The 274739-nt window shown below is 46.2% G+C and overlaps 1 protein-coding gene and 2 long non-coding RNA genes across 10 annotated transcripts; 1 reads left to right on the forward strand and 2 right to left on the reverse strand.

Annotated features, from left to right (window-relative positions):
• Positions 1-56440: 56440 nt before the first annotated feature.
• On the reverse strand, positions 56441-203045 carry QKI (QKI, KH domain containing RNA binding). Of its 7 annotated transcripts, none has more exons than XM_037126029.2 (8): positions 202424-203044; positions 162140-162282; positions 146342-146458; positions 98023-98166; positions 70722-70809; positions 68976-69275; positions 66168-66242; positions 56441-62297 (listed from the first exon to the last, which is right to left on the reverse strand). In XM_037126029.2, the coding sequence occupies exons 1-8, from the start codon at positions 202563-202565 to the stop codon at positions 62281-62283; spliced, it is 1026 nt and encodes a 341-aa protein (XP_036981924.1). In that variant the 5' UTR covers positions 202566-203044; the 3' UTR covers positions 56441-62280. The 7 variants fall into 7 exon arrangements, 6 of the variants coding, with proteins under 6 accessions (XP_036981924.1, XP_036981921.1, XP_036981920.1 ...); XM_037126026.2 differs by having other exon boundaries at positions 68976-69251; positions 202424-202665; XM_037126025.2 differs by having other exon boundaries at positions 68976-69272; positions 202424-202665.
• A 117-nt stretch (positions 203046-203162) lies between these two features.
• LOC128627967 (uncharacterized) lies at positions 203163-207236 on the forward strand. Its single transcript, XR_008392271.1, has 3 exons — positions 203163-203236; positions 203565-203610; positions 203934-207236. It is a non-coding gene; the product is annotated as an uncharacterized LOC128627967 (long non-coding RNA).
• Positions 207237-213861: 6625 nt separating this feature from the next.
• On the reverse strand, positions 213862-217005 carry LOC128627973 (uncharacterized). Of its 2 annotated transcripts, none has more exons than XR_008392277.1 (3): positions 216783-217005; positions 214671-214860; positions 213862-213947 (listed from the first exon to the last, which is right to left on the reverse strand). It is a non-coding gene; the product is annotated as an uncharacterized LOC128627973 (long non-coding RNA). The 2 variants fall into 2 exon arrangements; XR_008392278.1 differs by lacking the exon at positions 216783-217005 and adding an exon at positions 216266-216356.
• Between the last annotated feature and the right edge of the window lie 57734 nt (positions 217006-274739).

Here is a 274739-nt window from a genome sequence, read left to right on the forward strand (position 1 = left end):
CCCTTCCACTGTGACTTCCTCCGGCCAGAGAGTCCCCGTGTCGCCTGACCTGCCTCAGCACGTGGAAGGGCTTCCCTGCAGCAGTGGCTGCCCCGAACAACAGCTGGTCTGGCCAAGGACGGGAACGGACAGAGAGGGGAGAGGAAGACAAGGAACGGAGGGAGGGAGGACAGGAGGACCCCAAGACCTGCAGAGAAATGAAGGGAAGGGGAAGATGGCCCAGTCATTTGGAAGGGGTGTTGACCTGCCCCAACAGGTGCTCTGAGCCCCACGAACCCAAGCGTTTCACCGGCCCCCACTCTACGGTCCCTGCCCGACAGTGAGGAGGTGCAAACCGCCAGGCTCAAGTCCTGAGGGCCGTCCCTTTAAAAGGGCCATGCCTTCAGACTTGTTACATCTGAAACAAATGCAAAATAATAGTGTGTGGAAACTGTAACTGAAAAATAAAATTGAAATCAAAAGGCCATGGCCACATGGGGGCCACAAGTGGATGGGGGACTTGTAAGGCTAAATATTGTATGAAGAACACAAGGAAAAAATGGTTTGGTATAATCCGAATGAAACAAACCCCAGAGGGAAAGGACCCCTGTCCCCAGATAAACAGGCATCACATGAAGAGAAATGAGACCCTCCCCTCGGACCCAGAGCCGGGAGAGTGGGAGCTACGGGGAGAAACTGTTTTCAATGCAAGGAACGACTCTCTAATCAATGGGCCCAGGTTCAAGAATATGTCACCAGGGGCCCCAGGGAGTGCCTGTCACCAAAGACGGCCGAGACCACACAGACACCTGAAGGACAAGCAGAAGAGACCCTGGCCCTCAGAGGAGAAGGAGCCCCATGACCTCCGTGGGCTCTTACACTGCGGTGCCTTGAAAGGTTGGTGCCCTGTGTGTGTCAGTGGCCTGAGCAACTCATCAATTCAAAGGGGATGGACAGAGTGACCCTCCTGGGCCCCAGGAGCAGAGGGGGGCAGCAGCCTGGGGGGCCGCCACCCAGACAGAGCGAGTCTGATCTAAGCCGCCCAAAGCACGTGTGCAGCTGAGAGCCCCTGAATGGGGGGCGGTGTGGGTGTCCTGGATGGCCACCAGGGATGTCCCCTGATGCTGACTAGGGTCAGAAGGGACTAGACCAGGGCTTTGCAACAGAAGTGCCCGATCTCACTAAAGAAGCACAGTAACCCCGCCCCAAGTGAAGTACCCTGAGTGGACTGCAGCTTCTGGGGGACCCACAGAGCCAATGGCCTCCTAAAGCCCTCTCCCGCTCGGTGTCCCCCGTGTCCTCCATTCTATGGCTGCCTGTGAACTTAGAACGACCTTCTGGCCAAATGTGCTCATGCCGAGTGCCTCCGAGCGCTGTGACATTCCTGCCTCCTGGCCCTTCATAGCCCAGTTATCCGGTCCAGGGGAAGCCGGGAGAGGGCAACGCTTCAGGATCAGGCAAAGCGGATGCTGCGATCCAGCCTCAGCCTTTTGAACCTGCAACTTCTCAGGCAGGCCAGCGTTTCACGGGGCAGACATCTTCAAGAAAATCATCCCAGTGAGACGGCTGCCTCATTAGGGTGCATCGTTAACTGAGAAAAGGAAGAATCTGTAAAGCATCATTATTCTTCCTTCCTGAAGGTGGCCAGAATTTCAATCTTCTCCCAGGAAACATGGACCCATTAGGTTGCTTTAGAAATGAACAGTCTTCGCAATTCCTGTGGTGCCAGTCTCCCCGTCACGGCTCGCATGCTGGGGGACCCTGGAGGAAGCAGCTGGGACCTTGTCCTCATCAGAGGCAGCGCCGGCAGCCCCTGCTCGGTCTGTCTCAGCTTCAGGGGCAGGAGCTGATCTGCAAGCAGCCAAGGCAATTACCATCCAGCAGGGTCCGATTGTTTTCAATTAAAAGCTTTACTGCCGTCTTCAATTTCCAATACCACTGTGGCCATCTGCTCCGTTGACGATCTACCAGCCAAGAGCCCAGGCCACGTCTAGTGCCATTAACTCTGGAGAACCATTTTCCTCCTAAATGAAGGATCTCAGTCGTCCATGGAAAACGTGGGAAGGGCCTGGCCCATCTTCGGTGACTCAGGGAGCGCTGTCGTGCAGGACTCAGAAGGTCACTGCTGGGAAAGACAAGCCTTTCCTCTTGTTGCCAGAAGTGCTCCACCATTGTCTTAATTCTCAGCTCTGCGTCCAATGGGGACACTCAGCGCGAACTGCTCCACTTCCGCCTGCCCACCCCCCTCGAGAGTTAATGGCATTCCAGTAAAACGTCTCCGAACAATTTCATGTCTCCAAGTTAATGTCTCCCATAATTTCATCAGATGCATCGTTTTGGCGGAGACATTTTTTATTTTTCATATTCAGTATCAATCCAACTCTTCATAGTTCACCAGGACCCAGGCGGAGTACGTTGTACAGAGCCACCCAGGTGACCCAACAGGGTCACCTAATGGAAGAAATGTCTGCTGTGTTGGTAACTTAGAGCCTGGACTCCATTTGCCAGGCCACAGAGTCCTTAGGAGTTAACTTGGGTGCTTTACGGACCCAGGAGGGGGGACATCCCAAGGGCCAGACTTGGAGTTTCCAGCATAAATTCAACCCCTTCCTGGTGCTTGTGCTGGAAACCGGCTCCACCAAAGCCATTGGCATAGCTGCGCGCCCCTCGCCTCCCCCACAGCAGCGGTTCTGCTGCAGCCCCAGGGGTCTGTGGGCCACTGTCCGGGCCCATAAGAGGGGCGTGCAAATCCCAGAGAGGGGTCCTTTCCCAAATAAAAAGGCAAAGCCTGTCAAAGAAAAGCACTGGGCCCTTTCGACCCCTCTCCCCTCGTCTTCCCTCTGTGGGAATCTTGGACAGGAGCCCGAGGGCCAGCAGGTGTGAAGACAAAGGCACACGCCCTGGAGGTGGTCACGAGATTCAGAGGGAGCCCAAGTCCCGCGTGACGCAGGACCAGATGAGACTACTCACCCGACCTGTGGTCCAAGAGACAAAAAAATCACAGGCTGAGTCCGACCTGCCAGAGGCTTTGCTGCCACTGGGAGGAAATGCATTCCTAACCAGTCAAGTGACCAAACCAAGAAAATAGCCACAGAAGGTCTTGAGAAAACCCGAGGTCCCCTTCCTCCTGGGCCCAGACCAAGAAAGTATTTCCATCATGAAGCACCAAGTTTAACCTCTTGATTCTCAAAATTGTAAGGAAAAAAAAATTCTTGAAGATCATTTCTGGGGTGATGGGGAAGCACAGGTCAAAATGGAGCATCTGGTCCGCCTGGGTGCCCAAAAGTCTACCGTGAGTGGCACCCCCTGTTGACCCAACCTGGAAATGCAGCTTAAAGAACAAACCTGCATTGAGAGCTCTGCGGAGAAGCTGCCAGGGCTTGTTGCAGCAACTCGGCCTGTCTGGTGAGACCGCCACTCTGGGCTCACACACATTAGATGGTGCAGCAGTATCAAGTTGGAGAGAAGGACCTACAGAAAGATGGAAATTCTTGCTAAGGGGCTTTTAAGCACAGGTGCCAAGGAACGCCTCGACGAGCGAAGGACCGGGGCAGCGGCTCGCACACTTCGCTGCGCATCCCTCCAGGGTCCCTCCTGCGTGGCACCCAGCACATCAAGTCCCAGCAGCTCAGGTGGGAGCCACACGTGGGAATTTTGTAAAGATCCCTGATGTTTCCACACGCCAGAAAGGTTAGGAACCATTCTATCATTTTCCTTAACTAAAAAAACAGTCACTTTTTTGTTGAGCATAAAATATTTACTCCAAGGAGAGTGGAGCACGGTGGCCGGCCATGCTGGAAAGGCTGTTTGTTACTGAGCCGCCGACCTAACTGAGAAGGCAGATCCCTGTCTGTCCACCCGCCTGGCCCAGGCGGAAAGGGGGGAGGCCCCGCCCCCAACCACTCCTGGGACGCAGGCTTACAACCCACAGGTCGGCAGCTTCAGCCACCTAATGGCATCTGAGAGCTGACTTTTCAGCCAAGTAAGACAGCATCTTTCTCAAGGACTCACAGATGGCCCGTGGGCACTGAGACCACTTTCTGAACGACTTCTCCCCAGGCTCTTTGGCCTGGATTACCCGCCGAGAGGCCGGTGCCCCCCAGTTCGGGTCTCAGACTGGGCTGCTGAAAGGAGAGGGCAGCCCGCACTCTGCAGCCCACAGCGAGCCCTGGACACAGAGCCCTCCCCTGTCCGCCCTCTGCCCGCGCCCTCCTGCGGAAAAGTCCCGCCAGGAGTCTCGTCATATTGTATTGCTCTTTCTAGGAAAGAACCAGGTGAGGCAGCAGGTATTTTTAAGTTGCACAGCTTGGCACCTGAAATACCCCCAAGTCTTCTTGCAAGGCAGGCAAAACTGCGACGGGCCAGCCGTACCTGGAGAAATCCCAGGGGGCACGAGAGAGGCAGGAGCCCGTCCGGCTGTGAGCCTCAGCACACCCCTCGCGAGGCCGTCCCCCGCCTCCTCTTCCTGCCCTCTGTCAGCACCCCCGCCAACCCCCCAGCTATTCCAGAAACCGTGCACGCAGCCCAGCTGGCAGAGGTTCCCTCTTCCAACGGCTTGGCTGCCAACCGCTTCCTGTGGTCGTCAAATGAAAAGAGAAAAACTGGTGTATCCCCAGTGACTTATTGTCTCCCTTCCCGTATCTGACTCTCTGGCGTCGGCATGATTTAACATCACTCGTAAATTAAGAGCCTCTTGTGAGGGCGCCGCCGCTGAGCCCAGCACCCTGTTTTGCTGATTACGGGGAAACTTTGCCAGAACTTCCATTACCAATAGTCATTTCCGAAAGCGTGACTCCAATGACATCGACACGGAATCGTATATTAAATGAATGGAGGTTACGTATTTGCCCTGTGTCCCTCTGAGCTCATTCTGATGATTAAAATGACTTCCTCTGATGTTCTGCCAGCACGGGCTGCCCCCATGATGTCAGCTTTTCCCTGACTGCCCCCCACCCCGCGGCCTCTGGCTAGGGCCACCTTCCCCCTCCACCGGTTCCCCGGTTTCCTCCGCTCTTAGCCCAACCTTTGGAGGCTGCACAGCCCCAGTGGGCACCTGGGTGGTGTGGGCTTCACCCAGCTGAGGCCGGCAGAGGTGCCCCCTCTGCCTGGCTTATCCTGGGGGTCGGGGGAGACTCTCTTGATGCCATCAGAGGTGACATCAAGAGAGTGTGCCTGTGTTTGTGTTTTGTTCGCTTGTTTTGTTTCTTCAGGGCAGAACCATGAGTGGGCTCCAGGCTGGGCCCCAGGTGGCCGATCCTCATCCCACTTCCCCGCACGTGGCGTGCAGCCTTGTGGGATGAGCTGGGTTTGGGCAAATCGCGACCTCTCTGACCCGCAGGGCGCCATCCACACAGTGAGGACACCGCCAACATCTATGCTCACAGGGCTGTCGTGAGGACCCCGGAAATGCTCTGTGGAAACACGTTACAGAGTGAAAATACATCAGCTGTTCTACTGCTAGAAGCCATAAGAATGGACTAGCCACGCCAGTTCTGATCGTGAGCTCACCCTTTAGGAGCCGCGTGCCCTCACACGAAATGCATCACACCGGGCGGCTCGTCCCTAATTCTGTTTTGAAGGTGACAGCGAGATGACGGGAAACACACACCACAGCACTTACCAACAATTCGGGGCCCAGGAAACAGCAGCTGCTTTTATTTTTATTGTTAATGTCATTACTATGTGACTGGGGTGAGCAGATAAAAGACTTGTCCGGGAAAAGCAGACGAGACGCCCTTCCTTCCTTCCCGTGAGTCCGGAGAAGACCGGGAAGCAGGCTTTCCGCATTTCCAGCACGACGTCCATCCCGAAGCGAAGGCCAGCCCCCAAATGTCGTCGGACGGATTTGGGGACTCTGAAAAAAACAGGCACTCAGCTGACCCGCTGCAGCTCGAATATAATCAGCCACCGAAATTGCTCTGCAATTTGTTTCATTTCTTTCTGTGGAGCTTGTTCTTTTTTTAACCATACATGTGTCCTAAATATATAATTACACGGCAGAACATAATAGCTCATTTGGAGTTATTGAGGCCTATTAGCCGGTCCAATAGGACGGCGGGGCGGGGTTAGGAGAGGAGGGGGGTCACTAACGTGAACGAGCACTGAGCGTGAGCCTGGGCAGAGGTTAATGAACGGCCGGGGCACCAGTTCTCTTCCTGCGGGGGCCGGTCTTCCAAAAGGCACATGGCTGTCCCCCCAGAACCCGGTTGCTTTAAATGGATGGCACACATTCTTTCAAAAGATCAAAGCAGTTTTGACACGAAGTGTGTTAAGGGCAGAATATAAGTGTGCACGTACGTGTTATGTCTGCGTATGTGTCATGTGGGGCAGGGGTTACATTTCTCTGTGTCCGTGTGTCTGTCTGCCTACAATCTGCGTGTTCCCAATGCCAACGACTGTGTCTTGGACAGAGCAGACACTCAGTTCTTTGAGGCATAAATAAACGAGGCAGCTTCCCCCCAGACCTCTCCCACCTGACCGGTCTGTGAAAGGTGTGCCACTGTCCCCCCAACTTTGGTTTTCAGTGGAAGCGGCAGAGCTAAGCACCTCGTCAGCACATCCCTGTGATGAACCAGTGGATCCGCGCAGCCTTTCTGTCAACTTCCATCCCTACAGGAGAGATTCTCTCCCTTCGGACACATTCATTAGGGCATTTGAGACCATACACTCAAAACTCACTACGTAATTTATTGTTAATCCCAAGAAACGCCAAGACTGAAGAAGCTTGAGTATGCCTTAAACAGTTGTCTCCTAAGGGTCTGGGGACAGAAATGCCTCCTGCCACCCTCCCCACATGTCCGCAGACCCCCGGGGCCCCAGTCATCAGCGAGAAGTCCATTCTGTTCATTTAAGCCAATCCGAACTGACCTGGGCAACCTTTCACTTCTCGCAGTTAAAGACTGTGAAGAACCGCATGTCATCCGAGATGTGCTCATCTTCTTGAGGGGCAGCCCCACCACTGCCACAGAACACCCCCCACCCCAGAGGCCGACGGAGCACAGGGCTGATTCTCCAGTGTGGCCGCACGCTGCACAGGCGGCCTCCGAGTGTCTTGCCGTCCTGAGAACTTTCTCCTGGCGCCAGATTCTCACCTCCCAAAGACTCGCATCTCTGAAAGAACGGCTTAACGGGCCTCTGTCTTCTCCCTGGAATTCCAGGAGCCTTCGAAGGCTCCCGGGACAGGGCAGAGCAACCACCTCAGGGCGATTTCATGTTGAACTTTGGACTCTAAGTAATTGCAGCCCAAACTTCGATTCTGGGGTCTCGTTTCCAAGATCCTTTGTTCTCCAGGCTACATTCCAGGCCAGTCCCAGCCCACCCCTCCCGACCCCATAGTCCCCACTTCCCCGGGAAGCAGGGCAAGTGCTGCATGGACTAATTTCTGGGGGTTACTGCTTCCTTCCTGTCATTGGAAAGAAGCCACTGTGTCACCCAGAGGGGACGTGGGCCTAAGCCGGGCAGAGGAGCTCAGGGTCCGAGGCCACCGAGTAGCAGCCTCACGTCCGGGCTGGCCCACTGGGCCCTAGGGCAGAGGGAAGACAACTGTGGTGAGAGAGGGGCCGTCTCCGGCCAGGGGCAGGGACTGGGGACACCGTGGGAGTGGCAGGGACACCCGTGATGCTGAGCCAAGAAGCAAACAGAGACGATGGGAGGGCAAAGGGAAGACACCCTGCTGTGGAGACCACCCGTGGCCCCCCGTGGACCCACCCCGCTCTTCCCTCAGCGTAGCCCTGCGTGGACTGAACCCAACCAGGGTCGCGATGCAGTTCCACTGTCAGGAGGGCACCTTGGTAGCATCCTCCTTCCCCTCCTCCAGCCCCTCCCTGCTCCAGCCTCAGCCTCAGTGTCCCTCAACCCCCCAAAAAAACAAGCCTCTGCCCCAGCCAGCTGACAGGTGAGCCAGCTTGCTCTCCGAGCCCCGGCAGGGTGGGCAGCCCTCTGTGACAATCCTCGGGGTCCACCGAGACCCTCAGGGGTGAGCGACCAAACAGAACCAGGGGCTGCCCCCCACCCTCACCCCCACCCTGGAACCAGCCTCCTGCCTTGGCTCTTGCAGCTTCTCCTGCCAGAAATGCTTTCCCTTGTTTTCTTCATCCAACACACTGACCACCTCCCAAGGCTCAGCTCAGATCCCACCTCCTCCATGAAGCTCGGCCCAACCACACAGCACGGCTCAGGCCCGTGAACTCCTACCAGCCCCGCTGCTCCAGAAAGGGGCCTCGGCTCAGCCAGGGACGCCGCACACCTGCCCGGAGCCCGATGCCCCGCCTGGTTCTTTGTGCAGAACTAGCTTAACCCTCCCTGTCAATCACCTCCATTCACAACCGAGGAAAATAGGCGCAAGGTCACCACTAAAAAGCAGCCCCGCTGAGGTCAGCTGCAGCCACCTCCCTGGTGTTGCGCTCTGCACCCCACCTCACCCTCTCAGGGCACATTCCTGTCCCTCTTTCTCAGGGGACACTCCGCCCAGCACGGCCCTGGAGCAGCTTTTGAGTTTGCTGTCGTATGTGACTATGGCATTACTCCAGGGGGATTGCCGGTTCTGTGGGGGCAGGGACCCCAACTCCAGCTTCTCAGAATGAAGCTGACAGGCGCGAGTCAGCACTGTCCTGCCTTGGAGCACGAGGGGTACCCTGGTTGGACCATCTCTGTTTTGATCCAAGTCCGCAGCGTAACCAGCATTTCTGTTGGGGGTCCCTCAGATACGTCACTCTCCAGGCCCCTCATCCAACTCAGAGTCGCAGGGTCTCTATCTCTGTGGCAAGCGGACGACACGCAGTGCCACCGCACAGAGGACTCCAACCCTCCAACCTCCTTCCTGCCTGGCAGGCGGACTTTCCCCAAACAGAGGAGGGAGCGTCTGGGCTTGGGGGGCATTTTTATTTTGAGAGAGAAACCAGTCTGTACAAGGATCCAGACTCGGCCACGTCCAGCCTGACGCCCGTCCGGTCACTCCCCCGACACTGGGAGCATCAGTGTGGACAGACCTGCCCGTAGTCATTCATCTCAGGGTTCCTGCGAGGTCAAAAAATCCACGAAAATGAAAGGAAAGTATGTTACTGGCTAGTGTGCCATGGTTTCCATTAACGACGCATTAAATGTTCAAAACTGGGCTTGAGGAAGAGCCTCCTTCTCTATATCCAAAGGGAAGTTATCAGAAACGCCGTTCCTTAGTGGAACATCTGTTTTGTAGCCGTTCATTTTTATTTAATAAACTTTATCTATTTTTAAGTGAGAAAGCTACAGTCCTATTATCTTCTTCTGCTGCGGCAGAACCACCCGGTGATGTAGAAAATAAGCTTTGAGAAGATACATCTAAAATAAATAAGACAGAAGATTCAATAAATTGTTTTCATCGTTATGCATTTGTGCAGATGACAGCCAGTAATTCTTGAAATTATGTGTCTCCTCCCGAATGTGCTCAGCTTGCCAGCGCTGGCGAGGGACGAAGGGGTGCGACCCCCTGCACCACAGCCCTCAGTCAAGGGGGGCTCACTGCAGCGATAGGCGCATCCGTGGGAGCCCCCCAGGAGCGAGGGAAGGACAGCCATGGATTGGATGTCCTGGGCTGCCAGTCAACTGATGGGACAACGCCCACTCACATCATCAAGGATAATCTGTGAAGGGTCATCACATCTCCAGGAGGCGCTGCTGAACAGACACCCCACGGAGCCCCGAGGGGGGGTGGCGAGGAGCCCCCTGGGGCTCTGCGGTGAGGGCAGGCTGCCCACAGCAGGGAGTCACGAAGCTTCGGCTCCCCACGCTCCAGGGGACTCCGGCAGGAATGGGCTGCCCGGCCATGGGCCCCAAGCCCCGGCCATGGTCCCTGAGTGACATGCGACCCGAGTGCTCAGGAGGACCCAGCAGGCCCAGCACAGTTCAGGCAAGAAGAGGTCCAGAGGGCACGAGCGAGTTGCACAGCAGGTGGCCCAGACCACTGTCACAGCAGCACCGGTTCCTTGGGTCACACCCGTGCAGCTGCAGGGGCTGATTGCGTGTGACCAGGAGGGTGAGCTGGGTGCATGCTGTCCGCTGGGCATGTGCAGGTGTGACCACCATCAGGGGTGCCTTTGACAGACGCAGCCGAGGGACAGCCCTCCCACGGGGCGGGGCTTCGGGCAGTGCGCCTGCTCCTTGTTCTTGGGGCCTTAGAGGAGTTTGCTGACCTTTCACTAGAGGTGGCCTCACGGGGAGGGGTGGGGTGCAGTTATGAACAGCCTCGCTAGTGGGTCAGGGACCTGAGAGGAAAGAGTGGGGAGGACAGGGGACAGAGAAGCCTGCGGGAGAGGCACAGAGACATCTAAGAGTGGGCACAGAGTGTAAAGATGCTGTGCCACGTGGAAAAAGAAGAAGCCAAGTGGAGCTGAAAAGGTAGGGCATCCCCCTCAGCCTTCCCTTCTCCATGCTAATGAGCTCTGGCCCCCTTACCCCAGGACTTAGATGTGAGCCTGCATCAGAATGAGCCAGAGAACTTGCTAGAATACGGAGTGATGCCCCCCACCACCACCGCCAGCATTTTGATTCCAGGGATCTGGACTGAGTTCTGATTTCCAAGATGCTCCTAAGGAATGCTGACGTCACTGGCCTGGGACCCGACTTCCACAGGACTAGCCTTAGCCTGTCCTCGTGGTTCCTATTTTCCAAACTTAGACACCTTTGTGACCTTCTCCTGACCTCTAGCATGAACTCTTCCATGGAAGCCCTGTTTGCAAAGCATGTTTTCCACAGACTGCCCAGCGCAGAGCATAAAAGGAGGATTATTCTGCCCACTGCTGCGTCAGCCAGCTGTGCAAGTCTGTTAGCGAGGGGCCTGCTGTGACTTTCACTCTGCAGGGGTGACGCCCAGCACAGCTCCCCCGCCCCATCTCCCCACCACCCACGGGCAGGTGATAGAACATCTACTCCAGCCACACGTGAGACCCACGCATGACACCCACAAACAACCCTAAATGCCCATCATCAACTAGAAGTTTTCTACACATCCCTACTAAGGGACTTATTTTATTCATGACCATGACGAAAAATATGAAACATGAACTATTTCCAAACAAGGCACAATCCTGAATGACTATTGATCTCTTGAGTTGAATGGAAATAAATTGCCGAGAATCCGCGATGCCCTGCACACCTGTGTTTCCACCTTCGTTCCTTTGCTTGCAAAGTTTTTGTTCTGACACTGAAAATCCCCCACTCAGTTCCAACTGGCAGGCACAGCTCCTCCTGTGTCAGCAATGGGGGGCCAAGGGGGTCCAAGGAGCTCTGCTCCGCATTCCATGTGACCTGTTCTCAGGGATCATTTCTCAAAGTTTCCCCTTCTCTTGCCTCTCAGACTATAACCGCGTTGTCAGCTGTGTTCTCCTGTGGGTGGCCCAAGTCACCTCAGAGGGTGTGTCTGCTCTCGGGACGTCACTATGACACTTCAGAGGAGGTCCTTACCACCCCCCCAGCACGCTTCCCGGGGATGAGGGGGTGCGGCTTGGAGGGCACCAGTTCTCAGGGGGCAAGTGTGCTGACCCACTGTGTGCTGACCTTTCGAGAAGACCTGAGTAGGTGAGTTTGGGTGTCCGTCCACACCTGAACACAGTGTGCCCACTGGCAGCGGTCCCTCGCTGCTTGGCATAGCAGGGATGGGACAAGGCTCTGCTCAGGGACAGGATGTGAGAACAGAGCACCTGACTGGGCTCCCCGGCTTCCCGAGCATCAGACAAGATGAAATTCCCTCCAACAGTCTAAGCCTCGTGGTCATGGTCTTAGGTCAGCAAATCACCCTGAGCAAAGACCCCAGAGCCAAAGAATGCCAGCTAATTGGGGATCCCCCCTCATCTCCCCTCTGAATCAGAATCTTCCGCCATTGTTTCTGTCTGTTATGGGAGGTACCAACCATCAGTCAGTCATACATCTGGTGCATGTCATTCAGCTAAATTAGCTGACACAGTTTCTGCACATATGTTTCTATCTCTCATTTTTATTATTGTAGGTGATATTTTGTACATTCTAAGCTACTGTATTAATTATAAAGCATCCATAGCATAATATGAGAGTTAGAAATTCACAAACCATAAGGGCCAGCAAGTGCCCTGAATGAAGTGGACCAGCTGCAGGGACTGGTGGGGACTGTGCACCGATGGCCACTGGAACCAGCCCCAGCAAGTGTTGCCATGCGGAACCTATCGTCAGAACCTTGGAAGCGTGGAGAAAAATGGAAGGTGTAAATCCATGTGTGAAGTCCCCTGGCTTCTAAATGCTGTAGGTCAAAGCTCGATCAGCTCAACAGTGCAGATCTAACCCCCAGGCTGGCCCCCCAGTCTGCAGCCTCCCCCGCTTACTGACCAGGATCTGAGTTGGAACAGCGCCACCACTCAGCAAGGCAGAGAGCTTGTCTCCCCTTCCCAGGGTAGTAGACAGAGTCCACAGCGGCTAATTGGAGCAGAGCCAGGATGCAAACATGGGCTCGCTTCTGCCCAGAGTACGCCACAGGCTTCTTCAATAGGCTGCCCTACAGTGAGAAGCCCACAGTAGGCATTTAGGGTGGGTGGGCAGCTTCCTCCCTTCTTCCATCAGGGACTCAGACGTCTTTGGCCTGTGCCTCCTGAAACCACCTGGTCCACGGGCAGAGGAGGGGGGATGAGCAAGCCATTGTGGGAACTTCCTGTGGGTCAGCCCAGAAGCCACATGTGTCATCTGCTTGTGTTCCATTGGCCAGAACTCGGTGATGGGAAACGATCCCGGCAGCTGACGAAGCTGCTGGGGTCCAGCTGTGTGCTCAGAGGGCAGGGCAGACCGATTTGGCCACCTCTTTGCTGCACCGCCAAAAACTCCCATGAAAATAACTCATGTTTTCCGATACTGTTCTTGCTTTGGTTGGAAATAGAACTGTTTTGCAATGAGGCTTCAATTTTTTCAAAATATTCAGGTTGAAACTGGAACAGGGACTACCAGATCTTTGACCTGGTAAAACACCCAACTTCTGTTGGGTGCTCATTAACCCTAGAATAGTGCCATGCATGTAGGAGGCACCTGTGACGTCTACCGAAAAGGACCGAATTCATCCTGGGGGTTGGTACCCTACTGAAGGGGTCACAGGCACAGGCTACACCTTCTCTCCAGCCGACCAGCTTTCAGCCTGGCCACGCATCCTCCCTGGGGAGCCGGGAGACCCGATACCTCACTGTGCTGCTGGTAGCAACCTTAGCTAAGTCGCACCACCGCTCTGAGTTTCAGTTCCCACTAGCAGAATGGAGAGACCATTGCCAAGACATTGCTTTGGAGCCATGTGACGTAACTGACCTGTGTGTGAGCAAGTCCACCAAGTGAGTCTGCACCTTCAGGTTAGAAAGCACTTGTCCAGAAGGTCAGCATCTGCACAGGCCATGGCAGGCCTCGTAAACACTGGCCAGGCAAGTCCCTGCTTTCTGGTTTTGCTGCATGAAAAGCTGTCAGCCAGTGAGGTTTAAGGCATTGGACTAGTTCTGCAGACTAGACGCATCTTCCCTCAACACAATGCAAACTCCCGGCAGGCAAGTCTGGAAGCATGAGGTCCCCTCTAGTACCTGCAGTGACACTTATGCCTAAATTACGGACACTGCGTGACAGTCTCACAGCCGTCAGCAGCACACTGAGGTGAGCCGATTAGACAACTGCTCTCCACCTTGAAAATAAAATGTCAAAACAAAATAATGCTGCATTTTCTTAAGAATAAGGCGATGATGTGATTTGCAAAGGCAAGCTTTCAGGGCGTGAGTAATATTGCCATTATTCACGCCTCCACACCAACCCGGAGCCTAGGAGACGGTCGCGGAGGCAAACGAGGTGGAATCTGGGTCCAAATATGCCAAACGCATCAGTGTTTCTTTTTGAATTATTTAGACCGTTTCACCCACGCATGCTGATTGCTCCACGCCGGCGTTAATTACCTGCTTGAATCACCTCTGTGCACACGGTGCCGAGGGGAAAACACTGCAGAGGTGGGTCTGGAGTCGGTTGTGCTCTAAATGAGCCAAGAGCACTCAGAGCAAAGGAAAAAAAGGATACAACTGTCACCTGGAGACCTCAGGAGAATTTAACAAGGTGCAGATGCCATGGGACTTGGCTTCCCATTGGCATTTACAAGGACTGCCAATCACAGCAATGGCACCAAACTTAACCCCCCAGGAGGTGCGACTGGCATGGAAAACGGGCAAGCATCTATCTGGTGAGTATGATCTTGCACTTGAAATATCCAAGTTAATTGACTTGATCAATTTCAGTTTTTTCTGTAGGCGGTGTAGACAGAGCCATTTTCGGGGAAAATACCAGATGACTTTTGCCCATGGAAAAGCTCAGTGATGGAAAGTCATTAGCCTACGTCCTTTCAAAGTCTAGAACTCCCTGAAGGGCAACACTTTCACCTTTTTCCTCTAACAGGAATATCCTGGGTGCTCACATGAACCCATCTGGCCTCTCAAAATTGTCACGGTCGATAGAAGCAAACACACAAAAAGGATCTTGTTTTCCAATTTCACGTACTTAGGGCTGGGGAAAGGATGAAGAGAGACTATTTCAAACAGGCAATTTAGCAATTATGTTTTGGGGGAATTTTTAGAAAGCAGCTTGGTGCATTTCTGTTTTAAAATTAATGGCATGTACTTGATCAAAAATGCTATTTTCAGCAAATTGCACAGATAATTAAGTCTAATTTCAATGATGTTTGAAATAATAGCAATAAATCTTTATGGGTTTTTGCATTCAATCCATACTGAAAATTCATTTTAATACAAATTTTTCTCATCTTGGTGACTTTTTTATGAGTTTAGTTAACTAAGGCTGTATCTTTATAGACAAATGGACAAGAAGATAGTTATTTGGCCAACTTGAGTATTTTAAAAAACAGATTTATACTAAGTGAAATGAGGCAGGCAGTGAAAAACAAATACCATATGATTTCACCTATAAGTGGAAGCCAATCAACAAAACAAACAAGCAAGCAAAATAGAACCAGAGACACTGAAATAAAGAACAAACCGACATGACCAGAGGGGAGGGGGTAACGGGGGAAGGAAGGGAAGGATGGTCAAGGACACGCATGAAAGACCCATGGCCAAGGACAGCAGGGGATGGGATCGAGGGTGGAAGGTGGGGGCAGGTGAGCCCGGGAAAAGTGGTGGTGGGAAAATGGAGATGACTGTACCTGAACAACAGGTGCATTTCTGTTGCATTTCTGTGCATTTTTAATTTAAAAAATTAAAATTAAAAATTAAAAAAACATTTATCTTAATTGTATACAGTGTCACTTCAATTCTTCAGTATTTTCCTTTTGGTATCGATATTGTCAAATCCCCTCCCACAAGTTCCAGAATAAATGGATCTTAATTCTCTCCCACACTCCTCATTTAGATTGAAAGTTACAATAAATACATAATTTAATAAAATGGCTCCCAAAATCTGCATGAGGGTAGGCTGGGAAGGTGGCAGAGAGTTGTTGGTTTAAATAGGTCCCTGGACCGACTGCTTTTGGAATATACCACAGCCCGGGCCACGCAGGGCTCTTAGACCCCTTGCCCCCACAAAACAGCCCCTTCCAGGGAAACCCTCTTCTGTGTTGTGTCCTGACCCTCTGCCTCGCACCCCCGCTGAGAGGCTAGAGAGCTGCCCAGATATGTTGGGGAGATGAAGGGCGTCCCAAAGGCACTGGGAACCGACCCAGAGAGAGGACACACAGTGGGTCCCCCTGCTCTGATGCCAGGACAGACTTGGCCACCCAGGAGTGACCTTGAGTGCTGTCAACAGAGATGGTCGCTCACACCTGCAGGTCCCGCCACCCACAAAAGGTGCCCCTATTGTTTTCCCCGTAGGCCACCTGAAATGATCTAGAGACATGAATTTCTCTGCTACCTTCCTTTCACATTTTAGTTCGGGGGTCTGCAAACTGCTTCTATAAAGGGACATGGGGCCCATGGTGGGGACTTGCAGGCTCTAGGGAAGCTCTCGGTCGCAGCTCCTCAACTCTGCCATTGTAACACCACCACAGCCACAGCCGATCCGTAAACAGACATGTGTGGCTGTATTTCACATAAAAGTTGATTTGACAAAACACATGGTGGGCCCGATCTGGCCCTTGTGCAGTGGCTGGCCACCCCCTGCTGCGTTAGGGACCCGAAGACACAGAATACGGATGCTGCCTGGCGGGCTCATCCCATTGCAAAGCGCAGGGCGGGATGGGCCGGATGCCCGGAGCGACTGCATCTCTATTTCGACACCCACGTACTTCCCAGCAAGAATTCAGAAAAGACTTCCAGTAACTCTTTATTTGGAGAGAGGCAAAAGATCAGCAAAATGACTGGAAATTACCCCGGGATGGCAGGGAAAGACGCAAGGAATCGGGAGTTTTACCCACCACGCAGAGGCCCTGTGCCGTTACATTCCAAACTGGGGATGAATCAGTCACTGGGCGGGCCCTCAGTCTGTGGTGCGCCAAGCTGAAGGTCACACATCCACTCCTAGGAAATGTCAAATTCCTCCTGGCAGCACATTCAAGGAGAAGTTCAAGAGCCACGGTTGCACGTGGGGGTGCCTTTAGCAGAGGCACAATGCGGACTCATCACTGAACCTCAGTCAAGGCAGCCCCTTCAGCGGCGCAGCGCGTGAATCGAGCGTATTGCTCGCAGGCGATGCCCCAGAGACGGAGCCTGGAGGAGGCGTGTCCCCCAGGCCCACCTTTCTGGCCTCAGTTCTCCCATGAGACGGACTGGGTGACAGCAGTCTGTGAGGTCACATAATGAGCATGCAGCTGCTTTCCGGAGCAGCAAAATGATGTGTCATAAGTCAAGATGTTGAAGGCAGGCACAGGACACATCGGCACTGTTTGAAAGGCCACCCCCTGTGGAGTAAAAGGCAAAATGAATATCATGTTCAGATCGACCCCCAGGCTTCGAAGGACAGTGCCGTGCGGTTGTGAAGAGCACATACGTGTTCTACAACTAGAATATCTGCGTGCGAATTCAGACTAACCTGTGAGGCCTCGAGGAAGGTTTCTTACCGTCCGGGACTCAGGGCACTAAGTTGCAACGGGGCTGAGTAGCACCTCCCAGGGCTGGGGTATTAGATGAACCATCTGCCTCCCTGCAAATTTGCCCCACAGCTCGGCCTAAGGGAGGCTGGCCATGCCCACTGCATCCCCCACGCTCTGGCTGCTCCTGGCTTTCCTGGGACACTGCTCTCACTCAATAAACAACCAGCTGGCGCTTCCAAATACCCAGACGGTGGGCACAGGAGCCTTCTTGCTCTGCCCCTGTTGCATCTCTCCCTTTCCTCCCAGAAGTGGTGCAGAGTTTGTTCTGAAGCCTCGTGAGCCCTCTGGCCACCGTGGGGTGGACCCAACAGGAAGTGTGCAGCCAGCAGGGCTGGTTCACACCAGCAGAGAAGCCAAGGAAACGGTTCAATACCACACTTGACATTTTCAAAGATGAGATCTGAATTATTTCCATGTTGAGGGAGAAATGAAATAATTCATAACACCAAACCACTGTCGTTGGAGCAAACGTGATTTGTCGGAAGTGCACCGCTGGCCGGTCGGGAATTGGCATTCTTCGCAACTGAGTCATTTATTATCTTTACAAATACCAGGTTCTCACAGACTGTGCCTTTGAAAAAAAAGCACTTTGCACCTCAACATAAAAGCACTTATATGTTATACTTAATCCCTCACATTATTTAACTCTGTGTAATTATTTGTTCAAAGCAAAAATTATTAATTGCCTTCTGTGCTCAAGCCCCTACCTTCGCCAGGCCCCGATCCCGCAGGGGGAAGGGAAGAGGGTGCGGGTGATGGTGGAAGAGGGCAGCGGAGCAGGTGACCTCACGCGGGCAGAGCTCGGGCGGGACGCAGGTGTTCAGTCAGCCCCTCCCAGTCAGTCGGCTCCCAGCTCCACCTCCCACCGGGGCAGCTGCAGTGCAGTGTGAGTTCCAGTCCTAACCACAAGCGCCACCCGCCCGTCCCGTCGCTGGACTCAAGCGCAGCCTCGGCCCCTGGGTGAGCACGTGTCTACCAGGGAGACGCCCTGCCGCTCTCTGACATGGGCGGGAAGGTCACAACGCCGAACACGGTGCCATGGGCATAAGGTGTCCTTTCCTTCTTCCTCCAGAATCCAAGTTCGGATTCTGACGGTGGCATGTAGGGGGCCACGTGGATGTGACATTGTATTCGGGAATCTGAGTGGTCATGTCTCGTGCACAGTGAGGAACAGGTGGTTCTCCGAGCCCCAGGTGCCTCAGATGGTTGCAGCCTGAGGAATAGGGACACATTTGCAGGCCCCGGGCTGGGTTGGGAGGGTCCCAGCCCGCCCCCACACTGTGGAGCCCTCAGTCAAGGGCAAGGACGTGGTGTGGGGCCTGGGGGCCGAGGTCAGGGGCCTCCATCGAAGCCCACGAAGGCCTGGGAACACCAGCAGCTGTCCACCCAGCCCGCCCTTCTGTCTCAGTTGTGTTCCTGCCGCCACACACCCACCCGCACGGGGGAGAGACAGCGCGGTCGGGGGCCTCTGGCTTCTGTCTGCCCAGGGGCTGCTCCCAAGTTCCCGTTTCCCTCCAGGCTGCTGCCATTCCCAGAACCCCTCCCAGTCTGCCCCCATTTACCTGTGTCCGACTCCAGTCAGGAGCGGAGACTTGGTGACTCCATTGTGTGTGGCCAGGAAGTGCCCTTTGATGGTGACCAGCGCCGCTCACACCGACATCGCACTCTCAGTCACACGCTCTCACACTCACGTTCACACACACACCATCTCATGCACTCACCACAGCCAGGCAGACCCTGCCCCGTGTCCACGGGGGGCTCCTGGACCGTGGGGATTCCAGCCTATCCTGAGGGTAGGCGGTTCAAGAGCCCCAGCAGGATGACCTGGTCCTGAAGGCGCCTCGGGGAGGGGCACTGGCTCCCCACCCACCGCCCCCACGGCACATCAGAGCAGTGAACTTGTCCTGTTGAGAATTCAAGTGCAGACACATCAGGTCAAGGACAAACACTCTGCTCCCTAATGACTAGGAAACTGCACTCCCACCCCACCGTTTCCTGGAACTCAGGGGCAATCGAAGGGAAAGGGGTAAAAAAGAACCAAACTGACCAAGGCAGAGAACAATAAATAACTTTTGAGAAATTAGGTAGCATAACTTTTCTAGACGACCTGAGAGTGTAGTCTGAAATTCAAAACTTCCGCACATGCTCCTGGGTCACTACCTCGCGTGAGGACAGCCAGAGTGAAGGACGGAGGGGGGGGGGAGTGTGGGGTGCAGGGAGCGCAAGGGTCTCCGCTGACCAGTACGCAGCCTCAGGGCGCCTGGTGAGGGCCAGCTGCAGAGCATCACTCTGCGGCGTGAAATGACCCTTTATGAAGAAGTATTCAAAGGGCCGTGAGATCCAGTGCTCAGCCTAGAGCCCCTCAAAGGCCCAGCCCTCTCTCCCTCCCTCTTTCTTATCAAAAACATGCTTTTGCCCAAAACATTCTTTCGGGCATTCCATAAAGTGATATGAGCTCCCTTCAAACTTCTCTGCTCAGACAACATGCATGGACCAGGATCTGGAAAGTTCTGGTGAACATGAAACAGCAGGGGGTTAGGGCGTCACTTCTGAGGTCCGGGTGTGAAGAGACCATGGCTTCCGGCTTCCGTGCCCTCTCACTTTCTATTTTACTTTTTCAATCCTCACCCAAGGATATGTTTATTGATGTTAAAGACAGAGGAAGAGAGAGAGAGAGAGAAGCATGGATGTGGGAAGGTAACATTCATCAGTGGCCTCCCTCATGCGGCGCGACCGGGCATCAAACCCACAACCTCTGGTGGACAGGATGGCGCTCAACCCCCCAAGCCTCCCAGCTGGGGCCCCTCTCAGATTCTCACACTCACTCAGAGGGACACCAGTCACCAGGCTGTGAGCTGTCCTGCAGAGAGGGGCACACAGCAGGGACCTGCGGTAGCCAGCGAGAAAGTGAATCCCACCAGCAGCTAAGCCCGTGAGCGTGGAAGTCACCCTCCCCCAAGTCAGCCTTGGATGAAATTGCAGCCCCAGTGACGGCGGGACCTCAGCCAGGTGGGAGACACAGAGAGAGACAGGTGAGCCGCCGAGCGACACCAGACTCCTCAGCTACAGAAACGCTGAGATGACAAACGTTTGTTATTTAAATCCATTAAGTTTGGGGTGACTTGTTATACAGCAACAGATAACTGAGACAGTACCTAAATACTATCTTCTTTAACAACTTCAGATTTTCCCTACGTTGAGGAAGAATTGCCTTCTATATATTCACTTCATTTTTTTCTCGGTGATAATTTTTGGGTGAGCTCCTTAGAAAAAAACAAAGTGAAATTCAGCTTCCACCATTAAATAATTTTTCCCATGTTCTACCCTGCTTTTAACTGGACTTTATTACAGCCTCTTTACATTTTAAGTTTTTACATTTTTAAGTGTTAAAAATGAAAGATAAAAAGGAGAGCCAGAGATACTTTCTCTGCACATGCAATTCCTGCTCTTTATACAGAAAACACCATTGCCCTCCATCCCAATTTGTAGCCTCTTGCTCTACCAAGTGTTGCAAAATTAGATTCCCCCCTACATTACCTGAAAAGATTGTTCCTGTTCGTCTCGCGGGCTCTGGCTGTTCTGACAGTGCAATCTCTGTGCAAAACACAAGGAGCCTGTTATTTGGTAAATTAATGCTTTGGTCACTGTGGGCGTTTTATGGGATCATGACATTTTTCTCATTCCTGCCCCCCGGGTGGCTACACTGAGCATCACCAAACATCCCAACTAATTTCAGCTGTAAGTCAAGACTTTGCCCTAAGCAGCGTCTCTGCCATGTTAGCCATCCGTCCTGGGTGCTTTCTGCAAACAGAGCGTGAGTCTTCAGCAGAGTTCATAAAAGAAGGTTTTGGAAGAGACTTCGTCACCATGCACAGAACACCATGGAAAAGCGAAGCCACCTTCTGGGGAGTTCAAGGGCCTCCTCCAGCAGAAGCTACTTGTGCTGGAAATATCTCGATAACTTATATAAAAATATGGGGGAAGGAGTTTTCATCCATCATCATCCTGTGGCCCTGAATCCCCTCACTGTCTGGGCCAGACCCTCTTCTCAGCAGGGAGGGAGATGGGGCACTGTGGCTGGACCCCATAGGGTGAGCTTCACTGGAGTGACCCCTCACCTCCAGACAGGGTCCCGGCGGGAAGGCCTGCTGTCCCCTCTGCCCCACTCCCCACCTGGTGGCCCTTTCACTGCCTGCCAGGTGAGGAGGCCTCTCAGATCCTTGCAGAGACTGGTCCTCCCTGACACCTCTCGGGTTCTCTGTCCCCGTCTTGACTGGTTTTCCTCCGGCCCCATCATTTCCTGAAATGAGGTGCTTGCCGGTTCATTTGCACATCCCTTCTCCTGCTCAACCTTAAACCCCAGGAGGACGGCGCTGCGTCACTTCCCCTGGACATGCCAGGCACAGAGCCACGGCGAAACAGCCATGACTGCACCATGAATGGATGGGTGTGACCGGGTTGCTAAGCACAAAGACAACAACAGAGGCATCTTGGATGGGAAGGGGGGGGGAAGCACATGAGTCCCCAGCAGCCGAGGTAGCTGGATAGTAAGAATATAAAAGAAGAAACCTTTTAAAAATTGGGGACATAGAAAGAAAAAGTTAGCTCATCCCACAGCACAAGGCATTAGAGGAGAGGTCTGGGCATGACATTAAGGGGCAGGGGCTCATTGTGGGGCCCTCAGCCACCTGTGGGACCGCCTCCCCCACGGCTTGGGTGGGATGAGCGGAATCAGCAGTGGGACCACAGGCCCATGGCTGGCTCTGTGTCACCCTTTCCCCGTGTAAACATTTAAAAGGCATGGCCAGAAGAAGCCACGACCGATGCACCCAGCACCCTGGTGGACAAGGCACACTCCTGCACCGCAAGGGGGTGATAACCGGGTACAGGGGTCAGGAGAAGCCACCGCTGTAACTGAGCCTTAACGGCAATGGCGGCAAAGTGACTGGGAAGCATGTGTCACTACTGGAACAGCACGCTCATGCTCGCCGTGCGAGGAACCTTCTAACAGTGATGGATTCCTGGGCTCCCCGTCCCTGGAGGAGCTGCCCGACCCGTGTGCCCAGAGCGAACAGGGGGATGGCTTGGCCGGGAATGTGGCTGCAGTCTGCCCGAGGGAAGCAACACGCGTGTCTCCCAGAGGGCGCGTCCCTGTGCAGAAGTGCACAGAGCTTCTATAGGTTCCAAACAAGCCAGCCAAAACATTGTCCGCTTCCACATCATGCCCGGTGGTGGAGACTGGCCACTGTCGGCCACACGCAGAGTGTGAGCAGCCATTAACATGAACGTGACCGTCACGTACACAATACTTCAGTGAGGGGCGTGGGGTTATCCAGTCCAGACACGAGTGGCAGAACATGTCGTCGGTAGATTCTTTGTGGACAGCACCTGATGGAAGGCAGAAACAGCCTCCTTTAACCCTGGTTGGGTTGGGTCTGCTCAGCACGTCCCGGCAACTGGAGACAAACAGGGTGCCTGGCGAGAGGCTCGGAAGCAGGGGCAGGCTGGGAGAGAGGAGGTTGGTCGGTGTGAGTCCTTTCTCAGTGGAAAAGGCTGGATCCAGCCAGCCAAGTTCCAAGCGTCCACAGCTTCCTCCCTTTTTCCCAGGCAGAGTGGCCTTTCTCCCGGCCACGTGTAAGTCTGCTCTCGTGCACACGGCCTCGCAGGCTGAGGGTGCTCCGCCAGAGCCAGGGCGCCACCGTGCACTTCAGTGTGTGCACAGGGACCCTGGACACAGGGTCTCTCCCCGGCCGGAGGCTTCGCTGACCCTTGAGCACCTCCAGAGGCAGAACCACCTGAGCAGCAAGCTTGCACCGATGGGTGGGCCCTTCCTTCAGACACGGCCTAGGCCAGCGGACCGTGCTCAGGTTAGTCCGGGTCCGAGAGTGGCTGCCACACGGCACAGGGCGTCTGTGGGCTGCTGGGCAGGGTGAGGCTTCTGCGGAGAGGAGGGCGGCTTCCAGCTTCCCTGCTGTCCCAAACTCCCCCCCCACCAGCCCTAAGTACCTTTAACTTTTAGCGTTCAGGCAAAACAGACAAACCCTCTTATGACCTTTGCATTATAACTTAAAATCACCTTATGGAGGAAAAATATGGCAATATTGATTTTTATAGGTACACAGAATATTTTTTAAAGATTTATTTATTTATTTTAGAAAAGGGCGAAGGGGGGGAGAGACAGAGAGAGGAACATTGATCGGTTGCCTTTCATACAAATCCAATGTAGGACTGAACCTGCAACCCAGGCACGTGCCCTGACCAGGAACCAAACTGATGACCTTTTGCTTTGCAGGAAGTTCCCAGCCCACTGAGCCACAGTGGCCAGGGCTACACAAAATATTTGTGTTAAAGTAGATGATTCAGATTAATAATTATATTCCACAATGACTTACAGGGTATGGCATTACCACATTTAATCATTATCACAACTGAAGAGAAAAAATTCTTGCAAGTGAAAATAGTGAAGTTCAGACGAGTGATATAACTTTCCACATTCAGATACATAATGCTATTTCTAATTACCTAAATTTCTAAAAATGTATTATCTTTAGGTTCAGCATGTTATTTTTAAAACCTGAAGCATGAACCATTTATGTCTTGAGATGTTCGAGAGACTTAGATGTGGCATTGAAATTCCTAATCCAGCCAAACTGCACTTTAGAAAACGGGACAACCACGCCCCGTTGCTGGACTCCGCCCAGACAGCTTCCTGACTTTCCGTTCCAATGTCCCAGATGGCGACGCGGTGGAGCCCTGGTCTCCTGGGTAACATTCATTTACGTTCACCCCCAGCCCTTCGTTTTTGAAAGTCCTGTTTGTGACGAGGGGATTGGGGGGAAGTGGCGTGTTAGGACAACCTAGGGAAAGTAGTGGGGTGGGGGGAACTCAGTCTTCCGAGCTCCAGCCCTGGAGCCGACCCCGCCCACCTCGGGGCAGCCAGCCCTCTCCCCTCACCTGCCTTCCCTCTGCCCGAGCCGCTCCCCTTGCGCCTGCTGCGTCGTTTCTGGCGAGGCCCGCCGGGCGTGGAGGGCTGCGCAGGAGGGCAGAAGACCTCGGTCCTGGACCCTGAGCCCCTCCCGGGGGAGGCCCTTGCGATGAGATGCCACACAACGCTCGGTGAAATAAAGCCCTCAGCAGGGGCATTTCCAATGCCTCAGAACTGCAGTCACTGAACATCACAGACAGGTCACCGGTCACGGCAGCAAGGGGGCTGCAACTCTGCTCTGCTGCCCACCGAGTGCCCACCCAGGAGCCGGCCTGGCGCGGTCACCCGGGCGCTGGTGCTGCTGTGAGCCGGCCGGCAGGCCTCAGGGTTCTCCCGGTGAACACGAACAAGCTCACAACACGTCACATCGGACAAGGCTACACCGTGACCATGGTGAGTCAAGAAAAGAACATGGCCACCTATGTTCGTGTCTGGACACACACAGGGCATATACCTCGTCCAGGCCACCAGATCCCAGACCTCCTCGCTCTGGGCTGGCAGGAGTGGCTGGGTTTCCTTACCGACTAGAGTTTAAACTTGGTGTAGCCTCCCCTTCTGTAGAAAAGATCTGCTAAGATACATAGTCACAGAACGACCACCGCTTCCTGACACACTCCCATCACAGCTCTGCCCTCTCAGCCCCTCCCCAAGGTCGCCCGGCCAAAGTCAAGTGCTGTAATAGCCCTATCACCCTCCTAGTGCCACACCCACGGTTCCCCATGGCACGTGCGCCTCCACACCGCAGCAGTGACAGACTCGACTTGTTCGAACACAGCGGTGAGCCCTGGTGGTCCCTGGCTGGGGGCACTGACACCGTGACACATTTGTCACCAGGTCGAATTGACAGGTGTAGAATCTCCACTTGGCGGAAATCCATTTATAGAAAAATGGTAGCCATGTCAATGTAACGATTGCGTTTTGGGAGGCTATGTTAATCTCTGCGTTCCGCCATCTCCCAGTCACCGGTGGCGGAAGAGAAAGAGGACTAGAAATGCGTCTCTCTCCTGAAAAGAACTGTGTGCCCGCTGGAGCCGTGGGCAGGGCGTCGGAGAGACAGTTCGTTGGAAAGAAACGCGGATGACTCATCCAGGAAGAGATGCACAGCGTCACCCCTCATAAAAGAGAACCGCTCACTGAAACTGCACCGAGAGGCCGTGTCTCGTCAGTCCGACCAGCACGGATCCAAATGCTTGACAACACAAGGGAAGTGGGCGCCCTCACCGTCGCCATGGGGGTGGACATGGTGCAGCCCCTCTAAGGAGACCCTTGAGGGCAGCTGGAGAAATGTCATACGCATCACCCCTTCGAACCAGCAAGTCCACCTTTAGGAGTTGATACCAAAGACATGCTGGCAAGAACACACCGTGACGTATCCACAGCTCAGAACAGGCCAGGCTGTTCACAACCTCAGTAGCCATCAGCCGGGAGTGAAGTCGATTAAACTTCAGTTCACTGGGGGGGACTATGCAGCTGGGAAACAAATAGGAGATTTCTCTCTATGGTGAAGTGATCTAAGGACGGATTCAGTGAAAGACACCTGGCTGTAGAGCGAGGTGCCGAGTACCCGACCTTTTATGAGTATAACGGGGAAGGGAGGGAACGGTTCGGATGTGGGGGAAGAGCCAAGGACAGAAGTTAGAGCTTACTGGAAGCACCTGACCAAATAGCTTTGCATCTGTATGATATTTTGCAAACTTTAAAAAGGAAAATTAATTTTAAAAGAAAAATGTCCTGGCTGGTGTAGCTCAGTGGATTGAATGTGGGCCTGTGAACCCACAGGTCACCAGTTCCATTCCCAGTCAGAGCACACGCCTGGGTTGCGGGCCGGGTCCCCAGTAGGGGGTGAGAGAGAGGCAACCACACACTGGTGTTTCCCACACTTTCTCCTTCCCTACCCCTCTCTAAAAATAAATTAATAACATCTTTATTTAAAAAAAGAAAGTTTTCCATGAGGCAAAATTTTGAAGAAAAAAAAAAGGAAAGTATCCTTCAAAGGAACTGAAAATATACCAAAAGTGTATTCAGTTGGTATCTTATTCATGCAGAGAATTATTCCTACAATAATCCTACAACATAATATTTTGATGATATATTTCTAATGAGATATAACCCAAGGCCAAAAACATCGGAAAGTAATCCTAAATTGTTCTATCTTTTATTAATTATAATATTATCATGTTGGGAAAAAAATATATGTATATATACATCCTAGGGATAAAACAAATAATAATTATGTTAATGATATTAGGGAAAAGGCTTTCAATGTAAGAAAAAATATGCTTGTATTTAAAGTGTTGGCTAAATCTCTGTGTTCTTTCACAATTATTTTCTTAGAATTTCATAAGAGCAAAATTATAATATGTGCACAACAGTTAGGTTTTTCAAAACACTCTGACCCAGCAGCCCGAGGGAAGTCGGCAGTAAACTTGAACAGCAGCAGTTACCTGAAGGGTCCCGGCCCTCAGCTGCCTGATTAACCGGCACCGCGGTCCCCGGCTTCCAACCCGGCGGTCGGTGAACAGTGACCTGCTGCCGTTTCAGTCCCATTTCTTCCATTGCCGGTGAAGCAGACAGTTCTTCCACGTGTCCGGCCTCTCAGCCCCCTGTGTGTGTGAAGTGTCTGCTCCTCTCTTCTGTCCACTTTTTCCTTCTACCTGTGCGGACTTTCACTTTGATCAATCCCCTTATGCACTTGGCCTTTGCTGTAAGCTGCCCGGATTGTGTGTAAGAAGCAGGCAGTATGAACAATAAGTAAATTAAAAAAAAACATTGCTGTACAATACCTATTTCTTGAAAACCCCTTATGTGTGAGGGCCTCGGAGAGGGCCTCGGGGGCCACGAGATGACCTGAATGGGGTCATGGCCTCAAGGAGACATAGGGTCCAGACAGAAAGAGGGACGGGCACATGCAGACCAGGTCACGAGGGAGAGATAATGACCCGCTGCACAAATGCAGAGGCGACAGAGAAGATAAAGCACAGGCTTAGAGGACCAGGGAGCAGATCCTCTCTGCTGCCGAGGATGATAAAACTCCGATCTGTGGGTACGGAGAAGAGGCACGAACACAGCACCTGGACCAGCTTGAACCAGGGGCTCAGGTCATGGGCATGGCTAGAGAAGAGCAAATATTTCTATCTGGCTGCAGGAAACATGATGACAGTGAATTACAGACACTACGGCTGTACTTTTCCACTGAGCCCAGAATACATGGACCCTGGAGGACAGGCTACAAGGCCCGGCACCCACTCTGTCAAGCCTCGGATGGCCTGACGTGGTGGGGAAGTGCCACAACAAAAATCACGCTTTCGAAGGACCAGCCTGGTGACGTGGGTGAGGGTGGAACGTGTACCACCTGGACAGGGGACACCTTGTTGGGACGCAGCTGACACAGCCAGGCAGGGGGTAGTGAGGACCACACTGGAGAACCAGCAGGGGACAATGAGGTGCGCCAGCCGCACCAGAGACCACAGCTGCAGGGCACAGCGGAGGGAACAAAGGTCAGCGCGTGTGCGGGGGAGACGCGACCCTTCCATTCCTGGTGTGAGTGCAGGGGTGGGGCGGGTGGGGGAGAGAGGTGCAGAGGGGAGGCCGGTTTGCATGAGGAGGCACAGATGCCAGAGGAGCTCAGATGGCCTCACGTGTTCACAGGTGGTTTAGTAAGCTAGAAAGTTCGGCGTTCTCTTCCCCACATGAAGCGACATTCAAGTAGAAGTGTGAGAAGTGTGGGTTGCGGGGAGCCTTCTGTGAGGCCTGAGCGAACGGGAGCATCCAGGATGAGACCAAAGACTGAGCTGCACCAGGAAGGGTTGCCCCCGTTTCCCTGCATAAATTTGGGTTGGTGCCAGTCTCCTGGATGCACAACTTTCTGTGCAAAACGCAGCAGCAGAGAGAGGAGGCGCGTGAGGCTGACTGACGGGTTGGCTGGAGAACACGGTGCACTCACCCATTCGACCACGGCTCAGGGGGCTCCTGGGAAAGGACTCCTGTGGACAGTACTGCCGCCCTACCCCGCTGAAGAGCTCGTGGCGTCCGACAGACGCCTTCTCAGAAGTCCTGGGCGTGGTCTGGCAAGGCAGGGACAGGAGGCAGAGGAATCAGAGACTCTGCAAAGAGCATCTGAAGGGAGGTCTGGTGGCAGACAGCCTGGTGAGGACCAATGCAGCCTGGTGAGCTCCGAAAAGTGGTCTCAAGGCAGCCAGATCAGGGGTGCTGAGCCTCCTGTGCTGTCTTTGCATGGTGCAAGGAAAGCCAGCGAGGAGACGAGGGGGTGGACATCTGAGCCTCTGGGTCACTGACCACACAGAGGGGGACTGTTTTCCAACTGGCCTGCCCAAAAGGATCCCCCATTTTTTTATTTGCATGAACACACTCTGTAGGCTGAGCTGCAGGTCACAGTAAAGAGCCAGGATCATCTGAGACAGAGAAGAGGGCGTTGTGACCAAACAGAATGCCAGCCTTCGAGATTTGGGAATTGGGGGGGTATTTGAAGAAGGAAGCAGGGAAGGAAATAAAATTAGGAGCACAGAATTGGAATAGGAACCAGAGAGCTAGTCACTGCATTCGAGAAATGGAAGACAGGCAGAATGGAGGAGCACAGCAGAGAGTCATGTGGAAGAAGGTGTACCCTCCGCACCCAGTGACTCTCGCCGAGTCCTCCCTCCTGTCCCCCTGCAGAGCACACCTGCTGAGTGTGCAGCTCACTCCCATCGCTGCCCCCCTCAGCTTTAACTCCTGGGGGTGAGTCTTAGTAAGCGTTTAGTTCAGATCACCCAAAACAGCAAAGCAAATGGCTCTCCCGTGTCACTTCTTTTTTATTTGTGTGTGTCATTAACATTAAGCACATGATATTGCAACAACAATATAACTGATGACTTAATGGGCTGAATTTAAATTCAAGTAATATCTCTATTCATCTAAAAGCTATCCCTTTAAAGTCTGTAAAATTAATTTATTGAGAAAATTCCAACATAACGCTACCAGAAAATCTCCTCTGAATAATAATGCCACAGACTTTTCAGGCCCGTCTTTTTTCCCCCTTTCTTCTAAACTCTTTTGATCAGCTTGTGCCTTCCTCTTGCAGACGCGCTGGCCAAGATGTGACCCAGAACACATGAGGCTGCACAACACAAGTCTCCGCAGCCTCAAAAACCCACGGGGACGTTTAGAGAGAGACGGGACACCCGAGAGCCTTGCGGCACCTGAGATGCGCCCTGAAGAGTCACCAGAAAGGAGGGAAGGACGTGCCCTCTGCTCGCACGGGGAGCTGCTCCACATGGCCACAAAAAAGGACAAAAGAGCCACCATTTTGCCACTGTTTGTTTAAGTGTTCACTCAGGCTGACCCCTGACGCAGGATGTCTTTTTTTTCTTCTGGGGCTGCCTTACAATTTACCACAACCTGGGGGCTTAAAAACCAGAAATGATCCTCTCCTGGCTCAGGAGCCCTGAGATCTGAAACTAAGGAGCCAGAGGGGCCCCTGCCTCCAAGAGCTCTGAGATGGGGAGGGCCCTTCCCCAAGTCCTCCAGCTCCTGGTGGCTCCAGGTGTTCTTGGCTTGTGGCCACATCACTTCAGCCTCTGCCTCTAGGGTCCCTTGGCCACCTCTGTGTGTCTGTGTTTCCTCTCAGTCTTTGATCTGTGTTTCCTCTTAGAAGCACGCTTGTCATTGGATGTAAAGCCCACTTGGAAGATCCAGAATGACCTCATCTTCCCCTCCCCCAGCTTTACTGAGATGTAATCAGCATCAAACAGCGGGGAGGTTTACCAGGTGCTGATTTGATATACTTATCTTTGCTGATGATTATCATCATAGCTAACACCTTCATCCTTTCACAAAATTACCATTTTTTAGGAGTGACAACACTTACCATCTACTCTCTTAGCAATTTTCAAGTATATAATATAGTGTTATTAGCCGTAATCACCATGCTGTGCATTGGGTCCCCAGAACTTACTCATCATGCGGCTGGGAATGTGCACTCTGACCAGCACCTGCCACCTTTACCCCAGCCCCCAGCTCCTGGTAACCATTGCTCTGCTCTTCTTCCTCATGGCTGCATAAATACTGAATCCGTCCTGGCACACACCACGTCTTCTTCCCCCCTCACTCCCCGGAAGACTCTCGGGCTGTTTGCATGTCTTGGCCGATGGGAATAGAGCTGCCTTCAGTAACCGTGGCAGTGCAGGTATCTCTCAGAAATCCACTTGCCTCCCCTTTGGATACACAGGGACCAGCAGTGGTAAGGCCTGCTTGAGTGTGGTTGGGGGGTACAAGAATGTCTCCCACAAAATGGACAGCAGTTTGAACGTTGCACCTGACCTGTCCCACGGTGCGCTTGAGTGCGATATTGTTACGTTGGACAGAATGACCTGCCTGTGGTTTGTAGTGAGAAAGGAGGGTTATTAGTGCTGGGCCCTGAATTTCCAGAAGCGGGCTTGCTGAATAATATTTAAGTTTTATTTTTAAATGTTTAAGAGCCTCCATACTGTTCTCCACAGTGACTGCACCAGTTTACGTTCCCACCAACAGTGCACAAGGGTTCCCACGCTACAGTTCCCACCAACACTCACCTTCCGCACTTTCAACGTTAACAAATGGGAGGTGATATCATGGTTGGGTTTGCAGTTCCCTGATTATTGGGGATGCGGAGCACCTTCTCATGTACTTATTGGCCATTGGTATCTCTTCTTTGGGAAAATGTCTATTCAGTTTCTCTGCCCATTTTTAAATCGATGGTTTGTTGTTCTGCTATTGAGTTGTACAGAATGATCTCGTCTCCATACTTCATCACATCTGCAAGGACGCTTTTTCAAAGTCCGGTCACATTCACAGGTCCCAGGGGTTAGGCGCACACATACCTTTCTGAGGGCCACCATGCGGCCTACCACCCAGGTACAGAAGGCCATGTGTGTTTCAGACGGGAGCATCAGGAGCGTGTTGGCTGCAAGTAACGACTCACAGCTCAGACCAGCTTAGGAAGCAAGGAAGTGTATTCACACCCAGAACCGGAGACGCAGGCGTGGTGCCGGCCAGTGGGGGACGAACCCCAGACCCAGGGATCCTTCTTCCCACCCCTCCTGTTCTCGTAGCAACTACTTCCTGAGGCGTGTTGCAGGATGGCCACTGCGGCCACCACACAACGCCTGTTCTCGTTCATGGCCAGCAGAGACATGCATCTGACGGGGCCAAGTTCAATCCTGGCCCCCACAGAACCACAGTGGTTCCCAGGAGGATGGCTGGCCTGAACTCCCGACCACACTCTGCCCTGGAGACATGCTGGGCGTCCTCTGAGCTGTGTGAAGAGAGAAGAACATGGGGACAAAATTCTAAAAAGGGAAGGAGAAGGCAGACACGGCGTGGGCCACTGGAGGCTTCACTAGGACGAGTAACGGGCATTGCAGAAGGATGGTGACCGACGAGTGGACCACCTGGACCCTCCCCGTTCTCCCAGTGGGCCCAGGGTTGGAACTGACCCCACAACGAACTAGAGAGTCTAGGACCTCCCTCCAGGACGTTGTGCGTTCATCCAGTCGTGGTTCTGCCTCTGCAAGCACAGGGAAGGAAAAAACCAAAACTAGGCAGAGAAGGTGGCAGGGAAGGTGACTCGAGACTAACAGCTGTTTTCAACAGGATGTCTCGTGGATGAGGGGGACTCAGACTCACTGCTGCTTCTGGTTTCAGAGAGCACAGCGTGGGGGTCCCCATGCCCCTCCACACGTCACAGCGCTTGGCTCACCCACTCCACGGGCTCGCCCAGCTCAGCAGAGCCGGGGCAGCGCCAGTCTCAGCCTCAGCCCCTGTTTCTCCAGGCTCCCTGGGGACCGGCTTCCCCGGTCCCCATCCTATTGCTTCAGCACACGAAGCCAATGACAAGGTTTCTTTGGACTTCTGTGACTGACACCCACCCCTCTGGACGGACATCAGTCCCACTGCTCCCTGAAGCGATATCCTGGTCCGCACTGAGAGCAGCCGCCCTGACCGGTCAGCATTGCCGTGACACGCGGGGGACTTCCACCGGACACCAGCCAGAGCCGTTTCATGAGGACTTCACTGGTTTGAACATGGAGGGCCACGGAACCCGTGAGACCCGGAGCGTCTCGAAATCCCCCCGTGAATCTGGTTGGCAACTTCTGCTTCTACTCTGTGAGACAGGGTCAGAGAGAAATGATGAAACCACAAAAGAAAAACGTATATTTTTTTCTTTCTTTTTAAAGTGGAATTTCATGTGCATGCTCCCCCACACTTAGAAACTTTCAAATGTACAGGAGAGTGGAGGAAGAAAGAGCTGTGGGGCCCTCACCCAGAGGAAACACACACGCGTGACTAACACTCGGGGGGCAGCCTCCCGGAGATATTTTTATGGCTAGAAACCTTCACAGACAGATGAGAGGCAAAGACATCTGAAGGGCGGCACCAGACAGACCAACGGCTCTGTAGACTCGACTGCTCTTTTTACTTGAAAATACACTGGGCATCTTTCCATATCATTAAATTGAAAACATGATTTCTGTAACTTTTCATTTTGATAAAATTTCAAACTTATAGGAAAACTTCAAGGCGAGTTCAAAGGCAAGTTCAAAGTAATGTATATACTTTCTTCCCCAAACCATCTGAGAGTGAATTGCAAATACCACACTCCTTTATCCCCAAATACTTCAGGACATATTTCCTGAGAATAAGAACCTTCTCTTACAAAATCACAGTATAAGTATCAAAATTCAGGGACAGAACACGGAGGCAAATGCTATTCACTAATCCGCGGTCCATTTCCAAATTTCTTCAATTATCCTAGTAGTGTGTTTACAGTTACTCCACTTGTCCCAGCCCAGAATCTAATCAGGGGTTTTATGTTGCAAGAATAATTGAGTAGATAGACTCTCCCGCCACATGAAGTCCTGTGTTTTATTAACCAGCGCATATTCCCGAATGTTCGTATCTGACTTCTCACTTTTCTTTCCTCTAAGTAATGCTGCTGTGATGGCCTTGTCCCTAATCCTTTGTCCCCATTCAGTACATTAATAGTTCACCCCCTGAGAAATGGCCATCCGTGTAGGTCGAAATGATCGGCTACTGGTTATTCTATGTTTCGCTAATAGAAAAACGGAGGACCCCGCGGAGGGGATGAGACCGGCCACTGGCCGCCCAGCCACACCGTGGAGAGACGGCAGTGCCCTCTGCCCTCTGCCCTCTGAATGCCCGTCAGACCCGCCGCCCGGTCCCGTCTGTCCTCACCATTCCTACGTTTAAATCGTGAGCTTGGTGTGGGGAAATGACATCACTGTTCTAGTTTACACTTCCTTCTGTTCTCATCAGTACCGTTCCTACATTTAAATTGTTCAGATAGTAAGGTTGACTGGGGAGGGGGTAAATGCATCACTGTTTTTGTTTACACTGTTAAAAACCAGGGGTTAAAATATTTCAGGTCTGCCAGCCGCCTATACTTTTTCGCTCTGTGATTTTGCTGCTCTTGTCCTGTTTTTCCACTACTGTGTTCTTCATTATAACATCCATTTTAGGAGCTTTGCGTGTTAAGGACTTACCTGTCCGTGTTCCCACAACTTCTCATATGATTTTATTGTGCTTATTTTACTTTCTGATGGTTTTATCTTTATACAGTGAGCCTACGACTCCTCAATAATTAAAAAGGACTCCTTCCTCCCTCTCCAGATTCAGATACATACTTACGTACTTTTTAAAAAATCACATAGGTTTGCTAACATTGAACAGTTTGCCCTTGTGAAGCGTATTTCAGGGCACGGTCTGCATGATGTGAAGTGTGCATTTAGAGTGAATTTTCCCAGTTGTTAATTCATTGACTATGTTTCTCAAATGATCCAATACATCAATGATCTGAAAGGCAAAATATGCACCTAACCGAAGTCACATGAAGAGTTAAATCCTTGTGCAGTCAGCACTTAAGTGTCCCGCTGAAGGGGCCCGTTTACAAGGTCTGCAGCCGTACCGGTTCGATTACAGTCACTTTATCATTTATGCAGCAGTTTTTATAAGAAAGACCTCATCATTGCTCCTCTTTTTCAATATTTGTTAAGAAATCTTTCTTTCTTGAAGCCATTTTGAAATTAGTTTGTCAAGTGGCCAAAGAATCCATTGTAACTGAAGTAAAAACTGCCCTAAATTTCTAAACTGATTCAAAGCAAATGGGAAGTTTTTTTTACAATATTCAGTTGCCATTCTGTAATGTATGTATTTATATATACACTTGGTTATTCCAGTAATATTTTATGGCCCTTTGTAAAACAATTTTATTTATATACCTTGTATAATTAACTTTGGTGAGTTTTATAATCTAGTGAGTTCAAGGAATTTTGAAAATTTGTTTTTAATGGAGACCAAGTTTACTGGGGAGCTGCAGGTGAACACCCATAGACCTGACCACCGCGACTTCCCTGCTCACCAGTGGCTTCCGTCTAACGTCCCACACAACCGAGTCCTGCGAAGATGAGCAGCCAGCAGCCAGGACCCTGAGTCTATGGGCGGAGCCACGTCCCCGTGAGACGGGGCTGCAGGGCCCACCAGGCAGCACAGGCGCCACTGGGAAGGGCCCAGAAGTCCGCGCCTTGGGCTTCACTCACACCTGACCTTCCAGCCAGCAGCAGCCAGTGGACAGAGTCAGGAAGGCCTGGGTGGGGGCAGGGAAAGGTGCCTGTGCCTCCCACCCAGGAGCTGAGACGACCCCGAGCTGCCGTTCATATCCGCACCGAAGTGGTGGGTCCAGAGGCATCACAGTGTCTCCCAACTCAAACCTGATTCCTTGATCTTGCAGCTAGACTCTGTGGTTTCAAGGCAAAGGAGCTCAAGTAGCTCAGACGAAAGGCGGTCACTGTGTGGGTGCCCTGGGCAGCAGGGGCCGGAGCCGCCCTGTCGGGGTGCGGGGGCAGGTGGAGGGGAGGTGGCAGCCTCTTTCCCGCCCTCACCCCCAGTTGACACCCTCACTCTGTTCCCAGCACTGCAGCCAGGGGGCTTTCTGAGGTCCTCAGGGGCCTGGCACACACTCTGAGTGGTCACTGGCCACTGTCCCTTGGAGTCCATGTGTCGAGTCACGACAGTAGCGCACAAGCAACCTCACCTCCTCTGCCCGCATCCTCCAAACACACTGAGATCAGAGACTAAATATTCCCCACGTGTCTTTGGAACACACAGCCACCCTCAAACCCAGAGGAGTCCCTCTGAGCCCAGAGCGGAGGTCAAAGTCAAGGTCACACGGTCGTCAGGACACCAGCTGCAAACTGGGGCTGGCGCAGCTCCGCCCACTCTTGAGCACAATCCAAACGGCTCCAACAACCTGCCGTGGCCACTAGCACATGTCACCTTGACAAGGCCACAGGGTGCCCATCTGTGTGGTCACGTGTGTCTGGGTGTGTCTGAGACGATGTTTCTAGAAGAGATTAGTTTCTGAATCGGCTGAGTAAGGTGGATCCCCTCCCCTTGGGGCCGGACACCATCCGATTCAGTGAGGGTCTGCCTGGAACAAAGAGACAGGGAAGGGAGACCTCCCTCTCCCTCTCTCCTTCTCTCCTCTCTCTGCCTGATTCTCGAGCTGGAACACCGTTCTTCTCCTACCCTCAGACTGGGATCTGCACCACCTTCGGTTCTCCCGGTTCTGGGTCCCTCCGACTGGGACCCAGCGGGCCACAGCCCACAGACCACAGGTCATGGGACAAGGGCGCCTCGACCGCACGACTCAGCTCCTTCTCTTTACGCTCCTGCTTCTGCTTCTCTGAGCTGCCTCAACTAACACGCAACTCAAAACACAACGCAGCCCAGAAAGGAACCTGGAGCAGGTGCGGGAGGAGGAGACTCCGCACACAGGAGCTCTCCGGCAAAAGTTACGGACAGCACCAGGAACCCCAGCCGAGGGGGGAAGCCAACCTGAGCCCTCGAACAACACAGGGAGCTGAAGGCCGGGGAGGAGGAACAGTGCCCTCGCAGTGCTGGGGAAGAGTGGTTGAGTCAGCACAGTTCTTTCGGCTGAGTCTGGAAATTAAAACCATACAATGTGCCCTTTTCGTCTTTAATCAAATGGTTTTTTTTTGTTTAAGGAATAAGTACTGTCAAGCCCCCACACTTGGCGAATGATCGAAGGCCACCAAAGGGACTCACCCCGTCTTAATATCGAGTGGCAAAAATGCGTGTCTCCCTCTTGCCTCCTATTAACTAAATTACAGAAGCGTTATATGAGCAAAGCAATAAAAAGGCAAAGGAGATGGGATCGGAGAGAAACCTATAAAGAGATTAAGCTCATTAGAATAAGAGCCGTTAGCGGACTGAGCAGCGAGGCTCCAAGCACAGACTGACAGCATCTTTCTCAGACGCGGGTATCTGCCGGAAGGCTGGTTCCCCTATTGATTATACATAATTATTAAAATCTCTGCCCCAAATGAAACGCAAACTAGTTTTCTGGATGACAGACTGTTATTAACTTATGCAGCTAAATAATCTTAGTAACTGTGATGCATGAAAATGGAAAAACTATTTGCCTTTCTCTATTAGAACAATACAAATGAGGCCAAATGAGAAGAGAGGCCTTAAATCAGCATGTCAGGACTGAAGAAGCTGTTTCAAAGCGATGTTATCCTGGGAGCGAAGGTTCCCAGTGGGATGTTCAGAAGCAGGACGTGGGACTCAAGGCGTGGGGCACGGGACAGGTGTGGGCGGGGCTCTGCGTCTGGGCAGCGGCCAGGCTCCCCCCGCACCAGGCCCCACTGCCTCCCGCCTCCCGCCCAAGCTTTGTTCAGATCAACGATGAGCCCAGCTTACTCACTGAGCCGTGAGGGTCCAAATGGGTCCTCTCCTCTCTCAGGGAGATTTGCACTTTAATGAACACAGAATTTCACTCCCTGGAACTGTCTCCTAGGAGCCGGAAATCCAAGACGTTGGTGGCATGAAAGGAGGGGCCGAGAGGAGGTGGCAGGGCAGAGCGCTGCCCTGCGTGCAGCACCCAGACGTCTGCCCCCCCCGGGGGACCCCCGCTACCCATCACCCCCCCTGGATGGGGGAGGGGGCGAAGGTGGAGTCCTTCAGTTTCGACTTCATTGTCATCGGCTGACCTGCTCATATACAAGAAAAATTGGTCTGAGCTGTTGTTAATTAATGATAATTCACAATAAAATGACTGTGACAGACACACAAAGGCCTGGCGCGTGGATTTTTTAACAAAACGATTTGAGATTTTATTGCTCTGTGATGCGCACACGCACATTCATTATAAAGCTCATCGGTGTGGATTTGGGTCTAGGACGGGCCCAGAACAACCAGACGGGTGAGCTGGAACTTTGTGTTTCTAAATATTGAAGGAAACCCTACACGTCAAATAACAGGGGCCCGCGACTCCCACAAGCCCCGCTCGTGGCTGCGACCTAAGACTAGATGCCGTTTCCCAGCGTTACACTCAGGTCACTTCGTGAGCTTTAACTTGGCTTCAGAGTGACCGACCGACCACAGGAACGAGCTGGCCCGGGCTGCTTCCCGCCCGCACCCCACTCTGCGCCTGCTTCCGGACCCTGCGCCCTTCCCTCGCTGACGCAGGACCCCGGTGACGCTCTACCCCGAGTAGCGCTGCAGGCAGTGCTGGGCCCGGCCACCCCGTCACCTGCCCGTGTTCCAGGCCTTGTTCGGGAACGGCACTGCCAGCCGGCAGGCACACAGCGAAGCAGCAGTGGACAGGGCTCCTCCCACGACCCTCAGAGGGACCCAGAGGCCTCTGTGTCAAAGCTCCTTGACACCTGGACGTAAGTCGACTGCGGGCCCCTCCCAGCCTGTTAGAGGACGTCTTTAACCCCCTTCCGCTCCACCATGTGACATGGCTGACACGTGGCTCTCGCCCAGGGTGGGGTGGCCGGCAGCCGTGGTCTCTGCGTCTCCCCACCCCAGTGTCAAGAAGGCATCTCAGAGTGGGCAGAGCCCCGAGGAGGCACGTGAAGACGGTCTCACCCCCGGGACAGGCTTCGCTCGTCACCTGTGTGTGTTGTTCCAGCCACGTGGGGGAAGCAGCCCGAGGCGATGGCCTTTTACAATGGCCCAACAGGGTCCCCATTCCGCCACCCGTGGCGGGTGTTGAACCCAGCTTCTCGGCTGCCATTGCCGGATCTGGGGCACTGGGACTCGGCCGAGCAAGGTCCCCACTGTCCGTGTGCTGGCAGTCTCGGAGAGAAGCAGGCAGTGAACTAGCAGAGTCGTGGTAAGACGATTCCAACCAGCAGTGCGCTGAGGGTAGGACTGGGTGGTGAGGTGGGACTTGCTGCGGAGGCTGCCTGGACCCCAGGAACGAGGGGACTGCAGTCCTGGCGCTTAAGGGGCAAGGATGGAGGCCCTGGAGCAACCAGGGAAAGTTCTGGGACGAGACCCTTGGCTACAATGTCCCCGGGGGGGGAGTGAACCTGACACCTCACAGGGACCGAAGGAGCTAGGGGGTGGGGCCCGGTGAGCTGGAGGAACAGTGGTAGCAGGTGGGGTCCCAGGTGGATGGGACAGACCTGCCCTGGCTCTCTCGTTCCAAGTGTTAGGAGGACCGAAGGCAGGAGATTCACTTGGTCTGGTTGTTTTTACAAAGCCCCTCCGGCTGCTGTTTGGGACCAGACTGTCTGAGTAGGAGATGCAGGGGTGCGGGCAGGGGTGCGGGCAGGGGTGCGGGCAGGGGTGCGGGCAGGGGTGGGAAGGAGCCGGGCTGGAAGCCCCAGTTGCGTCCAGGCCGAAAGTACGTTCGGTTGCACCATTTCACAGCCGTTTGTGGCCAAGCCCCACAGAGACGGCGCGGGCTGTGAGGGGCCGAGGGTGTCAGAGGGAAGGCAGGGTGAAGGTGGGGTGACGGCAACGCAGGAGCAGCCCCGAGTCCTTCTGAGACTTGGAGAAGACCCTGCTCTCTCATTGCATGAGGAATGGGAAAGGCCTGTGACCGGGATGGGCCCCCGGAGACCCTGCGCTGTGTGTGACTGAACTGACCGTGCGGGGAAATACCGGTGCGGCGTGAGCGAAGAACTGGTCCTCACGCATGCACAGCCCAGGCCCACGGGCTTCCCACCAGCTCGCCGGGTCTCCTCCGTGCTCCCGGACCTCACCCTCTCTGCTGGGCTCTCCCCAGAGCCTCCTACACCATGAGGGGACTTTTCCTGAGCACGGAGACCCCTGGCGTGTCCTGCTCTGCGCACGCCCGGCGAGCCGGCACTGGGGAGGAGGGCTGCCCTGCCCTCCCCGTGCCTTGCAGACTGGCTCCTACCCCTTCTGCTCCAGCCGGGCCACTTCCACGGGGCCACAGGTCAGTGCTGCCCAGCCAGCATCCACAGGAACACAAGGACAGAGCCACTGACACCAGGGCAACGCACAGCCACGTGCACGGGGTCCCGGTGGGTGCCGGGCGGCACGTCCCGGGCAACGTCTGCCCCCACGGCCAGTGCGCACACCCGAGTCTGCCTCTCAGCAGCGGGAACACCTCACGGGCTGCCCGGACTCCTGCTCCCGGGGACTGGATGACAAACTGACATTTTCCTCAACAGCCTGCGCCCCGCCCTTGATTAGAAACTATCTTTAATTAAAATGCCGTATCGGGAATCTGAGCCAATTTCACCCGGGCTCTCCTAAGTGCTTCGTACAAAACATTAGCTCTGGAATCTCATTACCATTTGCAGCCCTTGTGACAGGCACAAATGGCAATTGAGCTCTAATGCCTTCTTGGGGCAGCCGTACGTTCCAAGGCCGTGCGTGGAGGGAGCGTGGACGTGCCCGACTTCCCGGCCTTGAACAGAGAATTCGAGCTGGGGGAGCAGTGGGCCACGGGGCACGGCTCTGAGGGCCCCCAGACGTGCTCACGTGGGAAGCAGCTTGCCTTCTGCTAGCCCGGTCCTCAGGCGCCAGTGACAAGGGGGTGGCACTCTGCTAACAAGGAAAAGCAGGTCTGAACTGCGCTGCTAATGACCCGCGGGGGACACCTCCAAGGGCCTGTGTTAGGGTTACAGGAGACCCTTCCTGGAGAGGGGACAGACACATCTTGGGCCAGACCAACAGGAGGAGAGGTCACTGAAGGCTGAAGACTGGCGGCCTCATGCCAGGGAAGCCGGTGGCGGTGCGGGTGAAAAAGGCGAAGGGACCGAGACATAGGTTCACCAATTACGTCACAGGGACGTGAAATACTGCACAGGGAACAGTCAGTGATGTTGTGATCGCTTGTCTGGTGCCGGGTGGGCACTTGGAATGCCAGGGGAGTCACTCTGTAAAGTATGTGACCATCTAACCATAGTGCTGTACACGTGAAACTAACCGAAAATAATATTAAATGTAACCATAATTAATGTTTTATTTTAAAACTGCAAACAATAATAATAATTGAGGGTTTACATCCTCAGGGCTGCTCTGGCCCATCCCACAGGTCTGGCTGCCCCTGTGTGGCCCTGGCCATCCCCCAGTGTCCCCTTACAAGCAGTGGCAGGCTGCAGTCTGTGAGCCCGTTCCTCCCACCTGCGGTGGCCGTGCTGGGGGCAGCCCTCGACCTGGACCAGGAGCGGCTCACCCTTCGGCTCGCTGCCCCCGAACACTCAGCTCGGTTCACACGGGGACCCGCTGCACCAGCCAGGCACTCAGGGACGAGGCGCTCAGAGCCAGGCGCTCAGAGCACGAGGGACGAGACAGCCCCAGACAGGTACCAGTCACGGACACGCTGACACTGATGGAAAACCGATGTGGCGTGTGAGGGAGCCATGGAGGAGAGACAGGCCCAGGTTTCAAAGGGAATCCAACAGGCCCTGAGGGAGGGACTCGGTCCCAGTCCAACCCCCGCCCCCCAGGCAGAGCCCACCGGCAGGCTGTAGCGGCTTCCACAGCGTGTCACTCAGGACGGGTTTAAATACCCGAGACAGCTGACTTCTGGTGCTTATCATAGACTTCTCTGGAGACAGCTATGGACAGTTTATGAAATGTTTTTAGCAAAATGTAGAACTCCTTTCCCGCTCTTGGCGGATAAAGCTTTAGCACCTCGATGAACCGGATCTTTTGTGTTTGGCTTTAACATGACAATTTCCCACAATCAAGTGGTAGCCGTGGGTCCCAGGCCAAGCTAAAGCCTCGCCTGCGACGTGGGGATTCAGTCACCGCCCCCTGTGGGACCCTAACAAGAAGGACATGCACCTCATGCCTCCTAGAATCACGACCTTCTTAGTTCTCCTGGCCTTTCTAATTCACCAGCATTTAACAACGGTGATGCCCACTTCCTCAGCCTCCGCCCCCCTCGCAGTGGGTCTGATGAGGAGCTTCCAAGTTCAGGTTCAGAGTTATGAGCAGCCACGTGAGTGCTGGTATGCTCCTCCCTCTTTCCAGCTGCGCTGAGATGTGATTGACATACAACCTTGTGAGTGTAGAGTGTTGTATAATGAGTTGCTATCCAAGTATACTGTGAAGGGATGATCGCAACACAGTTAACACACCCATCAATTCACACGGTCCCCTCGGTTACTGGTGTCGTGAGAACTTTGAAGGTCTACCCTTGTCGCCACTTGCAAGTACACGGTACCATGCACTCACTACAGTCACCACCATGCACATTTGGTCCTCTTGTCCCGCTTACAAGCAGAAGTGTGTACCTTTGACCTTCAACCATGATCCCTACCCTGAACTCCTCCCCACCCTGCTCATGGCAACGACCAGTTTGCTGTCCATTTCTATGAAGTCAGTCTTTTTTAAGATCCCACATATAAGTGACATCCTGCAGTATCAGTCTCTGGTTGACTTACTTCACTTAGAATAACGCCCTCAAGTTCATGTCGTCACCAGTGGCAGCATCTCCTTCATTTTGGGGCTGAATAACATTACTCTGCACGTATCCACCCCGTGCCCTGTATCCACTCACCCACCGACGGGCCCTTCGGTTTTTTTCCTTTCCTTGTAAACAACGCCACCATGAACATGCGGATGCAGGTACTGAGTTCGAGTTTCTGTTTTCTTCACATAAATGCCCAGAACGGATGGATCCTATGGGAGTATTTTTCCGGTTTTTGAGGAGCCTCCATGCTGTTTCCCACCGTGGGTGCCCCAGTCTGCGTTCCCGCCAACAGTGCGTGAGGGTCCCTCTCCTCCCCGGCCTCCCCAGCTCTTGTTACTGCCGGTCTTTTTCACGACGGCCATTCTGTCAGGTGTAGAGTGAGGGCTCATCGTGGCTTCGATTTGCACGTTCCCTGATGGGTAGTGATGGCGAGAGCCTTTTCACGGACCCGATGGCCCATCTGCCTGTCTTCTCTGGAAAAACGTCTGTTCACTTTTAAATTGGACTATTGGCAGGGGGGTGGGTTCTACTAAGTTATATGAGTTCCTTACATATTTTGGCTATCGATTCCTTATCAGATAGATGGTTTGCAAATAGTTTCTCCCATCCCATTGGCTGCATTTTCATTTTGCTGATCATTTTTTTTTCTGTGTGGAAGTAATTCAGTCTCATGTCATCCCATTTGTTCATTTTTTAATTTGTTGCTTATGCTTTCTGGGTCATATCCAAAAAAAAGATTGTCTCCAAGATCAATTTCAAGGAGCTTCCCCCTCTGTTTTCTCCTAGAATTTTTAGGTCTTCCATTTAAGTCTTTAATTCATTCCAAGTTAATTTTGTGACTGGCACGATCTTCTTTATCCAAAACGTGAGGGGAAAAAAGGAAATGCACAGATATAGGTTCTGAATGCTGTCGGGTGCGGGTATTAAATAAGTGCACAATGGACTCACTATTAAACAGTGTATTCTACATAGTGTGACAGCTGTCCCACTCCCGTTGTAACCCTTGCTCGTACACAGTCCCACTGGTGACTTCACTTCGGCACCTTTCAGCAGCTGGCAGGTTTATATGCCTAACAGATTCTACCTGAGTTTCATCTCTCCCCTTCCCGCTGTTTATTTCCAGCAGCAGAGCCATCCAGGGGTCAGAAACCCTCCAAGTCACGTCATCTAAGCGGTCATTTAGGAGCTGGTGGCGCGTTGCAATGTCCTTGCACAAAGACGGCTTGGCAAGGAGGCGGTAGTGACTCCAGCCTGGGACCGTTCTGGCCAGCTAAAGAGAGGACCAGAGTGGAGCTTTCCACTTTAAAAACGGCTGAAATGCCTGCATTTCGTAGCAGCTCTCGGAAGGGCTTACACAGGCTGGACACTTAGTGTGTACAATCCCACAGAGCAGACCCAGGGCCCGAGAGGAGAGAGAGACAGACATCGCGAACGTGAAGTCTGGTCACTGGGGCTGAAAATGGACTGACTGGAGTCCAGTGGACTCCAGTCCACTAACTAAATGGAGGAAATCTGTCCTGTGTCAGATTTCCCTTATGGGGAACAGAAATAATAGGTGTCCTGACCTTGGGGCGCGTGACCTAGGATGAGCCCGTGGGACAGTGGGACAGTGGCCAGTGGGACAGTCCTTTGGGCTCAACTGTGGGAGAAGGATGAAAGGAGGAAAAGGAAACAGTTTCCCCCAAAGCTGTTTGGGAATTAAATTTTAAAAAAAGCACTCACCCAGTAATTTTGTTCTCTGTTCCAGAAAAATTTGAATTTCAAGAGGATAAAAATAGGTATTGTGTCTAATTTCAGCTCATTTCCCTCCAAATGCCTCTGTCTTTAAGGATTGGATTTCAGGTGCTGCTCTCTCTCTCTCCAATCTTCATGGACAGCGGCTTTCTCGGGGACCTGCCCGGCCACCAGTGGGCAGGCATCGGAGCGGCCTCGCCCGCCTGCCAGGCAGGTGAAGCACTCGACCAAGGGCAGTTTGACAACAAACGAAAAAAAGATTTTCATTCCTAATGAAGAGAGAGCAGTGGGTTCTACTCTAGAAAGGCAGCACCTTGGGAACTTTTCAAAAATAAAAATCCTCATCCACGCCCTCACTGGCTTTTCTGTTCCCCACGAGGGAACTGAACTCAGACTGAGAGAAATGAATGTTTGAAATGATTTTTCATGAAAGAGTGTTGCCGGCCCAGGGGCCCGGGCGGCTGCCCAGTGTGAACCGTTCCTGGAAAGTGACCGCCTCCACTCCTCCTCCTCCTCCTCCTCCTCCTCCTCCTCCTCCTCCTCAGCCTCTTCTTCCGCCTTCTCGCCCTCCTCTCTCCTCTATTACCTCATTTCAAGTATTGTTTTCTCTTTGCAATCGCTTGTTTAATACACACACATCATTTTACATAATATATCTGTGTTGGTCTAATTCTTCTTGCTTTCCTTTCCTTTTCTCTCCCTGCTGTGGTTGACAGAAAGTGTCCCTCCAAGGGAGTCCACAGCCTAACCCCGGCTGGTGAATACGCCACCTCACAGGACAAAAGGGACTCCGCAGGGGTGATTGAATGAAGGCCCTCGGAGTGGGACACGCCCCTGGATCTCCAGGGACCGTAGGAGAGGAAGACAAAGGGACGAAATCTGGCCGTAGACGGCCAGGAAACTGAGGCAGCAGGTCGGGGTCAGGGAAGAAGTCTCGATGGCGTGTTGTTAACGACTGGTTATGTACAGAGCTCTAAACACTCTTCCTCTGTCCATCTGATCGTAGACACGTATTTCCCATGGGCACCTACTCATACGTGTGTAACGAATGGTTACACACCTGGTGTGATTCCCACTCACTCTGGTTGTAACGGTCGCATCGACTGTTCCCAGCGACTGTACTGACACTCAGTCGCTCATCTCCCTGACTTTGGGCCCCCATCTGGCCCTGCCATTAGGAACAGTGCTGTGATAAATGACCCAGGAGGGGCACTTGGGTCAAAGAGCCCATATATATTCATTTTAACAAATATTGCCAATTTATTTTCCAAACCACTTGTGAATTTCTATGTTCCCACCAGCAATGCGTGAAAGTGCCCTGACAGCGCCCCCAACCGAGCCCGAGATCCATCTGCTGTGTCAGTGGGGCTTGTCCGCACAGACCACCAGCACCCCTTCTTCCAGCCTCCAACCACCCTCCAGCCTCTTTCCCAGTCACCACCTTTGGAACCACCTCCCAGACCAGCCAGCCCCCAGCCTCCCAGACCAGCCAGCACCGGTTTCGGGCCTTAACTCCTCCTCGCCAGACAAGCACGGGCTCCCAGGTTCATCAGAACGACCCCACCGAGGCAGAGACCCCGTCAACCCCCCATCACCCTGCACCTGCAGCCCCCACACTGACCTCCTCTGGGCTTCTGTTCCCACCATGACGCTGTGTCTCCGGGGGGCCTAGGCCTCTTCTTCCTCGAAGTGGCTAAGGAGACGCCAAGGGCACCAGTGTCTCTTAAAGCTGCAAAACCAGCTCAGTGGCTGCACCCTCTTCCAGGACATGTGGAAGCCGTCCCAGCTGAGGGGGTGACACTCAGGACACCAGGGAAGCCACCCTGGCCTTGGAGAAGAACCTGACCCAGGCCCCGTGGATCTGCAGGCCCCGGTTCTGCCTGCCCAGCCCCTCAGCTCCGTGACGTCCTGGAGAGCGGCGTCCTGGGCTAGCAGGTGAAGCTCACCAGGAAGATGGGCGACACCTGGCTCACCTCTACAGGCTGGTGGCCCCCCGGCTGGGCTGGCCAGGTGTCCCTTTGAGAGGCTCCCCCACAAGCAGGACCAGGAGCCTGAGGAGCCCAGAGGCCTTCGAGGGGGCCCTCTGCACCCCTGGGGTCCGGCTCCTGCCTGAACCTCGCCCTGCCACCAGGCAGCCTTTCGACCAGCCTGCGCCCCACCCAGGCCCTGGACCAGGTAGAAACCGGAAAGCTCATTGCAGCAAAAAGAAGAGAAAGAAGAAGAGGAGGAGGAGGAGGAGAATAGTGCCCCAAGCATTACATCCTCACCAGCTGTCTTTGGGGGGGCACTTTTTGGTAGTGAGAGCAGTGTGGTGAAATGGGGCTCCCGCCTCACCCCTCACTTTGCCCCTGACCTCCGGCCATACACTGTCCTTCTAAATCTGCTTTTCTGTGGGGGGACTGCCTCTCCAAACCTCTCGCCCCTTTTTATTGGACTATGTACATATTTCTGGCCAAGTACTAAGAATTCTTTCTATATTACAGAGATAAACCCCTTCCTGAACAATGCCTACTTTGTTCAGTTTTATGTACTTTTTCCCCATACAAAATCTCTAATTTTTTATGTATTCACATAAGTCTATCATTATATTGTTTCAAGGGTGCCAAATAAGATCTCTCTCTCCCTAGACTGTAAATACAGTCACTTGTTTTTCTTGAAGTGTTTTATTGTTCTTTCATTTTTTTAAGTGTAATTCGCCCCAAATTTGTTTTTACATGATGTGACGTGAGACTCTGGCACATTTTATTTGCTTTTATTTTCTTACAGACAAACGACTGTCTCTGGAAGAACATGGCGTGTGAAATGACCAGCGTTAGGCCTTACCACGGGAGTGACCCAGGAGAAGAATTTCTTTTGGAGGCACCTTTGAGCTCCCTGAATAGACACCATGAGCAAAACTCACCCCCACCCCCAACCCTCAGCTAACAAAAATTATGGACAAGAAGTTACGGTTGAAATTAAATGGTGGCAGGCATGTCCAAGGAATCTTACAGGGATTTGACCCCTTTATGAGCCTTGTGACCAATGAATGTGCGGACAGGGCAACTAGCGGGCGCCAGAACAGCATGGGGACGGCGGTGACAGGAGACCATAGTGTCCTGTGGGAAGCCTGGGAAGGAGCATAGAGAATGGCGTGTTCACCAGGAAAACCAACCGTTTTCGCGTCCCCTCTCCGCCTCTCCTAACTACTACATAGAAATCGAGTCTTGCACATTTTCACATTGAACTTTTGTTAAATAAATGTTCGTATTGGCCAAAAATATAAAATAAAAACAATAAATGACCAGCTGTTTGCGCATTTTGCATTCAAGTCTCCCGGACCTCTGGATGTTTCTGGACGTGCGCCCCCTGCGCCGACACGCGCGCCTGTCCTGCGGCTGACAGTCTGCTGTGCGCAGGGCGCTTCCTCATTCTGCCCGTGGGAGGACCGAGCCCTCCCCGTCCAGTCTCCTTGTTCTAGAATGTTCCCAGGTGTAGATCCCTCCCCTATCGACATTAGAGAAGCATATTCCTAGCACTATAAACAGGACAGCGGCCACCCAGGAGGCGGGGCACAGGTGGGAATCCCGATCGCGCAGGTTCTCTCGGGAGCGGGTGCCCACGGCCCAGCAGCGCCCTCTGTCACCCTGGCCGCACGTCCTCCCGCTGCGACCGCGCCCACGGGGCCGGGCCCTCCCGGGAGCGCTGCGGGTGCGCTGGGCGGTGCGGTGCAGAGACGTGGCTGCTCTCCTGGCACAGGGAGCCGTGGCCGAGGGCCCCTTCATCTCCATCCGCTTGCTGGTTTCTCCGCCATTAGCATCTAGAAGAATAAACTCGCGGCCAGTTTTATGGTCAATAAAGGACAAGGGACAGGAGGGTGACCGGCCATTGCAGGTGGTGGCCGCAAGGCCTGAATGTGGTGGAGCAGAGTCCGGTGTGATGCGCAATTCGTGGAAGCTGCTTGGCGGTTGGTCGTGTTGAAGGGTGAGAAAGTGAAGAAGAGTGCATAATAAAAGCTTCCTTTAGACTTAGGCGGGAAACCCCACCCAGCTAGGCAGCAGCAGATTTAAAAATTTTACCCCAGGGCATGACTTGACCACGAGCCCCAGAACTAATCACCAACCAGAGCACCAGCTGATCACGAGCTCTCCGGGCCAATCCTTAGTAAGACCACGAGCCCTGGTATAGCCCTGAGCCAATTGCTAACCGCCACCTCTCGCTTGTGCAAAACTGCTTGCTTGCTCCGCTCCTATAAAAACCCTAGTTTGTAAGCATTAGGCTCGACTCTCATTTGCAGCCATTTTGGCACCCTTTTTTCCCGAGACACGCTGAGAGTTCGCCCCTGCGCAGGTAAAACTTTGAAACTTTGGCCAATAAACCATCTCTGACTACCCGACAGTCTCCGACCCTTCTTGCTTGCAAGGACTGGATGTAACAGTCGGAGGCCCGGGTGCAGGCTCGACACCACTGGGTCTTCTCCGGGTGGGGATTGAGTCCTTTCCACGCACGAATGCTCCTCTGGGCATTCATATGGCAGGAAAAGAGGCCCGGGAATAAATGGCATGACCTCGTCGTTGGGGGGATGCGTAGGTTCCCTTCACCCCGAAACCCCAGACGGATGCGGCGCACCCAAAGCAGCACCCCGTGTGAGGAGCACACGTTCGGGTTAAGTGTCCCTGATCGCAGGGGCTCTGCGGGCACCCCCAGCTGCACGTGCCCTCACAATTGTGGGAGGGGTTCTGCCGGGTTTCCTTTGGAAACCCCGATGATGTATAATGTGCACGAATTTTAACCGTGTTGGAAAATAACTTCCCAACACTCCAACGGCGCCTGAGCGCACTGAGCTCCCGCGCTTCTGGGGAAGTCACGGTCCCCTTTTTGAGACTGCAGTGCGGCAGAGGATGCTCGCCCTCCCCGCGACTCCGGGGAGTTTACTTGCAAGTCTTCGTGTGGAACCAGGGCCCACAGCAGAACCACGGCCCACAGCAGAACCAGGGCCAGCGCCCAGTGAACACACGCCAGACGCAGACCAAGTGCCGAGAGGAGGACCTTAATTAGCGTAGTCCGCCTTGTGTAATGCGCAGGCGCGTTTATGGCCCAAACTTTCAGGGAAAAGGTCCTTCGTCTTAATTTTTTAATTCAATTTTTCATACTTTATATTTAGCTACTTGGGTTTTTTGGTACTATAAAGACATTTTAGCGTTTATTTTTAAACATACGGATATCGTTATTGCATTTTCTAGAGTTCCACTTTTAACTCATAAGCATAAATAAAAGAATTACAACCATTTATATAGATACGGAGTAAATACTATCCATGTATAATGCTCATCCTTATTCTTCCCTCAGAAATTTGGGTCCTGGCTGGTGTGGCTCAGCGGATTGAGCACCAGCCTGCAAACCAATGTGTTGCTGGTTCGATTCCCAGTCAGGGCACATGCCTGGGTTGTGGGCCCGCATCCCGAGCACCTAGTGTGCGAGAGGCAACCAAACATTGATGTTTCTCTCCCTTCCTTCCTCTCTGAAAAATAAATAAAATCTTTAAAAAATTGAGGGCAAAAAAGTGCGCATTGTACACGGCAACGTTCGGTAGCCCCTTTCTCCCCTGTAGGCACCGTGTCCTCGCTTTACAGGTGGGAAATCGGAGCCGGGAGGCGACCTGTCCAAAACAATCACAGGTGACATGAGGTCATGAGCCCCAAATAGCCTGTGTGATGTTGATTTGTAGATGTACTTCGGTGTGAGAAAGACATGTGTTAAACACCTCAAATATGTACGTTTCTAACCGGAAATGCAAGTGATTTGACAAGAACTTTAAAACTTTCAAAAAAATATCTTTTCTTCGGTGACCGCGAGCTCCGTTCGGGTGGGAGGGGGCACTGACAGGGGCAGCGGCAGTGGGAGACCCGCTTCCCCTCCTCCTCGGTCGTGGCTGGTGGGAGGTCGCAGGTGGCAGTGCAGACCCGCAGCTGTGGCCGTGGCCTCGTCTGGAGCTGGACAGGATGCTCGGTGGGTGGCACCTTGGGTCTTCCAGGCAATGGATTTCGAGGCCTGCGCCCTGGTCCCTTTGGGCAGGTCTGTGACACAGAGTGCTGGCAGCTGTAGGTGGCAAACTCTTATCTAACCTAAAATCCCTTTCCGGCAATCATCAGCTGGGCAACAAGCACCCTATTCTGTAAAAGTGGGGGTGGGGGAATCGCCTTATTGCTAGTATTTGAAAGATGCAGACTCCCCAAACCACACTACCGTGTTTGACAAAAATCTAGAGAGAACTTGGGAATGAGAACTTCTGCCCTTCCTAGGGAGAAGGGGAAAGTTAAACGTCATATAGAGAAACAGACAGGACTACAAATTGTGACAAACCTCTCAAAAGGAAGTATGAGAATGTGCTCTCTGAAAGGTCCTGGCTTGCTGTTTCCCAGGCTCTCCGGGAGTGGGGAGGGCCGGCCCTTCTGCCAGCAAACGTGGTCCCAGCACCGCCCCGCGGGCTGCAGGTTCCCACTGGATGCTGGAGCTGACCACTTGCTTCAACCGTGCTGGGCCCTGTGCTCTCTGATAAGTGGTTAAAACGCGGTGCTATCAGTTCTCTCTGAGTCCTCGTCTAGGTCTATACTTTCCCTGGAGTTATCAATGAAAGTAAATCAAGATCAATTGATTTTTGCTGTTGCTCCGACAAGGGCAGAACTCTCTAGAAACCCAAATGCTCCCATTTTAAGTCAAAAATGATAAGACAGCTATTTGACAGAGGGCTTTTGAGTATTCTGTGTGCGGTTTCAAATACTGGCAGTAGGTAACTTTTAAATTTTTACTTTACGGAGGGAGGCATTTGTACGCCCTGGTCCTTATTGCTGTAAGTGATTTTAGGTTGGACGGACCAGGTGTTGCGGTCTCGGGTTCCGAGTGGGTGTGGAGCAGCGTTGTAGCAGGTTCAGTGGGGGAAAACCACACGGGCGAGTGGACGTGGGGAGCCCAGCCGGCCGAGTTTGCCGCTCACCTGTGTGCCTGCTTTCCACACAAACAGAACGCGGGCCCTTCAGGAGGGAACCTGCCCATGGCCGTGCTGGGGCCTGGCGCCCACGGACGACTACTGTCTGTGGGGGCGAGGCGAACCACGCTGTCTTCCAGGGGGGCTGAACCCCACGAAGCCAAAGGGTGCGTCCGACTCAGGCCTCCGCGGGGCAGGAAGGCGGCGTTGGTTCAGAACCACCGAAGCACGTCTTCCGTGGGCGGCTCGCTCCTGTCGGACGGGCCTGCCGCAGCGGGGTTCGGAGACTGGGGGACCCAGACCGCCCTCCAGGCCCCGGAGGGTGTGAAATGTCCTCCCCGCGCAGCCGGGGCAGAGGCGCCCTCGGAATTCCCGAAGCCCTCGGCCTCCTCACCCACGCACACGGTGGTGCGAACCGGCTTCCCGGAGGCCGGCCCCTGGTAACACGCTGCGCCGCTCGGACGCGCGGGTCGGGACCCAGGATCGATTTCTCTTCTTTCGGTTTTGTTTTGTGTTGGCTTTAGGCACATGGCGTGGGGGTCAGACTGTCACTTATTTTGTGAAAAGTGTCCCCCTCGATATCCCCAGCGCCCCGACTGACACCACACGGCAGTGTTAGTGACTGTCCTCCCTTCGCTGCACTTGACGCCCTGGGACTGTTCTCTAACTGCCACCTGGTGAGAGGCGAAGGGACCGAGGCCATGAATGGCTTATGAGTAGAACGTATATCATACTGGACACCAAGGAGATCAGTAATCACGCCTCGCAGATGATAGCTTGTTCCCTTAGCAAAGGAGATCAGCGTGATGGCCACCGCCAGAGGACGGTTATTGTTTTACACCGTGAAACGCATGCCGGGGGCTGTGTTCCGCATGGAACCGGTGGGGCCACGACCGCAGTTCCCACGGCGGGGGCTGTCTCGTCGGGTGCCCTCCCGTCCCATGCCCGCCCCAGCGCAGATTACGGGCACATCCAGGTCTGTCCCCGAAGCTGCTAACTCCTGACCTGTTGTCTGTGGTTCTGTGGCTCCCATCACCCATCCCACTATTTTCTACATGTGTTGTGGCCGGGGAACTTCTAGAAGGCCTGCTCCAGGGAGCCCACTGTCCCTGCAGTTGGGGGGCAGGGTCCAGGCCCCTCGCACACCAGTTTCCCCTCCTCCCCCCTCCCCTTCGTGGAGGCGGGTGGACTCGGCACCAAGGACGAGCCACACCTAATACACTGCGTGGATTGGGACAGAGGAACCGTGGGGCAAACAAGAGGCAGGAGCGTGGGTGGGGGCGACTGCCGAGCTTCAAACACGAAGGGGCGAGTTTGGGTGGACGTCTCCCGGGGCACCTGTGTCCTCGTCTGGGTCCCGGGGCTGTTCGTCGCCCTCTATGACCCATCACCAAAGGCGCTTTAAAGGGTCTCAGGGGGTTTGATCCGTGTTTTTGTCTGCAGTGTTTTTATGTGCTTATGAGAAGACGCAGGGCTGAATCCTGGATAAGCTCTCTGGCTGCCCTTCCCAAAGCACGGCCTCAGGTGGGTTACACCTGTGGACCCTCCGCCCCCTTCTCCCCGCTGGGCGCCTGGGCACAGCGTCAGCGCGTCAGCCGGTCGGTCTGCCCACCAACGTCCAGCCTAAGTCCACTGGCTGAACACGCAGTCGTCTAGGGGCAGCTCCGGAAGCGGATGGACAGAGTCAAGTGTCTACTCCGCGAATATTTGCTGAGACTTAGGTTTCAATCTCAATTAAATGCAGAGAGGTCTGAAAGGGACAGAAAAACGCTCTGGGAGCCCTTTCAGACCCTGCCGGCCTGTTCCCGGGACATCTGAAGATGTCACGCGTGCTTCACCGACGGGAAAATCTTGGGAAGGAATAACTGTTCGGGAAGCAGACAGACTGAGATTAAATGCCAGGCTGCCATTTTTAGATAAAATTCCTGTTCTCAGACCACGACCTTGGCAAAAGGATGAAAGGAGAGAGGTTTGCTTTCAATGCCATTAGGTGGTGGCCCAGGGGCACAGGAAAGATTACTGAGACTGAGATTGGTAATGGATTTTACGGGGGCACAGCCCCCTCCCCTGGTAGGGGGGCCATGTCACCCGAGGGCTTGGCTGTGGTGGGAAAGGAGGCCCCTGGCGGGAGGACTCAGGATTGGGGGCTGCGGCCAGGACTGAGCTTCGGGGCCTGAGAAACGCCTTTCTGATCAGGGGGACGAAGATGGATGGGGTGGAGGGGCTCTTTCCCCAAGACTGAGCAAGCAAACCTGCCTGGCTTCCTAAAGGGTATTTTTCCTAAATAGTAATTTAGTAAGATTGGCCTTTAGGAAATGGGACTACTCCAGCTACGGCTACACAGAGATGCAAAACTTTCTACCGAAATTCAGCCTTAGCTGCCTTCTTCACAAGAATCGTAACTTTACTAGGTGTGGGCAGCCTCGGGGCGTGGAGTGCTGCCGTTCCGCGGGCTGGATAACGACCATGTTTTATACTGTATTTGTCTCCCCGGCCCTAGACAGGGAGCTGTTTTGTCCACCAGAGCGGCCCGGCCTGGGGTCCCGCACGGTCATCTCAGCACGTGAATGCTTCCGGTGTGAACGGAAAGGCTTAGTAATCTGGGGAGTTCTTTCACTCCTACTTGGAGTTTTAATACGTCAGCGTAAATTCCTAACTGGATGTGTCTGTTGAAACAATGTCACTGACAGTTCAGTCTGGAAATGCCTCTCTCCATTTTTAATTACCCTAATCACCATCCTAGGACATTCTGAAAGCAAAATGGAACAGCCACTTTGGAAATCTCTTACAAAACGAACCAGGCTGTTACCACCAGCTCCAGTAATGTACTGTCGGAAATTCACACAAAGGAGTGGAAAACTCATGTCCACACCAAGACCTGCACATGGAGTGTTTGCAGCAGCTTCGTGCGTACTCGCCAGGACGGGAAAGTGCCCAAAGGTGTCCGTCAGTGGGTGAGTAAATCGGATGCACTGCGGTGCATCCGGACAATGCAACACTACCCGGTGCTAAACGACGCATGAACCCGTGCGAGGACATGGGAGATCCAGTCTGGATCCCAACTGTAAGACATTCTGGAAAAGGCAAAACGATGGACAGTAGAAAGGCCCACAGTGGCCAGGAGCTGGGGAGAGGTGGGGGAGGAACTGGCAGGGTGGAGGATTTTCAGGGGAGTGGGGCCATTCTGATGATATTGTAATGGTGGACACGTGCCATTACACCATTTGTCCAAACCCGGAGGAGGACATCACCAAGGGTGAACGCCCCTGTGAACTGCGCAGTCTGGGTGGCGCTGCGTCTGTGCAGGTTCATTCCTTGTAGAAAGAGCACCCATTTGGTGGGGCATCCGCAGGCTGATGATGGGGGAGGCGGTGCACCCACACAGGGGCAGGGGGTGCAGGGCAAAACTCTCTATCACCTGCACAGTTTTGCTGTGAACCTAAATCGGCCCTAAGGAGTGAAGTCCCTTAAAAATAGACAAAACAAAAACACGTTGTCAAAATCGTCACTGTGGTAAAACAAAACTATCTGTAACATTTCCTATGATGAAAGGACCACAGGAAAAAACTGCCCGAGCAGCCTCAGTCAACGTTCTCTCTCTAAACACGCGTACTCCAGATTGGTGTATTATGATGTGTATGTAGAATTGAAATCTCTATTTGGACAGTGGACGTACACTTTGCATTCCTTTTGACAGAGCACAGAAAACTTCTAAGATTCAGGCTGCTTGCATTTTGCTTTACAATACCCTGAGCTTTCAGACACTTGGATGCTTTTGGCAAGTGAGGTGCTTCAGTGCAACTGTGGAAAAGCAGCCTCTGTTGCTCTAAAAACTAGAAATGCACAGCAAACACATTATACACTTGTTTTCAGCTGATGGCCCTTCGAAGATGTCTTACAGATTGTCTTACATCTGAAGATGTCTTCAGATTTCCTAGAGCTGTTGGAAGGGCATTAAGTTAAGGGTGATGGTAAAACATTTGTGTATCTTAGAGGCTAAAGTCACCCATGAAATGAAAGATGTCTTTGGTTAAAATGTCCTACGATGTGTCTACCTAGACCACGTATTTGGGGGCCGTCAGCAACAAGAATGACAGCGAACTCCCCCACCCAGGCCACCAAGGGGGCATTTTTTGAAGGACACGGACAGTCAAAGCATGCATGTTCCTCTTGGTTCCCGATTCTAAAGCATTAAGCCATTTTATTACACAGCTTCCCCGTACAGGGTAACAAATTGGGTGCAGTTCCATGTGCAGAGAAATGGTTTTGCCGCATCATATACTGATGATAGCATCTGACTTCCACCACGTGTCCAGTCGGTTGAGCTCTGAAAAAACTGGCTGAGGTCCCAAGGTAACATGCGGTACAGGACAGACACGACTGCCTGCTGACGGGCTACTTCCTAGTGTCTTTTCCTACCACCTGACTTTGAAAGCCATTGGATACAATGACACAATTCTCTTCTAATCTTCAGCCCATCCAACAACTTTCCCTCTGGTGTTTCTGTATTTTAATTTCATCGCAATTCTAGTTCCTGCTCTTACGAAACTTCCATGGGGAATATAGGTAGCAATTCAGTTGGGGAGGGAGAATTGGGCCTACTGTGCACAGTACGGCTCGAGGCAGCGACCTGCCGAGGGCCCCGGGCAGCACGGCACACGTGGACGGCCAGCACGGCACACCTGGACGGCCAGCACGCTCTGCTCCCACGTGCACCCGGGACTCACAGCACACCTTACTCCCACCACTTTTGGGTCTAGTAGGATGACCAGAAAAACGTGATGAAGTTGATGGAGTAACCGACTCCATTCTCAAGTTCAGACCATTTATATCGCATGTGCACTCTGCCCATGCTTCCCTGCAATTCGCTCTGCTCAGTGCTGACTTGAAGCAGCGCTTTTCTGAATTTGGGGGCTACGAAGGAGGGGCTTCCCGTTAGCCACCTCCACACACCCTGCCCTGACCATCATTTACTGCATCCTGATTGGCTGGCAGTTTTCACTTAGAAACCACACAGCACCCTGAGTTTTCAGGAGGAACACCCTGTGTTACACTGTACCCTGTACCACTTAGGTGTCTCAAGTTAAAACTCCCACTCCAGGTCAGGACAGGCATGGCCAGGTGCCTATGAGCACCAGGGAGGCGGGCACCAAACTGACCAGGCGGCACTCAGTCTGAGGACGGCCACACTGGAGTTCCCGAGGGGTGCCAGGAGAACGTGTGCCTCGGCTTTCTGGCTGTTTTGATGTACAACGGACCAGGCGAAGAGCTGCTCGACTGTACCTTGTGCTCTTAGAAGGGTGTGAGAAGGGCACTGCCAAGGCCAACGAGGTCCCACCGAGTGATCAGAAAGGAGGTAAAAGGCAAGACTGCAGGCCAGAGAACTGGGGCCAGTGTGGCCGCGGAGGCTCCGCACGTAGACTTCAGCCCGAAATCATGAAAGGGTTTCAAAAAATTTTTTTTGAACCAATTCTTTGTCGAAGGAATGGATGTCACTATAGACGTTTGCACGCAGCAGAGACCAAGTTCTGCTCGGCATTCCTTTCTTCTTTGTTACATCTCAAAAGGCCACACAAATGGCACCTGAGATTCCCAATCAGAAATGACAACATTTTTGCCCTGGCTGGTGTGGCTCAGTGGATTGAGTGCTGGCCAGCGAACCAAAGGGTCGCTGGTTTGATCCCCAGCAGGGCGTGTGTGAGAGGCAACCACACATCGATACGTCCCTCTCCTTCTCCCTCCCTTTCCCTCTACAAATAAATAAATGAAATCTTTTTTGTTTTTTAAAGAAGTGACAACTTTTGGGATGCCTATCCAATTGACAACACTGCAAGTCTGTTGATGGATTTCCTCTTAGCTGCTGTGATCGGGGAAAACATTACGATCACCTTCCAGGGAAGTGGTGTGAGGGCCCCAGTGTGTCAGATTCTCGTCCTTTCTCTTGAGTAGTAAAAGCATCAGTAAAAATTAGAAATTGACCATGTGCGTTCTTTATTTACACGTGAGCTTTGGGGGCAGGACAGGGGCAGCAGCCCGCTCAAGCAGCCGGAGGAGGCACAAGCATTTTCCAGTTGGTTTACTGCGCTGGTCTATGTACAGTCTTGGCTCTCCACCCGCACGTCGCTGGGGAAGACCCTGTTTCAACTTTGTATGGACAGTTTCCAAAAGTACAACTCTACACGCTTTGTACGCACCACTACAACACACACCGTCAGAGATGCACTAGGTATTCGAAACTTCAGTCACAGCATTTTCAAAAGGACAACTTTTTTACCCGGGAGCTGAGCTCTTCCTTCACAACTCGGTGTCTGTTGCTAAGAAAGGGCAGCGAAACTGGCACTGCAAGCGATGCGGGGTCAGCGCTGCTGTGGGCTGCACTCGCCACCCCCACATGCCTGGCCCCCCGGCCCTCCTCCCCCTCCGCCTGCCCCAGCGGTTAGTGCGGCAGACAGGGCTGAGCAAGAACGAGGTTGAGGCGAACCAGTTTGATTCGACGTTGAGCACCAGGTATTCACCACAAAGGTGTTTCAATTTAGATTTGATAGTCAAGAAACCACAGGTAAAATGACCTGTGTGTACCACGAGTGTTATATATAAAAGCAACTATTTTTCCATTTTGAATCAAGACATGGAGGAATCTGGGACTACGTTAAAAAAATGACCTTTCGAACTACTTAGAAAGTTTGTAAAATCCAAAGTTTTCTGAGAAATTTGCTACTGAATAATTTATCAATACGTCTCATTTCACTAAAAACCACTTGCTGTCAACACCGTAACTGTCGTCAAGGAATCAAACATCCCGAACGAGCGGCCTGGAGAAAGCCGACTGCCCCGTAAAGGCGGTGGGCTTCGCTCGCAAGGAGGGTCTCGCCTTGGTAGTGAGCATTTTCACCCAAACCCGCTGTCCGCTCCCGGCCCACCAGAAAATGCAGCCCTTCGTGTTCGCCGCGTACCCATCCAGAAAGCGTCGCCTCCCTGTGTGTGTGTGTGCACGCACCCCACCGCACCGCACGGGGGGGGGGGGCCTCAGCCTCCACAGGCAACTGCACTGGGAGTATCAGGTGTATGTGTGTGTCTACCGTCTTGCTACATTCCTCCTGATATGTTGCCTAAGAAAAAACATGCTTAACTCCTGAGTACATTCATTTCACCGAAGTCTTGACTAAAAGCTTTAGGTTTCAGTTGTTTTCTTCAATTGTTTTACAAATAGTAAGAAGTGATAAGCCGACCAGCATGCTTTCCTCCTGAGCTCAGTGGTTTCGCGCCTGGGCAGAAGTGCAATGTGCGATGCTGCTCTCGCCCCTGAACAGCAGCAGCCCCGTCCCACTTCCCCCATGCCCACGGGTGACAGTGCGGCGGGACTGTCCATCAAGGACCCTCCCGTGTGAGATGAGTCAGCTGCACAGAAACTCATCAGCTTAGGTGATGTGGCACCTGATGGCTGGTATATGAGCAGCTTCAGAGACATCTCTGAACTCCTCCAGAATGACACACGAGCCCCACGGCAACGAGAACTTCTGCAGGCAGCAGAGCTCGGGCTGCCCAGCCCTCCCGTGGGCCACACCCCCCACCCCTTTGGAGAAACCACCCAACTCATTTAATCCAGATGACCATCTGTTACAACTGCATCAGTTCTTATCACTATCCTATGTAATACATATATATGTACATATTATGGGAATAAATAAATACAAAGTGAGAATGCTTTGACAGTCCGATTAGTTTAAAGCATACTGGTTATGTCTTCTGTAACATGCGACTCATCTCAGCCCCAGAATTTAGAACTTAAATAAAATGCAATTTATAAAAATAAGCCACTAGTTATGAATGCAAAAATTCATCTTAAGAATTTTTTATTATCCATATCTGTTTCACAGATAATAAATAGAAATTAACAACTCCTGTGAAATAAAAATGCACTTCCAGAGTTAAACTAAGAATCCCCATGCAGAGGTCACTTTACCTAGACTGCCGCCGAGAGAGGCAGGGTTATATCTGACCTGCACGCAGAACTCAATGACAGGGGACTGTCAACCCTCGGGCACGCCCTCGCCTCAGTGCCGCACTATGACCGCACTTTGGAGGAGGTGCCGGGGGAAGAGCACCTGAGAACTGACCGCGGCCGCCTGCGGCGGGCTGAGGGCTGTGGGCGGCGGCCCCCCTGGTCCACGACTTCCTCCACACTGTCCTGAGAATCACAGCCACTCTGCCGTGACCTGTGCTGAGCGCCCCCAAGGGGAGCAGCGGGCTAAACAGGTCAACAGTTCATAAAGGAAAAGTGTCCGTTTAAAATGACAGAACACCAGCACTCTTTGCTGTGCAATGTAACCAATAATACTACCTCACTTACAGAAATTAAGAGAAGTGGTTCAACAAAGAATCAAACTGGTTTCTTGGGCTACATCATTACAAGGAATCTCTTTACTCTTAATGCTGTGAGCAGACAGGGATTATCTTGGAGAAGGAAAACTAAGAAAGGAATTAGTACTGCAGAGGCTGAAAGGCAAGTGGCAAGACCAGGAGAGCCCTCACACCAAAGCCGCCTCCTCGTTCCCCTCTCTACCGGCACCTCCCCCCTCGAAGTAACACAGTCAACAAAGCCCCTGCCGCAGGAGTGTGGGGACTGTCAGCTGACAGACAACACACAAACAAGTCACGCCGTGTTATCTGTGGTCACGTTCCTCAGGGTTAGTCCAGTAACTCAACACTTTACATCCTTTTGTCTTTCTTTCTTTGTTTTAATTAAACACGTAAAGGTTAATAAACAGACATAGTCCAGAGTTAGTAGGTTGGTATTATAACATTTATTAAAATAATGCCATGGGTTAATAGAAACAGCAAAGAACCAAAGAATTAAAATGCAAGCTATGTAAAATCCCAACTAAAACCCAAAAGTATCTAATGTATTCATTCATTAGCTAACTAAAAAGCCCAAGAAAGACAAGACACCCAATATAATAAAGTACTGCAAAACAATTGGCAATTTTCAGTTATCAAAATTGTGGATTTTGCATTTTGTATCCTTTTCTCAATCAAGAAAAAAATTCTTTTTGAATGTTATATAACATACATATAAAACAAGATAGAAAAATACATTATAAACTTGTAACAATGGCTGTAAATACATTATCTTACATGTTTCTCATAGGCAATAGGTTGGTTATGGTACATACAGAGCATGAAACTACTGAGATAATAACAGACAAAAACACATGTCAGCTGTACGGTAACATACAAGCGACACTCCCATCTACCCACACTAAAAAATTACATAATACTGTCAAAAAAAGTCTTAAAAACTACATATTTTAATAAGAAATAAATTCAATAAAGAATGATAATACTGAGAACCAAGGCATTCAGATTTCAAAAGTCATGCTTATTGTCAGTTGATCCAAAACGGTTTCAACTAAGTTTTCAAAAGTTTGTTCAGAGCCAACACTGCTCCTAAGTATCACACATCTATTTCATACACGTACTTTCTTCCCCATAAAAGACCTTTGATAAACATCTAAAATGTCCAGGTATAACATAGTTGAGATGAAACTGGATCAAATACTGGTACTGTTTTTAAACTACTACCACACCTCAAGTGTTTGAGTGTCGCAAATTTATTCAACCAAACAAAGGAAAGATCAAAATGGCACGGCAAGTGCCGTCACTGAACCAGACAGCGGTGTGGGTGACAGGAAGACAGCAGTGGCGCTGAACCAGAGCTGGCCGCTACTAAACAATGCGTGTCTATTGCATAGTAAATCAACTGAAAACGTTTCTGAGCGAGACCCGGTGACGGAGGAGGTCCCTGCGGAGGTGCTTACTGAGCTCACTGCTGACGTCGGACTGTGCAGGTGTGTACGAGGGGACGAGCTGAGCAGCTGGCACCCACTGCCCCTTGACATTTGCCACGTCTGGTACTGAAGCAGCTGATGGCCACCAAACGTTCAGAGAGACACAGGCTCTGTGCACACGTCACTTCAACTACAGGGGACCGACCAGGAGCTGGGCTCCCATGTAATTGAGCATTTATATGCACAGCGATGCTGGGTTTCCACCCTTTTCAAGTTGAAACAAGGTGTGTGTGGGGGGGGTGCCTTACGTTATTAAAACTGGGGGGTGGGCTACCTGGTAGGGAGGAGAAGTCTGATTAAGTTTGGGTCATTTGGAGAAAGAACACTTTTCCAGAATGAAAATCAAGACGGTCCATTTTTGTGAAGACGTTCAGCTAAACATAGTATCAGTCTTCAAATAATAAGGCGGAATTCAACACACACCCTTGTCTCTGAATTTAAAAACAAAGCTCTAATTTGTCTGTAAACTGATGCTCAAATCACACATAATTTTTATCCCAGAATCCTTTGGGGTAACATTAAATATTGCAATAATCAAAAGCAATCAATTATGATTTTAAAAGAATGATGTTTGAAAACACGTGTCAGGCATTAGAAAAATTATCAAATTGTTTCACAGTATCAGATTTGGCAAATTTGTATCAAGGTAACGTGGCAAAAAATATGTAATTCAAACCATCAACTCATTAATCTCCCCCTTATCTGCTCTCACATACTGGGCAGCTGAGTAACGTGCGCTAACTTGTGTTCTGAGGGAGGAGCTGATCTTACGAGACACTTGACTAAATGACCATGAAGAAAAATAAGGCACTTCCTTTTCTTTAGACTTATTCCAATACTTAAAAAATAAAAAAGAAAGACAAAAAGGCTCTTTTGGTCTTTTGTTTCTTGACAACCACCAGAAAAAATCATTTAATGAAATAAAGGGTTTTTCTTTGTTCTTTTTCTTTTTTTATAATACTTGAAAGTATAAAATGCTACATTTCCAAAAATATATATATTTTTCTGCACCAGCACCCTTGTATAGTAAAAGTATCTACTTTTGTTCATTGTTTCAATGCACTACACTTTATCTACAATTTCATTACATGTATACAGCAAAGAGGCAAGCATGGCTTTTACATCCTTAATGATTTTTTCTATACAGGGAGGTTTAAAACAATCTCTGAACAGTTTGCCCAGTCACGTGACACATAATGCATGTACCTTGTTCTCACGGATTTTTAAGGAGCTGTGACACAAAGGCTTAGTCGTTTTAACTCAGATAGTTACTTTTGAAATAGTGTTGCAGTTTTGTTCTTTGCGTTACTTTTCAGGTTCCTTGCTAAGTAAGGTTTCTCTCGTGGCACACCCCCGACACTTCAGATGCCGGCAGGCAACACAGAAAAGGCTGCCGCTGCCGCCCTGGGCGGGCGCTGTAGTGACTGAACAGCGTATCAGATTTTGAACACTTTTAAAATCCCTTCACCAACGACATCCCTGACCAAAGGTTCATGCATGATGCATCACCACACAGTACATTCAGAGCTTGGACTCGCCACGAGAAGGAAGGGCTCCTAGGAAGTCTCTCACAGTAACTGCCTGTCACTGAGTAGTCAAGGGCCACCCGGCTCCCCTCCTGCAGGGAGGCCTTCTTACCGTTCGTTCGCTTAGGGCGGGACATGGGAAGATGATCAGTGCTGTGGCATGAATTGGGCCTTATTGCTTTACTACTATTCAGTGCAGGTTCTAGAACCATTTTCACCCAAACAGGAGAAACAAAACAAAACAAAACAAAAGCTGAGTTGGAGGACAATTTCTTTGTCTTTTGTTTGGTTAGATGGTAAGACGAACGGACAAGTGCCTCAGCTCGCTGCACTGACGACAGGCAAGCAAAGGCGATTACCAGTTAACTGATCAGCAGGCAGGCATGGTCAGGTCATCATTGGGTGAAGAGTTCAGAGGTCAGAAGGTCATAGGTTAGTTGCCGGTGGCGGCTGGGTGGTTAGAAACAAAAAACAAAACAAAAAAAAAAAAGAAAAGAAAAGATAGAGAAGAGATTAGTTTCAGCTAGTGACGGCTTAATGACAACATGAAAAACTAATCACAACTAATAAAAAAAAAGCATGTGTAATTCTGACGAACTGATTGACACCATCTACAAAATACAATAAAAATCATGACAATTTCATATCATGATTTGAACGAATGAAGGAGAGCCCTCTCCCACAAAAACAAAAAACCGGTTAACAGGAAAAAATGGAAATAAAATATAACTAACGACTAACAGTTAGTAGCCCGATGGAGGAAACTGAGGACGACGAGGAGGAGGTCCGGTGCACGGGACTGGGGCGGTCGGCGGCGGGCCTGACTGCCCTCAAGCATTAGTACTCTCTCAGGTGCAAGCATTAAGCAACTATTAATGATGGATGTGATTATTAACAACTGATGATTAACAGAAATGGATCTACAGAAATTTAAATTTGTGTGAACAACTTGGTTCAACATAAACTCTGGGCCAAACAAGGTTTCTTTTGTTCAATAAATGTTTATTGCTTTTTCAATTGTTCTATTTACAAACAACACGGGGTCTCCTGGCCTCATGATACAGAGCGACACTAACCTGCAGTCTAGCAGTGTAGGCAACGTCGTGGGAACCAGAAAAGGCCAGGCCCTTTGTGCGCCGGCCTACACTTTCCAGTTGGAAATACTATTTTACAATATAGAACACTTATAAAATGCACTTGCATGTAAACACTGTAAAATCCTGCCATTTAAAATTCTATACTCAAAAGCTCTAAGTACATCAAAAAATAGAAGAAATTTCTAATTGATACCAATAAGGCATTTTAAAACTACAGCTTTCTTTATTCAACTTCAAAGCTAATTCTCTGCAAATACAATAAAATCTGACATTTCATATACATTCCTGCTTTATATATTTTAAAAGAAGCCACCTGTAAATACTATTTTCTTTTGCAAAATAACAAACAGAACAAAAAATCTTTAAAATTACAGTAAAACATAAAGTAGTTCTCAAGTGGAAAAGTTCTCGTCCCCAATGTCCTTGAGTCGTTCCTTCCTTAATCAAACACTGTCACGTTCTGCTTCATCAAACTTGGTCCACTTAACAGTAGTATGATTTTTAAGACTCATTCAACAGCTTAATTATTTCTACGATATTCTGAGGTTTGAAAGAATTTTCTGTACTGTGGCCACTGTGACTAGGGCAGAGGAGATACGAAATGCTTCAGTGCAAAGGTAGATTCTGTGCCGCTTCGTAAATCGAAACCCAGTAGGTCTGACGTTCACAGAGTCAAATGGTCTATGTAGTCGACTGGCCTGCCCTCACCGAACAAAGATGCTTTCTGCAGTCTATCACTTAGAATAGTTTAGAAATACTACAAAAATACTGTATCTTTAGTGTGACCAAATCATCCCTGAATTTCTTAAAAATAGTGGAATTCTATTTAAGACACAAACGGCTACTCCGTAGTCAAAGGAGAACACTAACGGTTCACGGGATGTAGCCACACCGCTTCCCAGGCCTCCAGAGACAGAGTCTCGAAGCGCTTTCCATACTATCATTTTGATTAAAACTGTATTAAGTTTCTTACACAAACTGTATAAGTAATGGTTTCTGTAAAACCACTGTTCAGAAACACTCTCATTTCTGCACGTGGAACCCACAGAAAAAGCAGACTGCCGTTCCCACGCACACCAGCGCACCTACCACACCTCCTCTGCCGAGTCCTGGCCCCCACAGCACACACAGGCGTGTCGACCGTGCAAAATAATGTATGGTTCACTTTGACTAAAAAGTCAGTTGGTCTTTCATAGGCTTCAAATTCAGTTTTGAAATGTGCAGAGGTGGGTTTGCTTTTAAGAGCTAGGTGCTTGTCCGCCCTGCCGCACTCTGAACGCTCACGCAGAACCACACGGTTACGGGCTCACGAGCTGAGCTTCCTTGCATTAAATGAACACTTATATTAATCTTCCCCTCAAAAGATTAAAAAAAAGTAAAAACCCTCACAAATAGAGAAAACAGTAGTATCACTGAATAATTTAAGTGGAGGGCCGCGGGCCTCTCCCCTGACCAGTGAGCGTGTGCGGTGACAGCGAGAGCAGTGTGCGGGGGGGGCTCTGTTATCAGAGGGAAAAAGTAGCATTTCGGTTTGCTGACATTGCATTGTGAATAAAAACAGTGACAGGACTAACGAAAACACATGTAAGTACGAAAGAGCCATGCATGGAATGTGTTCTTATTTTGAAATGCAATAAGATCTTCTTAGTATTTTCAACTATCTCAAGGCACTGGAGAATTGAGTAGGCCAATAACTACTGTGTTAAAATTATGAACACTCTGAAAGGGGCATAGGAGGAAAGGTGAACAGAAGAAAAACTACTTCCAAATACTCCTGACTATTTTAGACAGTGACTTTGGGGAAAGAAAGGCTTCGGATCATTCATGGAATTACTCGGATTCTCCAAATCCGCACGACTCTTCCCCTGTGAAAAACGCCCTCCTTTGTGAGGAGACGTGCTCTGGTGTGAGGAGAGAGCTGCGCACGCGTGTGCACAACACGCTCACAAGGCGCGCGGTGCTCACAGATGACCGCTGAGCTCGGAGGGTCTCTCCATTTTGTTCATTAAATCATTACGAGTAACACAGTAGTTAAAAATCTTCAAGGCTGTTTGTTTAATGATATATTATGCTAAATAAATATCATCGATATCTTTGGAAAGGTATTTTATTCTGACGCGGACAACAGCTGTGTCCAGTGTTCAAGAGAACTGTGCGAAGTACAGACAGATCTTTCACAAGGTCACAGGAGATGTAGAATTGAGGTTTCAATCCATCACTTTTCCAAACGGGTATTAGTTAGATCAACTAAATCGGTAGGTAATAAATGTGCCATAAAAAAAAAAAGCTTATAAAAAATTCTCTTCTACCTTGCTTTGGATTCCTATCTTATGATTTCAAACTCAGAAAAAGAATTCAATGTCAATAAACCGAAAATATCACTCCTCAATAAACATAAATAATCCTTCAAGGGTCCAAGGGAATACACAGGACACAAATTACAAACGCTGAGGAGGAGAAAAGGGAAGACTTATTTCCAGTCACAGGTCAGGCAAAAAGACGCTCAGATGGCTGGATCGTGTCACCACAGAACTTCCAAAGATAGTTTACCTTTAGAAAATGGGTTTTAGCAGCAAATGACAAAAATCAAAGGATCCATTTGGAAGAAAATATAATAAAAGGGAACTGATTTTCTGACTTATAAATAAGATCCAACTGCACCAAAGTCCTCTTCACAGTCCTCACTTTGCTGATTTCAGCTAAGTACTTGACATGCATAACCTCATGTTTGTACAGTGGCTCAAATGTCATATCAAAAAGGAAAATGGGAAAATAAATCTTCAATTTTCTCCAAAGAACACAGGAGGCATAGATTCCCTTACTTCTCTCATTAAAGCACCATCTGCTCAGTTCATTTTGCAAAACCCACCCAAAAATTCAGAATAAAAAAAAATTTTTAGCAAAAATTATTACTGAGAAATAATCAAGGCAAAACCAAAAATTAATAGCTCCCCAATGGACTAATTTGTGTTTTAGTAGGAATAAATCACAGTACATACTAATAGGATTTAATAAGTTAAAATATGAAGGGAGGGATAAAAACACAAAAATGCATCCCCAAAACCCACCCCTTAAATCTGTCAATTGTTATAAATTAATTTAGAAAAAGGAGAAGAAATGCTGTGCAGTAAACAGTCACGCGTTATCCACCAGGTGTGGAGTTGCAGATCACCCAGACCCCCAGCGCACGCCTCACAGACAAGGACTGCAGAGCTAAACTAACCTCGGTCTGCGGTCACAATCCTTTGGTAAGGATGGACGCGCATATCGTGCCTCCGAACTTTAGTAGCCACCGCACCTAGTTAAATCGCAATCACCAAGACAAAGTTAGAAAACATTCACAAGGGGGAAAAACAAACATTAACAGGTTTATAAAAATGAATTTCAAATGTTCATTTACTACAAAAATTTCATTTTAAGAAATATGTTAAGGCACAGTAGTTTTAAAATTAACCATAATATTGTTGCGTATATATGCGTCTATTAATATTGCATTTACTTCAAACATCTTGGCCTTAACCTATTTTATCCATTAATTTATAATCCCAAGACACAGTATTTCATGAACTCTATGAGCCCCAAACCAACATTTACGCTTTACTAGTCACATATTCACCGAGGTGCTTCTCCCGCAGCAGGACCGCTGCAAAGCACGCCGTGCTCACCGCTGACAGTGACTGGCTAACCTTCAGACCACTTCCAGAGTTTATCACGTAAAAAGGTTTCTGAGCAATTTGTAAAGCCTACAGATTGTGGTTTTAAACTTTGAGTCAATAAGTATGAACCGCAATGAATTAGGTGATTAGTAAAGCAAACAGTATAGTACACTTAGCAGTCAGTACACTACTCCACACTCCTTTATGAATTACCATTACTTTGTAAGGGTATAGACTAAACCAAATTAATAACAACTTTTACTTCCTATCAGTGTGCAAAAAGTGCAAGTAAGTCACTGACTGCTAGGCTAAGCTTCCCTCCCCCCGGAGGCTGCTGAGACTAAGCATTTGTTAAATTCAGATCTGATGAGGGTTCAGTTAAGACCGTTCTTGAATTCTTAGCCTTTCGTTGGGAAAGCCATACCTAAAGATAAAAGGAAGGGAATTAAAAATTAGTCACCAATGAAGATCTGATGCTATTACCAATCTCCTCACTACCACCAACACACATGTCTGCATCTGTTTTGAAGGGCACTGCTTATTTGAAAATAGTATGATGTGAGACTTGATACATAGCATGCATGTTATCTGTGTGCAAATTTACTGTAACTTAGCAATTTGAAATAATTCTGTCAGTTCTCCAAGTGGTCAATCAGTATTACCTTTTACTGCTTAGGTAGCAAAGCAAGAAATAAAATTGATTATAGTGGACTTTTATCATTTAGTACTCATTATTATTCATCTTATGAATGCCAATTAGATATCTGTATATTCTGCTTTTAATTGTCAGTCTAATAATTGTTATAAATACAAATTCCCCAACACGACCAGAAACACACTGCTTTGAAATGAGAAGCATTCTGCAGTGCCCCTTGCTGATTCTAAGCAGTAAAGTGGTCCATCTCCCCTTTCCATTTCAAGGAAACTCATCTCAGACAAGTTTATTCCATGAGGCAAGACCAGTGAGCTCTTGCTCGGGGAGGGCTGGAGCAGCAGCCAGGCCTGGAGCCCGCCCTGCGGGGGGCGGCGGCCCCCCTCCCCCAGCAGACGCTGTGCGTGCAGCAGGGAGGAGCTCTGAGGAAAGGAGCAGGCAGGGGCCACAGGACAGAGCGTTAACAGTTAAGAGGAAACGTAAACAGGTTATATGTTACAGGTTATTTTAAAAATGCTTCAAGAAATGTGCAACAGAAATAAGAATCTCATAAACAGCTCTATGGTGTGATTCTGACCTGGAATACTTTATACAATGATTTAGAGATAACCGAAAACATGTACAGTAAGATGTATCTGCTCATGAAACAAGAGGCACCTGAGTGCATGCACACACACAGATAACATACAGAGCACTGTGGTTCTCTTTAATTGAACAATGAATTTTCAAGTTTAAATCTTTGACCAGGTTCATCAAAGGCTTTCAAATTGTGATAAATCAATGTTAATGCTGGAAAAAAAAACCCTTAAAAGATCAAAATCCTAAAAGTGAACAGCAGGCATGCAGCACCAAGGTCATGTCCAATTCAAGGGAAAAAGTGTTCAAATTCTGTCTGGTAAAACAAGGGCAGCGTGGCAGTGACCTGTCCCACACTGCCTGGTCGTGTTACAGCAGCTGCTGCATTCTAGTCCTTCATCCAGCAGTCAATGGGCTGAAATATCAGGCATGACTGGCATTTCAATCCACTCTATAAAAAAAAGGCATCAGTAATGTCTTTTTCAAGCACACCACTTTTCGTTCACGTAAAACTGAGCGTTACAGCATGACCTTAATTTTCGCCTCAGGACTGAATCTACCTCAGTGACTTGGTCTTTGCTCATCGATTCCATACTGTACTACTGAAATTAGGAGCTTCTCTTATGCTTAATGTCAACCAGGACTTCAAAAGAGAAAAAAAGAAAACACTTGAAGAATGCAGCTACTGACTAGGACCCTTTCATATTTTAAATGATCACGAATATTAAAAAGCACACACAATTACAGCAGTTTTAAAACCTCAAAATATTTTCACACAGAAAACTACAATTTAGTCGACAAATTTCTGAGATGAAAAGATTCCAACTTCGTGACAAAACCGAAGGAGGGAACGTGCCGGGGGAGGACCTGCAACGCAGGAGGACTTCGGGGAGGCCAAACGTGACCAGCAGGTCCTGCCGAGTGTTCAGATCTGCCCCCCGAAGTGAGTCTGAGTTACCAGAGCAGATCTGAACACGTCTTAGACACAACTGTTTGGAAGGGGAACCCTCACGAGGTGCTGAAACAACAGTCTTCAGCCTTTTCTAATGGAACCTTGACTTGCCTCTCTCACACTGAGATAGTGATTTCAAAGTCTGGGGCAAAAGTTGGGAAGAAAAATGTTAACCCTCCAGACAAAACAACTTACCTAATACACCACTAGGTTCAATGGGATACTCAAGGATTGACGTAGCTGGTGCCAACGTGTAGGGGTATTCGTAGGGGGTGTAGATTAAACCGGCTTCAGGCCCGGGAGGGACCAGCGCGGCGGTGGGGTGAGGAGTCCCGTTCGGCATGACGGCGGTCTGTATCTGTCTGATCAAAGGCATTATGGTGGGGCCGGCCGGCGTCGGGGTGCGCAGGGCCGCTGGGGGGAGCACGGGCGCGGGCCCGGTAATGATCCTCGGAGCGGCCTGGGCTGTCGCTGCAAGAGAAAAGGCAAGGGCTGCTACAGTAAGCAGAGAAATTCAGAAGGAAGTGCAGAGACAGCAGTGCAAACACAGAGAACGAGAGGGAAGTGGGGGGAAAGAAAGAGAGAAGCAGGAAAGAAAAAAAATAAAAGGAAACCATTAGTACATGCGCCAATCACACCACAATGCCAAAGCACACCAATCAAATGCGCTGGCTCCCCATCCCCAACATGATTAAGAATCAATGTGCAAACATTAAAAAGCCACTGTAAAAAGAGCTGAGACCATTAATAGGTTATATTTAGTTTATATAGTTGGTACATCTATGTTTTTAAGATCTCATAAGGCTAAAGGTGCATGCAGAAGCACAAGAAAAACACTAGCATTAAAAGATATTTAAAAAAAATATTTTGCGACTGGAGTCCACAGAAACAGTTTTGGCATATTTCCAAAAGAGTAGATTCGGTTTAAAATGAAAGAAAGAATGATTTTTATTATATTAAATAAGCCAACTAACTACTATTTATATATATTTCCTGCATACGTAAAAACTAATTTCTCATACAAAAACAATACAGGGCGTGGCAAAAGTAGGTTTGTATGGAATACTACAATTAATACGTAATGAGACAAGAATAAGCTGTTCTGCACACTGACAACTACTCCTGCCCCCCTGTACGATGGACAACTGCCCCAGTCCTCAGTACATGGCGTTAAAGACACTCATTCTCATGAGTGAACTAAAGCCCACCACTTCTTGAGTGACCACTTCGGAACCCAACAGGTTGTCCACACTTTGGAAAATTACCTAGAACTTGAAATTCAATTTCTCAAAAAAAAATTAGTAACTTCACCTCAGATTTTCTTAAAATATAAATGTCGCATTTCATTTTAAATATAAAAAAGCACCCTCTTGTAAACTTGTGAAAGCATATCCAAATACAAATAAAAGAAAAAACTGGATTGAAATGGTTAACACCTACTGTCCTCTGTGAACTCACATATAAAATCATCAGAGAAAAAATACTGGAGGAAAAACATGCAAGAAAGTTAAAAGGACAGAATTCAACAGAAAGATCACTGCATTCAGACACATTCCATATCAGCTCTAAAAGTTTTTATTTTTTTGCCCTTTTTATGAATGTAACAAAATAACCTAGAAGTTTAAATCTGAAGCCTTAAATCTGCAGTTAACAGAATAGGAAATTTCATTAAACTCTTGAATTTAGAAGTCAAAATTTCATCAAAAGAATAAAAGTTCATAAGCCCCGAACTCGGAAGACAGGCTGGAATGCAGTAAAAACAAGGACAGCATCCACACTCTGTGACAACAGTAAAAATGGGACTGCTGATCCCCTAGCAGGCGACCGTCGTTTCCCCCTTTCATTCTGTTCGACTGCTCATGTGCTGCGCCACCAAGGGGAGAAAGGTGTGTGGACAAACGGCTGAGGCGGTGGCCAGCCGGGCCCCAGTCCCGTTCTTACGTGATTTGATGTTGGCATCCCTGTAGGTGCCGTTCAGGATCGCCAGCTCCATCAGCTGCATCTTCTTCAGGCTGTCTTCTCCCTCTGCCTGGACAAGAAAACCACGAGAGCAGTGAGCTCGGAGGGCGGGGGCGTGTGCCTCACAGCCACGCCCGTGGGCCGGCCTCTGAGCAGATGCAGTGTGAACACAGCCACCTGCTGCAGTGGGCCAGGAAGACCTGGGGGCCGAGGGCTCTGACGCACTGCAGCCGCTTGCTCACTGTCGGCATCCTGGTACCCAGGACACTCAACTGCCACCTGTGGCATTTCTATTTGGAATCTTTTAGTATAAGTTACACTGATTGATTCAAGTTTTCCTAAAAGGTTTTGCTTTTAAATGGAATGAATTAAGTAAGAGTAAATACATTATGTTCTCTTTAGTACCTATCATTCTGAAGGTTTCAAAGCTCTAATGTATTCGTTAAAAGCCAAAAAACAAAAAGAGATTTTAAACACATTATGATTTGATTGCAATATTCAGATAAGAGGATATTGTTTAATTCTCAAAAAGAGAAATTTAATAAAGTCATAAGAATTTCTAAAATTAGTATATATACTCTGCCAATATCCCTCTCTCCCTTAAATTAGCAAGTCCTTCCAACCCTGAAGCACACGGATCTTTAGAGTCACCACCAGGGTGGGGTCCAAACCACAACACCTGAGAGCCAGCAGGGTGGGCGTGCTCGCTCCGCCGTGACTGCTGTGCGGTCCAGGGCTGTCTCTGACTCTCAGCGTGGACAGCCACCCTCCTGACCCTGGACCCACTCCAGCACTCCAGTTACCGACGTCACCCTCATGCCAGTTCCCACTAGGCTAGTGCCGATACTGCTACAAAACCGGAAATGATGTCTACCCACCAATCCACACACAAGGGCACATTAACTGCCCGAACTGCAACTTTCATCTTAATGCTACTTAACAATCTCAAAACCCTTTACGGTTTCTTACTACCTAAAAGTATAAACCATTTACGCTACCTATGATCTGGCCCCAAACTATGTTCTCAAGTTAAACTCGTTAATCTCCTACATTTTCTTACTTACCTCTTGGTACATGCCAAACCAAATCCCTCTGCTAGTCCTTTCTGTGTGGATTCTGCACCCACGGCCTTGAGCACTCCTCTGCACTCCACCAGCCCCTTTCCAAACCCTACTTCACCCTGCAAACTTCAACCTAAATGCCACCTTCTTGTGGGGCCGTCCCTAGATGGTATTGCTTCTGCCTTGCATTACAGTGTTATATACCCTTGTTACCAAAATAAGCTCCCTGAGAACAGGGACTACTTATTATTGCCCACCTCCTCATTCACCCCCACCCCTCCGAGTTATTTGCTGGAACTTATCTGTTAAACGATTGGCATGTGACATGTTTAATTTCACCCCCAGTCTCAATTACGTCCACCCCACAGGATAAACTCCCCCCACCACAGCAGCACCAAGCGGCTGTGGACAGCCCACCCTCTAAGGCCCACCTGTGGTGATGGTGGAAGGAAAGAAACTGTGCTGTTCACGGCGCCCACATGACCTAGTGCTCAGGTCTCACATATAAGAAGCAGCCATTCCACACTGCTCGTGGAATTCTGGTCCTTCCCAGGCCAGGAAGGAGTGCCACTGGGTGGGACAGCCCTTCCTGTCTGCACATGACACAGAATCGCTGACCTTGGCACTACAGCAGAAAACTGAGGACTGTAACTTGTAGTGAAGACAACTGGTACTAAAATTTGTAGTAAAGAAAACACAAAAAAATTAAAACAAGACATAAAGAAATTAAAGAAAAAGATGAGTGAAAACATCGTAAGACAGTGTTTAACCTCCTGCCGCCACCTTTCCACCCTACGTGGCCGACGAAAAGGGAGAACAGACTTGCTTCTGAAACCACTACTTCCCGATTCCCATGCTATTTGTACAGATGGAAAAAAAAAGAAGCAACATGATTTTTTTTGAAAGACAAGCAATTAATTGTTAAATATAAAAACTAGTAAGCACCATCACTGGGAGGGAAGAACTGACTGAAAGTCCATTACAATAAAACTTAAACTGGGTCACTGAAAACTAATAATAGTAAAAATTAAAACTAATCATGTTATTTCAAATGGAAATCTTGCTAGGTAATACAGCACCAGACACTGTATATAAATTCTACTTGATGTAAGTCAGAAGGAAAGCAACAGTTATACAAAGGTCGCCTTCTGCAGTGACAAACGAAGTAGTTCACATTAAAAACATCAGCAAACTAAGCCCGAGAACTGCAAATCATCCCAGCACTCCCAGCAGCCCGGTGACTCCCAGCAAGCCTCAGCAGCCTGGCTCTCGCCCCAGCCATTAACCTAATCAAAGAACTATTTGTAGTTATACCAACATTCTCCTGATCCAACTTATCTATTACCCTTGTGGGATTCAGTATCATCATTACAGCCCTGTACTCCTTATATATACCAATTATAACTCAACGAGGCAAACATGTCTATCATATTAATAACACCAAACCCTTCTACACACGAGAAAATACTCTCATAGGTATACATATACTTCCCCTATTACTCTTATCTATTAACCCTAAAATTATTCTAGGAATCTAATACAGTAAACATAGTTTAATAAAATCATTAGACTGTGAATCTAATAATAAAAACCAAAGTTTCTTATTTACCGAAAAAGTATGCAAGGCCTGCTAACTCATGCCTCCACGCCCACTGGCGTGGCTTTTCCAAACGTTCACAGCACAGGAGTTATGCGTGGGTCTTAGGAACTGAAGAACTGGTGCAACTCCAAATGAAAACAATAAACCTATTTTCTTCCACAAGACTTACACCACTAATCCTTTTAATTGTGCCCATTTTAACAGTTACATTAAAGCACTTAAAATGGCCCCAACTATGTCAAAACTATAGTCTCTTTGTGCTCCTAAGAGGAAGAAATGAAGGTGAACCAGTGAAGAGACGCAATGCTTCTTCACACGGGGCCCTGTGCACAGCAGAGGCCCTTGACCGTGGGTTTTCCTTGGCAGCCTCTCTGGGATGCCCAATTACTGCTAGTGCTGGAAGCAGTGTCAAACGGGAGAAAGCCAAGGGTGATGGAAGGCACGTGTGCACACGGGGGGATGCGTGTGCATGTGTATGTCTTTCCTGGGGCGCTGGGAACTGAGTTAACAGATGTGTGACATCAGCAAAGACCTCTGAGAGAATACAAGCCAGAGCAGCAGGCACAGCTGTCACTGGGTGGGGTCAGTGGGGTAGGCCCTAACGACGTCACTAGAGGCTGCTGAGACTCACGAACTGTGAACCCCGGTGTGTGCTGCGCTGTGCCACAGGACAGTGGGCCACACGAACACTTCCCAGGAGAGCACAGCATCCAGTTGGCAAAGCTCGAATGTGAACCTTGGGTCTCGGTCCAGAATGGGCATCACCCTGGGTCCTCGCCACTCACAGCACTGTGCCCTCACGGCAGGACGCCCTGAGAATCGAGACAGCACAGTTCACTGCAGACTTACTTTCACGCAGAAGAGCTTGTGTTATTCCGGCCTTCCTTCCCGTTCTGTCAGCGACACTGGCAGTGCACAACGCCCTGAATGCTCTGGGAGGGGTGTGCCTCCTCACTTCGAAGCACGACTTTAGACAAGAACACTGGCTGGTTTCCTTAGCTACCACTGCTCAGTTCTTCCTACAGCCAGGCCTCCAACCAATCTATCAAACCCCCTCTTCGTTCAGAGGTAAAAGAGGACCATAGGTGCCATCCTGCAACCAGGTATCTCGACTCTCGACCTTTCCAGAAGTGCTCTGCACCACATGGGCAGAGCCAAGCACCTCTGCAGAGAGAAAGGGGGCCTTCCACTTTAACAAAGGGAGCCATTCTTAAGCAACCAAACCCAAGGTCTTAAAACGGCTTACAATGATGAATGTACAGGAAGTCCCCTGGGAGCTCAGTTGTCCTCATTTCTCAAGTGCTTTCTCTGCACCAGAAAAGCCAAGGTGTGATCTACGCACAGCACAACTCCGAGGTCTCATGCGCTGAGGTCTCCCTCGGAGTCTGCGAGTGTGTGTCCCCACCACTCAGAAAGCCCCCGCCCCTCTCCCCAGCCCAGCCCCGCCCCACACAGACACCACTGACAGGTCCCCGTCACCTCGGTTCAGGGTCATCTACCCTAACACTCTCTGTGGCGAAACAGCAGAGTACATACTACTTCTGGGTCTGGCTTCTTTCCCTCAGCACATTTATTTATGAAACTCGTCCATGTTGTTGCATCTATCAGTACTTAATTTGTTTAAGCAGCTGAGTAATAGTTTATCTACCCATTCTTCTACTATGGACATTTGACAGTTTTTAGTTTTTGGATATTGTGAATAAAGCCACTATGGAAAATTTTGTTTGTACAGGCTTTTTTTTTGTGAACATGTTTTCATTTCTTTTGGGTAAAAATACCTGAGTACAATTTTGCTGGTCATAGGGTAGATGAATATTTCTCTCTTATTTTGCATGGAAAACATTATATGAAGATTACTAAGATATGCTATGAATAACACTCTTATGTTTGAAACAGAAAAGTTTTAAAATATGACAAAGCCAGCCCTGACTGGTGTAGCTCAGTGGATTGAGTGCAGGTCTGCGAACCAGAGGATCGCGGTTCGATTCCCAGGGTCAGGGCACACGCCTGGGTTGCAGGCCAATTCCCAGCTGGGAACACACTAGAGGCAACCATACGTTGATGTTTCTCTCCCTCTCTCCTTCCCCTCTAAAACAAACAAACAAACAAACAAACAAAAAAATATATATATATATATAACAAAGCCTTGCTAGCGTCCATCAACGCCCACTGCCCTGGACTGCTCTACCAGCACCCAGGTGAGAGCTTCATCAACAGGCAGGCGAATGGCGTTGGTATTATCCCCGAGGCGCAGACAGATTAGGTCACTGCCCCAAAACTACAAAAGGTCACACTGAAAACTTGGCTTCCCGGCCAGAGTACCTGCTCCAAAGTCCTTGTTACACCTTCTCCATTGTTGTGGTGCCTTAAAGTGGAAGCAGCTTTTGAATTCATCAAAGATTCCATGTAAGAAACGAAGAAAATGTTTATCTGGCATTTTTAAGCCCATCAAGTACACAGTAGAAAATAACCCGCTGCAACCATGTGAATTTTAACAATAGAGAACAGAAACAAATGTATAACTATTTCCAAATCACTGAAAATGTGCCAATTAAAAAAATAATGTGAACCACTGGCTTGAGGAAAAACCCAACTCTCCAGCTTACCATTCAAGGCACCGACATCCGTCTCCGAGCAGCCCTACGTGCAAACGCCTGGCACTCGTCAGAACCCTCCGGCAACAGTGCCCCACGGCGTGTCCGGGCTTTCCGCTCACGGGTCAGACAGGGCCCCGAGCCACCCGTGTGTGCTCAGCCCACTGCCCTGGCCAGCACTCGGCCTTCCTAACCACTCCCCTTCACACACCACCTCCCTAATCTGTGCTGCTCCATTTGGGGGAATCAGTCATATTCAGGCACCTGTTATCTGTTCCTTCCATTTTTTGTTGTTTTTACGAAATTTCTCACGACTCACATTCACATATTATCAACTGCCACTCTTCTCTGCAGCCCCTAACGCCTTGGGAAGGCGAAGGCATTTTAATGTACTTGCTCAGTACATTAAAAAATGTGAGTATTTCTATAAATCTGAAATGAATATAAAAGGCTTTACAAACAAAGAAAAATTATATGACTGATTCACCTGGAAAAACAAAGCCTGACAAGAAATTAGTAGAGAAAAGAGGAAAGGAAGAGTGACTGGTATTTATTTTTAATTCCAATCATCACCCTGCCAACTAAAGACAAGCGTGACAAAGAACTTGACTGACTTGGATTTAAAGAGGGCATCTGAGGCAGCAGAGAGACATAACAGAACTTGTCTTCAAAGGCTCACTCTGTTTTGTGAATGGACTATTGGGAGCAAACCAACCAAATAACAAACAACCCAGCCACGAGCTTCAGACTGGTCCAGGAGACAGAAGTTAAACTGGATAGGGTGCGGGTGATAAAAGAGATGCTAAAAGTTCCCCTGGCAGGACTTGACTGGTCAGGTGTTGGAGTGAGGGAACAGGAGACATTAGTGGATGATGTTTAGGTTTTTGGATTAGTATATGGTGGCTCCACCTGACGGGAAGCGAAAGGCTCAGTGATAGGGACTCAAATATTAAGCTTGAAATGCCTACTTTAAACATGAAAGTGAGGATGTCTCCTGGGCGGCTGAAAGTGAATCTGGGGTCTACTTAACTCCAACTTCACCTAGTGAAGCTGGCACAACTATCCTCCCACAGCATTTTCAGAATATTTTTCTCCAAGATGATTATCTTATGAAGCTCCAAATGACCTGCTGCTTTTCAGGTGCTGGGTCTAGGGCCCCATGTGGTGCGACTTCCTCTTTGCCAGCTGGATGTGTTGAAGCAGAGGGATGGATGCACTGGCTGAGGGCAGGAGGGGCTCCTTCCCGGGACAGGATGCTCCTTGCACATCTGGAGCCAGTGCTCTGGGCTCTGGCACCTGCCTGTGGGCATCAGCTGAAGGCGTCCCCGCGCCTCTGAGCTGCCGAGGTCCCAGCCACAGCTGTGCGCCCCCACTGTCAGGTCTCGGTGTCACCTCTGCAGCAAACTTTCTAAGTGTCTTTCACTTCCCAGCCACTAGGGTAACAGCAGCTTTCTGCAGTTCCTAAATCCATACCACACCCTGTCTCTGTTTTCCCTCATCAATTCCTGACACCTGTGTAACCTATTCCTTTGTTAATTTTCTCTGTTGAAACACTGCAAGACCTTATCTAATGTCATTGTTTTGTTCTGCGACTTTAGGTGAAATGACATTAAAACGAAACCCGTTCCACCCCAGGCTGGCTGATAAAAACAAGAGTGAGGTCCCTGTGGCCTCTCGACAGTGTGAGAAACGATGCAACCCAAGGATCTGGAGCGCCTCGCGCAGTTTCCCTTTTCCTGACACAGAAGTGGCTCTCCGTGCCTGTCTCCCAGAGTCCGAGTCTCCCAGACTGGCACTCACAGCCACACCAACTCCCTCTCCTTTTATGTCACCAAACCCAACTGCTGTCAAAAATCTGTGTGGACTCTGTGATAGTCTGCTACCTACTTCTTTAGGTTATTTAGAGCTTCCTTGATTCCACATTCCTTATTTTTCCCCGTCTTCAATGTTCAGTTAACAGATGGCTAAGTAAGCACCTACTCTGATATTGATACTTAACACAGTTTCTTTATGGTAAGTCCAATACAGAAAGTGATGTTCACAAATCAGATGGCACTACAGAAATTCACAGAATTGTTAGAGACCCAATATAGGCAGGCATACTTTGGAGAAATCATGAGTTCAGTGGCAGACACATTGAAAAACTAAACAAATATTGCAATAAAGCAGGTCACACAAATCCCAAATTTTTGGTGCATATAAATGTACTATACTTTATTAAGTATGCAATAGCACTCTATCTAAAAATGTACACTGTAAACATATTTTACAGGTAGAAAGGGCTGAGCATTACCTGAGTCTTCAGTGAGTCCTAGTTTTTGCAGGTGAGGAGCCTGCCCTGCTGTAGATGCTGCTGACTTACTAAGGTGGTGTTTTCTGTAGGTTGGGGTGACATTGTGGCAATTTCTTAAGTTGACAGGGAAGCGTGTCATATCAACTGACTCTCCCTTTCAGGAATGATCTTTCTGCAGCATGTGATGCTCCTCAACAGCATCTTACTGACAACAAAACTCCCTTCCAAAGCACAGGCCATCCTCTCAAACCCTGCGGCTGCTTTAGTGAAGTTCGCTTCTAGATTCCTTGTCACTTCAACGATCTGCACAGCATCTTCACCAGCAGCAGATTCCATCTCAAGAAACCGCATTCTCTGCTCGGCCATGAGAAGTGCTTCCTCAATGACTGGAGTTGTATCGCGAGACCACAGCAACCCAGCCTCATCTTCAGGCCCCGCTTCCGGCTCTGGTTCTCCATTTCCACCACATCTGCAGTCACTTCCTCTGCTAGGTCCTGAGACCCTCAAAGGCACCCAAGAGGGCTGGAATCAACCTCTTTCAAATTCCTCTGAAATTTTTTTTTAATCTTGATTCAGTTTCTATGAATCACGTTTCTGCTGTTACCTGAAATGGTGAATCCTTTGCAGAAAGTTTTCAATTTACTTTGCCTGGATCAATCACAGAAATCACTATAGTGACTATAACCTCATGAAGTGTATTTCTTTAATAGTAAGACGTGAAAGTCAAAATCCTTAATCCATGGGCTGCTGAAGGGATGCTGTGTCTGGAGGCATGGACTAAACCACTCAGCCTCAGCTCCTGGTACCATCTCCCACAAAGTTCGTGGGCGACCAGCTAGTGCACAGCTGACGAACAGCAGTACTATTGTGAAAGGCGTCTTTTTGCTGAACAGGGCTCAGCAGTGGGCTTCAAACTGTTTAGTCATCCAAACTTTACGGTTCCATTCATAGAGCACAGGGAAAACGGGTTTAGCCTAACTCTTCTGGATGGTAAATGAGCACTGGCTTCAACTGGAAGCCGCCAGCCACATTGGCCCCTCACCAGAAGGTCAGCCTGTCCTTTGAAGCTTGGAAGCAGGAACTGACTTTTCCTCTCCAGCTGTGCAGAGTCCTGCATGGCGTCCTCTTCCAACACAAAGCTGTTTTGTCTGCACTGCAATCTGTTGTTTAGTGGAGCCTCCTTCATTCACTTATCTCAGCCAGGTCTTCTGGACGCCTTGCTGCCACTTTTCCATCAGCACTTGCTGCTTTACTTTGCAGTTTTATTTTGAGACAGTTTCTTTCCTTAAACCTCATGAGCCCACCTCTTCTAGCTTCAGACTTTTCTTTTGCAGCTGCCTCACCTCTCTCAGCCTGCAAAGAACTGGGGAGAGTTAGGGCCTTGCTCTGGATTAGGTTCTGGCCTGAGGAAATGTTGTGGCTGCCTTGACCTGCTACTATCCAAACCACTAACTTTCATCATCAGTAATAAGGCTGTTTCACTTTCTCATCACTTGTGTGTTCATTTGTGTGTGCAACACTTTTAGTTTCCTTCAAGAACTTTCTCTTGGCATTTACAACTTGGCTAACTGGCTCAGAGGCCCAGCTTTCAGCCTATCTTGGCTTTTGACATGCCTTCCTCACTGAGCTGAATCATTTCTGGCTTTCAGTTTACAGTGGGAGACGTGTGCTTCTCCCTCTCACTTGAACACTTAGAGGCCAATGTGGCATCGCTGACGGGTGAGGTTTCAATACTGTCGTGTCTCAGGGAATGGGGCGGTGGAGGAGTGGAACAGGCAGGTAAATGGCTGGGTGGAAGCAGAGCACATTACAACATTTATTGATGAAGTCTGCTGTGTTATATGAGAGCAGTTCATAGTGCCCCAAAACAACTGCGATAATAACATAAAAGATCACTAATCACAGATCACCATAACAAATACAGAGATAATGAAAAAAATTGAAATTCTGCAATAATTACCAAAAAGTGACAGAGACACAAAGCGTGCAAATACTGTTGGAAAATGGCACCGAGCCCTGCTGGACACAAGGTTGTCATGAAACTTCAATTTGTAGATAATGCAGTGTGTGTGCAGCACAACAAAGCTCAGTGAGGTAAAACCAGGTACGCCTGCATTAAAGAGATGTATCAAAACTGCTGTTTCAGTGGACAGCCAAAGACAATTCAGCACCGTCCCCTTCTCTGGGCAATCTGGCCTGCGTCTCTGTCACAGAGCAGAGCCTCAGCTGTGAGGACGTGTGGAGATGACTGTGTTGCTCCCCTGAGAAATGTGGGGTTGAAAAGTCAGAGGCACAGGCAGGGGCAGAAGCTCGGCCTACCTTATTCATCCCCCGACGCTACCTAACACTTTACCGTACTATCACATTGACACTTGCATCCACTGTATCATATTGGATTTAGATCCTGACCGTACAGTGGTGCCAAAGTGGTACACATTCGGTAAAAAACCACACTTCAAACTTTCAGTGTGGATCTTCTCCTGGCTAGCGAGGTGAGTGCGACACTCTGGTGATGCTGGAGGGTGGCAGGAACCCGCAGCCCCCAGCCAGCCCCAGGATCACGAGGCAAATAACCTATGAGCTATGGGGGACTGAGCGGCCAGCGTCCTGGGGATATTGTGCTTTTGCAGCCCACTGCGAGCGCCACACACCCCTCTGAGTCTCCTGTTTCTGATAAGAGGAGGAGGAAGGCAACTGCTCACCAAAAATCCCTAGATGGGTTGATGTAAGTGTCCTGAGCACTGTGAAGGGAGGCTGGACTAAGCTACAATGTCTGGTAGGTTAAATTATTAAATGCATATTCAATTTATAATATCATCCACTAATGACAGATTTATTAGGACATACTTATAAGTTAAGGAGCATCTGTACCTGGTTTTAGCAGCAACAAGTTACCACAAAGTAAGAAAAGGTAGAAAGAGACACACCAAAAGACACACACACATACACACACATTACATAGACTACCAGGCCTGTCCATAAAGTATCCATCCGCATCCTATGAAAAATAAAAACATTTATTGAAGAAGAAACAAGATACAAGAAATAATGTACATAGGACGATGGAACCTCAGTCGCCTTCAAAGTTATGACCGTCTTAAGGACACCTGGGTCACTGATAGTGCTCTGGATGGAGTCATTAGCAACTGCAGCATGATGTGCCTTCTGCTCTGGTAGCAGAGGCCACAGAACCTATCTTCCTACATGTTTTACACCCAGATCCTGCATCCAAATCTCTGACGCAGTAGTTCTGGAATCTACTGCGTTGGCTTCTACTTCTCGCACTGCCAGCTGCTGATCTCTGCTGACTGCAGCCCGTACACACTCAACCGTCCCAGGGGTTCTGCTTGTTGCAGGCCTTCCAGAACGGGGATCACTCTCAACAGATTCTCGACCATCTCTGAAGTGTTAGTGCCACACTTTTATTTGTGCTGCACTCATTGCATCATCCCTGGAAGCCTTGTGAATCACAGGAATAGTTCCCGTGAAGGAATGTTCAAGCTTAACGCAAAATCTGATGCAGATTAGTTGCTCTACTCGCTCAGTCACTTTGAATGAGACAGCCACACCGCACACAAGCTCACTCAGCAACATCTACTGCCCCCACTGACTAGTGCATCGAAGTTGTCATTGTTCACCCATGTGCATTCCAGTCCACTCTCCTTGGCTGCCAGGTTACTTCAATATCATGCAGACCTTTCTCATTATATTAACAGTGGCTGGAGTTTTCCCAGACAGACCTCATACATCAACCACTAATCTACAAAATATATCAAACACTTTTAGTTGAGGATAATATGTTCCACAAAGGCAGAAACAGATCCAGCTAAAAGCAGTAATGATCTCAGGGGAGAAAAGCCATGTTTTATAAGTATTTATTTCTTCCTACGCAAAATATAGTATGATACAATGAGATTTTATTATTTATATATAGTAGACTTAACAGGAATGACCAACTCTTGAAAAAATTACATGATCTATACTTCAGACTGTGCACTAATACTTGTAGAGCCGCATTGCTTTATGATAAAAAGGCCTTTTAAAGCTAACTGTATTTTCAATGCACATCAGCAGACTACATGATTGGGCAACAGAAGATAAGACATAAAAATACAAATTGCAAGCTTAACAGAGCCCTGTTCTGTAGAAGATGGAGAGCAGAAACCTGGAAATAAAGATCTAAAAATCTGGTGGTTGAGAGAGGTCTGTGGAAGGAGGAGGCAATACCTTAGAGTATGCCTGCAGTGTTAGTGGGGGGGAGGGGTGGGGGGTGAGTAGACACCTGGAGGATATCACACTGACAAAAAGCTCTGAAAATAAGAACATATAGGACGCACAGGTACTCAGGGTAAGTACTGGTCTACAGGGAGGCGAAGAAACTTTTACAAATTACTGATTACACACCAAAGACCAACGGCCTGCGGAAGGACGTACAGAACAAGATGCGGCCCCAGCCTATGAGACGACAGTTCGGTTCCGGAGAAGGCGGGACACGGTGGAGCAAGCCCAGGGCCGCACAGTGACTGCTCAGACGGGAGTGTGCCCAGTGTGCAGTGACGGACCAAGCGGAAGCGTGGGAAAGGATCACTAGTCACCTGATGACCTGGGCGGACGCACACAAGAGCACGCGTGCAGAATGGCTCACACATACACTTTCAGGGGCGGACAGTGAGAACCGACCACCTGAGCACGCGTGATAGCACTGTTCGCTCAGCCCAACTGGTCTGAAGACTCAGGTAATGCTACTGTACCCTCCCGTCTTCCAACAGGGACTCTTCAAAGGAACCCGGTTTCCATTAGGAGATGTTTATGAGATTTCTGAGTCACCAAGCACAATCTAACGACCTCAAAGAAAGCAGAAGCATAAAGCTGCCTGGTTCCAGAACAATCGAACGTCACCACTGCCAAGTTCACTTCTGCTCAACTATTTTTGGATGTGTCATTATGGTGACAACCGAGGTCATTAATTTTGGTTGGTTTCCACCCTGTTTTTTCTTTGTTGTTTCATAAGATATCAAAAGACCTCATTTCATTGTCAACAGCTCACTAAAACTCCGAACATCACCTTAAGACCAAGGGAGAACAAAAAAAGGGAAAGAAACAAGGCCAATCATTTCTTCCAATGTCATCTGGTAGCACTGACCTCTATGATGCACTGGAGGCAAATAAGTGAGGTCTTATGCCCTGCCATTTTCGTTCTAGATTGAGACTCATCGGATTTCCTCAGTCAGAAAAAAAAAAATCACACCAATCAAATCATTTCATTATTTAAAGGCCCGTATCCCCAACTGCCCCACCCCGAAATCTGAATAAAAGTCTTAGTTACCCTTTCTTGTCCCATTTCAAACCAGTCTGTGAGGCACATAAGACAGGTATTAGTCGTCCCACTGGTAAAATTCAACCAAGGACAGGAATCTGCACCACTGTGTAATAAAGCACTTGAATACTTTTCACTGTGCTCAGCTATGCAGGGAGAGCTAGGAAGCCGGTTTGGGTTATTTAGCCACACTTCAAGAATCAAATAATAACAAATAAAACTTGGAATGTAAACATTCCTTTTGGAATGAAAAATACTTCTGAAGTAAACTGCCAGTATGCCTCCATTTCTTAAGCAGGAAACTACATAGCAATCTAAAAACCTCATTTTAAAATAGGTATAAGATAAATGAGGTGTGTATAGAAGCAAACTGTTTTAAGAGCAGGAATCAATTCCAGAACACCTTAAAAACTTTTCCTCCACTGCAGTACCAACTGTTAGTGGGACAAGTGTTCTGATGGAGTTCAGAGACTTTATTTAAGAGGAAAAAGCAAGATAAGTTCGCCTACTTAAGCACTTTGAAACTTTCTTTTAGTCAATAAAACAACCCTCATTAAGTAAGCTGATTATGCACAGTCATTTTGATTTCTTGGCCATTCCTGTATTCTTTGTGGCTACAGGTTTACCCTATTGTTTGAGCTGTTTTATAGATATTAAAAATGACACCGTATCTAATAAGTGCAATAGTAATGAGCCCGTAAATGTTTAGTAACATATAATTACCAACAGAAACAAAAATTTAAAAAGCAGTGAGAAAATGATAAATGCTAGGAAGCATTCTAAGAAGCCAAGGGCCCTATGCAGACAAACGGATGGCAAGTCACAGATGGGAGCTGTGTGGTGTGGCTTCTAGGCTCCGGCGAAAGCTTGTGAAGCCACAGGCACACACCGTCAGGCTGGCCCAGAACCGCCCAGGACACTGACCTGCTCATCAAAGAAAAGAGGCACCTGCCCCACCGGGTTCCCTTCCACATACGCAGAACTACTCCACTTCGGAAAAGATGTGCACGTTATACCAGCAAGCAGGGAGTAACACTGATAAAACCTTGAACTACCAAGGACAGGGTCTTCATACCATTTAGTAGGGATGTACCCTGGGACTAAAAATAGCAAATGCTCAGCCCTGGCTGGTGTGGCTCAGTGGATTGAGTGCAGGTTGAGAATCGAAGGGTGACCAGTTCGATTCCCAGTTGGGGCACATGCCTGGGTTGACGGCCACGTCCCTCGTGGGGGCCACATGAGAAGCAACCACACACTGATGTTTCTCTCTCTCTAAAAATAAATACATAAAATCTTTAAAGAAAGACAAAGAGCTAATTAGCTGATGGTTAACCGAAGGAATCAGCTCTGATTCCAGTGTTAGAAGTAATTCAACTCTGGATCTGTCCTATTATATATCAGTTTTATATTATCAGGTTCAGGGATTTTTCAAAAACCTTTTATTAAAATCCCCACAAAAATAATACTGGTTGTTGTGGGTTTGAAATTGTCCTTATTCCCCATGAAAACACTTTTTGTGACCAAAGTTCTGACTGCAATTTGTTAGGAGCACACCTCTCCTTTTGCTGGAGAAGAGTCATTTACAACACTAGTAACTGTTCATTGAGTTTAAGCAGATACTTGAAACAACGGTTATCACAACACTGGCTTAAATTAAAAAATAGAACCCCTCCTCTAAGAGGTTACCAATAACAAAGTGAAGACCACTTCTACTACATACTAATCACTGTGCACTTATTTGAAAAATCTGCCCAGCACTGTGTAATATTTCTAGGAAATGTGTCTCCCTTCACCGACCCTGCACTACTGGAGGACTAGGGTGAATCCCATTTGTGGTTCTCCCTGAACCCGGGCCCTCCACAACCACTGCAGAGGCCCAGGTGCCCACCAGACAGGGCTGGGCGGGGCACGCCGTGCTGACCAGTTTGCGTTCTGACCAGGCCGGGAAGCAGCCCATGCAGCCCCGTGCCAGGCGTGGGATGACGCCTATTATCATACAGAAAGCTCTACCTCTCCACTGGATGCAGCGCCGCCTGGATCTAGTGCAACAGCGGAGACAGAACCCAGAGAACGAGGTAGTGAAGGAGTGCGGGCAGGGAGAGCCTGGAAAGTGAAACCAAGGACGCGGGACCCCCAGGCCAATGGCGCCATCTCCACAAGGAGGCAGTGGGGCAGGCCAGTCTCGGGGCAAAGAAGGACAGGTTGCAGTTTGGAAAGCCTGTGTGACAGGGGCATTGGCCACTCTGGGGCCCTGTGCAGTGGGGGTGATCTGAGTTCAAGGCTGGCAGCCACCTAGACAGTGACCCCACTGGCAATTCTCCCTGGAGACACAGTCAGGGGACAAGAGTGCCCAAGAAGGACACACTGGAGAGAAGATCACTCTAAAAAGTATCTGCCTTTAATGAAAGCTCTAAAGAGCAAGCATCAAGTGATCAAATAAATAACTGGCAAACTCATTACTTTTGTCCTAAACTAATTCATGTTACTAAATCCAGATCTCTGTACTTAAGTCTTGACTTCTCGCCAGCTTAACGGCCATTTTTCAACATAAGTCTGTGAAGTGAATTGGTTGGCGGTCAGTAAATGAGTCCTGTAATCTCCACAAGTGTGTCGTGGTTCCACAGAACCTGAATTCAGGAATCTAAGTATTTTATTCAAACAGAGTATTCTGCCATCACCGCCAAGTGAACTCCCAAAATAAATTAGTATCACAAAGTACATTTGTGAATCTGTTGGCTTGCTCAGAGATATTTTCTACAAAGTGGTTAAACAAAATAAGCTGATGCTATGTCAGTTTAAAGGCAAAACTTTAAAAAATGATCCAGTTTACATTTAAAATATACATTAAAGATGAAATGTTTCCCCCCACAAAAGGCCTAAAAGTTGAGAGAATATAAAAAACACATATACTTACGTAATTCTGCACTCCAAGATTCAGAGTCATTCTCATAGAGGAGGAGTCTATTTTTCCTAAGTGTGACTTTTAAAATTAAATTTTCAATACTCAGTTATCCAAAAGAGAAGGAAAGTAAGCCATAAGATGAGCTACCAAATAAGCTTATCTGACACAATCTTAACAATCTGAGTCATTAATACACTATTAAATTTCACAATGGTAGTATTTGAATAATTTTACTAATAAATATCACAACACTTGAAATGTCAGGAGATATTAAATGTAAGGGTTAACATTACTAGCAAATTAAATACAATAAGGTACATAGGGTTTCCTTAACTTCCTGCCAATTCGATGTCAGTGTTCAGTAACGCGGAGCGAACGGGGTAAAAATGCCTGCACGCGAGGCACATGGTGTGCATCGACCAACAAGCGAGGGCCCTGCGGATGAGCTGAGGAGACGTACGAAGCAATGAACTGCAGGAAATACAGTGAGAAATCACTCACCTGTTTTCCTATTAAATAATTTTAATTCTTTAATAGGCTTATATTTGAAATTAATTTTTGAGTATCGGTGTAGAATATCATACATTTAATAAAAACGTATTTTTTAAAAATCAAAATGCGTTATCCCAGCCAGTGAGCAGCACATTTACTTAAGAATTAGAGACATTAATATTTAAGAATAAACAGGTAGGCCCTGGCTGGTGTAGCTCAGTGGATTGAGCACGGGCCTGCGAACCAGACAATCGCGGTTCGATTCCCAGTCAGGGCACATGCCTGGGTTGTAGGCCGGTTCCCTGCAGGCTGGTTCCCTGCAGGAGATGCACGAAAGGCAACCATACATTGATGTTTCCCTCCCTCTCTCCTTCCCTTCCCCTCTAAAGATAAATAAAATCTTAAAAAAAAAAAAAAGAATAAACAGGTAGAAGCAAAAAAAAATAAAACACTACATGATAAATTCAATATAGTCTGAGAGATGTATGAAATACAAAATTAAACAGAAGGACTTCTTATAGGAACTGCAGAAACACTGCTTAGGAAATCAGATAGGACCTCCCAAAACAGAATTATCTTCTGGAGGGCAGGGCCCTTGTAGTACAGGCTTCACCTGCTAGGTGAGTATTCTAGGAACCCATCTGGATCAGTGTGCCAACTGGTGTTGTTGTGAGAGGCTGCATTTGGCTTCAGTGGATTTTTTGGGGGAAAATTCAGCGCATTTTGCCCATTTCATGATGGGTGATTCATGAGCACACCTGCCCACACCATGCTAGGTGTTCAGCAATTTTTGACCCAAACCAGCATGATCCCCACGCCACACCCTCCCTATCCAAGTATCTTGCCCAGGTCGACGTTTCTTTGTTTCCCTGCATGAAGAAAGCCCTCAAAGGAAAATGTGTTGCTTATGTACAAGAGTTGACACAAAAAATGGCAGAAGCACCAAAAGGCATCAAAACTGGTGAGTAAATTTAGCCCCAGCCGGTGTGGCTCAGTGGACTGAGTACCAGCCTGTAAACGGGAGGGTTGCTGGTTCAACTCCTGGTTGGGGTGCATGCCTAGGTTGTGGGACAGGTCCCCAGTTGAGGGCATGTGAGAGGCAACTGATCAATGTATCTCTCTCTCTCTCCCTTTCTCCCTCCCTTCCTCTCTCTTAAAAAGGAATAAATTAAATCTTTTTAAAAATCTGACAAGTTCAAAAACTGTTTTGAGCAGTGGGAAAAAAGTCTTGATAGTTATAATGCACAAAATAGTATTTTGAAGGTGACTAAAGTTTCAATGTTAAGAATACATACACAATTTTTTATAAATAAATTCCATTTTTGGGTCCCCTCTTGTAAACACACACTGCCCTATCATTTTATGCCCAGAATCTGTTTTTAAAATATTTGCAATACCACAAACCTTAATTAGCCTATCGAAAATGTCAGTCTAGACAACATTTTATGTGTAGAGAATCTTAGTCCTCAATGGATCCTTGTAAGAATCAAAAGGCGGACGTTCTTCATACTGAATTTGTACTTGTGAGAGCTTCCTCAACTACCCCAGACAAGGCCCGTTTTATTAGGATCACCAAGGGGCTTCACCAAACAGCTCTACAGGTGGGGGAAAGCCCCCTGCTGGTTTTTCAAGTCCTGCCCCCTGCCAGAAAGCATCAGGGCTAGACCAAAAGTCCAGAGAGCTTGCACAGCTCTCAGTGACCTACACAATTTTGGTATGCCGGCGACTGAAGCCTTAAAGACTACACACACTTAAAGACTTGTCACACTTCTGCACATATCCATATGAATTGCTTTCCAAAGGTACAGAACTTTTGTTTGTGAAAATTCTAGTTCAAATGATGCTATCGTGGCTGCCCCAATGCAGAATAAACAACAAGCCACAATACCAATTGGAGTATAAAACATTGATTTAGAATCAAACTAAATTTTATTTAGCATTGTCCCTCTTTGCAAGAAAAAAGTAATCAGTACATGTCAGTTTCTGCAGGGGTTTTTCACACACCTATTTCACACCCCATTTCCTAAAGCAGTGAACACCCACTCACTCCTACCAAAGTGCCTCACATGCAGTAAACAACTTGGAGGCCACATGGATTCCAGGGGTTCACAAGCTCTCTAGTTAAGAAAGTCCATGACAGTCTTCTAAGAAAATCTTATCTGTCACTAAGTTAAGTTTTATTAATTTACTATAGGATTTTAATGAGACTACTTTGATGTGCAATTGTACTTTAAGGAGTAAAGATTAATATATAAACACTGTGTTTACTGTACTTTTAACAATAGTATATACCTTCTCATCTGAATCGGTCCTTTTCCGTTCTACAAAATTTTCAGGCTACAAAAATCAGCAACAACCAAATTATTACTTTCTTATGAAACTGAAACCTAATGGCTTGAAAATGTTAACAGACTTCCACATAGACCTTATTTATTATGAGAGAATATTGTACAGATATTCTCAAGTACATGAGTCTAAGAGTTTGTTTCTGGAGGTCACACGAACCACTAACGCAGGAAAGAGAGCCCTGGCTGCTCTCTTGAGGCCTGGCTGCGGGGGCTTGGGGAGGGTGGCTGGTGGGGGGTGCTGGCCCCACCTCAGGCATTCAGGGAGCAGCGCCTCACTAGGAAGCTGCCACACTGGGGACCAGTTCTCCAGAGAGACAGGAAAGGCTGAAGCTGCCTCTAAAATACTTGCCTGCAACCTGTATAATCTAGTTTGTGAGCTGAGTACTGTTTTCCCCAAGACTCTGAATGTTCATCTTTCTTTTTGAGACAAATGTGACAAGATAGAGATTTATTACACGTATTGAGAAAAATTAGAGTAAATGTCAGGTTAAGGTTTATTAAAACAAAGAATCATTTTACTAGCATCATTTGAAGACATATTTAAGTTAGGGAGGGAAAGTTATATGCAGCGTTTTCTCTTCTCTTTCCTCCAGAGATTGAGACCAAAGTATCTTTCCTTCATTATGCCTGTGTCACTATTTGGTGAAAAAACAAACCTTGGGAATGGACTGTCAGCTTGAGAGCATGGAATGGCCTGCTACACACACAGTCCTGCCTCCATGAGAAGAAGCCAGGACTGGCTCCTTTCAAACCTGTAATTTATGAGTTTATTCAAACCTGCCAAATTGCTTTAAGTAAACGCCTCTCACATTTGAAAATTCTCATGGCAACTCTGAGTTTGGCAGCCGGGCAAACCCAAATCCAATCCTTTTATCCTGCAGCTAAACCATTACAATGGTAATTCTGCTCTGACACTCTGAAGGGCCTGCTAATTACTGTCCTCTGGGTCCCCAGACAGATTTCCCATTCAGATCAGAGAGGCTGTGCATGGTGAGAAACAGCAACGACCCCTCTCTTTACATGAGAGATGGTCTCGCACAACACATCTCTATCAAGGAATGAGGGCATTTCAGTTCGATGTCTTTTAAAACCTTGCCTCCCTTCTCCCCCAATAAAATGCAAAGGAGGCCAATACCACCATACATTTCAATTACTGATACCTTGGTCTGAAATGCAAAGCCAACAGTTCTGTAAAAAATCCAGTTAAAAATCTTTACCTATAAGACTAGTATCTCTAGAGTCATTATCTCTCTTCCTAACTTACTTTTTACCTATTTTTATATATTTTCAGCTTATAATCAAAAGACAACTGAGTCAAATGAATATCACATTAGACAGAAATGAATGTTGAGACACATGAAAAGCAAACTTAAAAATATTTTGTGATGGATCTCCTCTCTACCACTCTCTCAAATTTTGATGACCTTGACTTCTACAATTTTTAAATAAGTGAATTAAAATTATTTTTGTTTTGAAAAATATCTTCAAATTTCATACTAGTCCTTGAAATAACTTGGCAACAACCTTAAATTTCAAAACCCCCATCTGGAAATTTGACAGAATGTATCAGGTTGATTATTCGGTTTAACATTATTGAACTCTATGTATATAAATGCTTTCACTGAGAGATCGGCTATACATTCAAAACTGAATCACGCCCTGGCTGAGCGGCTCAGTGGGTTGAATGCCAGCCTGTAAACGGACAGGTCCCTGGTTCAATTCCCTGTGCGCATGCCTGGGTTGCAGGCCAGGTCCTGGTACTAGAGGCAACTGGTTGATGTTTCTCTCTTACATGGAAGTTTCTCTCCCTCTCTCCCTCCCCATATCCATAAAAATAAATTTAAAAAATCTTTTTTAAAAACCTCCAGCTCATGTTCAAGTTCTCAAACACCTCTAAGTAAAAAAGAGAAAATGAAACACCAAACAAAAGGATATAATTATACCTCCCATCAAGTACAAAAGCCTCAAATAAAACACTCCAAATTAATTCTTTGGGAATGGCAGCATCCTCTGAGCCCTGGCTGTCCTCAAATCCAATACCATAACCACAAGTAACTTCAGCTACTCATCTCGTCCATCCAGGATAGAGTGCTGCCTCACCAGAAACCTTTCACCTCATTCCTATGGAAAGGGAGAAACTACAGTGAGAAGAGGAGGTTTAGGGAAGTATCTCTTGCCTCTACTTCCTCTCTTCCCACTGAAATAGTCCAGCACAGTACCCCCCCACTTCTACTTCTCATGTTTTTAGGTTCTTTGGAGAAGACCATAGAATACATATCCATAAGGTCCTAGCTAATGAATACAAAAAAATAGCATGTAATGTTTTCTAACTCGCTGAAATGAGAATTGAAAGAAAAATGGTATTTAAGACCTGAGATGGTAGGTGCTAACCCACGGTGGGTGACTGAGGAGAGTGTGTGTGTGTGTGTGTGTGTGTGTGTGTGTGTGTGTGTGTGTGTGTTGGGGAGTGGGGCAATGTACAATGTTTTGGTAATATTAATACGTGGTTTTCATAATTTCCTTGTTTATCATGCCACTGAAGACAAAAGCATATATTGAGATCAGAACTAGCAATGAGAATTTCTTTGGTAGATAACAGAATTACTTTCTTTTGGTGGGTGCACCCATCCCGTGACCAGGAACTGAAGTGGTAACTGATATGGTCAATGATATAGTTCAGGTAACCAGTCTATGTACCATATAAGAAAATAAGAGGAAAAAAAGAGGAAACATGTGTCTTATACTTCTACATAATTAAAATAATATTCTGACCTTCCAGGGACTTCTAAGGCAATTGGGCAATAACAACCCAATTTTACAAATAAAGAGAGTCCCTCACTATGATTTATATAAATCTTATTGCACCTGTCATCACTTTTAATAATCTCAAATGTAGGACTCGCCACCCCTAAAATGCACATACACTAATCCCATCTCTGAATCTGTATCTGGAACTTCTAGTTCAAGTCTCACCAAGCCACATAAAATCTTCTTCCCTGAGCACCCAGCTCACCTTGCTTGTTCCCTGTGAACCCCTCTATCATTCTCTGTGATGCCGACTGCCACCTATGTACTGCTTGGATATTATCTGCCCAAAAATGTGCTGCAAAGCAGAACTGCGATTCTGGGGGGAAAAACAGACTTCAAGTTTAATACAAGGGGGAAGCTACCATTATACAAAAAACAAGCGAGCTCTTTTACTGATGCCAAACCCTGGTTATATAGATTGTGTAAGCTAAACAAACATATTAAATATAATACCTGGCAATGCATGTGAGTACACCAAATTAGTATGCATTTCAGTGAGATCATGGAGAACACACTAGTGTGGACATTTTTACAATGAATGAATGGAGATCTTCAGATGCCTCTTTCAGTGAATAACAAAACTAGGGGGAAAAGCAGATTAAAGAAAAGAGAAGACCTGAACACTTTCAACCACCTTCACCTAGATGACATGGGCACTGTACACTCACAACTACTGCAGAGCATATGTGCTTGTGAGTGTGCACGGGATTCACAAAACAGACCACGTGCTGGACTGTAAAAAAATCCTAAGTAGATTCAAAATGACTAAGATGTTACAGAATACATTTTTTGTGTGCAGAACAGAATTAAATTACAGATCAGTCACAGTAAGACAGAGAAGTCCCAAATATTTGGAAAAAAATCTGCTAATAATCCATGTGCTAATGAAGAAATCATGGAAGAAATTAGAAAACATGTTGAACTAAATGGTAATTAAAATGCAATACAATATTATTTGGGGGGGATGCAGCTAATGCAGTTTTCAGATTGAAAGTTAAACCTTTAAAAGACAGGTCTCAGAAGTAAAAAAGAAAGGTCTCAAATCACTAATGTCACACCTTTAAGAAGAGTGATAATAATATTGCACCAAAATCAGGTAGAAGGAAAGTATAAAAGGAGAAATTTTAAAAAATAAAAAAGTAACACATTGAGAAAATCAACAAAAACAAACGCTGGGTCTTAGCAAGAGCAGTAAAATTAATAAAGCTCTCAGAGCCAGAGAGATCAACAGAAAGAAGAATGAAGGAAAGGGGAGCGCTGCTCCGGACTTGAACCACCTTGAGATAAAAGGGAATGTCAGGAACAGCTTCATGACAGAAACCATACCAACTTAGATGACATGGACAAACTCCCTGAAAAGTACAAAAACAAGAAAATAATCAGAAAAGTTCAATATTTTACAAATAAACTGAATCTGTAATTAAAAGCTTTCCCACAAAAGTATGCAAGGTAAGCTCTACAGATCAGAGTATTGTCTTATAAAAGATTCCCAACATATACAAAAAACTGTTATACTGGGTTGCCCAAAAAGTCTGTATGGTTTTTTCCGTAAAATAAAAGACACATTTTTCATTTTCCCCAGGAACTGTATTGATCTGGATATTCTGAGTATGTTGGCTACCCCCCACGTCCCACGCACCAGAATGCCGACTGTCCTCAACTGGTACGTTGACTTGATCGCTGTCCACTTCAGCTGGTCCGCCCGACCATGCAGCAGCACCCCATGAGCAATCTCTGGCACAAAATGTTGCAAATCACTTCTGACACGTTCCATCAGTCAGAGCACCTTCTCCATACAGGGCACAAACCTTTATATATATTTTTTGTGCTTCAGTTGCATTTTTACCTTTTTTGAAATAATAAAGCATAATATGCAGAAAATGTGTATTTTCTTGCATTTTCAATATCAAAATGGCTACACAAAAATTCACCAATACTGATGAATTTTTTTAAAGCACACTTATATGACCAACAAAACTGTTTAGAATGAAGATAAAAACAACCAAGTGCTACCACAGCCATCTTCTGAAAAAAGCCAAACAAACTTTTTGGACAACCCAATAAAGTCAGTATAAAAGAAGACAATAAAATAGATGTAAACAGATACTTCGTGAAGAAGATACACCAGTTGCCACAAAGCACATGAAAAGATGCTCGGCCTCATTCGTCTTTAGAGAAACGGAAACTGAAACCACAACAGGTGACAGGATAAACAAACTGGCCTATCGATTCGGTGGAATGCTAACTGTCAGTGAAAAGGACAACCCACTGACACATCCAACACCATGAATGAACCTGGAAAAAAGCCATGCTGATTCCAGGCACAAAGTAAGTTCACTTTCAGGGAATTCAGAACAGGCAGACCACGTATACGAAAGCTGACCTGACACAACCAGACTGGAAAGGCGGGTGCCAGCGGCTGGGAGGCGAAGGAAAGGGGACAGGAGATGCTGGCCACAGGGTGCAAACGTTCAATAAGCAATGAATGAATTGTGAGGAACCAGTGCACAGCGCAGTGACGACAATTAATGACACTGTATTGTATTCTTGAAATCTGCTAAGAGAGAACATCTTTAAAAATGGTAACTAAGTGAAATGCTGGATATGTTAACTATTTCACAATTTCTACTGTTTATCAAATCATGTTCTATAATTTTTGTCAATCATAGGTCAATAAAACTGAAAAAAATCAAGTTTTGAGACTATAAGGGAAGAAAAGGCAAAAGTAACCCCAGTACTTGTCTGGGGGCAGTAGGAGAAAGGTCATTAATTGACAGAAAGACTAAGGTAATGTTTGGGATGACAGAAATCTTGATGAAGTAGTGACTGTAAGTTCATACAGATTCAACTTAAAACTCTATACTACTTAAAGTGAGTAAGTTTCATTGTACATTTAAAAAGGAATGAGAATCTCCCTCTCTCCTTCCCTTCCCCTCTAAAGATAAATAAAATCTTAAAAACAAAACAAAACACATAACATTGAATTTGCTATCCCAATCGTATAAAAAAAAAAAAAAAAGGAATGAGAAAAAAACTGTAAGAAGAGTCTTCTTTCTTCGTGTCTTCAAAACACACACCTCCATTAGAAAAAATAATGTAGCCCTGGCTTGTGTGGCTCAATGGACTGAGCACTGGCCTTAGAACCAAAGTCACCAGTTTGATTCCCAGTCCAGGGCACATGCCTGAGTTGCAGGCCAGGTCCCCATTGGGGGGCATGCAAGAGGCACCCATACACTGATGTGTTTCTCTCCCTCTCTTTGTCCTTCCCTTCCCCTCTCTAAAAATAAATATATAAAATCTTTTAGAAAAAAGAAAAAAAAAGAAATGTAGCTTCACTGTAATCAGACCTGACAGTTCCCACATTATTTCTCAGATTATCTCTAGAACACTAAATGTGAAGTATTCTCAGAAAAGATTCTGATAGACAATTAAATTTGAAAATGGTTCCTACCAGAGGTACACAATCCTTAACTAGTATACTAGAGGCTTTCTTTACCCGAATACCTACGAAAAAAGGTCTCACAGAATACAGTTAGGCAAATGCCAACTGCTCTAAGGATCTCAGGTTAAATAATTTTCTGTGCTGCACAGCCCTAAACACAGTCAACCTGGAATAAGTATCTGTTCATCTGAACACAACACTGGCATAGCTACACTTGGACAGGCAACGGGCATCTCAAATGTTCTAGGCCCCAAACTAAAGTAATAATCCCTTCAGTCTTATCCTACCAACACCATCTTCATCAAAGTAATAATATTATCCTTCCAGTTGTTCAGGCTAAAAACTTTGATGTCACTCTTGATTCAATGCTTTCTAACACCCTGCAGACAGTCCATTAGCAAAACCTGCCAGCTTCACTTTAAAAAATATACTTAGAATCAGACCATGCTTCACCTTGGCCACAATGGCTACCTTGGCCCCCACCCATTATCATCTCCCATTTGGATTAATGCAAGAGGCCAGAAATTGGCCAACTTTGTCTGCAATGAGCCAGACAGTAAATGTCTTTTCTGGGCATAAGATCTGGGCTGCAGTTACTCAATTCTTCCACGGGAACGCAAACGTGGCCACAGACACTGTGTAAATGAATAAGCATGGCTGTGTGTCAGTAACATTTGTTAATGAATAATGGAATTTGAATTTCATATAAAGTGCTGTTTTCCTTTAAAATATAAATTGTAAGAATTTTTTAAAGCCTCTTTTAAAATCTACTTTTACCTTTTAATATTCGAAGACAAATAATTTTAAAACCGAAGTGGTCACTAGATGACATCCGATCCATCCTCATTGTGTAAATGAGAAAACAGACACAGAGAAGTCTGCTTACTTTCTCCAAGGCAGGCAAGCTGCCGTATTTCACGTGTATAATGTGCACCCACACTTTAGCACTACGCTCTAGCACTGCGCATATACAGTGTACACTTAGTTCCGCCCATCTGTAATGAACATCCTTATTTTCATCTCAAAAATTTGGGCAAAATGTGTGTATTATAACACAGATTTCTAACTGAATGTTCTTTTCCACGTTAATTTTTAGAACTAAAGTAGCTTACAGAATGATTAGAATAATCTAATAGGTCAGTAAGAGTTTTAATTATTAGACAACCGCTCTATTTAATATACTAGGTGAAATCATTTGTTTAGTTCTTTGGGCTGAGTATCGTCAGTTATATACAACAAAAAAGGGCTTCCTGTGAAGTTACTTGTTCTGATCACGAGACTGACAGCACACTATGCTTAGGGGAAAAATCCTTCTCTATGCATTTTTTTCAATGCTGCACAATTATTTTTAAAAAGGAGAAAAATTACATGGTTTAACAGTGTACATTTACAGATTTTAGTTTATATTTAACTTGTTTGTTTATTCCTTATAAAGCCTATCAAACAGAATTTAAATGGAATTATTTTCTTACAAGGAGTTAATCCTGTCAGCTAAATGGAAATTTTTATCATATGTAAGTTTACTTATAGACTAGACTACCTGAGAAATAAAGAACAGTAGACCGTCTCCTCCTTTATGTAAATGTCAACAAACTTCTGTTAGACAGAATATTAACAGTAGTCCTGGTTTTTTTTAATAGAAAGCTGGAGCCCCCATTTCCATATATTGTACTAATATAAAAATTTCAATGTCTTAGAAAACCAGTAATTTACTTTTATTTTCCACTGGACAAGAGGATACTCTGGTAGGAGCTCAAACATCTGAAGTTGGGACAGGTTTCTGAGACCATGAAGACAAAAGGGGAGGGGACTGGGCAGGCCAGATGGCAAAAGTGCAAATGGAGGGGAGGGAGGGTGAGAACACGAAGGTGCCTGGCACATTAGTAAAAAGGTGAGCTCTTCCTTTTGCACAAACACACACACATACACTTTGTCATGCCATGGGAAAATCCGCAAAAGGACATTGACCTTTCTGTGGGAGATGACGGTGCGCCAGGAGGGCACCTGGGCCCACCGGCAACTCGATGTGCTGCTACTCACACGGCTCAGCCAGCGGAAGCACCAGGCACAGAGCTCTGCACGCTCATTACTGCGTACAGAAAAACTGTCCCATAAACGAAGGAACGCTTCCACCACCCTACTTATGCTTTCCCATGTAACAAACAGAGTGATTCGAGAGTAACGCTACTTTGGAAAAGCAGGCTGCCGAGTTTGCTCCCCTCACAAAAAATGAACAAGCTTTCCCGCGTATACATGTAAGCAAATGCCTGTTTATCTACTGTATTAAAGAAGTTATAGATTATTGTTGTATTTTAAACATAAAATTTCTAACAACCAAACAACCTATTTATTACAATAACCTTACGGTAATTTAAAATTAAACTGAAAAGGGGGCTGGAGCCCAAGATTTGGAAACCATTACTTACTGCAGGAACCAGTAACTTCTTCACCTCTTCAACAGCCCTCTTCAGTTTGATCTCTGCTCTGTTCTGCGCATCCTCCACAGTAATCAGCACATGTAAATCTTCATTGAGATGCTCCCAGTTGGGCTTGCCTCTATTTTGTTCCTCCTAAAAAATTGACAAAAATCACTATCGCATATTTTTCTTTTCAAAATGAAGGCATATTTTTCACAATACTAATCTATTGTCAATTACTTAAGCTGTATTTGTGTTATTTTTCCATGATGATATTACCAATACTTTGCATTATTTTCCTGACAAAACAACCCAGCGGGTCACAGCCAATTCAACACATCCTGGGGAAGCACGGACTACACAGTACGCCTGCAGCCAGGGGCTCAGGACGTGACAGTGAGCGAGGCCACCCTGACCCATTGTGCTCTTCTGTCCAAAGACGTTCACCTGTGGTGTCATCCTTAGGTCGTCGTGAAAAGCAGGCTGTTACTTCTGTATTTTACTGTAAGTAAATAGGAGGTCAGCAGGGCTACCGGTGATTTAAGTCTGTCATTATCAAGGTCGCACAGCTAATAAGAATCTCCATCAAAGTTATGGAAACTCAAATTCAGTGATCTTTTCATTTTGTTACAATTACTTTTTAATAGCACCGGCTGAATTCAAGATTAAGTATTTTATAAAAAGACATTATGTGAGAGAAATGTCACCTGTTAAGTATTTCGAGCAGAATTTATGAAACTACCTCATTGTAATTGCAGTAAGAGAAACTACCTTTCCATCATTAGCTTACTTTAAAGAGAGTGAACCGTAAGGTTACTCTCTAATTGTCTCCACCCATAAGTGCTAGTTGAATAGAGAATGCCTACACCGCCTTCCTCCGCGTGTTCAAGCACCTCATGAGGCGGAGTTCCAGGCTGGAGACACTATCCAGCTTTGAGGAGGCTGAACTGCGGAGCTGGCCACTTGTCCCTTTCACCGAAGACACAATAATGTCAGACCTGCCTCCTGAATTAAGTTTTAGAAATAAAGTATTTATAAATAACTTATAATGTATAACTTTTAATATACATAATGAGAATATAGACTTATTGTCAGTATAAAAATGGTATAATAAATGCACCTGTCTCAGTGCAAGGTACCATATAAGCACCTTGTAGGTCTCTATTTACTAAAGTGTAAGATTCCAATCAAATAAAACCTGTTATACGGAACAGCTTTCTACTACAACTTGCATGTTTGCGAGGCCATGCTAGAAAAAAAAAATCCTATATAGAGCTAAGCCAATAAAAATAGGAATAAGTTGTAACTTCTGCCTTTATTTCTGTTCAAATCATTACTACGAAAGTGCATCCAAACGTTGTGAGGGGAAGTGACAAACGAGGTGAAGCACAACATCCTTGGCAGGCCACTCATGTTGAACTCAGAGTCATCAGTGTGCTCACAGGTGTGAAATGGGGGTCTCTTAGAATTTCAAGGGCAACAGCAACAGTGGATGCCCCAGGACGAAGATCAAGAATACTGACATCGATACAAATACCTGCCACACAAGTCATAGGCACACCATCTGGCACCAAATCAGAAGGTAACAGGCAGGCAAAGAGACACAAAAACATAACATACGAGAAACATTAATCGAAACCAACCTAGAACTGCCACAGATGTCACAGTTAACTGAAAATGACACTAAAGTCCCGAGTGTGTGTGCGTATCTGTCTGACAGAGAGAGACACTAAGGCACAGGCACTGATACAGAAAGAACTGAGGAATGTTTGTAATTCAAAATACTTTAGAAAGGCCTAAGAATGAAAACTAAAACTGTAAGTGACTCACCACAGAAACTTTTCTCCACTGAAGAGACAAAACCAGATTTTAAAAGGGAAGGGTGTTTACTTACATGACAGAAACAGAGAACAAACTTGCAGTATAACTTTACTTTATGCCTTATTAAAGGAATAAATTTATGAGTTGCAAAATGCCTTGGTAAATTTATATACTCAATTCCACAACTTAAGTGTCAGTTAAAAATACAAAAGTAAAGACAATTATACTTATTCTATAATGCTTGCTATGAAATAAAGTCTTGCTTAGTTTTAAAAACCGTTGAAAGAAAAACTTAACAAAATTGGTGAAATTATAATTCAATTGTGTTCCTTCACTCCCATCTAACATTCTTCAAAAATACGAGGTCTGTCTAGAAGGTATTTAGCCATGTACTATGAAAATAGAGACATTTACTGGAGAAGATATAAGATACAAAAAATATTGTACATAGGACAATGACACCTCTGTCCCCTTCAAAGTAGGCACCTTGGGATCTCACATAGTCTTCTAATTGCCATCAGCTGCCCTGTCACAGTTTCTTGAATTTCATCAATGGTCTGAAATCTCTTCCCTTTCAAAGATGATTTTAGTTTTGGGAAAAGCTAGAAGTCACAGGGCACCAAACCTGGGCTGACGGGGGCTGAGTCACCTGGGTGATACGATATTTCACCAAAAAACACTACATGAGATGTGATGCATGAGCGGGTACATGTCGTGATGAAGCTGCCAATCACCAGCTGCCCACAGCTGCGGCCTGGGATGTTCAAGCTTAACACAAAATTGGATGCAGATTTGTTGCTCTACTGGCTCAGTCATTTTGAATGTGACAGACACACAGTACATATACATACTCGGCAGCATCTACTGCCCCCAACGACTAGAACAGTGAAATTGTCACTGTTCACGCATGTGCATTCCAGTCCACTCTCCTTGGCTGCCAGCTTACATTGATGTCACAGAAAACTTTCTCATTTTATTAACAATGGTTGGATATTCCTGGACAGACTTCGTATAGTAAAGTTTAAAATGTAAAAATTCAGGAGAATGAGAAACGATTTAGACATTAGAAAGCAGATAGCTAAGTTAAGGAGGGAACCTGGCCCAACCCAAGTAAGAAAGAACCAATTTACACCACAGATCCCTCCTGTCCCCACAGAAAGGCAGGAAAAAATGGCAGCAACGAGGTCAGGAGAGGGGGAAGGCTGAGACTGAAATTCTGACACTGAATTCTCCCTGAACAGCAGCCGAATCCCATATCCCTGCCCCCAAGAGCTGGCTATCTAGCACTCCCTAACTCTCGGGGAGACTAGAAATGTACTCCTACTTTCTGGGGCAGCTTTGGGGCCCCTTACACACTGGAGTGCGAGGTGTCCAATCTCCCCATCACTCTGCACCCACAGCAGGGACCGCCAGCCCGCTCACTGGGGGCAGGCGACTAGCAGACCTTTCGGTGGGGAATCCAACCAGCCCAACAAACAAAAGAACGACAGCAACCCCTGAACAGGAAAGAACTACAAAATCTGCAGAGTTAAGAGAAGATACTGCATCCTTAAAACCAGTAGAAAATGCTCTTAAAAGAATTAAAAACATATTGGGTTGGTCAAATAATTAATTTGGTTTTAAGTAAAAATAAAAGATATTTTCACCAGTAACTACTGAACGGTGCGCATTCACCATTGTTCCAGTACCTTCTGTCATCTTTCAGGTAACTTCATACCTCCATCTCCCCAAAACTTTACCTTTTTGAGCAAAGAACTGTTCCAGGTGCCTTTTGCAGTCTTCCAGGGAACTGAATTTTTTTCCATGAAGAAATTTTCATAAAAACCCAAATAAATGGAAACCTGAAGGTACAATGTCTGGTGGATATGGTAGCTGAACCAGAACCCCCCAGCCAGGCTGTAACAGTTTTTGCCTGGTCATCAAAGAAACGTGCGGTCTTGCATTATCCTGGTGGAAGATTACGTGTTTTCTGTGGACTAACTTCAGGCATTTTTTGTCAAATGCCGTTTTCAGTTGGTCTAACTGGGAGCATTAGCTGGTGGAGCTAATCTCCTGGTTTTATGGAAGGAGCACATAATAGAGGACTCCCTTCCAGTCTAACCGTACACACAACATCACCTGTTCCGTACTAGGCCCGGCCTTTGGAGTGGCTGGAGGTTCATTTTGCTGGCCCCACCATCTCTTTCGTTCCACACAGTTGTAAAATACCCACTTTTCATCATCATTCGCAATTTGTTTTTAAAATGGCATGTTTTTGTTAGGTACATTTCAGTACAGGATTGCATGCTGAAATACCATCAAGAATGTGGCTGGCCCTCCTCCCCCCACCTCCCTGCTTAAGTTATACGGAACCCAAACATCAAAGCCATTAATATAACTAAGCTGGTATAAGTCATTTTCAATGCTTGGTTTCGATATTCTGAGTATGTCAGCTATCTCTAGTGTGGCATAACATTGATTATTCTCAACTAATGTCTCAATTTGATTGCTATCTACTCCAGCTGGTCCACCTGACTCTGGAGCACTGTCCAGTGAGAAATCTCCAGCATGAAATTTTGCAAACCACTTTTGACATGTTTCTTCAGTCACAGCACCTTCCCCATACACTACACAAATCATTTTTTTGCGTTTCAGTTTTTACCTTTCTTGAAATAATAAAGAATATGCCAAAAATGTCACTTATTTCCTTCCATCGTCAGTATTAAAATGGCTACACAAAAATCGCCAATTTTGATGTTTTTTTTAAGTGCATGCTGATGACAGCAGTCACAATACAATATAACAGAACTGTTTTGAATGGAGTTTAAGACAACTGAGCACTACTGGAGCCATCTTATGGAAAAATCAAACAAACTTTTTGGCCAACTCAAAACCAAAACATAAAGAATGACACTAAAAATATGATAATAGAAATGAAAAGCTGGATAGAGTAGTTAGAGGATAAAACTTGAGGAATTCTCCCTCCAACCAGAAGCAATGACAACAGACAGAAAATGATAGAATAGTACAAAAAGTATAGTTCTTCTCTGAGAGGTTCAGAAACGGAATGACAGATGTCTCACCAAGAAAAAGGAAGGAGAGAGAAAAATCATCAACAGAATACATACTTTAAAAATCAAACTGAACTGTAAGGGCTTTCAAATGAAAAGGGCCTACTGAGTTCTTACCCCAACTGAATAAATGAGATAAAAAAAAAAAAAAAGAAAGAATCAACTAGAAGCATGATAAGCACATAGTGTAGTAACAGAATCTCTTTAAAGAGTAGAAGGCTCGGGGAAGGACAGTTAGACAACAAAAGGGGGAGAAATCCACCAATTCCATATCAGGACTTACAGAATTATGTATTTTTTAAAGATTTTATTTATTTATCTTTAGAGGGAAAAGGAAGGAGAGGAGAGAAATATCAATGTGTAGTTGCCTCTTGTGTGTCCCCTGCTGGGAACTGGCCTACAACCCAGGCATGTGCCCTGACTGGGAGTCGAACTGTGGTTGTTTGGTTCGCAGGCCCGTGTTCAATCCACTGAGCTACACCAGCCAGGGAGAACTATGTATTTTTAATCTGTGACCATATCAGACTCCATTTTAAAGAAGGTTTTGAGATAATTTCTATTCTTATATTTATTTTATATTTATTATTTAATATAAATATAACATCTCCCTTTGTTCCCTTCTGTTTCTAAAGGAAATCTGGAATTGGCAAATACTATGGAAGTCTATAAAAATAACCGCAAATGTTCTATTTCAGTTAAAAACACACAAGAATTAGAGTAAGACTATAGGGGTGTCCTTCTGTATGCCAAAATACCTACATTAAGAATATACTTCCCACATCTCTAACTTCAAAAAATAATTTGGGACAAATAAAAAAGATTGAAACAAAGCACAGAGAGTTAAAAGAATATACATGAAAAATGGTTAATCCTTAGGAACAGAGGCTTATGAGGCATTAATTTAGTTTTAGTTACATTTTGAATAGTATTTCAGGAGTCAACAAGTGAGATACTTATGTAGGAAAAAACAGCTCATCATCACTAATCACTGCACTGTCTGTTATATTACTACTAATCACTATAGTACCTGCTCATGGTCACCCAAAGCAGCGTCATTCCCTGCTATGCACCAGTAACCCTTCCCAATACGAAGGCACATCATCGGTCCTCCCCGCTGACCCCCAGACTCCACAACAGACTGCCCATTGCACGCATCCACACTGTCTCCAATGCACTCTCAGTCAACACCTGCAAACTGCAGCTCTCTTAAGTCCCTTCTCCAAACTGGTCCACAATTTATGTCTCAGCTATTATTAATCTTAAATTCCTTGAATAAATGTGCATTTTTTAAACGTGAGGATAAGGACCAATTGATTTTTTAGAAAAATCTCTGCAATTCAGCCATAAGCTCACTTGTGTCTTGAGAGAGGTCAGACATTCACCCACTCATTTCAATCCACACTAACTTCCGGTGCCATGTTTTGCTCATTGCCCCACAAAATCCTTACACTCTCTCCACATGGTAAATAAACTGGCCTATTCCCAAACATGGACTCTGATACCTGTAACTTTATGCAAGTTACCACTGATGTCCAGAATGTCTCTTCTTTACCCTTCTTTAATGTTTACTTTTATTTATCTTTTGTTTTAAGTATCATACTATAAGTCAGGGTTATAAGAGCTTGTCTTAGTCTAGCTATTCAAAAGCCTAGTCCCAGTTAAATACCAGAGTACACACTGGCTTTACACTTATCTGACCTTAAAGCAAGCAAATACATACCAAACCCACCACTGAGCCTGCCTTGCTGAGGAGCACTGCCACAATCAAGTGCCCGACTGCACCACGGCTTTCCCCACGGGCCCCCCCTGCATCGTGACCGTGTCTGTCTGTAGCACACCAGACTCCTCAGTCTGTGTGTTCGTTTCGGGGCCCACCTCCTTTTGATCTCCTACTGAAGATGCCATTCCATTTTACAATCTTTCATTCTTGTTCTCTTACTTCTTCCAGTCACCTCTGCCATGTTTTCTACAATAATGCTGCTGAGGTCTGATTTTCATATTCCACCCAAGACACTGTTTTTCCTCTTTACTCTATCTACTACCTCTATACCTTGTTCAATGTACCAGAAGAAGTATAAGGGTCAAATTCTTTTTTAAACTACAAGACTAAAGTTGTGTCTTAATATAACAGAGCAAAGTGACAACAAAAACAAATATATGCAATCACTGTACATAAACATGTTCAAAGCACAAAACCACTGACCTTTTGATTTAAGGGAGGTTGAAATGACAAGACAGTCTTCAAGGAAATAAAATATAGCTTTATTTACATAATAAACTAAAGTTTAGTAGCATATAAAACAACTATAATACCCTCCATACCTGAACACAGAGCAGTCAGACATGATTACTGTGATACTCTATTCTGGGTCTACATTCTCAAGGAGTACACTACTGCGAAGTCAATTCCAAATAACACTTAGTCTTTTCAGGCGATGATAAAGAACAAGCTGAGAAGTGAAACCAATGACAACGATGACAGCAACTCTACACTGACTGTTCTGCTGAGTGCTGTGCTAAGCAACAGACAGGGCACTTCTCCGACCCCCTAACAGTCAGGAGGGCAGCACCACAATTCTCGCTCCCAGGGTCCTAAGGAGGGAGGGAGACCTGACCTGCGCACATCACACCCACGGTGAATAAATACGCTGCAGGCCTGACTTCAGAGCTGCATTCGCAACAGCCCATTCCTAACACAGGACAGGACCCACACGAGAGCCCTGAACCTAATCAAATTTCTTCCAAATAGCCTCAAATATCGGTAAAAGACCTAGAAACAGAAAACTGAGATCGTCAATCTTCAGAATTTTTTCTACTCTATCATTTACCCTTAAACATTTTTTGAAAAAATTCTCAGCTTATCTTGTCCTCAAAGAATTTTAGTTATGGTAGAAACTTTGGATGCATATTAAAAAACCAAACTGATTGATTATTGGTAAATTTGGGTTTTGTTTTTTTAAATACTGGTTTATCTCCTAAGTCCACATCAAGTATTCTTTCCCAGTAAATGAATTCCTGAATAAGTCATATGAAAAAGAGCATCGAAAGCTAGCAGAGAAACACTGGTTAAGAAAATCCCTTACACTTACAAAAATGTTTTCCAGAATGAGAGAAATGCCTATCAAGTTTCAATGACACAAATATATAAAAATGTAAGATTGTGGGTACTTACACAGAACTACTCCAAAGACTCAAAGGGTACGATTATTAAAACTAAAATTTGGTATTAATATGATATATAATATTAATAAGTTAGGGATAATTAAAGGTTCTAACCATCACTTTTCAATAAAACATCATCCATTTCATTTCGAAGCTGCTGTTTACAGTGATGTGAAAATATTTTTTTAAAAATTCAACATTTGAGAAACTTATTTTTGATTGTTTTTTTTTAAACTAACTTAAAAACTCAAGGAGTCACTGCCCTCTGAAGTTTTAAATTATGTTCTAATTACAGTATCTGTTTGAACAATAAAGTAACTCCATAACGTAAGGCATCAGAACACACTGATTGTCCCAACCCCTGCTGAGAGACTCTTTTAATTATAGATTTGTAGTCAAGCAAACGAGCACAAGACGTCTCCCCTACTGTGCTCTTAATGTGAAAGTTTGGATGCCAAAACCTCCCAGACAGGAATCCAAATGTTATATATTCAAGTAAGCCAAGGTTCCAATGAAATCTTATGACTATGTATCAATACATTTTAAGCCAAGTGATAAAGATTATCCATACAACCATCTGTTTGTTTAGGCAATGTTCATTAAGAAACTGGACATTGCCCTGGCTGGTATAGCTCAGTGGATCGAGCACAGGCCTGCCAACCAAAGGATCGCAGTTCGATTCCCAGTAGGGACCCATGCCTGGGTTGCAGCCAAGTTCCCAGCAGGGGACTCACGAGAGGCAACCACACATTGATATTTCTCTCCCTCTCTCCTTCCCTTCCCCTCTAAAGATAAATAAAATCTTTTTTTTTAATATTAAAAAAAAAAGAAACTGGACATAAAGTGATTTTATATAATTGCTATCGACTCCAGTTATGAAGTTGACCTAAAATTGTTTTAACTTGAACTTGAGTCCAACGACAATCACGCTTTCAAAGCAAATTACTTCCTATTAATAATGAAGATTAGAATAATTTTATATTCAGGTTGTTGAAATTATCTAGCAAAGCCTCTATAGGCAGCAGAAATGCAATCAATGTTTACTAAATTAGGCACAATGAACAATTTGCTAAATTCGAAGAACACTGTTGTTTCGGTCAATGCCTTTCCAAGTTAGAAACGAAAAAAGTATTCTCTCTACTCCCTCACGAACATCTACCTCCTACAATCACCACACTGAAAGGCTGCCAGGTAATGAATGACCTCCTCACGGTGTTCACATATTAATTCCACTAATTTAATTGTGATTAATGCATGTCCAAACTAAACTTACATATTCCCAGTTTGGGACAAAAATGATGAGCAAAATTAAAATTACTCTAGATCAGAGCTTCTTGTAATATGCAAAACAATCCTGGACATGGCCATTTAAAAATAGACTGAGAACAGAAATAAAAATGTGGCAGAAAATTCTTATGGAAACTTTGGCCCGAGTTACAGCTGCAAATATCTGAACCGCCTTGACCTCGCCTGTAAAACAAAGGTAAGCACAGCAGTGGCGCCCGAGCACGGAGACGCGCTCTGAACAGGCTGCTATCTATAGTCAAAGAGGAACAAATGACTGTAGAAATGAGATAAACATCAACATACAGAAGGGATAACAACTACACAGCAAATAAACTAACGTGATTAAAGATAGTAATTGAAAAAAAATTGAAAAAGTACTGTAGGGATAAAGAACACTAGCCCAAGATAACCTACTTTTAAAGTAACTTAGTTAATAAAAATGAATCAAACATATTAAATAAAAACTCAACATGATTTTTAACTATAATTTTCAGAAGAAAGAAACTTCATGAGGATCCCCTGGCATCTGAGGGCTGCTGACCTGCGCAGAGATCAGCAGAGCGAAGAACTGGAGGCAGTGCCCTCCACACAGGGTTTGGATGTGAAGCAAGAACAAAGGAAGAGAGCTCCAGGCAGTCCCCCAGAAAGAGGACCCGCCCATGCTTATTTCAGGAGGGTGACACAAAACAGACTGAACCAGCTATAAAAGGGATTTACTTCGAGAACAATTAATGAGACTGAAAAAGTTCAAGTACTACTACTTCATGATAGCTTCGCATTTACTTCTCTCTGCTTCGACCCCACACCGATCTGAACTTGCACTTCTTTTATGTTTTCATTAGCGTTTGAGTATTTGTGTATTTGTCTTATTTTATATGTACACATATTTTATAAATGAAATAATATGCCACACATAAATGTCCTATTAGTTTCTCAACGTATATACATACACTACCATAATCAATTCATAGCTTTTTTAAATCATTATGTGTTTTCTACACTCAACACATGCTAAACACTACTCTCCTTATATATTAGAAACAATTTACCTAACATCCAACAAAATGTTCTTTATATAGTAAACAGTTAAGAAACATCTGGGGTTGAATTTCTACATTATAAATTGAAAACAACAAGTAAATAAAATATACTGGGTACATGATTACTAAGCTCCTAAGCCATATGTTATCTTCTCCTGCATTTTACTTGTGTAGTTTTTTATGTGGAATAGGGGAAATAATTTAAATATCTAAAAAATCCAGTGCAAGATCTATTTTTTTAAAAAGCAATCAGGCAATATTCAAAATTGTTTTACCTGCTTCCCACAAAATCAAAATGAAAACACACACACACACACACACACACACAATAAAGACCCGAATCAGATGAACGAACCACAACCCCAAGCAAAGTGAGGACCGCCCCGAAGACCCACAGCCGGCCTGCCTGCTGCCCAGACAGCGCAGTTAGGGACAACAGCACACGGTCAGTCCGACAGAAGGCAGGCAGCTCCCAGGTCTGTGGCTGTTAGCTGGTAATGTCCTGTTCAGTCCAATGTCACCATGAATATTTATAGCATTCACATTGCCCAAATATTAATTCACAGCTGCCTTCATTTAATCTTGAACCCACCAGTGACAAACAGCGTTAAAAAACCCCTAATTTGTAGAACAATGACTTTAATTTATGACTGCTGATTCAGGAATTGCATCTCTGTGAGGGAGTTTGGGAGCGCTATATTTGGTAAGGACAAGAAAGCATGTGATTTATAATTGTTTCACATTCCATGTGGTTTAAGCACCTATCAATCATTCACATTTATTGATAACTGGAGTGTTAAGTGTGCTCCAAATCCTAAATCATTTGCTCATTACAGAATCGAACGCACATGAAACGAACTGGTTACATGGGAAGGCAGCAAACAAGACGGTCTCTCCCCCCTCACTGTCCTCCAGAGTAGACAGGGCACATTAAGGTAGTGAAGAAAGGACACAGACTCAAACGCCAGCCTTATTTCAGCGCCTCGGTCCAGCTGTCTCTGTAACACTGAGCAACTCATTCATAAACTCATTCATTTATTTAGTAAACTGACTTCTCCACAGAAGGCACTTTGCTAGTAAACAAGACATGTGGCAGGTAACACACAGACAAGCCCCCAAAGAACTTATAGGCTAGCAATGAAGACATACATGAAATAAGTAGTAACAGATAAGTACTTATGTTTAATTAAGATGAGACATCAAAATTCACAGTGGCATAAAAGTGTAGTCTACACCTGACTAATCTAGGTTATTACGGTAACTATCCTCAGAAAATTTATTCCCTCATTTGTAAAGGTTTGAGGGTTGCAAGGAGAAGAAAGGATTTTAAGACAGTGACTGGTTCATAATACCTCTCACACTCTAACATGCAACTATTCTAGCACTCCCGCCTAGAAGGAAGACCTCTCCCAGGTCTCCCTTACAGGATCCCCCCTGAGAAGTGTGGGGTCTAAACCCCAAGCTGGGCTCCTAAGCCACAGCACCAGAGCCAGGAAAGGAACCCAGCTAACCAATAGCTGTGTCTGCCAGAGGCCAATGGCTGGAGATGCAGAGAGCCTCTTAAAGGGCTAACACACAACATTTTGCTTGTAGCCAGTTACCCTGGGCTCCAGTAGAGGGAGGGTAGAGTGGACTTCAGATGCTTGAGGAGAGTCTGGGGCTGGTGGATCTGAGGACAGAAATGAAGGAAAAGCAACAGGATCCCTGTGCTGAGTCGCGTGCTGCTGCCCTATACTGCAGGAGCCAACTTTCTCAGGTGTAACTCCTCTCCAAATGGCATCAGCCTGAGAGGAAGCAAGAGCCCCCACCTGCAGGAATTACTCTGCCCTGCCCTGTGGGTGCTTAAGCTCAGCTGCTGATCACAGCTTGATCAGTTTAGCAACTGACTGGCTTAACTGCTAATTAGTTTAATAACAACTAAGGCAGAAAATATAAAGAGGCAGCCAAAGCAAGAAGACAAAGAAACAGACCATAAATGAAAGAACAAGAGAATTCTCCAGAAGAACTAGATGAGATGGAGACAAGCAATTTGTCAGAGAGCTTAGAGTAATGATTATAAGGATACTCAAAAGCATGAAAAAAGACACAAAAACCATAAAAAAGGACCTGTCAGAAATAAAGAATGCAATATCTGAGATAAATAATACACCGGAAGGAATAAACAGTAGATGAGATGAAGCAGAGGATCACGTTGGTCATTTGGAAGAGAAGGTAGAAAAAACACCCAGGCAGAGTAGCAAAAAGAAAAAAGAATCTAAAAAAATGAGGAGAGCTTAAAAAACATTTTGGACATGAAGGAGAACAACATCCGCATCATGGGAATACCAGAAGGAGAAGAGAGCGAGCAAGGGATTGAGAACCTACTTGAAAAAAATAAGGACTGGAAACTTCCCTAATGTGGTGAAGGGAAAAGACACACAAGCCCAGGAAGCTCAGAGTCCCAGACAAGTTGGATCCAAAAAGGCCTACACCAGGACACATCATAATTAAAATGATGAGGCTTAAAAACGGAGAGAATCCTAAAAACAGAAACGTAAGTGGTTACCTACAAGGGAGCACCAATTAGACTGTCATCTGATTACTCATCAGAAACATTTCAGGCCAGAAGGGAGTAGCATGAAATATTCAAGGTAATGAAAAGCAAGGACCTACAACCAAGGCTACTTTACCCAGCAAGGCTAACTTTTAAAACTGAAGGAGAAATATGGAGCTTCCTAGACAAGAAAAAGCTAAAGGAGTTTGTTAACATCAAACCAGTACTGCAGCAAACGTTAAAGGGCCTGCTTTAAGAAGAAAGCAAAGAAACAAAAACGGGAAAATTGTCTAACAATAAAATGGCACTACATACATATCTTCAATATCACCTTAAATGTCTTTTGGCTCAAATGCTCCAGCCAAAAGACACAGGGTAGCTGAATGGATAAGAAAATAAGACCCATTTATATGTTGTCTCCAAGAGACCCATCTCACATGGAAAGATACACAGACTAAAAGTGAAGGGGTAGAAAAACAGATTTCATGCAAATGGAAAAGAAAAAAAGGCTGGGGCAGAAGTACTTATACTGACAAAACAGACTTTAAAACCAAGGGTACAGTAAAAGACAAAGAACACTGCATACTGATAAAGGGACCAATGCAACGAGGATATAACCCTAGTAAACATTTATGTACCCAACACAGGAGCACCTAAATATGTAATGTAAATCTTGATGAACTAAAGAGTATAAATGAACAGAAATACAATCATAGTTGGGGGTTTTAACACCCCATTGACTTCAATGGATAGATCTTCCCAGCAGAAGATCAACAAGGAGACAGCGGTCTTGAATGACACACTAGACCATATGGGTTTACTCGATGTCTTCAGAACATTTCACCCCAAAGCAGAATATACACACTTCTCAAGTGCAAATAGAATATTTTCTAGGATAGACCACATGTTGGGACACCAATTAAATTTCAATCAATCTAAGAAGACTGAAATGACATCAAGCAGCTTCTCTGACCACAGTCCTATGAACCTACAGATCAATCACAAGAACAAAATTGAAAAACACAAAAAGACATGGAAGCTAAATAAAATGTTTTCAAACAATGAACAGGTCAATGAGATCAAGTAATCAAAAGATACCTTAAAACAAATGAAAATGAGGACACATCAATCCAAAACCCGTGGGACACTGGGAAAGTAATCTTAAGAGGGAAGTTCGTAGCATTACAGGCCTATCTCAAAAAAAACAAGAAAAAGCTCATAAAACAATCTAACGTCACACTTAAAGGAACCTGAAAAAGAACAACAAAGCCCAAAGTGAGTAGAAGGAAGGAAATAATAAAGATCAGAGCAGAAATAAACAAAATGGAGTCTTAAAAACAGGATACAAAAAAAATCAATAAATCCAAGAGCTGGTTCTTTGAAAAGATAAACAAGATTGATAAACCTTTAACTGGACTCATCAAGAAAAAGAGAAAGGGCCAAATAAATAAAATCAGAAATGAAAGAGAAATGACAACCAATACCAAAGAAATACAAAGGAATATAAGAAAATATTATGAACTATTTGCCAATAAACTGGACAATGTGGATGAAATGGATAAATTCCCAGAAAACATATAATCTTCCAAAAATAAATAAGGAAAAACCAGAGAATCTGAATAGACAGATTACACTAGTGAAATGAAAGTAGTAATCAAAAAACTCCCAATGAACAAAAGCCCTGGACTAGATGGCTTCACAGAAGAATTTTACCAAACATTTCAGGAACTAACATCTCTGCTTCTCAGACTATTTCATAAAATTCAAGAGGAAGGAAGGCTCCCAAACTCATTTTATGAGGCCAGCATTATCCTAATTCCAAAACCAGACATAGAAACTACAAAGAAAAAAATTACAGGCCAATATCTCTGATGAACATAGATGGTAAAATCCTCAACAAAATGTTAGCAAACCAAATAAAGCAATGCATCAAAATTATCATACGCCATGGTCAAGTGGGATTTATTCCAGGAATGCAAGGTTGGCGCAACATTCGTATATCAATAAATGAGATTCACCATATAAACAAAATGAAGGATAAAACCACATGATCGTATCAACAGATGCAGGAAAATCCAGCACCCATTTGATGAAATCCACCATACATTTATGATAGAAATTCCAGCAGAGTGGGAATAGAGAAATCATACCTAAAAAAAAAAATAAAGCCATATATGACAACCACAAGTGTTCCCCTTAAGATCAGGAACAAGACAACATTGTCTGCTTTCACCTCTCTTATTCAACATAGTACCAGAAGTTCTAACCACAGCAGTCAGACAAGAAGAAATAAAAGGCATCCCAAGTGGAAAGGAGCAAGTAAAACTGTTATTATCTGCAGATGACATGATATTGTACATAGAGAACCCCAAAGATTCCAACAAGAAACTACGAGAACTGATCAATGAATTCAGCGAAGTAGAAGGATACAAAAATAATATGCAGAAATCAGATGCATTTTCATATGTCAATAACGAACTAACACAAAGGGAGATCAAGAAAACAATCTCATTCATGATTGCTTCAAAAAGAATAAGATACCTAGGAATAAACCTAACCAAGGATGCAAAGGACCAGTACCTGGAAAATTATAAGACACTGAAGAAAGAATCTAAAGATACAATGAGTGGAAGCGCATACCATGTTCATGGATAGAAAGAATGAACATCATTACAATGTCCATACTACCCAAAGCAATCTATAGATTCAATGCAATTCCTATCGAGATTCCAATGACGTATTTCACAGAACCAAAACAAATATTTCAAAAATTTATATAGAACCACAAAAGGCCCCACCTAGCAATAGTGATCCTGAGAAAGAACAACGAAGTTGAAGGAATCACACTACCTAATACCAAACTATCCTATAAAGCCATAATAATCAAAACAGCCTGGTACTGGCATAAACACAGACACATAGATCAATGGAACAGAACAGACAGCCCAGAAATAAACCCACACCTTTATAGTCAATTAATGTTTGACAGAGAAAGCAAGCCCATATAATGGGCTAAAGATAGTTTATTCAATAAAAGGTGTTGGGAAAATCAGAGTAGAATAAAAAGTAGACCACCTTCTTACACCACACCAAGAACAAATTCAAAATGGATCAAAGACTTAAATGTTAGACCTGAAACCATAACAATCCTAGAAGAAAACATAGGCAGCAAAATCTCGGACACAGCTCACAGCAGCATTTCATCAGATATTCCTCCCCAGGAAAGAGAAACAGAAGAAAAGATAAACAATGGGACTACAGCAAACTACAAAGTTTTTGCACAACAAAGGAAAACATCAACAAATTAAAAAGACAACCCACAGAATGGGAGAACATATTCACTGATACATCTGATAAAGGATTAATATCTAAAATTTATAAAGAACTTACAAAACCCAACACCAAAAAAAAAATCCCAATAAAAAAATAAGCCAAGGGCCCTGGCTGGTGTAGCTCAGTGGATTGAGTGCAGGTCTGCGCACCAGAGGATCACAGTTCAATTCCCAGTCAGGGCACAAGCCTGGGTTGCAGGCCAGTTCCCTGCAGGCCAGTTCCCAGCAGGGGATGCACTACAGGCAACCATACACTGATGTTTCTCTCCCTCTCTCCTTCCCCTCTAAAGATAAATAAAATCTTTAAAAAAATTAAAAATTAAAAATTAAAAAAAAATGGGCAAAGGACCTGAATAGACACTTCTCCAAAGAAAACATACAGATGGCCAAAAGACATGAAAAAACACTCAATGTCACTAATCATCAGAGAAATGCAAATTAAAACGACAATGAGATACAACCTCACATCTGTGAGAACTGCCATCCTTAATAAATCAACAACGAGTGCTGGAGAGGATGTGGAGAAAGGGGGACCCTTTACACAGTTGGTGGGGATGCAGACTGGTATAGGCACTGTGGAAAGCAGTATGGAGAGATCTCAAAAAGTGAAAAATGCATCTGCCTTTCAACCCAGCTATCCTACTTCTGGGAATATATCCAAAGGAACACAAAACACTAATTCTAAAGAACATAAGCAGCCCTATGTTCACTGCAGCATTATTTACAATCTCCAAGATATGGAAGCAGCCCAAGTGTCCAGCAGTAGGTGAGTGGGTAAAACAACTAAGGGACATTTACACAGCGGAATACTACTCAGCAGTAAAAAAGAGATAATTTTACCTTTTGCTACAGAATGGATGGACATGGAAAACATTATTTAAGTGAAATAAGCCAGCCAGAGAACAATAAATATATAATTTCATGCATATGTGCAATCTAATGAACTGAATTAACATGCAAAGTGAGACAGACTCATAGAGAGGAAGATGACAGCTATGGGGAGGTGAGGGATGGATAGACTGAGCAAAAGCAAAAAGGAGTCAGGGACACGGACAACCGTGAAGTGATTGCTGAGAGTAGGGGGGTATATGAAGACTAAAAGGCAATGTAAAAAAAATACAATAATATTTTTTTAAATAAAAAGTGTAACTGCCCACCTCAAATGACCTGGGTTGTAACAATTTTTGGTAGTGACTCTCGGCTTTGGAAAGTTATAAAATTAAGGTGAGACTGATAAAAATAAATCAAACTCAGGGTTAAGTCTTTGTGTGTTTATTACCTGAAGTATTTGTAACATTTAAGATTACCTGGCATATTTAAGTCTTCTAAGATTATATGATTTCAACTGAAAAGAAAGTTCAGATAGGCAGCCACGCCCCACCTGACATTATCATCGGGATGGGTCAGAAGCATCTGGTTTTTACGAGCTCTACAGGGTAGGTACAATGCATAGCTAGGGTGCAGCAAACAGAATTTCTACAAATAATACAACTCTAAACTTCTTAGCTTGTAATTTGGAGGACATAATGTCTGATAGTGACCAAAAATATAACACTGGATTGTCCAAATGATTAATAGATTATAAGCAGATTTCTTTCTCTTCCTCTTCCTAATATTGGGTCAGCCAAAAAGTTTGTTTAGTTTCTCTAGAAGATGGCTCTAGTAGTGCTTAGCTATCTTTAAGTTCATTCAAAACAATTTTGTCAGATTGCATTCTGACAGCTGCCATATCAGTGTGCATTAAAAAAAAATCGGTCTATCTTTGTGTAGCCATTTTAATATTGAAGGTAGAAGGAAATATGCACCTTTTCCAGCACATTATGTTTTATTGTTTCAAGAAAGATAAAAACGCAACTGAAACACAACAAAAGATTTGTGCAGTGTGTGGAGAAGGTGCTGTGACTGATCAAGTGTGTCAAAAGGGATTTGTGAAGTTTCGTGCTGCAGACGTCTCACTGGACCATGCTCCGTGGTTGGGTACACCAGCTGAAGTTGAGAGCAATCCGATCAAGACATTAACTGAGAACGATTAATGTTATACCATGTGGGAGAAAACCGACATACTCAAAATATCCGTATCAATATAGTTACTGGTGAAAATGAAAAAAAAAAAATGTGTCTTTTCTTTCACAGAGAAAAGGAAACAAAGTTTCTGGCCAACCCGACAATCTGAAGTGTTAAGGTACTTAATACATCTGTGCTTCTCAGTGGGTAAACAGTGAGGACAATTCTACTTTGTAAGAACTAGGTGAGTCCATGTCCTCCAGGCACACATTTCCCTTGTCTTACATGGCCTCCATCATCTAAAACCTTAAAAAAACCAAGACTTGTCTTCCAAATCTCTTACTAAACTTTGGCTAACAAAATACAGCTACGTGCTACACAAGGACTTTGAAGTCAACAATGAAGCATCTAAATGACTGTAGTCCCACGCGAATTTCTCACTCCGTTACAGTCTTACTACCTAGTACATCATAGCTATCTTCTCGTCATAGTGCAAAGACTGCAAAACTCAACAAGACCAAGACGTTTAGCCTGCTTGGGTGCAGGTGACACTGAGAAGCTCGTATGTGTGGTTCCTGGAGAACTGCTGTTGAGAGCTAAGAAACTGGAACAGGCACACATGATACGGTAAAAAGACAAGAGGAAAAAATGCAGAGGAAAATGAACCCCCCAAAATTTCACAATGAGGGTTTGGCACAGGGGTGTCAAACTCATTTTTACCAGGGGCCACATCAGCTTCAAAGGGGTAAAAGTAATTTTAGGGGCTGTATAAATGTAACTACTCCTTAACAGTTGAGTGAGAGCTTGGCACTGCCTGGCACTGGGTAGAAACAAGGTGCTGGGCCAGATAAAACAAGGTGGAGGGTGGACTCGGCCCTGGGGCCCTGTGTTGGCCACCTGTGCTTTAGCATAAACTTTTGTAGACCTCAACAAGCTCCTTAACTATTTCAAAAACATGAACCCCAACACCAAAAGGTTTTCATTAATAGTGAGGAATGTTTATTGTGCATTGTCTGCTTATAAGCAAATCTATAATGAAAAAACAGAAACAAACCAAGCAAACCACCATGACCTATTTCTGAAAAAATGGACACTTCCTCCAGCAGAGCCTCGGAGGCAGGTCCCGGAGGAGGGATCCCAGAAGAAGGCAGTGCTGTCATAGGAGAGGACAGGTAATGGGCGTTACAGCCCCTAAAGCCCTTCCTTCCAATGGGACAAGAGATAGAGGCAGAGACAGTGACGCTGATGTTCCTGACCCTGTACAACCAGGCTAATGTGTGTATCTGTCTTCAGTTTTTAACCAAAGTTTTAAAGTACAAATAAATATGTACATACATAAATAATTTTTAAAAAAGGTAAAAGGCATATAAAGATATAAAATATGTTTTTGTACAGCTGTACAATGTGTTGCTATAAGCTACTATGGGAGTTGAAAACATTTAAAAAATTAAAGTATAAAAATTACAATAAGCTAAGGTTAATTTACTGTTGAAAGTATTTTTAATAAGTGCAGCCTCAGCTTACAGTGTTTACAAAGTCAGAATCCATGGACGGCAACGTGCTGGGCTTTCACTCACTCGCTGTCTCACCCAGAGCAGCTTCAGCAAGCTCCCTTCACGATAAGCACCACCTTTTATACCATTTTTTTACTGTACTTTCCCTGTGTGTGGACACACAAAACACTTACCACTATGTAACAAACGCCTGCAGCCTGCAGCTCAGTGTCATGCTGCTGCACAGGCTCATGGCCGAGGAGCAGCAGGCTGCGCCCCACTGCCCAGATGTGTGTAAGGGCACTCTGCGATGTCTGCACAAGGAATCGCCTAAAGACTTGTTTCTCGGAAAGAATCCATGTCATGAAGCAATGAATGACTATGAGCTAAGTGATGACTTTCTTACAACCTTTCACTGTGATTTGATAAGCAAAATACAACCAGAGAGGTGATGTAGTTAATGCAGCACAGAATATATAATGCAATTTTCCTTTTCTCCTAAAGATGCTCAACTATTTTCGCCTCTTGTAGAAACCTCTGAAATATAACCAACCCAGAGTTAAGACTGCTAAGTACATTAAAAATGTTAATAAACTGAAAACACTTAAAAATTATTCTTCGGGGATGCTGCCGGCAGGATTTGAACGGGCCACAGCACAGCCCGAACGTGAGGAAGCAGGGACGCACACTGGGCACCACTTCGCACGCCCGCACTTCTGTGGGCGGGTCGGTCTAAACCGAGCACTGTTCAGAGTAGCCTCGTATTTTTTTCCCACTCTACAGGGGTTTTAATAGATAAATACAGATTGTTGCATAAATGTTGTTTAATTAGCGATGCATTCAACATTTATAATTTCTCTAAAAGTGGCTTTAAAAAAATTTCTATTTACTAACCCTTAGCCTGTTACACTAATGACTTTTTACTTCTACAAGTTGTCACTTTGTATGTTTTATACATTATCCAATGTTATAACTGATGCTCAAGATAAATGTTAACTATTTAGTGTTATTTTTACATTGCACTGTAACTACCTGAAAACTCAACTGTATCAGCCAAGGAAAAAAGTACTCTCTTAAGCAGAATAAAAAATAAAAATTCACAGAACCTATGTTTTGTTTTGTTTATTAGAAATCATTTAAAGCATGTTCAAGTTCGGAGATATTGAACTAAAGTGAAATTCTTTTGAATTCCTCTCCCTGTTATCAACTGACAGCCATTTAACCGTGTAATCAAAAAGTTTATTATTTCCTTTCAGGTCCTGATAACAGCTTTAAAAGCGTTCCCACAGTGACCAGGGGAGTGTTTGCAGTGCCCAGGATGGAGCATCACTTGGCCTCTAGTGATTAAAGCATCTCCCCCAGCGCAGGAGACCAGAGTGGACAGGACACCGAGTCCATGCTTTCCAAGTAACCTTGCTCCTCTTCCTTTTAATTAACTACGAGACAGATGTTACAGAAGCTATTCGACATCTAAATGAAATGTGAATGCAATGAACACCATTTTCTGAGGCATAGAACAGACTTTATGACAACCATCTGAACTCCGTATAATGCTTTTAAATTAAGCTACCATTACTAATTAATGTGGTTAATTTTAAGGATGAGGTTCAATATAAATCCTAATAGTAACCATAAATGGAGAAAATAACCACAAATACAATACCTGAGATCTATCAACCGCCTATATTCTAAAACAATAAATATAAAAAAAACCTGAAGATAATCCTCCAGTAGTTAGTAGCCCTGAATGACAAGCATCACTAACCTTGTTTTACAGATAAAACGATTTAGATGAGAAGGTAACTTAAGTCCTTCAACCACTGAGTAAATGACCTGGAAACTAAGAGCCAACCCGACTCGCCCATGTCCTCTCCACACCGTGTGACATGATGGCAGGTCCCACCTGGACCTGTTCCTTCCTCAGGTCCACGTGAGACCTAACATCTCTCAGGCTCCCTTTTCATCGAGCTGTCTCCAGAGCTCTTCCTGAATTTCTCTATCACTCTTAACTCATCTGATTCTCAGTAATTGCACACTTTTATAAGGTAACTATATGGTCATAAGTCTCATCTTTTCATTTCTACTATACGCTCTTTAAAGCCGTCGGACTCCAGCCTGACACTCTACAATGTCCTTCACACTCGATGTTCCTGTAGTGAAATGAAAAGAACGGGAGGGAGAATAACACGTTCAATGAGTCACATCTCCCTTCCAAATTAAGCACTCTCGTTTACCTGTACAGGAGAACATGTACCAATAAATGCTCACAGTGAACAGTAAGTCTGATGACTACTTTCAAGCTAGTCTACCAAGAATAAGAAATGCTAAATAAATGCATTCAGCCATTAAAAAATATGCAAGCCTCTATAATAAACACCCGTTGCATCTGGAAAAGCTGGAGACAGGTGAATTACTGGGGCCTTCCTAGGCTTACCTTATAGGATCTTGCCAAAAACACAAAACTGCCATTCTAAGCACATGCACACACACACAGAAATAATTTATAAATAATCTTGGCTGATGTGGCTCAATGGACTGAGTGCCAGCCTTCTAACCAAAGGGTGGCTGGTTCGATTCCAGTCAGGGCACATGCCCAGGTTGCAGGCCAGGTCCCCAGTGAGGGGCACATGAGAGGCAACCACACACTGATGCTTCCCTCCCTCTCTTTCTCCCTTCCTTCCCCACTGTCTAAAAATAAAATAAATAAAAAATCTTTTTAAAAAGTTTATAAATATAATTATCTTTGAAAAATAGTGTTTTATGCTGATTTTTCCATGCTGTAAGAACTGATGTTTAAATAGTAGAGAGTATTTCACAATAAATCAAAGCCTGTCAAAGTCTGCAACTATAAAACGCAAACCACCTACACACACAAATTTAACTTTAATGCTAACAGTTAATAACACCTAAATGTATATCCCTATCCAAAGAAATAGAAAATCCTTTAATAGCAATCATCAAAATAAAAGGAGCTACTACTTAACAAAAAAAATTAGTTATCTGGGTGTGTCAACTCAGGCTGAACTCCACACAGGGTCAGAATTGCATTCCAGTGTGTGCCAGTTCAACGAGCAATAAGGTGCACTGCTTCTGAAGAATGGGAGGACAAAAGGAAGACAGTAGCCACTCGGTAGGATACACACAACCTTCTCTCAACTGTCCAATCAAACACTAATGGTGCTACAATAAAAAATTTTGGAGGTGTAATTGAAGTCATTAACCAGCTGACTTCAATCATAAGGAGAGAGTATCCGGGGTGGGCCTGGCTTATTCAGAATGAAGCCTTTCAAAGAGGGATCAGGCTCTCTCTAAACTCAAGCTATTCCAAATGCCAAGGGGGTCTACAGCTGTTCTCCCTTCCCCCTGGACCTTCGTCCTGACCACCTGCTCTGGACTCCCAGGCAGGTGCAGACCCCACCTCGAAGGCCTGGTGCTTCATTGTGAATGCTCGTGTGCGTGTCTCCTGCTGCTCATCTGGTTGAACTCTCACATATTTTCTACTCACATTTTACCGCCATGATAACTATAAAATAAATTTTAAGCATCTCACTAAGTGACTAAAGCCATAATCATATCCCATGTCATGAAAGCAAAGGGCTGACCTTGTCGACACGTGTTCTGAAGTGATCACACAGTAAATCTAGGAGTCTTTTTAGGGTAAACAAATTAAAATCTATTCCATAATGTTAAATAATTTGGACCAAATCCACTTTGACAAGAAGTATTCATTTCGATGCTGAAAAACAATTTCTTTAATAAATATGTTAGATCGATCCTCATTTAATAAACATGACTGAAGGCAGTTAAGATGGGAAAATATTTATCTGAAATAAGTCATCAAGACCATAAAGGCATACTGAAAGACCATTAACCCCCAAATTTGACTAGATATAACAAGTAATTTAATCATCTTTAGAAATACTCTGTTTCACCCAGGAGACCCTCCACAGTACTGAGTTGCGAGAAAAAGATGGACACTGAGTAGAATGTGTTTATGAGGAACCTCCCTCAAAAAACAGAATTTATAAAAAATCATGCATTTACTCTTTCATGTTTTAAACCTCAGTCCCCTGCAAAGTACTCCCCATTTCATGAAGTGCACCTATGGAGGCATTTTTTCCACTGCTCAAAACAGTTTTTGAACTCATTGGTTCTGATCCTTTTAGTGCTTCTGCCATTTGTTTCAGCGCTTTTACATGGGCAGAACATTTCCCTTTGAGGACCTTTTTCATGCAGGGAAACAAAAAAAGTCACCCAGAGGGAGACTGGGTGAACAAGGAGGGTGGGGCACGGGGGTCATACCGTTTTTGGTCAGAAGCTGAAGCACACTCAGTGTGGTGTGGGCAGGTATGCTTGTAAATCGCTCATCAGGAAATGGGCAAATGTACTGAGGCTAAACAAACAAACAAACAAAAACCACTGAAGCCAAAATAGCCTCTCACAACAACTCCGGCTGGTCCACTGATCCAGACGGGTTCCTAGAACGCTCACCTAGCGGGAAAGCCTGCACTATAGGGGCCTGCCCTCCAGAAGATAAATTTCGTGGTTTTTTTTGGGGGGGGTTCCCCATCATATGAGTGTTGTACATGTGCACACATATTTTTAACTTAGTCTGCACTCTTAAGGACAGACATTACTAACCCATAGAAAGATATTAATTGCATATTCTCTTTAACATCCCAGAATACAATTGCATTTAGTTCTTTACTGTGTAGTCAGGAGAGGACCATCTTTGAAAACGGTTTTCTAGACAAACGAACAGATTAGATCACAAGGAGGGAAAAAGATTTGAAAAAGAAAAATAGCAAAAAGCTTTGGTCACTTATTAACTATCAAGTGATGGTCTAATTTTGTACTTTAAAAGAGAAAACACTAGCTACTTACCTATGCCACACCCAAGTCAAGTATTCGATATTTAAAGTGCTTAATAAAAATCTCTTGAAATTCCATCTCATATATGGAAGGACCCGTCAACAAATAACCATGTGGTAAGATTCTACTTTAAAATTGTTCTATGTGTAAAGAACATATCCCATGTATTTTAACACTGAACAGAAAGTACCTAGAATAATAAAACTGTGCCACTGAAACTGTCATTAAATAAAACATCACAATTTCAACACGGGGCACACGCAAATCAAGTGGATAAAATGTATTCCTTTTCTTGATCACATAATATTCTCTTATAACAAAACCAGAATTCCATTGCCCCCCAAATCGCCATTTATGCTGTTTCAAATTTTTTATTAAACAATGCTTCAGTGAACCTGCTCATATCCATCTTCCAAAACACATATGTAACAGTGTCTTAGGAAACTGACAAACAGCAGAATTCACATAGATGAAACTGTCTCTAAAATTCACTATTAAATGGACTGTCAGACTGCTCTCCAACCTCAGTGCACAGGACTCCATTTCTCTCCACACCCTAAACTTTGGCAGTACTGATTTTTGACAGTTCTGTGGACATCACGTGGTACACCACTCTCACTGAAACGTGCATTCCCGAGTGTTAATGAAGTGAAGAATCTTCCCTGTGTTCACTACTCATTCTGGTTAACTGGTCTGTTGTTGCCCAGTCACTACTGGCTGTGGGATCTCGTTTTTATTTTTGAATAAATTCTTTATGTATTCTGAATATAAACACCTTGTGTGGCTTGCCATTTAACAACTTAGGGTGTCTTTCATGTAACAAGTGTTTTGCCAGTAGACCCATAACCATCCATCTTCCTTTATGAGTTTTCTACTAAGTAATCCTTACTTACTTACCCTGAAGTCACAAATACATTCTCCTACAGTTTCTTCTCCTGGTTAAATTTTTCCTCTTCACTCTCAGGTGTTTAATTCATCTGGAACTTCTTTTGGCGTACGCAAACCCAATACCCTAACATCAATGAGTAAGTTGCATCTCATCTGTCATTCTACCACATATATTCGACAACATACACATATTTATTATACTAAAAATCACTACCAGTTTAATCCCACTGATCTAATGGCTGTCCCTTAGTAATATAAACGGTCAGTAAAATTACAGAAATTAAATGGACTCCAACCCTCCTCCAATGTCTTTCTTTTCCTTTTCCTTTAGAATTGCTCCAATTACTATTAGAAAGTTTTACTACCTTAAGAACTCTGAAACCAACTCACTTCCACCTGCAGAAAGTTGTATTTTCTGATAAGGGTAATTTCTTATTAGATTTTATTGACTATAGAGACTCATTCATAAACAGTATCTTTAATATTTTAAGATTAAGTTGCAATTTCCATGATTTAAAAGATCTAGTATTTCTAACTTGGCCCTTATTTCCATTCTTAATATTTTCTTACAGGATGTCGCCTATTCTGAGTCATTTAAAAAAATACGTCCCCATCCCTGCAACCTGGTGCACCATCTTAATGCTGTAAGCGAGGCAGCGGCGGCAGCACACACCACCCTGCCTGGCCCACCGGCCCTGCACATCCCCCCAAATCCTCCCCCGGGGTCCATCTCCTCAAACAGAGCAGTTTCTGTAGTCAGTCACACGGGCCACTAGGCAGGTCCCCCTGTGGGAGCTGACTGTTGTCTGCTGCTTGTCCACAAGTGCTGGGACCTAGGCCCAGAAGACTTGGCAGTGTAGCTCAATGCTAAGTGTTAGTTAGCTGGGGACCGAGGCCCAGGGACTCAGGGACAACATGCAGACATTCTGCTCCTGCTCATGCTGCGAAAGAGCAAGGCTGGTCTCAGAACCACAGTCTCAGATCTTTCACCAGCATCCTTAAAAACTGGTGGCAAGTGAACACGTTAGCTTACAAGTGGGCTGAGTCAGACCTTCTACCGCACCTGACAACAATGCGTACTGAGACCTGCGATGGCTAGGGGAGGAAACACTCCAGAGAAGCATAAAGGAGCACTTCTAAAAACCGCTGCATCATCGACACGGCTGCTCCCGTGGACTGCTGCCTATGCGGCACGAAAAGCACGACTGAAGAGGAAGGTCATGAAAGACTCTGAGAAAGTCTTAGACATTTACTAATTTCACTTGTATTCGCCCTTTAAAATATGTCACAAAGATAAAAGTCAGTCTATATAGAATTACAAATTCTGTGTGAACAGTAAGCTGTTTGTTCATTTTGCTGCTTTTTTCCCTTGGTGACACATAAAATAAGAGTGCTACAATCAATGACATCAAATTTACTTCTGCTTATGTCTCTTTTTAAATTTTTTCTTTTGTTCCATCACCATTTATCCCCCTCTGTATCCTCTTCTACCTCCCCCACCCCCTTTCTTTCTGGTATTTACCATACTGTGGGTCTGTGTCAATGAGGTTGTTTATTTATTTATTTTTCATTTTTATTTATTTATTTATTTATGCTTAATCCCTTTACTTTTTCACCCAGCCCCCTTACAAATTCTCTATGTAAACAATCAGAGCCATCTGAAAAGTGACTCTTACTTCTTCCTTTCCAATATGTATCCAAATTTATTTTCTTTTTCTTGTCTTATTGCACACACTAAGACCTAGAATGCAAACTGGAATAAAAATGGTAATTGCATATATCCTTGGCTCGTTCGTGATTTTAGAAAAATGCATCAAGCTTTTCACTGCTGAATATGATGCTAGTACAGTCTTGTGCTGCACAACGATGTTTTTTCAATCAAGGGCGAACTGCACGTAACACAGTGGTATGCCATTTAGCCTCAATGTGAAGAAGGCTAGAAACATCCAGGTTTGGGTAAGTATACTCTGTGATGCTCCGCATCAAAAAAATCACAGATGCATTTCCCAGAATCTATCCCCGTCATTAAATGACGAATGACTTTTTAGGTATTTTTCACATACAGACTTCATCAAATTGATCGAGTTTATTTCTATTCTTAGTTTTCAGGTTTGTTTTAATATGAAAGTGTATTGAAATTTGTCCAATACTTTCTTATGCACCTATTGAAATAATCATACATTTTTAAAGCTTTATACTATTGATATGATGAATTATACTGATTCCCAGATGTTGTCAAATTAACCTTACATTGCCAAGATACCAAGATATACCTTATCTGGTATTAATGTAGTACCTTTTTGTATGTCATTGAATTCAATTTGCTAAAGTTTTATTAAGAATTTCTGCATCTATAAAGAATACTGATCCTTTTTTGGTGGTATCATAGCAACAGTGGTAATTACCAACCTGTGGCAATAAAATAAGGCACTCCATTCCATATCTTCTATGGTATGGAGGAATAAATGGCACCTACCGTGCACGACCCCAGACTAAAAGCCAGGGAAATAAGTATAAACTTCTCGGTTCCGTTCCAGCTCTGCTTCTGTTCACAGTGCCCAGACTTTGTATTATGTATGTATTTTAGAGTTGCTTTCTGCCGGCCTGTCAGTCTGATAGAAATTGTATTCACTCATTACTGGAAACAGAAGGCCTCACGTTCTGATTTCAAAGTTCATTTTTCCGGAGGGAGAGCAGTGATTCAGTATTCAAATCAGAGGCAGCCTGGCGGCCCTGGGTCTAGTTACAATACTCGCTCTTCCTCTTCCTGACTCCAAGAACATTTCCTGGTTGGTAATCATAGTTTTTAGCCTCTATTTATAGGTGGCACAGCCCACCCGTAAGTCCAGTTGTATCTGTGAAACTGGCTCCAATACCTATTACCCATGCTCAGAGTGCATTTCCTGACCATCTAGCCCTTAATCGTGCCAGAACTGAGTAAGTCTTCTATTTCAGTCCTTGCTTAGTGTGAACAGAGAATTAACTCAACAGATGTGAAGAGCTCCAGTGGTTAACTCCAACACAAGACACTCAAGGTCACATCAAGCATTCCTGAGCGTCTGCAATATGCCAGGCATCGTGAACATTACAGAGGTTATTAAGACGAAAGCACCCCTCTTAAAAGAACTCTGTGATAAACCAAAAAACAGGCTAAGTGCTTTTATGGAAATCTGAGTATGTATGGGATCAGTGGAGTGGGAAACAACTAACTTAGTCTAAATATACTGTCTAAGACTTAGACTTAGAAAAGGATTTCAAAGAGCCTAACACAGCCCAAAACACAGATTAGGCACCTGAAAACTCTGTCCTTCCAAAGGTTTAGGGGTTTTCTTTAACCATAAAATTCTAATACACTCAGATTTTACTGATTGATCCCTGAATTACATAGTTTCATAAAATAATGCTTCAAGTACATTAATTATGTAACCAGACCAACAGAAATGTCAACTCAATTAGGAAAACCTCACAAGAGAAGCTAAATCCTCTGTGATAACGTTTTCTCAATTAATAATTTATTAAAATACAAATCTTTTTTCTTAAACTATGAGAAAACAGCATTTTCAGAAGACTAAGAAGAATAAGCAGAGGTTTTAAAATGAAGCTGGAGAGTGTCTGTATTCAGAAATAGTAACATTTCTAAAAGGAGAGGAAAAACAAGTAAACTGCTGTACAAAAGTTACATTTAAAATGACAATGACAGCCCTGGCTGGCATAGCTCAGTGGATTGGGCATGGGCTGCGAACCAAAGGGTCGCAGATTTGATTCCCAGTCAGGGCACATACCTGGATTGCGCACTAGGTCCCCAGTGGGGGCCGCATAAGAGGCAACCACACATTGATGTTTCTCTCTCTCTTTCTCCCTCCCTTCCCCTCTCTAAAAAAATTAATAAATAAGAATCTTTAAAAATGACAATATCCCAAAGTTCACCCTAAACAGAACAGTTATTTTTTTTTTATTGAGTTAAAAAGACAGTGGACTTCCATTCATGTAGAACTTTAAGAGGGCTCAAATACCAGGAGTTCTTAAATCATAAAGCTTTACCTAAGCACTTCATATTTTGTACTGTCTAGTTCTGAGTAGTTTAACTCTGGTCCCAGGCTGAACCTGCTCTTGTGTCTCAGAGTTTAAATGCTAAAGGAAAACTTTAGATTTATGTATTTAAGCTGAGTAATTTACAAAAGTATTTTCTAACTGCCTCCAAAAAATTCAAAGATTAGTATTCCATTAAATATTCCCAACTTAGCCTTGTATTTCCAAAATAAAACTTAGAAAGAAATTTCTACATACCAATCATGTCTACCTTACTTCTATCCCTTAACAGTAAATAATATAAATAAAATGTTTTGGGAATGTCTGCAAAAATTATTTCCTTCAAAATTTTAAAAGCTTAGATGTTTGATATTCTTAATACAAGAGATCTACTCTGACCCTAAATTCTATGTAGGCTAACTATGATAGCGATGTACACTGCTTTTAAGTTTTACTAAAAGGGTTTCTCTGCCTCTCCCATTTTAACTAAGATACAAGGGTTCAGTGCCTTCCAAATCCTGTCCTCCAGATGACTTTGGTCGTTCTCCTAGGCCATCCTGCCGACAGCTGGCCTCTCTCTCTTCCTGGAGTTATCCAGAAACTCATTTTCTCATTCAGTGCACTGCCCCAAACTGGAACTTACACATCTTTTAATGGCATGTGCCGCAGGTCAATACCAATCCCAAGAATGGAGAAGGAATGGCCGAGAGACGGGAGCTGAGCACTGCCCCACAATGCAGAACAGGCAGGGGGCTGGAGCGCTCACTGGGAAGTAGTGTGCAGTGTTGTGCACTACAGGGTCTAGTTTTCACTGGCTGAGCTGACAGCAGGCAGAGCTGTCTGCTTACACATAAACATACATTTATGGCACAATATTCATAAATACATTTTTAAAAGCCAATTATTATAAAGACAAAGAACTGTCACCAAGTAGGGTAGCATCAAACCAAAGGCAGATACCAAACAGGTATCTACCCTTGACATACATCACCTGTCATCTCCCTAAAGCACTCATCAGTCATTATTTAATTACCAAAATCATATAGATTAGAGACCCAAATTAGGAAGGTGAACTGATAGGAAACAAACAGGAAACTTACTGATTTTACAATGAGAAAACAAAAAAAAAATTTTTTTAAAGAGAGAAAGAAAACAAACAAACAAACATAACACCCAGAATTTTAAGCCTGTGTTAGATACAGAAGTTCCAAAGAATAAAAAAAGAGATTTAACTAGCCTGAAACTCTAGTAATTAGTAGCTACAAAACTTCAAAAGGACATTTAAGAATATTAATATCTCTTGTAAGTTAATAACTCTTTCATGAGACAGCAACAAATAATAAAAAATTTTGTCTTAAAAGCACATCTCAGAGTAGTTTTCTATTCTCAAAAGATTTACCAAAAACCAAGCTGCCAACAAACAGTAGGAAAAAGTCAAGTTAATTTTCTTCACCTCGTGTCTTCCCAACAGATAAACAAAAGCATTATAGCTGCTTAATACACGTTGTAATTGAGGGCTGTCACTGGCGGGAAGAAAAGTGTGGAACCACTACTTTCCATATCAAACAAAGCAGGCAATTAACCGCCATTCGGCACAATCCTTTATCACCAAAATACACAGTGAATGCTAACTTCTCTGAGTGGGTGTCTCAGGGTCGCATTCACCTCTTTATTACACAAGCATACATTTGCTGCTCAGTCAGACACCTATAATTAAACACAAGAAGACTATAATGCTAATATTCAGGCCAGCTTCCATGTGAAGGGCTTCCCCTCCTCCCAGTACAGATGATTGCCTTTCATTTTAGAGTTTCAAGTAGTTACAGTTCACTTAGTTTTGATTACATAGCAATTAGATAGCAAATGCGTAAGATCCGGAAAAATACTTGTTCAAACATCAGATTGTGAGCAATCAGACCCATTCTCTTCTCTTGTATATACAAGCAGCTCATTAAACAACTATTGTCTAAAAAAACATCTCTGCCTCAGATGCCTTGGGTATTTTTTAAATGTTAAAACATTCAAAAGGCATCCTTGGAATAAACCTCTCTTGCCAACCTAGTCCATGAGTGCAGGATGGGGGGGGGGGGGACAGTTAAGTGGCCAAAGGAAAGCGCACGCCCTGATTCATACTGCTCAGGGTTACTTCCAGACTTGCTGAAAAGTCTGTTTAACTTTTCTAAATATACAATTTAAAACTTACTATTAAATAAAACTTATTAACATAATCTAAAATGGTGCCAAATATTCCTAAGTATTCCAACCATTTGTAGAGAAATTCTTTTCATCTTAATTTTGGGTCTGCTTTATAAGCTATTCAGAGGCATAAACATGGGAAAGAACCAAGCATGTTCTGGATGGGAGGCACATAAAAACATGTGCACCTCCAGGTGAGCAAAACTGTTACGTATGTCCGTGGGTGTGATGTGAAACATCAATATGGCCACTGGTGTTCCTGCAACATACACTCACGTACTTAACTGTCTCTATACCCTGGCAACTAATTTTACTTTTAGGTTTTAAATTTCAACTTCGATTTCAACCATTACCTTAAAAAGCACTTATTGCCTTTCTCTTTCTTTTTTTTTTGTAATTTATGTATCAGTTGTTTATATTTAAGTGAGTTTTTCAAGTGTTTGTTCTGCGTTCTCTATTTGACGCTAGTATACTTCGGAAAATTCAAGAAACTGGCTGTGGTAAGAGAAAAACAATTTTTCATGGACCCCAATTATGTCCACACTTCGTCGAGGGAATCAGAAGCATAAGGCGCTGCTCTTGGAGAAGACAGCCTGGGTAAGGACACAGAATCAAACAGTGTAACTGAAGATTGGAATGCCCACCTGGAGAACAAGGGCTTTGGGAATTCAGGGAAGGAGGACTGGGGCAGCTGAATGAAGCCCTCTGCTGCCGCTGCCTGCTGCCTCGGCAGGAGACACGAACCCGGAGAAAGCGGCGCGTCCGCCGCACACCATCTCCCTCCTCCACGTCTCCCTCCTCTCCGACAGCAAGAACCTACTCAACAGTCCCATGGCTCCGACCCTTGCCCACAATCCCACACACCCCTTCACAACCTCTCCTTGTCCAGAGACAATTCTTTTAGAAAACGTCAGATCATGCCGCTCCTGCTTAAAATCCTCCACTGCCTTCCACATACAAGTCCAATACAAGTCCAACTCCTTTCCAGGCCGACAGAGAGGATCCAGACAGGCTGCCCCTCCAGCATTCCCGCCCCCTCCCACCCACGCGGCCGTCACTCCTGGGATCGCTGGGTCTCACTCCTACCGTGGGTCCCCTGCACCTCCTCTTGCACCTCCTCGGGCCACCCTTTCTAAGAGCAGTCTTCACTGGCCACAGTGTGTTACACCACCACCCAGTGTCGTTCTCTTCTTCTCATGGCACTTATCATTCATTCTCCAAAACTGTGCTGTTCATGCCTTCACCTGTTTATTTTCTGTCTTCCTCTAAGTTAATAAGCTCCATGAGAACAGGAACCTTCCAGTTTTCTGTCTGACCCAGAGCAGGAAAATTTAACAACTTACTAAATCATTAAACTTTGAAAGGTAGAGGAGGGAGTATTCTGGGTAGAAAAAAAGCACATGAGTAAGATGTGCAAGGGACAGAAAGACAGTCCGACCTCAGAGAAGATGGTGAGACGGGACTGGCAACATGGAAGACATTTGAAAACACTGCCATAAGAAGGACACAGGACACTGTTGGTGGCAGTGATGACATCAGAGCACATGTTTGGGCACCGTGATGCCACTATTACTGCTTCCTGCTTCAAAGACTTTTCATCAAGCCTGGCACTCAAAGTCACAATGGAACCTGGTCTTCGATGCCAGCTTGATAATATGGTTTTCCTTTTCATCTAATCATTTCAAAGGCAAATTCCACAAAAATGATCAATCAGTGGCAGTATGCAAATCTTTGCTTACAATAAAACTCACCTGCTGTGTCCATATGAGGTTTTGCTTATCATCAGTCTATCACATTTCTATCTACTATTGCAAATTGGTTCAAAAGAAATCATACATCTAGGTGAATATAAACATATGTATGTATGAGATTTAACTCACACACTCAAGCCAGGACGGGTTCAAATCCTCCCACACAGCTCAAGGCGAGAGAAGGCAGTTACCACTGACCTAAGCCTCCCTTTCCTCGTGGATAAAAGCAGAACAGCAATGGCGGCGGCGGCAGCCACCCCCAGGGCTGTCTGAGGTTTGGGGGTGTCGGTCCACGTGGAATGGGAACAGCAGCACCCAAACCACAGGACCTGCTTGGGGTGCTGCAGTCCGGATACCACCACCTGAGTGCCCCCGCCCCGCCGTACTCCATGGCCACCCTGTGCCCCCTGCCATTCCACCAAGTCGGGATGTGAGTGAGCACCTGGAATCCAGTACTGATCCAGTTGGGAGACATACATTCTGAAGGCCTCACGGCGGTGGCAGGAGAGGTAGATGTGATAGAGAAAGAGATCTTAATCTGTCAGAAGTGACAGGCAATATCTTCATTACAATGGAATGTCAACTAATCAATGTACAGGGAGTGACAGAATTAGAAAAATAACAATTATGCAAACACTGTGTTAAAGTAATAACGGATTTGAGCAAGGGTCATTAATCAAAGCTAAAACCACTGGGCAAATGTTGGTGGGAATGAGGTATTTACAAAGTTTCAAAGTATCCCTCTCAGCTATTAGTTTAAAAGGGGAGGAAGAAGTCTACAATAAAAAAATATAATTGACATCATTTTAACCAAATGATTGAAGTTACCCTAAAAAAATAGGACATAGTGACATAACTGCTAATGTGATGTGCTGAGGACAAAACTTCGCTTTTGAAAAATATTCTTGCCAAAAATGACAGCTCATATCTAATCCTGAGACAGTAAGAGAAACCCAAATCATAAAAGACAATGAAAAGGGGAAGAACTATTCCAAATTAGAGATCAACAGACACAATGGCAATGTGTGATCAAGCCCAGATTCTGAGATACAACTATTTTACACACACACACACACACACACACACACCAATTCTCATCAATTATCTTCAATAACGTCAACGCAAACAATGAATCAGAGAACACTGAAATACAGTGTTTTGCTCCTGTGAGCCTCTGGTCATGGCATTTGCATCTACTGATCAATGGAAGCCTGTCTGCTGTGTGTTTAGGTTTAAAGACACCGTATCTAACATATAACATACACTGCTGATTCATTAACACCGACCTCACAGGCAACAGCACTGTAACTCATTCTTGAAGGAAGAAGCTTCTCTAGCACATGCACTGCAACCTTCTTGTGCTCAGAAACACCCCCAGCACTATGCTTCCTGCTGGGGGGGGAGGGAGCATTTTGACACCAGACTCACCAACAAAATGCACAACTATTCAAATAACATAGCACTGTACAGACAATGAAAAAGAAAATCATCCACATATGAGAACTACAACAAGAAGACTGAGGGCTCCTGATTGACCTCAGCTGGGAACAACAGTGTTGGGTGACTCCAATTATTCTGCTAATCTGCCCATGTCCATAAATGACTGAAAATCGTAAGCCACCAGTATTAACTTAGTGATCACTAATGAACTTTAGCAAGTGGGTGAATTTGCAAATATGAAACTGGCGAGTAACGGGCCTTCACCATGTGTGCAAAGTGCACACCTAAATGGAGGGAGAAAGGACAAACAAGCATGCACAGATTTTTGAAAATGGCAAATCTAGGTGAAGGGTACACAGGAATTCACTGTAGTACTCTTATAACTTTTCTAAGGCATATTTCTTTATTTTTCCAAGAATGATAATTAAAAGAAAAGCCAAGAGTAGGGGTCTGGGGCAGTAGAAGTGGCAAGCCAAGCAATACAAAAATGAACATTAGGACCTAAATGTCTATTTACAGATTCAACCTTGCAAAACATGCATGTTTAACCAAAAACATGCAAAAAAAGTATACTTTTGTCCCCTCAAAAAAGTGCTATCCACAATTTTAGAGATGCTTTACATAAGCACTTGCGTTTCTTGATGGGATGGCTTATAATTTTAAAGAGTGGCTTGAATTGGCAATTTTGGTAATACATTTTCAACCAACAAATTATACTTCTATAAATTTAACCTAATAATGATAAATGTGCAGATTTCTTTACATTTTCATAGCAAAATAATTAATTTTAAAGGTATAAATGAGTTTTTGTGGCCATAGATAAAATATTTTTAAGTAAATAAATCAGGTCACAAAAATATAGTATCTTAAAGTATGTATCAACAAATAAATAACACCTCTAAATGGGAAAGGTTATTTAAAATAAATAACAATACTGCCTAATTGTTTTTACGGTAAACATGAAAGGCTTTTGTAATGAAGAAAAAAACTGATTTCACAAAAAATCATGTTTTCAGTACTCGTGACTTCTCTCAGAGCTGTGAGCCCTTTCAAATTCTGAACATTTGAAACGCTTCGCTGCTGTAACTGCTTGGTCACATTACACATCTTCAGGAACCTTTGTATTTCCAATGACTCGCTTATTATTCAGTAATCCTGTAATTTAAATAAATACAAGTTGCTTCTGAGAAGTTGTCTTATTTAGAAAGGTGAAAATATACAAAATTTCCTTTACATTAAATTCTTAAAAACAGCCTTTTCTATGTGAAGTTATTAGTTTTATATATTTAGAACACACAGGGATTGGAATTTGACAAAAACTTTAGAAACTTATGAAGACCTTTATAAAACGTTCCTAACTATCTACCATGATTTTTATTTACTCTTTTCTACATATCAAATAATTCACAAAATAAATCACGTTAATAATGTGCCCGTCATGTTTTAATTGTTTTAGACCCACAGGCTATGAACCCATCCCGGCCTTAGTACAACTTATAACTTAAAAAAAAAAAGTATTACTCACGACTTTAAAAGCATTAACAATTACACATGATTTAAAATAAAGATTAAACATGTCTTAAAATAAAAAGAACAATAATGTAATTATCTTTAAATAGTGATCTTTCATAACCAAAGGAGTAAACAGAAGAATAACCTGCAAAGAATAGGACGGGTCACTAGGTTTCTGAAACAGCCTCACAGTTTGTCACTAATATGACTGAACATGCTATCACAGTTCCTTGTTAATCAACTGATGAAGCATAATGATACACATAAGCAACACTCCTCTACTAATTCCATCAACTGAACCCCCAAAAAGGATATTTGTTACATACAACACAACTACAAGGTGCTCAAATATCCCTTAACTAAACTGACTGCAATCCAATCAAGTCTTAATTTTAATAGGCTCATTAACAGCATCTAGTGATAGAATGGACTCTCCCTTTTCACTGAAACTTATGTCTCATTTCATCAGACACGGGCAATTAACTCTTCTTGGTATTAGATCTATAGCAGAGTAATTAGCTTAAGTTTTACAGGTTACTTTAAGTATGCCTTTACTAATGAAAACAAAGGCTTATTTTCATGGGATCCATCCTTTTACCTCTCAAAGTGTCTCACAAATTTTAATAACTGTACCGTGAAATACACAGTAGTAGAATTTTTACTTCAAATCCTATATATCTTTGTTCATCAAAGCAGGCAAAGCAGTGGCTCTACTGTAAGTGTATGGAAATACTATCCAATCTGAAATCAACAATGAATTTTTATCACACTGCTTTATACTCTTGTATTTTAAAACAAGGCTAACCCACTTGAGACCATAATGAACATTTACCCCAAAACAGGACAAAAAAAAAATCAATATTCTAAAATACATTTTATTTTAAACAAAAACTGCATCCACGGCAAGCATGAGGAAGGGAAAGGCGGGTGCCCGCAGAGGCGGGGTGCAGTGCAGCTAGCCCGGGGTCTGAGGATGCAGCAGACCGCCTTACAAGCCAGTGTTCCCACCGGGCATCCGGTGCTGCCTGGAACCGCGGCTGCAGGTTCAGAAATCCAGTGTTTAAGCAACTCTCACAATGCTCTGACTGGGTAATGTTGCTTGTGACATAAAAAGTCTTCGATAGGAGTAAATCTGTATCTTTTTAAAAACTGTTTCTCTGATCATTATTACTTTTATTAGAATTTACAAAAGGGATTAGTCTAGGACAGATTAAGTTTTTTGTAATGGTTTTTTATTGCAGATTATTTTAAAAACACCAGTTTAGACTTTTCCAGAAAGGCAGGCCTTCCGCCATTAAAAAAAAAAAAAGGGCAATCATCTGAGGTTGAATCCAATGCCATGTCCCATAACATTAAAAAAGAAAGTCTAAAGTTACTTGGGAATTAGTCTATAGCTCATGGAGGATATTTTTAAGACATAAGTACTGTAATCAAATATGTCAAAGGCTCTGTAGTTTAAGGGAATGGATTTGTTTTGAATTCAAAGTAGAATTAAGATAAAAGGATTTAAGTTTCAACGATACAGATTTTATCTCAGCACAAGGAAGCACTTTCTAAGCAAAGCTGTCTGTGACCTGGTCTTCTGTTTGGGGTCCGACTCTCTTCTCCCCAGCACTCCTCCCTCCCTCTGCCGAGTTACCTTTTTAAAACAACTGACACACCATGTTTCTTACCTTAAAAACGAATGGGTACCAATATACTGGTTTCACAATAAAAAAAAGCTTTGAGCACAGTGTTCAAGGCCCTGTATTCAGACCCAGCCTTGTCTTCAGACACCCACACCTGTCTACCACACCTCGTAACTCTGTAGGAATAGGTGAAGTGAGACGACATCTGCTGGTTGATCGTTTGGAGCATCTAGAATAGCATCCCATTCACCTGCCTTGACAGTTCCTACTCCAGCCCAATTTCTCTCTAGCTTTCCTGGAAACCCTCAACAGCACAGAGCTCACTACTTCCTGACATCCCATAGCACGATGTGTAATATCTTGCAGCATTTATCACATGATGCATCATTTTATTGTCAATACATTAGTCTCCCAGGAGTAAAAGCTCCTTGAGGGCCCATTCAAAAAGTATTTGATGCCTGAGAAGGTATTACCTACGACAGGAGGTAATTAAAATTGAGTAACAACTACTTGCCATGTGGGAACTAACATACATATCACAAGGGTGTTAGAATCCATGGCTTTAATAAGGGTCCTTCCAAACCAGATTATACAATGCTGTAATTTTCATAATCAAGCTTCTAAAGCAACTGATCTGTTTTCATGACTATTAGTATTCAATCAGATTCCTGAAAGTATGCAATTTACAAGATTGGCATTAAGAATCTGTTCCTACTTTCCAATGCAATGAGTCAAAGATATCAATGCCAGGAAAAGGAGGGACCCGAGGCAGGGATAATAAAGTGGAGGAAAAAACCTGAGGATTCCACAAGAGAATCAAGTCTTAATGCCTGGCACAAGGAAAAAATTATATATGAACAACCTCACTTCTACACACATATAATCATACTCAGTATAAACCACTCTCAGTACAACTGCAGAATTTTTAAATTCTGTGTTTCACATGAGGAATCCTAGCTGAAAAAGAGCTATGTAACCTAACAGAAAATCATAGTAGTTTTCCTCTTCAAAACATTTTAAATACTCATTAGTTTCTTAGGCCCAATCAGGAATTTATTACAGTTATAAAGTACCTTAAGCCTAGTTACAATAATACCATTTCCACTATGTCCAGCGATTACTTATAAATGTGTGTGATGGGAAAACAACCAATACATTGCAAAGAAACGACTGACTAATTGGGAAACCAGAGATGACTGCGGTATTCACAACAGCAATGAACTATTTTAAAAAATGGACACACAGATAAAACCCAAGAAATAGTTTCTTTCAAAGTGCTTTTAGGATGACTTTGTTCTTTGCTTCTAGTGTTTTTCAGTTTCCTATTATATGTACATGTTAACTTTAAAAAAATAAATGTTATTTTAAAAACTTCAAAAAAATAGCCTAAGCTGGTGTGGCTCAGTGGACTGCGTGTCAGCCTGTGAACCCAGGGGTCACCGGTTTGATTCCCAGTCAGGGCACAGGCCTGGGCTGCGGGCCAGGTCCCTGGTGGGTGGTGAGCAGGCAACCACACATTGATGTTTCTCTCCCTCTCCTCCTTGCTTCCCCTCTCTAAAATAAATAAATAAAATCTTAAAAAATAAATTAATTAAAAGTGTTTTAAAAATGAAAAGTGCTTTCAACAGCTGTTCAGTCTCTTCCCTAAAATATAAAAGTTTAAATCTTTGGTGAACCTGTAAGAAATTGGTACTCTCGTACACTGCTCATGGTAATGCAAAATAAGAACTCCTAGAAAGAGAAATTTAGTACAAGCTAGCAAAATTATATATGGTAATACCGCTTTTAGAGTTCTATCCGAATAGGTACACTAGCAAATAGATATAAAGATGTATAAAAGCTACTGAATGCAACACTCTGCCTATGTTTAACAACAAAAGCCTAACTCAATCCAAATTCATTGATAGGGGAATGCTGAAGTAATTCATGGTGTGGCCACACAATGGCATATGGTGCAGTTATTAAAAGGATTAAGGCTATCTCTACAGACTCCCAATTAAGTGACCTCAATGATATACCATTACATCCAAAACACATATTTAACAAGGTATAGAAAAGTGTAGCATATATAACAATCTATGAATGGAGTGAGAAATTATACACATACAGAACACCCAATTGTCATATTTCTGTAACTTTTATGCCAAAAATAGAAATGGAAGGTTAAATCAAAAACTACTTTAAAAATTTACACAAATGGTAAAGGGAGAATAGCTAAAGGAAGCAGGGACAAAAGCCAGACTTCTCTGAAAATTTCCTACATTGTACATTTGACTTTGGAACCATGTAATAAATATTTTACAAATGACAGAAAAATAATTTAAGCAATTCTTAAAACGAGAAAACCAACAGCAATGAATGAGCTTAAGAGTGGATCTGTGATGGCATAACTTACACACTGAGTAACTACTGTTCAAACCTAGTAATTTGTATCTCAAGTGAAACATACCCCCAAAACAAAAAGAAATGTGGAAAAATTGTTTTCACTGATAAATACTGTTGGTTGTGGTGTCTGTATTGTAATTCTGAGATGCTTTTGCGTATTGCAGAATTAACTGGTTATACTGTGACATTAGGAACCAGAGTTTTCAGTGCAAGAGAAAATACGGATACAAGTTCAATTAAATAAAACACTGCAGTCTTGAGAATGAGCTTGCAGAGCTCTGGGGGGGGGGGTGTATCTCCTAGCTCTGTGATGAAAAGGCCTACACAATAATGAGCATCGCTAGACCCCAGAATGAAATCTCTAAATACTAACACTATTTTTTTTTTCACTAACAGTAACTAGGGCTCCTTAAAGAAATGGCTGACTCCAAGTCTGGGGAAGAAATCTTAAAAGATGAGCTGAGACTATCCCATCACACCGGAAAGCAAAGCTACCAGCTACAATTTCTGAGACTGTATCAAAAGGACTAGAGGTGAACTTGAAAGAGGTACCCACAGGCCAAACAACATAATTAGTTAAAAACACTAACCCCAAAGAACTAAAACACATCAAAACTGTTTAAATGCATTCACCATGATACTCAAAAGAAATCAAAACCCACACTACTTCTTCACCTTTGGAGGCTCATTAGGAACCAACTCACTACTTTAAAACTAGTGAATATAAAATTGAGCATTTGTTCGGCCTTTGCTATACAAGTAAATCTGGCCAATACTAATGAAGGAAATAGGATACAGCTATTGTGCAACTCCTACTGAAATAAAGAACCCAAAAAACCATCAACAATGATTGCTAAAATCGGAGAGAGGAAACCAGATTTGATGTGCTACCACAAAAACACTACTTGTGAAATACTCTTTCAAAAGGAAGAAAGAAAACGAGGAAGGAAGGGCAAGAGCTCAAGTGTGATTAAAACTTTCTTGCTACCAATTCACAAGGAATACAGGGAGCAGAGTACTAGACACCACCCATAGTTAGCAACATCGCAGGTATTCTTCGGACGAACAGCTCAGCTCCTTCACAAATGAACTGCAAGTAAGAACGGAATTGAGGGAAGAACAACACAGAGAGCTCCACCCACCAACTGCGATGTGGATGGCCCTCAACTGGATGCCATTCAAACCAACATTTTTAAGAGGACATTTATGGGACAAGAGGGAAACTGAATGATGACAAGGTATCTGATGACATAAAGAAAAGTCTGTGATTAAAAGAGAACACACCCTTGGCCAGTACGGCTCAGTTGGTTGGTGTATCATCCCATAAACCTACAAGTCGCAGGCACGATTCCCAGTCAGGACACATGTGCAGGCTGCAGGTTTGGTCCCCAAGCAGGGCACATACAAGAGACAACAGACAGGTGTTTTTCTCATATTGATGCTTCTCTCCCTCCCTTCCCTTCTCTCTGAGGTCAGTGAGCATGTCCTTGGGTGAGGATTAAAAAGCAAAGCCAAACAAACAAAAAACACAATAGCAAAGAGGCTTACTATTTCAGAAACACCTAATAAAATATTTACAGCTGAAATTAAGTCTGGAACTGGCTCCCCAAACCATGTGGGAGACAGACAGGGGAGTGAAGGAGGGCATGGAAGGAGACAGGCAAGGCTGACACTGGGTGACTAATAAAGACTGTTTAAAGTTTACCATGAAAAAAGTTGTTTAAAATAAATTGCACCTATGCTAAAGGTTGGGGAAAAGCTAAGTATTCAACAAGATCAATAACACCGGCTGTCTGGTGACATGTTTGTACATGATATTATGTCACAGTGATCAAAGGCACTTCCGGGCGTCCACCAAACACTTGTATTAATTTTATGTCTTTCAAAGTGTGGAGACAACAGTTAACATCTTTCATTAAAATAAAAGTACAAGCCATCCCCAAATGAAGCAAATGCACTATTGCACATGGCTCTCTACACTGCCTTGAAAAAGCCTTTACATGTGCTTTGCCATCATCCAGCCCAGAGTCTTAGACATTATAAAGCTCAATTATTTGGTCAATTGACACAAGACAGAATATAGAGCTGCAGGAGAAAACACTAATTATAAAGTATCATGTATAATACGATCCACATTCTATGTAACACATGTGAACAGGCATATAACCACAGGGAGAAAAATCTACAAGCAGACATAGCAAGCTGTCAGCATGAGAGCATCGAGAGAGAGAGAGAGAAGCAGGGATGTTTAATACCTTTTTTAGACCATCTGTACTTTCAAACTTTTCTAAATATATCACATATTAAAATATGTATTAACTATAAGAAACCAGCTACGAGATATTTAAGAAAATACATAATGTATACGCACAGTAGCATGTAAAAATGTTACGAAATTCTACCTATGTTTACAATTATACAATATGCCTTCTCTAATAACATTTCACAAGTCATACTCCACAAAACTAGTTTCTCAAGAAGTTATAGAAACATCTCTTAAAAAGGAAAGCCTATGGTCAAATATGTCTGGAAAACAAAGATAAAGCTAAAAACTGATTTAAAACCTTATTAAAGATGTATCTAATTTTAAATTCTCACTCAGTTCTCATGAGAATAACTGAGTGCCTGCGATGCATGTCTGTGTTTCACGCAGTCATTACTGAGAAACAAGGAACTGGGTAGACTACTTCATCTCTTTCAGCCCCCAAGATCAAAGAGCAGAACCACCTCCTGCGGCTGCTGCACGGCCCGAGTGGGACATCACACACACCGAGTAAGCGGCTGATACCATGGAGCCATTGTTACCAGGGCCCTAGAACGGCCATCTGATCCTCTCAGTGCACATTCCTTCGTTTCAAGCAGAGAGCTCTAACTAGAATCGCTGAGTCTCAATGGAAATTTCCCGAAGGCACAACATTCAACTGAACTGGCTTTACTCAACTGTCCACATTTCCTCCCTCAGTATTTGGAGCCAGAGTGGGGCAGACTCACCAGCACGGCTACTTAGCCCCAGCCTGCTGAGGACAGGGGAGGGCTCAGGAAAGAGCTAAGGGATGTGGGTAAGACAAAGCTCCAAAGAGTGTTTCCCACAGAAGCCGTTCATACAGCTCCCCAAAGGTGGGCTTCATCTGCCACTGTGATAATAATTCTAATTCCCCAATAATTTATCAAGCATCTAATGTGTGCAAAACACTCTTCTGTTTAAATACTGACATGTTTCCATCTGATACACTGGAAAGTAGCTGGCTGCCCCTTTGCTATTTTGAAGGCGAACCATGCCTCCCAGCATGAAACGTTTTCTCCCACCGCCCTTCACGCAGCCCCTGCAGCCCTATTACCTCAATTAGGAAACAACAAATAATCACTTTCTTTTCCCAAAATTACTTCTCTAGCATTTTTTTTCTTTTAAGATCTCATTTACCTATTTCCAGAGAGAAGGGGAGGGAGAAAGGGAGAGAAACACCAATGTGTGGTTGCCACTCACACGCCCCACAACCCAGCCTGTGGCCTGACTGGGAATCAAACCAGCGACCTCTGGTTCTCAAGCTGACAATCCACTGAGCCACACAGGCCAGGGCTTCTCTCACATTTCTAATCTGTTCAAGTATATAGTTTCCCATCAGAAAACAAGGGATAGACTCTTGCCTAAAGGAAGGATTTATGAAAACCAAAAAACTAATAAATACAAAAATTTCAAAACATATTATTCAGAGAATGAACAAAAAGCTTAAAGAAATCATATTTTCCTAAAGTTTAGAATACTCAATATTCAAGTTGATGTCACTCTTATAAATGGTTTGTAATTAGAAGACTGTATGCCATAGAACAGAATACAGGCTTCATGTTCAAATTTTAACTATTTTTTAGCACCTGACCTTTGGTGAATATGCAGCCTCCCTGAACCTCCTGTAGACGGTTTCCTCGTCTACAACGTGGAAATAATGAAACTCACAATAATTAAATGTATGTAGATACATTTCACATACTTAGAATACTCAGAATACTGCATAATACGAAGTTCACTATAAACCAAAGGGACTACCCATACAAAACTTGGTCCCGCGTGCAGATGCCCTGCCACCACCAGAGACAGAGGTGCGGGCAGGCGGCCCACTGAAGACCGGCACTGCCACAAGCTGGCGTGGGGAGAGACACCTCCCAGTCTCTCACAAAGTCTCACTGCAGTTCCTACTCCCAGGTTCCATTTCATCCAAAACCAATGCTCCTACGCCCACCAATACAGCTAAAGCAGTATCAGTCCGAGAGAATGAAAACAGAAGTGGCACATTCACTCCACTGCTTCAAACCAGAAGCTTAGAATACAGCAGCGCCTTATCGCGTACCCCAAGTATTAAAAGCACACAGGTTTTATAATTTTCTCTATTTACAAAATCCTTTAGAGGGGTCTGGAGATCGGGGGGGGGGCATTTATGCCTTTTATGAAACATCTATTCCTTTCCCAGATGTTTTTCCAGGTCCTACTACACTCCAGGTATTCCTCAACCACCAGGGAAATGCTACATAAAACAGACATGGCCTGCTTGCCCTCACTGATTTTGCCAGTCTAGGGACGAATACAGATCAGCGAACACCATTTCCATCCTAACATTTTAGGGCAACCAGTACATTAAGCTTTATTTTCTGGCTTTCTACTCTGACATAAATGGACACCTCTGCAGAGAAGCTCAAAGTCAAATGGATTTTCCTTTGAAACACCAGAAATACACCTCAACCAGGCTTACTATGTACATCAAATACCTCTTTTTGTCTCCATATGTTTGTCATGGTCTTTCTCAAAATAACAGCCACCAAGAAATGATAGTACTTTCCATTTTTACTTTACTTTTATTACATTTTTAAGAGCTCATTAAATAAGCTATAGCATAACCCCAAGGTAATTTGGTTAATTTATTATGTGTAATAGATTTAAATTAATATTACAGAAGATATTCCTGGTATTATAAATCTAAAAACTTTTCACAGAACCCACATACCATAACATAAAACACATGGTAGCTATTCCAATTAATATACCCAAGTTGGGTTTATCTACAGCTTTAAATAAAACTAAAAATGTAATCTATAGCCAATCTTTCAGTGTCATTGTAATAACTTGCATGTATATTCTGTAAGCTTTTTAAAATTTTAATAGACAACAGTAGAAATCAAAAACAAATAAAATGTGTGAACTACTTATACATGTGGTTAAGACAAGACAGAATATGAACACACCAACAACCTGAGAAGGAGAACAGAAAAGTCATGAGAATACAGGATATTCAAAGGTTACAAAACAACCAGTGGCTCACTGGACTGAGTGCAGGCCTGTGAACCAAAGGGTAGCCAATTCGATTCCCAGTCAGGGCACGTGCCTGGGTTGTGGGCCAAGTCCCCAGAGTAAGGGGCCACCGGAAAGGCAACCAAACACTGATGTTTCTCTCCCTCTCTTTCTCCCTCCCCCTGTCTCTAAACACTAAATGAATAAAATCTTTTTAAAAAATCTGTAGAATTTCTATTATACACCTGAGAGTTTAAACATAAAATGTACCATCAAACAATGTTAAGATAAAATTAAGAACAAACATTAATATTAATTATTTACTACATGACAAAACATCATTCTAAGCACTCTAGGATTAATTTAATGCTCACAAACATAAGAAGTGACATTACGAGAACCATTTCATATGCAATGTCTGTCCAGAAAGTATCCAGCCATGTACTACAAAAGAGATATTTATTGAAGAAGATACAAAGTAGAAGAAACACTGTAAATAGGACAATGACTACTCAATCCCCTTCAAAGTAGGCACCTTGGGACCTCACATGGTTCTCCCAACCACCATCAGCTGCCCCCATCATATTTTCCTGAATCTCATCAAAGGTCTGAAACCTCTTTCCTTTCAAAGGTGATTCAGTTTTGGGGAAAAGCTAGAAGTTGTTAAGGTACCAAATCTGGGCTGTAGTGGAGCTGAGTCCCCTGGGTAACTTGATGTTTCTCAAAAAAAAAAAAACTCTGCATGAGATGTGATGCATGAGCAGGTACATTGTCGTGATGAAGCTGCCAGTCACCAGTTGCCTATAGCTGTGGTTTTCTGAATCGCTCTGAATAGTTTCTGCAGAGGAATGTTTAAGCTTAACGCAAAGTGTGATGCAGATTTGTTGCCCTACTCACTGTCATTGTGAATGTGACAGCCACACAGTACACATGCTCACTCAACAGCATCTATTGGCCCCACCGACTAGTACAGTGAAGTCATAATTATTCCTGCATGTATATGCCAGTCTACTCTCCTTGGCTGCCAGGTTACATCGATGTCACACAAACTGTTCTCATTATATTAAGAATGGCTGGTTTTTTTCCAGACAGACTTTGTATGTAGCACAGAGAGATTAAATAAAAGGTCCCAAAGCTGCTAAGTGATAGAACCAAGATTCAAACTGAAGCAATCTGCTGCAGAGCTCACTCTCCTAACCATTCTGTTCTGCTAATCGAAAACAGGATTTACCCTGTCTTACTCAACCCTGTCAGCTGTCAGCCATGATGTCTGTCATGCAAGAGTGAAGTTGGTGGAACCTGTTACTGCAGAATGAACGGAAGGTGAGGAGAGGACAAAGTATGTGCTGTTGGCTGAGGCTAAGATTAACTTTTTAAACTAATGTTAGATACACTCATCTTTAGGTGAAGGTTTATTTATCCCTCAGTTGTCCAGATTTCACCTCCCTGTCCCCAGGTTCTGGAAGCAGCACTACTCAATGACAACGCAGCCGTAAGTAGAAATGTGGTAACCCACTGAATGGCAGTACACACAAGATTCTCACCCAGCTGGTTCAGAATCTAGAGTCTTAACAGTTAAGATCCAAACAAAAGATGGTTTAAATACAGTATCTAAATATAGTAAAGGGGAATTCACATCTTGTCTCATCTGTAAAATGACAAGACCAAGTTATAGTAAGATTTAAAAAATAACATCAATGAGGGCTTTTTAGCTATTAACTCACTATTTGTCTGTAGGGAGAAAAAAAAGAGGGCGACTCAGTCAGCTTATAGGAGAGCTTAGACAGCAGGAGGTGGTCAGCTCGGAACGGCAGCCTGTCCGCACGCAGTCGGAAGAGCCTGCAGGCCTGTGTCCCCAAGCAGTTTGGTGCAAACACAGGCTGACCCCAGGGCTACCACCTGAGAACCCTTTCCAGGCAAAGCATGCAACAAAAAACAAACAAAAAAAAACCCCAAACAAACAAACAAACAAAAAACACACCTCTTGACAGTAAGTTTAATCTTTGGGAACATAATCCAGGATTTAAAAAAAAAAAAAAGTCAAATGTTTTTTACACAAAGTCAAAGGTATTCTGCCTCATAGTATCGCTAGATACAAGGAAACTAGACTAGGCAAATAAAACCTCCCTAAAAAAAAATTATAAGTACAAAGTTAGGTCTTTATTAATTAAAATAGCAAAACAAGAACTAGCAGGAGAAAAGAACAATGAACAGAAACAATATGTTTAAAGTAAAATGTCTATAAAACTATGATCAACACGAAATGTTGGTGAAACCAAAAATGAGGTTGGCTGACTGTTCTCATCTACAGCTCAAAAGAAACACTTGGATCTCCCAAACTTTTAATTACGTATTTTTATATACACGACAGTCTTGCTAACTCCCAAAGTGGAAGCTTCTCGGTTGTAAACACTGAGGTTAACGTGATGGACCGAGTGGCACTTCAGTCGGCTAAATGAAGAATACTAATTAGTGGAGCAAAATCATGTGGACACCTTTAAAGCGTCAAGTTTCTGACATGAAATAATGCACGGTGCTTTACACAAAAGATCTGAATACTTCATTAGAATACAAAAGTTTAATTAAATTACTCACATAAAGAATTGCCTCTGTTTGCAAGAACTTACCTTCTTTTTATCCCTCATCGAGCCTTTGCCTCGGACCATTATTTTACATCCCGTCTCTGCTTCAAGCTGTTTCGCTGTAAGTCCTCTAGGTCCAAGGATCCTCCCAACAAAATTAAACTGGAAAAAAAGTCACCATACATTATTTTCTATTAAAATTATTTTAAACTATATCTTTACTTTCTCAAATTACTTTTTAACATTAAGCTGAAATAACATTAAAGAGTCCTTCTGAATTTCCTTCCAAGCTGAGGGAAGTAAGTACAACAGCTCATTTTCTAGCACAAAAATTTTCCTCTGTATTAATACAAATTGTAAACTAGGAACAATACGATCCACCTGAAAGGTGCTACACTGTACTGTCCATCAACATGTCATATAAACCAAAGCATATGCAAAATTTTATATGCTACTCAAGAGTGCAAATGTCCTCCACAAAACTCTGTGATGAGGGTCCTCAGGGAACTGTTCATCGTGTTAAACAGTGATTGCTTTTCTTTTTTTTTTAACTGAAATCCTCGGGGGAAAATGCTATTATTTACCTAGTAAGTAAAGTTATACTTTCTTGAACGCACATTTTTAGGTCACCTATCAGAACTCTACTCCAGTGGCCAAATTTGGATTCTACCCTGTACTAAATGTTTAGGTCTGAAATTAAAAGTATGCTTTTTCATCCCATTCCTTGCAAAATTTTACATTGCTTCCTTAATTTTCTTTTCTTTTTTCCATCCTACCTTTAACTTACACTACTATTTTTGCAAGGAAGCTTACTTCTTTTCACGAATAAGACAGTGATAAAAATAACGATAAATAAAGAAGCAGCATCCCTCCACAGAGACTTCTAGAACTCATATACAGAAGTTTGTTTGGGAGGGGGGAGGAGGAAGAAAGGCTCAGGTAAAGAACGGAATAACTCAACACTGAAACATAAATGTTCCTCATTCACATGTCATCTGTATGAAAGACAAAAGCGAGTGCTTATCATCACTTCCACAAAAACCCAGAGGTAATGGTTCTTTGGTGCACAGCTTCCTATTTTTTCCTTGCATCTAATCCACTGCTGGTACGTCACTGCATGCAAGTCACATGCTGTCAGGGCTTGAGGAGCTAGGGCACTTCTTCAACCTTCTGCACCTCAATGGCTTACTCACACCTCGCTCAGCTGCCAGCCAGCATGGCCATATCTACAGAAAGTCTTTCCCAAATAAAAGATGGGAAGTACACGTGTACCAATGGGTCACTTTTCCCACCCCAAGATGCAACTCTGAGCCTATACGCACTGGATCTAGTTCTACAAGATCCTGATTCTGAAACGTGCCTGAACCGCCTCTACATATTCCAATAAAAGCCCTCATCCCTGTCCAGCTCTCAGCATCTAGTGCTTGGCACCCAACCTACAACCACGCTGTCACCCACTGTCACTGCTGCTCCTGTGAAGGTAACCATTTTCTTCTTTTTGCTACTTTTAAGGTTTTCTCCTTACCATCAGTTTTGAGCAGTTTACTACAGTAGGGTTAGGTATGGTTTTCACTTTATGGCTCTGAGTTTCACAAATCTGTGACTTTATTCCTTCGGTTTTGAAGTTCCCAACCACAATCCTTCCCGCGCCCCGCTGCTACTGGTCCCCCTCTCTTCTTCTAACCCTCCCATGACACATGAGATGCTCTGACCGTGCCCCTCTGACTTTTCACACCTCCTCCTCGCTTCTTCCTGCTGTCTCACAGCTGAGTCATTTCTTCTGATCTGTCCTCCAGTTCTCGATGCTCTCCTCCAAGGGCTTTACCTTCGCTTTAGCTTGTTTATTCCAGTGCAGGAAGGTTTCAGTTCAACACTCCTTTGGCAGTGTCCATTTCTGCCGTGTTTCTCCAACTTGTCTTTTGCCAGCAGTCCCTGTGGGTCCGTTTCCACTGTTCCATCCTCTCTTCACGTGTGTTAACGTCACCTTACCTTCTTCTGTCTTTGGTTAATTTTTAGTGTCAGCAAGACACTGCATGCTGAACAGCTGACAGAAGTAACACAAGGCCTAAAGTGACATGACTTTCCTCTAGAGGGGACATATATCATCTTTCTGCCAGGCACTTACTGCTACTAGCAACCCAAGATACCTAAAACAATTTCACTTACAGAGGCTGAAAAAATGCAATGCCGACCTGCAGCGCCTGGGAGGGCCTGGGCAGCCCTCGCCAGCACCCGCAACCACAGCTATGACTGGAGATGAGAAGGTGCCATGCAGATGGATCACAGACTCAGATTCTACCCCCAAAGTTCAGCCTCGCAGCTGTCCTCTCCAGATTCGGCAGACACACCCAGAGGAAAAGCTCTCAAAAGCCAGGCTTACATTCTGGATCATCCTCTGCCCTCCTCAGGATCTTGAGCTAACATTCTGCCCAGTATTACTGCATCTCTGATGCATTCAGGCAGATGTTTTTTCCTGTTCTGTTTTATTTTACTGAAATTGCTCAGATAGTCTGAATTACCCTATTAGTCCTTAAATAGAAAAGTCCATAGCATCTTTTTCAATCCTCATCTGTGGATATGTTTATTGATTTTAGAGAGAGAGAAAGTGGGGCAACATTGAGAGATTATCTCCTGTATACACCCGGACCACAATCTTTCAATGTACAGGACAGTGGTGCAACCCAATGAGCCACTAGCCAGGGCACCCATGGCCTTTTTAAATGGCTGCCTTTTAATATAAATAGATCAAGAACTGACATAACTTCATGCAGCATAAAGTAAATATATTAGAACAAATGCGGGAGGAAGAGAGAAAATACGTATTTCACAGGAAGTTGATCAACAGGCCTGGCCCTCTGTTCCCTTCGAGCAAGCTCTTCCTACTTTCCAGCAACTTACTACTGTACCTTCACCCTTTTCTAGAGTCACAGACTCTAGAGAACTCCTCTCCCCCTCCGCTCCTCAAAACAGCGGAAAAAGAGACAAGGATCTAGACATCTGTTCCTCACTCACTGTACTTACTTTGAATATTTTTCAGTTGAATAGAAAAATACCTTCCATTTTCAAATTCGACTCAGTAAAACATTTATGTAAGGTCTGCTATGTGATAAAGAGCTAAATAGATACTAGACAGTAAAACAAGAGGAGAAATCCCCTGTTCTAGTGAATTCTGTAAAGTTCCCCGGACTACCTGTAACACACTCGCCGCGCCAGCTACCCCTCGGTCGTTGTGTTCTGTACAGACCCTTTGCAGCAATGCACATGTTGCACACACGTTACGTATTGCAAACCCAGCGGAGAATGTCTGCAGCAATGCGTTATGAACACAGGTACTTCTGCGCTTCAAAAAACTCATTGTTTCTGACTTGCATCTTCTACCAAACTAGCCGGCCTACACTTCATAACATATATACACAATTGGAAGACATTCTTTGGCACATCTTATTTGCAGACATTCAACCCTTTCTGTGGAACCCCAGCATTAAAATTACATAGAAAAAGACTTCCCACAGCTCAATAATCCACACAGTGATTGTTTATTAATAAGAGATGTTTTAAAACCACTCAAAACCAATATCCTAATTCTGTAACACAACATTTTCGTAACCTTCAAAATGAACCAATCTCTATTACCCAACCAAAAACCCCAGCTCAAGGGTGTTACAGTGCCTACCACTGGGACTCCAATACAATTGAGCCTGTCAAGGTCATCCTTCTCAGACTGTCTTAAGTGGAGAATGAAAAAAATTAATCATAGCAGCTGCTTTGTCTACTGCAACCAATTTCCAAGTTAATATTGTATGCCTTGCATTAAAATTCATTCTGTGTTGATTTATCATGCTAGTTCTGCAGCTTCATTCAATTAAAACAATGTCGCAACACATTCAAAGAGAATCATTTCAAACTGCCTGAGCTAACTGCAACTTTAAAGACCAAAATAAAGAAAAAAGACAGTCATTAACCCCACTGTTGAAGTATAGACATTCTCCATGGCTCACCGATTATATTTATGCGAAGTAGCAGCTTCTTTTCTAAGAGGTTAACAACCATTATGTCTAATGCTATTTGTTGCTGCTCACTTCGTTTTAAACAGAAATGAGAGATTTCTACCAATGATAATAGATAAAGCAGTATGGCAAATCTTTCATTAACTTTTTAAGATACATACAACTAAAGATGAAACCTCCTGTGCACACTATTAAAACAGGTAACTAACTGTCAGTGAAGCACTTTTAAGAAATAGTAAAGAGTAATTTCCGCTTAAAATTTTGGAAAACATTCTTTTAAAAGCATGCACTTCTTTGGGTTACTCTTTACACAGATTGATAATGTTTTTAAATATTGTGTCTAGTATTTCTAAAGTGATAATTAAATGCCTTCCAAACCTTAAGTTATTATCACGTAAGTAACATAACAGCTATGACACACATGAGTATATTTATCAAATTAAGCCATTTATTTAGCAAATAACAAAAAAAAAAAGAAAGAAACACGCCACCTCAAGTGAGCCTATCTCACGCACGTGGGTAAGATGAAAGCAGAGTTGTGACTACGCAGCAGAACAGCAGGCCTCAAATCACATCACTTCATCCAGGTCGTTTCCCTGTAACCCTGAGGACTTGCCCTACAGACTTCACGCTTCTTTGTACCAGTTAACCTATGGCAAAAATTGGTTTCATTGTACCTCATTTTGCTTAAACTCACGGAACCTATGGATGACACTGAGTGAGAGCTTACTGTACAACTATTTTTCATTAAAAATACTAGAATGAATACATCAAACTGTCTTGTTTTGGAAGGAGACAAATGTCTTATCCCTTTTGTAGTTTCATATTATTGTAAATAAGCAACCAAATGTTTTCTTATGCTACATAATAATTCTACAGAAATCATTTTTAAAACTTTCACATATGTGGATTTTATACATATTTTCTGTTGGTGGCACAAATGTATGTAAGAAAAGGCCCTTACACCAGCAACATAAGGAGGGGAAATAATAATCAGGAATAGCCAAAATACAACATCTGTGGCATATGAATTTGGGTACCCTGAATTACGACAAACTGTCTGTTGAGCACAGACACATCATGCTCTGCCGTGTACAACGCACTCCTGTGCCTAGTGCACACCCATGTTTCTGTGCGCATTACATGCAGGCTTATTAGAGCCTTCATTAGCCCCAGGGTGTGTAATCATTACACCCATATATAATGTGCATCCTTATTTTTCCCTCAAAAATTTGGGCACAAAAGTGAGCTTTGTACATGGCAAAATAAGGTAACTGGGGAAAAGTCTAAAACCATTAAAAATAATCAGGTGAATAAGATAGATAATTATCCTCCTAGAAGCCACAAAACAAGTGCTTGGGAAAATAATTATTTAGCCAATTGAAATAAAAATATGAGGCAATGAAAGTCAACGACGGTTTTATGACACAAGTGTATGACAATGTATTTGTTAGTGCAAAGTACAAACTGTTACTATACACAAGGCCCTTTACAAAATTCCAAACAACATTTCAACACTTTATTTTTGTTATCACCCTTCTGTTCAGACACATAAGCACTCACTGTTCTCTAAAAATATCAGATACTTTTAAACCTTCCCTGCAACACCCTCTCTTGTTCTTCCACCAACCACGTCAAATCTTCCTCACCACACAATACCGAGTTCAAACATTTCTTCTGAGACTTCCTTGTGTATTCTTTGATTCCTAGATAGCTGATTTTTTCTCCTCCAAAGTGACCATCTTAGAATGCTTTGTATCCGCCCTCTTAGAGCCCTTATCACAGGGTGCATGCAAGGATCTGTGTGTCTCTTGCAGGTGATTCCTAAGTTAGGAACCAGCCCCTGGTCTCTTTTCCTTCCTCCACAGTGCCTTAAACAATAAACAGCACACAGAAAGAACTAATACTTATTCACATTGTTGAACGATACAATTTAGAAGTGTTCACAGAAATCATAGTGATTTTTTTATTCCCGCAGCAAAAAATACAGTTACTAATTAAGTTACATGCGACCTTAGAAGTCTCATACATTTCAGAAATTTCTCAAATGGTAAGCCTGACTGACTAATCTCAGAAAAATTCCAAATAACAGATAATGTCTTAAAAACAAAACTATTACTTCCACTTTTCATTTCAATTTAGAAATATCATGAGTGCAAAGACCATGCCATCCCGTATTTCTTAGGTGTTGAGTATGTGGAGGCATGTTTTATTAATGAGTGGTTCAGAATGAGCCAGCTTCCAATGCTTGGCCACTTTATATGCAGTAAATTACTTAATAAGGATAATACAGGAAGGCAGCTACCATTATCACTTATACTCAGTACATGAGAGATTACAAAAGTAGCCCAAATCCTAGGACACCTAGACTAATCAGCACAGTAGAATGCCTTTCTCCTAAAGACCTTAAACATATACTCTGATCAAACCAAAACTCACAACTCCCAATGTGAAACTCACATTTAGTTTTTTCATTCTTCTTGCTCACTCAAAATGTTCAGTAGAAAGTTTACCATTGTTAGTATAAGGAGAACAGTTTGTGCGACATCGATGTAACCTGGCAGCCAAGGAGAGTAGACTGGCATATACATGCAGGAATAATTATGACTTCACTATACTAGTCGGTGGGGCCAATAGATGCTGTTGAGTGAGCATGTGTACTGTGTGGCTGTCACATTCACAATGACAGTGAGTAGGGCAACAAATCTGCATCACACTTTGCGTTAAGCTTAAACATTCCTCTACAGAAACTATTCAGAGCGATTCAGAAAACCACAGCTATAGGCAACTGGTGACTGGCAGCTTCATCACGACAATGTACCTCCTCATGCATCACTTCTTGTGCAGACTTTTTTTTTGAGAAACACCAAGTTACTCAGGGGACTCAGCTCCACTACAGCCCAGATTTGGCGCCTTATGACTTTCCACTTTTCCCAAAACTAAAATCACCTTTGAAAGGGAAGAGATTTCAGACCTTTGATGAGATTCAGGAAAATACGATGGGGCAGCTGATGGTGGCTGGGAGAACCATGTGAGGTCCCAGGGTGCCTACTTTGAAGGGGGCTGAGGTGTATGCACTGTCCTACTGACAATGTTTCTTATACCTGCATCTTCAATAATTGTCTCTATTTTTCATAATTCATGTCTGGATACCTTCCGGACATACCTCATATTTTCTGACTGGGATTACTGTCTTAATCATCACCATATACATTCTTTTTAACTTAACTGAACTATTTATATGAATGAACACCTTTATGTGATTATGACTTCATCTTCATATTTCAATGATAAATACATATAACTTCAAAAAAGACAAAGAGAAATAAAATATAATTATTTGACTCAAGATTGAGTTGACAAGTGTCACCTCAGATCCTGAAGGTGAGTCAAGGAGATGAAATACACGTGAAGTTCTGACCATTCATTAAATACTTTCTAAGCTCTTCAAAATTGATTTCTTAAGTTTTGCTGCATAAATATTACCTGCCTCATACACTGTTCCAAAAGTATTAATTCAGGTCTGACAGTGGTGTGTTTTAGCCACAAATTTTAGTTGAATCTGACCTCCTGATGTCTGTCTTCAAACCAAAACAAGGCATAAACCACTGAGTCCCTACCCTCGCAAAATAAATGTAGGTCACCTACTATAAGCAGTTACTGAGACAGGTGGTCTCCGTGGAGTGATCTAACTGCTCCCTGTTCCACAGCCCACTGCAATGGCTGGATTTGGAGGGAGGAGGGTCAAGAGCAGGGAGCTTCTGTTACTGGCTGCCCTGCTCAGTTCCAGGGGAAACTGCTCTCTCAGGACGGGCCAAGGGCAGCGCAGCACCTCACCCTCTCCTCCAAGAGCTAACAATCACCACAAGGTTTCCAAACTATGGATGGGTGTACCAACAAGCAGGTTTCTCTGCAACTTCTGTATTACATTACTTTGGTTATTCCACTGAGAATCTTAGAGATACAAATGTTAGACACCTGACTAGGTATCTTACTAGATTTATAAGTCTTTTGCAACAAATTTTAACAGTGGACCTCAAACTTTTTGGGTAAGAGAAACCACAGACGAGGCCGACTACGTTTGCTTACATGCAATAATTCTTCCCTAAAAACTAACTCCATCTTCTAATTTGTTCTTCTGAACAGTATCTTTTTAAATACTAAAATATATTACTTAAAAAAGAAAGTATCAGCATTTTAAGACTCTGGGAAGACTTATTATTCTTAAAATTTTTAGACTTTGAAAAAAATGAGTTAAATAAATTTATTGTTTTCAGCCTCTCTTGAAACCCTCTTTGGAATAATTTCTATCAACATCCTAAGAAATTCAGTGTTTCTCGGACTTCAGAGCCTATGAAATATTTGGTATTCAGCAGGTCCTCAATATACGCTTGCAGAGGAAAATAAAAAGTAAACCTCAAAATCAAAAAACCAAAAGTCATCAAATTAACCTTTATTAAATTGGTATGTTTAAAATTCTAAGTCAACAATAACAGTTTCTCTACCTAAAACTTAAAGACATGTTTTATATCATCAATGCATACTACCAAATTAAAAACTTCAATGGGTTAACACGTAATCTGAGACACTTCTAACTCTACTCAAAAATATATATTAACCTACTTAAAATTAAAAATCTGTTTAATAATTTTCTTTATATACTATCAAAGTAGAGATGTGTAAACCTTTCTTTAAAATATTGTATTTCCATTCATAATTAAACATATCCCGGCAAAAGTTAATGTTTAATCTAAGTATTAAAAAGGGAGACCTTGAAATTCATTAAATTTTGACTCAACATCCATTTGTTTCTCAGAATAAAAAAGGTGCAAGTTATTTACATCAAAACTTTTTTTAATAAATAATTTTATTTTTTATTTATTTTTATTTTTTAAAAGATTTTATTTATCTTTAGAGGGGAAGGGAAAGAGAAAGGGAGAGAAATATCAACGTATGGTTGCCTCTTGTGCGTCCCCTGCTGGGAACTGGCCTGCAACCCAGGTATGTGCTCTGACTGGGAATCGAACCATGTTCCTCTGGTTCGCAGGCCTGCACTCAATCCACTGAGCTACACCAGCCAGGACTACATCAAAACTCAACAATTCCTTCAACACAATAAGAAAGGCACGACAGTAAAAGGAACAAAACCTAAAGAAACCCCTGGTCTAGTGGTTTGGCTGGATTGTCATCCCGTATACCAAAAGGCTGTGGGTTCGAACCCTAGTCAAGGCACATACCTAGGTCACGGGTTCAATCCCCAGTCGAGGAGCATATAGGAGGCAACCAATTGATTTTCTTCTCTCACGCTGTCTCTGTCTTTATCTGTCTGTCTGTCTATCTGTCTCTGCCTCTCTCCTTCTTCTCTCTCTAAAGTCAATAAACATATCCTCAGGTGAGGATTTAAAAAAATTTTTAAAGCCTATGAAAAGATGACTGAATTGACCATCTCTTCTCACAACTTTCAAAAACACATGCCAGATCAACAGCCAATCTGCAGGTGACAATCTTAAGAACTAGAAGAAAACCACCAATTCAGTAGCGATGGCTAGCCAAATTTTCTCTGCAAACCCAGGAAAATTAAATAAAAGGAAGCTTCAAACTCACGCTCTACCACTGACAGAATATTATTATAAGACAACAGAGAGTACTGCGAATAACATTATAAATCTGTATTATTGTTGTTGTTGCCAGGCTAGGATCCTATGAGCTTGAAAAACATACTTAAAAGGACCTTTATCCAACTTACAAGCCTCTGATGATGAGCGTCCTCCTGAGATCCCAGACCCAACACACACCTTCCAGGGCTATAATCGTTCACGTTAAAATCCATTATAAACATCAGAAAGACAGTCATCTTCCTATAAGATCTCTGGGGAAAGTCTCACTACAATCTCATCATCTCACATCCCACGCAAGCATTTTAGCAGTCTCGTCTGTCCAGGGCAACTTATACCCCTAAAAGCTAGACCTGGTCACATTTGGAACTTACCTACCCTGACTCTGGCAGATCCTATAAAACAATTTCTCAGTAACTCCAAATTGGTAACCGGGCAAATTTGATGACAGAATTAGTGCTGTCTTACTGAAACATCGTGTTTTTTACTTAGAGCAATCAGAGTTAAATCCATTCGTATACTGCCTGTCCACTCTCCAGAGATTCAAGGAAGTCCTCAGTAACTAAAGGGGCCAAAGCACCAGTTTGCTGGCCTAGCTTTTCTCTTCATTCATGCCCGTCACTTTATGAATGTATGATAAACTTAAATAGTATTAAATGACTTCATGCAACATCTTTCTTTTTCCTCTAAAGACTGTGGGCCCCTTCAAGGGTAGGCCTTCTTTCCTTACTCGCAGTCACGGGAACCATACTGAGTGCTCTATCAGATGCCATACACTTGTCATCTTTACTCCTCCAAACAACTCTCAGATACACCTTGTAATTTTATAAACAAGAAAACAGGTTCTAAAAATCGAACATGTGCTCAAAGCCCATGCATGGGAAAGTCTCGATGATTTTCAGGAAATACTTATCCCAGTCTCCTTCTCAGAGGACAGAGTGACTTAATAACGCAGTTGCTCCATCTCCGCCCCACTGACATTTGGGGCAGAGTAATTCTTTGTTGTGGAAGGCTGTCCTGTGCCCTGTACAAAGTTCAGCACCAGATGCCACCTAGTAACCCCTCCAAGTTTTGCCAAACAAAAAAATATCTCTAGATATTGCCAAATGTCCCAGAGGGGCAAAAACCTTCCCAGTTCACCGCTGCTGAACCAATAACATGTTAATGGATGGGACAGGAGCAGAGGTCTTACACTGCATAAGCAGCATGGCTCCGCTCTGGTGCTCTAGTGACCTGCCGGGAAAAGAGGAGCTCCAAGTCGCTGCTGCCCCTTTGGGCTGCGTCCCACAGAACACCCACCGGCAGCTGGCCTAGATCAAGGCCTAGGTGACCTCAGCGCAGCCCAATCAGCAGAACCTCAGCCTACATCCAGTGCAGACTCCAGAGCACAGGCATCAGTGTGTGTTATTTTAAGACACTGAGTTCCAGGATAGCCTGTTATAGAGCATTATGGTGGCACCTGTTGAGAAATCTAACCAGTGAAGGGATAAGCCAGAATTCAAAATCTAGGCCAGTCTGGCTCAAAAACCCACTGTTAGTTCCACTATGAGTTTTCTCTGATGAGACTCTGGTGAGTTTTCTCAAACAGATTAATACCGCCACTCCCAGGATGTGCTTGGTAGAGTACATTTTCAATAGGCTACTGAACACTCATTCCACATCAAGCCACAGATTGAAAACCATGGTGAAGGCCATCACAGAGTACTACGCCCTTCCTGAAACACTGAATCTAAGCCTTTCTTCTCCCATCATCCCACACCTATGCACAGCCAAACCCAAAACAGTAGCTCCAAGTGAGCACTTCTACAAGTAAGTTGCTATGTGCAGATGCAGAATTTTTAAAAGTTTACCAGTATCTGAAAGAGTGAATGTTTCACACAGATATGCACAACAAATATTTATCATGCATCTAACACTTACCAGCTAGGTAAGGAGGAATATGAAAACAGACAAAATCCTCACCCTCATGGAATGTACATTCTGGTAATACTTAAATAACAAAGGCATTTTCCAATTGCTTAACATGTATAAACTCATTTATTAGTCATGTGTAACTTCTCATAACCCAGTGAAAGAGTAATAACCCTATTACTATGTCCATTCCAGAGATGAGGAAACTGAGGACCAGAAATGACATGTAATTTTCCTAAAGTCAGAAAACAAACAACAGAGCCAGTCAGGGGTCTGGGTCTGAGCCCATACTGTGTCCACTACGCTGTACTGTCCCTGAAACTCTGTAATTAGCAGCATTTTTAAGTCAAATGTGATGAATTCATTTACAAGGTCAAGCTTATATACAAATGGGAAGAGTGCACATGTAATGACCTCAAAGATGTGCTAAGTGAAAAAAAAGCAACATATGCAGAAAATATTTGTTTTATTCTGGCCAATATCTAATTCTTAACTCTGAAATAAATCTTTTCCCATACCACCAAAATCTGACACAGACTCCCTTGTTTTATTTGTTCGTTATTATTTATTTTTTTAAAGATGAGATAAAATTCCTAATACAAACCATGAAATAGTACTACTCACTTGCTATGTATTAATAACTTCAAAGAAAAGAAAATTCAAAAACTGTGTGCAGATTCCAGTTTTGTCAAACTTCAATTCTTTTAACAAATTCAAAATCAAAGTATTAAAAACACTATCTGGAAGATCAAAATAGTTTTATATTAATTTCTTGTCTCTGATGAATTATAACTAATTTCTCATTTAAACAGCTTTGTCAAAGCAGACATTTTGGGGGTGCCAAGAGTTGCCTACGACTCATATACTGACCTTGCCTATTTCACGTGCCCGAACCTGGATGTCTGACTTCAAATTCAGCACCTCTACATCAGAACTGCTGAATCCCCACCTCCCTAACCTGTCCCTCTCCTGTCTCCCCTAGCCCCGGAAATGGGGATTCCGTAATCCCAACGAATCAAAACCTTTGAGCTGTTCATGACTTTCTCTCACAACCAATCATCCAATCAGCAAACCCTATTGACTTTCAGTGAACAATCCTCTTGTTCACGTTCCCTTCCCTGTTCCCTAGCTGGTCCCCTTGCTGCGACCGCCACCCAATGGTCTTTCTCCACACAGCAGACAGAAGGAAGCTATGAAAACCAGGTAAGCTCATGTCACTCCTTGGCTTGAAACATCTGAGTGGCTTCCCACGCCTCTCGGACCAGCCACGTGAGGTCCCTGAAGGGCCCACAGCCCCACCTGAGGTGCCAGCCTCTCTGCTTCCTCTCACTGCCCTTCCCGAGCACGCCACTGCCACGGCGTCACTGCACCCACCGTGCACTCCACCGGAACGGTCTCCATCTCCGTCTCCCACAGGATTTCCTGCCCTCCTCGCCACCGCTGCGGTCGAGTCTCCGCATTCTCTTCACGTTACAACAGATGCAGATCTCCTGACTGTGAACACGGTCGCCACGTGTCTGCTCACCCCACTTCATTTTTCTCCACGGCACTGACTGCACCTGAAGAACTAACTGCATTCTGCCATGTACAATGTGCTCCCGTGTGTGATGTGCACCCACGTTTTTGACCCAAACATTCAGGAGAATATTTCATTTTAATTTTTAATTTACTTTTTTATTTATATTTAGGTATTTTTTCTATTATAAAAGGAATTTTAGCGTTTATTTTTTAGTATGTTATGGTATGAGAAATGTTATGTAATAAATAATTACAAAACACAAGAACAGATACAAGGTATAAGAAATTTTATGTACCAGTAACAAATTAGTACTACCCGTGTATAATGAGCATCCTTATTTTTCCCTCAAAAATTTGGGCAAAAACATGTGCATTATACACAGCACAATACAGTACACACTCGTGTGCTACTGTCTGCCTCTGCCTCTGCAATGTTCGCTTCACGGAAGCGAAGGCTTTATTCAGTTCACACTCTACCTGCCCCTCGGAACAGAGCCTGGCCGAGGGCCGCACGCGTCACCTGTCTGCCCAGCTCATTCTGACCACAGCAAGTGAAAGCAGTGCTTCTCACACCTGCATGCGTCCGAACCACCTAGGGCAGCAGTGTTTACCTGGTATGCCACAGCATGCTGGGGCCACAGAAATGTTAAAGCATGCAACACCTGACTATTTAGTCCAGGGTACTGACTCTTTCCCCTTAGATCATCAAATTTTTAAAAATGACAACAGTCTCTATAACAATAGCCATACAGTGTGAATGAGTCAAAATCACACCTACTTTTTTATCAGATAAGCAAAAAAATTTTTTTGGTGTGCCACAGAATTTTAGTAATTAGCTTGTGTGTGCCTTGAGGTGAAAAAGGTGAAAATAGCTGATTTATAGGGCTGGGAAGGCAGACTGCTGATTCAGCTACCCTGGGGTGGGGCTTGAACATTCAGAATTTCCCAGTAGGTTGTAGATGCCATAGTCCTGGGACCACATTTTAAGAACCACTAATCTAGGCAATGCTATACCTTTTTTTCTTTTAAAAAAGAATAAGGACCAACTAAATCAAGGTTATAGTTCTAACAAGGTCTTAAAAGTACTCTATGTTAATGACTAAAGTTGAAACTTTATCCTTTCAAGTTTAGATGAGAAGGCCGATATACTTCTGGAGATACTGAAACACCAAAACAGCAGACTCTGGTTCAGAGAGCTGCCCAAATCACAACACCCCATGTCTAGGAACCACCCCAGTACCCAGGGGCAGGCCCACAGTGGTCCTGTTTAGGTTACGTAAGTGTGATCACATCATGTCCTTGGTCATGGCAGAATGGTCCAGAACACATTCTCCCTCCGAAGAATCTTAAATTCAGACGAAGTGGGGGGGGTTACTAACTCCAAAGTACGTCAAAAGCAAGGCTTTCAGCAGAGAAGGCCTCAACTCTCACTGGGGTTCTCACAGTGGCCCGACCGCCACCTTTAACCCTTTGTACTGCACCCAATTATCTTCCGACAGAGTCTCTCTTTGCCTACAGTATAATTCTTGTATACTTACAACCAAAAGTACTAAAGAAAAACAGTAAATGCATGAGATTTATAGAAAATTATACTGGAAATACAATTTGTGAAATATCAAAGCTTTTTTCCATCAATCCACCTTAAGACATTTATTTCCCTTCTCTAGATTACTATACTGTCCATAAGATCATTGAATTTGAAGAGTACACACCACATTTTTGACCATACAACACCAGCTCTTTCTTGTACTTGCTTTCAGAAAAGTCCTCTGAAACCTAACAAAAAGCCACCAATTTGCCTTTAATTATTCAACAGGGAGTGGATGCCTAATATGGGTTGCAGATATGCAATAGCATGCACATCTGCAAAACAGCAATTAATAACAAAAACAGGTTCTTAAGTACCTTTAAATACCCTGCTGGGGAGACAGAAAAAATAAACAAGAAAAATTTCAGATAATAAATGCTAATGAAGAGAAATAAAGACACTTAATGTGAAACAATGACTAACAAGACTGCTCTTAGATTAAATGGTCAGGGGAGGCCGCCCTGAGGTGACATTTCAGCTAAAACCTCACCAACACACAGCAGCAGCCAGCAGAGATCAGCACACAGCTAACATAAAGGTCCTCAGGCCGGAACTGGCTCAACCTGTTCTAAGAGCCAGTTTGAGTGTGCAGTGCACTGAGGAAGAGGGAAACGCATTGACAGCGAGCTCAGAGAAAGAGGACCTATCAAGTAGGGCTCTGTAAGAAAAGCAGGCTTGGAGCTGTTTATAAGTTAACTGGTATAGGACAAGGAGGATATTCGCAACAAAATGTGTACACAGAATAGTTGCACAAGGGATTAAGAAGAATGAAAAGTAAGTCATAAACAGTGGCTATCACAGAAATTTTAGAGCTGAAAGAAACCTTAGCTGTCCTAGTCCAAACTCTCATTTTACTGAAACGACAACATGGCCCAGGCTATGGCTTCTTTGAGGTCAGTTCAAAGTTAAGTTAGGAGTTGTATGCAAAGCTCTGGAACTCTCAGGCCATCGCTCTTTACATAATTCTTGCCTTGATCTGAAATCTAAAACTAAGTATTTACCATGTGCACTGCCAAAAGTGACATAGCAGCATTCAAATTAAAACATATTGAAATTTTTTTAAGTTATCCACACCTAATGATTCATACCTCTAGTCCTCTCATGAAATTCTTTTAAAGCGGCTGACAATGTCAAAGTATTCACTGCCAGATAACTCTTCCCAAGGTACGCAGAGCAGGAAAATACGAAGACAAAACATACTTACATCTGGGTATTCTTTTACAGGCACATAAAGTTTCTCTTGTAGCTGAACGACAGGCCCCACGGCATCGGGCAGCTCCGCACTCCTCTTCTCCGTGCTGCCATTCAGTGTGTCATTGTACATGTCTTTCCGCACTCTGCTAATTTCTGTTGAAAGGAAGCATTGTAAATGTATTAGACCAAAATGTTCTTGCTAGTCCAAGGCAGGGGAAAGAGGGGCAAATTTCTTTGGTAAAGGATTAAAACTCAAAGAAGTAAAGAATTGCTGACCTTGTCTATCATTCTCTGGGTAAGTCTAACAGGACTATAGCTTAATTAATTTCTACCAAAAATCAAATTTATACACCAAGTAATATATTTTATTAAAACTAACCTAGGAGCCCAAGTTCTTATCCACTATGATACATTAGGTATATGTTACTTTATCTAATTTCTCCATGCATAAATGAGGCCAGTAATTCCAAATGATGGCTTTAGTCAAATAACTACCACAAGAATGCCTATCAAACAAAAGTTAATACCAAAGGCTCTCTTGTACTTCAGATAAACATATTTTTAGTTCAGCAGAAGTCTGACTTTGATACTCAAATTTAGTGACTAAAGCTTTAGAAATAGGAAAGGTATGTTAGAAAGGGTGTAAGGAGAAGGCAGGATGGAATGAACCTTAGATAAACCAGCATTTAAGGGATGTGAAACAGAAGATCCAAACCAAGAAGAAATGGAGGAAGACAGAAGTAGGGAAGAGTTGTCGAAGAAGCTAAGAAATCACAGAAACAAGGACAGGGTAATCAGAAGTGTCACATATCACAAAGGTATAGGGTAAGGTCAAGAGCAAGGTACCTGGATTTAATAGCTAAAAGACAGACGATCAGAGACATTTTAAAGAAAAGATGGTAATGAAAATTAAACTATACTGGGTTGAATGAAATATAAAAATTAGGTCCTCAGTAAATTAGTCAATTACCTTTAAAAAAAAACTATTATGACATCTCAGGTGTAAGTACACCTCTTTAAAAGAAACTGTAAGAAATCTATTTTAATGAATCAAACCCTGTTAGAAAAAATTAATGAACTCTTTCAAGAATTCTTTAAGCTTCCACAAAGTGCTAGAGGATAGGGTCCTGAGCACTGGAACGTAAGAGTTGTTGCTATTAAATTAGCTGAACAGGCCCTGGCAGGGTTGGTTAAACCCTCAGTTGGTTCAAGTGTCGTCCCAACACACCAAAGTTGCGGGTTCAACTTCTATGAGGGCACATCCATGAATCAACCATGAATGCATAAGTAAGTGAAACAACGAACCAATGATTTTCTCTTCCCACTGCCCCTTCTCTAAAATCAATTTAGAAATTTAAAATTTTTCCCCAAAAAATTAATTCTTGAAAAAAATTACAACATTTCTGTAACCATCTTTCCATTCTATAGAGTACATCCTCCTTGGGGGAAAAGGTTTGTGTCCATTAGTATTTAAAAATGACTTTTTATTTTTAAAATATATTTTGTATGCTTTCCAAACATGGAATTTCAATCATTGTTATTATGGAACTATTGAATACACACTTTAATTGTTTTTAGTTATTTAAATCACTTTTAGTTAAGTAAAATCTAGCACAGCAAAAAGGCATTATAAAAGATATTTAGTTATACAGTCTTAATCAGTGGAAACACTACACTCTAATACATCTTCTGCTTCTGTGATGGCAATATTTATAACAAATTTTCTCTCAAAATACAATGTGCTTGTTAAAGCTAAACCAATGGTTAATTCTGAAAGCAAGTGAAATTTTGAAAAAAAAACTCTAAAATGGTATCTTGCATTGAACTGTACTACATTATAGGAACAAGACCTCAGTTCTTTATTATTTTTTATACTTCTAGTTTCATGATGAAATCTTTCCTACAGATGTCCAGTATCAAATCAATGTTTTTCCTGAATAAGCATGTGACTCTCAAATCAAGTTTACAACTAAGTAATAATTTAAACATAAATGATTACTTATGTAATTTTAACAAATAATTAACTGAAGGGAATAAGAAAAAGTTAATCTAAGTAAAATTACACACAACCTTTAGTCCCATTCTCCATATAAAAACTTTCAGTATTAGTTTATTATATTTAAACCTTCTTCAAACTGACCAATTCTGGTTGTGAAGTTAATAAATACTGATAGAGAAACCTGACAATATTATAAAAGGAAAATATAGATAAAATTAGCTTAGAAGTACAGATGCAAATATCGTAAATCAAGAGGCTCCCCCAGCATATTAAAAGAATGATGCACCAAAACACAGTGGAATTTATACTATAAATGCAAGAGTAGTTCAATATTTAAAATCTATAAGTAATCAAAATAATATAACTGTTTGAGGCAAGGGAATGATTTTCCAGGTAAGCATTTTAGAAAACTGTTTAGATTTAGAAAAACCAAGAAAATCAATTATAAATGAGAAAATCCAGATGCCTCAATATAAAAAACATAAATATATAAAAACCAATAACCTTCCTATAGCCAGTTAAGGTGACACAATAGAAAATATACTTACAATTTAAGTTATATTTCTATAAACATTTGTGTGATTAATTGCTGAAAATTCCATGAGAAACTATTACCCTTTGTCTCCCCAGGTTCTAGAATCCTGCCTGGAACACAGTGGGTCGTCAATTAATACTCAGTGGACTGGGCAGGTGGGTGGGTGAATGAAAGGAGAAATGAACTAGGTTCTAGGGCATTCAAGTTAATTAAGTCATGATTCCAGTCCTGGGAGAACTTAGTCTAACACAAGAGGTATATAAAGGAACAGAGAACCAAGCTACAGGGACAGTCGGGATGAAGGGACAGGGGCAGCGCAAAAGCAGCAGTTATCAACTACTGCAGGTACTAGGGTCAAGAAAGAAGTCAAGAGGAAAGAAACTCTGAGACTGTTTTCTAAGGATGGGGAGTTGTGTAAAGCAAAAGCACAAACAATAAAACTATAAATTCGAGTTCCGGCCAAGATGGAGGCGGAGGTAAAAACCCTTTGTTTCCTCACACAACCAGAAGGAGGGTAACAACCAATCTAGACCACATGGGTGGGGCTGGCTGAAGGAGAAACTGAGATTCGGCGCTATCTGTGGACTACAGCAGTTGCCACGATGGTAGAAACTCCCAGTCTCACATGACAGAGTTCCTCCTAAAGTGGTCTAGCAAGCGAGCTGCAAGGCTCCCTCTCCCGCCCCTCCCCCACAGCGCAGCAAGGAGGGCTGCCCTGCCCTCGTGAATCCCTAATGCCCCTGCCCCCTTACAACTTAACAGCCCACCTAGACAAGGAAATAGGGCCCAAATGAAAGAACTTCAGGAAGAGAACTAAGCGAGGAGACAGCCAACCTATCTGATGGGGAATTTCAAGCTCTGGTAATCAAAATGCTCACAGGACTGATGGAGCTTGGTGGAAAAATGAAAAAAACAAATGAAAGATGCCCAAAATGAAATAAAGCAAAATATTCAGGGAACCAACAGTGACAGGGAGGAAACCAGGACTCAAAGCAACAATTTAGAACAAAAGAGGAAAATAAACATCCAACTGGAACAAAATGAAGAAACAAGAATTCAAAAAAATGGAGACTTAGGGATCTCTGGGACAACCTGAAACATTCCAAAATCCGAATTATAGGGGTGCCAGAAGGAGAACAGCAGCAGCAAGAAAACTGATTTGAACAATAATGAAGGAAAATCTTCCCAATATGGCAAAGGAAACAAGACTTCAGGAAGTCCGGGGAGCCCAGAGAGTCCCAAAGAAGCTGGACCCAAGGAGGAACACACCAAGGCATGTCATAATTACATTTGCCAAGACTAAAGATAAGGTGAGAATCTTAAAAACAGCAAGGGAAAAGAAGACAGTTACCCACAAAGGAATTTCCATGAGACTATCAGCTGATTTCTCAAAAGAAAACTTGTAGGCAAGAAGGGGCTGGAAAGAAATATTTGAAGTTATGAGTGGTAAGGACCTCCATCCAAGATGACTCTATCCAGCAAAGCCATCATTTAGAATGGAAGGGCAGATAAAGTGCTTCCTACATAAGATCAAGTTAAAGGAGTTTGTCATCACCAAGCCCTTATTATATAAAATGTTAATGGGACTTATTTAAGAAATTGAAGAACAAAACTATGAACAGTAAAATGACAACAAACTCACAATTGTCACCAACTGAACCTAAAAAACAAAAACAGAGACTAAGCAAACAACTAGAACAGGAACAGAATCAGAGAAATGGAGAACAGAATCAGAGAAATGGAGATCACATGGCAGGTTATCAGGGGGGAGGGGAAAGGGAGGAATACAAGTGAAAAGGAACAAGAAAGAAGCATAATTAGTAGGCATAAAATAGATGGGGAGAGATAAAAAATGGTATAGGAAACAGAACTAAAAGAACTTGAATGTACAACCCATGGACATGAACTAAGGGGGGATGCTGGAGGGTTGGGGGGTATAGGGCAGAGGTGGGATAAAGGGGGAAAGTTGGGAAAACTGTAATAACATAATCAATAAAAAATACTTGAAAAATAAAATTATAAATTCTACTTCTTAAGATAAAAAAGTCTTTCTACCATGTTTCTTTCCATCTCTAAGCTATGTTGCTCAATATAATAATAGAACACAGATTATATACAAAACAGCACACATGGGAACAAAAGATAACGAAGTTCTAGTTCTGGAGAGATTTATAGTCTAATTCACTGTCGATCTAACCATCTGAGTATGAGTACTACCCTTTATTAATAGCAACTTTGTAGCCAGGATATCATTAGTACTTCTTGGCATGTTATTTTACAACACTCAAGTTAGAACAGGTTTTGATTCCAGTTCTAACAGTAACTGCTTGTGTGATTTTAGACACATTTCTTAACTTGTATGTGCCTGTGCCTCATATAATTAGAGGTTGCTCACTGAGTGAGTCAATGGAATCCACTGGTTTCCAACCTCAGTATGTAAAACTCCATTTATTTTCACTCATGGTTGAAGTTCTGTCTCCAAACTCTTCTTTCTGTAAGTCCTGGCAATCAGAGCTTTGGCTAATGGTGGTATCAGCTGATATAATTACAGCCAAAGAAAAGCATGTCCTGGGAATGGGTGATACTCTAGTTCCTTTGCAGGCAGTGGATTCACAGGTGTTCATTTATGAAACGCAAGAATGTTTCTTGCGTGACTAGTGTGTTTCACATATTCTTTTGCTACATCAAACAAAACGTGGTAACGTTCAAATGTCCCCTCATCTCCACACTACCTTCATCAACCTACAGCAGCAGCTCAGGACCATTTGTTTAATCTCCTATTTAAAAATTACTACTACACTAACTCAAAAATATCCCCAAGATCAAAACAATTTGCTTCAGACAGCTCTGAAGTTCTTAAATGTTACAAATTTATTTTACTGAGCAAAGTCATCCCTAAAATTTCTCACACGGCCCCACCCCTCAACACTCCCGAGGCCCACCCCACGTGCCTTTCACATGACAGCCTGTGAACACTTGAAGATCTCCGTGACATCTAGGCGTCCTCTTCTCTAGATGCATGGCGACATGGTTTTACACCCTCCCACTCACCTAGACACATCTCTTTAATATGGAAAACCCCACAGCGCATGCACATCCTTCCCTGACAGCCAGTGCGTGCACCACCCATGGTTGCCGACCCCCAGTCCCAAGCGTCCCACCCCCCACAGTGTGTTCCAGAGCCCCTCACTTCTTTGGTGAGCACATCGCTCTGCTGACATGCTGGTGGTGCCAAGACAAGCCTCCACCACCAACACAGCCACAATGAAGACAATTTAAATTTTGTGTGTGTGGACTGTTTCTGTTAATCTATCAGTTGACAGTTTTTAGGGATGACTATCCAGTGAGTCAAAGATCCAACTAACTGCAACTTCACTGAGCTCACACTTCTTCGGCCTGGATACTAAACCGCAGACACACCTCAGCAGCTCTGGGACGTAGTCTCAAGCCGCGGCAGGACCTGAACCTCCCTCTGGATCCATCAGTTTCAACAGGAAGTCACCTGTTCTGGAACCAACAGGTTGTGCCACCACGTTGAGAACAGACATTTTCCAGTCTGGGGGAGCAGTCAATTCCCTGTCACTCGGGCTCCCCTCATTTTCCGTGTGTTCTTGAACTGATATTCAGTTATCGTGCTTTTTCAAATATCCATGTCCTGAAAACTATTTTTGTTTAGGAGTAAAAACTTGTTTCGCTTATGCTACTTACTGTCTCTTGACATTTTTCTGCTTTAATTACCTTGACTTTTTCTTCCTGTTCCAAACTAAAGCTCAATTATCTGTCAGTAATTGTGCTCCTATTTACAATTTAGGAGAAAAAATAGTCTCCACATAGTTCTTTTATGTGACCTATTAATATACATCATCTGCCTTAAGCCTTTTCTCTTGCTCTTATTTCCCCTATGAATTTAAGTAAAAGCTTTGCTTTAGAATCATTCTTCTACTTCATGAGCCTCAGCTCATTTCTGCCAGTTGGCTCTTCCATGACCACTCTCATCACATCTGAGTTATTCTATGTGCACCCCACCCTTTGCCACTTTAAAGTTTTGCATATTCTTTTAAAACCTATGCTGTTAGGTTAACTAACAGATGAATCACTCTACGGGAAAAGTTAAATGTCAGAATTCAAGAAACATAAATAATACAGAAAAGAAAAATAGAAGGTGAGAAATCTAAGTTATAAAATTAAGTAGTCATTTACCAAGATAGATAAACACTGTATAAATTCAATACTGCAATGTTGGAAGAACAGATAAAATAAAATATAGCCCTATTTCACTTTCTGGCTTAGAATTTTTCAACAAATTTAAACCAAGAAAACAAAAAATTGGAAATAATAAAAACATTTACTAGGTCAGTGGTAAACAAAAACTATCAATGATATACCAGTAAAATGCATAAAGTTACTATTTTGAGGATTTATAACAATCCAAATTAAAAGATGACTGTTTAAAACACTGAAGAAAATGTTATACAAGACATGTTCTGCGCTCAATGTTATGGTAGCTAGTTCTAATTGCTCAACTAGCTATTCTGATGTTAACAAACATTATATTTGGACGTTATGTCTGTTTTCTTTGTGCCTTACACTTAAATCCACCAAAAAATTACTTTATCCTTATAATACAGCTGGAGCTAAAAAAGAGTTGTAGTATCAATTGACCATTATTGCCTCATTTTTTAATTTCACATCTTCCATTAGTTTATGCAGTAAAATAAGAGCCAATCATTTACAAAAACATGTTCTGATGTACACAATGTAAATGTCACTAGTGAAGTTAAAAAGAGAGCTCTCGTCTTTCCACAGAAGCTGAAGTGAGCTCTGCACTCCCTCATCACCGCAACTGCTCTCCGGCTGGACGCGGCCCAGCACACTCACTCACACACACAGCATGGACACGGCCCGGCACACTCACGCACACACACAGCATGGACACGGCCCGGCACACTCACTCACACACACAGCATGAGCACGGCCCGGCACACTCACTCACACACACAGCATGGGCACGGCCCGGCACACTCACGCACACACACAGCATGGACACGGCCCGGCACACTCACTCACACACACAGCATGGGCACGGCCCGGCACACTCACTCACACACACAGCATGGACACGGCCCGGCACACTCACACACACACACAGCATGGGCGCGGCCCGGCACACTCACGCACACACACAGCATGGACGCGGCCCGGCACACTCACGCACACACATAGCATGGACACAGCCCGGCACACTCACGCACACAGCAAAGCAGGCTGTTAGTTTAGGTCTTACCTGACAAATCATTCGTCTTTACTTACATGACACTCATTAAATATTAAAACAATATTAGGGGTGTTTTTATAACTGAAGAACTGCCGCTACACAGAAGTGGCTGTCATATACCCTTGGTCAATACAGCTCTCTTCTGCTAAAAGAAACCTCTAATTCAGGGTTTACTAAATAAAGATATTTTGAGCATAGCAAAACCCATGAAGTAATGTAACTTCACTGTGCTCATTTTTAAAAAGCCACATTCACAAGGTACAGAAAAGCAAATGCATTAAAAAGCAGATTACTAAACAATATGCACTAGTTAGTGGAATGTGATTTGCTTACTCAAACAACCAAAATAGCTTAAATCTGATTTAACTGTGAGGAAACAGCTTTGAAAATGACACGAAGAAAAAGCAAGCTATCAATAATTCTCTGGATGGGACCTTATTTTTTAGGTTAAACAGTATTTGTACTTCAGAACTATAAGCACAAAAAACTACAAAATTAAATTTATCACTGCTTTCCTTTAAATTGCGTTAATCAACATTGTGCAAAACTGATGACACATCTCACATAAGAAACATGACACAGCCAAGTCTCATAAAAATGTATACATCCGTTTTCCATGATTGTTCTCAGCAGCTGTTCTGTTATCTTGTAAGATGTTTAACAATAGCTGAGCCTTCTTGCAAAAGCTCTTTCAAGGGTTACCGAAAAGAATGTCTATTGTATGATCCAATTATACTACGTATGTGTATTTTTAGATAGACACATTAAAGTAAAAAATGGTATTATACCTCAAAACTTAAAAATAGAACTACCATATGATCTGATCTAGCATTTCATGACTGGGTATGGATGGACCTACGGGGTACTATGCTAAGTGAAATAAATCAGACAGAGAAAGACAAATACCCTATGATTTCATTTACATATGGAATCTAAAAAATAAACCAACAGGCAAAACAGAAACAAATTCACAGAGAACAAATAGATGGCTCCCAGAATGGGGCTGGAGGTGGAAGGGATTAAGTACAAATGGCCAAACGGTTGCCAGGATATAAAGCACAGGGACCACAGTCAATACTAACCACCATGTATGATATCGGATGGGCACTAGACTTACCAGGGCGATCACTCTGCAAGTTATATAAACGTCTAATCCTTTCGTTTTACACCTTTAATGTAACCTATAGGTCAACTGTAAAAACACAACTATTAACAGTAGTCATCTCTGGGAGATGGATTTATAGAGAGGGACCATTTAGCTTTCACATTACTATATAAATATTTTATAGTTTTCATCTAGAAAATAAAGATATTCCCATTAGGAAAGTAGAAAGTACTTTAAGTCAAATTTGCATTAATGTTACAAATGCGTTATTGAATTCTCTATACAAAATTATAGTAAGGATCGAGTCAGTGACTCCCTATTCTTAAAAAAAACTCACAAAGACCTATCTAATTATTTTTAATATATGAGAACCTCTACTATGCTTAAATAACATATGATTTATCACCTGATTCCCATCAGAATCTGTAGAATACCTATTTTGCAAAATAATAATAATAATGCTTAGAGATTTAAAAAATTGGTCCAAGGACACAGTAAGTCCAACCACCTTTTATTTAGAGTTTCATAAAGGACTTCCTGAAATATGAATCTGAAAATTCATAATAGACAGTAACTGGAGAATGTAAAAAAAGAAAATGAAACAAACCAACTTTTGGTTTATTACTAGCTATACTATATCAAGTGTAGTCCAGGAAGTTCAATTTCCGGGTGACTCCACAAGAAACCCACCTTTGCAGCCCCCTTCTTTCGCGCCCAGCCTCCTGAATGAGCACATGGACACTGCTGGTACGCACAGAAGGCAAAGTGGGCTACTAGAAAGAACAGAACAGAGTGATGGAAAGGGTTTTTTTTAAAGTGAGTAAAACCCTTTTAATTGGAATATGTATCCTTTATCATTTCAATTAAATTGTCTGGAGGTTAGTTACTTTTGAACTCTGTTAGACAAGTTAAATATCAAGTATTATTAAATAAAAATTCTGCTCTCTAGGTATTTGGTTCTTTAGAATACTCAGGAGAAACCAGTCCTTATATCTATATAATATGCACTGTATGAAAATTTAAATTTAAATCCGAAGACTAAGAAACCTTTGTCAAAAATATCTTAAGATCCAACAGTACATCAGTAGGTATCACCAGAATCCAGGTAAAAATACTTGAGAATCTAGCAGTTTTTATTAAAGATTCTTTTCTCAAGTCTTTTAATATTCCTGGATAAATAAAAATAAACTCACTGCAATGGAAACGGGCACCCAGGACACAAAGGTGGAAGAGACTTTTTCACCATGTACTTGTAAGCCTTTGAATTTTTAATCATCTCAATATATTAAAATTTCAAAAATAATTTTATTAGAAGTTCTTACCTATAACTTGATAACAATGGTAGTAGATTATAAGCTGTGCCACCAAAATGACATAAATTGAATAAAATAAATACACAGGAAAGAACAGAGCATCCTTATAAAATTGTAATTAATAAATGTAGAAAAAAGATGGATATAGAAAATGGACAATAGAAAACCACAGTAATAATAACTACAGGTGAGAACCATTCAATAGATGCTACAGTCAGTGAACAAAAAGTATGAGAAATAAAATTATCTGCACGGTTTCAGAGAATCTCCCAAGATATTATTAATTACAAAGGAAAAAAAGAAAGACTGTACAGTGGAGAAAACTGGCAGATACCACCTTAACCAGGTGATCAAAGTTAATATTACCAAAAACAATTAAACCCCTAACGTGACACACTGAGAACAAATGACCAGCCAGCACTACTGCCATTTCCTTGCCAAAAATGTGTAACCTCAATTTAATCATTTGAAAACATCAGACAAACCCAGACTGAAGAATATTCTACAAAATATCACAACAGTAATCCTCAAATGTGTCAATAAAAGTGCCATGAAAGAACGTGACACTGTAACACACTGGAAGAAAGTAGACATCACCAATTAGTTAATAATATTGTATCAATGTTAATTTCCTAGTTCCTGTAACTGCAGTACTGTTGTTAAGAGGAGTTATTAATCTCTGCAGCGGCTTTATCCTATTTTTATCAAGCCTAAATTTATTTGAAAATAATTTTTTAAAAAAAAACCTTTTGCTTTGATTTGCTGAGGGATTTCACTGGGGGTGGGGTAGTGGGAGAGAACGAACGCCACAGGAGTGTCTTTTCTAGTTTCTGAAAACAACAACAGCAAAACAAAAACCCCTGGTCAATGAAACATTCAAAATCATCTCTATAGACTGCTTTGAGTAGTGTGGACATTTTAATGATGTTAATCCTCCCTATCATTGAACACAGTAGGTGCTTCCGTTTATTGTATCTTCTTCAATTTCTTTCTTCAGTATCTTACAATTTTCCTACTACAGGTCTTTCTTTCTTTCTTTCTTTCTTTCTTTCTTTCTTTCTTTCTTTCTTTCTTTTCTTCCATTTTTTATGGTTTAGGTCTTTTACCTCCTTGGTTAGATATAATCCTAGACATATTACTCTTTTTGAAGCAATTGTAAATGGGATTTTTTTAAATTTCCCTTTCTGTCAGTTTGTTATTGGAATATAAATATGCCTGCTGATTTCTAGATATTAATTTTGTATCCTGCTACTTGGCTGAATTCATTTGTCAGTCCTAGTAGTTTCCTGGCTGACCCTTGGGATTCTATATGTTCAGTATCATGTCATCTACAAATAAAGGCAGTTCTACTTGCTCCGTTCCAATCTGGACGCCTTTTATTTCTTCCTCCTGTCTGACTGCTGTGGAAGTGGGAGGACTCCCAGTACTATGTTGAAATTCCTATCGAGATTCCAATGACATATCTCACAGAACTAGAACAAGTATTTCAAAAATCTATATGAAACCACACAAGGCCCCACCTAGCAACAGCAATCCTGAGAAAGAACAACGAAGTTGGAGGAATCACGCTACCTAATATCAAACTATCCTATAAAGCCATAATAATCAAAACAGCCTGGTACTGACATAAACACAGACACATAGATCAATGGAACAGAACAGACAGCCCAGAAATAAACCCACACCTTTATAGTCAATTAATGTTTGACAGAGAAAGCAAGCACATATAATGGGCTAAAGATAGTTTATTCAATAAAAGGTGTTGGGAAAATTAGAGTAGAATAAAAAGTAGACCACCTTCTTACACCACACCAAGAACAAATTCAAAATGGATCAAAGACTTAAATGTTAGACCTGAAACCATAACAACCCTAGAAGAAAACATAGGCAGCAAAATCTCGGACACAGCTCACAGCAGCATTTCATCAGATATTCCTCCCCAGGAAAGAGAAACAGAAAAGATAAACAATGGGACTACAGCAAACTACAAAGTTTTTGCACAACAAAGGAAAACATCAACAGAATAAAAAGACAACACACAGAATGGGAAAACATTTTCACTGATACATCTGGTAAAGGGTTAGTATCCAAAATTTATCAAGGACTTAGAAAACTCAACACCCTCCAAAAAATCCCAATCAAAAAATGGGTAAAGGACCTAAATAGACACTTCTCCAAAGATCACATACAGATGGCCAACAGGCAGATGAAAAACTGCTCAATGTCACTCATCATCATAGAAATGCATATTAAAACCACAATGAGATACAATCTCACATCTGTGAGAACTGCTATCATCAATATTATCAACAAACGACAAGTACTGGAGAGGATGTGGAGAAAGAGGATGCTTTTATAACCCTTTTGTACTGCTGGTGGGAACGCAGACTGATGCAGCCACTGTGTAAAGTAGTATACAGATCTCAAAAAATGAAAAATGGATCTGCCTTTCAACCCGGCTATCCTACTTCTGGGAATATATCCAAAGGAACACAAAACACTAATTCTAAAGAACATAAGCACCCCTATGTTCACTGCAGCGTTATTTACAATCTCCAAAATATGGAAGCAGCCCAAGTGTCCATCAGTAGATGAGTGGGTAAAATAACTATGGGACATTTACACAGCAGAATACTATTCGGCTATATTTAAAAAAGTCTTAAGTTTTGCAAAAGTATGGATGGCCCTGGAGAACATTATGCTAAGTAAAATAAACCAGTCAGAAAAAGACAAATACCACATGATTTCATTCACATGTGGAATCTCATTAACAAACTGCACCAACAGGGAAAATGGGGACAGACCCAGATGACGAGCAGGATGACAGCTATAGCGGAGGGGTGTTAGGGGGCTGGAGATTGAGCAAAAAAGACAAAGGACTCATGGACGTGGACAACAGCATGGAGATTGTGGCAGGGAGGAGTATATAAAGGAACTAAATGGTAATTTAAAAAATACAATAAAAATCATTCAAAAAATAAGTGGAACAACAAAAAATCATAATCTGTATTTCAAAATAATTCAAAAATATTTAATTTTCTTTAACATGTATTGCTTAAACACATGTACTTTAAACCCACCCTAACAACATAAAGAAAATCTACAGTTCATCAATGACTTTTTTCTGTAGCAAACCTAGTAACTGCATGTAGGTAGGAAAAAGGACTGGCCTTCAGTTTATACAACCTAGATTTTACCCCTGATTCCCTGCAAAATTAGATACGTGGCTTTGAACCTAACCCCGTGGGTCTCGGTTTCTTCTGTAAGATGAAGTCAGGCCAGATCCCATTTATGGTTTCTCTCTGCTCTGCAGCTCTATCATAATTTAGGAGTCTGTGTACCTCACTTTTCTTCAGAGGCCCCGTAACTGCAGCCCATCTGTGGCAATGCCCCGTAAGAGATAACTGCATATAGTTCACGACTAATTGAGAATCACATACAGTCAACCCTGCCCCTACTGGAATCGCACATTTCCGAAATGTATCAGACTACCAACATCCTTTGGAAGCATGAGAGCCTACCTTAACCATGGCTCTGCATGTCTGTGCTTGAGAGAGTGACAGGGGTCTGTCACTGTGCATTTTCTCCTCTTCCAGCCCCAACTCCCTAGGGGCTTTAAAGAGATTTTGGTAAATCAGAATGAAAATGAAACATAACTCCCAAAAATTTTGAAGGAATTATGTCTATGTAGTAGAGGGATGGGTTACCTTGCCTAATCAATTTCTTTGATTTTTTAAAATTATCCTTTTCAAATGTATCCAAATTCCACCTAAGCTCAACAGAGAACAACCCAGGACTATAATCATGCACCACATGAGTACCACCTTAATTTCCTAACAAATGCGAATGCATGTCAGCAGACAGATCTACTATACCCAATACTCCAAAAGGTCCTTTATAGCAAGCAAGATTAACTTAGAAAAGAAAATCACACTTCTATTTTTTTTTTAAAAAAACAAGAGCAACACTACAGTAACCACAGATACCAATGTGACTGGAACTGAAAACATATCCACCTCAAGTGCTCTAGTGCTTTGGTCTTCAATCTCTTTCGCACCAGGGACCTGTTTCACGGAAGACAGTTTTTCCACCGACCAGGGGGAAGGGAAGACGGTTTCGGGATGATTCAAGTGCTTTACATTCAAGCTCACCACCTATTGGTGGATCTGAGGTTGGGGATCCCTGCTCTAATGTTATTTTAGATCAAGTGAGAAGATAAAATGCATAAACATCTCAGTATGAATGGTCTTAGCTTTAAAACACACACACACACACACACACACACACACACACACACACACCCCACCACCCCTACGGAAAAGGATGCCCCTACCAGGATAGCACCAAAAGGGATGTGCTAATGATTCATTTCTCAAGGTTTTTCATAACCTTTATATTTACAGTCTGCACAGTTCAACATTTTATTTCAAAGCACACATAGTAAAAAGTTTAATAGTAAGTTTCATTTTTCCTAAAAGTACAAACTGTTATAAAATAGATTGGCCTGAATAAAGTATAATCTGCGTTTTTAAAAACTGTCAATAATCCATGGTACATACAATATGATGTTTCCTTATATGCACTCAATGCACTCGTACTGCATACCAACTATGAACTAGGCACTGTACTGACTGAGGCCCTAAGGGAACAGTCATGTGCAAAACCAGACACAGTCCCTGCTCCATCAGAAACTAAGTGAGCAGGAGTACTAGCCAAAGCAGAGAGCTCAGGTATGGCCTCAAAGCACCACCTCTCACCTGACTTCATAGAGTAAAGTAATAGTAATTCTAATTTTTATGGAATTTCTATTCCTCACTATTATCCCTTAACAAAATCTAAGGAAAAATGAAAATATTAAAAGTAATACGTTGGATTTCACAGTCATGTGGTCTATGTGGTAGGAGACAGACATGTTAGAAGTAATTACTCAGGGAAAAACTGAGTTCTCAGACAGCACACCAGGAGGCACTGCTACAGGACACAGTGTAAAATCAATTCTCTGTAAACCCAGCTACCTGTTACCCCATCTCCATTTCCCGTTATCCGGACCTTTCCCAGGGCTGATTTAAATGCCATAGCATCCTGCTCTAGGAAGGAAAAAATGGACAGACTGGTGATGGTAACAACAGCTCCCAGTTCTTAACTCACAATTTAAGAGAAACCAGGTCTAATATCTTTCCAAGTGGTAAGTCTCTCCTCAAAGTCTGCCCTGGAGGTCAGCACTTTATGATTATAGTCTGGTTAGGTGGATTTCCTCACCGATAACTACTGTTCTCGGCTCCACTTTATAGTGAAGAAACTGAGATTTGAGGATTAAGCACTTTACCAAAGATCACATAACTTGTTAGGTCCAAATCCAAGCCAGTCTGACTCTGAAAGCTGTATTCTTTTACTCATACCACACCGCTCTAGAAAGTGGTTCTGATGTGGAGAAAAGCAGTGGTAGCCAAAATGATAGCAGAAAGTAAAAGAGAATTGGAAAAAGATGAGGAAATGGGCAGAAACTGAAGATATGGAAAAACAGAAGAAGAAAGAAGTGTCTATACTCACACAAATAAAGGAAAGAGAGACTGGTATAGTTTAAATGAAACCTACAATGCATGTCAGTTGAGACTCTCATTTAAGATCCACCAGGAACTTGCTGCGTGTCAACAAGTCACTGAAGTTTTTCACGGTCTGTGTTCATACACTCTATACCTAAACATTTGAGTCGGGTAGGAAAAAAAAACAAAACATTTCACTGAATGACAAACAGTTATAAACTGTTCAGCACCTAAGAGTCTGTTGTTCCTATGTTCTGTCTTTCCCTGGCATGAGGCCGGTGCCTGGGACGAGCTGCCCAGCAGCACGCCCCGCCGTCACCATTCATTCCTCCAGCAGTAAGAATGGCTTCTATATAAACAGACCAGAGGCTGGAGGTAACCGATAGATGAGGCTGGGTGTCCTGGGATGTAAATACCCGGAACCTGAACGGTACACAAAGCAATTTTTAAAGAGAGTGAATGACAAATTTCTATGGTTTCATTTGGCTCTATAGCAGGAAAGACCAAGCTAGGGAAAACTATATTCAAGATACATAAACCCTCACTTTAATTATTCTGAGGGAAAGAAGAATTCAAAGTGGCAAAAACATGGATGTATACTTTTCACTCTGATGACACATCGTAATGTTGATAGATCTGACACTTAAAAAAGTACACTATACACTGCTGTGCCCTCTCAAGAATTTTGTCCCAAACCTTAATTTCCAGACTTCTAACCCCATCTCTGTACTGGACTGGTATGTTAGCAATGCCTCCAATTATCCAGGCCAATGTTTCTGCTTTTCTGCTCAAGGTACTTCATTTGCTCAGAAACGTCTCAAAAACACAGGCCAATGAAGAGTTGTGTATTTCAGAGCAGCTACACTGAGGTTTAAAGATAGGCACATTACCATTCGAATTAGGAATTTGTTCCTTGAAACCAATACGTGTTTTTCCCTTAGAAAACTCGTAAGAATGCAATCTCTAAAAACAAAGTTCTGTCATCACCAAGGCCTGCACTTACAGGAACAAGGAGAGTATTACCGACTTAAACCAAAATCTAAAAAATAATCTTACTTCAAACAACATTCTACCACCACCATCACAGTGGAAAATGAGTGAAATCGAGTCATTAAGAGAGAAAATCTCTCCCCAATCATGGTTTAAAAATCAAGCATTCTTAGGAAGACTAAGTATAGCAAATCTTCAGTTAGGTAATTTCACAGGCAACAGAAGAATACACTGTGCGTCAGAATCCTACAGTACACTTTGTTTAAAAGCAGGCAACTGTGCAAGAGACCATGAAATCTCTCAAAACCAGGCCAACTAGCAGCCACCTAAGGCAGTAGTAGTAACCTTTTTAAGAGGTATATGAGAATAAAAACATCGAAAGAAAGTTAACCCACTTTCAGGTGGTCAGTATCACATGAACAAGTTCTGAAAGAAATTTAATATACTTCCTGCACAGTGTATATGTCTTTTCTCATGTGAAAAGTGAACATTTAAGTCAAGTAAGGTACTAATAGTCAACAGACCACCACCTTCCTTAAAGGTGTGAAGATAATTTAATGTAATGTACATACAAAAGAGGGCAACCCCAGATAAGAAGAAAACGGACTCTCCTTTGCCTCTGTCCAGAACTACCTAAATGATCAGTACATATTAGGTAAAGTTTCACATTTAAGGAAATTTACAAAGCTGCTAACTCCCTGGCTGATCTGTGATGAGAACAGAAAAACAAAGTGCTGAAGTGCAATTTTTGAAAGGAAAAAAACTATTTGTAGTATCACGGTCTGTTTCCACTTCTTCATCTAGAAAACAGATTTGTTTCCAGCTCACACAGGACTGCTGTCAAGATTAAATTAAGATAATGAATATATATATATATATATATATATATATATATGATATATATATCTGATATATATACGTAAGTATGTCCCTATCATCATCAATGATGATTGTGATATAAAATGATATAGTCTGAAAACTTTGTATCCTGACAAATGGGTGTAAATGATAAATTATCTGCTGATACGATGAATATTAGTTACCTAGAATTTGTAATTATTCTTTTCTCAGAATCTATAAGCATAAAAGATATGTAAAAAGGATACCCACAAATAACCAAACACTGTTTGCAAACATAAATTCATCATAAATAGCAAAGTGGAGGTAGATGTAACAAAGATACAGCTTAATTTTTCCAACAAATTTTTACTAAGTCCCTCTTCGAATATTCAATTAAGAAAACCTTACAAACCACTCAAATGTAAACCCCACAGTGCATTCTGCTTATTAAAAATGACTCTTAAATACTTGAGGCAAATATTCTCTATAGCATTCCCCACAACACATTATTTGAAAATGGGAAGAGCTTTTGGCTCCAGGATGTGACCTGTTTTGGTTTAGCAGCTTTTCTAGAGTTTCATTTTTAAGCTGAAAAAAATAACCTGGGGAAGAAAAATGGGGGGAATATTCTGGCTTATAATGTATATTTGCATAACTACAAATCAATACCTTAGGACAGTTATCTACACAAAAATAACAAAAAAGAATCACATCTTATACTGTCACCTTAAACTGCAATATTACTGTGAATATTCCCACTGCTTTGTTCCACTCTGCCAATCCTGTAAACTTGAGCTACTTTCAAGTGATGTGACCGTTCAAACATGATTTTAAAACCCTTCCAGAACAACTCAAAATCTTAGATACTTCAGGTGTTTCAGACTCGGGCATAAACAATCTTGAACTCAACTATAGCTACCTTCAACAGAGTAACAGATTTGGATGTAAATTTAAGCATATCACTAAAAAAAAAAAAAAAAAAAAAGAAAAGAAAAAAAGCCCTCTTTAAAAAGTAAACCACCAGCTGCATCTATAGGAACTGAATTTAGTTTAGTGTCAGTTTACAAACAACTATACTTGGCCTGCTACAAAAAAGTAGCAAAGTTTAAATGAAGTAATACATACATGCATACATACATGTGCACACACATACTACTTATATCATTAATATGTACAATACATACATAATTCTATTTGTTATATAAAACATATTAACTACATTTAGATTAATATATTACACATGTTCATATTTATATGTATTCCATATACCTTATTCTTCTTTATCATGTATGTTAAAATACATGAAACTTTGGTTTTTTCTAAAACTGAAAATAAGGTTTTCCATACTCTGATTTAGCAAATGAGGAGCACTGGAATTAAAATATAAGTATACTGTATCTCTCTCACAAAGGCTGTATCTCTGAATGGTAAACTTGCCACAGCTCATACAAGTCAAATAAGCAAAATGACAGAGCAACTAATCCCTGATAAGGCAACAGAGGAGTTGATTTATTTTAAACTTTGAAAACTGCAGAGGTGACTAACATTTTAATTCATCTTAAACATCAGACATTAAGCTTACTTCTCCAATGGATATACTATAATCGACCTAGCACTTAAAGTAATTTAAATGAAATGACTTTTAGTGACCAAGATACAATTACTGGTGCACACCACAGTTGGTTGTGTGTAATGTTGTCCCATGTATAATGCAAATCCACATTTTGGGCATGTTACACATGGCAAAATATGATTATTAGACCAATGGTATGTACTCACTATACCCATATATACCCACATCCTTATTTTTCCTCAAAAATCTGGGCAAAAAACTGAGATTATACATGGCAAAATACAGTAGTTTAACCAAAAAATAATCCTATTTCTTCTCAGTTTTCATACCTGCAGTCTCATGCACAACCTCAATAAATTATTTCCTAAATACAGAGAATTTGAAAAACATTTTTCTTCCTTCTGTTCTCACTTTCTCAGCCACCAAATAATATATTCCCACATTTACTTTAAAACTTAACACTTCTATAATCTTATACTTAGTAACACAGACTTCGTACTACACTCTTACTATATAATGTACTATGCTGCCCAGAAGATCTAATTTATCACATCATGGCCATGTATCCAAACAAAATCTAATAACCTCCTAGAAATAATCCTCAATTTCCTTTAGAACCCAGTAGTTTCAATAAGTATACTAAGAAATACCATTTGTGTATTTTACATTAGCACTTTTACATTTTAAACACCACCCTCAGACAGGTCTCACAAATAATTCTCAACCTCAACACAGACATCTGTTAACAAGCATGTGTATCACTGGGGGGCAGCGCACCTCAAAATATAGGTTACAATATAGCAAGATTCAGAGTTAAATACTCTAAATACTGTAGATTATTAGGTCAAGGGTTAGGTTATTCATAGGAGCTGACAGGCAATTGTCACTCAGAATTAAAAGTAACAAAGTACAGATTTACCATAATAGAAATTCTACCATTCTGTGTCTACATTTTATAAACTGTTTAAATACAATGTAAAACAGTGAAGACTGATGGTTTCACAGATCTTCTATCAGTTGACTGTTACTTACAAACCCAGTGTATTTTGCATCCTTTAAGATTGTGGTCCATGATATATATGGCAGAAGTATGAACTACACAGCATATGACCATAGATGTATTAAGTGGATTTCAATTCTTTAGGCATATCATGTGCTGAAATATAAAAAGGCAGCAATATTTTAGATAGTTAATAAAATATAAAATGTATGTGCTAAGTGCTTTACATACAAGCACAAACAACTTTAAATTATCTCTAGCTCTTAACTAGAACATTCAAGTGTCATTCGTCTGAACTAAGCAGGCCAAGCAGAATGTCCTGTGACTCCTGTGTTCTCCTCAGTGTCTAAACGGGTGGGCAAATTTAAAGCCTCTTCTCTCAAGAGTTGCTTTATAGGCAATTTTCTCCCTGTATCAAGGTCTGCAATTTCCATTTGGCTGCCAGTTTGCGATTAAATTCATCACCTTTATTATAAAAATGTGCTCTACTCCATGGCCTGCTGCACAAGAACTATAAGGAAAACATTTTTCATTGCTAACGGCAAAATCATTCTAGGGCGACCACCACATCCACTCAGACATTAGCTTCCTCAACCTGATATAGTAGCCTATCACTCACAGGAAAACCTGCAAAACTGTGCAACCCACAGAAACTAAGTTCTATAGAAATGCCATGCTTTAAGGGGCTTTTCTGGGGCGGGGGGGGGGGGAATGCAATCACACTCCTAATTTTTGTACTGAGTTTTATTGTGAATGAACAAAATAACCACAAGATAAAAGTTGCCAATATACAGAATATTTCCAAATTTTAGTAAGATGACAAAATAATTTCCAAGTGTTGGATAATTATCTATCTTTTATTCCATTATTCAAAAGTTCATGGTTTGTTTTGTAGCTTATCTTTCACTACCAGGGCAAACAGCCAATGGTAAAAGGTAAATAATTGTAAAGTATGTTTATATTTATGTAACACTTCTTCCTTACTTTTACCTTCTTAATAAGTCACAAGGTTCAGAAGAAAAAAGAAAATAAATACTTCCCAAATAAACAGCATTAAAGCTAGTCACCATGACATATTTAGGATAATGAAATAACTCTGTTGTGAGATTTAGGTTTATTGAGATTATCTATGTAACATTTACTTGTATAAACTTGGCCTGTATACTAAAAGTTCACAAACCTCCTATTTTTAAGTAAACTTGATAGCATTCATTTTAGAATTTACGGGGGGGAGGGGGGCTAAATTTCACATTAAGTGAAGCCTGTAATCAGAGAAGTGATCAGATTATACAATGCAACCTGTGACCTAGAAGTGCTGATTTCCCGCAGGCAGGGAGAGGAGTGGTCCTTCCACCCCGCCTGCCCTGCCAGTGCCCCTGCCAGTGCCCGTCCAAGCACTTAAAGCAGCACAGGCAGTTTCTTACCTCATTTCTCTCCGAACCACTGCATGGCTCCTTAAGGACTGAACTAAACCTGTTCATCTTTGCACCCCGGCACCTAGTCAAGTGCTGGATTTTTAAAAAATGCTTGTTGAAACCTAAATTACAGCAGGAGTCAAGATCAGTTTTGATAAAACCATGTAGCTACAACCCATTATTTCTGTAATATTAGTCACAAGCAGCATTTTTTAAAAGGAAGAAGAAAATACTAGATTACATCATAGGTAATATCAATATTATTTCATGAAACTTCCATTTCGGCTATTTAGTTATATAACTAGTGTCTGTGCATATAATATATATCTCTTTATAGGAAGCATTTTAAAAACATAAGATACATACCTTTTCTGGTTCCTATTTATACCATATTTCTAGTCCATATTTATACTGTCAGGATACATATTCTTACTATTCAGTAAGTAATATTATCCAAGACTTTCTTGATTCTCAAAATCAAAGACTTATCAGAATGCTGTTAATTATCACGACTTGCTCCAATACTTTTCCTCTTTCCCGCTTCTCAGGCTCTAAGCCCTCTGACTTTTAATACCAAGAAATATGCTAACTAAAAATCTAGTATTCAAATTTGAACAAGCTAAAACATGGTAACATGCCGTTACCATGAAACAAAATTAAAATGCTATTCTGGTATAACCTATTATGTTCAATTAATATATTTCCATAGAAAATCAAAAGTGTTTGTTAGTTCTTACGTAATACTAAAATGTAAAAAAATAATATTCTCATACCTCCTACCACCACGTAAAATAAATTTTCCTATCACCTAAGACCAAACCTAGGATATTCTAACTCAGAGCTCACTTTCATCTTTCCTAATGACTGCCATTCTCTTCCATGATCCATTTATCCCTCTACTATCTGCTCCTTTTCATATTTCCTTTTATTCAAGACTTATAAAAGAACAGCCAAACTTTTTTTCTAAGTTAACCACCTTCCGAATTTAGATAAGCCTACAACAGCCTGTGGAACTACGCAACCTGCAGGGAACACAAACACACTCCTGCGGGTCTACCAAAGAGGACCTGAAGACAGTGTATCTTTGAAGACAAGTGGCTTTTTCACTTTCCCTTATCTTTTTCTTAGTCTTTTATCCCATTGCTGGCAAATGGCCTAGATCTACAAGGAAATGGGGGAAGTGAAGAGGGCCGTGAACAGTTTATGCTAACAAAATGATTTCAGAGTATTTGTTGTGCAGAATGTGGACAGTGAAGGTTCGTATGTGACACATACTGAACTGCTCCTAGACCCAGGCTCAGCCTGCTGGGAAATGCTAAGGGAGAGTCCCATGACCTAGGAGAGAGCCTTTTGTCTTTGACTGCTATCAGTTTAATGATAATACCACTCTTTGCCTTAGATAATTTTTTTGATTTGGAATAAAAGGTAAAAATACCCTGGCTAGATATTACCCAAGCAATAAAATAAAATTTAAATAATTAAGACTGCTCACATCAGAAGGTAGCCACATCATCACATTCAGATACACCTTTGTCACCAGAGCCAAGTGAGCTACCACTCGGGAAACCGGCTGTTTCTGCCACAGAAAACCTTTTCACTGGTTTTGTAAATAAACTGTATTTACATATACAATGAAAGGATGGAACTGCGGTCTCTAGCGTCCAGACCAGATGTAAAATCTCAGAATGATAAAGATTCTTCTCTTTGAACAAGAACAAATTTTGTAAGACTCCCTTGGGTCTTCCGGGCCAAATGCTACTCTACCATCTACCCTGCACCCCCCACTGTTTAGAGGCTACTGCTAACTGTCCCTGAAACATCATTTTATTATATGACTAAGTAACAGCTGTAAACTACTGCCATCGAACAAATGTAAATATTTTCCTTTTCAAAATTTAACAATTCCTCTTCACCTTACCATTCCCTAGTTTCAAAAAATTTAGGCTTAAGCTGATCATATGTTAGAACATGAACATATTTTCCTGTCCATATCTATTTTAAAGTATGTTTCAATTTGATGTTTAAGTTGTTGGGATTCTACATTAATTTTCTTTAGTGAATTACATGTTCAAACAGCAAAATTTCCAATTTTTATTGAAATAAGTACATTGAATTAAACAAAATTTACTATTTGTAACCATTTGCCTCAACTATTATAGAATTAAAACCAAAAAGGGCACTTTTTCTTGCTTCCTTTCAGATGAAATTTGAAATAACCCCAATCTAAATGAAATGTAACTACTTTTTTGAAATGATACTTTGATCTGACTTGAACCAGCATTCTCCGCCAAAACTAAAATTCTCAAATAATCACTTATTTGAGTTAAGTGATTATTTGGGCTCCTCCCTGACCCTAGGAGCCACAACTCCTCATAATCCTTTCTAACATTTCCCACAATGTATCCTCAGACCACTGGCTCCAAAAAGAAGCTAGCCATCCCTTTAGCAAGTAATTTCAAGAAGAGCTCAGTTAAACAAGTTAGCTCTTTACGGCAGATCCTGGATATCTGACCCATCAACACACGCTGATTTCACAAAAGGCAACCGCAGCACTTGGACTACAGAGCCCTTCTGTTCTCAGACCACCTAGGGGCCAATATTGCATGGAGCACAGTTTGCAAACATGTCCCGAAAGCCTCCCTCAACTCAAGAGTTGAATTAGCCAATATTCAATCTCTCCCAGCAAACCTAAAATTGCAGTCTTTCAAGCCATTAGAGCAAAAGTAGAAAGAGAGGATGATGAAGGGCAGGCACAGGGCTAGACCCACGCATGCCAGCCCCACCGACCAAGATAATGCAGCAACTCACACTCTGATTCAGATGTCCCTCTTCTTCCAGGCACCCAAAACCAACCCATTACCAAATACACATACAGAGAAGAACTAATATAAATGGTGTCAGAGAATTAAGTAAATCCAGCTGTACTGTACTAGTGAAACAGAATAGAAAGCCAGAGTAAGTATAGAGATTTTTTCAATAGTTAAAATAGAAATTAAGTAATAAAATACAGGGGGTTAGGGAGTTGAAAAAAACCTGAAAATAGTAAGCATACCAATCTGTCACATTTACATGAACTAAACAGACACAGGGAGGCAGATAAAAGGGGGAAAACTAAGAGAAAGATATAAATGAGTCTCCCGTTATCAATAGGACAGCCAATCATTTAAAGCTTTCTACAGCAGAGAATGTCTTTCTCCTACTGGAAATGTCCTCACATTCAAAGGTATTGTTCCCTGTGTCCCTAACTGTTCCCCTAACTTTTCTCCACTCTGATCCCATCTACCTGCTTTAAAAGCTGGGTGAAATTTTACCTTTCCTGAAACATTCCATAACCTCTCCAGCCTAAAGTGATCTCTAGAACCAGTCTTCAGCCCTCTCTGGGTATGTTTATATTCCTTATATCACTTTTCTTTTTGTACTATCTACCACTCAAACAACTCCAAAGTAGAAGTGAGTCTGAAGCTTTTGTACATGCTATGAAGTGAGTCTGAAGCATGCTATGTATTATTCATAGCATGTATTCAAACATTTGCAAATAGGATAAAAAATTTCAAGTATGTTAAGTCATAAAAAAACTAATGTGAAATATGCAACTAACATTACTCGAAAACTGCATGTCACATAACAGTGATCACTCCGCTGGAGTGCAGCACAGATGCTAACACACAATTAACTGCACTGCAAAAGCAAAAGAACGTAGTATTCACAGGGCCTAGTTACAATGCTTAGTAACTGAAGACTTTGTCAATAGTGAGTAATAAACTTCTGAAACCATTTCATATCACACAAACTTTCTGAAAGCAAACTGACATGTCCAGTTAAGCAAATTATAACTTTGTAAGATAACCTATGTTATCACAAAAATATATTGTCAAAGAATATAGAATGGCAGGGAGAAATGTTCATAATATATTAAAAAAAAACAAAAGATAGTAGTACAACAGATTCCAAATTTTGTTATCCATAAGCAGAGGAGAGGAAAAACAACTAGGAAAAAATCCATCAAAATGTAAAGAGTGATTATCACTGAATTACACATGATTTTCGTTTTTCAATCGATACATTTTAGCATTTTTCCGAGAATACTTAAGAAAACAATAAATGTGTATACCTCTTTATTACAACATATTTTGAATGATTACTAGAAGGTATTTAAACTTCTCATAAACTCTCAAACAACTTTAAGAAACAACCTTAAAAAATGTATATACAAAATTGGCCTTTCCTAATGACCCCTGAAAAAAAAGTAATCCACCTTAAAGTTCAAACATAATTTGCTATACCTTTCCACTTTCATCACCACCTTTCCCAGGATTCAGAGACCACAAATCACACTACTGCCAAAGATGAACTGAACATGTTTACGTCTTTAATGCAAATTAAAACCACAATGAGATACCATTTCACACCAGTGAGAAGGACCATCATAACACAAACCAACAAACAAGTGTTGGAAAGGATGTGGAAAAGAGAGAGCCCTAGAGCACTGTTGGTGGGAACACAGACTGGGGCAGCCATTGTGGAAAACAGGATGGAATTTCATCAGAAAACTAAAAATGGGACTGCCTTTTGACCCAGCAATTCCACTGCTGGGATTATACCCTAAGAATCATCAATTCAAAAGAACCCATGCACCCCAATGTTCATAGCAACACAATTTACAATAGCCAAATACTGGAAACAGCTTAAGTGCCCATCAGTCAATGAGTAGATCAAAAAACTGTGGTACATTTACACAATAGAATGCTGTGCAGCAGAAAGAGGGGAGCTCCTACCCTTCACGGCAGCATGGATGGAACTGGTGAGTATTATGGCAGTGAAAGACAAATATCGTAAGATCGCATCTGTAAGTGGAGCCTAATCAACAAAATAAGCTAGCAAGCAAAATAGCACCAGAGACATGGGAATAAAGAACAATCTGACAGTAACCAGAGAAGGAGGAGGAGGGGCATAACAGGGAAAGAAGGGGAAGGGTCAAGGAATATGTATAAAGGACCCAGGGACAAGGACAAGGGCAGGGGAGAGCATAGAATATGGGGGTGGCAGAGGAGAGCAGTAGGGGGAAAATGAGACAGCTGTAATAAAAAAATGCTTTTTTAAAAAGAAAATGTTTGCATCTTCAATATTCTACAATTTAGTTAACAACAACAACAAAAAAAACAGGGTAGGGAGGACATGGCTCTACAAAGGGATAACAAAATCTCTTCACCCCTGGTTCTCTATCTACACACAAGCAAAAAGGACACAGAAGTATTAGAGGTCTGTTCCGAAAAAGTCCAGCCACTGTTAATTTAATGAGAATGGTTTTGTGCAACATCGATGCAACCTGGCAGCCAAGGAGCATGGACTGGAATGCACATGGGTGAGCAATGACAACTTCACTGTACTAGGCAGTGGGGGTGCCAGACGCCACTGAGTGAGCTTGTGTACTGTGTGGCCGTCATATTCAAAATGACTGAGCAAGTAGAGCTCTGCATCCAATTTTGTGTTAAGCTTGAACATTCCTCCATGAAAACTATTTGGATGATTCAGAGGCCACAGCTGTGGGCAGCTGGTGATTGGCAGCTTCATCACGACATGTACCTGCTCATGCATCACATCTTGTGCAGAGTATTTTGGCAAAACAGCAAATCACCCAGGTGACTGAGCCCCCCTATAGCCCAGCCCAGACTTGGTGCCCTGTGACTTTTGGCTTTTCCAAAAATTAAAATCATCTTTGAAGGGAAAGAGGTTTCAGACTATTGATGAGATCCAGGAAAATATAACCAGGCAGCTGATGGCTATTGGGGGAACTGTGTAGGGTCCCAAGGTGCCTACTTTGAAGGGGACTGAGGTGTCACTGTCCTATGTACAATGCTTTTGTCTCTTCTATCTTCTTCAGTAAATGTCTCTATTTTTCATAGTACATGGCTGGATGCCTTCTGGACAGGCCTCGTATATTCTTCTCCCATATCTGAGTTCAATTCCAAGTAATTGAAAGAAAAGGGGCATTTAACAACTGACTTGGCAATTTAAAAAGCTTAACTAGAAAAATATAATTTAAATGTGTTATTAACAAAAACAAATACTTCCAAATCATATCTAGGAAGGAACTTAAGTAAACAATTTTTCCAACAATTCTGTATGACATATTTTGAAGCAAATTATATAATATTTACTTAACTAAAAAAAGCTGACAAGGAATGCTATAAACTATAATAAAGTGAGATAAGATTACCTTTTACTGCTGATAATATTTTATTACTACAATAAAACTATAATCCCCAAAAGAGCTTACTCACTCTTCAAATAACATAATAACTAAACCATGGCACATATTTTTGTTTCTGACTTGCACTATTAGAAATCAACCACCTGGTTTAAACCTTTAGAAATGCAACAGTAATACACAAACAGAAGACCTTTAAACATACTAGACCCAGCCCCTGCTAAAACAAACAAAACCCTCCAAACTTAGTGTAAAGACAGAAAAAAATATTTCAGAAAAAAAAAATGCTGTGATCAATTCAATGTCCTAAACCAGTTATATTTTATATGGTCAACATACTAACATATAGTCTCTTAAAAACACAAGTTCTTTAAAGAAGTATCACAACTGACTTACATGCCACCCCAAATACTAAAGTCAGTAACAGCTATTATATTCCTAATCAACTCTTCTCTTACAGTTTAAGAAGAAAAAATTCCTATTCTAGCAAAAGGGTTACTTCTCAACGCATTTTGATCACTAAACACTGTCTTTTGTGTACTAATATCTCCATCTGCTGGAACATAACTTCCTTACTATTAAAAGTTCTTAAGGACGAAAACTTTGTAACAGAGATTGTGCAACTACTTAGAAATAAAACTCTAGTACTTAATTTCTACCTAAGGATTTCCTCTTACCTCACAGAACTTAAAAGCTTTGACAGCTATACTTATTTTTTAAACAATATTCTTCAGAAGAATTCACTAATTAAAACAGTTTGCCTGTTCTCTTCTTTGTCTATCCTTCATGCTTAAAACACACAGCACTAGTCTACACAAACCAAACTCCCTGTAAGGTAGCGCCACCTTCATGTACTACTTCTAACTTCTGCCAGACATGGCGTGAAAGTAGTCAGCACAGCAACAGAAGGACTTCAGCCAGTAAGTGACAACATCCTAAGGCCAATAACAAAATTTGCTAAAAAATAAATACTTACTATAGATAAAGGGCAAAAAAAAGAGGAAAACTGTTATCATATTAAAAGAACAAGAAGTCACTGGCCATATTTGTAATTTGTAATGAGTCTAAACTGTATTTTAAAAGTTAAAACATATTCAGCATTTTTACTGTTATCAGTAATATTATTTTGAAAGTATTTTCTTTATATTGTGGGATAAACCGAATAAGTAATACTGTCACTGTCAGAAATCAAATTATCTTGGTATTGGCAGAAAAAAGATATGATTATAATATAAAATGCTACAATTGAATTGAAAACACAAACGTGAGCTCATGAACTTTAAAACTGACACTGTCTAGCACTGTCCCCAGAGATGCCTGGCAGTAACCTCACCCTGACAGCAGGAAACACGTCAGCCAATTCCAGCTGCGGGGCGGGGAAGGCGCGAGATGAGTGTGGGGCATCCAGCTGTCTCAGAAAGTCAAGGTTTCAAAGACACAGAAGCCAGTTAGACTACTGCTGGCCAAAGTTCTGCCATTTTAAATCGAAAAGAATAATTGCAGTTGACTTAAATATAGTAAGTCAATGAAAATCCATGAAGCCCATAATGATGATCATGAAAAAGAAAGAAAAAATTTATTAGTCACCACTTGAGGCAGCTAGCAAACCAACTAACGATTAGTAAGAATAAGCATCTATCTGGCTTTTCCATCAGGAAATTATTTCCCTGCTAGTGAAAGAAAGCTTGACCTTTCTGAAGAATATCTAACTTTACAGTGTATCACCTATGATGCAATACCTGAACCTATTCAGGTTCAGGTATTAGACCTAGTACCTAACTTCCAAAGTACTGGAATATACAGCGCATAAAGAAACAAGCCCAATGACAAGGAAGTTCTATCAATATCGATGAGAGAGAGAGAGAGAGAGAGAGAGAGAGAGAGATGGTTCTAGATTTAAAGTCTTAACAACCAGATCTGGTGAATGGTTTTGAGCCAGACTACAGTAGGGACAAGCCAGTTACACTGTAGGGGCAACTACATAAACCTGAACATCACCTAGTTACTACACCACATGGAAGATTAATCCATTTTGTGCTGTGATGTTACTATGTAAGAAAATGTTAGTCTTTAAAGACACATAAACCTTTAGAGATGGAATGTCAAGGTATTTCTAATTAACTAACATAAAAATAAATATAACTCAAATAAGAAAATGGATTATGAGTATAGTATAGAATGTAGCATAAAATTCTCAAGAAGTCCACATTATACTTAATAACATACAGATTTCATAATAGTTAAGTGAGGCTGGGACAAAATTTTCTCCAAGTCAAACTAATGTAAAAATTCCTAAAATCAGAAACCAGGACTTTCTTCAATTCTCCTTAATTCAGAGAAATAAAAGCTCAATTCTAAGTAACCAAAAACTGAGCTGATAGCTAAACAAATGAGCCCCACATGTTCTCAATACCACAGGATGAACACAGTAACTGTGGGCAAGAAAAAAATGCGTGTTTTAGTTAAAACACACTTCTGTAAGAAACTGTAAAGAGTTTAAACCTAAAATACAGAAAGCTCAAAATATGAATATGTATTTATTAAATGCTATTTTGACTCAACTCTTCACACCGTGCCCAGTGTCTGCCCCGTGTCTGCCCCCCGACCCTCGGACTTCGTGGCGGTGGAGGCAGGCCCGCACTCCCGCTGGTCCGCCCCAGAGTCACCTCTCTATCCCGATACGATGCACACCTTCAGTGGCTCCTCCGGGCACTCAGAATGAAACGGGAATTCTCCATCCTGGCACGCAGGGCCCATGACAACACAACCCTAGCCTAGTTTTCTGGCTCTACTCTTAGTTCTCGCTACTTCACGTGCATTTGCTATTCCAAAGAACTCAAATCTATACCCAGTTCCTGAAAAGTCTTTCAGTTTCCTATCACCACTGTCTGGACAGGGCTACACTTTCCCTGTCCCAGAACATCCTCCCATTACCTCATTAAGTCCTGCTAAGTATTAATACCAATTCGGGTTCCACTTCTCAAAACCACCTTCCTAGAAGGTCACTTCAGCTCAAAGTGACTTCTGAACTATCAGAATGCCTGCGGTGAGTGATTCCCCTACATACTCGGATAAATAACCTTCCTCTTTTTTTCTTCTCTATAAGCAGCTTTGTTTATCTGATTTCAGTCCTATCAAAAATAACCTAAAAATACTGACAGATAACTCGACCTTAGAGTCTGAGAAACCTTTCTGCACACAGTACTCCAGCATCTGAGTACTCCGATTTGAGGTTAGTGTGGCAGTTACAGAGCTTAGATATGCCATCCAACATAACCAAACTAATTAATTAGCCGCAAAGTCATGATTAGATCCCAGGTCTAGTAGTCAAAGAACTCTTACCACTTTGCAACACAACCTCGTCAGCACGTGAACAGAAACAGAAAGCATCTTCATCTTCTGCTGGCACACACGTGTACACACACCAAACTGACACCCAAGTACCTGGCATCGCTGTAACCACGGTGCCAGCAATAGTACAGAATTAGGTAGACATTTTTATTTCTTAAAAATGTTCATTCACCTGACATCATGTAGCACCAATTCTAGCAAAGGGATACAACTACTGTAATACAGCACGCAAAGAACTGTAATTTATACTTATTTGTCTTGCATATGTAACACTCGAAAGAAGAGGTCCATGCTCCAGGGCGGACATCAGGAGTGGGACACACTGGCTACCTAGGGCAGCTCCTGCTTCCACTCGATTCAGCATTATCCACCTCCCAGCCGTCACTCTGCAGAGTTGCTGCCTGATAAAACCACTGGGCAACTATCACCCAAGCTCACATCCCTGACTTGAATCACCTCTAGCAATCAATGTTAAACCTCCGGCATTAAATCGTCCAGGCAGAATGTGAAGTTTCCCCTTGTGTAGTTAATTACATAGTTATTGTAGCAATAACAACAGCAACAATGCTAAATGCATGCTAAACTTATTTGACCATATTACTTAAAGAGCAAAAACTCTACCCCTTGGTTACTACTGTAAGTGAATTCTTAAACTTCAGTCACCTTCAAAGTACTCTCCATTTCATGCAATACACCTATCATGAGGTTTTTTCCACTGCTCAAAACAGTTTTTGAACTCATCAATTTTGAAGCCTTTTAGCGCTTCTGCCATGCTGGCAAAATATTTCCCTTTGAGGTCTTTTTTCATTCGGAGAAATTAAAAAAACACTGGCTAGGGCGAGATCCATGAATAGGTTAGGGCATTGGGGCCGGTCATGCTGTTTTTAGTCAAAAACTGCTGGACACTAAGCATGATGTGGACAGGTGAGGTTGTAAATCACCCATCATGAAATGGGCAAACACGTTGAAAGAGTTTTCAAAAAAATTCATGGAAGCCGAACACTGCCTCTCACAATAACACCAGCTGATCCACTGATACCAATGGGTTCCTAGAATGCTAACCTAGTGGGGTATGCCTGTACTACAAAGGGCTTGGCCTCCAGAAGATAATTCCAGCTTTCGGGGGGTTCCCCCCTTCATAAAAATTACTTTCTCTCACTTTTACCCTCTTAACTATCATAAAGATATACCACTTAAAAATTCTAATCCAAGGCTTTGGCTAGCATTTGCTCAAGACTTACATATCATACAATTAATAAAACTTCCCAACTGCATGTTCACAACTTCAGATCATAGCAGTTTTTAGCACATGGAACTCCTCTAGGATTTTCTTCCCCAGTTTCACTTACAGAGTGGCAGGCACAGTAACAAAACATAGATCAGAAGGTAGAACTGAGCTCTGGTACAATCCTGCCTTGTGATCTGGGTAAGCCACAGCCTCTCTGGACCTCAGTCTCAGTATCTGTGAAACGAGAATAGCATCCCTGGACTCTCAGATGCCTTGCAGCTCTAAATTCCATGATCTGATGTTACTTCAATTTTCTTTACGTTTTAAAAAGATACTTTGTCCTTATTTAGTTTTTTCATATATACCTCTCTTCAACTACTCTTTGTAAAACACTTTTGAGACACCATAAAATATTATGACATTAAGGTAATAAAAAGAGGTTTTAAATAAAAAATGTCTAAGCTTGATTTTTTACTATGTGTTTTCCTACTTCTCTTAAAGGTAGTAACTATTTGTATATTACATATTTTTATTAATTCTCCTACACTTTTTATCTGTTAAGTTGGCCCAAAGCCAAGGGTTTCCCCGATAATTTGCAACTAAGCAAAGATCACAGCCTTACCACACCTGTCCTGCACTGAAGCCAGAAGCGAGGCGCTACTGCAGACCCACTCCCTTTCCCACTGCTGGTATATAATCATTTCGGTCCCGGACCCCGGAGAACTCCTCACCTCCCAAATCTACCTTGTTTTGGAACTCTACCTCCCCAGCACCCACTCCCAAAGATTTCAAGACCAGCTCGACTGAACACCCACCGCATGTCTCCCTTCACACACATGGGTGCACACATATATATGCTCACACACACCCTTTCCTTATTACAATGGCCACATAACATGGGCCCACTTTTGTATTCTGTTGTTTTTATGACTCTTCAACACCCTTCAGAAGCATCCAAACTAACAAATTCTGCTTTATGGTAAATAATGTAGTAGAAATGTTACAGAAAACTGATTCAATTCACCAACCTCAAAATTTAGTTTAATACATAGGTTAGAATCAATACATGAGGCAACATTACAACCACAAACAAAATCTTGTTTATTTTGCTAAGATTTAATAGGATGGCTGGATTTTCAAACTAGAACTTCTACTTCAGGAAACTGAAGATACAGTAAAAACATTAAGTACAATCATTTGCTTGTTAATTACAAGAATTCTGGACAAATCACCTACTTAGTGCAAGCTATGTTGTTAAAAGCTCATGACATTTATTTTAAAACACTGTTAAGACTAAAGCAGAAAAGCAGACTCCTTTTCAGAGGGTTAAGTTTCAGTTAACTGAAAATTTCATTTTCTAAGTAATGGCACTGTTTTGAATTAGCTTGAAACACCTGTGTTTAAAAAATTGCTCTTTGTGTTAAATTACTATAACTGCCACGTTAAGTTTATACTCAGCTTTCTTCTAACTAAAACCATTCAAATAATCTGTTTTTGTTCTGAACACACACCAACGCAACGCAGCACTCAGCAGCAAGCACCCTTCCCACCTCCTGTGGGGGGCACAGAGCACCAGACCCCCGTCCGGTTGAACACTGACACTCACGAGCAGTGGGCTGGGAGAAAAGCTACCTGCATGACTCCATCAACAGCCAAGCTTTCGAGAGCTGTGAAGAGCACTGAGAGCTCTTCCCTGCTTAGGAAAGACACATTCTGGACAAGGACTAGCTAGAAACTGCTGCTTAAGTGATTTATCTTTCTAATTCTTTTTCACACCAATGGCACTAAAGTAAAATTAAGATTAAGCTCCTTGAGGGCAAGTACTGCAAATAATAGTGTAAGAGTTCTAAAAATACTATTTTTAAGGGAAAAAAGTACTTTTTACAACTGCTCAAAACCATCACCAATTGTCATATACACCTTGCTTAATCCTGTATTTTGGACAAACCAGAAACAAAAAAAAAAGAATACAGAGTATCAACCTATTTACTAGTTCCACAATATCTCGCAGTGTACATGTGCCACATTATGAGGTGGGCACCCTCAATAGACTAATCTTAACAGGGCAGACAGACATATAATATTACAATGTAGACATGATGACTACATAGAGAGCAATATCCAATGCAGACTTGGGTTATGTTTACAGCTGAAGGGAATAAAAGTTCTGTCATCCTGCAGCTGCCTTAAAAAGTGCTCAACAGGCTCTTTGGTCAAGAGACTCAGACAGAGAAACCTGCTCCAGGAAGGGAGTCGCAGGGTGCGGCCTTCGCCTACACGAATTCAGGGTGGTCGGCAGGGGCCTGTTCTCTGGACACCCCGGGGTCCCTGGTTTCCGAGCGGCCCAGCAGAGCTCCGCCTGCCCTGTGTGTGTGGCCCTCCCTCCGCTACCTGAGTCACCCACTCTCAGTGTGAAATCTAAGACCCCAGCCACCCCGTTCCTTTTCTCCTTTGTCCAAAGTGTCTCCCAATTCCAAGTATGTATCACGACGTTGCTCACTGGTGTTGGAATTTTCATGCTTATGGGAATTCCCCCCGAGTGTGTATTAAAAATCTGATTTTCTCCTGGTAATCTGTCCTTTAGTTTGATTATGAGCCCAGCTAGAATTTAGAAGGTGAGAGGAAGAGTATTAATTTTTTAGCTCCCCAAATTTAATAAAACAAAACAAACTATATTCTCTATGAAAACTTTGATGCTATTTTTGCTGTCTGATAAGTGAAAATAAAGCACAAAAATCTTGCTTGGACATCAAACAATGTAGCTACTTTGGGCCACAAAACTGAAATATTAATTTTTAAGAGAGGTGTAAGCATTCCCTAAAAGTTCTCAGGAAGGAAAAATACCCTATTGCACTTTAAATTCACACTAAACTGTCAATGTCAAAAAAGAGGGGTCCAAGGAACTAAGTCCTGTCAATCATGTAAATAAAAGATTGGTACGTAATTCCATCTATGACATCATGACATAGGCCCACGCACCACCCTCATCCATTGGCCCTAAAACAGACGCTGGGCATCTTCACATCGCTACCACACAAACAGCAGAAAATTGCTCAGTGGGCTGTATTTTAAGTTATCAACAAATAAAACATAGCATTTCCCATCTCCAACAGAGAAAGTAAAGTTTTCCTGTAAGTACACCATAAGTCAAAGGAATTGTATTAACTACATGGAATTTTTGAAGTATGTTAAAATGTAGTTCCATTCCAGTCAGAGTATAAAAAGCTGCCCCTATGATCAAACTGATATAATTCTTTTAAGCAAACAAAAAAGTCAAAATACAAAGCAAAACAAAAACCTTACATATCTAAGTAAACTGGCCTCAAAGAAAAGGAGTATCTGAATCATGCCCCATCAAGACAAGGTCAAACAGAGGGGTGGGGGTTAGCCCCCTTGGATCTTCTGTTGCAGAAAACTATTTCCCTTACAAAGCAAACCAAAACCTTCTGTTCTTATGGAAAAAGGGTGCACTTCAATCAGCTCCAGGACAGTGACTTCATGAACAGCTAGTAACAGAAATATATTGGAAAAAAAAAAAACATTTAAAAAGTCAAGGTACCTTGTTTTCACTGATATTCTCAAAGCCGTTTAAGAAAAGGTGCTCATGCCAAACACACTAGCAAATGCTATTAGCAAAGAGACCTATCTCTATTAACTCAATTACATTACATCTTTGGGAGCACAGCTTTTACTGCAAAACATACAAATTGGATAAAGTGAAGAAAAAGGAGTCACCTTCTACCTCATAGTATCTAAATACACATGCTGACTGTGGGGGAATTAAGCTTCAAAAGCCCAGAACGAATGTTGAGTAAATGACCTAAGATCCAGACTATATCCATTATTACCTTATACAGCTGGGACCCCTCCTGGGTGAGGAGTGACAAGGATAATGGAAAGAACAACCCATTGTAAACACTGGCTTCCTTCTTACTACTAGCTCAAAGGGTTGTGCATAAATGCAAAATCTTTGCTCCAAAAAAACACATTAAAAAAAAAAACCAGATTAATTGCTTTAGGTAAAAGCTATTTATCACAGATATCGATTACTGTCAACAGTCTTTCTCAGGAAAGAAAACCCTAAAATTGTAATAAATGTATATAGTGAGAAGCCTCTCAATACTAACAAATAGCCACTTAATTTTCAAACTCCCGGTAATTGCAGACAAGCAAGATTTCTCAAAAAAATAATTTTGAAGTATTAGAAAACTGAAGTATTAGAATACAGTTAACAATGAAATGAATGCACAATAAGAGGAAATAAACATCAACGTGGAAAAATGTTAACTAGCAAAGGTTTTAATTTAAAATATTTTCCCTCATTTTTAAGGAACAGCAGAGTAAGTTGAGGTCAAAAAGAAAATATATCATCTCCCACCAAAAAAAATGGCCAGGAGAAAATTAAAATGCATTTTTCAAACCAGTAATGCAGAATCTAATATAACATATTTGTTCACTTTTTCTACACCACACACTAATTTTTCAGATATTCACAATAAAAAGATTTAGGCTGGCCTTCTTCATAAACCATAGTATGTGTCTGTTAATTTTCACTATCATCAGTTTTAGCCTCCCCCCTCTGCCTAAAAAATAAAAACTCAAAATCTGATTTTAAAATCTCTACCTTTCCATTTTCCTTTATTTTGGATTTTTAAGTCAAATTGATTGTATTTTTCAATAAAATTATTCTCTATTCTAAATTGCAATACTTCATAAAACAGTTTTCATTCAAGTACTGTTGTTCCTTAGGTTTCCCTTTCATAACAAAGGTTTTTTTAAAAAAACCTTATAACTAACTACTCTTTCCTATGCATGATTCCAAAGTTCAATTGAAAACTTCTGCCTAAAGAGAGCAGTTTAAGACTGTAAGACTTCGGTTTTATCTACAATCACCTCTTTCTACAATGAAAGATTCTTAAATATTGGAATTATCCACAGAATTTACATCCACTATATCGACTGTTCCAATCCTGAACGTACTAACAACTTTAAAAACCACCAGGTTGACAGTGGGTGGGAGGAAAGTCTAAGAACCATCCCACCTCCCTCTACTCCCCCCACAAAAGACGGTCAGTCCATAGTCAAAATGTAAGCTAAAGGTTAACCTGAAATGGAATTGAAATACTCATCTAAAGCATTCAGGTATTATAGATTAAGAAAATCTACTACAGCTAAATCTCAAATTTGTACCCAGCCAAATAAAAATTCTCAAACTGACAAGGAAAAATTTTTAAACTAACTTTTGAAAAATATTCTAAAGCAGAACTTCAAAAATACGATACACTCAATTTCTGTAAACAGAAATTTTGGTTACCATGACTAAACCATAACTAACCATCATTTGGTTAAATATTCAGTTATCAATAAATACATCTACTGTAACTAAGTACAGTATCTTAACTTGATTAAAATAATCACTAAAATGTGCAGTTTTATCTAAATATAAAAAGAATTTTTCAGTAAATCCTATGGACAAAGGAAAATGTAATTCCCAACCTCGTAAGTCATGATTAATTTGTTTTGGACAATGACAAGCCACAAAGGGGCAGGGCACAACTTGCCAAAGTTCAGAATTAAATAATCTGGCACGGAAAAACAAAATGATGTACTTCAGAAACCAATTTTTTTTCTTCAGTCAAATTAAGTTTATAATAAGGCTAACAATTACAGGAAGCAGCTTATCCCACACGAAGGAACAGCCCCTTTTCCTGCCTGTTTGTACTGATTAAAAGAAGTATCGAACTTCCTAGTCATTCTATGCTGTCCATTTTCAAGATCCACACAGAAGCCCTCTTGATGCTGGGGAGCTGGAAAGGCTAACACAGGACAGACCAAGACCAACGGAAAAAAAAACATTACAGTGAATATATACACACTACTATTCAGAATGTATCACCCTCAACTAGCTTTCCCCCTGCATTTAAACCAGAGAAATAAACCAATGTTCGTTAGAGATAATCACATACTGGAATTCTAGATTCCGAAAATTAAATGATCAAAGCTAAAGGTTAAAAACTTTCTAACGGAGAACCAATGCTGAATTATCATTTAGAGGTTTTAAACCAACATAATATAAGAGCATTAGAGAGCTAATAAGAAAAATTTACTTTTTAAAAATAATATGCATAAGATGAAAATATTTTCAAACTTGTTTTTATCTTATGCCATTTGACTGAATTCAACGTTTTAATTCAAATAATGCAATTTAACTCTAATCCTAAATACGTCATAACCTATTTTCATTTTAACGTCTATAAAGGATTCCTTCTAAACAGCTGTTCTTAAAGGGAAAAAAAAAAACAGAAATTTTATTACTACTAAAACTCTTCACCGAAATATGCCCAGTAGAAAATAATAGCATCTTTCTCAAATGTGATAAAATTGTCCCAATTTTTAAAAGTACTATCAATGCTTGTAAATACATGTATGGACACGAAATGACAGATGAAATGCTCTATGATTTAAGTTCCAACTAAATTTAATACAAGTGAGGCTCTTAGTACGTAACACATTTTGCTCCCAACGTTTCTATTTTAAAAACAATAACTGGCGCCCCTTAGCGCTCACATTTAGAAATGCCCGACTCAAGAGTTCCAGCGTTTTTTTTCTTTTGACATTCCAGAAAGTTTTCTGCCTCCACAATCTTTCAAAGGCCAACACAAACAGGAGAGGCAGAACCCCCTTAAAGGGGCAGCTCGGCGCCGCCGGGCGCAGCCAGGCGCAGCGGGCGGGCGGGCCGCCCCAGCAGCCGGAGCCCGTTCCGGGGCGGTCGCGGCTGCGGTCCACCCCGCAGGCAGGGACCAGAGCTCGGCAACGCCGGCTCAGCACTTTGGAAACTGTTTCTGTGACTTTCCTGACAACAAGGCTCCTGGGAGTCTTCTTGGGCCATCTTTCGCCACAGAAACGTTTCCGGTCTTTTGTTCTTCGGTGACGTTCCAACTCTCTTAAGCTTCGGGTTTCTCTTCCCCAGTTCTGTCCAAATTCTTGTGAAAAATCTAAAGTGTACTGTTGCTCTCCAAAAAACACACTTTTCCGCTTTATTGGAACAGTGCTCCTCAGCCGCCGGCCAGAAAAGAACCCAGGCCCGTCCGTGTGCAAAGCGGACTCGGGCCGGCCCTCCGGTCCCCGCGGCGCCCAGGGCGTCGCAGCCCCGGGACTCGGCGGAACGGCGGGCGGGCCGGCCGACCTCTGCGCGCCGCGCGCCCACAGCTGTGCACCGGGGAGGCCGCTGGGCCGAGCGCCGGGCCCCCGGGTCGCCCTCTCGGGGCGGCGGCGTCCGGGCGGCCCTCCGCCGAAGTTCCCAGAAACTCGGGCTGCGCGCGGCGGCGGCCTCGCGGTATTTCGTGCTCGCCCCCCGCCCTCCCCCCGGGAAGTTGGACTCCCAAACAGTTCTCGCTTCCCCAAACAAAAGGACACAAAGTGCTTCCCGCTGTCATTTTGTGCTCGCCTTCGGCTACAGCCGCGTTACTTTCGCTCTCCGGCGGAATTCCTCCAAGTGAGCCAGCCGCACGCGGCTCCCCTCGAGTGTATCCACAAAGTCCCACAAAACACAGCCCCCCGGACCCGCGCGGGGGGGCTCCCGCCTTCCCGGGAGAGACCCCCGAGAGCGGCCCGCGCCGGTGTCCTTCAGGCGCCCGGGGCGCGGGCCGGGCTCCTCCCGGGAGGCCCGCGGAGCTCACCCTGCAGCCTCGCCAGCTCACCCGCCGGGGCTGCGCGAGGTGCGGGGTCCCGGGTCCGGGGTCCGGGGCGCGTCCCTCCCGCTCGCCAGCCCCGCGAAGCCGTCTCCGCGCCCTCTCCCTGTGCCCCGCCCCAGCCTCTCGGTCCCCGCCGACCGCGACCTCCGCGCCCTCCCCGCGCGCCGGCGGGCGTCGGGTCCCGGGAGCGGGGAGCGGGCCGCGGGGGCCGGAGCGGCGACTCACCTTCGTCCAGCAGCCGCTCTAGGTGGTTGAAGATCCCGCAGAAGTTGGGCAGGCTGCTCATGAGCTTCTTGTCGTTCATCAGCTGCATCAGGTAATCTGGGGTGGGCTTCGGCTTCTCCTTCGTTTCCATTTCCCCGACCATATTCCAGGCTCCGCAGCTCACTCCGCCCGCCGCCGCCGCCGCCGCCGCCGGAGAGGGAGGGAGGGGCGGGGAGCCCCGGCTGCCGGCCGCTCGGGACTCGGCGTCCCGCTCCGCTTCGCTCCCGCGCCGGGCGGCCGGACCGCGCGCCCTCCCCGCCCCCGCAGGCACTTTCCGCCGCGGCTCCGCGGCCGCCGGCTCGGCGCGTCCCTCTCGAGGCCGGCAGGGGAGGCGGGTCTCCGCGGGCCGAGTGCGAGCGCGGGCCGCTGGGCGCCGGACGAGGAGGAGCCGAACCGCCTCTCGCTCGATCGCTCTCTCCGCTGGTCGCGCCCGCTCAGCCGCCGCCGCCTGCGCCGCGGGCTCGGGGTCTCTCTGGGCTGGTCCCTGCCGCGGCCGCCTCTGCCTCTGCCGCTGCCGCCGCCGCCGCCGCGCTCTGACTCCGCTCCTCCTCTTCCTCCTCCTCCTCGCCGCCGCCTCCTCCTCCTCACTCACTTGGCGGCGGAGTTCGCCTCAGTTCAGGCGGCGCTGCCAGCGGCGGCGGCGGGGGAGGGGCGGCGGGCGGGGAGGGCCGGGGGCGGGCGGCGGGCGGGGCCGCGCAGGGCGGCCGTTAGCGGGGCGGGCGGCACGCTCCGCCCCCCGCCCCGGGCCGCGGCCGTGCCTCTCCCTCCCGCAGGGTGGGTGCTGCAACCCGGCGGTGCGCAGCGAGCTGGGCCGGGGTGCCGGGCCGGGGTCGCCACCCCGGAGCGGACGAGAGCGGAGGGAGGGGCCGGTGTGGGGCGCCTGGTGGCGGTGCTGTCGACGGGGGCGGGGGCTGGCGGGCTGTGGCAGTAGGTGACGGGGACTCCCAGCCCGACGCGCCACAGAGCGCCAGGACTGCTCTAGCTGAGGCCCGGCCCCATTCTCCCTTCTCGTTACTATAGTTCTTTAAAAAGCTCTCATCGCCCTCCCTGCCAAAAAAAAATATACATATATATATTTTTTTAACGTCCTGTTGCTTCACAGGGGACTTTCGTGGTGGGCGTCACGTGGTCCGACACGTAGCCGTAAGGTGCGAGAGCGCGTGCGCGCGTCTAGGCCGACGGCCACGCCCCTTCCGAGGGTCGCCCCGCCCCCACCCGGGCCCAGCCTGCAGTGGGGGGATTTGAGGGGCCTGGCGTGCGCCTGCGTGGGGCAGGGGCAGGGGCGGGCCCAGCCAGGGAGGGTGCGCACACGGAGGACGAGGGAGGGGGAGGTATGCGGGCCTTTCAGCAAGAACCGCGGCTCTGGGTGTGGGGCCCGACGGACCCCGAGGGGCGGGGACGGGAAGCCGAGAGGTCTGTACTCTGAGGCACTCGCTGCAATCATTTGTGCGGCCCCTTTTCGCCTTCGCAGGACTTGGTCACGGCGGGCTCCGACTGCTACTGTGTCGTTGGTGGGACCGCACGACGATCTCTCCAGCCCTCGCTCCCCCATCCTGCATCCCTGCGGTTTCCTACGGTTCCTAGAGCCGCGCGGTGGGAAGGAGCCTTAGGAGTGGCGGGTCCCGCGTGGGCGCGCCTTGTCTCTCCGACGGCATCGCCGCTGTCGGTGCAGTGGCCTCTCCCGCGGCCGGCGCGCCACTAGGGACAGGGCGTGCTTTGTTGCCACATCCCGTTAGTCCGAGATCCATCCACGGTCCGGAGCAGGCAGCGCGGTGCACGAGATTCTGAGTCTGTGAATGGCGTTCGCAGTGTTTTGTTTCGTGATGGCAGCGGCATCCAGAAATAAGATAGCATCGGCATCCAGAAATAAGATACGGCCGCAGTAAAGAAATAACGAGCATGTGCCCAGTTGAAAAGCGAAAGTCAACATTTCTGTTTGCAAATTGCAGAAATAACTATACAGTGGACTAGAGGGTTTGCCAAGCAGTATGATGGATTTCAGATATTTAGGTTAATCTGGGAAAGAATTTTCTGAGCTGAAGCAGTTTAGTTGTCTTTGGAATGTTACCAATCACTAAATCTGCATTTTATTGCAAGCCCTTTATGACGTGTACAATTAATGAGATAAAATTATTTACTATCACTGACCATTGTGAGAGTTACTCGTGCCTGAGATTTTTCTTAATCTTGTCGACTGTTAACTGAATTTGCTCCAACAAATTCCTAGCAACACTTTTTAAGACTGAATCGCATTGAAGATACTAAGTTTCAAACAAATACTCTTTGAGAGTAGCAAGTAATTTCTAGCCTGTTCATTTGAAGAACGCAGAGTGAGTTCGTTTTCAAAATTAAGCTACTTTGATAGAGGAAATGGAATTGCCTTGGCAGGCAAAGTTAAAAACATTTAACCCCCAAATTTTAAGTTATCCAATATTCATCACTGTTAAGAGCCATAAAATATTCGTGTACTGATTACCTATTTAAAGGATGAATTGTATAAATATAAGGAATAATTATTTCACAAAAAAATCTGTCTAAACACTAAAAGTAAGGTATGCTTTTTCAGTATTTAGCAAAATGGTTAGTTTCAAAGGGTTTAGGTAGTAAATTACTTATTTGATATGCGAGTGTAAAAGATTCAATCCCCCTTTTTAATTGGTTCACTTCTGTATTAATCCTCCAAGTGCTGTTTTTAAAGGAGTTACATATATAAATGCTTTACATATATCTCATTTAATCTTCAGCTTTCTGGCTTAGGTTGTGCTGTATCCCCATTTTATACCACAGGAAACCCAAGGAAAAGAAGGTTGAGTTACTGGCCCAAAACTACAGCTCATGAGCACTGGATCTGGGATTCAAATCCACTTACACTTTATGCAAAGCCCTTGTTCTTTACCCATCTACCAGCCCTAGCCAGTAAGTCACATCAAACCTTTTGACTGTTTGACCATTTTTTGACCCATGGGAACTGGAACATCATAGCTCACCCAGCTAAGCCAACCAGGTCAGATTTAAAGAACCATGTGAGGCAGTAATCATTTCCGTTGTATTAAATCCCTTATGGTTGCAGCATTTGCTAAGAGTTACTATGCATTACCTTTTCAAATACACACTTAGCACATCACCTCTGCTCACAGTTCTTTTGTTACCCGTTTTCAATTTAAAAAAACAAAACAAAACCAGAAGGCCTTACCAAGGCCTGTAGCCCCACATGCTCTGACCCCTGCTGCCTTGCTGACCTCCTGTCCACCTCTCTTCCCCTTTCACAGTGGTCTGTAGGCCCTGGAATCCCCTCCCCCATCCTTAAACAGGCCAAGCAGTGGGACATGGGGTGTCTAGTACAGATGCTTGGAGGCTTCCTGGCTAATGTGGGCTGACTGTGTTTAAGGGGAGTATGCCCCAAGCTTCCCTTCCTCAAGCAGGTCTTTCTACTAAAAATCTCTAAGGATAAGGGGGAGCACAAAACCCCTGGTTGGTTGGGCTTTGCACTTGGAGTTTCCTCTCTCTGCAGCGCTTGCCCTGCACACCCTCCAGCCTGCCTCCAGGGGTTCTGCCACCAGAGCTGAAGCAGTGTAGAAATGTACAGGGGCACCCTTGTTATTGTCTGCTGGCCCTCCTTTTAACTCTTCCCACAGCATTTACTTCCTCCTGACACGGGATCTATGCATGAGTTTGTCACATCCCCCTCCCCGTAAGCCCCATGAGAGTGAGGACTTTTATTTTGTTCTGTTTGAAATTCCCAGCTCCTAGAACAGCACGTGGTGTGTGTGGGTGCTCATTAAAAATACGTTCAAAAAGGGCAGTAAGCACTTGTTATGCACTAGGAACTGTACAAAATCCTTACCTACATGACTTCATTTAATTTGCACAGTAGACATTCCAGGTGGGCATGAGTGCACCACCTGCGATTCCCTGCCTTTTCTCTGCCACACTGCACCTGGGGCATTGCAGGCCCACAGTACACCGCTCACCACCCTGCCTGTAAGTGCAGCGAGAATGCAGAAGTTCCTGGGGTACATCTCTTGTCTTCGAGAAGCTTAAAAATTAATGTGGGAAGACAAATGACATTAGTCCAAATATGACACATGACCTTGGCAGGTTGCCGTGTGCACACAGTATGTGTGGGTGAGCTTCCCATTGAAGATCCATGTAACTTTTCCCATGAAAATGTTCTAATGTGCTGACCCTAAAAATGGTTCCATAGCTAATATCAGTAATTAACCACAAATTGTCTTAAATTTGATTTTATTTGATTATTGCTATTCTCTACATTTAAAATTTTAAAGTTGTGGTATTCCAAGCATTCTTTCACATCACCATGAAGTTCTTGCAAGAACAAAAATGTGCCTTGGACTTAAGAATCAATGTTTGATAGCTTTTTGTTCCAACTGTTCTTTCTAAAAATCTTAATCCTTGAATATTTCTAAAAGGGAATAGTCATTCCCAATTTCTTTGTAAACTAAATCTTGGTTTATTGTGTTAATAGATTTGTCAAGACTTCTTTTAAATTGTGGGGTGGCTGATCGAGTCTGTTTAAAAGGTTGAAATGATACATTTTAAGTGTGAACATCTTCATTGACAAATACAGTCCCTGTCATTAACCCTGAGACACTCTGGGGCTAAGCCAGGTGTCAATGTGGCACACACATGGAGAGTTAACCAGTGACAGTGAATGCCAAAGACAAAACGCTGTCTGCGTGGAAAGGAGCACTGCCTTCCAGGCCAGAGCCACGCAGGCTGCTTGGGGCCCTGGGCCTGGAAGAAGTAGCTTGAGTGCAGTGGGGGCGGGGCGGGGGGGTGGACACACGTAGCCGAGGCCGAGTGCCAGGCTTTCGGGTGGGAGTTTCCTGCACGACTAGTAGGTGCCAGATTTTGGTCGTTCTCCAATGTCAAGCTGAAGTGTGCACAGAGAAGAGACATAGGGTTTTGTTTTTTTTTTAACACAAGGAAATTAATAAAATAGTAACATGGATTCTGTTCGGTGAGGCACGTTTATATCTGATGGGGCAAACAGAACATTGGTCATGAGAGGCACTGCTCTCCACTGTCATACCGATCGGGTGCCTTTCCAAACCACGGACACGTTTGCAGATGCAACGCTAACGTTTAGCTTCAACCACTGCACAGCAGTTAGATATTAACTGGCCGGGTCAGGTTTCTACTCATTTGACCCCAAAGGAAACTTTAGAGGTAAAAAGCTTCTCAGCCAAGAGGCAGGCCCTTGTGCCATGTAATCCAATCCTCATTCCACATTTAAACAGAAACTTTGACTTGAAAATAATTGTCTGTTAGATACAGGAACATGAGAGAATTAAAAATACATTTTATTTTGATCAACTTTCGGGCCGATTCACAGTTTTATGATTGCAGAACAATTTTCATAGTGTTTTCCTTGGTCGGGTTGATTTGTTGTGTTTTTCCTTCAGGATTACTCTGTGATTTGCTTTTTTAACATATTAAAAATGTTAATAGTTTTTGTGTTAGTTTTAAATAACTAAGGTCAGAAAACATTTTAGGAGCAAGGGAAGTATCTATTTGTGTCCTAGACCTTTAATCAAATGCCACTACTCTTTACTAAAATTCAACTGACACCTTAATGTTGCATTTTCCCAGTAAGTTCTGTGTAGTCTTGCTTTCTAGACAGAGCTCCAAGGGGGACCAGGGAGACGGAAAGAGGGCTCCTCAGGTGTGAGCTGACGGAGTGTCCTGCCACGCCAAGTTCACTGTCATCCCCATTTACAGACAAGAAGCCGGGCTCAGAGGGCTAACCAAGTGATGTGCCTCCTGTGACACAGCTAGTGAATGGTGGGGACAAGAGTCAAGCCAGACCTTCTAAACCCTGAGTGGTTTACAGCACGATGCTGGCCCTTTCTGTCATTTAACCCCGTGGACCCCAAGAACTGCGACTTTGAGTGACGAAAATACTGTTTAGAATCCTTTTTTCAGTGTTCTAACCAATAAGGGTGTTGAATCTTTTTGAGCAGAAAGCTCTGTTTGCTCATTGAAATACTGCTGGTGTCACATAGAAAGAGGTTACTGTGCTGGGTATAAAAAGGCCATATTAGCCTATCCTAATGAGCTGTGTAACTTGGAGTGAATCACTCAGTGTCTCTGAGATTTGAACCTGGTAATCTTGGAAGTCTTTCTGAGTTCTGTGATTCTGAATAAGATGTGCTCGTCCATATCAGCAAGTTGACATTGTAGTAATTTAATTTCCGTGCTTAGGATAACCTTGTGTATACATATGTGTGGTCACGTAATGGCAATAAGAAATGTATTCTAAAATCGCCAGTGTTCAATTTTGCAATCCTCATTGAAATAAAAAAAAATTATTTATGGATTTTTATTTCTCTTGGACAATGCATTTGACTGAAAATGTTACATTTTTATAATTTCCAAAGGATTAAACCAAATCCTTTTTTTGAAACATATTGCAACTTAATAAAAAGCAGAGCACTAAATCGCATCCAGAGCTCCCAGTGGAGAAACCCACGCCCAGGAGAACAGGAAAATCCCTGGACTGTAGAATTGTCAGCTCTTATTTTAAAAATGCTTTACAAGAGGTCTACTTTCAATAATTACTTGTTTGAAAAAAAGAAAGGAAAAAAGCACACAGACATACTTGGGCTCGGGGAAGGGCGAGCTGCGTGAGCCGCTCTCAGCCCAGAAGGCCGATCCGAATGAATGGTAGCCCCTGGAAATCCTCGCTCCTGACCCAGGGAGACGAGCAGGAGGAGGGGCCTCAGCGGTTGCGCTGTGGGGCCGCTTGCGCAGTATGATTCCGTGGCTCCTGAGAAGTGGCCTAGGATGTCAGATGTGCCCCCTGGGGCCGGGCCGAGCGTCTGTGGTCTGCTGAGCCCCCGCCGGGTCTGAAAGGGAGCGGCTCTTGTTTTAACATCGAAGGGGCTTGCGCAGCAATGGTGTTTTATCAGAATCACGTTATTCCGTATTTGGATTTAAGATGAAACATGATTGCTCTCGCAGCGCTGACATTCAGCCAGGACACACCAGCACAGCTTTATCCATGTGCAATTCCGAAGCATTTCCACGTCACTCAGAGCAGTGACCGCGCTTAGCTGCCCGGCCCAGCCCTTCCCTCCACCCTCCAGACCCCGACCCTCGGCCCCGAGCGCATTCCTGCCCTGCCAACTGGAAAAACAGTTTGAATGTTGCCTCTGTTGCTGCCAGCTTATTTACATGTTTAGGAAGTTGTTTACTTCATATCTTCATGTCTATTAAACTGAAGTTGACTATTTTTTCTAATTGCAACTGAAATGAGTTTTCTTCTCTCTAAAATACACACAGGTTCTTTGGGCATCTAGCCAAACTCAGAAAGAAGATTTGCTGCAAGTCATACCCACCCAGTTTACAATGAAATGCCAGAGTCTCTGGTTTTACTTTCTGTTTTGCCCCGAATGAAGTTTTTAGGAGCAGGTTGTTGCCAGAGCTGACACACGGTTAATCACCCTCCTTGCGGGGGACTCTTTGCTTCCTGCCAAGTCAGCCCTTGGTTCCGCCCTCTCCCGGCCCGGGAGCCGTCCTGTGACTGCGCTGGACTCTGCGGGCCGCACCGGGGAGGCCAGAGTGTCCCGGTTCCTGGTTCTTCTGCCCGAGCCCATCTGGAAGGATGGGTGACGTTCCAAAGATCTCTGAGGGCCGCCAGCTTGATTAACTGGCAGTAATTACACTCGAGTTCTCCTCAGTATTCGCTGGTAGTAAGCATCAGTTTTCTAGTTGCAAAGAAGATGTAGCAGTAAAATGAGCAACACCTTTGGTTTGTAAGTTCTGAAATGGGTGGGAGGAGCACTGTTCCTTTAACAGTTCTGTGCATAGGGCAGGCTGGACTTAGGGCGTGGTGGGCAATCGCAAGCCCCAGCTGGAACAGACAACAGGAGGGGCCCTCCCTGTGCCGAGATCCCGTCTCGGTCAAGGAGCAGCAAGACCATGAGGAGGAAGTCAGAAACACTCAAGTGTTAAGTTGTGAAATGAAGGAAGAGAAGGCTTGGGGGTCACAGAGTTCAAAGGCAGGCCTATAAACTGTCCCATCAGCGGACATGCTAGCTCCCTCTCCAGCTGCCCAGTACTCGTGGGCGGAGGCAGCAGGCCCTTCTCCGCGCCAGCTTCCTTGGCCCCTGGAGACCTACAGCCAGACTTGACTTTCTCCTCTCCCTCAGCTGACCAGGTTTCGACATCTCCGCCGGTCCAGCGCCTGATTTCGTGATGGCACACTTTCCCTTAATCAGACGGCTCCAGCCAGGTCCCTGTGTAGAGAACACACACTGAGTGAGGACAGCAGCAGGCAGCTGACTTGGTATCAGGCTGCTGAGCACCGAGCCTGGGGGGGGAGGAGGCCTGGACAGCTGGTGTCCGGGGACCACTTCCTCCTGCACTGTGAGGTGATGATCTCTTGGCCCCCCTGCATAACTGTGCCTGCCACGCCACAGAAATGCTGTCATCACGGGGGATGCAGATGGACTGTCTTTGAACCCCAGCAGTGACAGAGTCCAAACACCTTCACAAGAGCTGGCTGGTCCCGGGAGGAGGCAGCTGGGCACAGGGGTCTGGAGCAGCAGCCTCAGACGTCCTGGGTTCATACCTTGGTCGTGCCATTTAACTACCTATTCCTCTCTCTTCTCACCTGTAAAAGGGGTAACACCACCTAGGGATGTTCCCAGGGCAGTGTGGGTAAGTAACAGGAAGGGCCCCGCAAAATCTCTGGCACACAGTGAGCTTTCAGCTCACAGGACTGTTTTAAACACTAGAGTAAGGCTTGGAGACAGCTCATTTTTACCAATGCGCCCGACTTTTAGACTGGGTATAAATATCTTAAATTGAAAATGTATCCACAAGGCTGAAAAGTAGCCAGTCATCAGTTTCCTCCGCTTCCTACTGCGCAAACCATTTCCTGTTCCCAGGACTGCTGACACTGGGAAGTAAAGGACAAACAACTCGAGGAAGAGGAGCCTGGGCCCCGGGCTCACTGTCTGGTTGGCGGCAGCGATGGTACATCTACTTCGGGCCCGGACCCCCCATGCGCTTTGGGACCCAGTGCTTAGCTGCCAGAAACAGCTCTGGAGCTGGGGGGCAGGTGTGGCTAAGGAGACGTTGCCTCTCCCCCCCCACTCCTGCCCTGTAGCCCCCGAGCTGGCAGTTAATGAAGGGTCCTGGGGAGATCACATCTTCCAGAAGGGCCAGGACCAGGGAGGCACCTGCCCCCGTGGACATGCAGGAGCTCCCGGGACACCTGGGTCCAGTCCACTGTCGTGTCCCAGTGTGCTGACGCAGGGGGTAAAGTGGGAGGGGCCAGCACCTGGGGCTGCATTAGGCCCCGTCAAGGGCTTCCTGCAGTGCCCGGCAAGGGCAGGTGCGTGAGCCTGCTCTGCAAAACTATGCTGTCTACATGGCCACAGACATTTGGTAAGCAAACCAGTGAGCCCTCACCTCCCCACCGTTTAAAAAAATCAGATTCCATGGGGAAAAACATGTCATGCTTTGAGGAATTTAACACCAGAAAGCTGTCTGTGAGGAAACAGTTGCACTCACTCTCCCACGTGGCCTCTGCAGGTCGGTTCCATGAGTCACACATGAAGCAGAGAGGACGGTGACAGCCCTGGGTTCCTGGGCCGTCCCTGAAGCAGGCTGATTGCTCCGGGTGAGCTCCCAGAAGGCCTAGATCTTCAGCCAAACTACATCTCTGAGCCCCCCGATGTCTGTTACCCAGCACCTGCCACCAGCACCCAGTGCCAGGCCACACCTACAGCCTCCAAAAATGTGCCCCCAGAGCCAAAACTTCCTCTGCCTGGCTTTCAAGGCTTCAAAAGGAAGGCAGGAACACACAGGGAAACCAAGGTAGCTGAAAGGAAAAAAGAACCTTTGCAATAAACCATTTTGCAATTATGTTTCTGGCTTCCCGGGGAATCCCACACCCTCTCACACAGCGATGTTTAAGGAGACTCGTGTCTGCATCACGTGTTTCCTCATTGCAAAGAAGGCCTCTCTTCTTATCACTGGGTACCTGGGGGGTGATTCAATCTGAATTCCTGACCAAGGAAATTTCAATGAACATTTTCTTCTCAATATCTGCTTTTCTAGAAATGGCTTTATTATAACATGTACACAACAGCCATGCACTGAGGGTAATGTTATAGATCGCAGCAAAAAACAAAACAAAACAAAAACCCAAACGTGAGTCACCCATTTTTATGCCAGATTTTTTTCCCAAGGCAAAATCTTGCTCATGCCATTGAGCTGCCATGGGAATGACACCAGTCTGAGCTCAGGGCCTGGTGCTCCCTTTCGGTGCTTCCCCTCCCCCAGTCAGTCTCAAGTTCAGTCGCTCTCCTCTCTGCCTCTGCCTTTTCCCATTTTCTCTGTCTTCATGGTCAAGGGTCATTTCCTAGCAGCCCAACAGCCTCTCTCCACAGTCGCAGAGGCGCCTGGAGTTGTTTTAATCTTGCGACTTGCCGGCATGATGTGATAGCACTTTTTATTCATAAATAACATAATGTGTGCGTGTCGACACCGCAATGTGTGCATCCATACACACAATGTGTGCATCCAAATAACATAATGTGTGCATCCATAACCTCGCTCCTAATGTACATCATTGCACTTTCTGGCTGGAAACTTGGCTGGCGCTTTAACATGGCTTTATAAAAAATACTTGACGTGAGATTTCTCATTTGCGAACCCTTCATTGGCACTGCATCCAGTCATCTCAACTTTGTATGGCGATCATTAATGACGCCGCTCTCTAAAGGAAGTGAAGGGGAATTGTGTGAGGAAGAAAAGGAAGCAGGGAAAACATTCCCAAAGGATACATTTGCTATGGGAAGTGAGCCTAAGAGCAGCTTTGTTTTGAAGGCCCTAAACAGAAAAATCCCTCCCTTTGCCAGCCAGCTTAGGGTTTAGCTCATCTGTATGCCTGCCCCGTTGTGTCTCCATGGCTTCGTTCACCCTGCACACCCCCGGGTTCGAGTTCCGGCCCTAGAAGGCTTTAAGGTTCCGTGCCCTGTTTGAGATTGTTTGCAAGATAAGATCTGCATTGTTGAAGCAAAGATCCTGGTTTCTGTAAAATGTTAACCACAGGAAAATATTAGAAAGCATTTCAGAGAAGAAAAAAATAAAAGAGCCCCAGGACCTGCCATTCCCTTTTTTGTTAGAATCGAATCAAATGAGTTGGTCAACTTCACAAAACTAAAAACACTCACTATCTCTTTTTCCTCTTTAAGAGTCCAAAGGAGGCATCAGATCTGGGGAGGAAGTCCCGATGCCCCTGAAACCTCACAGCTTGTTCTATCTGGGCCTCATCCGCACAGCAGCCAGCAGCTTTCCAGCAGTTTCCACCAACTAGTTCGGGAGCCGTTGCTCACCCTCCGAGATGGCAAGCCTTGAGTGATTTTAGCTGTCAAGTGTCTCTGATGCCCAGATTCTTGCAAAGGGTATTTGCCAAGCTTGTAGTCATTCCTTCCTAAATTAATTTAATCTGTGATTGTACGAAAGAGGTAAGTGTGTATACTGGCTTCCCCCGATTGCTGGCATAAAATTCTGTCTCACACACATCCTTCTTGGGCCTGAGAGTTAAATTCTAGAAGTGTCCAAAAACGGCCCCACCCCCTCCACCCGCTGCACCCAGCCTTGCCAGCCCCAGCCCCTCTCTGCCCACTTCTCCTTTCCAGCCCCTCCCACTGTGTGTCTGAGGCCCGCCACGGGAGAACGCGGCTTCTCCACACCCCTCATCCCTCCAAAACAAGCAGAAGTCAGAACAAGGCCAGAGGGTTTTAGTTAGGGAAAGGCCAACGTTTTAAAAATGAAGGACATTGGGGAAATGACAAGGCTGGTGAAGAAGCGCGGAGAAACCCAGCAGGGTCCCCTCCTTGATATTCCTGTGGAGACCAGTCAGCTGCTGAGATAGTCCCCAACTACTCTTGCTGAACTTTCTGGAGTTACAGGTCCCTGGGCACCTTCTCTGTCCCTGGGGCATGCTGCCCTCGCTCTTGGAGAGGGGTCCAGGCCCAAACTCTGACCCTCTGACAGAGGAATCCCTTCTCCTTCCCCTTCCAGGCTTCTCCCTTGGGTTTTAGGCTACTCGTTCTGACCTTCAACTTGCTACCATGGCCCCTAATGGAGCAGCCTGGTTGAGCACGCAGGGATCTGACTGCCCCTCCTCCTGCACCCAACACATCCCCACCCGGCCATTAGCACTCACCAGGCAGTTGCTGCTCTCCACATCCAGGCTGTGGGTCTCCGTGTCACTGAATTAAAGCCAGCCCAGCCAGGTGACACAACGATGATGAGAAGCCCTGGCGCTGCTGTGACGCTGGGCGGACAACTGATCTCAGCAATCCTCAGTTTTCTCTGCTGCACGGTGGGGACACCAATACCCACTTGGCGGTGTACTGCGCAGATGAACCAAATCAATGGTTGTAAAGCCCTTAACAGGCCTGGAATACTCGTCTAGCAATGGCCCACGAAGCATTAGCTATTACTATTATTAACACCCCCTGACCACTTTTTGGTGGACTCTCTGTGTCATGCATGAGGTGGGGCACAGGCAATACAAAGGGAGTAATTGTCAAGGCAAGTCAACCAAAAATGACAAAGCAATGGAATTGTGCGTTCAGCCCTTGAAGAGTGTGGAGCAAGGAGCAGCTGACCACCCCCCACCCCGACCTGAGGACAAACACGGGGAAGGGAGGAAGGTAACCCGTGTGTCTGGCGGTCATGGCTGGGCCTGCCCAGCGTGAATTGGGCCGGTTCAGCAATTGCTCTCATGTAGCAAGCAGATCTGGGCTCCACTGCGGGCCCTTGGACCCAGCAGGGAAGAGCCTGCCGGAGGGCGTTGTCTCTGTGGACCCCCACCCACCCCCAGCCTCCGGGCTCTGCTCTGCTGAGGCGTGTCGCTCACACGATGCCCGCTGATGGCTTCCCGTGGGCTGGACACAACCTAGGCCTTTGCAGACTTCATCTCTCTTAGGGTCCCCGACAGCCCTGTGTGGTCATGTTGTCTTGTATCAAATCCTGGCTCCAACGATTTCTAGTTTTGCAACTTTGGGCAAGTTAAGTAACCTCCCTGGGCCTCTGTTTCTTGGTCTTCCTATGAGGATAATTGTCCCACCTGACAGGTTGATGCGAGCACTATGTCAGCTGAGAGACTCAGTGACTGTCATTAGCTTGCCACTGCAGGTGCTTCTAGTTCTCAACCCATTTGCAGAATTCTGGTGACTGACAAGGCAAAGCTTGATAGCGGTTCACCAGAATGTACTTCCTCTTCTTCCTGGGCACACAGCTTATCTTAATCTCCTACCTCTCTTAAAGTTAGGTGTGACCACGTGACTGAATTCTCATCAGCAGGATAGGAACTGCAGTGATGGGCCCCCCTCAGTAGGGCCTAGGCCTGGCCCAGAGTGGCCTCCCCTGCCCCCCAACAGAGTCTGTACCATTGGGGCCCACAGGACCGAGACTTGCTGAGGTTGTGGTCCCAGAAGGACTGCCCGCAGACCCCTTCACCTCTCCTTCCACTTAACTAAGAGACACGCACTCATCGTCCTCACACTGGTATGCATCGGCTAGCTGCCTGGCCGTCCTGACCCACATGACCCACATACACGAGCTCAAGGAAGGGCCAGTATTGCAGTGGACTGTTGGTGAGACAGTTGTCTATCCAGCTTATTCCCCTTCCTCGTCCTCCTTTCCATAAAACCTCCCCTGTTTCATGTGAGGTCTAGTGTGGCTTTGGTGTGGCCTTCCACCTCTGCCCCACCTGCAGGCCCCAGCACGGGCCTGGGCCTGCCCAGATGCTACCTTGCTGGGCCTGGGCAGGATCCTCCATCCTCGCTCCTGCTCCTGCTCCTGTTCCTGCCGACCCTCCAGCACCACAGGACCTCTCTTTGGACCGGAGGGCCGTGGTGTCAGGAAATGAGGATGTCGTAAGGACACAGTGGCCATGGTGCCAATTGCTGCTAGAGGGGACCTTCCACACAGAGGAAGGACCTCCCCGACATCATCTGAGCTCCCGAGTTGGCTCCTGTCTGGTTCCTCTTTCCCAGTTTCCTGGGTCAGGGACCCTCCTTTTTGGCTGTGCTGATTACAGCTGGTTTTACCTTTATTTGGAACTGTGAGTCGCCAGTTCTCCAACCTGTCCCCCCTCCCCCGTCCCTCGGGCCTCTGGCTCCGCACAGGCTCTCCTCCCCCAGCACTTGCCCTGAAAGCCGTCTTGATAATCCCACTTCACTTTATATAAAATATTAAAATCCCTTAAATAAACAGTGACAGTGACAGATGTGACTTCCACGGATGAAGAACAGTATCGGTCACTCACATGTGGTCTCGGCTGATAACGCTCACTCGGGGAGCCTGGCTGGCTGTGCTGTGAAGACCCCATCAAAACAAACCAGGTAGGACTACCCACAATTTTTTTAGTTGCACTTGTGGAGGTTGGAAATGAGTGTCCCTTGAACATGCCACCCAACAGGCAGATTATTTCAAACTGAAGCCAATTAAAGCCCAACAAATGGAGGAAGAGTTTTTACTTCCCCTTCTCCTTAAAGAGCTTCCGTAGAAAGAGCTGCTTCAGGAAGAGAAGCTTGGGGCATGGTCCCCTGCGGCATCGGCCAGGAAGCCTTCAAGCATCTGGGCTGGACACCCCGGGTCCCAGGGTTCCAAGGGGCCCAGCAGGGCTCCACCCACCCTGTGTGTGCGCGCGCTCTCTCTCCGCTACCCGTGAGTCGCCCACTCTCACTCCCCCGCCCTTTTCTCCTTTGTCCAAAATGTCACATGGACCCAACACTGCCCCACAGTCCTTGGAATTTTCATGCTTGTGCGAATTCCCCATGCGCATGTATTATAATCTGATTTTCTCCTGTTAATCAGCTGTATGTTGCTTAAATTATTCGACCAGCCAGAAAAACTAAAAGGGTAAGAGGAGAGCTTCCACTGTCCCAACACGCTGAACTTAAAGATTTCTTAAAGGAACATGAACTCGGGGATGGGGATTCCAAGTTCCCTCCATCTCATGCTGTTCTGGAGTAGGACTTGATCAACAATAATTCTTCGGCATGTTTTTTCACCTAAAGCAACATAGTCTGCAGCCCCAGGGGCCTGCAAAATGGGAGGTGATGGTAGACATTAATTTTTGCAGTTATTCAGGTTATCCTCCCAGACTTCAGTCTTCTGGTCAAGTACAGAACACCCCCCCCCCACCACCATTTGGTGGAAATGTCTGTATAATATCCACTTGTTTTGTCTCAAATAATGCCAGGATTACAAGGCCTTGATCTTAGAATTCTATTTTAAAATTCTTACTTAAACCAATTTCTTATGAAAATGGACAGTGTTAAAATGCTGCTAAACTTTTTACCGTTTTCTTTTGTTCTGGTGAAAACCAGGCCGGCCGTTTGACACACAGGTGGTTTTCCCACGCCCATTTCCAGGCTTCATGTTCCTTTGCTCAGCGAGACCCCTCTCAGGAGAACAGACTATTCTGACCGAAACTCATTTTATTTATCTTTGCCCTTGGTTACTGGGCCTTGCTCTGCAAACTCCCCCGCCCCTGCCCAGACCCTCCAAAATCAAGTGCCAGCAGTTCTGACTCCAAGGAGAGCCTTCAGGAATTGGAGCTTTAACAAACTCCAGTGCGTGCTGGGGGTGGGAGGGCCAGGGGTTATTGTTTCATGTGGACAGAGCTTCTGTTTAGGATGATGAGAAAGTTCTGGAGACAGAGAGCGGTGAGGGTTACACAGCCTGGAGAGTGAAGTCAACGCCACTGAACTGCGCACTTAAAAATGGTTCAAATGGTCAGTTTTGGGCATATTTTTGCCACAATAAAAAAAATCTTGCTCCTACTTCCTGTCGTGTATATTGGCACATATCACACTGACTGTACATGCTGTCCATAAGGAGAGCAGCAACTACCAAGAATGAAGAAGTCAGCCAGATATAAAGTGTAAAGCAATTTTGTTCCTTTAAAGACTTGTGAGCCAGGACAAAGCATACACATGCTTTGCCAGCGGTCTTCGGGAAGCCGCTCTGTTTGCTCATGCGCAGAAAAAAGCCAAGCCTGCCCTGGTATTGAGGAGAACAAGATAAATGGCCCCTGGAGACCACAGGGTTTGTATTCGAGTTTCCAGCACCTTTTCATCCTTTTGTCCCCTTCCTGATTCACATGCAGATTAACCCAGAGCAACTCCTCACTAAATAGGCTTTTTCACTCCAGTTTGGAAGGTAGAAGGAGCATCTAAATATTTATGAGGCTTTTTCTCCCGGGTTTATGATGCGCCCTTGTTGGAGGTGGAGGAATTACTTTAATGAATGCGTGCCTGCACACACCAACACAGAAACCAGGCAGAGGGGAAACACACACACACGCAGAGCTTTGTGGCACTCACCAAACAGTTCCCATGAAAAGGAAGAAAAGAAAGAGGGGGAGGAAGAGAGATTTAAAATCTGTTGCCAGGAGAGAAATAAATTGTACAGCTCAACACAAAAGCAAGAGCAAAGTTTCATCTTTACTTTCTGGAGTTTCAAATGTAACTGTTGTTCAAGTCGGTGCAAATGTGAAATAAAACATGGAGAAGAACAAATGAGAACGGCCCGGCCTGGCTTCTCCCGGTGACCACGGAGAAAATCAAGGACAGAGGTCATCAGAAAACAAAGAACAAACCTGCATTTCCTGTGCAGCTTTATGTCCCTTCAATCCAGATGATTTACATCTGAATCCATACAGCAGTGGTTTGCGTTTTTTTTTTGTAATCATATCCTTTTTCCTCTGTCTTTTCAGTGGCTTGCAAATACTGTTTTCATGTAGCTAAAAAGCACATTCCCTCTAAATGTGTTGTGTGAAATTGTATCTACCTGTGGCTCAGACTGTGAATCATCTTTAATTACGGGTCATCGTCATGATATTGTAATAGACAGAATAATGTATTTGCACACTAGAAGTGAAATGCAGACATATTAATGGCCTTAATATTGCTCCGCAGAACAGGTCACCTTTCCAACCTTTAACCAGCTCCCTACCCCCTTCCATTTTGTTCCCAGCAAAAACAGTGTACGGAGAAGTCAGTCAGAGCGCTGCCCAGGAAGAAAGTGGTGGTGGCTCTGTACGTATCTTTAATATTTGTGCAGGATAGTAGGTGAAAAGTGTACTTGAAAATATCACCCCTCACCCGGTATTTGTTTTCCTTGTAATCTCATGCTATACAGAGAGACAAAGGTGGCGTGTGTAAGTTTCTCAGATTCTCGCTGGATTGAAGACACACTGGGACCAGCTCTGGTCTCATCTTCAGAAGGAATAAAAAGATTGAGGAGTCCTGCCTCAGACCCCACCCAGCCCAAAGTGCTGCCCTGGCTGACAATGGGGAAGGCAACGTCCACGTGAGGAACATCTAAACCTGTACAGAACTTTTGCCAGTTTTTCTGAGCCAAACTGACCACAGTTTGCCAAGAAGCAAAATAGCAAGGGTTTGAGAAAATGCTCCTATGAATGGCAGCTGTACAGCCTATTTTATACATTATAATCAAAGGAGGTGACGTAAAGGGGTTAACGTGAAACCCACCAGTGGCAGATTAGGGAGGCGGAGGAAAGCGAAGTGGGACATCTCTAGGACTGGATGAAAGGTGAGAAGGATAGACACACACTTCTTTCACCCAGGTGTGTACAGGACAGGTCACAGTTGACACTCACAGCACACAGACTGGGTGGTGTGCCGGGAATAAGGAAACAAGGGGGGGATCGTGTGGTCCTTGCTCCAGTGAGAGGAGCCCCTGAGCAGTCTGCTATCTCGGAGGTGCAGAGGCCATAGATGGGCTGATTCAATGAAAACACAGACCTTTGTCAAGGCAGCAAAAGGCTTGGGACCTGACCACCCTGCGCGAGCTGCTTTTGTCAGGAAGTTTTCATTTCAGAGTGTCCTGTGGTCACTGTAGGTCTCTGAGTCCAGGGCCACCATGTGGACCACCCCCAGCCTCACCCCCAGCGGGGCCGGGTGTGGCATGTGGCCCCTCCCCCACCCACAGTGGAAAAGAGGCCTCTGGCCCCTCTTCAGACACCGGAGGCCTCCCTCCGCACGTGTGAGCAACTGAAAGTAAGTTGCCAGTTGTTAACGTAGTATTTGTTTTTCCACATGAGTGTAAAATACAGAACATAGTCTCCTATTCACCCCCAAAATCTGTGTACTTGATCCTTAGGTATGTGAAGTTCGGGTCATAACGGACCCAAGCCTATTTATGAAACAGAATGTGTCGAACTCAGTTTCATCAGCACGAACCAAGACAAAACGTTCACATGGAAATTTTTAAGTCTTTCATCCGCTGTGCTGACAAAGAATTGCATTAGCTCAGCATTATTCCGTAGCCATTTATTACTTACTTGCTTGAGTGGACAGGCACTTGGCTAGATCTAAGTTGAAAGAAACTATATCTAAGTTTCAAAGAAAAATTTAGTGAAGGGTTCAAAAGTTGTTCTGAATTCCCCTAGGGGGAAAAATATTGCTTGGAATGTATTTCAGAAAGGCATTTTGTACAAAACTTGGAAAATCAGTGTGAGTAGTCAGTAAATGTTTTTAAATGAATGTTGCATGGCTTTGATCGAAAAATTAAACACACACATCAGTGTTGTCATCAATCTGTGCATAATGGAATCTCCATAAACAGAATGATTACCCCCAGGGATGTATAGCTCCCGCCCAGTATCTGCCCTGTGCGTCGTGCCAATGGGCGCTGTGAGTGGCAGGCTGTCACTCTAAGGCCGCCCGGCCTCGTGGCCAGGAGCAGGCGAGATGAGCATCACCCTGGTGACATGCAGCTGTCAGCGGCAGGGTTGGCGGTGTGTGACACCACACTATGAGCCATGACCTGCACGGAGTAAGTGGAGGGTCTTCGAGAAAGATTGCCCTTCTTTTTTTTCACCAGTACACCTTACTTCCTAGAGTGCCTAGGAGTTATGTGCTAACTCGTATTTGGGGAGGATGCCTTCACTGTCAAGTTCTGACTGACCTCATTGTAGTGGGTACGCTTTAGCAGAGAGGATACAAATCTGTATCTTTAAAACACAGGCTGCACTGAAGGAGGGAAAGTCCAGGCCCTTGCCACAACAGGGCAACACACTGCAATGTACTAGAACGGGGTTCCCTGGGAAACTGAGACACATTTTTGTGCTTGCACAGAAACTAGACATAAAAGAGGCATCTAGCTGGGTCAGGAAGGTGGGGGACCAACTCTGTACCTTGTCAGAGTTTGTCCCCGAAAATAAAAACTAATTTTTACCTACAAAATTGAAAAACATGTGTTAATGATATCGCCCGCTCATAAAGCCAGAAAACAGACACCCTCATACACTGACGACAGCACTGTACATCAATAGAGTTCTGCGATGCAGTTCAGTTATACAGACCTGAAGACTTGGAAGTTTTGTTTCTTTGGGTTTCAATTTCAGTTCTGAAAATTTATTCTGCACAGATAATCATAGATGGGCAGAGATATAGCAATATTATTATTTCTAATATGGAAAACTTAGAAGACAATGTTAATTTTATTACTGTGGCTGAGCTATATTTTCTATAATAAAAATAATTACTTACGTAAGGTGAAACCAGCCATGAAGTTTGTTAAGAAAGGAAGCCTGGCCGTGGTCGGCGAACCCCCTCGCAGGTACCGTGGAGAGCTGCTCTGGGACAGGCTGCATGGAGACCCTCTGCAACAGCGCCTCTCCCGACACCAAGACAACATTCGCAACACGTCAGTGAAGTGGTCACATTCTGACACGTGTAGACAAAATTGGAAAGTTTTAGTTAACTCCAATATATGTATTTCTGAAAGGGGTGTATAGTTTTTCATAAGACAAACACCAAATGGTGTCACCTATGAGCGGAATCTAATCAACAAAACAAGGTAGGAAAATTGAGCCAGAAACATGGAAATAAAGAACAAACGGACAGTGACCAGAGGGGCGTGGGGAGTGGGGTAATGGGGAAAAGGGGGAGGGGCAAGTTGAGGAACATGAACAGAGAGCTCCTGGGCATGGACAGTGGGGTGGGCTTTGACCACGTGTTGAGGGGGTCGAGACGGGGGGCAGGGGCAGTGGGGAGCAATGGGGGGAAAATGTGGGACAACCGTAACTGAACAACAATAAAAAAAAAAGAAAAAGAAAACACAATTAAATACACACGAAATGTAGGCAGCAGTTGAACAGCATCTCTGCTCCAAAAGCCTTGGAGGCCCCCTTTAACCCGACTTCTCTGCTTTTCCTGGTGCAGCCCGTCACCATGGAGCTCCGTGCACAGACGAGCACGGCCGAGCAGTATGTCTTCTCAAGCCAGAACTGATCCGAATTTGTATTGAAACGGCAAGGAGTAAATAAAAATATCTGTATGAAGTGCTAACTCAGAACCGAAATATGAAAAATGACAGTTTTGCACTCTATCATTTTTCACAAGGGTTTATAAAGCTCACGGCATTCTTCTTTGTTTCTCAAACATCTTCAAATATTTGATCTTTGCCGCCTTCACCCAGCTCATTGCAAAGTGTAAAATTGCTCCCGTTCCAGCGTGTTTGCCCTGAGTCCGCACACAGCACAAGAACTGGCAGCCGAGCTCCAGCCATTCTCTGGGAAATGCTGGGCCAAGGTCACACCTCAGGGTGTCTCCCCAGCCCAGCTCGGCCACAGCCCTACCTGGAGACACACGTTTCACAGCTGAGCCTGAATTCAGATGGGACTGAAAAGCTTTCTGGCTAAACACCAAACCCAGAACTCCCCTGACCTGTCTCCCCCATTCCCTGACAGTGTGTGCATGTTCTGGCTTGTCTGAACACAACCGGTTTGTGAGCAGGGAGCCTTTGTCCAAGAAGTATTTGCACAATGAAATGCTCGCCTTATTTTGTGTATATAGACAAACAACCGGGCAATGCAGTGGGGGGGGAAATGCAAACATTTTAATATTTGATGAGTTGACTTAATTGCATGTTTTTAAAAAATATTTGGTTAGTTATTGAGTTACAACATCTACAAAGAAAAACTCCCATTGAGTAATATTTTAAGTTACAATCAGACTACTGTAGTCAATATTTCAGCGTATGGTTCGAGGCAGCAAATATTTAGAGATGCCTGCACCGAGTGACAAAGACACCTCGAGCTCGCCTCAGCGAGTGGCTATCAAAGAGCCCCAGGTTCTTAGGTCCTTCCTGACGCCTACAAGGACAGCAGTTTCACCTCTGACTCCTTAGTCTGTGCGATTGCCAGAAGCAGCAACGATAACAATACAGTGTACAGACCCGCGATCCAGCCCAACCGTTGACGGATTTCACCCCTGTACAGAATTGCACAAAGACGCGAAAAGCACAGCAGCTCAAATCCGGAGCCTACCAGCCCTGGCTGCTCGCCGGCGAGGAATGTGACCTTTCTGAAGAGTTGCTGTAATGGGGCTTTGTTGCAGCCATCTTCCCCCCACTGTACAGCCTGCCACGTATTGTTCCAGAACAATTTAGTGCCTGTTGCTGGGGTCTCTGTATTGTCAAAACCAGTGGACACGAGGGGGAAAATGCGGAATAAGACTTCTGTAACCCTCAATTTCAAGCATAATTCGTGTACAAAATCATTCAGTCTTCCTAAACTATGTGAATGGAATTTGCTTAAATCTAATTCCACCAAAAGCTTCTAAATTGTGAACTAATTACATGATGTAATATCAAAACTTTTCCAAAATTAATCTCTGAATTAGGATTCTTTTACTATTCGTGTGTCATCTGCTTTTTCACATTTCATTAGGTATCGAACCCAGGAAAGACGGCCCCTGGTGGTCCCCAAGATTGGTTTCCTGAGTCAGCAGGGCTTGGACCGCACAGACCCACCGACACCCCTTCTTCCAGCCTCTGACCACCCTCCAGCCTCTTTCCCAGTCACCACCTTCGGAACCACCTCAGCGGCCCCCAGCCTCCCAGACCAGCCAGCACCGGTTTGGGGCCTTAACTCCTCCTCGCCAGACAAGCGCGGGCTCCCAGGCTCATCAGAACGACCCCACCGAGGCGGAGACCCCGTCAACCCCCCATCACCCTGCACCTGCGGCCCCCACACTGACCTCCTCTGGGCTTCTGTTCCCACCATGACGCTGTGTCTCCGGGGGGGCCTGGGCCTCTTCTTCCTCGAGGTGGCGAAGAGACGCCAAGGGCACCAGTGTCTCTTAAAGCTGCAAAACCAGCTCAGTGGCTGCACCCTCTTCCAGGACATGTGGAAGCCGTCCCAGCTGAGGGGGTGACACTCAGGACACCAGGGAAGCCACCCTGGCCTTGGAGAGGAACCTGACCCAGGCCCCATGGATCTGCAGGCCCCGGTTCTGCCCTCCTGGCTTCTCAGCTCCATGACGTCCTGGAGAGCGGCGTCCTGGGTGAGCAGGTGAAGCTCACCAGAAAGATGGGAGACACCTGGCTCCTTCCACAGGCTGGTGGCCCCCCGGCTGGGCTGAACAGGTGTCCCTTTGAGAGGCTCCCCTTCAAGCAGGACCAGAAGCCTGAGGAGCCCAGAGGCCTCTGAGGAGCCCCTCTGCACCCCTGGGGTCCGGCTCCTGCCTGAGCCTTGCCCTGCAACCACCAGGCAGCCTTTCAACCAGCCTGTGCCTCACCCAGGCTCTGGACCAGGTGGAAACCAGAAAGCTTATTGCATCAAAGAAAAACCCCAAAACAAAAACAAAACAAAACAAACCCCCCAAGAGATACGAAGTATAAGCTTATCGATATTTTATCAGGTCTCAAGAGGATGAAAAATATTTTACCCCAGGTTGATCTACAGAAAAGTAAGGTGGCAGGAAATAAAAGCATAAATCATTACGGGAAGCACTCTTTTAACGCACTGTTTTAAAAGTAATTCTAACAGAGGAGTTACATTGCTTAATCGGGTTTTCATTTTCATTGAAACGGTCTTCATGGTCACACAGGCCTGTCCCATTACTTGCTGGTTGTGTGATGGTCGGGAAGTCACCAGCTGTGTCTGAACCTGAGCTCTGTCACCTGGAATCAGGGCCAAGTGCTTGTCCAGTCTGTTCAAAGGCCTGTCGTAGCAATTGAAGGAGACAGGGTATGTGAAACTCTAGTAACTGCACACACACAGTGTCCTAATAACGCGTCCTGGCGAGTGGCATTATTGTACCAGTAACTCAACATAAGATTTGGGGCAACGTATTCAACTTTCCAGAACCTTATTCCTTCATGTGTGGGAACAGATCATAATGGGTTCATGGAGATAGAAGTGTAACATTAGCTATGACTCCTTTGGATTTTTAAGGAACATAACCTCAAATGGAAATAGTCGAAGCGGAAAGAAAAAAGTGTTTATTGAAAGTCTCCAGTAACCATGGCAAAGAAGCACCCAAGCCTCAAATCCCTGTGGCCCCGGAACTCTGAATGCTAAGTCGTCTTCTCACTGCAAGCTGTTTTTTACTTCCTCACACGTCCTCCCTGTGGCTGGACACACAGCCACCAGCCCCGACTCTCAGAATTTGGCTCCAAGAAGGAAAGTTGCCCACCTCCCTGCCCCTCCAGCCTGAACCTGGGTGCAAAGCCTTGGGAAAAGCCTTTAGTTGGGGCCCTGGATGGGGGACACTGGTAGCCCAAACTCGAACCAGAGGGCTGGAGAGAGAGTGAGAAGCAGTTTTCCCAAGGGGAGAAGGGGTGTCCTCACAATCGAGCCAGGGTCGGAGGCAGCAAAGCAGTAAATGCTCGCAGAGAATCGCAGAAGGCCGGCCAAGCTGGGGCCGCTGTACCACTGCAGGGGCACCGCTATCTGGGGGGCAAACAAAACCCCTTCTATTTCCTGGCCAGGGGGCTCATCTGGTTGGAATGTCCTGCCATATACCGAAAGGTTGAGGGTTCGATGCCAGACAGAAACCTAGGCTGCAGGTGTGATCCCGGTTGGGGTATGTACAGCAGGCAACTGATCAGTGTTTTCCTCTCTCTTTCCGTCTCTCTCTCAAATCAATAAACATACTCTTAGGGAAGGATTTTTTTTTAAATTCCTCCCGTCTTCTAAGGTTGACGTGAGGGACAGTGCACAGCCTGGGCATTAAGGTGCCTTCGAAGTTCCAAGAGCTGCTGCAGTAAGAGGTGGACCGGGTCACTCTTGTTCTGTCTGCATTTTGGCCGCCGCCTAAACGCATCCAGTTTATGATCTTGTGAAAGCACAGAACCGAGGATTAAAGCCACTCTCTAAATCTGTTTTGTTAGGAAACGGCACTATTTCAGAGGGGTTTTATTTGTTCCATAGTTAAAATTTTATTCAGCCCCTGTTAAATCATGCATGCAATTTACTTGGGGCTACTGTGGCCATTTCTTCAATTAGAAAAATGTGAATTACGAGAGACATTATTTATAACATGAACATAGAAGACGATGTTTTAGAGGCTGACCTGAAGAAACAGCCATAGAATAACACCAATGCAGATTCTCCGACACTACATTGGTTTAAACGGTCTGCTTACTCCTTGCAGGTCTATCTGTAGAGCTTTCGCAATCTTGAACCATGTTCTCTGGGGTGACTCTTGTCTGCAGTGGGACCTGTTCTGTTTGGCCACAGCCGCGCCCATTGCATGGAGTTACTCTGGGCCTCGGGATGGGGCACCGACATCCCAGAGTTCCGTTACTTCTCCGCATTGGCTGGCGCGGGTGCTGTCTACCTGGAGCGTGTGTCTGTCTGTCTGTCCATCCGTGGGAAGGGCACAGCCTGCCCTTTAGCACTGGGTTGAACGCACTGCTCGGGACACCTGCTTTGTCGGCCTCTCCCCTTGGGAGTGCTTCTTAACTTGGGTGCATGGAAGAGCTGAGCCTCTTCACGGGCATTTCTCAGGCCTAGCTTTGCTCATCTCCTCAAGTTACTACATGTGTGTGTTTTGTCTCCAAAGGTGAAACCTGAGTGCCTGCCAACTGTTTTGCAGGAGGAGTACGGCGACCTTTGGGGCTGCCACACGTGTTTGGCACCTCCTTGGAAAAGTAGGCACAGCAGACAGACAGAGCCAGCCTCGCCTCTCTGCCCCAGCCTCCGGTGGGCCGGCCTCTCACTGGCCGGCAGCTGGGGTGGGAGCTGGAATAGGACTGCCCTGGCCTTTGTCCCTCTGGTCTGGGACGTGGGGCCACTGTAGGGCAGGGTACCTCCTGCCCATGGTTGCAGAGAATCAGCATCTAGAGATATAAATGCTGAAAATGATATTCTGGGGCGATGGCCAAGGTCATGGCCAGTGAGTGTGTCCAAACTGTGTCATAAATTAAAGTAGCTATTGGAAAACTGGGAGCTTAGTTATGGAGCCAAAATGAATGGTGCTGAGCCACAGAGCAAGCCAAGAACTGGGAGAGGGAGGAAGTGTGACGGACCCACTGTCCAAGGTCGGTCAGGCCAGCGAGGCAGCTCGGTGGGCGGGTCGGCGGGTCGGCAGGGTTCCCGGTCTGCAGACTCTGTAGGCAGGAGCCCGCCTGCTCTCTTCCCAGGTCAGTCCGTCTGCTCCGGGATCCCCCAAATGAACTCTCATTTAAAGCTCCTACAGATGGGTGAGGAATTATACTCTTCCGTTATTCTAATCCCAAACAAGCCACGCTACAAACAGAGCCAATTTCAGACTTAATCACATTACCTCTATGCAAATAGAACTCAATCCCGGTTTCTGCCGACCTGCAGAACATCCAGAGCTCGGGGCCTGGAGGGAAAAGCCCTGGCAGCTCAAGGTGCTCAGGCCGCCACCGGACGGAACGGGGAGTCCGAGAGCGCGTTCGTGATTTCCTGCCCTGGGCCTTTGTGGAGGGAGGCGGGATGCCGTTTTGTGACAGGTTTGTACTTTATCTAACTATCCATACACTTCCTCCTCTTCTCTCCTCTTCCTGTGGGGACATTTTCGTGTGTGTTCCACGCCGTAAGATTCCAGAGGAAGCGTGACTACTTTAGGATGACTAAATCAGCGTCCAGTCGCAAGGCCAGGGTTTGTGCTGCCAATTCAATCACGCCGTAAAGATGATACCATACTCCTTAACAATGTTTTTTTTCAGAACCCAAGTATAATCTCTTCTACAATGCGGCTGACCTGTAACTATATATTTGTCTCATATAGAGGCAAAGCTAGATCGGTCCTGTTACTCGGACATGAAATCATTTAATTCTTTAGGAAGCATTCTGGACAGAAAACTAAAGTAGGACACATATAACTGTTCGGAGTTCACACACGTTAGTAATCCCAAGCATGTGGGGATGGGTTATTCTGTCTGTGTAGTTAGGGTTTGAAAGGCGGATGCACACCCCCTCGTCCGCAAGTTCAGGGGAAGGACCTCTCCTTGCTCCCCCTCCCCTCCCCCTTTCCCACTGCCAGGGAGGGGGGAGGAAGGAGAGGGAAGGGGCTCCCTTTCCTCGGCCCCTGAACTGGGTACCTGGATGGAGACTCACCTTGTGGGCGGGAGATGGAAACACCAGTGGCCCGTGGAAAGTCCGGAATCGGCTGTCATTTCCATCCTCTGGGCTTTCCAACGGGAATATTACAGTTTAGGATTCCGGAGGACAAGAAAATAACCAAACGAAAAAGCACCCCCCCTTTCCAATTAAGAAGCCTTCTTTTTTCACAACCTCACTGCCTGTACTATGAAATCGATCGCTTTTGTGAAACCTGTCATTTTCTCTGGTAGGAAAGTTTAAACCCAGCTGAGGACTATATGCCCTTCTTTGTATTTATGGAGGCTAAAAAAAGTTAATACTTTCCTTCCTGCCTTCTAAGTTCCTCTAGCTGGGCTTATAATCAAATGAACAGGTAGATTAGTAGGAGAAAATAAACATTTTAATATGTGTGCATGGGGGAATTCTCATAAGCATGAAAATTCCAAAGACAGCGAGACAACGTTGGAATAGGAGAAGGGAGAAAGGGGGGCAGTCGGGGTCTTAGATTTCGGACTGAGAGTGGGCGGCTCACAGGTAGCAGAGGGAGGGCAGTACACGCGGGGCAGGCGGAGCCCTGCTGGGCCACTCGGAAACCAGGGGACCTGGGGTGTCAGGTGAACAGGCCCCTGCCGACCACCCTGAAATAATTGCAGGCCAAGGCCGCACCCTGTGACTCCCTTCCTGGAGCAGGTTTCTCTGTCTGAGACTCGGGCAGGAAAGCAGGGAGGCCAAAGCATCTTTCTGAGTCTTCTGTTTTTTAATCAACTTAAAACCAGTATCCCAAAAGGCAGCCTCAGGGTGGAAAACGTGATTTCCCTGCATATCCCAAGATTTATACGTACGATTTCTGTTACCATAACTCTCTTTTCATCGGTGGTGTGGCACCAAACATTACTGGCAGCGCGAGATTCCTCCTCTTGATGACAGAGAGGAGGAGTCACTCCAGCACGTCCCCAGCTAGGTGACAGAGCGCTGTTGGGGTGAAACAGCCGTCTGGGGAAAAGTGACTCCCTCCCAGGCTTCTCATTTTGGGGACAGAACCATGAGTCAGTCAGGGGGTAGCGGCACTTAAAACAAGAGGAGATCACATGGTCCCTCGGCCACGGGTCACTGCAGCTGCCATGGGGCAGAGCCGCAGACACGGCACACACAGCCACAAGGAGCGTTTGCAGAGCCTCTGGGGCCCCATTGTTGAGAACAACCGTTCACTTAGGTACCTGGAGATGAGGAAGATGTAGTCACCTGACAGGTGATCGAGAGTCCGCTGCGGTTGTTCTCTGAGGGGGAGCAGCTGCCGCAGAGACAAGGAGCTGCGGACAGTGTCTGACCTACCTTGGCAACAGGTGAGTTCAAGTCTATCTTCTCCAACTTCCCTCCAGCTCCAACATTCTGTAACTGCAGCAACCATCACCAGCAAGAGTGTTGAGGTTACTCAGTGGGCAAGGACTTCTCAATGGTGGGTGACACTGTGGATGCCCTCGGCACTCTGAGAAGGTCTCTGGCTTCATTTCATCAGGTGATCTCCAGCAATAGCCTGAGTTAGAGCCTTAATACCAAACCAATGCATCCCAGACAGTAGGGGAACTGTTCTGTTGTGTGAACAAGCAGTTAGGAGAACTGACTTACTTTTGTCTTAATTGGGAGAACAATCGTTTATTGAGCACCTACGATTCCAGACATTCTGTTGAACTCTTTACATCCATTCCTTCGTTTAATCTTCAAAACAGTCCTATGAAGATCATACCCATTTTACAGGTAAGGAAACAAACTCTCTCAAAGAGAATAAGTAAATGTACCCATGTCACTCAGCTCAGATGGCCACACTGCTCTGACCCTGTGGGAACGTTCTCAAACCCTCGGCTGCCCCTTCAGTAGGAAATCACAGAACCCTGTAGTAAAATTATAGTCACACTTCCGGAAGTGTAGGAACTTCTGTTTGATCACAACTGACGCCTTGTGCTTAGAACAGGGCCAGCCCAAAGCTGGTTTCCATTGTGAATGTGTCCAGCGGAAAGTAACTGTCCATCTGCCGACGAGGTCTCTGTCTTCTCGGCGTCCCTGCCTTCAGAGCAGGGACTGTACGGTGGAATTCTCCGTGAGGGTGGAGATCTTCGTTGCCTGCGTTACCCTGCTGGGGACCACGTGTGGCTACTGAGTGCCTGAAATATGGCTAGAGCAGCTCGAGAGCTAAATGTTAAATTTTATTTAATACCAGTGCATTTAATTCTAAAGAGCCACATGGGACCGATGACTACCATATTGGTGAGTCTAGGGTGAAACATGTATAAAACGCTTGATATAGAGTAAAAGCCTGGGCTTCCCAGTGAGAAAACAGAGACTCTTCTAGACGAACTCTCTTGCCCAAGGACTAATGAACTGAGAGGAATAAAATCATGATTTACCCTGAGTTTTTCTGATACAACCTAAACTCTTAGGTTCTCCACTGCCTTCCTGTACAACATCATAGCAAGAAGCATTAAGAACCTTGGGCTAAGGAAGGCCCCAAACATAAACAAAGGGGAGCATGGGAGGACCATTTCCAGGAGGACCATTTGCTTGAAGTTCGTCAGATAGAAAACTTATCGCAGCCGATGGGATCTGCAGGTCGCCGCGTGCTGTGTCCTGCTGTGTAGTGGCTGTTAGTTCACGCCCATGGTACCTGAGTTGTCAAAGGAAGACCCTGGGAGACAGGGGGATGCAGGACGGTGATCCACAGGGACGGGGGGGGGGGCGGCGTGTGGGCGTCACGTGACTGCCGTTGCCCTGAAACAGCATTCCTCAAACTTTCTGTCTTCGTCCTCCAAAGGCGCCTCTTCAGACGACTTTCCTGACCGCGCTTAGGGCCATGGGTCTGCTCACTGTGTCTGCTCTGTGTGTGAAGCTGAGCTGGATATGTTTAAAACAATGTGAATTTTTTTGCTTTCAAGAACAAATTTTCACCACCTGGCAGGGGGAAGGGGTGCTAGCACCTTGTTTGGGAGTATTCTGGGATGGATTACCTCTTCTCAGCAGTGAAGGGAGGTGCGATGGGAAAGGCCTGGATTCCATCCTCATCCTCCCGGCTCCACCTCTCGGGCAGAAGACTTCATCTTCTGAAGCCTCAGTTTTGCTCTTCTGTCAAATGGGTCTGTTGTAGGGATGGCTGGAGGAAGGCCAAGGTTCATTAAGAGCTCACCGTTGACGCCCTCCCAGTGCCGGCCAGTGGCGTGAGTTTAGTGACCCGGAAGCAGTCTGCAATGCAGCCGATTTTCAAATCTCTTGTTTCCGGGAGGTTGTCTTTGGGATTCTTTAAGAAGGACGTCAGCAGTGTCTAGGAACAGCTGCGTCTCTTGGGGTGAAGGCTCTTGGGAAGCCACTGTTCAGAAGGACACAGGGTGTCTTCCCACACAGTTCCGGTTGGATCTCCCCAGCACCTGGGAAGGCACCGAGGGGAGAGAAATCACGGACCATGCTCACCTCACATGAAATATGCACGGGAATGCTGTCTTAATTAGGTGTGCATGTCTCAGAGTTATAAATAAATGCTACTTTTTTGGAGATGTCTGATTTAATAGACCAGTAACAGCAATGTTGCTGAAATATAATTCAGGGGTGAGGGAGACATGAATAAACTCAAATATTGAAAGATCAACAGCAATTAACAACCCATCTAAAACAAATTTCTGAGTGTGAATGTTATTACTTATTCTTTTTCAACCAGGACTAAGCCTGGGGTTCATCACTCTTCCTTTCCGACACGGCGGGGTACCCTGCCCCTGGCCCGGGAACCCCGTTCTGCAGGGGCAGCTAACCGCAGCACCCGCCCTGGCACGGGGTGCAAACTCACAAGTCCCACCTGCGCTGCCCCAGGCGCAACACTTCCCACTCTCCCTGCTTACTGCGTTTGCTTTCCCCACTTCCTTGGGAACCTGATTTAATTCTCGTGCTGCGTGTTGGCTACACACCCTCGCCTACGCACAGAGCCGAAGACTACTTCCTCTTTCAGGGTTCCCAGGAACCAGGGAAGGGGCACGTCACTGATCGAGGTCCCATCCACCTGTGGTTGGCCAGGGCAGGCCCCTGAGGTCGGACCTCCTTCCTGTGCACAGGGAGGGACAGGTGGAAGTCATCCTGGAACGCAACAAGCCTGGTGTGTGGGAGGTGTGCGGGGGGCTCCGGCTGTGGCACTTCCCCGTGTGCCCTGTGTCTGAAGGGACAGAGGTGGGGAGGACCTGGGGGTAGGACAGTGGGATGAGCATGCTAGCAAACAGGCATTGGAGACCTTTCCTAAAAGACACTCAGCCCGATCTGGGTGGGAGTGGGGGGTGGGGGCTGGAAGCGCCCAGGGTGGGAGGGTCAAGCCAGCCAAGGGTTGCTTCCTCAACAGTAATTTTTATGTACAGACCCAGAAGGGGGCAACGGAAAAGTCAGGGAGCGGAGGGCGAAGAGCCCCACTGTGCAAGGTCGAGTGGAGAACGAACAGGGTTAGCTTCTGGGGGTGCAGAAGGCCGGGATGGGGTGTCCTAGATGCCACCCTTTGTTGCAAGGGCTGCACCAGCTGTAGGTGAAGGGACATCGCGTGCGGCCCCCCCCCCCCCCGTGTGCCTTAAGTGTGTGGGACAAGCCCAGGGACTCTCCCTCCAGCGGCCCACCCTCTCCCTGCCCGCCTGTCCAACACAACTCTGCCTGCTTGGTCGGCCAGCGGCCTCTCCCAGTCAGTCCCTCCCCGTCACAGGTTTGGAGTTGGAATTTGGGGTGACTTGGGCTAGAGGCAGGCGGGTCAGGAAGTTGGAACTGATATTATGGGGGTGGTGGTGGACTTTGCTGCCTGACAGGGGTGCGGAGCTGGGTCACACAGGCGGGAAGAGATGGAAAAAACTCTGATAAGCGGTCAAGTGACTGCCCGGGTTGGGAAGGGTTATCAGCATCCACTCCTGACCCTCCCTTCAGAGGCTGTAATGGAGATGCCTTCTGGGGGCTGCAGGGGTCACTGGGCTGGGCTGTGTCACTCTGTCCCCTGCCCCTTTTGTCACTCGGCCGGCCCTCTCTTCTTCTCTCTGTTATTGGATTCAGGGCCTGTCTGCGTAGTCTGGGACAACCTCCTTTCAAGATCTTTGATTTAATTATATCTGCAAAGATCTTTTTTCCAAGTAAGGGGCTGGGATGCAAACAGGGACATATCTACCGGCAGGGGGGTAGGGTGGGGGGGGAACTGCAACCCACTATCCAGGGTAAGTCACAGGGGCAGTGCTCACCGCGGAAGGGGAGACCACGCCTCTTCCCCGTGACGTCACATTTAATGCTCCTTAGCTTTCTGTTGTGGAAGCTCTTTCTTCCTACATAAGGGTCGGTTTATTTCCAGGAGAGGACTGGTGGTCCATCTGCCTTTGCAGGGGAGGGAGGCCCCCAGGTTTGTCTGTGGATCTGAGCCCAAAGATAAGATAAGGGTCCTTGGAGCAGTCAGGCCTTGGGTGGTATTTGTCCCAGTTAACAAGCCCTGAGGTGGGCAGGCCAAGGAGGGGTGGGACCACCCTTGAGCTCCCTGGCAGACCCAGAGTGTGCTGAAGGCGCTGGTTGGGCGGCCCCCAGCAGGAGACCAGCCATCAGCCAGGTGAGGTGGCCCAAAGGGAAATGAGAATATTATAATGAGCCGAGGAGGTGGGGAGTCCAGGAAGCGTGTATTCCATTTTTTCCTGTTAGTTAAGCTTCTGTCTTCCCAAGCCACCTTCAGTGACAAGGCGATACTGGCGGTTCCTGGGGTAGCTCCGACAATCCACAGGAGAACTGAACAGCCCACCTCAGGAACCCAGGCAGACCCCAGAGTGCTGGCAGCTTTGGAGCTCAGTCATGGATGCCCTGTTGCTCTGATGGTGTCCACTTTCAAGTGTCAGGTTCCCGAGGGGAATGTAGCCCCAATCAAGTGTGAGAATGATCAGCCGTGGAGTGGGCCCCTCGGCTGTGAGTTGGGGAAGTCACCCTGATGGGGTCTGTGACAGGCAGGCGGGGGCCACCGGGGGGGTCAGGGGCCCATTGCAGATGCAGGTGGGGGTGGCCTGGCACACAGCAGTGGGGCTCAACCTTTCTGTCTTGGAACATCTGTACGCTCTTTTGCTTTTTATATTTTATTTTCAATTGCAGTTCACATTCAGTGTTATTTTGTATTAGTTTCAGGTACATGACATAGTGGTTAGACAAAGGACCTGTTTAATTTATACTCTTCGAAATTATCAAGAGTCCCAGAGAGACCCGGGTGGGGGTGTTCTCTGTCAGTACTGACCTTCCTAGAAGGCAGATCGTTGACGGCCTCAGACCCGCCTGCCTTCAGCTGTCGGAGCCACCGTGTCTCTGGAAGGAAGTCTCGGGGGTCCCTGGGAGGCTGTGCTGCGTGTGTCTGGGAGGGAGCAGGTCCGTGATGTCGTGTGTTACGGTGTTACTACAACGCTAGTCCTGACCTCGGACGCCCTGGGACAGGGCCTCGGCACCCTGCCGGGGCCAGACCACACTCGAGGACCCACCCGCTGCTTGGTGGTTTGGAACGCGGGCCCGGGCCCGGCTGCCTGGGTTTGAATGTGGCTCTGCTGTGGCTGATTCAGCAAGTTCTCGCCCACCCTGTGCCGGCCGGCCTATTGTCCTCTGATCGCAGGGACAGCGGTGCCTCCTGGCAGGCTGTGGGCGGGTCAGAAGGGTGCCCAGCGCAGCGCACAGGCCCTGCTGCCTGGGAGGGAGTGTCAAACCAGAGGGCCACCCCTGGGCCCCCAGGCCCCAGGCCTGATGGGTGCGACAGGGACCTGAGGGTGGGGTCCGGGACCCAGAGTCAAGGTTGGGCCCTCTAAGTTCCCCACCAACCCGCACAGGGGGCCACGCAGCCCTGCCCTAGAGGCTGGGTGAGCTGAGGGGGCCTTGGGCGGTGGTGGGCCTCGTGCTGTCTTTCTCGGGGCAGGAGAAGCAATGGGTCACGGAGATGGAACGGGGTCTGATGTCTTAGCAGAGACAGCTCTCAAAACAGGAAACATCTTTTCTTACGGAATCCTTGACTCGGGTCACCAAGACGCAGTATTTCCCTGCATCAGTGGATAGAAATGTGAATCGGGCCAGTTTATGAATATTTCATATGTGACAAATCTGCTTTTAATGCTTGAAAATGATTTCAATGTCCACTGATACACCAGTCCAGCCGGGGCCTGCACCGGAGGCAGGTTCTGCACTGGCCTGGGGACCAGGGCTCAGGCCCTGCCTGTGTGTGCTGGGCGGGCGCTGGGGCTGCTCGGTGGGGGGCCTCGGGGGTTTGGGCTGTGGGACAGACTGACCGACTGACCAACCAACAGGTTCAGTGGGAGAAGGAGGCTGGGGAGGTGACATGGAGGAGCTCGTGCACTTACGTGACACAAGGCCACACTCTGGTCATGCGCCTGCCCCGGGACATGCCCTGCAACAGGGCTGTGTGGCTTTGAATGAGTAACTACGGTAAGGGAAGGATGAAGGAGCAGTCCCCACAGGGCCAGTCTGACTCCAGACCACATGGGGACATGCTGCCTGAGGTCCAGGCACCCCCTGCAGGGCTTACGGCCCCTCCTGGACCCCGTTCTCTGTTTCCTCCCTCCGAGGGGATGGCTCTGAGCTCCTGGCCATTCTTCGTCCCTATCAGTCATTCATGAGGGTCACCCCAGGCTGCCCACAGGCTGACCTCACTTCACTTCAGGGCCTGGAGCCCTTGGCTGTCCGAGTGGTCAGAGTCCCCAGTTTCCACCACGGCCCCGAGCCCCAAGCTTCGAGCCACGGCCCGCCTCTTGCAACTGTGAAAAGGGGAGAAGTGTGGAGGCCACCTAGTGCCACCTCTCGGTCTGCAGGTGGGCACGGGCTGGAGGTGGGGGGGGGGGTCATGACTGCAGGGATGACAAGGAGATGTGGCGGAACCTACGGCCACCTGCCTGGTCCAGGGCACGGCCAGGCGTCCTTGCTGGACTCTCCTGTCTCATCATGTCCCTCAGGCTCCACTCAGGACCCTCGGGCAGATCCACAAGATCCACTCCCTGTTTTGTAAAATGCCTGCCATTCCAGAGGGCAAGCGCCTTCTCTCAGTCAACAGGTCGTCCACCTGGAGAAGGCACCGCAGTGATTCCCGTTTGGGCACAAGCTGGCCTCCCTCCCCTGTGCTCCCCCTCCCCTTCCCGGGAATGCAGGGCGGAGCAGGCGCCGAGGCCTAAGAGGTCAACTGAAAAGGGAGTCAGGAGGTTCATGTAATAACAAGGGACTCTTGAAGGCCAAAGGGTTCTTGACACGCACAGGAATGAAGTTATGAGGGTGGGAAATTAAACTTGCTGCTGCTAAATTCCATAACCCCTCTCCCCTCCCCCCGCCCCAAGCCCATAGCTGTGCTGTGTTTCGCGTGCGAAGGCCAAGGGGGGACCCGGGGGCTCCCAGATCACACCACCGTGGGACCCTGGGCCGAAAGGCCCACCACCCTCGGGAGAGTGCAAGCCGGGAAACGGGCGTTTCTCACCTAGGTTGCTCTTCTCGCCTGGGCCCAGAGAGGTGAGGTCATTTTCTCTGGGGCACACAGCTCCTGGGTGGCAGAGCCGGAGTCTGCAGGCCCTCCAGGCGTCTCCGTCCAGTGTGCTCTCTCCCAGGGGCCTCTGCACTTCTGCGGCTGGTGGACGCTTCAAAACCAGCTGTGACTTTGGCTCAAAAGGGCACCACACGGTGAACCATCCTTTGGGGCTGTGGGGTTTGTTGCCCCATGTGACAGGTCTCCCGCCCACACGTGCACCCCGGTCACCCCCTCGTGCAAACCTCACCAGGCCTGCCCACCCCAGTTCCTCATCCCGCAGTGCATGCCAGGGCCGATCCTCCTTGGGGACCAACGCTCAGCCTCTAGGAGGACAGGCTGCATTGCTGTATTTTGTTTTAATCAGGAAAAGAAGCGACACGCACCTGTCTTTTTAGGGTGATGCGGACACTGTGGGCCATTCGGGCGACTGCTACCCGAGACGCAGGACTGAGTTTAGTTCCGCGCACACTGTGGCTATTTCAGGGGGACAGTTAAGGAGCACAGAAGAGAACCGCCCCTGAACTTGCACTGGCCTGTGAGGTCCTTTGCGATCTGTCCCCTCCCTGCACATCCAGACCCCTCACCCCTGCGCTGAGGGCTTGAGGCCCCTGGCCTTCCAGACACACTGTGCGCTTTCCTGCCCTCCATGTGCTGGCTCACAGAGTGGCTTCAGCTCAGGGTGTCTCCACCTGGGCACTGTGGACATGTGGGTGCCTCCTTGTTGGGAGGGGGCACCCATACATTGGGGTGGAACCGTCCACCAGGGGCCTGCAGCAACCCTAAGTCCAGACAATCAAAGATGTCTCCAGACATCACCGGATGTCCCCTGGTCCAAAACCACTTCCTGACGGGGTCTCTCCGGCCGCCACTCCAGCTCCTCTGTACTGCGGAGCCTTCCGTGACTGCCCGGCCAGGACGGTGTGCCCTCTCTGGGTTGGGCCCAGAGCCTCATGGGTTTGCACCCCACTTGGTACAACTGTTTGTGTGTCTTCTCCCCACCCCCAACAACGGGCCTGTGAACTCCTAGAGGTCAAGGTCTTACACCTTCAAATTCATGTTGTTAAATCCTGAGGACCTAGCACCGTATCTGGTCCAGAAAAGAAGGCGGAAGAATGTTGACTGAATGCACGGTCCGCCATTCCAGGCTGGCACATCCTGGTGACCCTGCCCGGAGAGGCGTCACAACTCTCTTCTCGTCCGAGGTCCTCTGTGGAGCTCAGCTACTGGCACAGTTGCAGTACCAGCACGTCCCTTGACACCAGCTTGAAAAATGACTTAGGCAGAGGAATAACCCAGATTTTATTACAGCTACACCTCAGTCCTCGTCGGCTGCAGAACATGCCAAACCCTGCGCTTGTCATATTTGGATGAGAAAAAAATGTTTCAGGACCCAGCTCTTTGCTCAGGACTGGTCAGTTTAGGCTCTTTTTGACACAAATTCTGGAACAAATTAACAACGAGGACTGAGGTGCCACTGTAGTGGCAATAGCATTAGAGCAGTGACGGCAGCAGCTGCTACGGGAGCGTCATCTCAGGTCCTGCCAGGTGTTTCCGCCCCATTGCCAACCCTGAGCACCGTGCTGTAAGCGCTGTCTCCATGCACCCATTTCACAGGTGGGGAACGTTGAGGCCCTGCACATTTCAATCCCAAACCTGCATCCTGGTGGTTCTGGGATTCAGACCTCCCACTCCAACAACCACACTGTCTTAGGTTTCTGAATGTTTTTATTACAAACAACGACTCTCAAAAAGTGGTCGCTTATAATGAGAATGGCCTTGGTGAGCCCGAGGAGCAGGCGACCGGCCCCTGCTGCAGTCTGGGCCACTTGCTTTCACTGCAGCCAACACTGACTTTCATCCGAATCTGGAAAACATCGCTTGGATGCGGCATTTGCATTCCCCGGTAGCGGAGGGTGGTTTGTAGAATCAGATTATGTAGCGTTGTGAAAAAGGAGCATCATCTAAATAGCTTGCAAAATTACTTTGAAGATGCACATTAAAATCTAAAGAACCCGTCGCCTCCAAGATCTTTACCAAGAGTCACATGGTAATGGACTACGACAGCTTTGTCTTTGTGACTGGCACCCTCCTCTGCCTCACCTTCGTTGGCATCACACCTCGCCTCTCCATTCCGCCTCTGTCCCTGTTCCAGCCACATCCACGTGACGCTGTAGTAACGGGGGGAGTGGATGCATGCCCGGCTCCCCCCAGCCTCACAGTTGATCAAAGGAGCAGCCTGGAGAAAGCTCTGAAATTTGCTGAAATCCCAATTCCTTTCAGCAGTTTTATAGCTTTTATAACTTATCTTTTATTGGCTGTGCAAGGTCTCTGGTCCCCAGCATCTGTTTGTTGCATCTGGGGAGAAAGATAAATTCCCTTTTTTATGCTGCTGAGAACAAATTTAAAAGACAAACAAGCAGGTCTTAATAGAAGGGGACAGCAGCCCATCCCTGTTGCTCCTGCTGGCTGTCCTCTCTCCCTGTCGCCGTGTGGATGGGGCAGAGGGGGAGGAAGAGGAGGTGGTTCCCAGCCCGAGGGTGCGCCAGCTTAGGGATGACGCCCAGAGACCTGCCATCAGGCTACGAATCGGAGCTCCCGCCACACAGGACCAGTGGACGGTCAGTCACAAGCACGTACTTGGGGAGGCTGCTGTGTACACATAAAAATACCTGACACGTCGTCTCCAATTTCTCCGACCGAGAGAATGGTGCCTGGTCACCCAGAGACATGATTATACATCAAGGAACTTCGTTACAACAATGGCTGCGGCGCTCCGGCTCCTTCACAGCCTCAGCTGTTCGATCCAGCCTCCTCTTCAGCCCCATAACTGTTCATAAGATTAATAGACTCAGATGCACAATTGACTCTCCCACTGGGAGAGGAAAAGAGAGCGCGTGTCATCCTAGTCCTTGCAGACGTAACACCCTCCCCCCCCCACCTCATGTGAGGTGCACATACACAGGGGCGCACCGAGCAGGGGAAGAAAGTGGGGACCCACAGGGAGTCAGCCTGAGGGAGATGGTCTGGGAGGGTCCTCAGTGCTCTCCTCTCCCAGAACTTGGCTGGATGCTGGGAAAACAGACTTGGTTGCAGAGCGTGTGGGTCAGGGGTCAGCTCTGCAGCAGGGAGCAAAGCCTGGCCTGAGAGGTAGCAGCCAGGGGGACAGGGCCCTGCAGGGGGGCTGAGGAAGGAAAGGGAAGCAGCTCTGCAGAGGACAGGCCCTGGGGCTTCCAGCTCGGTGCTGGTGGAGCCCAGACGGAGAATGACGCTTAGGCATCTTTGTCCCCTCTCTGGGGCTGCAGGCTGTTGCCCCAGGCCCCTGTCCTGTAGGACTCAAACTCCTGTTTTCAGAGCACATATGAACTGGTAAGGATGGGGGGCCAGGTCTTCTTATGTGCCTACAGACAGGGGCCCAGGGTGTCACCTGTGGGGTGCTGGCGACTCAGGAAACACCTCTTGAAGGAGTGAAAGGTCAAAGGAAATGCAGACCTTGGGCGAGGGGATCCAGAGAAAGTGGCTGTGACCCAATGGGAAGGGTAGCCGCTGGGCTTGGAGTCCGGAGAGCTGACCCGTCGGAGTAGGGAAGGGGATGCACCTGGGCCACAGCCTGGGGCCAGCCAGGGCAGGAGCAGCTGAGACACCTGGTCCTTGTGTCGGGTCCCAGCTTGTGGTTCTAGACCTGCATCTGATGCAGCCTCTATCCAGCACAGGGGGTCATGGGTCCAGGGCAGTCACTCGGCCCTCCAGCGATGACTCGGGTAAAGGAAGCAGGCCTCCCTGAAAGTCAGAAGCAGAAAGCATCTTGTCTTCCGCTGCTCCACCTGTCTGCCAGGGCCTCTCCCCTCAGGTGAGTTTCATGTTCCAAGGGAGGCCACGTGGCTTGCGGTCTTACCGAAAACAAAAACAGAGCACATATGAGAGGAAATGAAAGTGTTTTCTACTCTCGCATGATGAGGGTCCCACACATAAAGGACCTCGCTCTGTGTGAGTAAAGCCCGGATTGTTCTTCGATTCTTCCATTTGCACCTCTCTCTCTGCCTTAAGTTATTGCCGTTCAGCTGGAAATCCACAGGAGCTTCTTCTTCCCTAGCTCCTGGACAACCCAAAGGTTGCAAAGATAAGTCTTATCTCTGCCTGTTTTCCTCTTAACTGACCACCACACGACCCCGGTGTGGTGAAGGAAGGGCAGGCCCGTGGTAACGTGGCCATAAATCACACGTTGGCCTAGTGAAAACGGCGCAGTGGGACAGAGCACGTCATGGACACTGGGCCCCGTCCCTGCCCAGCTGAGAACCCACTTTTCCGTTCACCTGTAGGAGACACAGCATGAGCACGCCTTCCAGGCCCAGTCCACTCATCCTTCCTGTTGTTTTTGGGGGAGAAAGAGCAGGCTGACAACAGAGAGTGCCCAGTATCAGTTTACTGACTTAACAGAACTGTCAACCATTTGCAGAGGTTCAAAAAAACGAACAAACAAACGAAACCCACCCTGGCCGTCTCTGGGGCTGACAGGGTGATAGCTTGTCACTGCGCTGAGATAAACCTCACCGGCTTGGAATGTCCCCGAATTAGCATCAGAGTCAAACAATTGCTGGGCCATAGATTGCTTTCCACTTGTAGGCCTCCTAAATAAATAGAAAAGTAATTAACAGTGCGTGGTGGCAGGTGCAGTGGCCGAGATTTCATTAGAGCAGCTGAGCAGAGAAGTCACTACGTCCCACCGTCCAATGAAGCTCTCGTGCCAGCTTTCTCTCACATAAATTCAAGAAGGGAAATTTCTGAATTTCCTGGTACACCTGTACTTCTGTCAGTTGGAAGAGAAAAAAGAAAATTAAAGCCAGCGCCTGGAATTAGTCTAAAAATAAAGCATTCTCATTTTTTTTTCATTTATTTTGGTTCTGAAATCCTTGGATGATTCTTTCTCTTTTTTGTACTCTCTTTTTTTCTCAATTATTAAATATCTGAATTTTGAAGTGTTCACCGAACGTCTTATTATTATTATTTTTCCCCCCCTTTGGAAAATTAGTGGCATTATGTCCTTCACAACAGTGGGAAGAAATGAAATTTCATAGGAGGGAAATTTATGCTCAGTTGGAAAAAGGAAAAACGTTGAAGACAGTGATTTCTAATCAGTTTTAAAATATATATATATATTTGAAAGTACTAAATTCAGTTTCACGTGTTTGGAATGGTATAACCTACTTTTAGCATATTAATTCACAACAAAAGTAGCACTGTGTCTCATACAATGAAATAAAGTGATTAACTTGCTGAGGAAATGGGGCCACATCACGTTACTTTGAGAGGGTTCTGAAGGACACTGAGTGACACGAGGGAAAGATTTCTCAAAGCAACCCTGGCTGCGGAGCCTGTTTGGAATTCTTCGGCAAACAGTGATGGCCAACCAGTGCTCTGCATCCCCAAACATTAGCTGTCTTGCCCCAGATGGACGGTGGCAGGCCCTCCAGCGAGGCCGGCCGCGCTCCTCCAAGAGAATCCTGAGGTCAAGGAGGGACAGGAGGAGTTGCGTGTCCAGGTGCTCCGTGAGTCGATAATCACCAAGGCGCTTTCTACTCGTGGAAGAAACTCCAATGCTTTTGTGTTTTACATATTCGGACCTTTGAACTTGGAATATTTTGTCCCACTTCACATAGCTGCATTCCTGGGGGCGGTGGTAACCAGTCCTTCAAGTGGTCATTATAAATCCAAGTGCACAAATATGCAGAGAGGTCATTACCACCACAAGATGACACTTAAAATGTTCCAATGTCTCTTACTGAGATGCTTCAACTTGTTCAGTGACTGTAAACCAAAGTCCTCAGTTTTTCAACCCTAAATTTGGCCTTTGATTGTTCAAAGTTTGCCGAAAAAATGTTTCAAGGTCCTGGCCAGGTAGTCCAGTTGGTTAGAGCATTGTCCCAATATGCTGAGGTTCGGGTTCAACCCCTGGTCAGAGCACATACGAGATTCAACCGATGAACATACAAATAAGTAGAACAATAAATCAATGTCTCTCTCTATCTCCCCCTTTCCCTCTCTCTCTCAAATCAATAAATAACACTTTAAAAAAGTATTTCAGAGCCCCACCTGTCATTCATTCCACATATAGTTAAGGAGATATTTAATTACCTGTGTTCACACTTTTTGCAGAATGCCATAGATACAGCATGGTAGCCAAGTCTCTGACATACCAGTCATGGAATTTCTAGAATTTAGAGCTGGAAGGGAGACAAAGCAGAAGCTAAGTGGCTTGTCCCACGGCACTGCTTGGGTAGTCCAGACTGGAAATCAGATCTGCCCCAGGCCAAGTCTCTAGCCCCTGAGTAGGAATTCAGGAAGACTTGAGAGAAAAAGTACAGCAACATCCTGGGAACCGTGCTGATGAAGAGTTGCATTTGGGCCCCTATTTTACCTCCAGAACATGATACTTCAATGGAGAAATCTTATATGGTATTATCAGAATGTTGAATGCTATTAAACAGGACATTCACATTGAGAATCGACTTCAGTTTAAACTTCCGCTTGCAGCGAATTCCCACCTGGAGAAGAGAAAGTATTCCTCTCTAGGATGAATTGTCCACAGAGCCCAGCTCTCCAGGGGGAGAGGAGAAAAGTGATTTGGAACTGGAGAGGGGAAAAGAGCTCCTTGCCAGGGCTATTGGTTTTTCTCTCCCCAGGGGTGGGACTCCCACTCAGGTAGTCCATCCGTGGAGTCTGGTGATGTTTTCAGTTCCACGCCGACAAAAAAAAGGCACTGTACAAATGTAAAGCAAACCTCAATTCAATTGTTTCTCCTTGGCTCCCAGTCTCTGATTTATAGGCCAAATCTTTGGAAAGGAGAGCAGGAAGGGTCCAGGGTGACGAGGTGTCCCTCTCCCTCTGGGGTGACACACACAGCACAATGGTCGGTGGGACGGGAGCACCCACAGTTTTCCACCCCAGGCTTTCTCTGACTGCTACGGTTGGTCTTGCCTGGGGACACAGCAGGAAAAAGAGAACCGTGAGAAAGATAGAGGCAAACTGCTCTGAAATGCAGGGCGATCCACCCACGGAGCGCCCTGCGGAGGTGTTGCCTTTGAACTTGGAAATCTTTCCACGGTCGGAGCTCACAAGTTCCCATTTGTTCCTACCCACAGCCAACACATTTTAAAATCAGTTTCCTCGATCACCTGGCCATGGAGATCAGTGGGAAGAGTGTGCACCTAGAAGCCCATTTGTCTTCAAATCTCTCCCTCTCCACTCCCTAGCTGCGAGAGCTCAGGCAAGCAAGCTCACTTCTGAGACACAGTCTCCACATTTGCCCACTAAAAGTAGCCCTCACCTTGGCTGTCAGGATGGTCAAAGTTGGAGGGGATAATACCCAGCAGGTCTGGTCGTGCGAGGAGCTTGACGAAGGTCCGCCTCCACCCTCGGCCTCCCCGGGTTCTTCCCTAGGGACATAGGCTTCATCTGTGTTTGAACTCACCGTGGTCATCTGCAAATGTCCAATCACCACTTACCTTATTTGCAAATCATTTCCATACATCTCTTGATTGTTTTATTATTTTCTTGTTTTAAAAATATTGTATTGTTTTGTTATTTTAACATTTATTCGAGCTGCTGATTTTTATAATAAATTTTTGTTTTCTTTCTCCCCTGTATATTATGATTTGAGTTTTAAAAGGGCATGCCTGTTCTCATTCAACTCCTGTATCAGTTTGGTGTTATATCCATGTTAGAAGCTCAGGAAGTCTGTGGACAGATGAACAGAAAGAGCAAACAGTTCCAAACCCAAGCTTTGTCTTTCATTCCAAATGATGCACACAATCTTCTCCAAACCCCAGAATCAAGGGGTCTGGTGTGACCTGTGAGGTCGCCGTCAGCCCCCTCTCACAGGCCTGGGTGTGCCTCTGAGACACGCACTGTCTGGTAAGGACACGGGCCCTCGGAAACATACAGCGGGCCCCAGAGAAGGCCCCGGCCCAGCTCCCGGCACCCTTCTTTGAGAAGACGGACTTCTGCGGGGTGGACTTGGGGGTTGCCCCAGAATGGGTTTTGACGGTACCATTCTGGGCTGCCTCTGACCCCATTGGGAAACAGTCTCACGGTTCCCTGCCAGGCGTGCGTACTTCCTGTTTGTGAATCTGCATACATTCACTTTGATCTCAAACTTGTTGGCTCAGAACCTTGGTTCAGGTTCACACCTGCCCACAAATGACTTGCAAATGTGTACATATGCAAATATCGATGTCAGATGGGGTTAGTCTCACCTGGGACAGATAGTTGTTTACTCACATTTTACAAATTGAACATTTCCTCCCCCCGCCTCCCCCTTCATCCTCCCATTAGTTCTGAGTTCTTCATCCCACTGATGGTCCTCGAGCTCCCGGGAGGTGCTGGGCTCCCCCACTCGCCTTGGAGCTACTGTGCCGGTTCTTGGCTCTCCGTCTCCCTTTCTGTCCCTTAGGACACCTTGTCACTGTGCTCTGAGGTGCCCACATGGAATATAATATCCCACGACAGGATGTCTTTCCATGTGCAAACCAAAATAGCGCTGGCCTTTGTCCGGCTGTCTTTCTTTCTAAGCTCGTCCTGATGTCATGTCTGGTCTCACCTGTCACCCATTTTGGCCACTTTATGGCATACCTTGTGAAGTGCCACGAAGACCTGAGTTGACGTTTTGGGGTCCTGCATCTGTGAGGTTTGGATCCGTTCATTGTTTCCCTCCTCACCACAGTTTGAACCACGTCCCTGCCGGGACGTCCGACGCTCGTGGTCGGCAGCCCACTTTCCTTCGGCTCACAGAGATGTCAGAAACTCTGCCCTCGGTCGGAGAAGGGGCTCGGTTACATTCTTGGAAAGTCACTGTTTCCGTAGCCTTGTTTTAAGTATCACAATCCTTTCTTTAAAAAAAACAACAATAACAATAGAGCCGGAGACCTGGGACATCTCCGGCCCCACGGCTTTATCTACCGGCGGAGATCGAGGTGCTGAGCAGGTGTGTGCCCACCCCAGCTTTCCCTGGCATGTGCGCCCTGGGCAAGTGAGAAAGCTTGGCCTCCTGGCTCAACTCAATGTGCGAGTCTTGTTGTTGTTTTTTTTTTAAGATTATGTGTATACAGAAAGAACAAAACCAACTCCCAGTGCCACGTCAGATCAGACAGGTTCCAGGGCTCTGTGGAGCCCACGTGCTCTTCCCTCCCAGGCCCCGGGGACCGCAGAGCAGCACTGCCTCCTCCCGGGCGCCCTCCCGGCCGGCAGCCCCAGGTCTCCCTGCCCCGAACCTGTTCATCTCGCATCACCACTGCGTGTCTGCACCCATTTGCCCCTGGCGGCCCCGCCTGTTGATGTGGCCTGACCCCCTGCATGAAACCCTCTCCTGGCGAGGATTTTATTTGCAGACAACTCTAGCTGTTAGAAAGTTTCCCTGCCCGTCGGGCCCACTCTGCCTTCCTCTTACTGTCCTCGAGTTTTGCTTCGTGCTCTTCAGAAGGACTGGCCTACCCGCAGGCAGTCTGTGGGGACCGAACCGAAGGAGGTATTTCATCCTGGCCAGTGTCCCAGGCCCCTGCTTCTGTTGCTCCCTCTCCCCCATCCTGACCACCTGCGTTTTGGTTCCTCATTCTGTTTGTACTTTGCACCAAAAGCGTTGTCAGTAACAACCCTGTTGGACTGTCCTTTTGGCTTTTCCCTGGAGGTGTCCCTGGGACCCGACCTCCAGCATTGTCCTCCTGCCCCCTGGATCTTGGCTGAGCTGTTTGTCGTCCCCCAAGATAGGCGTGCAGGGGGTAGACGTCCCTCGCTCAGTCCCACCGGCTTGGGAAGGACCCCAGGACTCCAGGCCCTTGTTCTGCCCTTTGGAGTAGAACAGGGTACATCTAATCCCTGCTAGTATTTTGGGAGTGTGATCCTATCCCACTCACACGGCCCTGTTCCCTCTCCTGCGCTCTCTTTGGAAGGGTGGATATAAACGCTGGCACCTGAGGGGTTGGCGCGTGACCCACATGTCAACCGGGGTGCGTTCTCCCACCTTGGTCCGAACGCGCTGTTTGCACTGGGGCCGACCCTCTGCATCGATTTGCTTGTTAACGTGGCTGTGTCTGAGCTTGCGGTCAGCCACACATGTCCACCCCTTTCTCCTTTTCCATGAATCGCTGCAAAGTCTGATCTCTGTCGTTCTCCAGTTATGCCACCTATTTATCTCCAAACTCCTGTGTGTGCTGTTCATTCATATGTTTTACTTGGGTTCCATATTCTGGGCCATTGGTATCTATTTAAATTCCGATTCCTTCATGGGCCTTTACGTTTCCTTCAAACTCTCACGGTGCACAAATTTGACACGTAAATACCTTGTATGTCAAGAGCATAGATAAAAGGGTTCAGTAAGAGAGCAGGGATCACAATTTTGAGCTAGCTTTACAGGTGCAAATAAGCAATGAAATGGTGGGAGCCAGGCCAGTGCTGGGAGACGCACAGGGGAGGAAGCTACTTAGATTGGAGTCCGAGTTGTCTGCAGACCTCGTGCTTAGCTTGCAGAGGTGACGAGAAGTGCACACGGAGATGATTATGGACATGCGCGTCTAGGCATTGGTGGGCACAGACGTGTTCCCTGCCTCTGTCTGCTGAGTGGGCCCAGAGGCAGGGGACGTGCCTGTAGCACCAGACCCCACGCCTCAGCTTCTCCGTGCCGAGAATTCTCCCGTGAAGGTGTCCAGACGTCCTTGGGGAAGTAGCTCATTCTTGGGTGGGTCAGGGAAACATAAGGTGAGCCTGGAGCATTTGTAATAGCAAAAGGTGAGGGGGTGCCTATATAACAGAAGGCTGGGGCGGTCAGAGGGGCCCCAGAGCCAACCAGAAGGCGCTCTCAGTGGCCAGAGCTGTGACAATGGGGGCAGAAGGGTAAACAACTGCACCGTAACTCAAAGTGTGAAATAAATCCACGGGGATCCTTGTTGATACAAATAAGCACCAGTGGAAGGAAGGGGGCAAGCGTTTCTTACAGAAGAATCCCAAATAATTTGGTGGGGGTTGGGGGAGCAGAGAAACTTGACACTGGACAAACCGGTTCAATGCTACGCTGCCGGTCCGGTGATCCAGGTTAGTGTCATCTCTGTGGCCATAGATAGCATGTACCCTTGACATGGTGAGAACGGCACTTTATACCTGTGGCGGCCCCCACCCCCAAAACCATTTGCTGCAGTCGTGAGAAGAGCATCAGAAAAGAACAGAAGACAAAGTTAAGGGGCAGTCTCCGCACTAACTGACCAGTAGCTCTCAAAACGGTCAAGCCGTTGAAAACAAGGAAACCTGAGAGATGGCGGCGGAGCAGAAGGGCCCAGGGAAGGATTTCGCAAGGAAATGGTGCTGCCCCTGCCTCTTCTCTGCACAAAATTAGTCCTCCCCCCAGTTACTGAAAAATGAAACCAAGGAAGATACGTAATACTTAAAATAATGCTCAGCAGACAAGGACAAGACACCTGTGATTTTTGACCATGACTTCTGCTGGCTGGTATCAGAGCAACAATCAGCACTTTTCTCCCTGAATCAGGGCGACCAGCCTCTCGCCCTGCAGGTTAGTCGGCACTGGGCTGGCCCTCTCCCACCACAGTCTATGAGTGAATCCAAATGTCTACTCAAAATTCCACTAGCCCTTACAGCTAACCGTGACGAAAGCCCAGACCCGCAGTGAGTTTCCCTCATGCTCTATTTTCTCCGTTTCTCAGGGATCACATTCCTGCCATCCTGATAGTGACCTCGGTTATCCATGCTGTACCTCTCCTCTTTCCATCTCCATTCCCGCAGTGGGTGCTTCCGACACCCACAACTTCCCGATGCCCCCCACTTCTCCAGCCTGCATCCCCAGAACTTCCCGACCAGGGGACCGTTTTCCTTGGAAGCCCCAATGTCTCTCTTTTCCTTTCAAAGGAAACTTACAACTCTCAATTAAGACCTTCACAGCCTCCCTCCCAAGTGTTCCTTCCACCCAAGACACAGGTGAGGAGCCACCCAGCTGTTCTTCACGCCCCTCAACCCCTGCCCTGCGCATGGACACGGTTGGGACTCTCGCCCGGCCCCTGCCCTGCAGCATGTGGACTGGGGCGGGCGCCTGGCTCCTGGACACTGACCCACATTCCTCCCACACCTCGTCACACACCCGTACGGAGTCTGAGTCACATTCCCTGCAGGACGCCAAGCCAGGCCGGCCATTGCAGCAGCCCCTTGACATTTATAAACAGCTATAAATGTGCACGTATGCTCTGGATGCTGTAATTCTTGTTCCCTGGGCTTGACTTGAGCAGAAGCATTTTGGGTGCAGGCTCTGTGTCCTTCAAGACCTTCTCTTTCATTTAAACGCATAGTATTTGGTAAAGTGTTATTCGCACAAGTTACTGCCCTGCAGTAACTGGGCACCTTGGCAAGGTGCTGTTGGAACACAGGAGTGTCCAACAGAACCCTGTGTTAGTTCGCTTGGTTTGGGGCTCTCTACACCCGGGCCTCCCTGGCAGGAGTCCTGGCTGGCACTGCGTGGCTTCAGTGGCACAGACCCACTGGGGTCTCATGAGGCAGCCTGAGACTCTCCGAGTCAGTCTGCAGTAACCACGGGTACAGACGCATGGCCCCCACAGGCACCTTGAGGCAGAAGCACAAACACGGTATCCACATGGACGTGTGAGTTCTGTACTGCCACCAAAAAAGGTTTTACGTTTCCCTGGCCTCGTCTGTGCTCAGTAAACCCAAACCCACTTCAAAACCCGAGTCTTCTCCAGATGGAAGGAAGCTTTACAGGGAGGTCACAGCGTTTCCCTCTCTCTCTTGACCCTCAGCGGCCTTCACGCTCGCCACGCTCCCCCGATCCCCAGGGCACTCCGCCTTCTCTTCCCCAATCAGGACCCAGGGCTGCCCCCCAGTTCCGTGTGGCCGCTGTGTGTCCTCTGTTTGCTCTGTCTCTCTCCCAGGGTGATCACATGAAACAGCAGTGGTCTTTCTCAACCTCCTGCCGCCGATCCGAGCCTACTATGCAGAAGGTCAGGACTGGGCACAGGAAAGGACAAAACTGCCTCCAGCCTTCACTGAGGTGCGCCAGGGACAGCCCTAGAGTCTGGTGTGTGTGTGTGTGAGTCCGTTTGTGAGTGCATTTGTGAAAGTGGTATGTTTGTGTGAGTGTGCTGTGTGAGTGTGTGCTATGTGTGTGCAGAGAACCAGCCAGCAGCTCTGGGAGGCCTTGCTTGCAGCCAGGCAGGAGCAGAGGAGGGTGGCGGTGGGCACAAAGCGGGGCGGTGGGGGAAGCGAGGTGCTCCAAGTCTCAGACTTCCTCGCACTGCGGCCACAGCTGGGGAACTGCTCTGCGCACTGTTGGCTGAGGCCTTCCAGTGGTTGGGAATGTGGGCTGCGCACCCCCACAAGCCCCGCCGTTCTCCCTCCTTCTCCAGTAGGGCCACCTGCTACTGTCTCTCCGCCCCAGGGGCCTCGGGTTTCTCACTTGTAAAATGGTGACAATACCAATCACGGAACGAGGACAGCGTACAGGAGGACCGGACGAGACGGGAAGTACACCAGAAGGGCCTTTGCTGGTGGAAGGGCTTTAGCAGTGGAGCAGCCTGTCTCTCGGTGGGTCCCACCGTGTCTACAGCCTCCTGGGCATCGTGTCCACAGTGGGTAGAGCTGCGGGCAGGGCCTGCTTCTGTTTCTCTCTGACACTGAAGAAGTGAGCAGGGGAAGGAAAGCCCGGGGTTTAGCTTTCTGCTGGGTGCTAGGCTGTGCCATGCGGTCCCAGCTCCTATCTCCCTGTTTTGGGCCAGCTGGCCTTTGGGCTCTCTGTGGTGGTGTATTGCTATGACCGACCTCTGGAAGTCTTGGCTTATTGGCTTTCGATTGATCTATTAATTTAATAACAGCCATTCATCACTGTCACTGGGTCAAGATAAAACACCAATCTATCTGTGGTTTGGTGAACATCATTAGTAATGGATGTTTTGCTGATTCTGTTGGGTGACTAATTTCCATGGCATAAGCACAGGAAACCTAGATCACTGTCACAGTTCTGGTCTCCACACAGAACTAAGGACACCACACGTCTGCTGGGTCCTGTCCCCCTGGGCTCTTTACTATCTGGCATGGTGACCGCTGTACCGTGTCACCCTGGTAATGGCTTTGCCAATAGCACATCAAGGAAGGAGAGGTGTGTGGGGCTGGGGGCCTGGGGAGGTGGAGTTGGGGCACAAGGTGGAGCAGAGAGAAAGCTCTCCCTGCAGGCACTGGTACCTCTAGCTCCGCCCGCTGCCCTCAGCCCGCCCCCATTGGCTGAGCAGGCCTCCTCCCAGCAGTTGAGAAATGGTGGAAATGAGGTCATCAGCAACTGGAGATTCACTTCCTCTGGAGGTTTGTAGCCAGGCAGGAAATTTTTTAAAAAGCTGCACGTCAAGCTGAAGTGCCTCGGACTGCCTTTTATGGTTCACGTTCCTGGTCACCAAGTCCAGGCCCCACACGCCACACACAGATGTGAGCTGGTGCACACACGCGTGTTCCCATGAGCCCCGTGACCAGGCTTCCCTAACTCAGCCCTCTACCGGCCACGTTTCCAGGAGTGTGGGGCCACCACGCATGATGCCACCAGGACTGAAGGAGTGTGCGGTGTCTTGTGTTTCTGGACGGGCGGCTCCAAATCTCAGGGTTTCGTCCACGGGCCCTGCCTGGAGCTGGCCAGGCTGGGCTCTCCACGCCAGCTCCGCGTGGTCTTTGGGGAAATGAAAGTCTGCCTCCCAAGAATTAAAAAAAAAAAAAACAAAGTAAAAAAGAGGAACTGAATCTAGCAAGCCGCGTTCCTTTCATCAGCCCTGCATTCGCTGGGGTGCTGCCCCTCGGGCACCGTCTACACCCTTGCATGTTGCTGCAAGACAATGTCTCCTGCGTGTGGCTGGCGCAAGTTCTCTGCAAGTCAGATCTCCGTCTGCGACCACAGGGAGGAAACACGAGAGGACAGTCTGCTCTTCCTCCCTGTCCCCGGGCGTGGAATAATACCCGCAGGAAGAAAGCTCAGCGTTCTCCTTCTCGTGACTCGTGGAGGGCAAAATCATCTCCGGGAGATGCTTCCTTAAAAGCGGCATCTCCGCTCCAGAAATGCTGACCGACTCGAATCCTATTCAAAGCTCCCTGTGTCCCAGAAGGTCACGTGCTGGTATGGTGTAGCCAGCTATAGTTACCAGTTTTTATCGCATTCGTAGTCTTCATCATCGAAAGAAGGCTGCTCCTCTTTTTAAAATTTTTATTTATTACTTTTTAGAGAGATAGAGGAAGGAGGAGAGGGAGAGAGAGAAACACCAATTTGTTGTTCTACTTATTCGTGCATTCGCTGGTTGATTCCCGCATGTGCTCCGATCGAACCCGGCATGCTGGCAGGTTGGGATGACGCTTTCTCACCAGCCGAACTACCTGGCCAGGGCGTTGGGTGGCAGGTGGCCCCTCTGAGCTATCAAGTGTGGTAGCTGTTCAAAGCACTTGCTGTCGGAAACGTAGCCTACCACCCTCCACCATGGAGTCCTCCATTCATACACATTTTAATTCCCCCCCAGTTGGAACGTAACTGAAAAACCAGTGAAAGATCCTCCCCAGCCTTTATTTAAGTTCAGCAACAATTTTTTCACTCTTAAAAAATCCCTTAATAATTATACAGAGAGTCGTTAATATTTCACGCCCTCACATTCCAGACATTTTAATGCAAATTGTGTGGGATGGGCTGGGCACAGTGTGCCTCTAACAGGCCCATGCAGCTGCGGGCTGAATCGCAGGCTTTCTAGTTCACTCCTCGCTCCTGGACTCCGTGAAGACTTGGGCTCATCACTTGCTTCTGACCCTTGCCATGTTTCCCACCCCAGATGGAGACTGAATCCCTGGATCTTTTCTCCACCAGCCCCCCCAACCCCCGACCATGCACCCAAACACCAAGTCTTTGAGTTCTTCTGGAGAAAAAGCACAGGCTGAAATTCATTGTGGAAGGAGAGGTTTAGAAAGAGTCAGGAAGTTAGTTTTCAAAACATCCCTAGTGTTCCTTTTTTAGCTGGGTTTTGATAACTGCTTTTGGAATGTGAGTGCGCCTCGTTTTCACCTGGAAAGTGTTATGGAGAAGTAAAGCTGAGGGGCGACTGCAATTTGTTAGTTTTAATGAGAAAAAGTCTTTATTTTCCAAGGCTTTGCCACAGCAGCTGCTTTAATAGTAAATAATTAGCGCTAATGCGCTTACGATTTCATTTGTAAAAATTCTTTCAGCATAGATATTTTGGGGGAAGGTCAAGTACAGATTCCAGCCAGGCCATGGGTTTTGATTCCGAGGCCCGGAGGCGCGGACACAAATGCTGCAGGATGCCCTCCGTGGGGTTTTTTTTGGGGTGGGCTGAGCAATAAGCGGTGGCAGAAGAGGAGCCTGTGGGCACAGTGGCCCCAGCTTCCTGGAGCCTTTTCCTGGGCTGCAGGGCTCAGCACTGTGTTCATGTGGGGCCGTGGGGACACGGAGGGAGGAGGAAAGAGGTGGCGCTGGTGAGTCCGTTCCAGTGCCCTTCCCGGAGCACCTTCGCAGGTCTCCTGGGAGCAGACGTGACTGTGGAGGGGCGAGGTCGTACAGGGGTGTTCGGCGGGGGACACCACAGAGGCCTGTCAGAAGCCCTTCCCTGCGAACTGGGGGTAATGCTGCGACCCCCTGCGGGGCTGGACGGGGACGTGCATGTCTATTTTTGGGGGTGCTGCTGTCAAGCTCACTGACTGGCCAACTGGATACAAGGAAGGGCTACCTGGGGTAAAAGATAGACACACAGACAGAGCCGGGCTGGACCTCAGTCCCAGTCCTGATTTGTGTGTGGCCTCGGGAAAGAAAATTGGTGAATCCTTGTGGCCGTCTCCAAGTCAGCGAATCGCAGACGCTACGTCCACTCTGTGGGTCTTTGACAGCACGCACCACTGTGTGTGTGTGCTTGGCAGGGTCTGGCCCTTCTGGGTGCTCAGTGCACTGGGACATTTGTAAGGTTTGGTGGGTCCTGGGAATGGCGCCTCAGGGGAAACGATCTTCCCAGGTCCTGACTGGTGTGGCTCGGTGGGTCGAGCGTCATCTGTAAAAGCGAAAGCTCCCAGGTTCCATCCCTGGTCAGGGCACGTGCCTGGCTTGCAGGCCTGGTCTCTGCTCGGGGCATGTCTTTTACCCTCGTGTGGCCAATGGCTGCTCTGTCTTCCTTTTGGGTAGAAGCGGGCAGGGGCGGGATACCTGAGCTTTTCCACAGCCCCATTCGATAGGTTTTATTTACACCTCGTTTGCCGGAATGGAGTCTCAGGCTGTCTTTAGAAAAAGGGGGGTGTACAGGGAAGTGGCATTAACTGACCCCAATGCCAACTAGTCAAAATGGGGGTTACCCCGTGTTATGGGTGGAATTGTGTCCCCACCCCCAATTCATGTAAACCCTAATCCCCGGCACCTCAGAATGGGACCTCATTTGGAAGCAATTAATTAGTTACAGATGTAAGAAGTTAAAACCAGGGCGTTGGGGTGGGGCCTTTGTCCAACAGAGCTGGGCCTTATGCAGGGAGTAAGTTTGGACACAGGCCACCCACAGCCGGGACAAAGGCCCAGTGCAGATGGAGGTGGGACCCATCCGGCTGATGGGGCTACAAGCCCAGAAGGCCAGGAAGCCGCCAGACGCTAGGAGAGGGGCCAGGCACTGAGTCCCTCATGTCTCTGGCAGGAACAACCTTGACGCCACCTTGATCTCTGGCTTCCAGCCTCCGCACTGGGAGCCCTGGGTTGTCTGAGCTGCTCACTCAGCATCACTGTGCCCAGCCCACCCCACCCCACCCCACCCGCTGTCCTCTGTATCTACCAGTTTTTCTCTCTGTTGCTTTTGGTTTTACGTCCCACATATGACTGGAATGTGGGTCTTGTCCTTTTCCATCTTATTTCACTCAGCATGGTACACACAAGGTCCAGCATTCTTAAAATAACGCACGTCCTTCTCAGATGAAGCTGGGCAGAGTGGGCTTCTGGGGTCTGCCGTGTAACCAGCCCTGATAAAGACAGGCCCTCGTGGAACTGGTGGCATAAGGGAGTCAGATACTCGATGTGGTGAAGGGCCACTGGGAAGGTGCAGCTCGTTCCAGGGAGTGAGAGACTGTGTCTGGCAGCTGGGTCAGGGTCGGGGTCAGGGTCGGGGTCAGGGTGGGGGTCAGGGACAGCTGGTGGGAGGAGCGGGACCTGGAGGGCGTGGGGCTTGGCTGCCAGGAGATGGGGGAGAACGTTCTGAAGGAAACAACGGATCAGATGGGAGGCGGCAGACAGTGGGCCTGTGTTTGAGGCTGCAGACAGCGCACTGGGCCACCGGATGGGACACTGTGGAGGACAATGCCCTGACATTCGATTCACAGCAAGTGGCCTGGGGTTTCAGGGACACTCCCGAATTCCCACGTGGAAGACCCCACACCCAACACACCTGTGAAGAGTGAAGAACTGGAGCTCTGCTTCTATTCCAGCAGTTTCAATTTTGATCCAATTCTCCTTTGCAAAACGTAGGCAGAGCCGTTTCATGCTTCTTTCCCTTTTTTCCTGGTCCCTCTGAACTTCGGTTACACTGAAATCCCCAAGGCGTGGTTACCCAGCATCTCAGCTGCTTTGACTCTTAGCCCTGAACACTGGATTAGAACTGAGGGACTGTAGGTTTGTTTGCATGGCCTTTTCCCAGAATATTCCGTGGGGGGCCTGGGAAGTGTCTCTGTGCCTCTTAAATTAGCTGTGAGGCAGAAACGGGGCGAAGTCCCAGGCTGTCATGGGCAGGCGTCCTTAGCTCCCCAAGACCCACCCCCGCCCTCCCCACCCCTGCAGGACCTCCCGCTGCTTCACCTGCCCAGGTGCAGACTTCCCAGGGCTTTGCATAGGACCAGCCATGAACTGGCTCAGCCCCTTCCTCCCTGCTCTGTGGTCACCGCAGTCAAAAGAGTGGATGCCACACGTCCTGACTCTGGACAGTGCGCTCCTTCAGCGGCTGTTACCCTGTCTACAGAAGCCAAACCCCAGCAGGCCCTGGGGCTGAGTGGCCCAGGAGCCGCCCAGAGGCTTGTGGGGGGAGTTTGCTGGTGCCTGAAACCAACCGGGCACATCCTCAGCTTCCTAAGTTCTGTCACTGGAACGTGAGGTGTTAACACTTACTCGGTGTATTCGTTTCTTGTTGGCGCTGTAACCCATGGCCACGAGATTAACACAAGTTTACGCTCTTCCACTTCTGGAGGTCAGAGCTCAGCAGTGGGTCCTGAAACCAAGGTGTGGGCAGGGCTGCATTCTTTCTGGAAGCTCTGGGGAGAATCCATGACTTCAACTTTTCCGGCTTCCACAGGCGCCCACATCCCGTGGCATGCGGGTCCCTCCTCCCTCCTCAGAAGCTTCACTCCAGCTTCTGACCTAGGGACCCACCACCTCTCCGTGGCCCTTCTTGCCTCTCTTATAGAGGCCATGGCGATAGATGCGGCCCACCTGGGCAATCCCGGGTACTCTCATCCCCAGTTTATTAATCAGAGGGCAGGAACCGGCTGCCAGGTGGGGCCAATTGTCACGGTTCTAGGGATTAGGACACACATGTCTCTGGGAAGGGAGCGGAGGGCCTTGCTTTGTTTGCCACACGAGGCAAAAAGTGTTCTTTTATAACAAATACATTTTGAAGCTGTTGGTTGGGTTAGAAAAAGTTTTTTTTAAGTTGCAGAACTTTTTGGAGGTTTTAGTAGGTCAACCTATTTTACAGAACTCAGGAAAGAACTTTATTTAGTTTGCAGCATTCCCAAACCTGTCTGACCAGAGATTGCCCACCCCGCCCGCCCTTTTCCCAGGTAAAGCATTTCAGGGTAAAGTGGAAACAGTCTGGGGAGCGCACCCGGGCCTCCCCCTGCCCGGGAAGACAGGGTCTGGAGAGGGGTTTCACCCTGACCTTGGTCTGGGGCGTGGCTACGGTGGATGGTACGTGACAATCCTGGCTGCCGCGGTCCCTGCGGCCGCCACCCGCTGTTACGTGCATAACCGAGCCCTGGGGGAGCGGCCTCCTCCTTCAGGACCCGACAGTCCTCCTGGGAGCTGCTGACCAGGATCACGTCACCCTCAGAGCAGATCAGAATTCTTCCTTCATCTGTCCCTTTGACCTCACACGTACATCCCCCCGCCCGCCTCAACCGGCTCCAGTCCCCTGCCCAGCCCGCCCAGCCCATGCCGCCCATAACTCGGCTAGAATCACAGACAGCTGTCTCCCCAAAATATCCCAAGCAATCTCCCTCAACTATGTATATTTCAGGAAGGTCACCCAAAGCGGGACGATAGGGAGGGGGCGGAGCCGGGACACTCACTCTGAGTCACCGGCCAGTGCGGCCTGAATGTTTCAGGCCTGGGGGTGGGGAGCCGGGCACGGTGGACAGTGCTTACACTCAGGGTTGGGTTAAGGGGTGGAATTTTTCCAAGTGGACGGTAGTGCCGGGGGCGGGGAGGCACCACCCCGGGCCTGGCGACAGAGCGCACCTCGGAGCACCCCGCAGAACCGCTCTCTGGGTGCAGCGCCTTCTCTACCCTGCTCCTGTGTGTTTTAAATGCCAGGAAACACCCTTTCTGGAGCTGCCCTACTGTCTTCCTCCCCGCCCAGCCCTGCCTGTCTGTGGTCTGTGCAGACAGAACCCGGGGCCAGGAGTGAGGCGGACTGCATGGTCAAGTGCTCTGGGGTCTGTTTGCAGCCAGTGAAGGAGGCAGGTTGGGGAGCAGTCCCCCAAAGGACCACATTAACGCGTCCTCAGAGAAAATATCTCACGGATCTTTTGCGCTCACAGCCAGCAGGCTGGGTTATGAGAGTCTGGTGTGTTAGCGTTCACAAAATAAAATCGGGGCTGAGGACCAGCGCTCCAGGGTCCCCAGGCCCATGCTGGCTGCCAGCTTCTCCCCAGGTGTGGGGCTCTCCTGGGCCCGCCCTCTGCCGCTGGCCCTGGGGCCTGGGCTCCTGGTCAGGCTCCCTCCGCTGCCTGTGCTCATTGGACGGCAGTGTGAGGACAGTATGGCAGATAACAGGCAGCCAGAGCAGCTTTGGTGACGTGCAAACCCACAGGGGCCTGACAGCTGAGGGCAGCTGGGAGGCCAGGGGGTGGAGGGAGGGGAGGAGCCCCGGGAGGAGGAGGACGGTGTGTAGTTCGGAGAAGGGGCATGCTGGTGCCGAGTTCAAATCAGAAGAGACAGATTTGAAAGCGTTTCCTCTTGGTAATCTTGACTGGAACATAAGCATTTCAGGGGGTTCCGAAGTGGAAGGGTACCACTGGTTTATTACTGTTTTTTCCGTGTGCCCAGGAAAAGAAACTGGGGTGAAAAACACCCTAGGGTGTTGCTCTTGGTTTCTGGCCCCCCGCCCCCCTCGAGCTCAGGCAGCCTCATGACATCAGCCCTTATTTTTAGGGATGTTTTGATGTGATATGTTTAACAGGTTGCTGAGACCCAAGCATGCCGATGGGGCTGCCAAGGGGCACTCAGCTGATTCCTGGTGGCTGGGACTATCCGAACTCCTGGGGATGGGGAGAGGCGGGGTGAGCTGGCAGGCTGACTGAGGGGGCCCCAGAGGTCTGCTGGGCCAGTCCTCTCTGCTCTTGCAGGTGGCCGTGGCTTCGCTGGCCCGTCCTGGCCTCGTGCACCTGCATCATTGTGGGGGTGCCGTGTAGGTTGCTGGCCACACCGGCACATTAAGAAAAGTCCTGGCAAAGGCATGAAGGGTAACTGAGCTCCCTAGATCTCAATTCTTCAGGTTGTTCAAATGTCTCTGTCCCTTTGAGGCACAAGTGGCTCTGGCTGGATGTTAACACAGTGATATCACACGGTGCCTATAATTGGACACTCCAGGGGGAGTGATCTTGGATAAGCTTGTGGCCCCACTATCGGTCAAGGGCAGGGGACAGACAAGATGGTCCTTTATAGAAAGAACATCAATGAAGCAGCAACACCACACACACACACACACACACACACACACACACCCTGAAACACCCTGGGCTGTGGCCCCGTGGGGCACACCAGGAGGATCACTTCACCCTCCTTAGGAAGCCTGGCTCCCTCACGCTAGCACAGGCCTCGTTCTTCCTTAGCTCCCCAATGGAGACCAGACTGGGGATGGTGGTGTGTTAGACATATGTCCCCCCTCTGGTCCTCCTGTGGGTTGCTGCTCCCTGAGCTGGAGTAGCGAGGATTCGTCTGATCTGCACCGCAGTCTGAGCCTCTCCTTGTCACTCAGGCTCCCCCTTCGCCCTTTGCAGGCCTGATCCCCCGACAAGTCTCCCATCCCATGCTCTGCACCTGCAGCTGCTTCCCGGGGGACCTGATAGCACGGGGCACAGGGGGAGTGGACTTGGAAGCTGTGGCTGACCGGTTATCTCTCAGCCCAGGTGCATTGCAGATAGACAAGGAGAACCACATTCTTTACGGGATCCCGGCCTGGCCTTGGGGTGGGGGTGGGCTGCCAAGGCTACCAGAGTGGGGGAGGCAGAAGGGATGCAGTGGACACCCTAGAGAAGTCGGTCGGGCAAGGGGCAGTGAGCCCCAAGACAAAGGCTGCGTGTGAGCTAATGTCAACATGGGGCAGTCCGCTCCCCTCTTCCTGTCTCCAAACTCTGAGCTCGAGTCAGGGCCAGAGCAGGCACAGGGCCCTATTTTCCGTCTGGGTTTGTGGAGGGAGTTCACAGTTGCAGTTGCCGAATTTGCTCCTCCCTGAAGGAGGGGCCCGCTGCTCTGGAGGCAGGTCCCCTGGGGGCCGGGTGGGTGGCAGGTCTAGGAGACTGCACAGAGAGTTGAATGCCAAGGTACAGGTTTATTTTTAGTCATCTGATGTTTCTTTTCATGTCAGATAAGTGGCAGGCGATCAATGAGGAAAAGTAAAGAATCTCCTTTATGCAGCAAACCAGGGTGCTTCCATTTGTACCTGAGAGGCTCCTGTGCAGGTGCCACGCACACTGTCCACTTGTGTCTCAACACATTGTTAGGAATTGCGTGTCCTTAGAGGTGTGCCAGGGGAGCCGGTCCTGAAGGGCGTGGGGGGTGGGCTCCTTTCTGAAAGTTAACCATCGAGGGCGGCGCCCAGACTTGTTTGTCAACTAACGGCTCTCTCCGGTTTGGATTTGAATTTCAATGCAGCATAATTTTAAAAACAGGATATACGTGTAATTTTAGACGAGATGGCTGACTCCAAAATATCTCAGATACTACATCCTCCGACTATAAATACTTCCAAACAGCGCACTTGTGAGCTATCCCAGCTTTCCCTGTAACCACTGGCCTTTCGGGCCGAGAGCCAGAACCAGCAGGCTTGTATTTTAGCCCTGGGCAGGGGGCAGAGGTCAAAGAACAAAGCAGTTTTCGGGCTGGCCCCAGGCCTGGCTGCCTCGTCCTGCCTACAGGTAGGTGAGGGAAAGTGGCCACTCCTTCCTGAAGGAGTGCGGCCCCTTGGTTTTTTAAATGAAGGTCTCCGTGGTTCCCACTCCTGCTCCTCTTGTAAGCCAGAGAGGAGGGCGGACGTGTGGGTCAGATGAGTGATAGGGTTGAAGGCAGCTCGGTTCAGAAGTGGGGGAGGTTTGTCCGTCCCTCCAGGTCCACACAAGGGATGGCTGACGCGTTTCATTTCTGTGTCAACTTTTCAGTGCCGGTGCAGCCAGGGAGCCTGTTTGGAGGGGGGTGGTTCCCAAGGACGCCCCTAGGCTCACGGGAATCAGTGTCCCCAAACCGATTGATGTTGTTGGTTGTTGGCGCTGGATCGAGCCTGGGACCACATGTAGCTTCTTATTGTCCCCTGGGCCTGGGGTCCTCTGCACAGTGTCCCCAGCACGGTGCCTCCACTAACGTGGGGATGTCGGGTGGTCCTGTCGGGAGCACCTGCTTCCTCCTGGCCACCCCCGACGTCCCTGGGAGCCGACCACAGCTGTGCTTGCCCTGAGGAGGCGTCCCTCCCTCAGGCAGGGGCTGCACAGCTGGGTCCTGAGGAGCATGGAGAGAGGGTGCATCTGGGTTCCAGCACAGGCGTGGGCTATGGGGACAGCAGCGGACCAAGCGAGTGCCTCCTGAAATGACCTCAAGGGCCCCCGAGTCCTCCTGGTCACTCCTCCCTCATGGATGCACACAGCGCCATCCGGGTGTGTCACTCCGTGAGTGTGGTCCTCCCTCCCCCTGTGGGTTTCGAACGGGGCAGGAGTGGGGCGTGGCGATGGGGGGAGGGGGTCTAGTAAGACTGGGAAGGAGGGGCGGCAGGGGAGGATTGGGAGGGGGCCACAGACCAGCTTGGCTGCGTGAGGGGTTCAGCTGTGTTCCCCAGAAAGAAACATTAAAGTCCTGACCACAAGCCCCTGAGAGCGTGACCTTACTTGGGAACAGGGTGTTTGCAGATGCCACACACTGGGTGACCTCGTACACTGGCCCCAATCCACTAGGACTGGGGTCCTTATGAGAAGAGAAGGACACCAGGCGACCTTGCTGGCGGAGACTGCAGGGATGTGGCCACAAGCCCGGGGACGCCCGAGGCCTCTGGAAGCTGGAGGAGGCGAGAGAAGACCCTGCTCCCCAGGCTGTGGAAGGGCTCACCTCGGTCTCAGGCCGGGGCCTCCAGAACTGGGGGAGACTGAGGTTTCTGTGTTGCCTGCCCCCCCAAAGTCTTCAGTCCTGTGTCAGGGTGGCCCTCGGAAACGGATACGGCCTGTTCCGTTGCTCCCGAAATCCTGAAAACGGAGTCAACATCATGATAGACCCAGAGATGGCTCTTACCATAGACTGGAGGCACCGGGGATCTTACAGCTGCAGCACAAACTACGGGCCAAAAAAGAAAGCATTTGCCCGAGGCCTGCAGTGGGGCGCACTGGGCCATAGTGAGGTTGGCCCGTGCCAGCCTCGCCTGCAGGGCCAGGTAGGCAGACGAAGCGGAAGGCCTGGAGCTCTAGCCCCAAGTGTCCACGGACAGTTACAGTGGAAACAACCGCGGCAAACGACCGTGGAGGTGCAAGTGGCCATGAAAGGGATGGGAGGAGGCGGGAGGGGAGGTGTGAGTGCTGGAGATTAGCCCGCACCAGGGCCCTGGAGCAGTGGGGCGTCAGAGAGGAAAGGCATGCTTCCGTGCATGTTCCAGGAAATTCCAGCAGAAAGTAGAGCTTGCCTGCTGTGTGTGGGGCTCTGGGGGCTGCAGAGGCGGTGCTGTGGGCTGAGCGGGACCCGGGGACGAGACAGTGTCCTCTGTCACCTCCCCCAGCAGAGAAGAGAGTGAACCACCTGTCAGGAATCTCAGGTCTGGGTTCAGGACAATTGCAGGAATTGAGTCTCTGATAAGCACCCCTGTCTCCAGAATGGCTCAGAATGACAAAGCGGCAGCAGCAGCAGCAGCAGCAGCACACAGGGACATCAAAGGGTCTGTATCCCACAGCGACAGCTGGAGCGGCTCAGGAATCCCGCTGTCACCTTGGAGATGTGGCCAGGGCTGCGGTTCTCATACACGGGGGCTGGTGAAGCTGCCAGCCGGGGGGCGGGGGCCCCCCGAGGAAGAAGCTGAAGTGAGGCCCAGCCGGCCCGGGACTGGGCAGCTCACCAGCACGCCGCTGTGTCAAGGGGGCCGCCGGTGGCCTGTTTGGGGTTACAGTAGATGGTTCCAAAGGCTCCGGGTTTGTGTCGAACCCGACCAGAGGTAAGCGGCAGACACAACACGGGAGCCAAGGAGGGGTTTGTGAACTGATGTGGGGGACGGCAGCAGCTGCCCCCCAGCCCCTGCCCAGAGCACAGTGTCAGCCCCAACCTCGAAGGCCCGGCTGGCGCGTCCGGCTGGGGCAGCGGTGACGGAACGAGATGGCGAGGGGCCGCCTCCATCCTCACAGCGTGCACACGCCTCTCGAAGCCCAGCTGGTGGAAGCCTCGATTTTCCTCCCACACCTGGACAACGAGAGTGCTCGTGCCAATGGTCAAATGAAGAGGGATGGACTTCAGTGATGGAAAAAAAAAACCCTAAATCAAATCTGTGCATGTGACAGAAAGATCTCCACGCCCAGAGACGGCCTTCTTCAAGCGATGCCTAGGATGTCAAAACCTCTCTCTAAAATAAGAGCAGGGCCGGTCACTGGGGCTTAGATGGAGGATAACCAGCAACTGTGGACCTAGTGGTAACCATGGCTGCAGGTCAACAAAAAGTGTGAAACAATACGGACACGTACAAGGCTACATGGGATTGAAAACTCGGTGTCAAGAAACCCGGGTAACCAGAAGGCGCTGCACCGGAAAGAAGCCGCGCACTCGGGGGCAGTCGCTGGGCAGGAGGGGCCGTGTGGAGTTGGGGGAAGTCGCCTGGCCCTGTGGTGACGCCAAAATGCATAAGTGGGGGAGTCTCGACTGTATTTTCCAGTAAAACATGGGGATTTTCTCCAGCATAAACCAGGGCTCACACTGCCTCAGGGGGTCGTTGTAACGAAATTAGCACAGGGCTTGGCACAGTGACAGCAATGGCGAATGATGACAGTGCGGTCACATTCAGTGCACGTGTAACAAGTGACAGAGATTCAACAGGAGGAACACACCAATCTCTAGGCCTAAAAGAAGCCCTAAGCCACGGTCAGGTTCACAGTTTACAGAAGTAGAGATAAAAGTCAACCGATGAATCCAGTGACTATTAGAGGAGTAAATTAAACTCTTCTTTATTCACTAAACTCACTAAAAATGAAGGACGAAGTAATGCGAATACCAAATGTCATCATAACCACGGAGGTGCTGGCACAGCTGCAGTCGGTTAGGGACAGACAGGGATTTCTGATGGCTGCGCCAACGTGATTATTTCGGAAGTTTGAAAGAACCGTGGTAGTCGACTCTAATTCGACTATCGCTTCACTGTAAGTCTGTTCCTGAGAATGAAATAATTCAGACGAGGGAAAAGCCACCCTGCCCTGGCCTGGCTGCTCGGGTGGTCAGAGCACCGTCCCACACGCCCAGGCTGCGGGTGCGGACCAGGGTCCGCGCACCTCCGAGGGTCAACCAGCAAGTGCATGAGTAAGTGGAACATCGGGTCGATGCTTTTCTTCTCTCTCAAATCAACACATAAACAAAGCAAAAAACAAACAGCAATACTGACAATGGTGCACATAGGTAGGACTGGCAGTGCTTTCAAAGTCTGGTAATACGGCCGTGGTCACATTGTCCTAGAATGCTAACTCTATTACATACTACATGGCGATTAAAAATGACAGCATATATACAAAATGGAGTGTTTATAATGTCAAGTAGGATACAAAATAGTAAGGTAATTAATTGTCAATATTTAAAAACCTACAAAATATATGGGTAGAGATGAAAGGAAGCTGTGAGAAGGTGGAGCTTGTTTTATATTGGTAAGGGGGTTGGGGTAAAGTCATCTGTGGTTGTTTTATCAAAAATATATTAAAATCACACAAGTAATTATCTTCATTTCTCCATATTACCTGTTATGAACCTGTAACTCCTCAAGATTTATTTTTTGATGCCTTATATCAGGGCATAAAAATCCAGATTGGGGATTCGGCGAGGGCACAAGTGAGCCCCGAACGCTTCGGCCGGTCCCTGAGTTGGTTTGGAAATGCCGCCTGGGCGCACGTACCTGCGTGTCTCCTGACGAAACCGCATTCCCCCCCGATTTGCACCTGGCTTCCCAACGCTTTCGTGTTATTACAGGAACCCTTGCTTTGTCATCAGCTAAACTGTTCTCTAATATGCCTCAAAACAGCAGTAGAAGTCACTGGATTTTCACTTAGGGGAGGACAGTCCACTTGGGAAAGCTCCAGATAACTGCAGGAACATCACCCGGGGTGGAACTGGCCCAGCGGAAGTGCTGGCTTGGGAGGGGCCCCCTGCGTTTGGAGAAGGTGGAGAGCAGCTTCTCGGAGCCCCAGATCCAACCCCCACGCGCACGCACGGGGCTGGGGGGTGGGGGGCAAGCCCGGTCTGTCTCTGGGCTCCAGTCACACAGACCCAGCTGGAAGCTTTGTTCTCCGGATTCACGCTGTCTTCAAAAGACGCGGCACAAACACAGCAGAGGCCGCTTGCTTAGCTGGGACCTTAGCTGCAAACAAGCTCTTCTGTCCCGGGAACCCTTGGGCTGCTTCTGGGTCCAGGATGTCTGCTGGCCAAGCCTCTGCTCTCCCCGAATCCTACCCACTCCCTCGTCAGTCCATTTCTCCACTTCTTCCCGACGGCCTGCCCCCCACCTTCGTTCCTGGCCCGAGATTTCTGTTTTCACGCTTGCTCTGGGATTCTTCATAGGGTCAGCGTCCATGGGACTGACAGGAGCCTGGGTGTCCCCTCCTAACCGAAGGCAGGCTTCCCTAGGGTAGAGTTGTGTCCTGCCCACGGTGCTGCCACCGTGGCCCTCGGGGCTCTTCAACGTGTGGTCCCTGGAGAGACTTCAGGGCCTCCGCGAAGGCCTTGAGTCCCAGGCAGCTAAGTGTGTGGCCGCCCAGCAGGGATCCTCGGCTGCTGCGGTCACAACAGGCCCCTGGGGTGGGAGCCAGTCCTGGGGGCCTCCTTCCCCGTGGAGGTGCTGGGCTTAGACTTTGAGACTTCTGTCACCTTCCAGACCATGGGGGTCCGAGGAGAAGCTGGCCTGCACGTCCTGGGAAGAGTGCGCTCACCAGTGGGGGAGACACGAGGCAGCGGCCTCTTCCCTGCGTGCTGCGAGGCGGAGGCGGAGCGGGACGTGGGGACGCGTCCGTGGCCTTCCAGGCGGGGCGAGCAGTGCCTCCTCTGGCCAATGGACTTGACTCTAAGCGCGAGATGCGCCGCCATTCAGGGCCTATTTCTTAAGGCACGTTTCACGGCATTTTTCTTTGTAGCTGATTTGAGGAATGTAAATGCGGCCACGAAGAGCCTTCATTAGGTAATCCAGTGCACCTGAGCCCCCGTCCCCAAGGCGAAGGATCTCCGCAAAGGATTCCAGCAGATAACGACTGATCAATCGATCGATACGCTGAACAGAGAAACCCTGGACATGCCTCCATGTCGTCTGGGAACCACGGGAATTTGCCGCGCGTGATTACAGGGCGTGGTTGACTGAAGTTCGTCCTTCCCACACTCCAGGCCACTGCTCAGCGCTGCCAGGCGGGGGAGAGAGAACCAGAGGGGCCTCAGCAGAAGCAAGTGGAAGCCTTTGGGGGCTGCACCGAGAGACAGGCCCAGGAGAGGACCCAGGGGGCTTGGCCGCCGCTCCGCGGGTGGGTAGACCTGGGAGAGCCCCCCTTCTCGGAGCGGCAGGACGGGTGGACTTCAGCTCACGGGCCAGTTCCGACTGACCGGCAGCGTGGGGAAGGACTCAGAAGCTCTGTCGAACTCAGCTTGGCTTCTCCTTAATTCTGCTCTGAACACAAAGGAAGGGGTCAGTGCGTTTGATCTGGTCACTTGTCCTCCATAGGTCAGGCCGGGTTCCTGGCTTTTGGACTTCTTTAGTCCAAGCAGAGACTGTCACAAGTGGCCTCATGTCGACGTCCTCAGCCGTCCTTCTCTGCTGGAAAACCACCTGTTCTGAGCCGAGTGTCCTCCAAGAGGCAGGGAACGAGCTGCTCTGAAGTCACCTCCGTGGACACCAGGGGAGTGGCCCCGGTGTGCCAGCCAGTCTCCGGAAACCTGGCCCCACCCACGCCCAGGCAGCCTCTTCCCCAGACGGTGGCGCACGGACTCGACAGGCCCCAGTTTCAGAGCCAGGAGAAGGGCGAGACCCTCCATCCGTGGCATCCTTCCGATGTCACCTCCAGGAGCAACGTAGCAGGACCTTCCCCGCCCCAGTGCATGACCCCTCTCTTGTGAGGCCACTGGTAAGTGTCTCAGGGCCAAGTCCGCGGATGCAGGTAGAAGGGAGGCCCCCCCTTACTATTGCCTCGGTCGATGGCTGTGGTTAGGGTGCGTCTGTCTCAGTCACACCCAGCTCCGTGGAGGTGTCTGTTCCCCTGGGCGCCCATCAGAGGGCGGAGGGACGCAAGGTTAACCTCATCCGCTTGGAAGAGCGCAGGGCACGGGGCACAGAGAGCCTGGGGCACAGGCCTGCACTTGGCAGGGCTGGCGGGAGGGTCTGCCCAGCCACCAGGGAGAGTTGGGGGCAGGGTGTTCCAGGTGAGGACAATGGCAAGGGCCTGGGCTTGGGACTGGACGGGGGCCTGCTTGGATCCCGGGGCTGGAGAGCCCCTTCATCTGGCCAGAGTATACGTCTTCTACCTGGTTCTCAGAGAGAACCATCTGAGGGTGTGGGGCTTGGGCTCGGGGGCCGGGTCCTTACAGAGAGTGGTGTGAGCGCCGCTGCTGAGGCCCCTCCCCTTCCCGCCCTTGCTTCCCTTTCCCTCCCCAGACCCCCATATACTTCCCCTTCCTACCCGCCCCCTCCCTTACCTTTTCTGCCCTCTTCCCTTCCCCTCGGGTACTGGACAGGACACGTCTGAGGCCCTGGAGGCCCCGGTGTCCCTGTGCCTGTGGACTGCGCTGGCCTCCCTCCCCCTGGCACCCCCTGGGGGGCAGGTGCTCCCTTGGGGGCCCTGGATGGACTTGTGCCTGATGGACTTGCCTGAAGTGAAGCAGACTGTGTGCTCGGCTCCCTGGAGGTGGTCGAAGAACTCGACCTTCCTCCCGGCCTTTCTCTGGGGGAAAGGAAGTCTTTGGACATTTGTAGCAACTGAGCAAATCTTGTCACTTGGATAAGCAGAGTTCTGTTTCTCTCCTTGTGTGGAGAAAGCCCCACACTTCCTCTGATTGTCTCAGTTTATTGAATTTCAGTGTGTGAGACATGATAACCTCATTCCCGGGCGGCGTGGGGAGGAAGCGGCAGCCGGCCTGGCTTCCAGGGCAGGGCTGGGGAGCAGGCCGCGGTTATTCTGGGAAGTTATTTCGATCCTCTGGGCCCCGTCAGCTCAGGTTTCTGGGCGCAGCCTCGGGGCTGGGGCCTGGAAAGTGAGGCATTTTATTACAATAACAGACTCATGGAAGCGGGCACTGGGGCCACATGGGCAGGGACACTTGTCTCTATGTGGTCCCCTGGGTCCTGGGACCTGGTGGGAGAAGAGGAGGCTGGAGAGCGGCTGCTGGTAGCTTCCCAGAGGCCAGACCTTCCCCTGCAGCCTCAGGGGGTGGAGTGACTCACGGGAGTGACTCAGGAGATCAATGGGTGGCGGAGCCTGGGAGGCAGCTTTGGGCTCAGTGGAAGGAAGAATGTTCTGGAAATTAAAGCTGTTTACAAAATGGAGACTGCTACCCTGGGACAAGGAACTTCCTGACGCCGTAGGGGGTCACACCCTGTGTGTCAGGTGCCCCCCACGCAGGCCCCGCCTCGTGGAATTTTAATTTTTAAATTTAAGTACGTTCTTATTATAGATGTTGTATTTCTTGATAAGGCTGCAGCAAAAAGCGTTACAAACCGTGGGCCTTGGCAACGTGCTGTCTCCCAGTTCCAGAGGCTAGAAGTTCAAGATGAAGGTGTTCCAAGGGCAACACTGGCTCCTGCTGGGGGTGGCAAGGGGGGATCCGTTCCTTGTCACACCCCATTCTCCCACGTGTGTGTGTCTCCGTGTCCAGATGTCCCCTCTTAGAGGGGCCGGTGACACTGGCCTGGGGCCCGCCCTGCCCCAGGATGAGCTCACCCTGACTGACTTGGGCAGTGACCTAGTTCCTCCTACAGCCACATCCTCAGTCACTGACGGTTAGGACTTTGATTCTGAATTTGGGGGGGGGGGGAACACAGTGCGACCCCTAGAGGTGAGGTCACACTAGGGGTCATTGTGTGACCCCTAGTCACACAATGCTATATACACACAATTGCTACATATGCACTGTAGCAATTTAGAAAACAGAGACAAGCACAAGAGAAAGAAGGAGCTTTGACATTTCTGTATGATCCAAGGTCACCACTGCAAATATCTTCGAGCGCATTCTGAACAAAACCTTAAAAAGAGGCAAACTGTACGTACTGTTTCCTACTTGCTTAATTCGATGAACTTCTTTCTATGTCACTGAATTTCTTCTCGCCGCACACTTAGTCTCCGTCAAACCGATGTTCTTTACCGGAGGTTTGCTCACACCAGTAACCAATCCACAGCTGTCTGTTTTAACTCACCATGTGCCTTAGTTCTCTCCAAGCCATCGCTGTCCCTTTACGACCTTGACTTATCAAGGTCTATGGCACCCATGATACCCCCTGTTGCTTCTTTGTGAGGTCATTTAGCTCGTTCCCTGTGCTGCCGGGAAACGGGGACCCCCTGTGTCTGCGCCCCACAAGCTGCCGTTAGACGGTTTGGGTGGGGAGCACACAGACCCTTCCGAGTGCCCCGCGTCAGAAGCCCGGAGGCACGTGGTTGGCCCCCGGCAGGCCTTGCGGGGTCCGAACAAAGTGGCACCTGATAACATTTAATGCTCCGTGCAACACTGAGGATTTTAAATCTTGAGAGTTTCTGGTAGCTGAGATGGGACTTGTCCTTTCTGGTGGCAGTTGCCACTGGGGAAGCAGTGTGCCAGGGTCTGCTGAGCCCCCCTCACTGTGGCCCTTTGGGGATCACACGGATCCTGGGACTCCAGGTTCTGAGAAGCCCTGTCCTTGATCCCAGCACTGCATCCACTGACGTGGTGTGGCGGGGCGGGGCACCCAGGCCGTGCGGTGCTGCGAGGATGGGGGCATCTGTGGACTGGTCTTCCTCCCAGACTACTTCCAGGAGGGGCCTCAGCTCTTTCTCCCCAACTTTCTACAGCTGTTTTCCTTAGAGGAACAATATACAGTGAAACTCACAAATTGTACGTGCCTTTGGAGATTTCTTTGACAAATGCACACACCTGTATAACCCACATCTCTACCCAGAGACACCGGTAAAGTCCCCTCTCGTGCCCCTGCCCAGTCGCCCGCCCTCCCAGAGGGAACTGCTCGTGGGGGCGCAGGGCTCCATTGTCCGCCCCCGCCTTTCCCGAGGAGGGTGTGCAGTGCGTGAACACGTGCCGTTTGTTTATTTATTCCCACAGCTCCGCCGTCGGACACCTGGGGAGAACAGAGCTCGTGGGCTGAGGCTTTCACTTCTCTCGGGTGAATATCCAGGAGGGAACTCTGCAGTTTGTGGCTAAAGAGGTGGTGGCATCTTACCCCCCACCCCACAACCAGATCAGCCACGCACCCCAGTTCTGGTACTGCCAGCCTTTTCAGTTTCATGACTCTGGTGGGTGTGTCGTGGTGATTCAGTGTGGCTCTCCTTGACGGATGACAAAGAGGACTTCTTTGCCACTTATTGGCCATTTGCACATGTTCTTTGAGACCGTAACTTTTAAAAATTAATTTGTATTGCTCTCCTTGATAACTGGTGTTGAACTTACTCAGGAATTGAACTTCCTGAGTTCAATTCCTGAAGGAATTCCTGAGTTCCTTCGCTGAAGGAGGCAACACAGGAATTGAACTTCTTGTGCCTCCTTCAGCGAAGATTACCCGACACCTGGGGGTGGGATGTGCTCTCTGAGACGCCGCGAAGCTGCATGTTTTCACCTTGTTATTAGGGGCTGGAGGTCGGTGGGCCAGGAGTGGCGCTGTGTGTGGCGTTCCCACAGAGGGTCCTGATGCTCGGGGTGGGCAGGGGTGGAGTTGGGGAGGGGGCAGACAAGACAGCTGTGCCCTGTGGCTCACCCCTGGTTGGAGGAAAGGGGCAGGCCTCCGGGAGGGTGAGCTTGGCACAGCTTTCAGGTAGAGCAAGTCTCGTTCTCCAGACCCAGAGGGGCCTGTGTGCCCCCCCGGGGCGGGCTGTCCTTGGGCTGGCTCAGATGGCCTGGAAGGGGGCAACGCAGCCACAGGCCAGCCCCGCCCCGCACACCCTGTTTCTCTGGGCACTCAAACCTGCTCCCCCTCCTGTGCCCCCTTCTCCTCTGGTGACTAATCATTGCACTGTGACCTTGGAGCCCTGAAGGAAGGTCACTGGGGGCCCTGACAAGGGGCCTCAGGGACTGACACACAGGACAAGGAGGGGAAAACAAGCCAGACCTGGCAGAGTGGGCAGCCCCAGCCCTGCGCTGCTCCTCCTGCCTCCGAGTCCCATGCCCCTCCTCCACCCTCTGGAGAGTCCGCATTCCCTCGGAGTTTGGCTTCAAGACCCACATGGCGAAAACCAGGGCACCGGTGGAAGAGTGGACATCACGAAACATGCATGTACAATGCAAAGGGGTCGGTGGCGACAGGTCCTTGTCATACATGGTGGGGACCTGTGGTTTAGAAATATACCCCTCTTCCCGAGTTCTCATGTGTGACGGGATCAAATTATTGTCCTTATTCCTTTAGAATCAGGTGCCCTCAGCTCACCTGACCTGGGCCTGAACCTGTCCCCTGTCTTTTGGATTTATGAGAGAAAAGGAGCTGGAAAAGTCAGGGGCAAGGAGGAGGAGGAAGGAGGGCCCCTTGGGGTGACGGACCGCAGCCCTTGGGGTCTGTCTGCTCACTGGCAACACAGGATCAGAGAGAGGAGGAGGAGGAGAGCCGTGGAAACGGAGTGAGGCTCCAGCGAGCACAAAGCGGCTTCTGTGTGTGACCGCCATGGCAAGTGTCCTCCCCGCAGAGAGGACCATGAGAAAGCGTGTGATCCCTGGCCCCTTTCGGCCTGGAGAAAGCGGCCATTGGCACCGGGGCCCGGCGCCCGGGAGGGCCCAGGGCTGGCGCAGGAAGCTCTGGGCTTCGCCCTCCCTGGGTTGGTGGATTCCCAGGCCCTGGCACAGCCTTGGACCAAGTCCCACCCCCTCCCCAGGAAAAGCCTTGGCCCCATGAGGGAGGCAGGGACTGTAGCCTCTGTGGGGACAGGCTCCCTCCCCTGCAGGGTGGCCCAGATTGCTGCGGCTTTATCTTACCCCCTTCCAAGGCCCACGGAGCAATGTGCTGTGCGTGGTCACAAGCCTGTTGTCTCTGATTAGGAACTTGGATACTCGGGAGGAACTTGGAGATCAAGAGCCGGCCCTCGCGCCTCACTGTACAGAGGGGGACACTGAGGCCCGGAGCACCGCAGCCGCACTGCGGCAGAGCCCAGTCTGGAAGCAACCTCCTGATCTCCAGCTCTGGCCAGACCCTGTGTGGCCAGAAGGGGGAAGGTCACGGGGATGGGAAGTTCCTGGACCAGTCTGGGGCACCGCCCCGGGCTGAACCCTGTGAGGGCCGTCCTGTTAGATCAGCGGCTGGCTGGGCACAGGGCCAGGGAGCGGCAGCCCCGGCAGGTGTCCCCCCACTCGGTACGCCGTCCTCCAGGAGGGCTGCTCTCCACTGTGTTCCCAGCATCTGGGAGGGTTGGAGGTCACCGCAAGTGCTCAGCGAGTGGGAAGGTGAGGAGGGACTTCCGAGGGTCTGTGGCCCAATGTCCTGTTCTGTGCAGAAGCCCCTGCTGGACAGTCTGTGACGGTCACGGCCCTTTCCTGAAGCTTCCAGACCTGAAGGCAAGTCTGCAGGTCCTGGCTTAAATATGTGGGGGCCATGGTGCCCCCCAAACCTCCAGCTCCAGGGGCTTCGGGAGTTTCTGTTCTCTGCAGCCAGGGAGCCTGACCAACTGCACCAGTGTGGCTTCCTCAGACACGCCGGCGTTGGTGTGGCCAGAGGGACATGGGAATCCCTGGGCACTGGGCCCTCTGGGGTCCCTGTTACCAACTGGGCGACTCTGCCCCTACAGGTTTTCTTCTCTGGGTGCTGACCTCCCCAGCACCCCTGCTACCAGGTGGCCCTGACTGTCAGCAGTGACCTTGACCAAGCGTGTGGTGCCCAGTGACTCCAGGCCCCGCATTCTGGTCCCTTCATGTCCTTGATGTCATTTCTGCCTCCTCTGGGCCTGCTCTGGACAGGGGCACCATGAGCAGCAGGGGGCACAGCCTCAGCCAGAGGGGTCAGACTCACACTAGGCCTGGCCTGTTGGGGGCGGAGCAGCACCGCGGTGGCCCGTCCGCAAGGTGAAGGTGCCGGGGTCCACACAGGCGCCGGCCCGTGAACCCCCTGCCTCCTTCCCCACCCGAAGGTGCAGGTCAGTGGCGGGGCGGGGGGGGTCTCACACCTACACCCTCCACCAGTTTCTGCAGGGGGGGTGTCCCATGTCCCAGCCTGAGTCCCGCCGGCCTGAGTCTCCTCCTTCACCCCAAGGACCCTAGAGGGAGAAAGGGGACAAATCGTATGGCTCAGAAGGGGAAATGGCAACTCTCGTAAGATGCTGGAAATATGCAACTAAACCTCGTCACTGCGCACACCTGGCTTCCTCTCATCCTGCTTCACATCTGCCGTTTGTGGGCAGTTAAAACGCATTTGTCCAGCCACTGGCCAGGGAGCAGGTTTTAGACAGCAGGAGGGACTGGATGCTCCCTGAGAAATGTGATGTGAGCACGTGGGAGACGCAGAGACCCGGTGGCGACGGGGGTGTGCGTGTCTGCGAGTGAAGGTGGCCACCCATCTTTGTGGGATGGGCTGAGCTGAGCGGACATTTTCACTAATAAACCGCTGAGGAAACAGTTTCGTGAAATGGGGTCTGTGCTCACTGTGGCTGAAAATAAACACTTGCAGGTATTCTGTAGTAACACCGGAAATCGATTCACAGGTGTGAAACTTGGGGGAAAAAAATGCAGTTTCACGCCTGGGTCTTTTTTAGCCATAAACTGACAGGCCTGTCCCCGCGTGGGCCAGTGATGAAGCGTCTACATGACGTGGAAGGGACGTCACGTCCTGGAGCTCGGACCTGTGTGTGCCATCGTGAGTTGATCTACCACAGGCCTTGAGATGAGTGTGTCCAGGATTTCCAGGTGCAGGTTCATGTCCACATTATTCTGTATTTCCAACATATTTACAGCGAGACCTTCCAGATGCCTTCTATTGAAAGATCACCTCAGGCACAGGTTTTTTAAAAAAATTTTATTTAGTTATTTTTCAAGTACAGTTTTTTGTCTATTTCTCCCATCCCAGCCCCCCCTGCCCTGTGCTCCCCACCTCCCTCCCATTTCCTCCCCCCCTAGTCCTCATCCCTGTGTCTTTCATACTTGTTCCTCAAAATCCCTCCCCTTTTTCCCCCTTAAATTCCCTTCCCTCTCCCCTCTGGTCACTGTCCCCTTGTTCTCTATATCAGTGTCTTTGTTTTTATTCTGCTTGTGTGTTTTGTTGTTTAGCTTCTTGTTAAAGGTGAGATCATATGGTATTTGTCTTTCAACACCTGGCCTATTTCACTCAGCATAATGCTTTCCAGTTCTATCCATGTTGTTGCCAAGGGTAGTAGCTCCTTCTTTCTCTCTGCTGCATAGAATTCCATTGTGTATATGTACCACAATTTTTTGATCCATTCATTTACTGATGGGCACATAGGTTGCTTCTAGCTCTTGGCTATTGTAAATTGTGCTGCTATGAACATTGTGGTGCATAGGTTCT

The sequence above is a fragment of the Artibeus jamaicensis genome, unplaced genomic scaffold (assembly GCF_021234435.1).
Source record: "Artibeus jamaicensis isolate MK-2021 breed Jamaican fruit bat unplaced genomic scaffold, CSHL_Jam_final contig_497, whole genome shotgun sequence".
Taxonomy (NCBI): Eukaryota; Metazoa; Chordata; class Mammalia; order Chiroptera; family Phyllostomidae; genus Artibeus; species Artibeus jamaicensis.

What these genes read in the sequence shown, in the direction of transcription:
- QKI (XM_037126029.2), bottom strand. Translation starts at nt 202,565, where the DNA reads ATGGTCGGGGAAATGGAAACGAAGGAGAAGCCGAAGCCCACCCCAGAT. An exon ending in AGAGCGGCTGCTGGACGAAG is followed by an intron (nt 162,283 to 202,423) that starts GTGAGTCGCCGC and finishes TCCTTTCAACAG; the next exon opens with AAATTAGCAGAGTGCGGAAA. An exon ending in CGATGAGGGATAAAAAGAAG is followed by an intron (nt 98,167 to 146,341) that starts GTAAGTTCTTGC and finishes TCAATTTTTTAG; the next exon opens with GAGGAACAAAATAGAGGCAA.